The sequence below is a fragment of the Dendrobates tinctorius genome, unplaced genomic scaffold (assembly GCF_039654945.1).
Source record: "Dendrobates tinctorius isolate UK_male_01 unplaced genomic scaffold, ASM3965494v1 ptg000070l, whole genome shotgun sequence".
Classification (NCBI taxonomy): domain Eukaryota; kingdom Metazoa; phylum Chordata; class Amphibia; order Anura; family Dendrobatidae; genus Dendrobates; species Dendrobates tinctorius.
The window spans coordinates 90,750,007-91,038,364 of record NW_027361738.1 but is presented as its reverse complement, the minus strand read 5'-3'; the positions used below and the strand labels follow the sequence as shown (position 1 = coordinate 91,038,364).

The window sequence follows — 288,358 nt, the reverse complement described above, 5'->3', positions numbered from 1 at the left end:
CTGACGCTGCTCTCTGGAAAAAACTCTATCACATTGCATAGGTTCAGACATTTGTTCAACAGGTGGCAACACCTCTCGTGCAGTTTTGCGTTCGCGCAAACGCCGATCAACCTGAATGGCTAATGACATAGAATCGTCAAGACCAGAGGGAACAGGAAATCCCACCATAGTATCTTTTACGGCTTCTGACAACCCCTTCCGAAAGAGAGCAGCCAAGGCATTATCATTCCAGGTAGTAAGTACTGCCCACTTTCGGAATTTTTGACAGTACAATTCTGCAGAATCACGACCCTGGCTCAATGCCAGCAGGGTCTTTTCAGCCTGATCAATGGCATTAGGTTCATCATACAACAACCCCAAAGCTTGAAATTATGCGTTCACATTAGTCAGAATAGGATCATCTGGTTTCAAAGAAAACGCCCAATCATGGGGATCGCCATGCAGCAAAGAGATGACAATTTTAACCTGCTGCGCGGAGCTCCCTGACGAGTTAGGCTTCAAGGCAAAAAATAATTTACAATTATTTTTGAAATTCAAAAATTTAGACCGATCCCCAAAAAATACATCAGGTGTAGGAATCTTTGGTTCAGCAGCATGTGAATGAGCAAGGTAGGCGGAAAATCCCTCGCACTTCCGCAGCGAGCTGCTCCACACGATCAGACAATTGCTTTATCTCCATTGAGAGAAAAAAAAAATTCCCCCTACGGCCTCAGAGATATAGAGGAAAAAATATACACACTTTTTTTTTTTTTTTTTTTTTTACAATTCTTTCCTGCTATTGAGTACCCTAGGATCTGCGGTATGGCGGGTGATTCTGTTATGAATGAGTCACCATAGGAGACAAAAGCAGAAATACAAGCTAAGTCCAGAAAACCAGAGAAGTTGGCAACTATCAGATTGCAGACCCCTGAACCTATCAACACAACTAGCAGTAGCCGTGGGGGGTTCCTACGATGCCCTAGACCCCTCGATCACAGCCGGAGAATTACATAGGCCTAAAGAAAGAAAGGGGAAATCTAAACTGCCCCAGAGCAGACCCCAAAGCAATAGGCAGCCCCCAACATATAATGACGGTGAAGCAAGATGAAAATACTAACACAGACAGAAAGATAGACTGAGCAAAGACGGGGCCCAAAAACTACCTAGATAGGAAAGGACAGGAAGGCTGCTGTCTGCAATCTGCCAAAACCCTATCAAAGACATAAGCCAACAAGCTGATATGAAAAAGGCCCTGAAGCAGCTAGGCTTCAAAACTAAATCAGCACTCAGGTATTTTCAGCAGACAGAGCTAAATGAATTCAGCACACCCCAGCAGGGAATGGCAGAAATCCAGAAAAACAAAGCAAAACAAAGTCAAGCACCAAAGCAAAAGGCCGAGCAGCAAACTTAGCTTTAGAGGAGCAGGAATTCAGACTGGTCTCCAAGGATCCCACAGAGAAATCACCCGCAGGGCAGAAGGGCGTCGGCAGCCTTATATCCAGTCAGTAACTCCACTCAGCCAGTCATCATCATCATCAGCCTCAGGTGTTTGATAATCAGGCTCACTACCTTTCTTTACCAGAAGAGGGAGTTCCTCGGGCCTCAGTAATGAAGGGGAAAATGAACTCACAACACCCATCATTGCCTGCTCCATCACCCCATCACTCCCATCATTGCCTTCTCCCCATCATTGCCTGCTCCATCACCCCATCACGCCCATCATTGCCTTCTCCCCATCACTCCCTTCTCTCCATCACTCCCATCATTGCCTTCTCCCCCTCACGCCCTTCTCTCCATCACTCCCATCATTGCCTTCTCCCCATCAATGCCTTCTTTCCATCACCCCCCATGGCCTTCTCCCATTACCCCTCATGGCCTTCTCCCATCACCCCGGGCATCATGGCCTTCTCTCCTCATCACAGTCTTCTCATGTCCGCATCTCCTCCAGGGCCAAACTAACCTACACACACACACACACAGACACACACACATACACACATACATACACACAGACATACAGACATACATACATACACACACAGACACACACCCAGACATACACACAGACAGACATACACATATACATACACACACAGACATACATACACACAAATACACACAGACACACACGCACATACATACATACATACACACACGCACAGACATACACACATACACACACAGACATACACACATACATACACACAGACACACACAGACATACATACACACATACATACACACACACACACATATATACACACACATACACACACATACATACACACATGCATACACACACAGACATACACACACAGACATACACACACAGACACATATTATTATTATTATTTATTGTTATAGCGCCATTTATTCCATGGCGCTTTACATGTGAGGAGGGGTATACATAAAAACAAGTACAATAATCTTAAACAATACAAGTCATAACTGGTACAGGAGGAGAGAGGACCCTGCCCGCGAGGGCTCACAATCTTCAAGGGATGGGTGATAATACAGTAGGCAAGGGTAGAGCTGGTCGTGCAGCGGTTTGGTCGATCGGTGGTTACTGCAGGTTATAGGCTTGTCGGAAGAGGTGGGTCTTCAGGCTCTTTTTGAAGGTTTCGATGGTAGGTGAGAGTCTGATATGTTGTGGTAGAGAGTTCCAGAGTAGGGGTGATGCGCGAGAGAAATCTTGTATGCGATTGTGGGAAGAGGAGATAAGAGGGGAGTAGAGAAGGAGATCTTGTGAGGATCGGAGGTTGCGTGCAGGAAAGTACCGGGAGACGAGGTCACAGATGTTTGGAGGAGACAAGTTGTGGATGGCTTTGTATGTAATGGTTAGGGTTTTGTAATGGAGTCTCTGGGCAATTGGGAGCCAGTGAAGGGATTGACAGAGGGGAGAAGCTGGGGAATAGCGGGGGGACAGGTGGATTAGTCGGGCAGCAGAGTTTAGAATAGATTGGAGGGGTGCGAGAGTGTTTGAGGGGAGGCCACAGAGCATGAGGTTGCAGTAGTCAAGGCGAGAGATGATGAGGGCATGGACTAGGGTTTTTGCAGATTCTTGGGTGAGGAATGAACGGATGCGTGAAATATTTTTGAGTTGAAGTCGGCAGGAAGTGGAAAGGGTTTGGATATGTGGTTTGAAGGAGAGATCAGCGTCAAGGGTTACTCCGAGGCAGCGAGCTTGTGGGACTGGGGAGAGTGGGCAGTCATTTACTGTAATTGATAGGTTCGTAGGGGGGGTCACGTGAGATGGGGGAAAGATGATGAATTCTGTTTTGTCCGTGTTGAGTTTCAGATATCTAGTGGAGAAGAAGGATGAAATAGTGGACAGACATTGAGGGATTCTGGTTAGTAGGGAGGTGATATCTGGTCCAGAGATGTAGATCTGTGTGTCATCAGCATAAAGATGATACTGAAAGCCATGAGATTCTATGAGCTGTCCCAGGCCAAAGGTGTAAATAGAGAACAGCAGGGGCCCTAGGACTGAACCTTGTGGGACTCCGACAGATAGGGGGCGAGGTGAGGAGGTGGTGTGTGAGTGGGAGACGCTGAATGTCCGGTCTGTTAGGTATGATGAGATCCAGGAGAGGGCCAAGTCTGTGATGCCGAGGGATGAGAGGGTCTGTAATAATAGGGAATGGTCCACTGTGTCAAAGGCAGCCAACAGGTCCAGGAGGAGGAGGACAGAGTAGTGTCGCTTGCTCTTGGCAGTTAAGAGGTCATTGGTGACCTTAGTAAGGGCAGTTTCAGTGGAGTGGTGTGACCGGAAGCCAGATTGTAAGCGGTCGAAGAGGGAGCAAGAAGAGAGATGGGAGGACAGTTCAAGGTAGACGTGTTGTTCCAGTAGCTTGGAGGCGTATGGGAGAAGTGATATAGGGCGATAGCTAGATACAGAGGATGGGTCAAGAGAGGGCTTTTTGAGGATAGGTGTGATGGAGGCATGTTTAAAGCTTGAGGGGAAAACACCAGTTGTTAGTGATAGGTTGAAGAGATGGGTTAGGGTTGGGATGAAGACTGTGGTGAGGTTTGGGATGAAGTGGGATGGGATCGGGTCGAGTGCACAGGTGGTGAGATGTGATCTTGAGAGTAGAGTGGAGAGTCGATCTTCTGTAATGGTGGAGAAGTTGGTTTTGAAGGTGGAGGGCTGGGAAGTCGGGAGGAAGGGCTCTGGGGGTTGTTGACCAAAACTGTCCCTGATGTTATCAATTTTCTGCTTGAAAAATGAGGCAAAGTCTTCAGCTGAGATGAGTGGGGAGGGAGGAGGTGCTGGGGGGCGGAGGAGAGAATTGAAGGTGTTGAATAACTGTTTAGGGTTGTGAGACAGGGAGGATATGAGAGATGAGAAGTAGGTTTGTTTAGCTGTGGCGAGTGTGGTCTTGAAAGTAGTGAGGGACTGTTTGAATGCGATGAAATGCTCGTTGGAGTGGGATCTTTTCCATCTGCGCTCAGCAGCCCTGGAAGCTCGCCTCAGCTCTTTGGTCAGGCTGGTGTGCCAGGGCTGTCTGTTGATTTTGCGAGTTTTGGTATGTGTAAGTGGGGCAGCGGATTCCAAAGCTACAGCTATTGTGGTGTTATATAGAGCGGCAGCGTCATCTGCATTGTGTAAGGAACTTATATCTGTAAGAGGGAGGAGGGATTCAGAGAATGAGTGTAGGTCAAGGTGTTTAAGATTCCTGCGAGGGTGTGAAGGTTTGTGGGGTGGGGATTGTAGACATGGAGTGAAGAGGGAAGAGAATGTGAGCAGGTTGTGGTCAGAGAGAGGAAGAGGTGAGTTAGAGAGGTTAGATAGGGAGCAGAGGCGGGTGAAGATGAGGTCCAGTGTGTGGCCATCTTTGTGGGTGGCTGTAGAAGACCATTGAGTGAGGCCGAAGGAGGAAGTGAGAGATAGAAGTTTAGTGGCAGCTGAGAGGGAAGTGTCAATGGGGATGTTGAAGTCGCCCATGATGATAGTAGGGATGTCCGCGGAAAGGAAATGAAGTAACCAGGTGGTGAAGTGGTCAAGGAAGGTGGTGGCTGGCCCTGGGGGGCGGTAGATGACAGCCAGTTGGAGGTTGGAGGGGGAGTAGATGCGCACAGAGTGCACCTCAAAGGAAGGGAGGGTAACAGAGGGTGGCAGTGGGATTGGGGTGAAGGAGCAGGTATCTGACAGGAGAAAACCAACTCCTCCACCATGTTTGCTGCTGGGGCGGGGGGTGTGAGAAAGGTGGAAGCCGCCATACGAAAGTGCAGCAGGAGAGGCTGTGTCAGAAGGGGTGAGCCAGGTTTCGGTGATGGCGAGGAAGGAGAGTTTGGTAGTAACAAAAAGATCATGGATGTAGGAAAGCTTGTTGCAGACAGAGCGAGCGTTCCACAGAGCTCCTGTTAGTGGGACTGGGGAAGCGGGGGCTGGGTGAATGGGTATAAGGTTGGAGAGGTTACGGAAGGTTGTGATAGAGTGTGGATGGGAGGTAGAAATGACTGTGGGAATGTGGTGAGGAGGACCAGGATTTGGAGAGATATCACCAGCAGTGAGAAGCAGTGACATATATACATACAGACACACATACATACACACATACACACACAGACATACACACACAGACGCACACATACGTACATACACACACAGACATACACACATACACACTCATACATACACACAGACATACACAAACATACACAGACATACAAACATACACACACAGACACACATACACACAGACATACACACTTGCACACACAGACATACACACATACATACATACACACAGACACAGACATACACACAGACATACACACACAGACATTCACACAGACAGACATACACGTATACATACACACAGACATACACATACATACACACAGACATACACACATACATACATACACACAGACACACATACATACATACATACAGACACACATACATACATACACACACAGACATACACACACATACAAACATACATACACACATACACAAACATACACACACAGACATACACACATACATACACACACATACAGACATACACACACACAGACATACACACATACATATACATACACACATACACACACACAGACATACACACATACATACACACAGACACACACACATACACACACACAAGTGACTGACTGACCTGCGGCTGCAGCCACCATCCGGCCGGCGCCACAGGCACAGTGAGTGACACAGTCTGTCTCCTCCTCTCCTCCCCTACAGCAGCAGCGCAGCACAGCGTGACTGACGCTGATATCATCTCACCTCAGGGCTGGCTCCTCTCCTCCTTGCGCCTGGCGCTCCACATGGCTAATTTGAATAATTAGCCATGCGGTGCTGGAGGGGCCCCCTCTCCCCTGGGGCCCCCGTGCAATGCACGGGCTGCACGGGCGGTAGGTCCTAGTGCCGATCGGAGCCGGGGCCCCGGGCCCCTATATGGGCCAGGCCCCAAAGCAACCGCTTCGGCTGCTACCCCGGTAGTTACGCCAGTGGGTGAGGCTCTCAATACCCACTTATAGGCAGTTCTGTGGTATTCTGTGGTTGACACTGTTGATGGGAGCTTTCTGGCACTGTTTATGGGGGCATGCATTTCTGAGGCACTTTTGCTCTAACTTTTGAGGATGGGGACATGGCCAGCCAGAATTATGTCTGTGTAGAGTTTCTATGAAAGCCCCTCTTTGAAAAGCCACAGATAATATATTGCTGAACTCTATGACAAACATAGCTCTGCATGATCAGTTTGTACACTACCGTAAGACTGTGCTGTCATCATTGTACTATGCACTAGGATCATACTATCATTTTAATATAAATATTACTATTTTCGCCTCACATTGAGCCCCTCCGTGTATCTTACATTAACACTTCTGCCATAAATGTTTCAGAAGGTTAAGCCATTATATATTGATTTCAGGCAGTGATGGATTAAAGGGTTTTATGCTAATCTCAGACTGCATTATGTTAATAGAGATTTAAAAATGTATTACACATATTTTCACAGATGTAGTTGCTAAATATCCCCCCTCCCCTGGATGCCTATCTGCCGTATCCGCTCCCATATGTTACTTACAGTTGCCCATCTATAAAGGACGGGCGAGCTGTGTAATATTTCCCTAGAACAAGCACGTGGAGTATTGTCCCTAGAAATGGTTCTTTTAAAATGAATTATAAGGAATAAAATAAGCAGTTACAGCAGACGTGAACGCGATGTCGAGGATGCTCGTCGTAAAAATTCCCTCGGAGATTCCAAGTAATAAATGGGGCAATCGCTCTTCTGCTTCTTGAATTTTCCTAAGGGTCTAAAAACAATTTACAGAGAGAGAACGATTCTGTACTCACATAGGAAAACTGTAGTAAAATAAGCCGGCACTTGTCTGCTACTGAGACTAAAAGTGAGGAAGAAATAATAGCTTGTAATATATTATAAAAAAAAAGGCATCCTTTGGCTTCTTGAATTTAAGTAGTGAATCAACCATTACAACATAATGTGACAGAGAGTTTGTTAGTCTCACGGCTCTTACAGTAAAGAATCCATAGTCTCACTGCTCTTACAGTAAAGAATCCATAGTCTCACTGCTCTTACATTAAAGAATCCATAATCTCACTGCTTTTACAGTAAAGAATCCATAATCTCACTGCTTTTACAGTAAAGAATCCATAGTCTCACTGTTCTTACAGAAAAGAATCCATAGTCTCACCACTCTTACAGTAAAGAATGCATAATCTGACTGCTTTTACAGTAAAGAATCCATAATCTCACTGCTTTTACAGTAAAGAATCCATAGTCTCACTGTTCTTACAGAAAAGAATCCATAGTGTCACTGCTCTTACAGTAAAGACTACTTAGTCTCACTGCTCTTATGGAAATGAAAATAGACTCACTACCCTTACAGTACAGAACCTATAGTCTCACAGTTCTTACAGAAAAGAATCCATAGTCTCACTGCTCTTACAGTAAAGAATCCATAGTCTCACTGCTCTTACAGTACAGAGCCTATAGTCTCACTGTTCTTTCAGTAAAGAATCCTTAGTCTCACTGCTCTTACAGTAAAAGAAAAGAGGGAGACAGAAAAGCGCAAATAGGGTCTTATCAAAAGTTACACAGAGTTGCCCACCAAGAGAACTACTCACCTGGTGAGAGTGAAGGAAAGACATATATTAATGGCGGCTGCTGCAGATCCACAGATCAGTGCAGGACCTGGTTGAAGCATACACTTAAGTAGAAAGGAAGGATCATCCCCACGCTGCCACAAGAAGAATTCCAAATATTGTACAGGTTTCAGCGTGGTTTATTCTACGCTTTTCAGGGTTCAGGTGACCCCTTCATCAGGACTTACCCCAAATATTGTTATTTGGGGTATAACCTGATGAAGGGGTCACCTGAACCCTGAAACGCGTAGAATAAACCACGCTGAAACCTCTACAATATTTGGAATTTTTCTTGCGGCAGCGCGGGGATGATCCTTCCTTCCTACCTAAGTATATGCTCTTACAGTAAAGAATACTTAGTCTCACTGCTCTTATGGTAAAGAATCTATAGTCTCACTGCTCTTACAGTACTGAACCTATAGTCTCACTGTTCTTACAGAAAAGAATCCATAGTCTCACTGCTCTTACAGTAAAGAATCCATAGTCTCATTGCTCTTACAGTACAGAACCTATAGTCTCACTGTTCTTTCAGTAAAGAATCCATAGTCTCACCACTCTTACAGTAAAGAACCTATTGTCTCACTGTTCTTTCAGTAAAGAATCCATAGTCTCACTGCTCTTACAGTAAAGAATCTATAGTCTCACTGCTCTTACAGTAAAGAATATGCGTCTGTGATTATGATGGAACCCGCTCCCTACATGGCAGCTGACAGCTGTTTTACACAGCAAACACCCACCATTAACTGCTGTGATTGTTCCTATCATTGATCATTGCAGTTTAACCCTTTAGATTCCATAGCGCACAATGACCACGGCATCTAAGCGGTTATATGGATGACGCTCTCTCACCTCTATGGGACTGTTGCAACAAAAGAGCTCAATATAGTTTTTTAATGGCAGGTGGGTTCCATGGGGGACCCAAATTTTCCTAGGGATTCGCAAGATTTCTGTCTGTGCCCCTTTAAAAACGGCTAGATGCGTCAGATGGCCGACAACTGAAGCTTGTGACCATTAAATTGTTATTATGAACTTGTATAGAAGAAATAAAGCTATACAATATCTTTAGTTTCTAATATTATATTTGTCTGGTACTGCTACTTGGTCACTATATTATTTGAGCGCTGTATGATGGTATTCATTCTGTGTGGTACTTTTATATTGTACAGTATAATATTTTTGTAGTACATAGAGGACATTGCATTGTCCAGCATGGATATTTAGGATACCCTGTTTTGTTATCTTTTTACTAGCACTTGCTGTTTACTGTTACTTTTTTACAGAAGAGTATTTTTATACATTTGTTTTACTGTGTTTTTCTGTGTTTCAGTCTTCTGGTGGTGTGAACACTGTCCTACAGACTTTTTCACTGTGTGCATGGCCCGTGTGTTTGTATTCAATTGGTTTCTTGTTTTTGCAAGATTAGGGAGGTTTCCACCCCTCCCTTGTGGGCCATGCACATAAAACCCGTCTTCTACAGCGTGTCCACATCGGACATTACCTGTCTGAATCCTGCTCATATAGGTACTATAAACATGATCAGGGTTTTAAATACATCATTTAGGGACTGCTCTGATATGGGGTTACCTTGACATTTGTTAGAGCGGCTTAGTATACATTTTTTGCAAAAAAAGGTATCAACCAAATACCCTGTTTTTTTTATCTTTTTACTAGCACTTGCTGTTTACTGTTACTCTTTTACAGCAGAGTATTTTTATATGTTTGTTTTACTGTGTTTTTCTGTGTTTCATGAATATTTAGGCAGCTGTATGGAACGAGTTAACATATGACATTCCTATTCGGACCATACAGTATTTCACACTTGGGCACTGTTTGGTATGTTTATTTGTACACTGTATGGCAGTAATTTGTATGGGAGTTGCCATCAGAAGACACTACATGTAGGACTATCTAACATAAATGTGATGTCTGTGACTCGCAGGAGTAGATTGAGCACAATGGCGATATTATTTATGAAAAGGCCCAACCCAATGCAAAATAAGATACATCGTATGGAGATGAATTGTATCCAGACGCTCCGAGGAAATAACTCCACGGACGATCCTTTACCTTCTAAGTGCGCCACTAGATATTACCAGGAACTTCCGCTCACTCCATAGAGGACACTTATAATGGGAGAGAACTTGTAATATTAGTAATTTAATATCAGGCGGCACATCTCGTCTTACCATAAGTGGCCTCTATTATCTCCTCTGATGATGTTTTCTGAGGGTAATTGCAGACTTTCTATATTAAGTTCTCTGAATAACGGCAGTAAGAGGATTGTGACCTTCAGACCTCATCCCGTGCTGTTCTCTGCCATAATGACTGGCAGCGAGTTTATTATACTGATAATCCAAATAATTAATTGAATATGAGATGAGGATGAGTATAAAATCCCCACAGATGACTGACGGAGAAAATATCTATCATTATTCACATTCGATCTATTTATTTATTTAAAGATCTAGCATATTTTATCTATCTATTTATCTATCTATCTAATATATATTTATATTTTATCTATCTATTATCTATCTCATTTCTATCTATTATCTATCATCTACCTATTATCTTTCTATCTATTATCCAACTATCTATTATCTTTCTATCATCTATATAATATATATATTTATCTCTTATCTATCTATCTCATTTCTATCTATCATCTTTCTATCCATTATCTATCTATTATTATATCTATGTATCATATAATAATAATCTTTATATAGCGCTAACATATTCCACAGCGCTTTACAGTTTGCACACATCAGCATCACTGTCCCCGATGGGGCTCACAATCTAAATTCCCTATCAGTATGTCTTTGGAATTTGGGAGGAAACCGGAGAACCCAGAGGAAACCCACACAAACACGGGGAGAACATACAAACTCCTTGCAGATGTTGTCCTTGGTGGGATTCGAACCCAGGACTCCAGCGCTGCAGTGCTAACCACTGAGCCACCCTGCTATCTATCTATCATCTTTCTCTCTATTATCTGTCTATTAATATAACTATCATCTATCTATTATCTATATATTATTTATCTATTATCTATTTATCTATTTTCTATCTATCTAACATCTATTATCTATCTATTATCTACATATATTATCTGTCTGTCTATCTATCTATCTATCTATCTATCTCTCTATCTATCTAGAACAAAACAAATAGAAAGGCAGCACTCCAAGCTGCAATGGTGAAAAAAAAGTGGAGTTTATTTAGATCCACCTAGCATGTGGATTTAAATAAACGCCACTTTTTTCCACCATTGCAACTTGGAGTGCTGCCTTTCTATTTGTTTTGGTCTGGATTGGGAAAGTATGGGATATTCCTGAGGAGGCCTGAGCACCCGCCATATGGTATTGTGCTGTTCCATTTTTTCTATTTATTTATTTATCTGTCATCTATTATCTATCTATTATCTATTGTCTATCTATCATCTATTATCTGTCTATTTATCTATCTATTATCTATCTATCTATTATCTGTCTATCTATCTCTCTATCATCTATCTATATCAATAAACCTTTTCCTCGGCATGATGATACCAGAATCTCTCTCCAGCGTTGTGCTATGACTACAGACTCTACTGTACAGTAACATATGTGTCTGATGAAACAATCCGTGTCTTCCTCGCTGATCGTCCTCTTTCTCGCCGCCCTCTTAGATTACTATGCAAATAACCCGCGCCGCTTACATGACTTGATTGACAAGCGACATCTGCCCATATATTACACAGCTCACAGGAGAGCTCCGCCGGCCCCACGTAACCTTGTGAATATCCCACAGTCACTTTCTGTCTCTTCTGCATTTTTTTCTTCTGTTTCAATATAAACAACATTTCAGATTCTGCGCTTTAGAAATCAATGGAAATATTACAAAGCATTTTCTGGAGGATGTATAAATGACTCGTGTCTCCAGCGCTGATAACCTGTCAGAATGTTTTTTTGCCCCCTACCCACCTAAAGCTTCACTTCTTCCCAACTGTTCTCTTACTGCAGAAACTCAGGTCACATTGTACGTGTCTCGTCTTACTCTCACCCTATACGGTTCGATAGACGTCCCTGAGGACAAGGAATGATACCTCAAAGCCTGTCCTCAAGGATGTCAATCAGGCTACATAGGGCAGGACAGTGTGACCTGAATCTGTAATATCTGCATGTCCTTGACTGGATTGGTGTCATTGGCATATGCCGCAAGCTGACATTAAAGGGCCTGTCCAGGAGTTAGATATTAATGAGCTGTACTGAGGATAGGGCATTATACAGAGCTGGAATAGCACAGCCCCATGCACAGTACAGTTTACAGAGCTGGAACAGCAGAGCCCCATACATAGTACAGTGTACAGAGCTGGAACAGCACAACCCCATGCACAGTACAGTGTACAGAGCTGGAACAGCAGAGCCCCATACACAGTACAGTGTACAGAGCTGGAACAGCAGAGCCCCATACATAGTACAGTGTACAGAGCTGGAACAGCAGAGTCCCATGAACAGTACAGTGTACAGAGCTGGAACAGCAGAGCCCCATACATAGTACAGTGTACAGAGCTGGAACAGCAAAACCCCATGCACAGTACAGTGTACACAGCTGGACCAGCAGAGCCCCATACATAGTACAGTGTACAGAGCGCGAACAGCACAGCCCCATACACAGTGCAGTGTACAGAGCTGGAATAGCAGAGCCCCATACATAGTACAGTGTACAGAACTGGAACAGCACAGCCCCATCCACAGTACAGTGTACAGAGCTGGAACAGCAGAGCGCCATACATAGTACAGTGTACATAGCTTGAACAGCAGAGCCCCATACACAGTCCAGTGTACAGAGCTGGAACAACACAGCCCCATGCACAGTACAGTGACCAGAGCTGGAACAGCAGAGCCCCATGCACAGTACAGTGTACAGAGCTGGAACAGCACAACCCCATGCACAGTACAGTGTACAGAGCTGGAACAGCAGAGCCCCATACACAGTACAGTGTACAGAGCTGGAACAGCAGAGCCCCATACACACTACAATGAACAGAGATGGAACTGCATAGCCCAATACACAGTACAGTGTACAGAGCTGGAACAGCAGAGCCCCATACACTGTACAGTGTACAGAGCTGGAACAGCACAGCCCCATACACAGTGCAGTGTACAGAGCTGGAACAGCACAACCCCTTACAAAGTACAGTGTACAGAGCTGGAACAGCACAACCCCATGCACACTACAGTGTACAGAGCTGGAACAGCACAGCCCCATACACAGTACAGTGTACAGAGTTGGAGCAGAACAGCTCTATATACTGTGTAATGCACAGAGCTAGGAATAGCACAGTCCCATACACAGTACAGTGTAAAGAGCTGGAAAAACAATGCTCCATAGACTGTAGTGGCTGTTCCCGGTGTGCTAAAAGACACCTCTTATTGGAGTAAATGTGATCTGAGCTGCAGTAGGGCCACTTCACAGTGTATGGAGCTGTGCTCATGTGGCCCTTTACACTTTGAAAATCCAGACATTTTTGTATACACAAACTGCTGATCAGTGATATTATGACTTTTCCTAAGTCATGAAAGTTACATGCTGACTGTGTTAAATGTTTAATGTTTAAGACTTGCTTCATTTTGGGCTTGGTCCTGCTCTGGGGGAATAGTTGAACACTGGCTCTGTTGCAGGAAGGCAGACTGGCATTATATGGGGTCATGTTGCAGATGGGCTCCATTATAGCGTTACTGAGTTTCACATGATGGAGATGATGTGATTGTGTCTTTTTCTTTGTGATAGGTTGAACAATGCAGCAATATTGTCACAATAAGTATTTTTGCTTTGGTTGCTGGGAGGAATATTCTTTGTGAAGAGTGCGGGTGAAGTTTCTACTGTCTGTGTTTTAGTAAAATGAAAAAATCTTTCAATAAAAAAAGATAATGGGAAAAAAAAAATAGGAATGTTGCATCCTGGCTGTGTTCTGCCATAGACTACTGCTAAAAGCTTGGATCTTTTAGGGGTACCATTTCATGCTGGCTCTGTTTGGGGGGTAATTTTCAGGTGGGCCCCAGACATCAAAGATGGATCAGAGCGGTAACATCATAGAATAATCAAAGCACCATTAGTGATAGTAAATGATTGCATCCTTGGGAGTCATTTTTAGAATTGAGAGCATATGGCTAATTAAGTTTATCTTTGGGTTCTGCTGGGGTACAGAACAATGAAGAGGTTGTTTATTGAGGGTCAAAATGGTTCCTCTATTATGACACCACATTTTCTTACCAAGAACTGAAGTATAGTGCCGGTTTCTTCCTCCATATCCCATAATCTATATTTTTGGGCAATTTCCAACCATCCCAAAAAAGAAGTTCTTCTGGGGAGGGTTTCTGTATAGGTTCTTGCCACCAAGTAGCAAGGTTGGTAAGACCAAACAGGGTTGTGACCCCACTCACAAAGGGCTCCATAGTAACTGAATGGGATGCCATTTCTTGAAAAAGTTTAAAGTTCACATATGACACATTGAGGACCTTCCACAATTCGGAAGGAAACATCGTAAAGAAAGTAAATGACATTTTCCTTTACTCTTTCCTATGGCAGCATCAAAACCAGTGGATAACAAGTTGTGCACCGACCCTCCATTAAGTACCAGTCAGCTTTGCCATGTGCCATGCCCGATAGAGTGTGAGGTATCTGCGTGGTCAGCATGGGGACCATGTACATTTGAAAATTGTGAGGACCAACAGAGCAAAAAAGGTAAGAGAACTCCAACCCTGGGTTTAAGATTCATCTCTCGTCATCTGTCATCTTCAAGATTATCTTCATGACATGTCTGATGTACATTCCCGTTTTAAGATTTCACAACAGATTATGCCACAAGACTTTATATTTCAATATTGTACTTGAATATTTTGGTAAATTTTGGTTTCTGATCTTTACATAGGATTCAAGCTTCGGAAGCGTTACATCACTAATGAGCCCACTGGTGGGAATGGAAATTGTCCACATCTAGTGGAAGCCATTCCATGCGAGGAACCTTCATGTTACGACTGGAGACTGGACAAATTGGAAGAATGTATCCCTGACAATGGAAATAACTGCGGAAGCGGAACCCAAGTGCCTGTCGTCACATGCATCAACAGTGATGGTGAGTGGAACTGGGCCTTGGGCTTTCTTACATAATTTCAACAAGGTTTGTAATTGAGAGAGTGAAATATCCGAGGTCCTTAATCAAACTATCAGGGTGATTCCAAATCACATGGTTATAGCAACATTATTTGGTAACTGTTTGGCAGTAATATTTAGCGGCATCCATTGTACATTGTCTGTGTACTGTTTGATAGAATTTATGGACAATGGCTGTATTTTTGGTCTAATTATATAATATTGTATGACCCAGTTGCACGTGCACAGTATTGCACAACGTGAGGAATGGTTCGTAGTGTGGGTTTAGCTCATTATTGGTGCTCTTTATTATTATTGTATTATTTGTCTCTCTATGGTATTGGTTTTTAGGGACTTTGTGATATTATTACATGTTATTACCAGCATCCACTCTTCTGGAAAGGATTTCTAAAAATTTTTGGAGGCAGTCTGTGGGAATTTTTGCCTCTTCATCCAGAAGATCATTTGTGAGGTCAGCCCTGATGTTGGGGGGGGGGGCAGGCGGGCTCATAATCTCTATTATAGATGTTGGATGGGACTGAGGTCCGGGCTCTGTGCAGCCGCTCATGTTCTCCCCTCCATGTCTGTATGGACCTTGTGCATCGGGCACAGTCATGGGGGACAGATAAGGGTCTTCTCCAAACTGTTCCCACAAAGATGAAGCTACAATTGTCTACAATATGTTGTGCTGAAGATTAAGATTTCCCATCACTGGAGCTGAGGGTCCGAGTCCGCCCCCTTGTAACAGCCCATAGCATTATCCTCCTCCACCATCTGTACAGGGGGCACAATGCAGTAAGGGGGTAACGTTCTCCTGGAAACACCAAACTCAGACTCCTCCATGAGGTAAAGAAGTGCGATCCGTCACTGCACAGAACACATCTCCTCCAGAGTCCAGTGGTGGCTGCTTTACACCACTCCATCCGACACTCAGCATTGTGCTTGGTGATGTACGGCTGCATGCAGCTGCTCGGCCATGAAGCTCCCGACCGGGATGCAGTGTTTGTGCTGACAACAAAGGAAGTCTGGATTCTGCAGTTATGGGCACAGCAGAGTGGTGGAGACTCTTCTGCCCTCTACTCCTCAGCACTTGGCCCCCCACTCTGTTATATTATGGGGTCTCCACTTCCTGGCCGAGTTGCTGCGGTTCCTGAATCCTTACATTTCTCAATAATATCACTCACAGGTGATGGGGGGAGATTCGGGAGGAATAAATGTCATGAACGGACTTGTTACCCTGGTGGCTCCTATTACAGGACTGCTCTGGTATCAGTGAGCTCTGCACCACTGGCCGCTCGGTCACGTTAGTAGAGACAGGTACGGGGTTGGTATAGAGCAGCTGTTACATATGGTCACATGAATACATTGTTTACAATCCTCAGAGTAAATTATCACTATGAAATGACATTAATTAGCCCAGTATTTGACAAGCTAATACTAACACAGTCTTCTCCGAGATCTACCGCTCCGCTATTACCTGCCTTGTCACCTGTCCCTTTCCCATTCACAACATTCCTGATAGACAAGGGAGCTGCGTTGTCACAGGCTCCGCTGATTAGCTTAATTGGTCAGAATACAAGTCTGGCTGAGGATATCACAGGCGACGAGTTTCTTGTTCTCCATTGTCAAGAAGATGCAAGAATTAATTATAAATTGTAATGAGAACGAGCGCTGATCAGCAGACGTCGAGCTGGCACAATGACAGGATCTTCACCGCATTTTCCTGCAAATATGTAGTATTGAATAATTGGACGGGAAATCGCTTTGCTGCAGTATGTAAATGTATGCAAATGTGTTACGTTGCATCTGATTGCATCATCTTTCCTTATTAGAATAATTATGCAAATGTAATCTGTGGGATAGGACGTGTCCTATTGAGCATAACCCAATTATATCTGCTCTTAGGAAAGCAGGGAGACCAGTTAGATAGCCAGTACAAATATTTTCCAGATTCCTGAATTTCCTATTCATGCAGAGCTTGGGAGCAGCAGAACCTGTGCAGGGAGCGCATGCTGTGTGTAGCTGTGCAGGGAGAGGGAGGAGGGAGCAGGAGCTGCACTGTCATCTATTCTTCATTCTTTCATAGAAGTCCAATGTGTCAGTGCTTGCTCCAGATAAGACAGATCATCCGAGGACTGCAACTTTGCTAAAAGAACTGCTGTAGGGGATCTCAGTTATCATTACGCATTAGAATTCAATGTAGCTATTGTATATAGGTCCTCAAGCAATCCTATAGGGGACTTACTGTCTAGTATGTGAAGTTATAACATAGCCATTCATAAAAGGTATCTTTATGAATATCCTATGTAAATTGAGCAACATAAGAACATTTTATAACTAGGCATACACACAGGTAGATAATATGGTAGATCGGCACACTTGGCTGCACGTAGTGGTAGACACAGGAACGCTGTCTCTTTAAGTCTCGCACTGGTTTATTAAAAGTACTGCATAAACAAGTGCAACATTAGAAAAAAGCAAACAAACTGGCTTTCCTGGCCTAACAGAAAAACAAAAACAACGTATGCCACAGTCCTTATTGCTACGGGAATCCGTCTGCTTCAGAAAGAAATAACAAAATGCTTAGCTTTCCTTAACTTGAAACCACAGCTCCAGAGCCTGCACCTCCAGGCCCACCCCACACTGAAGTGAATGCTCTAGAAAGCTGGGTGTTTATCCCCTGTACTCCTCCCACTCTACAGCTGTTCAATCAACCTAGCACTAAGGCTATGTGCACACGCTGCGGTTTTTGCTGCGGTTCTGCTGCGGTTTTGGCCGCAGCAGAACTGCAGCAGTTCTGCAGACAGTGTACAGTACCATGTAAGTCTATGTGATTTACATTCTGCTGTGCACATGCTGCGGATTTTTAACTGCGGAAAAGCTGCGGTTTTGAATCCGCAGAAACAATTGACATGTCAATTGTTTCTGCGGATTCTGCTGCGGTTTGCCACCTATTCCATTGTCCAGGTGGCAAACCGCAGGGCAAAACCGCAGGTCATTTTACCTGCGGTTCCGCAGATAAGAATCCGCAGACCAATCCGCAGTGTGTGCACATAGCCTAAACATGGCTGATTAACCCCTTTCAGCACTTTGTGTGCTGGAGCATTTCTTAGGTTGCTATCACTGAAGCTAACACCTTTAGTGAAACACAGCTCCCCCTCTGGTAATTTGACAGTAACTTACACAAGTAAGTCACAATAGATACATGAGATAGAGAGATTGTAGGATAGATGATAGGTAGATAAATATTATTTCAGATGAAAACCACAGAGTCCCTGACAAAACGAATCAAATACCTAAATGTACAAAAAGGCAGTGCTCCTCTCAATATTAATGAGGTTTTTTTTAAATTTGATATTATTATTTTGTTTTTACTCATATTATGTGTGACTGCTGCTGCCTTAGATAAATAAATATGAAGGAGAAATATAGGAGATAGATGATATATACAGTGCCTACAAGTAGTATTCAACCCCCTGCAGATTTAGCAGGTTTACACATTCGGAATTAACTTGGCATTGTGACATTTGGACTGTAGATCAGCCTGGAAGTGTGAAATGCACTGCAGCAAAAAAGAATGTTATTTCTTTGTTTAATTTTTATTTAAATTGTGAAAAGTTTATTCAGAGGGTCATTTATTATTTTCAACCCCTCAAACCACCAGAATTCTGTTTGGTTCCCCTAAAGTATTAAGAAGTATTTCAGGCACAAAGAAGAATGAGCTTCACATGTTTGGATTAATTATCTCTTTTTCCAGCCTTTTCTGACTATTTAAGACCCTCCCCAAACTTGTGAACAGCACTCATACATGGTCAACATGGGAAAGACAAAGGAGCATTCCAAGGCCATGCTGGCAAGGGGTACAAAACCCTTTCCAAGGAGTTGGGCCTACCTGTCTCCACTGTTGGGAGCATCATCCGGAAGTGGAAGGCTTATGGAACTACTGTTAGCCTTCCACGGCCTGGACAGCCTTTGAAAGTTTCCTCCCGTGACGAGGCCAGGCTTGTCCGAAGAGTCAAGGCTAACCCAAGGACAACAAGGAAGGAGCTCCGGGAAGATCTCATGGCAGTGGGGACATTGGTTTCAGTCAATACCATAAGTAACGTACTCCACCGCAATGGTCTCCGTTCCAGACGAGCCCGTAAGGTACCTTTACTTTCAAAGCATCATGTCAAGGCTCGTCTACAGTTTGCTCATGATCACTTGGAGGACTCTGAGACAGACTGGTTCAAGGTTCTCTGGTCTGATGAGACCAAGATCGAGATCTTTGGTGCAACCACACACGTGACATTTGGAGACTGGATGGCACTGCATACGACCCCAAGAATACCATCCCTACAGTCAAGCATGGTGGTGGCAGCATCATGCTGTGGGGCTGTCTCTCAGCCAAGGGGCCTGGCCATCTGGTCCGCATCCATGGGAAGATGGATAGCACGGCCTACCTGGAGATTTTGGCCAAGAACCTCCGCTCCTCCATCAAGGATCTTAAGATGGGTCGTCATTTCATCTTCCAACAAGACAACGACCCAAAGCACACAGCCAAGAAAACCAAGGCCTGGTTCAAGAGGCAAAAAATCAAGGTGTTGGAGTGGCCTAGTCAGTCTCCTGACCTTAACCCAATTGAAAACTTGTGGAAGGAGCTCAAGATTATAGTCCACATGAGACACCCAAAGAACCTAGATAACTTGGAGAAGATCTGCATGGAGGAGTGGGCCAAGATAACTCCAGAGACCTGTGCCGGCCTGATCAGGTCTTATAAAAGACGATTATTAGCTGTAATTGCAAACAAGGGTTATTCCACAAAATATTAAACCTAGGGGTTGAATAATAATTAACTTGTATGTTTAAAATTTATTAAAATTTAACTGAGCAACATAACTTTTTTGTTTGTAAGATTTATGCATCTGTTAATAAATCCTGCTCTTGTGTGAAGTTTGAAGGCTCTAACTTATTTGCATCTTATCAAACCTGCTAAATCTGCAGGGGGTTGAATACTACTTGTAGGCACTGTATGCGAGTCATAGAAAGACATGATAAATAAATACAATGAGGATCATAGAGATACTATGAGATACAATGTAACTGAGCGGAAGGCTGGCAGCACTTAAGAGGGCTTACAAGGACAGGCTTGGAACAATCTGGCAGGCTACAGATGTATCTGGCTTTCACCTTTTATCCCCGACACAGTGATGTTGATTTACATAGGGCCCCCCAGAATTGAGTGGCTGCTGACCGGTGGAGCAGGGTTAACAGAGTATAGTCAGAATACCGTGTCAATACCAAGAAATCAGGATCAGGAGTAAAATAAGGCAGTAGGGTAATTTAAACACAAGCCAAGGTCAAGGATAGAAATAAACAGGCTGAATCAAAGCTGTGTAACAGGAGTGAACCAGAGTAAGTAACACCTATAACTGGCAGCCAGAGACTGACTGCTGGAGGGATTAAATATGGAGGAGCCTCTAATTACAACCAGCTCTTTGCTGCAAAACACAAAAGACACAATGAAAAACACTACCGTTGCCCAGTGGCATCTGCTATGTTGGTGTAGTATCATGTAGAGACAACGGCAGAATAAGTAGTATTGCTATATACATAGATACTGTAGATAGATACTTTAGTAACTGAATAACTGTGCCATTTTCTCATCACAGGAGAGGAGGTGGACAGACACCTGTGCAGAGATGCTATTTACCCCATTCCTATTGCCTGTGATGTTCCGTGTCCTAATGACTGTGTCATCAGCTCTTGGTCTGAATGGTCGGCATGCTCTCATACCTGTTCTGGGAAGACGACAGAAGGACAACAGACCAGATCCCGTACAATCCTTGCTTATCCCGGCGATGGTAAGATGCACAACAGCTTCTGCAGACAATTCAGAATGATCCAAAATGGAATTATAAAAATAATTGAAAATCCAAGAAGTTGTTTCTTGAAATAATTAACTTAAATTTTTTTTTAGAAAGTTGCATCAAACTCAAACTTATTACTTTAGTTTACAATGACTTTTTTGTTATTGTTCCTCTTTCTTTCATAACTATTATGGAAGCACAGCAATTAATATATATGGACTGTTTGTGGCCATGGACTGTTTGTGGCCAGAAATTTTCGTATGGTTAGAAATTGACTTGATTTATTAGGAATTTTTCAGAGCCCGAGGACTTTTCACCAAGGAAAAAAAAATAGGATAAAATGAACTTCTTATGAAATGACTTTTGTCCCTGCAGCTCCAGTCAATCTCCGGCAGAATCTGTCTTCCCTGACATTCCTAAATCCACAAATAAGTTATTTATTCCAGTGACATTTTGCCAAGAGGATTTTGCGCTGTCATTAGGAAGAATCCACATGTAATGATCAAGGGTTTGCTGTGGATTTTTCAAAATGGTTTTATTAATAAAATATAAAATTACTAACTATAAAACAAAAAAAAATTACACTATTAAATATAATTTTTATAAATAAGTGAAGACAATACGAGATAAATATTCTTCATAAATATCCTTGCACTTTATGTATTGTATAATCTGTATATTCACAATTTAAATATTCTTTCAAGCAAAATCTCATTATAGCAAATAAATATTATATAAAAGCCTTAAATTGGGCTCTCATTTAAAGAGGACCTATTACATAAATATATTTTTTCTTTGTTTTGTGTAAATGCCGCTGTTCTCCTGAATCCGCCTATGTGCTTCTTTTGTTCCTGCTCCTCTCCGTGCCTGAGGTATGGCTCCTTCTTCCCTATGTGTAAAACTTGTATATTAAGCAAGTGGGCATGGACTTAAACTGTTTGTGGGAGTCTTCTTGAGGACCATGCCCAGTTGGATAAGAAGACTAGAATCAAATACAGGGAAAAGAGGCCAATATCTCAGGAACCGACAGGCACAGGAACAAAAGAAAAACATTGCCGGATTCAGAACAGGAACATGTAGAGCGGGTACAAAAAATTATTTGTGTATGGAATGAGACAGGTTGGATTTCAAACAGCCAGAAGAAAAATAAATAAAAAAGATTCAGACTTAGTCTGTCAATGTGTTACATGGTCAGTCATTTATTTGAAGATCTTGCATCATATTATATTACATTTCACCTACAGAGGACGCTATAAATGAAATGTTTGGTCACGTGCAGGGTCTCATAAAAAAATCCCTTTAAGGCAGGTGTTTTCATGAAGCTATTCATAATAATTAATACAGTGCCTTGCAAAAATATTAACCCACTTTGGAATTTTGCCTATTTTGTTACATTACAACCTGTGTTTAAATATTTTTGTAATCTAATTTGTGTGTGATGCATCAGCACTGAATAGTCTTAAGTAGGTGTAGTGAGAAAAATATAGGCAAAAATTTAATTTATGGGATAAAATAAATAAATTTGTCATGTCCATATGTATTCACCTCGTATGCTATGAAGCCTCTAATAATTTCTGGTGCAAAGCAATTGCCTTTATAAATGACATGCTTAGTGACAGGACATCCCCCTGAAAGGCCACAGAGGTTGCAACACCATTAACAAGAGGTTCCACTAGTCTAACACCACCATGAAGACCAAGGAGATCTCCAAACAACACCATGAAGACCAAGGAGATCTCTAGAACAACACCATGAAGATCAAGGAGATCTCCAAACTACACCATTAAGACCAAAGAGATCTCCAAGCAACACCATGAAGACCAAAGAGATCTCCAAACAACACTATGAAGACCAAGGAGATCTCCAAACAACACCATGAAGACCAAGGAGATCTCTAGAACAACACCATGAAGATCAAGGAGATCTCCAAACTACACCATTAAGACCAAAGAGATCTCCAAACAACACCATGAAGAAGAAAGAGATCTCCAAACAAGCCAGGGACAAAGTTGTTGAGAAGTACAAGTCAGGATTGGGTTATAAACAAATATCCCAATCTCTGATGATCCCCGGAGCACCATCAAATCCATTATCATCAAATGGAAAGAATATGGAACCACAACAAACCTGCCAAAAAGGGCCGCCCACCAAAACTCTCAGACCGGGCAAGGAGGGCAATAATCAGAAAGGCAGCACAGACCAAAGGTAACCCTGAAGGAGCTGCAGAGTTCTCAGGCAGAGACTGGAGTATCAGCCCAAACGACCACAATAAGCCCTACACTCCATAGAGGTGGCCTTTGTGGAAGAGTTGGCAGAAAAAATTCTTTACTTTTTGTAAATTGTATGGCTCGTTTTGAATTTGCCAAAAGACATATGGAAGACTGTGTGGAAGATATCTGGAGGAAAATGCTGTGGTTGGATGAGACCAAACTTGAACTCTTTGGGCAACAAGTTAAACACTATGTCTGGTGCCAATCCAACACCACTCATCATCCCAAGAACACCATCCCCACAATTAAACATGGTGGTGGCAGCATCATGCTGTGGGGATTTTTTTTGGCAGCAGGACAGGGAAAATGGTCTGGGTCGACATATAGATAGTGCAGGATACAGGGATATTCTTCAGCAAATCCTGTTTCAGTCTGTCGGTAATTATAGACTGGGACGGAGGTTCACCTTCCAACAAGACAATGGTCCAAAGCATACTGCTAAAGCAACACTCAAGTGGTTTAAGGGGAAACATGTAAATGTTTTGGAGTGGCTTAGACAAAGCCCAGAACGTAATCCAATTGAGCATCCATGGTCAAACCTGAACATTATTGTCCACCAGAGGAAACATCTAACTTGAAGGAGCTGAAGCAGTTTTGACTTGAGGAATGGGCAAAAATCCCAGTGACCAGATGTGGGAAGCTCATACAGACTTATCCAAAGAGACTGGCAGCTGTAATTGCCACAAAAGGAGGCTCTACAAAGTACTGACTTTAAGGGGGTGAATAGTTATGCACACTGAAGTTTTCAGCTATTTTATCCTTTTTGATGTTTGCTTTACAATGTAAAGAAAATCATATGTTCACAGTTGTAGGCATGTTCTAGACAAGAACTGATGCAAACCCTCAAAAAAACAGGGAAATTCCAGGTTGTGAGGTAGCAAAACACAAAAAATGCTAAGGGCGGTGGATACTTGCGCAAGCCACTGTAAATAAGAGATCTCACAGGACATCACCGGGATTATACAGACAACTACACTGTCAATGTCATGGCTAGGCTTTTCTTCATCTGGAGCAGATTGTATCGACTCTTGCATGTCTCCAACATCAACCAATACAGATGTGTGCGATATTCTCTTTGGCTATAACACATATGTCCATGTTAAGAAGAACTGCTGGCAGATATCTTAGTTGTAGTCATGAACCTGATTATAACAAGACTAGATGGTGGCCCGATTCTATCGCATCGGGTATTCTAGAGTCTCTGTTAAAATAAAAAATAGTGATATACTCACCTCCCGACAGCCCCCGGACTCTTTCTCTCCTCTCACCACGCTCCCGGCATCTTCCGGTCCCAGTAATTCTTAGCGCGAAACACCGCTGATGACGTCGCGCTCTTGTGAGAGTGATGTCATCTCCGGCCCTTCTCGCTAAGCATTACTGGGACCGGAAGATGCCGGGAGCGTGGTGAGAGGAGGGACAGAGTCCGGGGGTTGTCGGAAGGTGAGTATATAACTATTTTTTAATTTCAAATCAAATCAAATAAAAAAAATCAAATCAAATTTATTATCGCCAAGTACATATTACATATATACAAGGAATTCTTTGTGGCAAAGAGGCAACATAATATATAACAACAGATACAACAAGTAACATCTAACAAGACAGATACAGTATATAGTCTACACATGACGATTTAATTGTTGAACAGAGAGTGGATAGAAGCTGTTCATATGGCGGTTGGTGCTGCATTTGGGGACTCTGAAGCGACGTCCTGAAGGGAGTAATTGGGACTTTAACAGAGACTCTAGAATACCCAATGCGATAGAATCGGGCCACCATCTATTGTAATATACTCCTGTTACACCCGGAGCTGCTGTCACTGTTCTGCTGTTACCTAATTTATTGTACTCCAGTTACAGTCAGAGCTGCAGTCACTGTTTTGCTGTTACCTAATGTATTGTACTCCAGTTACACCCAGAGCTGCTGTCACTGTTCTGCTGTTATCTAATATATTGTACTCCAGTTAATCCCAGAGCTGCAGTCACTGTTCTGCTTTTACCTAATGTAATGTAGTCCAGTTACACCCAGAGCTGCAGTCACCATTCTGCTCTTACCTAATGTATTATACTCCTGTTACAGCCAGAGCTGCAGTCACTGTTCAGATCTTACCAAATGTATTGTACTCAAGTTACACCCAGAGCTGCTGTCACTGTTCTGCTGTTATCTAATGTATTGTAGTCCAGTTAATCCCAGAGCTGCAGTCACTGTGCTGCTTTTACCTAATGTATTGTACTTGTCATGTCGGACACTGTTCACACCAGGGTGTCCGGCAGACAGCGGTAATACCCTGTTCCACTACAGTATTGTCATGTCGGACACTGTTCACACCAGGGTGTCCGGCAGACAGCGGTAATACCCTATTCCACTACAGTATGCTCAGGGACTTTGTTGGGTATTCTGTTCCAGTCGGGATAGGGTTAACCAGGTTGTCATGCTGGCTGAGGGCTGGGCCACACCCTTGGTCTTTAAATAGTCCGTCCTGACTATGGGCGTCGCCGACTATAGCTTTTGCCTAGTGCTAGCAATACTGGTCAGCAGTGGTGGTTTTGGAGCGTCTGATATTTGGTGCAGTATATCTCTCAGTTGTTCTTTCTCCTATCTGTTATATATATATATTTGGTTGCCTTTGCACATTATTGTATTCCCTTGTGTATTAACGGTGTGGTGTTTCTTTTACCCCTGTCCATACGTATTTGTGGGGTCTGGTGTCTGGTCCCCTCACTGGGTGGAGGGTGGTGGGTTCAGCTTAGGGCTGGACAGGAGACAGGGACAGGGTGGAGGCCCAGGCAGGCACACCTTCAGTGTAAACACTGGGTTGAGGGACAGACAGGGTTTTCCCTAGTCTGAGGGACACCGCAGGGCTCCCGGGGTTTTAGCCTAAAGTAACCTAGGCATACCATGACATTATAGTCGGCCCAAATACTAAAGTAAGAAAAAAAAAAAAAAAAAAGTATAAGATAGGGAATATAGGGGTTACTTACTATGGATCCTATACTTTCCCTAACCAAGCCGCTGGAGGATCTATCCATACAGGTCACTGAACTTAGGGGGGTGGTCCAGCAACAAGGCCTGTCAGCTCCTGCAGTACCTGCTGAGGCTGCAGCCAGGGCAGCTGAACCCAAGTTTCCCCTTTCTGAACGATTTGCTGGTGATCGTGGTAAGTTCACGGTTTTTCGTGAATCATGCAAATTGTATTTCCGTATGCGTCCACATTCCTCAGGTAATGAGGCTCAATGCGTGGGCTTGGTGATTTCTTTGCTGAGTGGTGATCCACAGGCTTGGGCCTTTTCACTCCCGTCTGACTCACCGGCATTTGAGTCTGTAGATTTTTTTTTTCTCTGCTCTGGGTTTGATCTATGACGATCCGGATAGATTAAACTTAGCAGAGTCTAAGATACACTCACTACTACAGGGTGAGCGACCAGCTGAGGATTACTGCACGGAATTCCGGCGTTGGGCGGTGGACACGCAGTGGAATGACCCTGCGCTTAGAAGTCAATTTTTGCATGGCGTTTCTGGAAGGGTTAAACAGACTCTCCTAATGTACGAGACTCCCGCCTCTCTGGAGGCTGCAATGGCACTTGTAGTACGCATAGACCGCCGTCTCCGTCAGGGGGCGCTGGTTTCGTTGCCTCCGGGAGGTGGGGGAGTTGTAGGTGAGGTTGCCTCGGGTGAATCCGTGGAACCCATGCAGATCGCTGGTATAGCACAGTCACCGAGTAACAAGCCTAAACGTCCTTGGCACAGAAGGCAGGGGTTTTTTTTTTTGTGGTAAAGGAGAACATTTTATTAACGCTTGCCCCCTGGTACCTAAGAAGGGCGCGCCGGCGGAAAACTGATAGGCTCAGAGGGTTTGGAGGAGTCTAGTCTGAGCCTTTGTGTATCCTCTGTCATGGTTTCCCAGTGTATGCTCCCTGCTAGGGTAGCACTTGGGGGGCAAATGCTCTCTATTACAGTGTTTGTTGATAGTGGCTCAGCTGCCAATCTCATTGATGAGAAGTTCGCGCATACAGCGGGATTTCCGGTGGAGAAATTGCCGAACCCCATCCGGGTGGTTACCATCAATGCTTCCCCGTTGTCTCAAGGGGAGATCAGAGTGTGTATTGGATATACAACTCCACATTGGAGTATTACACTCAGAGCGGGTAACTTGTAAGGTGCTTAGTAACTTACCGGCTCAGATGGTTCTGGGCTTTCCATGGTTGTCAATGCATAATCCTGTTATTGATTGGAAGACCCAGGACATAATTCAGTGGAGCAAGGAGTGTCAGGAGAGGTGCCTGGCTACTTGTATTTCCGCTTTGACTCCCAGTATCCCGGAGCCGTTGCTGGACTATGCGGATGTATTTTCTGAGAAGGGTTGTTCAGAACTACCACCGCATCGCCCCTATGACTGTGCTACTAGGTTGAAACCAGGGGCCAAGTTACCTAAAGCTAGAATGTTTAATATCTCAGGTCCCAAGAGGCTAGCTCTCAAGGAGTACATTGCGGATAGTCTGAGCAAGGGTCATATTAGACCTTCCTCTTCTCCTCTGGCTGCTGGCTTCTTCTTTGTTAAAAAGGATGGCGGTTTACGCCCTTGTCTGGATTTCAGAGAACTCAACCAGATTACGGTTCGTGATCCTTACCCTATGCCACTTATACCCGATTTGTTCAACCAAGTGGTTGGTGCCAAGTGGTTCTCCAAACTGGACCTCAGGGGGCGTACAATCTTATAAGAGTCCGTCAGGGGGATGAGTGGAAGACGGCATTCAATACCCCTGAGGGTCACTTTGAGAGCTTTCAACATTTCATAAATGTCTTCTCTCATTTGTTGGGGAGATTTGTTATAATTTATCTAGATGACATCCTCATTTTCTCTCGCGACCATGATACACATATAGAGCATGTTGGACAGGTCCTGCAGTTGCTCAGAGAGAACAGGCTCTATGTCAAGCTTGAAAAATGTGTGTTTGTCGTACAGGAGCTACCGTTCTTGGGTTATATAATCTCCGCCTCAGGGTTTAAGATGGACACCGCAAAGGTGCAGGCGGTACTACATTGGGATCGGCCTGATAATCTTAAGGCCCTTCAGCGATTTCTTGGCTTCTCCAATTACTATAGGAAATTTATTAAGAATTTCTCTATGATTGCCAAACCACTTACTGACATGACTAAAAAAGGTACCGACTTTTCTGACTGGTCTGAGCCGGCGGTACAGGCGTTTGAATTCCTCAAGAATAGTTTTGCCTCAGCGCCCATTCTGGTGCAGCCCGATGTCTCCTTACCGTTTGTCATGGAGGTGGATGCGTCGGAGGTTGGAGTGGGGGCTGTACTGTCTCAGGGCCCATCTTGGGCCAAGTTGCATCCGTGTGCCTACTTCTCCAAGAAGCTGTCGCCTGCGGAGCGTAATTATGATATTGGCAACAGGGAATTGTTGGCCATCAAATTGGCATTTGAGGAGTGGCGACACTTCTTGGAGGGGGCTGTTCATCAGATTACTGTGATAACCGACCATAAGAATTTGCTTTATTTAGAATCTGCTAAGCGCCTGTCCTCCAGACAGGCTCACTGGGCATTATTCTTCACCCGGTTCAACTTCATTGTTACCTATCGACCTGGTTCGAAGAATATTAAGGCAGACGCTTTATCCAGGTGTTTTCCTGGTGGAGAGTTATGTGAAGAGCCGGTGCCTATTCTCCAAAAGGGTGTGGTGGTATCTGCCATCACGACAGAAATTGAGGCAGAGATTGCGGAGGCTCAGGAGGAGGTACCGTCGGGGTTGCCTGCTAATAAATCTTTTGTGCCACTACATCTACGCACTAGAGTGTTAGGCGAACATCACGACACGGTACTGGCAGGTCATCCTGGGGTTAAGAGCACTCTGGAACTGGTATCGCGTCGTTTTTGGTGGCCTAAAATCCGGCAGGATGTGGCCTCATATGTGTCTGCCTGTACCACGTGCGCACGGGCCAAGACTCCTCGTTCCCTTCCCGCTGGTAGGTTGCAGCCTCTCGGGGTGCCCAGTAAGCCATGGACTGAGATTTCCATGGATTTTATTACAGACTTGCCCGCCTCGGTGGGGAACTCGGTCATTTTGGTAATTGTTGATAGGTTCTCCAAAATGTCACATTTCGTTGCTTTACCATCTTTGCCCAATGCTAAGACTCTTGCTCAGATATTTATTCGCGAGGTGGTCAGACTTCATGGTGTCCCGTCTGACATTGTGTCTGATCGAGGTACGCAGTTTGTGGCAAAGTTTTGGAGAGCTTTTTGTTCTCGCCTTGGGATCAAATTATCTCATTCATCGGCTTTCCACCCTCAGTCGAATGGGCAGACTGAGCGGATGAACCAAAACCTGGAGCAATACTTGCGCTGCTTTGTTTCCGACAATCAGGAAGAGTGGTCAGCGTTTCTTCCTCTGGCAGAATTCGCAATAAACAACCATTGCCAGGAATCGTCTGGGGAATCTCCTTTTTTTTGTGTGTATGGTCAACATCCTCAATTTTGTACCTTGCGTCAGGGGTGCTCGGTTGGCGTCCCTGAGGAGGACCAGTTGGGAGCTCAATTGTCGTCTGTTTGGAGGAGAGTTAAGCAGCGCTTGTTGAAGGTGGGTTCCAGGTACAAACGGGTGGCTGACTGCAGACGTGTGCCAGGTCCGGACCTGTGTGTGGGTGATTGGGTGTGGTTATCTACAAGGAACATCAAGCTCAAAATACCGTCACTTAAGTTGGGTCCCAGGTTCATTGGCCCATTTAGGATCTCCGCAGTGATCAACCCCGTGGCATTTCGTTTGGAGTTGCCGGCTGTGTATAAGATTCATAATGTGTTTCACAAAGCATTGCTAAAAAAGGTCGTGGGTTTGGCGAATGGTTCTCCCGGGCCACCACCTCCCGTCTTGGTGGATGGCGCGTTGGAATTTGAGGTGTCCAAAGTGGTGGACTCTAGGGTTGTGCGTCGCACTCTACAGTACCTGGTCCACTGGCGTGGCTATGGTCCTGAGGAGAGGACATGGGTGCCGGCCTCAGACATTCATGCTGATCGACTGGTTACTATGTTCCATCGTCGCCATCCGGACAAGCCAGGTCCTCGACATGGTGAGGTTCCGGAGGTCCCTCGTAGAAGGCGGGGTACTGTCATGTCGGACACTGTTCACACCAGGGTGTCCGGCAGACAGCGGTAATACCCTGTTCCACTACAGTATTGTCATGTCGGACACTGTTCACACCAGGGTGTCCGGCAGACAGCGGTAATACCCTATTCCACTACAGTATGCTCAGGGACTTTGTCGGGATAGGGTTAACCAGGTTGTCATGCTGGCTGAGGGCTGGGCCACACCCTTGGTCTTTAAATAGTCCGTCCTGACTATGGGCGTCGCCGACTATAGCTTTTGCCTAGTGCTAGCAATACCAGTCAGCGGTGGTGGTTTTGGAGCATCTGATATTTGGTGCAGTATATCTCTCAGTTGTTCTTTCTCCTATCTGTTATATATATACACTCACTGGCCACTTTATTAGGTACACCATGCTAGTAAGGGGTTGGACCCCCTTTTGCCTTCAGAACTGCCTCAATTCTTCGTGGCAGAGATTCAACAAGGTGCTGGAAGCATTCCTCAGAGATTTTGGACCATATTGACATGATGGCATCACACAGTTGGCGCAGATTTGTCGGCTGCACATCCCTGATGCGAATCTCCCGTTCCACCACATCCCAAAGATGCTCTATTGGATTGAGATCTGGTGACTGAGGAGGCCATTTGAGTACAGTGAACTCATTGTCATGTTCAAGAAACCAATCTGAGATGATTCGAGCTTTATGACATGGCGCATTATCCTGCTGAAAGTAGCCATCAGATGTTGGGTACATTGTGGTCATAAAGGGATGGACATGGTCAGCAACAATACTCAGGTAGGCTGTGGCGTTGCAACGATGCTCAATTGGTACCAAGGGGCCCAAAGAGTGCCCAGAAAAAATTCCCCACACCATGACACCACCACCACCAGCCTGAACCGTTGATACAAGGCAGGATGGATCCATGCTTTCATGTTGTTTACGCCAAATTCTGACCCTACCATCCGAATGTCGCAGCAGAAATCGAGACTCATCAGACCAGGCAACGTTTTTCCAATCTTCTACTGTCCAATTTCGATGAGCTTGTGCAAATTGTAGCCTCAGTTTCCTGTTCTTAGCTGAGAGGAGTGGTACCCAGTGTGGTCTTCTGCTGCTGTAGCCCATCTGCCTCAAAGTTCGACGCACTGTGCGTTCAGAGATGCTCTTCTGCCTACCTTGGTTGTAACGGGTGGCAATTTGAGTCACTGTTGCCTTTCTATCAGCTCGAACCAGTCTGCCCATTCTCCTCTGACCTCTGGCATCAACAAGGCATTTCCGGCCACAGAACTGCCGCTCACTGGATTTTTTTTCTTTTTCGGACCATTCTCTGTAAACCCTAGAGATGGTTGTGCGTTAAAATCCCAGTAGATCAGCAGTTTCTGAAATACTCAGACCAGCCCTTCTGGCACCAACAATCATGCCACGTTCAAAGGCACTCAAATCACCTTTCTTCCCCATACTGATGCTCGGTTTGAACTGCAGGAGATTGTCTTGACCATGTCTACATGCCTAAATGCACTGAGTTGCCGCCATGTGATTGGCTGATTAGAAATTAAGTCTTAACACACAGTTGGACAGGTGTACCTAATAAAGTGGCCAGTGAGTGTATATATATATATATTTGGTTGCCCTTGCACATTATTGTATTCCCTTGTGTATTAACGGTGTGGTGTTTCTTTTACCCCTGTCCATACGTATTTGTGGGGTCTGGTGTCTGGTCCCCTCACTGGGTGGAGGGTGGTGGGTTCAGCTTAGGGCTGGACAGGAGACAGGGACAGGGTGGAGGCCCAGGCAGGCACACCTTCAGTGTAAACCCTGGGTTGAGGGACAGACAGGGTTTTCCCTAGTCTGAGGGACACCGCAGGGCTCCTGGGGTTTTAGCCTAAAGTAACCTAGGCATACCATGACAGTACTCCAGTTACACCTAGATCTGCAGTCACTGTTCTGCTGTTACCCAATGTACTCCTGTTACACCCAAAGCTGCAGTCACTGTTCTGCTGTTACCTAATGTATTATACTCCTGTTACAGCCCTACTGCAGTCACTGTTCAGATCTTACCTAATGTATTGTACTCAGGTTACACCCAGAGCTGCATTCACTTTTCTGCTGTCAATAGCAAGATTGCAGTTAGAGGAAAGGTATATCGCTCCTGCAAAAATGGGTGTAACCCATGTTGTAGCTTTGGGGAGAAGCCCAGTTTATGGCACAACAGCTCATGCAGAAGTAACATAATATGGCTACTGGACTTCTATGAATGTCATGATGTTTTCTATTGTAGCTATTCTACACGTAAAACTAGTGTACAGAAGAAGATAGAATGATAGATAAATGCAGATATTAAAGACTAGATAGATAGAGATGCTGCTCACCCGAACAAATTACAGTCCTTTCTCCCAAAGCAGACTTCATACACAGAAGAGGCATGATCCCACCAGTCTCAGCATTCCCTTCAGCCTGAGCTCCAGCATCAAACAGAAAAGTTCAACTCTGGGCACAGTTCACACTGAACAGGCTGCGGCTTCCACATGGTTGTCTGCAGCTCCAACAAACAGACTGCTCAGCTTTCCTAGCTGACCAATGGAGTATCCATATAGAGAGACCCACAGCATGTCTCTCGAAGCTATAACTCACATTTTGTCTGTTCACTCACCAGCAGCACACTCGACGATGCTCAACATTCAGCAGACTGACACTTATAGTGAAAACAGGCCCTGGTTCTTAGTCAAAGCAAGTTAAGTGCCTCTTATCAAGACCTGCAGTGCTATGATTTAACCTTGTCCTACTTGGCTTTGCTATGATAGATAGACAAAAAGATAGATAGATAATAGATAAATAATAGACATATAGATAGATATATAATAGATAGATAATAGATAAATAGACAGATAATAATTAATAGATAGATATATAATAGATAGATACTGTAGACCAATAGATATTATAGAGATGAATATTAGATGGCTGAATAGTCCATTAAAACCAAGTGATGCACTTATTGCCAGGGGCCTCCTCTCCTCTGCAGGGTCCTTTGTAACCTTCCCTTGTTCTGCGTCTTGTCCAGTTTGGCCCCTTTATGAATCCAGGAATAGATTGATGATTACAGTAATGGCGGCTGATAGCTGCTGAACGAAGAGCGCTGGAGACAGCAGAAAGTCTCTATCAATAATCACATTATCTCACATTCATTCTGATAATTTCGGGAGGGTTGGAACCAGAATAATAAAATGTCCTTTTAGTAAAATTTGAGCTTTTCTCAGCGATCGCCCAGCATGCCATGCAGTTTGCAGCGGGTTATCTGTAATCTCCTGGAGTCATTGATTTGTTATTCTTCTTCCTCCTCTTTTGTTGCAGGAGGCGTTCAGTGCCCAGAAAGTAACGCTCTGCAGGAGATTCGCAGCTGCAATGAGCATCCTTGTACCGTGTATCATTGGCACAACGGCCTCTGGGGTCAATGCACCGAAGACGTTCCTGTTTCCGTCTTTAACTCCTCCAGTTGGAACGGCGAAACCGCGTGTGCAGTTGGGATGCAAACAAGAAAAGTCATCTGTGTGAGGGTCAACGTTGGACAAGTTGGACCTAAAAAGTAAAGATCCATTTCTAGGGTTTGGGGAGGGGGTACTATTGTATAATTAGACTGGTTTGCTATTGGGGTACACACTGGCCATTTTAATTGTCACCCAAAACATTTTCTGAAAAGATGTAACAGCTGAACCTGAGCTTAAACCAGGTGGCCAACTAGGGATTCAGAGGCCCATGGTAATCTGAGTAACAGTTTAATAATCCAATATTACAAAGGTTATAACACGGAGGACCGTGAAACCAAACATAAAACCATGCAGAGAAAAGACACTTAGTACAAAAATATATTTTATTAATAAGAAATATTGCACAAAATATAAAAAGAAAAAACGGTAGACCATACAGAAACTGGAAAATAGCACAACACTGGATGGGTAAAGGATATTGGTGGCTATTACATGGACCACCTCAAATATAACACATGAAAAGACGTATAAGGGTATGTATGGTACATGCCAAAATACATAAAGAGCTAGTGCAGCAGTCAAATAGTAATAAAGTTGAAACTAAAATAGTTCACCATTAAACCTAATAAATTAGGAGCTAGACATGTGTTCCACAACATTTATAGCATGAAAACTGTTATATGATATTGTAAACTTAATCAAAATTTAATCAGACATTGCTGGTATTTCCATACCTGGTCCTCTCTAAAGGGAAAGAAATCCCTTACTCCCAGTGAGACAAATAATACCCATATAAAGAAAGGGTCAGGCATGGAGAGCGCACCTCATAACCATAATAAATGTTCAAATCATAAGCCACATAAATAATATTTACCCAAAGTTGGAGACCACCCAGTGTCCCCCTTAACGCGTGTTTCGATAGAAATCCTCCTCAATGAATGATTTGATTACCATAATTTTCAACATTTGGGCAAAATGGAAGTTGACACTGCATGCACTAACTTATTCTACTCCATCTTGTAGAATCCCCTGCACATACAGACTGTTATTTTTCTTCATTACGTCTTGTCTAGATGTCCTGAAAGTCTTCGACCAGAGACGATGAGGCCATGTCTGCTACCCTGCCGGAAAGACTGTATCGTCACCCCATATAGTGACTGGACTCCATGTCCCAGCACTTGTCAAGAAGGTAAGATAGAGAAGACAGAGATTGTATATGTCCCCATTACTTGTTACTTTGCATCTATCTATCTCTCTATTTTCTATCTATATATCTGTTTATCCATCTATCTATCATCTATCTATTATCTATCTGTTATCTATCTATTATTATCTATCTATCTATCTATCTATGATCTATTATCTATTTTTCTGTGATTTCGCTCTGTGTATATACCGTATACTGCAGTAATGGAATATTCTGTAGGGCGTATACTCATCTCAGGTGTCAGTCTATAATTTCGTAGTTTCTTCTTCTCTCCTGTATGCGGTAGATGTCTGTAAATGACGTTGATGCTTTTCTTGCATTTTGTGCACATTTTATGTTTCTTTCCTTGGTGATTATGGCGTTCTTTGTGCTTAGGTGCCATCACTGTAAAGAAGCAGACCAGGCACCGTGTCATTATTCAGTACCCGTCCTATGGAGGCCGCGACTGTCCTGACACGTTACATGAGGAGAGCGAGTGTGATCCGCCCGCCGCCTGTCACACGTACAGGTGAGATGAGCCCGCACTGTCGGGGCCCGGCTGTGACTCCTTCCACTCATTAAATCACATTTTGTCACCTTGGGAAGATGAACTCTCAGGTTGTCCGTGTCTAAATTGTCAGGTCCTGTCATTACTGCTCGGCGTCTTCACGGGACGAGAATCATTGATTGCGACGTTATTACATTTCTGTCCAGGAATCTGCTGAGCAAATATTTAATTTTCTTTATTTAATATATTGATTTTTCCTCTCCGCTCAGGGCCCCGGGGTTTCGTGTTTTGCTGAGTTTTAGATGATTCGTTTATAGTAGAGTTTTTGTCTTCTATTTAGAAACAGCTATCATTTTATATATGTATATACAGTGTATATATATATATATATATATATATATATATATATATATATATATATATATTTATTTTTTTGTAATGTTTTTATTTATGTGATTTTTAAAGGTTCAGTAGGAAATCTAAACTTTAGAATGATTTATATTCTGACATATCCAAGTTTTTACTTTTATTTGAATTATCTATTCATTTGTGCCGTTCATAGACATGTGCCAGCCTTATAGGGTTCGGATCTACCATAGCACTTCAGCCTCATCTCAATTCAAACAGTGATTTCTTATTAACAGAGGAACGGACCGGCTATATATACAAAGGTCTTGCTGGACTTGTCTATGAAAGAGCTACATGCGCATATAAATATGTAGTTGGAGTGTGAAATCCAGCTGACAGATTCCCTTCAAAGAGATAAGGAGTGGCTGCAGACAGGGTTATACATAGAAATCATGGGGCCCATAGCAGAAGTCCTAATTGGGGCCCTTCCACAATAAAAAATAATTTTCACCGGGGTCCCATAAGAGCATATCCCACAACTTTGCAGCACTTGCAAAGTGATTTTTCTCCTTCCGAAGCCTTGGAATTTTCCCATGCATTAAAATATTACTTTCATAGCTCCATAAGTATGATTCCAACAAAAGTTCCCCTAAAAGCACAACATGCATGGCCTCACTATAGCTCCCCAAATAGTATAATGGCCCAACGTAGCCCTGAAAACTATACAGTAGGCTCCACATAGCCCTACAATAATAATGTCCCCCACATAGCTCTTCAAACAGTATAATGGCCCCCACATAGCAGTACAATAATAATGCCCCCCACATAGCCCTTCAAACAGTATAATGATCTCCATATAGTCCTTCAATAATAATGGCCCCACATAGCCCTTCAAACAGTATAATGGCCCCTATATAGCCCTTCAATAATAATGTCTCCCACATAGTCTTTCAAACAGTATGATCTCCCCCACATAGCCCTTCAAACAGTATAATAGCTCCCACATAGCCCTGAAAACTGTTTCATGGACCCCACATAGCCCTTGAATAATAATGGCCCCATTGATTTTAAAAAATAATAAAAATACTCAACTTTCTCCATTCCCCTGCTTCTCTGGTCTCTGCAAAATTAAGTCTGTAGCTTTGCACTGCTCGGCAGAGCGGGCGCAATGTAGTGACGGCATTGCACTTGCTGCACTGAGACGTCAGAGACGCACAGGGAGAATGATGGAGGAGAGAGCTGATGGCTCCCTCTTCCATCATTGCTTACAACTGTGTCAGCATCTTTGATGCTGATACATTGGAAAGTGCAATGCCAGACGGGTGGAGGCCTGACTCCATTGCGGCCACTTGGTCTGCCACTATTAGTAGTACACCACTGGCCACACTTTTGTTCATGGAAACATAAAAGCAGGTCCTCTTTGGTCTCCAGGTGGGCCAGTTTCACCCTGCAATGACTAGTGTCTGAAGTCAATGGTAGTAGTTTGCTTCATTGATGTTTAATGGGTTCATCTGGCCTTTAATATCATCTATGGGTGCTGTCAGATCCATTATTTGTCTGATCTGCGGGAACATGAGCTGGAAATGTTGGATTTTTCCTATGTATTTCTATTCTCCTGCCCACCCATCCCCCCTCCGCAGTCAGCATCAATTATTATATGTCTACAGCAGCTTTACACTAAATAAACTTGCAGGAAAGCAGCAGAAAGGAGCGTTTAATCTGCAGATTTGCACTTTTGCGCCTCATAAACCGCCCCAACTGTGTCACATCAGTCACAGTCACTAACATCAAAGGAATCAGTGACAGACGAGCCGTCATTAAGGAGTTGTAGTTCTGGGCACATTAGCCGAGATTCATGCACATAAAACTGCTGAAGGTTACACAATATGCGACTATTTAGCTAAAAGTTCTTCGTTGCCTTGAAAGACTGGAATCTTTTGTTACAATGTGAGTATAAAAAATAAGGAGACAATGGCTGACAGGCACAAGAAAACACATCTCCGGGCTCTGCGGCTGCCGTAATTGGGCTCCTGTCTCCTTTCTTCTGCCACCTTGCAAGGCTCAGGTGGGAGCTCAAAGGCTGAGAGCATCGCCTTCAGTAACTCTCATCTTGTGCAATTATTGTGCCGGCCTCTATGGATATTGGGGAGCCGAGGAGCAGTCAGCAGCTGCACGGTTAACCCCTACATTATAATTGGTATGCACTTACATTTTACCCAATTCTCCATAAAAATTAATGCAAATAATTGTTGTGCACAATTGTGCTCCATTCTCCATTATTGAGAACCATTGTCATGTTATGGAGAAGTAGAGTCCACAACAAATTTTAAGTGACCCAGTCTTACCAGCCCATGGGAGCACATTTATTTGCAAAATTTGCAAAAAATTGTAACAAATGGTGAATTTCCCATACTGTACACCTTTGATCATTAATCCCCATTTGTAAGCCCATCCCCTGACCCACCCAGAAATAGCCACAGAGCCTTGCAGGAATGCCCACTTTTGGACACATTTGCATATTCTTTTCCCCTTTGAGGTCTATTTTTTAAGGCAATCGTACAAGAGTCAGAGATTCTGCAAGGTGTGAGCTTATATTATGCTTGTTGCACCTGATATTACACACATATACCCGACTTTATCCTCCTTCAAAGAATTTGGCCTAATTTTGTACAATACAAATTAATTACCATATTGTGTCAAAAACCTTGAGAGGCTGCAGTTCACATCACAGCCACTGGGGGGCTATATTTAGACATATTGAGCATAAGCATCTCCTGACAGAGTATCATGAAGTCATATTTTTTTATTAAAGTCGGTCATTTCATACCAGACATCTTGGGCTATGTAGAGCAAAGAGGAAAAGTAAGAAAGGACCCAGATGTACTATATGCTAGATGTCTCCTTGCTGTCGTACTGTACATGTATTTATGCAATGTATGAACGTAATTCTTGAATGGTACTGCCCAGGGGAGTACACAGAAAATAAGTCACCTTAGCAAAAATAAAAGAAAAGCCTTTTCAGATTCTGCTTCACATCACTACTTGAGACAGATAGTTTTGGTGCTCCTGTCTCATTTTTATGACTGAGTCTGTTTTCCATTTTAATTGGTAAAATTGAGACAACTATGATCAAAGTCCAAAACCAGTATGGAAGGTATCCCCTTTCCCGATATGTCCCATAATAGCATTTATAGTGAATTGCAATACCAGACACAACCACACAGACGTGGATGGTGCTGTGTCAGATACTGCAACATAGTGGCCTCATCATTGCTGAGTATTCAGTAGGATAGACCCTCTACAGTTCACACATTGATGACTTTACCTATAGATCCAACATCAATATGCAACCCCTTTAAGAGATCCCTTTAAGAGTTATTCCAATTCATTAAATGTGAAGGAACACTAAACCTAGAAATGACTGATAAAATCAGTAGATAAACTTGCCCTCATTATTTATCAGTCTGTAGGATTTTCTCCATGTTCCCAGAATTAAAATTCAGCAAGTAATTAACAGGAGTTAATGTCCTCCTGATGACATAATGAACAAGTTAAGGTGGAGCTTATTTAAAGGAGTGGAGCTTAACAGTATGATCAGAGGGGAGAGGCTGCTGCTGCAGCCAGATTTCTTATAGCTATATAGTGGAATGTGGGGACGAGGACTGACGGACACAGACAATCTTTTGGGATAAATACAGAATATTTCTTTAAATATTTTCCATCTTAAATTACCAATGAGACTAAATAGGATCAAAGGAACGAAATTAAGCAATAGAGGAATTTCTGACATTTGTTAATTTTCTATGGTAAAAGACGCCCTCTAGTCAATGGTAAGTATTGGCTTTTATTAATGGATGTCATAGATTTCGGAACATTCTAGAACATTCTATCACTTACACAAACAAAGCTGACGTTCCTCAGAGCCCATTGTCTGCAATCAGCATCCTTGGGCTCCTTTCAACCTCTCCTAATATGATGTTCCATCATCTCTCACAGACTTGTTCAATTCGATATGTTAGAAAAATCCACAATCAGATCATTCCGTCTGATGTCCCCGATGGCTTGAACTAGTGGTGTAAAGCCGTCCAAATTCTCCGACACCTCTGGGAAATCAAAACATCTGCTTTAAAAATGATGCCAGCAAATGAGAGCAAGATCAGGGCCTTTATGAAATCCCGTAGTTTGATGGTCTCCGCGGCGGAAAAAAACTAATTTTCTATGCCTGGGTTCCCCTGGTCATGTGTTTAATCCAGATGGCTGGTGGTGGTTACAGAGCAAGGGTATTTCATTAAGAGAGCCCCCGCTGCTTCTGCCAAGCAAATGAAGAAGTGCACGAGTGGTTCTATGAAGTTCAGGGAGAGATTGAATGCGTCTGACAGTCATGATTTACAGTCTCAGTCATCTACCAATGTCTCGCCCATAGGTGGAAAACTCATAAGTGGAGAAGATGCCAGCTGGTTCCCTGGTATGTCAGACAAGACAGCCCCGGAGCCTACGAGACATGTGGACCTGGACTGCAAGCAAGAGGTGATTTCTTTATGAGCATTGATATTATTTTGAGAATTGATTTTTTTCTTTTTCTTAGAGTGTTTGTAAATTTTTCACAACTTCCACAATCTGAATTGTCAAAAACGGGATTGTCTCATCCCAGATGGTTTGTTTGGACAAAGAATCCATGCATGGGGTAATTTGGACTCGTCCATACAAAGATATGGGATTTCAATTAAAAGGGATACCCAGGACCATCTTTTTTTTAACTGTGAGCCTAAAAACTAACAGGCAGTTTCCTGCCTGTACACCGACAGCTACTTCCAACGATTCAGCGGTTCCACATTAACAGAACAACTCTTCTTCTTCCAGGCTGCTCTGTTGATGTCATGCTGATTGATTGCCGGCTCTCCACAGCTCTGACAGCGCCCCGTCAGAGCTGATAACATGTCACTGCTTTGTCAACATGACGTCAGCGGAAGGCAATGAATCACAGGAAGGAGTAGCTTGTGACTGCTCTGGGCCAGTAGACAGGTGGACAGCAGTTATTGGACCATTAGTTCTTAGTACAAAAAAATAATAGTCCTGGATAACTTTTTTGATAAAATTACAAGTCAGGCTATATTACACATGCATGCACGTCCTAGTGCTGTCCATTTTTTTCTCGGGCAGCACACGAACCCATAGAATTTAATTGCTCCATACATACATAAGTTTTAAAACAGGTCCCTGTCTCTGATCCGCGAGACTCAGAACATGACATATTTTTATCCGTTTTGCAGATCATGCTCGGCCATTAAAGTCTACGGGGTTCCAAGTAATACGGATGGAACGCAGACTTTGTTCTTCAGAGTTTCATCCGAGTTTCAACCGTTTTCATCAAATACATTCTTAGCAATCAATAGATAAAAGAGAAGTTTACGCAGTTTCTACTTTATGGAATAAAAGAGATGAGAAAAAAAACTAGGATGATACCTAACAAAAAAACTACTCGGTCATTTTATCCCGAATCGCAACACGCGGGTGTGTGAATGTAGCCTTACACTGAATCTTTTCTTTTTTGTGACGCAACAGCGATCTCACCAGCAATCTCGCTACATGTGACATATAGCGGCGACAGCCCCCCCACTATATATCGCTGATCGTGCTCGAATGTCCTGGGCCATTTTTTCATTGTCTGCGTCCCGCTGGCCAGCGCGCATCGCTGTGTTTAACGCCGACGAGCGACCTTGTTGGCGACTCAGAACTCAGGGATGCAGGCGGGAGTCGTCAGAAAAGCTGCTGTGTGACAAGGTACCATCGACCGCCGATGTCGTTATATGGATCATCGTCGGATTGCTGCGTTGTTGAAGAGATCTGCCTGTTTGGCAGCTTACTTGCTACCATGTAGTGACGCACCAGCGATCCTTACCAGGTCGTATCGTTGTCGGGAACGCTGGTGCGTCACTATGTGAAACGGGACCCTTAGATATCTGTGATACCTTAACATTTTTTATGTGGCATGTAGATGATTGGGATACATCATAAAAATCAATTGGGGTTGAGGGCAGAATTCAGAAACGAGAACCTGATTGAGTAGCTGCAAAGCACTGGAAGCGCATCAGCTCCGTATATTTTGCAGTGGCAATAAATGGTACCGCAGGCCCGGTCCTATTCACTTGCATGGGAGAGAACCTGCCATAGCATCATGCCAACAATACAATGCATACGATGCAAAAGAACGCGGTCAGAGGAGCACCAGGAACGGTGATGAATATTCCTTTATTCCACCGTACTTGACACTTCTCTGACCGCGTTCTTTTGCATCGTATTCATCATCTCTCATTGAGGGTTTGCGGCTGGTGCTGCCTTGGACATTGCACCCCTCTAATCCAAAACCTGTGTGGCCACGGTCAGCGCTCCCTAGAGACCGCTTCTTTTACTAATTTATTTAACAATGCAATGCATGACGCAGTTCCACATCTTGTGCATTGTGGTCCTGTCAATCAGTGGGGATGGCAGGAGTAAGACACCTACCAATCTGATATTGGTGACCTATCCTAAGAATAGGTTACCTACGTAATATAACTGGGGAAGGACATGGCTCTGCAGGGTCTTGGTTAGATACACCTGTAGAGTTTTGCTAATAACCAGGAAGTAGCTTCAAGGAGTGGCAGTCTCCTGAGCGATTATCAATCTGCTGGATGTTGAGCAGAGTTGAGTGTGCTACTGGTGAGTGACCATCCAAAATGTGAGCTGTAGCTTAGAGAGAGTTATCCCGTGGCCTCTTTCTGAATGGAGACTGCACTAAGCAGCCTGTTTGTGAACTGTACCAATAGTTGAACACTTTTGTTTGGTTCTGGAAGCTGCTGGAGCTCAGGGAATACCAAGACTGATGGTATTGTGCCTCTTCTGTTGGGTGATCCTGCACAGACATCCATCCATGATTAAATACACAAGCCCTGTGCAGAGAACTGCGATTATCAGTGGTTACTATGGACAATAGCTGTTTTGTTTTACTGAGCTGGGGCTAGCTCAGCCATGTAGCAGTAGCCAGGGTCTGCTCTGTTTAGTTAGCGTCTGGGCAAGGATAGAGATTTATGTTTATAAGTTTGTTTTGTTGCTGTGCAATCTGTAGAAAGCAATAAAAGCTGCACGTGTTGGGACCAAAACTGCATTGCCTGTGTGAGTGCTACCTAAGGCCTAATGCCTACCAGAGGGAGTGAACCTCCACACCAAGCTATATAGTTTTGGCTTCTGAAACAAAGATACTATTGCCGTGGTATTCCTTTATATAAGACCTCACTATTCTAAGGCTTTGTACACACTGGTGCCATGTTATTGTCCAGTATTCCATATGTTGGCATGCTCGATGAGCCACCTCACCTGTTGCATCGGGAATTCATCCTTGTTGCTATGTTGACGAGAGGGAGCATGTTGCAATTAAATCTCGTAGAAGAATATCTTGTAGCAGAGAGTATTATCTCTATAATTATGGGACTTAATTGCTTTACTAAATTCCATTAAAATCTACAAGCCGTTATGTTGCACAGATTACACCCCGCAATTAAATTCCCTCTTCTCCCTCATCAAGAACGGTTTATAAAACCTGCAGCGCCACACGATCCGTTCTCAGGAAACAAGAGACATTCTAGTAAATGTTTACTGAAAACCTGATGAGCGTGATAAATAATGATCCACCTCCATGTACCGCTATCAGCCATAACATAAAAGCATGGACGGGTGGAGTGAATAACACTGATTATCTTGTGATGACGGACCCCGTTGGTGGAGGGGGATTTACTATATTGAGAAGAGAGATCATAAAGATAATGTGAGGAAAACTGAACAAGAATAAGGATCTGCCTGATTGTCAAGGGCCAAAATATGATGGCTATGCTACTGGGTCAGAGCATTCCTAAAATGGCAGGACTTATAGGGTCATTTCATGATACAGTTGTGGCCAAAAGTATTGACACCCCTGCAATTCTGTCAGATAATACTCAGTTTCTTCCTGAAAATGATTGCAAACACAAATTTTTTGGTATTATCATCTTCAATTAATTTGTCTTAAATGAAAAAACACAAAAGAGAATGAAGCAAAAAGCAAAACATTGATCATTTCACACAAAACTCCAAAAATGGGCCAGACAAAAGTATTGGCACCATCAGCCTAATACTTAGTTCCACAACCTTTAGCCAAAATAACTGCGACCAACCGTTTCCTGTAACCATCAATGAGTTTCTTACAATGCTCTGCTGGAATTTTAGACCATTCTTCTTTGGCAAACTGCTCCAGGTCCCTGATATTTGAAGGGTGCCTTCTCCAAACTGCCATTTTTAGATCTCTCCACAGGTGTTCTATGGGATTCAGGTCTGGACTCATTGCTGGCCACCTTAGAAGTCTCCAGTGCTTTCTCTCAAACCATTTTCTAGTGCTTTTTGAAGTGTGTTTTGGGTCATTGTCCTGCTGGAAGACCCATGACTTCTGAGGGAGACCCAGCTTTCTCACACTGGGCCCTACATTATGCTGCAAAATTTGTTGATAGTCTTCAGACTTCATAATGCCATGCACACAGTCAAGCAGTCCAGTTCCAGAGGCAGCAAAGCAACCCCAAAACATCAGGGAACCTCCGCCATGTTTGACTGTAGGGACCGTGTTCTTTTCTTTGAATGCCTCTTTTTTTCTCCTGTAAACTCTATGTTGATGCCTTTGCCCAAAAAGCTCTATTTTTGTCTCATCTGACCAGAGAACATTCTTCCAAAACGTTTAAGGCTTTTTCAGGTAAGTTTTGGCAAACTCCAGCCTGGCTTTTTTATGTCTCGGGGTAAGAAGTGGGGTCTTCCTGGGTCTCCTACCATACAGTCCCTTTTCATTCAGACGCCGATGGATAGTACGGGTTGACACTGTTGTACCCTTGGACTGCAGGGCAACTTGAACTTGTTTGGATGTTAGTCGAGGTTCTTTATCCAATATCCGCACAATCTTGCGTTGAAATCTCTTGTCAATTTTTCTTTTCCGTCCACATCTAGGGAGGTTAGCCACAGTGCCATGGGCTTTAAACTTCTTGATAACACTGCGCACGGTAGGCACAGGAACATTCAGGTCTTTGGAGATGGACTTGTAGCCTTGAGATTGCTCATGCTTCCTCACAATTTGGTTTCTCAAGTCCTCAGACAGTTCTTTGGTCTTCTTTCTTTTCTCCATGCTCAATGTGGTACACTCAAGGACACAGGACAGAGGTTGAGTCAACTTTAATCCATGTCAACTGGCTGCAAGTGTGATTTAGCTATTGCCAACACCTGTTAGGTGCCACAAGTAAGTTACAGGTGCTGTTAATTACACAAATTAGAGAAGCATCACATGATTTTTCGAACAGTGCCAATACTTTTGTCCACCCTCTTTTTTATGTTTGGTGTGGAATTATATCCAATTTGGCTTTAGGACAATTCTTTTTGTGTTTTTTCATTTAAGACAAATTAAATGAAGATAATACCAAAGAATTTGTGTTTGCAATCATTTTCAGGAAGAAACTGAGTATTATCTGACAAAATTGCAGGGGTGTCAATACTTTTGGCCACAACTGTATGGTGGGTCTTGTTGGGTGTTCCCTGTATACGGCAGATATTGTGGACTGTTCCCAGTATGCGGAATGTGTTTCCTAGTATATGGAATATATTGTGGGATGTTCTTGGTATTCAGCAGATCTTCTGGGATGTTCCTGGTATAAGGCAGGTATTATGATGTGTTTTCAGTAAGTCATTTGGTGTGTTCCTAATATACAGCTGGTCTTGTGGGTGTTCTTGATTTTTGACCGGTCTTGTGGCATGTTTCCAGTATATGTCAGGTCTTGTGGGGTGTTTCTGGTACATAACAGGTCTTGTAGAGTGTCCCGTCCATGTACCACTCTTGTGGGGTGTTCCCGGTATACAGCAGGTCTTGTGGGTTGTTCCCGTTATACTGTATGCCTTGTTGCTTGTCCCAGTATACAGCAGGTCCTGTGGGGTGTCTCTGGTATTTGGTATATTTTATGGGGTGCTCCCAGTATACTGCAGGTCTTATGGGGTGTCCCTAGTATATGGCAGATTTTATGGGATGTTCCCAGTATTCAGCAGGTCTTTTGGGTTTTCATAGTATACTACTGGTCTTGTGGGATGTCCCAGTATATGGCAGGTGTTGTGGGGTTTTACTAGTACAAAGCAGGTCTTGCAGGGTGTTTTGGTATTGCTAATGTCTGTGTGGGTGTTCTTGATAAAAGCTGGATCTTGTGAGGTGTTTTTAGTACATTATGAGATGTTTTCAGTTTCCGGCAGTTTTTGTGGGATGTTTTCATTGTACAGTAGTTCTTGAGAGAGTTCCACCAAAAGTTGCCCAACAAAAGACAACTAGTTATCCAAGGATAGGGTCATTGATTTGTGTGGGACATGAAGGCTAACCCTTCATTTCCAATCCTATTGAAAAAGTGGCTGCTGGTTACAGTGGAAACATATACAAACATGTAGAGCAGTGGTCTCCAAACTTTCTGACCTTGAGAGCCACATTCAGCTTAGACAGAGGGTCGCGAGCCACATTCAGCACTGAGAGAGGGTGCGAGCCACATCCAGCTCCCATCTGCTTCATAGCGCCAACCAAAGCTCCCATTACAGGTATAATGATAACCAAAGCTTTTCCACTGAAATCACTCCAAAGCAGTACACTGAGATCCAGGGGTTCCCCCAATATCCCCATTCAGTATTCTCCCATCAAGGACTCCCAACACACTGTCACATCCAGCTTTGAGCACCTCCTCTAAGAGGTAGTACCATCCTCCAGTGTACCATACTAAAAGATCTCTAAACCCCTATGACCAGTAAATGTGCATCCAGATCTGCTCTTCTGTGCAGGGCTACTCACGTAAATCACTATTTTGTGATGTACTCTTCATACCTGTTTGGTAGACCTGGACCTAATGCACCTAATGCTGATAGACAGTCGCGAGCCATAATTCATGGGGCCGCGAGCCACATGTGGCTCCCGAGCTACAGGTTGGGGACCCCTGATGTAGAGAATGCAGCTTTCTGTACATGGGGATGCACAGCCAAAGACCGGTAAGATTGCCTGCATTGGACACGTGAGTGTCAGAACTGGACCATAGCGTAATGATGTGATGGATCCCATTTTCCATCATGATGATGGCCAGGTGCATAAACGTCACTTACCTGGAGGACAGATAGCACCAGGATACAATATAGGAAGAAGACAAGCAGGGAGGGGCAATGTGATGAGGCAATGTTCTGCGTAAGAAGCCTTGTATCTGGGAATTTATGTGTATTTTACCATCTACTTTAATATTGTATAGCAAAACTGAAGTAATACTTTACAGAACATGACAGAGTTCAACGTGGAGACTTGTCTCCAGCTTCCCACTATCTCAATCTGTTCTCGCATCTATGAAATGTCTTGGAAATACATGTCTGATCCATGGAGGCTGGCTGGCCTGAGAATTTTTGTAAGAAATTAAATAAGTTTCAGTAAGTTGTCTTCTTATATGCAATGTTTAATGTTTTCAGCTGTTCTAAACTATCCTGTTTTTCTCTTTTTGTTTTATTTTTTAGCTATCACTTGTCGTAGGCAGGATGGAGCACAATCGGACATTACCGAATGTCTCAAACAAGCTGGTCCTTTACCACCTTTAACCCAGCCATGCCAAATACCATGCCAGGATGACTGCCAGTTTACCAACTGGTCCAAATTTTCCCCATGTAATGGAGACTGTGGGGCGGTCAGAACCAGAAAGCGATCTCTTCTCGGTATGTAAGATAAGCCTTATGCCAAATTTAAAAACATATACATTGTGCATGCTCGGACCTCATTTTGGTGGTTTTTTTTCTCTAATTTGTCTCTGAAACATACTTGCTAACTTGAGTTTGATAGGCTTTTTTAAGAGATGTGTTTTAAAAGCACACTTAAAAACGTGGGGGCTAGGTATCAGTTGGATTATTTGGGGTAATGAATTTGGGGTAATGAAAACTGGCGCAGCACAAGAGAAGTATTGGAGACGTAGGTGCGAGGTTCAGATTATGGAGGATGTTAGTTTTAGGTCAGTTGTATAACAAAGGGCACGTGTAGGGCAATAGACAGAGATGAGGTAGGAGATACAGTATAGGATCGTGCTGAATTGTGGAGAGCTTTGTGGATGTGAGATATGAGTTTATACTGTATTTTGTAGTGAATGGGTAACCAGTGTAATGACTGGCACAAGGTGGAGGCTTCGATGAAGCAGCTGGACAGAAATACGACCCTGGCTGCCACATTCAGGACACCATTTGGTTAGAGGGAGACTAATCAGTAGAGAGTTGCAATAGTCCAAGCGGGAATGAATAAAAGCGACAGTAAGAGTTTTTGCAGTTTGAGGTGAGAAAAGGTCAGGTTTTGGAGATGATTTAAGATGCAGGGGACATGGGTGAGTGATCAGATTGAGGAAATAAAGGAAAGTTCTGTGTCGAATGTAACCCCAAGGCAGCGAGCGTGCCTCTTGGCAGTTATGGTTGAACCATTTAAGGTAATTTCATTGCCAGGTAAAGTTAGGTTAGTAAAAGGGAGAAACACAAGAAGTCAGATAGATGGATAGATGGAGGACATGAAGTTAGAGACAGCGGACAGAAATCATTGGGATTTTGTATTAGAGTGGGAGTGATGTCAGGAGTAGAGGTGTAAATTAGGTGTTGTCAGCATAAAGATGGTACTGGAACCCAAATCTACTGATTGTTTGTCCAATAAGGGAGGGGGCCTATGACTGAGGTTTGAGGGACCCCGATAGTAAGGGGACAAGGAGAGGAGTAAGAGCCATCAAAAGATACAGTGAAGGAGTGGTCAGAGAGGTAGGAGGAGAACCAGGAGAGAATGGTATCCTTGAGACCGATAGAGCGGAGCATAGTGAGGATTTGCTGGTGATCCACAGTGTCAAATGCATCAAAAAGATCCAGGAGAGGGAGTTCACAATAATACAGCTATCTCAGTAGACTTTGCCTTTTCCAAATGCCTTCTTGCCAATAAAGACTTCATCAGATGTCACCTTTTTTAAGGGCAGTCTGATTAAAAAAGTCCATCTTCAATGCCCTTGTATTTAATTCTAAAGGGGCATGTCAGGTGGCCATTTCCTCCCATCTGTTAGCAAGAGCAAAGAGTGTCTGCTAGGAGCAGGACCTGGTATTAATGAGCGTTACATAGACAATCTATTAAATTGAATGTGCATGGTGTAATACTTCATTTTCCCTGTGGTGATGCTGCAAAGAAGCACCACACTTACTGAAGGAGTATTGCTCCACAGATTAAAGCTATTTACCGGGGAACCCAACTGTAGAACATGCTTCGGTCAGTTTATCATTTCATCAGTGGATGTCTGACCCTTCAGCACAAAAAGATTTTGCAAAGCAAAGAATCCCTTTAATATACTGCTTGACTTCTCTAACTTTAATTACGTTCATGCAGGAAAAAGTAAGAAGAAGGACAAGTGTAAGAATTCCCAGCTGTACCCAATGATTGAGACGCAGTTCTGTCCATGTGATAAATACAACGCTCAACCTGTGGGGAACTGGTCGGACTGTATTCTCCCGGAAGGGAAAGTAGAGGTTCTTCTTGGAATGAAAGTTCAAGGAGACATCAAGGAATGTGGTCAAGGGTATCGCTATCAAGCCATGGCATGCTATGACCAGAACAACCGACTGGTGGAAACCTCAAGGTGTAACAGTCATGGTGAGTATCTTGTCGAGACTTCTTCCATAGTCGTCTTGTCATAACATGTTACTTCAAAGATATTAGAGGATTCCAGTACTTTGGACTCTTGCCAATTCCATAAATGATAGTTCTCCAGGGTTTTTTCCATTGATGATGGTGGACTTGGGGTCTACGGATGTGTTCAGAATTGGCAATAAACATGTAAAGTTCTGTTGACTTTTAGGTTCTTTTTCTAATCAAAGGCTTATAAATTGCAGCCATTTAGGGCCAAATATTTCACATAGACTGATGCGCGCCTGATTACAAGCTCCAAATTTATTAAGAAACGCATTTACTTTAATTCATTTGATGCATCTTTGTCTTTCAATGCACCAGAATTAGAAGCCTAGGCCTGCTCAAGGCAAGTGTAGATCTTAAATTTAAGTAATAAATTACCACAAGTTTTGATGTAAATTGTATTAAATATGTCAATCATTGGCCACACATCTCCTCCGAAAACCAACTTTTCATACCAGTTTTTAAAAAGTAGCAAAAAGAATAAAAAGAAAATAAAAAAACATTGCTATATGCTATACCAGTGATGGCGAACTTATGGCACGTGTGCCAGAGAGGGCACGCAGAGCCCTCTCAGCTGGCACGCGGCCTCTCCTCACTATTCCGGAGCTGCAGCTTACTGCTTCTCACACATTGAGCGGCGCGGCCGCAGAGCTGAATGATGATGTCATCCAGCTGTGGCCGCGCCTCTCAATGCGCGAGAGGAAGTGAGAGCCGAGGAAGCTGCCGGCGTGCAGAGTGGCGAGTGTGGCCGCTGTGGTGTGTGTGTGCGTGTCCGCTGTGGTGTGTGTGGCCAAAGTGGTGTGTGTGTGGTGAGTAGTGTGGCCACTGTGGTGTGTGTGGCCGCTGTGGTTTGTGTGTGTGTGTGTTTGTCAATGATGTGGAGAGGGCCAATGATGGGAGTGATGGGGAGATGGCCATTGATGGGGAGATGGCCATTGATGGGGAGATGGCCATTGATGGGGAGATGGCCATTGATGGGGAGATGGCCATTGATGGGGAGAGGGCCATTGATGCGGAGAGGGCCAGTGATGGGGAGAGGGCCAATGATGGGAGTGATGGGGAGAGGGCCAATGATGGGAGTGATGGGGAGAGGGCCAGTGATGGGGAGAGGGCCGATGATGGGAGTGATGGGGAGAGGGCCAATGATGGGAGTGATGGGGAGAGGGCCAGTGATGGGGAGAGGGCCAGTGATGGGGAGAGGGCCAGTGATGGGGAGAGGGCCAGTGATGGGGAGATGGCCAGTGATGGGGGTGATGGGGGTGATGGGGAGAGGGTCAATGATGGGAGTGATGGGGAGAGGGCCAATGATGGGAGTGATGGGGAGAGGGCCAGTGATGGGGGTGATGGGGAGAGGGCCAATGATGGGAGTGATGGGGAGAGGGCAAGTGATGGGAGTGATGGGGAGGAGGAAATGATGGAAGTGGTGGAATGGGCTATTCCTACATGAAGAGGATCATGATGGGGCATTTCTACATGAAGGGGATCATGATGGGGCATATTTCTGCATGAAGGGGATCATGATGGGGCATATTTCTACATGAAGGGGATCATGATGGGGCATATTTCTGCATGAAGGGGATCATGATGGGGCATATTCCTACATGAATGGGATCATGATGGGGCATATTTCTGCATGAAGGGGATCATGATGGGGCATATTTCTATATGAAGGGGCTTATGATGGGACATGTGGCACTTGTTGGCACTTCGTCATCAATAATTGGGTTTTAGGTTGCAGTTTGGGCACTCGGTCTCAGAAAGGTTCGCCATTACTGTGCTAAACAGTTATAAAACTTTTGACAAATATAATTAGAAAATAAAATACTGTAATTAATAAATACTACATAAGGTATTTCATTTTTTAATTAATACGATGTAATAATAAATATGCCAATGATGCAAAAAATAACACAACAGAATAATATAATATAAAAAAATCTTATAAAATAAATATATTTTAAATAAAATTTCAAATTCTAATTGATAGGATGAAATGAAAATTCCAAAAAAAGTTGTGATGAAAAATAACACTTCTTTATAATATATAAATAAAGAAGTAAAATAATACATTTTACATAACACAGTAACATAGTAACATAGTTATTAAGGTTGAAGGAAGACTTTAAGTCCATCTAGTTCAACCCATAGTATTTCATTTTCTAATTGGATGTAATGATAAATATACTGATAATAAAAGTAATAAACAATTGTAATTGTGATTAAAAACAACACCTGAATAATATAATCTAAAAAAATCTAATAAAATAATACATTTTGCAGAATATTTAATTTTCTAATTGATAGAATGTAATGATAAATACATGTATACTAATAATAAAAAATAGTAATAATTATGATGAAAAATAACACAGCAGAATAATCTAATGTCAAAAAATCTAATAAAAAATAAATTTTATATAATATATGTAATGATAAATATACTATTACAAAAATAATGATAATTGTAATAAAAAATAGCACAAAATAATAATAAATTAATAATATCTAATTAAATATTAAAAAATAAATTCTTACCTTTTCTTCTTTTTTTATCATGTAGGATAGTTTTAGAATTTTTTTCAACTACTCAATTTGTTTTCTCTTTATGCTTTATGCCAATATTATTTTTCCAATTTTACTGAATTACGCGGATTAAGTCAATAGCTAAAGCGAAACCCCTAAAAAAATGCTTTTAATATTCTGTTTTCAAGCTTAGTTGTTAAGTAAAGCTCCGAGTGTAAAGAAAGCCAAAGGGTCCGCGTCTTTGCGGAAACCGCAAATCCACAGTTACTGAAAATTAATTTTGGATAATGATTTATACCGCTGATTAAGTTGAAGTGAGCGCCACTGCCGGCACCCTACATATGAAGATGCAGCAAGATATAGACCCAATTAATTATGCATGCTCCCAGTATAATTTAATGTGCCATACAAGTAATAAAATGTTTTATTGGATTACACGAGGAGATAGTAGGCTCTGATTTCCGTTTGATATATTACTTTCTGCTATGGAGATTATAATATTTTTCATCTACGGAGATATGAATTTAGCAGAGTCTACATCTAGATCTTCTGTGCCACACAGATAAGGAAAAAGTCGTTTCTTCCTAAGGAAAAAAAAGATAAAAACATGTAAAACTTTCAAATAGACTCCATTCTTTCTATTTTCCTTGTATGTATTGAAATAATAACTTTATTGCAAGCACAATCAGTGAACTGAATACATAAATAAAAATAAATATTACAAATACGACTTAAGTCAAAAAATAATACAAAAAAAACCCCAGTTATGATACAGGTTAAAAGGGAATACAAAAAACACCTGGACTTGACTCAGATTGAAAGATAATGCAAAAACATCTGTAAATAAGTCAGGTCAACGCATACAACAACAAGTATTGCAAAAATATCAGCATGTAAGTGAAAAAGGGATATAAAAAACACCTGCACATGACTCAGATTGAAGGATAATACAAAAATACTCACATAACAAAATTCAAAAAGCAATACAAAACTGCCCCCGCATTATCTAGGTTAAAAAGTAGCTATCATGAATCCCTTCATTGTCCTAGACTACATGGGAGGACACCACTGCCCTAGACCTTAGAATGTGATCAATCACAGCCCTAACCCACCAGGGATACTATCCTGAATCTGTTCATAGTCCTAGTATATATGGGATGACACCAATAAGCCCTCCAGTGCCCTAGAACTTAGAATACGATTATTAAGTCATTTACGACCCTAGCCCACCAGGGATGCTATTCTGAATCCCTTCAATTTCCTAGTCTACATGGGATAACACCAGTAACCCCTCCACTGACCGAGACCACCATGGATGTTATTATATTATTATTGATTATTATAGCACCATTTACTCCATGGCGCTTTACGTGTGAAAAGGTATAGACATAATAAAATCAAATACAATAATCTTAAACAGTACATGTCTCCGACTGGTACAGGAGGAGAAAGGTCCCCTCCTGCGAGGGCTCAGTCTTCAAGAGATGGGTGAGGATACAGTAGGTAAGGGTAGAGCTGGTCGTACCGTGGTTTAGTGAAACGATGGTTACTGCAAGTTGTAGGCTTGTTGGAAGAGGTCAGTCTTCAGGTTCCTTTAAAGGTTTCTACGGTAGGTGAGAGTCCGATATGTTGGGGTAGAGAGTTCCAGAGTAGGGGGGATGCATGGGAGAAATCTTGTATACGACTGTGGGAAGAGGAGATAAGAGGGCGGTAGAGGAGATCTTGTGAGGATCAGAGGTTGCGTTCAGGTGAGTAACGGGAAACTAAGTCACAGATGTATGGAGGAGACAAGTTGTGGATGGCTTTGTATGTCATGGTGTCACGCTGTGACAGTCTTTGGTAAGGAAGGGGGGCCTCAAACTGTTCCTGGAACTGGGACCCTAACTATCCCTGTCCCGGAGGTACTCTTGAAGGCCCGAGTCTCTGACCTTACTGTGCTCCTGTTAAACCCTGATCTGTCCCCTCCCCCACCCCATGAGGCATGGGATAGATAACAGAAAACCTCTATCATACAAAAGCACTAACCAACAATATGGAGGAGGGTAGGGACAGGGAGGAATAAATCAAACGGGGAAAAGGGACCAGGAGATAAACACACATACTACAGTAAACCATACAACACTACTACAACTCTACTCCAACCACTTAACTTTAGCACAAAGTACAGGAAGTCAAATCTTTCACCAGAAGGGACAAGAAAGTCTGACCAGTTTTTATAGGAAGAGGTAATGATCAGATCAGAAGCAACTGAAATGTAGCTACATGTTTCTGACCTGTATAGAAAGCGTCACTAAACTCTACAGTACCAGAGGAAACTAAATCCATTTAATATGGGACACAAATCACACTAATCTAAAGAAAATCTGCTATTCATTACCAGACGTGACCGGGTAACTCCAGGTCTTCCAGGGAGACGTGACACCCTTGTGATACATGGTTAGGGTTTTGAACTAGAGTCTCTGGGTAATGGGGAGCCAGTGAGGGGATTGACAGAGGGGAGAGGCTGGGGAACAGAGGGGGACAGGTGGATTAGTCAGGCAGGGGTGCGAGAGTTTTTAAGGGAGGCCACAGAGCAGGAGATTGCAGTAGTCAAGGCGGGAGATGATGAGGGTGCACATTAGTGTTTTTGACAGATTCTTGATTAAGAAATGTATGGATCTGCAAAATATTTTTGAGTTAAAGTCAGCAGGATGTGGAAAGAGCATGGATATGTGATTTGAAGGAGGGATCAGAGTCAAGGATTACCACAAGGCAGTGAGCTTGTGGGACTGGGGAGAGTGAGCAGCCATTGAATTTGATGGATAGGTCTGTTGGGGATTCTAAAATCCTTTGCTACTCTTGACCACCATGGAGATTACCATTAATTCCTTCACTACCATAGACTAAAATAAATCAGCTGGGGTGAAATTAAGACTGTCCATCCATGTTCTAGAGAAATAACAGCATTATCTTTGCAATCATTATTTATCTTAATTACTGTTAAAGCAGATGTATAATGGGGATATTCTTGTAGAATGTGACTCTCATACAAACAGGAGCTGTTAGTTGCCATGTCCATCCCTGCTACATATCCACCTGCTGGTACCTGCAGTAATCTGTGAGGGAAGCTGGAAGCAGGTACTCAATTTCTCTGCAGCGCTCCCACAGGGTAAATTAAGTATTATACAATGCCTATTGAAATTAATGTGCTATCTAATTAAGTATGGAAAGGTTTCCAACTTCTTGTGTTTTGTTGTGTTCAGAATTGTATCCAAGACTCTCACACTCCATGTAAATAAACCCCTTAGGTTCCTCAATGTCATATTCATAGTTTCTTTCCTCCATCTTCTTGTTGATCATTCCTTCTTTTCCTCCTCCTTGTTACTATAGGTTACATAGAAGAAGCGTGTATTATTCCCTGCCCTTCCGACTGTAAGCTCAGCGAATGGTCCAACTGGTCAAGATGCAGCAAATCATGTGGGAGTGGAGTCAAAGTCCGATCCAAATGGCTACGGGAGAAGCCTTATAATGGTGGAAGGCCCTGTCCAAAACTGGACCATACCAATCAGGTGACTGACTAATAACTAAATATTCTACAGTTCATTGCTTACAATGATGATTTTTTGGCAATCTGGTAAGGTTTCATGTGCATCAGGGCTTAAAAACCCATTAATTGGCTTGTAAATGTTCAGATGAAGTATAAGACGGTTGCCGGTTTATTGAGCAGGCCCAGCAGCTGAGCCCGCTCCACATACAGAAAATCCCAGCTGTGAGACATAGACGCATTTAAGTAGGGTAATTGCAATGGCTCAATTTAGGCATCCATGGCCAACCTTTTCCCAGCAACGATGCATTCACGGGGTGCCGATGGATTGTCATATACCATTATTTAATCTACCTAAAGCAATACCTTGGTATTGCACTCTATAGAACAAGCGATCAAAGTGTGTATCATTTCATTTTTTCAATGACTTACAATGATCTGCATTGTACCGTAAAATGAATATGGCTATACAGACAAAAAATAAACAATTATGGCTCTTGGGGAAAAAAAGGAAGAGATAAATGAAAATGCAAAGAATAAAATGGCTACTGCGGAAAGATTTATAAGTACTGCAAATAGAATGGGCCTTTTTATTTAAATTAGGTCCGGAGTAAGAATTTAACCCTAGCCTACAAAAACTACTAAATCGCCATATAGTGCCAATATATGAATACCGTTATATACCGCGGCTCTTGTTGTGTGGCCATAATTACAACTTTCTAATACTGTATGCCCCTGGATGTGAGTCTACTAGAAAGTAGAAAATCTTCAACCACGTACAGAAATGTCATTGCTGTACGACAAAGGTCCTTAAAGGGATTTTCCAGCAAACAAAAGTTGATTTTCTTCTCTAGATTATGGAATGAAAATAAGATCCACAATAGGAAATGATTAAAAAAAATGTTCCTGTGCTGAGATAATCTTATAAATGTGCCCCTGCTGTGTACTGTGTAACTGATGTGTCTGACCATACAGGAACATGGTCTGATTGAACCACAGCTCCTGGGTAGGGGAGGAAGCAAAAAAGAGGATACAGACTTTACAGCATGGGATCACAGCTGATTTTTTTTGTGATGTAAAACATTTCGCTGCCTGTTTTTAAATAATGTTTTACTTTGCAGAATCAGCTGTGGTCTCCTGCTGTGAAACTGTCTGTATACCCTTTTGCGTCCTCCCCTACTCAGGAGATGTGGTATGATCCTGTACAGTGAGTCACAAGCATTACACAGTACACAGCAGGGGCACATTTATAAGATTATCTCAGCACAGGAACATTTTTTTTAATCACATCCAATTGTTGAAATTATTATTATTCCAAGATCTAGTGAATGAAATGAACTTTTTTTCGTGGTTAAACCCCTTTAAGTTACGACTTGATATCCCGTAAAGTTGGCAATACTCCAGGAAAATATTTCATTTGAGAAAAACTTTTCAATAACTTCAAGGATGAGATATTTTCTACATCTGCAGTTCCACAAGTCTCATGATTGCGGTGAGTCGGTGTGTGACAGGGCACAGATTAGAATGAAAAAACATTTTAAGAAATGTCTTCATATGTCATTTGTACCTGATTTACTTTGCTATTGACAGATCTGCTCTCTGCCGAGAGACGGTTCTGAGAATGTTCCTCAGGTTGGTGAATTATTCATGTTGCACATTTGAATAACACATTAGCATAAATATGAGATACATTACATGTGGCATTAAAGTGTCTATTAATTATGACAATCCATCAACGTGGCTTCAAATTAGAGGGGAGCCGAGGGGATTTCCTTTATAATGAACCATTTTAATAACCGTCAACATGGAGATCTTGTAAATGTAACTTTTGTAACAATTAACGGCAGATGAATATATAAAAGATAACTCTCTATATCATAAAGATAATGTCCACAGTGTGAATATATCTTTTATTATACATTTTGTTAGATTTTTTTAAAAGTTCATGTGAAAATTCTCTTAGCAATTTAGGCTTGCATCCTATAGTAGTTATATTCTTGTACATAGGAGCAGTGTTAAAGTAGTTATATTCTTGTACATAAGGTCAGTATCATAGTAGTTATATTCTTGTACATAGGAGCAGTATTATAGTAGTTATATTCTTGTACATAGGGGCAGTATTATAGTAGTTATATTCTTGTACATAGGAGCAGTATTATAGTAGTTATATTCTTGTACATAGGGGCAGTATTATAGTAGTTATATTCTTGTACATAGGGGCAGTATTATAGTAGTTATATTCTTGTACATAGGGACAGTATTATAGTAGTTATAGTCTTGTATATAGGAGCAGTATTATAGTAGTTATATTCTTGTACACAGGAGCAGTGTTATAGTAGTTATATTCTTGTACATAGGGACAGTATTATAGTAGTTATATTCTTGTACACAGGAGCAGTATTATAGTAGTTATATTCTTGTACATAGAGACAGTATTATAGTAGTTATATTCTTGTACATAGGAGCAGTATTATAGTAGTTATATTCTTGTATATAGGGGCAGTATTATAGTGGGCAGTATTATAGTAGTTATATTCTTGTACATAGGGGCAGTATTATAGTAGTTATAGTCTTGTATATAGGAGCAGTATTATAGTAGTTATATTCTTGTACACAGGAGCAGTATTATAGTAGTTATATTCTTGTACATAGAGACAGTATTATAGTAGTTATATTCTTGTACATAGAAGCAGTATTATAGTAGTTATATTCTTGTATATAGGGGCAGTATTATAGTGGGCAGTATTATAGTAGTTATATTCTTGTACATAGGGACAGTATTATAGTAGTTATAGTCTTGTATATAGGAGCAGTATTATAGTAGTTATATTCTTGTACACAGGAGCAGTATTATAGTAGTTATATTCTTGTACATAGAGACAGTATTATAGTAGTTATATTCTTGTACATAGGAGCAGTATTATAGTAGTTATATTCTTGTATATAGGGGCAGTATTATAGTGGGCAGTATTATAGTAGCTATATTCTTGTACATAGGGGCAGTATTATAGTAGTTATATTCTGGTACATAGGAGCAGTATTATAGTAGTTATATTCTTGTATATAGCAGCAGTATTATAGTAGTTATATTCTTGTATATAGGAGCAGTATTATAGTAGTTATATTCTTGTATATAGGAGCAATATTGTAGTAGTTATATTCTTGTATATAGCAGCAGTATTATAGTAGTTATATTCTTGTACATAGGGACAGTATTATAGTAGTTATATTCTTGTACATAGGGACAGTATTATAGTAGTTATATTCTTGTACATAGGAGCAGTATTATAGTAGTTATATTCTTGTATATAGGGGCAGTATTATAGTAGTTATATTCTTGTACATAGGGGCAGTATTATAGTAGTTATATTCTGGTACATAGGAGCAGTATTATAGTAGTTATATTCTTGTACATAGGGGCAGTATTATAGTAGTTATATTCTTCTACATAGGAGGCAGTATTATAGTAGTTATATTCTTGTACATAGGGGGCAGTATTATAGTAGTTATATTCTTGTACATAGGGGACAGTATTATAGTAGTTATATTATTGTACATATGGGAAGTATTATAGTAGTTATATTCTTGTACATATGGGAAGTATTATAGTAGTTATATTCCTGTACATAGGGGCAGTATTATAGTAGTTATATTCTTGTATATAGGAGCAGTATTATAGTAGTTATATTCTTGTATATAGGAGCAGTATTATAGTAGTTATATTCTTGTATATGGCAGCAGTATTTTAGTAGTTATATTCTTGTACACAGGAGCAGTATTATAGTAGTTATATTCTTGTACATAGGGGGAAGTATTATAGTAGTTATATTCTTGTACATAGGAGCAGTATTATAGTAGTTATATTCTTGTACATAGGAGCAGTATTATAGTAGTTATATTCTTGTACATAGGGAGCAGTATTATAGTAGTTATATTCTTGTACATAGGGACAGTATTATAGTAGTTATATTCCTGTACGTAGGAGCAGTATTATAGTAGTTATATTCTTGTACATAGAGGGCAGTATTATAGTAGTTATATTCTTGTACATAAGGGCAGTATTATAGTAGTTATATTCTTGAACATAGGGGCAGTATTATAGTAGTTATATTATTGTATATAGGAGCAGTATTGTAGTAGTTATATTCTTGTACATAGGAGCAGTATTATAGTAGTTATATTCTTGTACATAGGGGGCAGTGTTATAGTAGTTATAGTCTTGTACATAGGAGCAGTGTTATAGTAGTTATAGTCTTGTACATAAGGTCAGTATTATAGTAGTTATATTCTTGTACATAGGGAGCAGTATCATAGTAGTTATATTCTTGTATATAGGGGCAGTATTATAGTAGTTAAGTGTCAACATATGTCATGTATCCTGTTATTTTGTTATATTGTAATGTATTGGAGGTTCTTTCCCATTTTGCTCCTTGTAATATTATTATTATGCATTTATTTAATATCAGATTTAAAGAAACTACATCTATGTCTCTACTGCCCTCTAGAGACAATTTGAATAATTATTATTTAGAATGTTGTAATGTAGGAAATTTAGATGCAAGAGATTGAATTTATTGTTCTTTTGGTTGCAATTTTTTTAGAACATGTCACCCCAATATATGCAAGTGCTTGCACTGTGCAGCTTGTTTAGCTACTGTATTTTTCAGAAAATAGACTGATCAGTACATAGATGGATGGATAACAGATAAATAATAGATAGATAGACAGATAGCTAGACAGATAATAGATAGATGATAGATCATAGAGATTAGATAGATAATATTGATTTTATATATACTTAATGATGTTAATGTGGATACACTTTCAGCCAATTGTTTATTCCTTTAATGCATCTAATATAACCCCTGGACAGGTGGAGAAAATGTCACCATATCAAAACTATCAAGTATTTGCTTTTATTTTATTCCTCCTGCTGCCATGAGCATGTTTGTTTCTTGTTATATATCTGACATATGGCCTCAGAGGTTTGGGACTTTTTATTTATTGCCAATTTTTATTGTCTTTACTAAGGGGGCGGCACACAGGATCCTCTGGGGCGTGTCTTTAGGCTGCTTTGCATTTTCCTGTGAGCCACACCCTCTTAACCCTAAAAATTAGTATGAAATGAAAGGTCCATTTTACTGGAACCATGTGGTGGATGTGATAAAAACACAAGGATGCAATGAAAAAAAATTACGCGTTTAACAGCCTATTTTTGATCTGGTGACATGTTCTCTTTGCAACCTGTATCTATGAAGACATATAAAGTGGGGGAAATAAGTATTTGATCCCTTGCTGATTTTGTAAGATTACTCACTCACAAAGTCATAAACAGTCTGTAATTTTAAGGGTCGGTTAATTTTAACACTGAGAGATAAGATATCACAAAATCCAGAAAATCACATTGTATAAGTTATATAAATTTATTTGCATTTTGCAGTGAGAAATAAGTATTTGATCCCCTACCAACCATTAAGAGTTCTGGCTCCTACAGATCGGTTAGACGCTCCTAATCAACTTGTTACCTGCATTAAAGACAGCCGTCTTATATAGTTACCTTTAGAAAAGACTCCTGTACACAGACTCAATTAGTCAGACTCTAACCTCTACAACATGGGCAAGACCAAAGAGCTTTATAAGTATATGGCTTTTATGTGTACGGCTCAAAATATTGGGTATATTTTACAATTATTAGACAGTATTTAAAACGGTGACAGGACAATTGTGTACAAGATAATTGTGTACGGACTATTGTGTACAGACAATTGTGTACAGGCCAATTGTGTACAATGACAATTGTGTACAAGGCAATTGTGTACAAGGCGATTGCCCTGTACACAATTGTCCTTGTACACAATTGTCCTTGGACACAATTGGCCTGTACACAATTTTCTGTACACAATTGTCCGTACACAATTATCTTGTACACAATTGTCATGGAACCCATAACTGAGTGGATGGTGTCATTATGATCAGAGAGTAATGACACCATCCACTCAGTTATGATATAGGACAGATGTCATAAATTAATATATATTGAATATTGTACATACAGTCTCAGCATTGACAACGGACACTCAGATGAAAATATGAGTGCTAAATGATCAATATCAAGCAGCTCTTAATATTCAATGAAAGAGTAAATAAGAATGAAGGAGAGGTAACATAGTAATAAAAAAAAACAGTGGTATTAAAGGGATCTCACCAATCAAAGAAAATGCACCAAATGTGTGTTTCGCACCAAGCTTTGTCAGGGCGGGGTGATTATTTGTAAACTTGTATCATTTTTTTTTTATTTGAAATTCACTCTGTCAATGCAAAATAATCTGATTGAAATCATGTAAAAATAAATAATATAGTAAAAGTAAAATAAGACCCTCACATTATACATAATAAAACGTTTAAAATGAAACTAATAATACCCTCAAATAAATAATATAAAAAATACCCTCAAATTTCTTAAAAAATAAATTTGAATTTGCCTTTTTACAATTCAGACTTTTTTTTTCCAGTAGATTGTTACTGCCAGGTTATTCCTACCTTCCATTTATTGACCGTGAAAACATTACACGCTACCAAAAACCCAATTTCCCATTTGCACATTTAGGTTATTATACCTGAATTTAATTTGCTGTCTTGCTTTAGGCTTGTTTTTACCTTCATCATCATAAATGTTTCCAGCTAATTAAGTTATCTGTTGGTTTATTTGTAAACTGCAGCTTCATAAACTGATTTTTTTAGTCGTCAGGCATCTATCTCCAACATCATATTTTAAAGGGTAGGAACAATTTTGCAACCAATTTTTTCCAGTGAAGCTAAAGTAAGCCTTATGTAACAACTTTGTAATCTTTTACCTTTATGGGTATGCAGTTCTAATAGAAGCCTGTGCGTCTCCACGGTAACAGACTACAAACCAACCCTGTGTAGTCAGATTTTACAAATTTATTTATATAAACATTTTCTCACGCTGTCACCAAAAAATGCAATAAATATGGTGACAATATTCCATAGTTATTATCATGGCAATCCAGAAGATCTGTAAGCCGTGGAATGTTCCAAACTTCCATAAGGAATTTCTGCCATCGTGGAATAGAATTTACCTGTAAAATTTACCAGTTGTGGAATCTTCTGATATTGAATATTCATAGAATATTCAGCTGAGGGATCAATGCTTAAAAGGAATAAAAATACTAATGATTAGAGTTGAGCGAAACGGGTCGAAAAAATTCAAAAGTCGCCGACTTTTGGCAAAGTCGGGTTTCATGAAACGAAACCCGACCCTAGGATGAGGTCGGCCATGAGGTCGGCGACTTACGCGCCAAAGTCGCGTTTCAAAAGTTTGTTTTGCGCTCTTTTTCAGCCAATCAGGATCCACGGACACTGTGGGCAACGTGATGACATAGGCACGGGTCACCACCATCTTTCAGAAGGGCATGCAAGTGATTGGCTTGCTTTGGTGGGCGTCACAGGGGGTATAAAAGGGCGTGCACGCCGACCGCCATCTTACTTCTGCCGATCTTAGCATAGGGAGAGGTTGCTGCTGATTCTGTAGGGAGAGCGTTAGGCAGGGAAGAAGACAGAAAAACTGCTTCTGCTGCTAGCGATTTGGCCTGCACAACACACCAGTCACTGTGTGTGCAGTGCAAGGGGAGGCTATATAGTGGTGTATCAGTGGTGTTGGTTGTTGGGCTGCCTTCTAAGGCTTCCTGACAGGCTGGCATTGCTGTTTACCCACTGCTCCGCAAACTGCTTTTTTAAAAGCAATCCAATCTCCCTTATCCTCTAGTCACTTTGGTCACAGCTGCGCCATCGAGCCTGTCACATAGCGCTCAGATATTCATTGGGCCTCAAACTGCTTTTTTAAAAGCAAGCCCAATTTTTTTTTTTTGTCCTGCTGAGAAGAAAAAAAACCTGCTTCTGCTGCTGATAGCAATTTGGCCTGCACAGCACACCAGTCACTGTGTGTGCAGTGCAAGGGGAGGCTATATTGTGGTGTATCAGTAGTGTTGGTTGTTGGGCTGCCTTTTAAGGCTTCCTGACAGGCTGGCATTGCTGTTTACCCACTGCTCCGCAAACTGCTTTTTTAAAAGCAATCCAATCTCCCTTATCCTCTAGTCACTTTGGTCACAGCTGTGCCATCGAGCCTGTCACATAGCGCTTAGATATTCATTGGGCCTCACACAATCCAAAAGTGTCCAGTGTCCAAAAGTGTGTGCAGAGATTCAAAATCTCACTTATCCTCTAGTCACTTAGGTCACAGCTGTGCCATCGAGCCTGTCACATAGCGCTCAGATATTCATTGGGCCTCACACAATCCAAAAGTGTCCAGTGTCCAAAAGTGTGTGCAGAGATTCAAAATCTCACTTATCCTCTAGTCACTTAGGTCACAGCTGTGCCATCGAGCCTGTCTCATAGTGCTCAGATATTCATTGGGCCTCACACAATCCAAAAGTGTCCAGTGTCCAAAAGTGTGTGCAGAGATTCAAAATCTCACTTATCCTCTAGTCACTTAGGTCACAGCTGTGCCATCAGCCTGTCACATAGCGCTCAGATATTCATTGGGCCTCACACAATCCAAAAGTGTCCAGTGTCCAAAAGTGTGTGCAGAGATTCAAAATCTCCCTTATCCTCTAGTCACTTAGGTCACAGCTGTGCCATCGAGCCTGTCACATAGCGCTCAGATATTCATTGGGCCTCACACAATCCAAAAGTGTCCAGTGTCCAAAAGTGTGTGCAGAGATTCAAAATCTCACTTATCCTCTAGTCACTTAGGTCACAGCTGTGCCATCGAGCCTGTCACATAGCGCTCAGATATTCATTGGGCCTCACACAATCCGAAAGTGTCCAGTGTCCAAAAGTGTGTGCAGAGATTCAAAATCTCACTTATCCTCTAGTCACTTAGGTCACAGCTGTGCCATCGAGCCTGTCACATAGTGCTCAGATATCAGTGGGCCTCACACAATCCAAAAGTGTCCAGTGTCCAAAAGTGTGTGCAGAGATTCAAAATCTCACTTATCCTCTAGTCACTTAGGTCACAGCTGTGCCATCGAGCCTGTCTCATAGTGCTCAGATATTCATTGGGCCTCACACAATCCAAAAGTGTCCAGTGTCCAAAAGTGTGTGCAGAGATTCAAAATCTCCCTTATCCTCTAGTCACTTAGGTCACAGCTGTGCCATCGAGCCTGTCACATAGCGCTCAGATATTCATTGGGCCTCACACAATCCAAAAGTGTCCAGTGTCCAAAAGTGTGTGCAGAAATTCAAAATCTCCCCTGTCCTATAGACACCTTGTACCTTGTTTTACATACTATATAGTTTGTTGGATTTTGTCTACATTTCTACCAAAAATGAGGAAGGCTGGTGGAAGAGGCCGTGGAATTGGGCGGGGGTTGGCAGCTGGTAATGATGGTGTTGGTGGTGGATCTGATGGTAGTGGCAAGAGCAAAATAGGACCGAATGCAGGAGGTGTTGAGCCTGCGTCATCGTCTGGCTACATAAGGCCTCGAATGCTTAGTTTTCTAGGAGTTGGCAAACCGCTTTTAAAGCCAGAGCATCAGGAAAAAGTTTTGTCTTACATTGCTGACTCAGCCTCCAGCTCTATCGCCTCCTCTTCTTCAGTTGTAAAAAGTAAAAGCACTGAGTCGTCATTGGAGGCTCATGTTCATGAACCACACCTTTCCTTGTGTCCTTCACCCCAACCAAGATTGAAGGATGACGCAGGCCATACTACTGATTACTCCATGGAGCTGTTTTCACATACCATGCCTGGATTATCAAGTGAAATGGTGAATTACCCAGGCCAAGATGAATCTGACATGGAGTGCACTGATGCACAGCCGCTGATGGATGATTCTGCTGGTACATTCACTCAGAGCACTACATTGTCCTCGCAGTGTACAGAGCCAGATTCTGACCCTGATGAGACTCAGGTGCCCCTTCCCGCACACTATACCACCATACACAGTGACACAGAGGAAGGTGCACATGACATAGAAGAGGAGGTGATGGATGACCCAGTTGTTGACCCAGATTGGCATCCATTGGGGGAAGAGGGTGCTGCTTCCAATAGCTCAGATGAGGAGCATCCACAGCAGACATCGACATCGCAACAGCTGTTATCTGGCAGGCCCGGAGCACTCCAAAGACAGGTTCCAAACATCAAAAGAGTTGCTGGACAGCTTGTCCAGAGGGTCAAAAGATCACAGCGTGCTAGGCCGCAAAATGTCTGCCAAAGTAGGAAGAGTGCAGTGTGGCACTTTTTTGAACAAAATCCTCATGATCAGGCCAAGGTTATCTGTAAGAAGTGCGCAAAGACCTTTAGCCGAGGGAAAAATCTGAAAAATTTGAATACCAGTTGCATGCTTAGACATTTAACCAGCATGCACTTGCAAGTGTGGACACAACACCAAACCTCAAGTGCCACATGTGCAACTGATCACAACGAAGGTAGTCAGCAACGCTACATTGTTTCCCCCACTGTAAGCCCACCGGTTAGCACAGCAGCAAATGTTGAGGTGTCATTGCAAGGCCACAGCAGTCAGGGAATCCCACTGTTATATCAACGAAAGACTGATTCTAGGCCATCAGAAAGAACACCAACTCCATCACCATCATCAACCCTCTCTCAGTCCGCCCTGTTCACCGCTACTTCCACCATATGCAGCTCTCAAGTCCAGCTCACCCTCCCAGACACTATGAGTAGGTCAAGAAAGTACTCAGTCTCTCATCCGCGTACACTGGGTTTGAACGCCCACATTGCCAAACTAATCTCGTTTGAGATGATGCCCTTTCGGTTGGTGGAAAGCACAGCTTTCCGCGAACTCATGGCCTATGCAGTACCACGCTATGACCTACCCAGTCGCCACTTCTTCTCTCGCAAAGCCATCCCAGCCCTCCACCATCATGTGAAAGACCGCATTGTCCATGCACTCAAGCAGTCAGTGAGCGGAAAGGTGCACCTCACTACTGATGCATGGTCCAGTCGGCATGGCCAGGGCCGTTACGTGTCCATCACTGCGCACTGGGTTAATGTGGTGGATGCAGGGTCCACAGGGGACAGCGGTGGTGGGACAGTGCTGCCTAGCCCACGGTATAGGAAACAGTTGGCTGTAGGCGTTCGACCCTCCTCCTCCTCCTCCTCCAGAAGCGAAAGCTCGTCCACAGAGCGCAGTCGTACGAGCACTCCATCTGCTGCTGCCACTGTTGCACACGATGTGTCCCCCTATCGAGCAGCTAGTGGAAAGCGTCAGCAGGCTGTGTTGCAGATGATGTGTTTGGGCGACAGACATACCGCCGAGGTGCTGGCCGAGTACTTGAAGCGACAAACTGAGTCATGGCTGGGCAGTGTACATCTTGAGGCAGGCAAGGTAGTTAGTGATAACGGCCGTAATTTTGTGGCAGCCATAGCCCTTTCAAAACTCAGCCACATACCTTGCTTGGCTCACACCTTGAACCTGGTGGTGCAGTGCTTCCTCAAAAATTATCCGGAGTTAACAGCCCTGCTCCAGAAGGTGCGAAGACTGTGCGCGCACATCCGCCGGTCGCCTGTACACTCCGTTCGTATGCAGATGCTGCAGCGATTGCTCCACCTTCCCAACCACCGCCTCATTATCGACATTGCAACAAGGTGGAACTCCACCCTGCACATGGTGGAGCGGCTGTGCGAGCAGAGGCAGGCCATAATGCATTTGTGGGAGGATACACGGCCAGGCACTTTGAGAGCAGACATGGAGTTGACAGGTGTGCAGTGGTCGAAGCTGAAAGACCTCTGTAAAGTCCTTCAGTGTTTTGAGGAATGCACACGGCTGGTAAGCGCAGACGACGCCATCCTAAGCATGAGCATCCCACTTATGCGTCTGCTCATGCAACCTTTGACGCACCTTAAGGAGCAGGCGTCTGCAGCCAATGTTGATGAGGAGGAAGAGGAGGAGGGAATCCTTGATGACATTCAGCCATTGTCTGCTCAGGGACCTCTCCTGGACGAGGTGGAGGAAGAAGAGGAGGAGGAGGATGATGATGGGGATGATTACTTAGGGGAGGAGGATGCATCTCGTGGGGCAAGTGAAAATGTTGGCGTGGCAAGGTCTGGTACAGGGTTTGTGCGTGACTGGAGGGATGTGGATTTGCCAGAAAGTGCTCCTCCAACCAGCACTCGCAGTGCATCATTGACACCGGGAACATTGGCCCACATGTCAGATTATGCCTTGCGGATGCTAAAAAGGGACCCCCGCATTGCCAAAATGATGAACGATGACGACTACTGGTTGGCCAGCATCCTGGATCCACGCTATAAAGGCAAATTACAAAACATCATGCCACAGGAGAACCTTGACCTAATATTGGCTAATAAACAAGCAACTCTGGTAAATCGGTTGCTTGAGGCATTCCCCGCACACAGCAGCGGTGATGGTTCTCACACGAGCCGTACGGGTCGGGGGCAGCTTGGCAGAGGTGTTCGTGGTGCACACAGCAGAAGTGGCGTTGGAGACAGGGGTTTCATGACAATGTTGTGGACTGATTTTTCAAATACCGCTCACACAACTGGTAATACTGCATCGATGGAAAGTGACAGGAGACAGCAGTTGTCAACCATGGTTACAAACTACTTTTCCTCCCATATCGATGTTCTCCCACACAGGTCATTCCCCTTTGACTATTGGGCCGCTAAACTGGACACCTGGCCTGAATTGGCCCAATATGCCTTACAGGAGCTCGCTTGCCCAGCTGCAAGTGTGCTATCGGAAAGAGTCTTCAGTGCAGCTGGATCAATCCTGACAGAAAAAAGGACCCGTCTGTCAACCTAAAATGTGGATGATCTAACCTTCATTAAAATGAACCATGCATCGGTTTCCAAGGATTTTGTCCCACCTTCCCCTGATGACACATAGGGTGACAGAAAAATGGCTTGCTTTGGTCCACCTCTTCCTGGGACTTGACCTATTTCGCCTTTTGCATCAGCTGAATGTCCAACATCAACATATGCCACTTTCTAAAACTCCCTAACTGTGCTGCCTCCCCCCCCATGGCCGGGGTCACCACCTAGCGCACGACACCGTGCGAGTGCCGTTGCCCTGGACAGGTGGGTAGGCCGACTCTTGGGCGCGGGCACTGGCACAGGGTCCCTCATAGTGCAATCAAGTGTCTCTGACGGTGGTGGTGCACACCCGCCGTCAGACACACCGCTGTACTATGAGGGGCCCAGTGCCAGTACCGACGCCCACGAGTGGGCCCCCCTTGCTTGGGCAGGGCCCCAGCATTTGCAATCTTTACCTCTCCCTGCTCCTCCGCTGTGTAATCTGGGCCGTCAAATCCATACTGTGCCTGACACCGTCTGAGCCTGCCTCCTGAGACATATATTTTTAATGTGTACGCTATCCATACATGTTATCCGGGGATACGGTACCCTTTCTAACCTTTGTGCATTCACGTGCAATCCATACTGGGCCTAACACCGTCTGAGCCTGCCTCCTGAGACATAGATTTTGAATGTGTACGCTATCCATACATGTTATCCGGGGTTACGGTACCCTTTCTAACCTTTGTGCAATCACGTGCAATCCATACTGGGCCTAACACCGTCTGAGCCTGCCTCCTGAGACATATATTTTGAATGTGTACGCTATCCATACATGTTATCCGGGGATACGGTACCCTTTCTAACCTTTGTGCAATCCATACTGGGCCTAACACCGTCTGAGCCTGCCTCCTGAGACATATATTTTGAATGTGTACGCTATCCATACATGTTATCCGGGGATACGGTACCCTTTCTAACCTTTGTGCAATCACGTGCAATCCATACTGGGCCTAACACCGTCTGAGCCTGCCTCCTGAGACATATATTTTGAATGTGTACGCTATCCATACATGTTATCCGGGGATACGGTACCCTTTCTAACCTTTGTGCAATCACGTGCAATCCATACTGGGCCTAACACCGTCTGAGCCTGCCTCCTGAGACATATATTTTGAATGTGTACGCTATCCATACATGTTATCTGGGGATACGGTACCCTTTCTAACCTTTGTGCAATCACGTGTAATCCATACTGGGCGTGAGAACGGCTGGCGAGCTGTTAAGCAAGCTACAGCACCTGTGGTTTGCACACGTAAGTTTTTCATTTTTTCAGGAATGACGGTTAGGCCTAATTCCGGAACTGCGGTTGACCTGCACTTACTGGGAATTCATTGTTCGCGGGTAATAATTGTAATCAGTGATCCCCATCACTAACGTTGTTCAGCAGGTTATCTGCACCTGTAAGCGACAAACGCTGGCCTTTTCAGTGTAGCGCACATGCAGCCACGGACATGTAAGGGCATGACACACCAGTTATTGGCCAATCTCATGTGCCAGAGCCTCACGTGTCCCTCTAGTAAGCCGGACTCGGACCGCGGGGCATGACGGAGTCTCGTTCGTTAACGGAATTAAGCTTGCAATGTGTGCATCTGTTCTGTAGCTGGCATGGTTGAGGTTTCCCAGGTGGAGTCGAATTTAACCGTAGGCTCCACTCCTGGTGGTGCCCTTCTGGACATTCCTTTAAGGTTCAGCTTTGCAACCATACTGCCCACGTAAAACAAACAATTTGCCTTCATGAACGCTGTTTGGAGGGTCATGACTCGTGGGAATAACGCCGCCCAATCAGTTAACCTGCTAGAGAGATCCTTCGTTGCTCCCAAGCATGACATCACACTCCCTAGGAGGAAGGTAATGCCACTGTGGCGACCGTACTCCTGGGGGCGACACAAGTGCACTGATGCCCAGCCACTGCTCGATGAATCTGCTGGTACATTGACCCAGACCACTACATTCCCCTCGCACGCTACACGGCCTGAATCTGACCCTGATGAAACTCAGGTTACCCTTCCCATATACAGTTCCATCTTACACGGTGACAAAGAGGAAGCTGCAGATGAAAGTGCAGGTTCGGCCCACCCGCCATCAGACACACCACCGTACTATCAGGGGCCCTGTGCCAGTGCCGTCGCCAACGAGTGGGCCCCCCCTGCTTGCTCAGGATCACAGCACTTGCAAGGTTGAAATACTGTGCAGTGAGATGGAAGATGGGGACGACGAGGAGTCCAGACTAGTACAGGGATTCCCTAGCGAGGAGACTTATTTGATTGTTTTCAATGTTGGGACAGCAATTTTTGAGGAGCACTATACTCTGGAGAATGATAGATGGGGCCCACCATACACTGGAACATTCCAAAGGTGGACATCAGACACTGGAGCAGCATTTACAGGGCCCATTATACACTAGAGCATTAGAAATGGGGCCCATTATGTTTGGAGCATTATTTGGGCCCATAAGACAGTGGAGCTTCATCCATGGGGACCAACATATACTGTAGCATTATGTGGAGCTCATCATATACTGTTTCAAACATTATATGGGACCAATGATTCTGTATGGAGAAATAGATGGGCCTCGTCATGAGATGTAAAAAGTGAAGTATTTTTCATTGTACTATACCGCTATTTCTCTGCCGTATCGGAGCATGATGAGTTTTGGTATGTGTTAAAGGGGCGCTCTTTCGCCCAGGGCACATGAAAACCTGGAGCCAGCCCCCCCCCCACAACTTTAGCCAAATAACCCCCATTTTTCCATGCGTAACTTGTATTATGAAGTTAATTAAGGTTGACAAGCTTAAGTAAGAAGAATTGATGCTTTTAGCATTCAAATGGGCACTGTAGGTGTGTTTCCTGTCCTCCTCTCACTGCCGACTTTTATTCCCCATTGACTTACATTGGGTTTCGTGTTTCGGGACGACCCCGACTTTTCCCTATAATCGGACGATCTTGCTTGACCCGACTTTTGGAAAAGTCGGGTTTCACGAAACGAAACGCGACCCTAAAAAACCAAAAGTCGCTCAACTCTACTAATGATATGAAAAAAAGCATGAAGTGGAAATGCTGGAATAGATTCATATAGTGTAAGGAGTGTATGTGTTATGGATCAGTGTATTGCAATTTGATGTTTTTGTTACATTGTTATCATTTTCTAATTATGCCTTATCATCTTTATCTCTTTCTGTTTTTGGATTCCATGTGCTTCACAGGCTCAGGTAAGGATCAGAATAATTTTGGGGGGATGAAAATAGTGTACAATTACTGATGTCTGCCCCACATCCGCAAATTTTGCAGTGGATTCACTTTATAAAGCTCATAGTGAATTTTGTACAGAACTTTCCTACAAGGGACTATTCATATGCAGCAAATTTGTTGCAAAAGTTTTGCCACTGCCCCAGTGATCTGAAGGGAGCTGGTAGAAATCTATGTGCTTGGCAAAGAATAAGATTTTCCAGAATGTTGATGCTAACATCAGAAAATGGCAAAATGACCCATTGTATGTTAAGTGTTTCACACTGACCACAAGACCTAGTGTTAGAGCTTATGTCCTGTCTGTCACATGGACATTAGCATCAGTAGGCTAACTCAGACCCTAGGGAATTGTACTAAAGTATTTACTGAGCATGCTCTCATCAGGGCAAAGTTTATTGTACAGGAGGAGGGGGAGGTGAGCTGTGACATCGCCTATTGTGAATGGTGGATCCGGTGTTATCTACTGTATATAGAGGTGTTATCAGTCATTGTACAGGAGGAGGAGGTGAGCTGTGACATCACCTATTGTGAATGGTGGATCCTGTGCTATCTACTGTATACAGAGGTGTTATCAGCCATTGTACAAGAAGAGGAGAAGGTGAGCTTTGACTTTGCCTATAGAGAATGGTGAATCATGTGTTATCTACTGTATATAGAGGTGTTATCAGTCATTGTACAAGAGGAGGAGAAGGTGAGCTTTGACTTTGCCTATAGTGAATGGTGGATCATGTGTTAGTTTTAGTTTATTATTATTATTATTATTATTATTATTATTATTATTATTAACAATAATTGTTCACTTTCCGCTGACAAATTCAAATTAAATGATTTTTTTCTTTCTAAATAACAGATTTAATTCACTTGTTACTTTTTACATTTATTACTTTTGTGGTGCCAGATATCCACTTTCTTGTCAATGCCCCTTGGTAGATTAGAGGACACACTGCACAGATAGAGATGACTTCATTTTCTGGGAACACATAACAAATAATCTGATATCTGGTGGCCGAGGGCCTGAGAGGCTCCAAACGCCATTTGCAGATCACATTACAATATGAAATAATCTTGTAGGCGCAGAAATGCTTTTACCTGCAGACAATGCTGTGTCACCTTACAAGGCTCTCAGGGACTCCATGTAATCAGATGATTGCATCTTCCCAGCATTTATCCGCCGTCCCATCATGCTGAGCTGAATTCAATAATCCATACGTTCCTATGTGGGCTGCAGGTGTATGAAGTGGTCCCGTGTCACAGTGACTGCAACCAGTACGTGTGGATCACAGAGCCGTGGAGTGTCTGTAAGGTCACCAATGTGGATCTGAAGCAGAACTGCGGAGAAGGGGTCCAGACCAAAAAAGTCCGGTAAGGAAAACTCCACTTACAACACGCTGATGTCAAAGATGATCACAATTATCACACGTGGTATCAAGTGAATCTACTTACTTTCATTATGTCCCAAGATGCATTGCTTCCACACGTTATTTTAAAAACTTTTTTTTCAAAGTGAACGAAGGTAAGAAGCAGGAATGATAATGATTGGTCGGTGTACAGAAATAACATCAGGGGGCGGAGAACCCCGCCTGCTTTCTGGATTATCAGTATGATAACAGACACATATGGCTACAGTGTAGAAACTAGGCTGTATATTATAAAGCTTTCACTATGTGGATGGAAATTACAGGAGATAACAATATTTTCCACATGAAAAGTCACTAAAATAAGGTAAAAGGACAGTGACTAGCCCCTATTTACTGGAGAATTACAGGGATATCAGCCACAGAGTGCTACAATGTAGAAACCATGCTGCTATATAGATGTCATACATCTTTCACTATGTGGATGGAGTTTATGGGAGATAATAATATTTTCCACTTGAAAATCTACCAAAATAAGGTAAAAGGACAGGGACTAGCCCCTATTTACTGGAGAATCACAGAGTGCTACGATGTACAGGGTGGGCCATGTATATGGATACACGTAAATAAAATGGGAATGGTTGGTGATATCAATTTCCTGTTAGTGGCACATTAGTATATGGAAGGAGGGAAATTTTCAAGATGTGTGGTGACCATGGCGGCCATTTTGAAGTCGGCCCTTTTGGATCCAACTTTATTTTTTTTCAATGGGAAGAGGGTCATGTGGCACATCAAACTTATTGAGAATTTCACAAGAAAAACAATGGAGTGCTTGGTTTTAATGTAACTTTATTCTTTCATGAGTTATTTACAAGTTTATGACCACTTATAAAATGTGTTGAAAGTGCTGCTCATTGTGTTGGATTGTCAATGCAACCATCTTCTCCCACTCTTGACACACTGATAGCAACACCGCAGATGAAATGCTAGCACAGGCTTCCAGTATCCATTGTTTCAGATGCTGCACATCTCGTATCTTCACAGCATAGACAACTGCCTTCAGATGACCCCAAAGCCAAAAGTCTAAGGGGGTCAGATCAGGAGACCTTGATAGCCATTCAACTGGCCCACGACCAATCCACATTCCAGGAAACTGTTCATGTAGGAATGCTCGGACCTGACCCCCATAATTGATCTTATGATGTGGTATATGGGGTACAAAGATAGTGGGGCCATTCTTCATCAATGGAAACCTCAATGCCACCTGATATCTGAAATTGCTCCATGATGATGTGTTGCCTCTTTATGCGCTGGACATGGCACGTTCTCTGAGTTTTTCCAGCAAGATGGTGCACCACCACATTATGGGTGTCAGGTCCGAGCATTCCTACAAGGAATCTGACCCCCTTAGACTAGCATTTCTTCTGCGGTGTTGCTATCAGTGTGTCAAGAGTGGGAGAAGAGGGTTGCATTGACAATCCAACACAATGGGCAGCACTTTGAACACATTTTATAAGTGGTCATAAACTTGTAAATAACTAATGAAAAAAAAGTTACGTTGAAAGCAAGCACACCATTGTTTTTCTTGTGAAATTTTCAATAAGTATGATGTGTCACATGACCCTCTTCCCATTGGAAAAAATAAAGTTGGATCCAAAATGGCCGACTTCAAAATGGCCACTATGGTCACCACCCATCTTGAAAAGATTTCCCCCTCCCTCTTACTAATGTGCCACAAACAGGAAGTTGATATCACAAACCATTCCCATTTTATTTAGGTGTATCAATATAATTGGCCCACCCTTTAGAAACCATATTGCTATATATACCATATTTCAAGGAGATTATGGAGGATAATATTTTCCACTTGAAAAACTGCAAAATAAAGTAAAAGGACAGGGACTAGCCCCTATTTACTGGAGAATCACAGAGATATCAGCTATAGATTGCTCCAATGTAGAAACCATACTGTCCCCACAGAACTTAGGGAGGACATTATTGATTTTCTCTTGAACAGCCCATGTACAGAAGTAACATGGGGCTAGAGCCTATGTTGTCCTGCAACAGGCTTGCACAACCTGTGGGCCAGAAGCCATATGTGGCTCTCAATTCCATTCTGTGCGGCTGGACCCCCTAGCCATATTGGCAGAAAAGTGCTGCGGCTCGCTCCACTGTAGTTACATTAGGCAGTAAGAACAAAGCCCGCATCCTAATGTAGAGAGCTGAGTGCCTTGCATCACCTGTTCCTCTTTACAGTACATTCAGACCGTTTTTTTACGAGGATTTAGAAGCAGATGTTAATGCAAAATCGACATTACAAAAATTGCTTCAAATACACTGAATAATCTTCCTGTTTGCTGGGAAAGGTACAAAATACAGAAAAACCCATCAACGTGTGCAGTATATAGGAGCGTTTCCCAATCAGTCGGTGACTTATTCAGAGTATTTGACGCAGTTTTTCATGTGGATTTAGGAGCATAAGGCTAGTTTCGCACTAGCTTATTTTCCACGCAGCGCTCGGCGCCGCTAAGCCATGCCCCCTGCCGGCTCCCTGCCCGCCCCATCCGGTCATCGCCGCCTACTATCGCACACGGCTGCATGCGATCTGCGCACCCTATCTTTAGCATAGGGTGCGCAGATCGTGCGCTGGCCGTGCGCTAGTAGGATTTTAGCGTGCGCTGCGCACTTTTGAAGGTGCGCCGTGCACGCCAAAATGCAACATGCTGCGTTCGGCGCACACCGGCGCACCTTCAAAAGTGCGCAGCGCATGTTAAAAGCCTACTAGCGCACGGCCAGCGCACGATCTGCGCACCCTATGCTAAAGATAGGGTGCACAGATCGCATGCAGCCGTGTGCAATAATAGGCGGCGATGACCGGATGGGGCGGGCAGGGAGCCGGCAGGGGGTGTGGCTTAGCGGCGCCGTGCGCTGCAGGGAATGAACGCTAGTGTGAAACTAGCCTAAACTGTTTCAAAATCCTTGTAAAAAAAACCTCTGAATTTACCGTGAGAGCTCTGACTGGTGGAGTTGCGAGTGCTATAGGCAGAACTTGCATCTATTAGGATATGTGCACACGTTGCTTATTCGTGTGCAGAATCCACACGTCAAAATGCCTGTGTTTTACCTTCGTATTTCTAGGGATTTTGTCCGGATTTCGCCTGCGTTTTTACACCTGCGGATTCCTATAATAGAATGGGTGTAAAAGCGCTGCGGAATCCGCACAAAGAATTGACATGCTGCGGGAAAAAAAATCTCTGCGTTTCTGCGTGGAATTTTCCGCAGTATGTGCACAGCGGTTTTTATTTTCCATAGCCTAACATTGTACTGTACATCACTTGCTTATCTGCAGCGGATCCGCAGAGGCAAATCCACAACGTGTGCACATACTCTAAAAATCCTGTGTACAGAAGTAACATAAAAGGATGGGGAGAAGCTGTTTATTGGTGACACATCAGCCACAGGTCAATATACTGCCGAAAAGAAAAAAAACGGGGAAAAAAAAATACTGGTGAATTGACAGCTTCAAAAAAGGAAAAAAAAATACTGGTTCATTTACTGATTAAAAAGGCTGGAAAAAAACTATTGGTGAAATTAAAAAACTGCTGGTCAATTTACTGCTTAAAAATAAAAATAAACAGGAAAAAAGGACATATTTAAGTCTTAGGAACGATCTAGAATTGCCTGCTTTTGGGCAAGGTTTATGCACATCTCACCCTCTTGGGCTGGGACCTGATTGAATTTGTTGGGATTTTGTTTCTGAGAATTTGGCAAATTTGAGACTATTGGCCACTGTGCAACAGTGCTGAGCTGCAACACCAGACGCAACCTGCAGACAGGTGTGGCACTATTTTTTAAAGAAAATAGCCATGTTTTTCTAATCCTGTGCAACCCCTTTAATCTAAGCAAAAGGTATCGACAATCATTGGTGATGGACGGTAAACAGTATAAATTTCAGGTATGAAGGTGAATGACTTATAACCGAGATCAGACCAAGAATTTTTCTATAGATATAAAACATTTTTTTCAATAAATATTAATCGAATTATACTAAGATTAATTAAAAACTTCAAATAACTTTGTGCTGGAGAATAAGAAGATTGGAGGCAATTTCCACATTTTCTAGAAATGCTGTTGGAGGTTTATTCAGCAGCGCAGCCTGCTGGTGAGAGCTGGTATTGCAGCGCTGTTTGCACTGACACCGTACAGTGCTAGTGACCTATGTAATTGTAAATCTCATCAGATGCATGCAGAACACCGTGGACGGCCCCGCAGATGTTGTAGAGGATTATCTTTGTGAGCCAGAAGAGATGCCTTTAGGAGCCAGAAACTGCAAACTGCCATGTCCTGAGGACTGTGTCATGTCGGAGTGGAGTGACTGGAGCAGGTGTCCTTTGGTAAGTAGCCGGAGACCGCCATTATAAAGTAACATCCGCCATCACAGTGCGAAAAATGAGAATGAGAAAGTATAATGGAAATAGGATTCATAGTAATCATAAAGGGAAACGTATGAAAGAGCGTAAATTATATCTCACCGCCCATACACACAATATATTTACATACAGAACTAAATACAGTTTTAGATACATTCAACTAATGTGTTCTCATCCTGAATATTATACTCCAGAGCTGCACTCACTATTCTGCTGGTGCAGTCACTGTGTACATACAGTACATTACATTACTGATGTATATACATAGTGACTGCACCAGCAGAATAGTGAGTGCAGCTCTGGAGTATAATACAGGATGTAACTCAGGATCAGTAATGTAATGTATGTACACAGTGACTGCACCAGCAGAATAGTGAGTGCAGCTCTGGAGTATAATACAGGAGGTAACTCAGGATCAGTAATGTAATGTATGTACACAGTGACTGCACCAGCAGAATAGTGAGCGCAGCTCTGGGGGATAATACAGGATGTAATTCAGGATCAGTAATGTAATGCATGTACACAGTGACTGCACCAGCAGAATAGTGAGGGCAGCTCTGGAGTATAATACAGGATGTAACTCAGGATCAGTAATGTAATGTATGTACACAGTGACTGCACCAGCAGAATAGTGAGTGCAGCTCTGGAGTATAATACAGGATGTAACTCAGGATCAGTAATGTAATGTATGTGCACAGTGACTGCACCAGCAGAATAGTGAGTGCAGCTCTGGGGTATAATACAGGATGTAACTCAGGATCAGTAATGTAATGTATGTACACAGTGACTGCACCAGCAGAATAGTGAGTGCAGTTCTGGAGTATAATACAGGATGTAACTCAGGATCAGTAATGTAATGTATGTACACAGTGACTGCACCAGCAGAATAGTGAGTGCAGCTCTGGAGTATAATACAGGAGGTAACTCAGGATCAGTAATGTAATGTATGTACACAGTGACTGCACCAGCAGAATAGTGAGTGCAGCTCTGGAGTATCATACAGGATGTAACTCCTGATCAGTAATGTAATGTATGTACACAGTGACTGCACCAGCAGAATAGTGAGTGCAGCTCTGGGGGATAATACAGGATGTAACTCAGGATCTGCAATGTATGTACACAGTGACTGACTGCACCAGCAGAATAGTGAGTGCAGCTCTGGGGGATAATACAGGATGTAATTCAGGATCAGTAATGTATGTACACAGTGAGTGCACCAGCAGAATAGTGAGTGCAGCTCTGGAGTATAATACAGGATGTAACTCAGGATCAGTAATGTAATGTATGTACACAGTGACTGCACCAGCAGAATAGTGAGTGCAGCTCTGGAGTATAATACAGGATGTAACTCAGGATCAGTAATGTAATGTATGTACACAGTGACTGCACCAGCAGAATAGTGAGTGCAGCTCTGGAGTATCATACAGGATGTAACTCCTGATCAGTAATGTAATGTATGTACACAGTGACTGCACCAGCAGAATAGTGAGCGCAGCTCTGGGGGATAATACAGGATGTAACTCAGGATCTGCAATGTATGTACACAGTGACTGACTGCACCAGCAGAATAGTGAGTGCAGCTCTGGGGGATAATACAGGATGTAATTCAGGATCAGTAATGTATGTACACAGTGAGTGCACCAGCAGAATAGTGAGTGCAGCTCTGGAGTATAATACAGGATGTAACTCAGGATCAGTAATGTAATGTAATGTATGTACACAGTGAGTGCACCAGCAGAATAGTGAGTGCAGCTCTGGAGTATAATACAGGAGGTAACTCAGAATCAGTAATGTAATGTATGTACACAGTGACTCCACTAGCAGAATAGTGAGTGCAGCTCTGGGGTATAATACAGGATGTAATTCAGGATCAGTAATGTAATGTATGTACACAGTGACTCCACCAGCAGAATAGTGAGTGCAGCTCTGAGGTATATTACCTGATGTAACAAGGGTTATTATGGGTCACATTACACATGGTGTATTAATACTGAAGTCAGAAGACTTTTGGCCGCTTATTAGTTGCTTTATACATTTCAGTGTCAATAGAGAATCATTTAATATGCTAAAACCAGAATCATCCCATCATTCCATGTACAGGATATAATGGCTGCTTCCTCCAGGTTACCTTATCTTACGCCCAGGTGTAACAACCCATACACAGCTCCGCGCCTGATACTAAGTCACATTTCACCGAGTAATCTCCACAGAGGCGGGAAAACGACGTATTGAATATTCCCGTCTCCAACAATGGATAATAACATTAATTAGATGTCAGACAATGGCAGGTTGTTAGAATACTAATTATTCTGATGCCAACTTACAGCGATAATTTCAAGTACTTTACATCTTAGACTAAATCTAATTAGTATGTAAATATAGTTGTGGTGTCTGGAAGGCAAATGACATATTAGATTAATGAGGACACGTATAGATTATAGTGGAGAGCGTTACATTGGTGTGCGCTGGCCCTTTAAGGAATGACGGCGCTTTATAACAATCATGTGTTTTCCCCTTTTAAAAAAGAAATAAAAACATTTCCCCCTAAAATAAATAAAATAAATATCCCATTAACATTTATCATCTGTCCACAACTGTTAAGGTATTTCATAGTTATAGTGGTTTGTTGGAAAGATGAGTGACAACCAGTGATGTGACTTGTAATGCCACATGCCGGCTGCAGCCAGTCACCCAGCGCTCTTTGGCCGCAGCTGATCGATATTCTTTCTGCACTAATAAAATAGTAACGGTTGCATTCCACTGATTTAAAGATAACACCTTAAACCTATGTACACATTCACATCCCATATTTTTTATTGTCCAATTGCTTTCTAAATGTAGAGGTTAACAAACTTTCTCTCTAAAAAAAGAGATAATAGCCGGGAGGTTGTACACAGATCTCCACACCATGCAGATATGGAAAAAGCATCTATTGTCTCAGGTAGGGCAGAGAAAATAGGCTGTAAATAAGGAGGTAAGCACAAGAAGAGGAAATGAGTACAGAATAGAAGCTGTGCTCATGAGTTAATCAAGATAGAAGCTATCTAGATACACAGAACTCACATCCAGCCTGTATTACTGATAGGGACACTCCCAAAGGATACAAATTTGCATCTTGGGTTAGGCTGTAAACTGCATATCATGGGATGTTAAAACTAAATGACGGAATGATGATTGCAGGCATTAAGGCAATTTTATTTACTAAATAAATGTCAGTTAATGCCAAAGGATCCACAGGTCCATAGTCTTGAAGGACAAAATTAGCTGTGACTACACATAATGAAAATGATGCACAGGATCCTTGGCCACTGGGTAGCTGGCAGACCTGGGCTCTGTGAATCGCCTCCTATCTGCAGGAATCCCCAGCGCCTTTTCTGATTTGTACGTGCAACATGATGGTTGTGGAGTGATGCAGACATGACGCCAGAATGATTAATCAAAACAGGATGTCAGCAGGTAGGAGGCGATTTACAGGGATCCTGGAATACTGGCTAGGCCATTGGACAAGGGGTCCTGTGTATCAATTTGCTCATCTCTAGCCGCAATCTTCAGCTTTTCTGTTATACATATATATTTTTCTATATAATTACAAAACAAAATCTGCATCTTGCCCTTTCCGTTGAGCATTGAGCATAGGCTGACACTAAACTCAATGGTTTATTTTCTGATTTAATTTTAATACGTCCAATTATCTGCTGGAAAGAAAATGTCCGAATCTGGTTTTAAGCAAATAATAAAAAAAAAAATCACATTATTTTCTAATTAAAATTAAAAAAGAAAACAAAATAATGATACATCAGCCTAGAACTTATCGATGTACAAAACAGTAGAAAGCTGCGTAATACGGGTAATTAAAATATGAAAATGAAGTTGCAAACACTGCGATTCTGTCTGGCAGATCGGCATTATTATGCAAATGTGGTTCCAACTTTCATAATGACATGTTTAGTTATTTTAATTCTCGGCTCGGGCTGCAGATTGCTGTTTGCTTAATTTGCTTGTCTAATGTGTGATGTCTGTTTGCAGACGCAGAAGAAAAGCGGCCGCCGGTAATTGAAAGCTCCCGTACGGCTGCCATGTTCACCCCAGTTACTGCGGTTTATTATAATAGCTGCTTACTTTACTGTTTTCCAGCCATGTGATGGAACCGGACTGCGCGAAAGGTCAGCCATACCCATACGACAGGCAGCAGAGGGCAAAGTCTGCCATATTGCCACCGAAACCGAACCATGCATCCTGAATAGGAACTGTTTCCATTACGAATACAATGTGACAGGTCAGTGATGTCTGCGGTCCAAAAAGTCATTGTGCAAACGTGTAGGGAACGAATGATTTACCTCTTATACATAATACTTGGGGGTGTGAACCTGTCAAGCAGAGGTGGGGTTATGCAAATACAGTATGTCCGGTGCTAATGCATTGTACAGTCATATGTTAAAGTTTGGGCACCCCTATTAATGTTAACCTTTTTTCTTTATAACAATTTTGGTTTTTGCAACAGCTGTTTCAGTTTCATATATCTAATAACTGATGGACTCAGTTATATTTCTGGATTCAAATGAGGTTTATTGTACTAACAGAAAATGTGCAATCTGCATTTAAACAAAATTTGACCGGTGCAAAAGTATGGGCACTCTTATCATTTTCTTGATTTGAACACTCCTAACTACTTTTTACTGACTTCCTGAAGTACTACCATAAATTGGTTTTGTAACCACATTGAGCTTTGAACTTCATAGCCAGGTGTATCAAATCATGAGAAAAGGTATTTAAGGTGGCCACTTGCAAGTAGTTCTCCTATTTGATTCTCCTATGAAGAGTGGCATCATGGGCTCCTCAAAACAACTGTCAAATGATCTGAAAACAAAGATTATTCAACATAGCTTTTCAGGGGAAGGATACAAAAAGTTGTCTCAGAGATTTAACCTGTCAGTTTCCACTGTGAGGAACATAGTAAGGAAATGGAAGAACACAGGTAAAGTTCTTGTTAAGCCCAGAAGTGGCAGGTCAAGAAAAATATCAGAAAGGCACAGAAGAAGAATGGTGAGAACAGTCAAGGACAATCCACAGACCACCTCCAAAGACCTGCAGCATCATCTTGCTGCAGATGGTGTCACTGTGCATCGGTCAACAATACAGCGCACTTTGCACAAGGAGAAGCTGTATGGGAGAGTGATGCGAAAGAAGCCATTTCTGCAAGCACGCCACAAACAGAGTCGCCTGAGGTATGCAAAAGCACATTTGGACAAGCCAGTTACATTTTGGAAGAAGGTCCTGTGGACTGATGAAACAAAGATTGAGTTGTTTGGTCATACAAAAAGGCGTTATGCATGGAGGCTAAAAAACACAGCATTCCAAGAAAAACACTTGCTACCCACAGTAAAATTTGGTGGAGGTTCCATCATGCTTTGGGGCTGTGTGGCCAATGCCGGCACCAGGAATCTTGTTAAAGTTGAGGGTCGCATGGATTCAACTCAGTATCAGCAGATTCTTGACAATAATGTGCAAGAATCAGTGACGAAGTTGAAGTTACACAGGTAATGGATATTTCAGCAAGACAATGATCCAAAACACCGCTCCAAATTTACTCAGGCATTCATGCAGAGGAACAACTACAATGTTCTGGAATGGCCATCCCAGTCCCCAGACCTGAATATCATTGAACATCTGTGGGATGATTTGAAGCGGGCTGTCCATGCTCGGCGACCATCAAACTTAACTGAACTGGAATTGTTTTGTAAATAGGAATGGTCACAAATACCTTCATCCAGGAACTCATTAATAGCTACAGGAAGCAACTAGAGGCTGTTATTTTTGCAAAAGGAGGATCTATGAAATATTAATGTCACTTTTATGTTGAGGTGCCCATACTTTTGCACCGGTCAAATTTTGTTAAAATGCAGATTGCACATTTTCTGTTAGTACAATAAACCTCATTTGAATCCAGAAATATAACTGAGTCCATCAGTTATTAGATATATGAAACTGAAATAGCTGTTGCAAAAACCAAAATTGTTATAAAGAAAAAAGGTTAACATTAATAGGGGTGCCCAAACTTTAACATATGACTGTATATAGGTATATATCTATCATCTAGCTATTCATAATCTCTAATATTCAGCGATAAAAGCTTATGCATTGTCAGCAGAATAGTGAATGCAGCTCTGGAGTATAATACAGGATGTAACTCAGGATCAGTACAGGATCAGTAATGTAATGTATGTACACAGTGACTGCACCAGCAGAATAGTGAGTGCAGCTCTGGAGTATAATACAGCATGTAACTCAGGATCAGTACAGGATCAGTAATGTAATGTATGTACACAGTGACTGCACCAGCAGAATAGTGAGAGCAGCTCTGGAGTATAATACAGGAGGTAACTCAGGATCAGTAATGTAATGTATGTACACAGTGACTGCACCAGCAGAATAGTGAGTGCAGCTCTGGGGTATAATACAGGATGTAACTCAGGATCAATAATGTAATGTATGTACACAGTGACTGCACCAGCAGAATAGTGAGTGCAGCTCTGGAGTATAATATGGGATGTATCTCAGGATCAGTAATGTAATGTATGTACACAGTGACTGCACCAGCAGAATAGTGAGTGCAGCTCTGGGGTATTATACAAGAGGTAACTCAGGATCAGGAATGTAATATATGTACACAGTGACTGCACCAGCAGAATAGTGAGTGCAGCTCTGGAGTATAATACAGGATGTAACTCAGGATCAGTACAGGATCAGTAATGTAATGTATGTACACAGTGACTGCACCATCAGAATAGTGAGTGCAGATCTGCAGTATAATACAGGATGTAACTCAGGATCAGTAATGTAATGTATGTACACAGTGACTGCACCAGCAGAATAGTGAGTGCAGATCTGCAGTATAATACAGGATGTAACTCAGGATCAGTAATGTAATGTATGTACACAGTGACTGCACCAGTAGAATAGTGAGTGCAGCTCTGGGGTATAATACAAGAGGTAACTCAGGATCAGGAATGTAATATATGTACACAATAACTGCTCCAGCAGAACAGTGAGTGCAGCTCTGGAGTATAATACAGGATATAACTCAGGATCAGTAATGTAATGTATGTACACAGTGACTGCACCATCAGAATAGTGAGTGCAGCTCTGGAGTATAATACAGGAGGTAACTCAGGATCAGTAATGTAATGTATGTACACAGTGACTGCACCAGCAGAATAGTGAGTGCAGCTCTATATATACAAAGTTACCAAGCATTTCTGTAGATTGTGAATATATATAAACAGTTTTGTAGCAGAAAGAAATGATGATAGTGGAATGTTGGTTACAGCCTTGTGTGTTTTCTGCAGACTGGAGCACATGTCAGCTCAGTGACAAGGCCGTGTGTGGAAATGGAATTAAGACTCGGATGCTGGACTGTGTACGTAGTGATGCAAAATCTGTGGCTTTGAAGTTCTGTGAAGAGGTAAGTGGTGTCGGTATAGTTCACACTCCACTCCGTGTGATCTTCCCCTACAGTATAGTAAATTTGTCACATGGTAACAGGCCTCTCACCTTTTTGCTAAGCTCCTTCCATTGATAAAAATGCATAAAAAAGGCAAAAAGTCACAATTTTTGTGCAAATGCAACCAAATTTTGTGACATTGCAGGGATGATACATAAAGTTTCCATGCATTTTGGAAATAATACATTCTTTTTTTAAGGTACACTTTTTTTTCCATCAAGGTCGCTCTATCATCCAGTGGAGTATACGACTGAAGCTTAGAGGGGTTTTCTCAACGACTTAAAATGGATGAAATTGCAAAGTGCTTGTAGAAACAAGCGACTTTGTGTCTTATGAAAAAACTCTCAAGAATTAGGAATTTCTGATTCTATGGTTTACTGCTCGTTGCCTATGTTACCGACCACCTGTTCAGTCTATTAGAGGTGGCCGGGTTCCTAGCAAAGTAACTCGCACTTGCAAATTTGCTGTACAGCTGGTTGGATTTGACAGATCTGGTGGGTGGGATTGAACTAGTCTAAAATGTTCAGTCTGCCATTTGATCCTTGTCAATAATTAAGACGAACGGTTTTGCGTTGAAACGCATTTGTTTTTAATGTCTGGACTATGACTTAATTGTTTTTATGCCATTTGAAGTTATGGAATAAAAGAAAAATGGATTTTCTGGATTTACAGCGCTGGAATTATTTTTCTGCGTAATAAGTTACTTCTGAAATTATGCCAGCCTGCTAGAAATGTCTGTACAGGGCGACCAAGCCAGTGACAGCCAGAGCAAGCCTATTGACAGGGTCCCTTTAGATGACTTATGGTGATAACCGGGGCTGGAAGCAACTGGCAAAGTAGAGTAGGATCCTTAGTGCTAATGCCAGATGGAGGTCACAGCCATCCGACCCCCTCCAGTATAGCATCTACCATCTATCCACTGGATTGGGGGAATATATTTGGTGGGAACGCTGCTTTAATAATATACCTAGTATGAAATTGCAGCCTGAAATATCCGCTTTCTCGTAGCTCGGTTTGGAGAAAACCTGGCATATGAACACGACCTGTGTCGTTGAATGTCCCGTTAATTGTCAACTCTCGGACTGGTCTCCATGGTCTAAGTGCTCAACAGATTGTGGCCTTGCAGGTTTGTATTGAACATCAACCCAAGTGAGTTAAAATGGTAAAATCATATTTCTTTGACCAACAAGTGGATGACATCTACAAAAGATTATATGTAAATACAGATGTAGCAGAACCTCTCCTCTTGACTTCAAATATCCTGAGATAAGTGTCACTAGATAACCCACAAATATGTAATTTTTCTAATACTCTGTCGGGAGAGGTTTTTGCTATATGTAGCTATATGGTGCCACCCAGTGGTTGTGATGTGCACTGCTACCAGTCATAGTTTTGTTTTTCAAGTATTTTGTGATAATTCATCTAGTTTGTATCTTGATAAATTGGAATCAATAACCAAATCCTTAAAGGTAAGGATGGACACTAACTTATAGCAATGTTTTCAGTAGTTTTACATAGGACTTCTAGGATCTGATATAAAAGGTTTGCTGATGTACGACAGGTAATTGTCTGATAAATATGGAAAATATTCTACCCTTCTTCTAAATGGAGGTTGGGAACCCATTATTCATACAACCCCTAACTGCATGCATGATATATCAGCCACGGCTTTAATGACACATTCAGATATATCAACATTAAATATCCTGACTGTGACATGATGATACATAAGTGAAATTAATAGGAAAGTAACAAATGTATACAATTGTAATAAAGATCTATTTTATAAATATTAATTTAAATTACTGTACTGTAAAACCATAGAATCATAGAATCGTAGAGTTGGAAGGGACCTCCTGGGTCATCTGGTCCAACCCCCTGCTCATTGCAGGATTCACTAAATCATCCCAGACAGATGTCTGTCCAGCCTCTGTTTGAAGACTTCCATTGAAGGAGAACTCACCACCTCTCGTGGCAGTCTGTTCCACTCATTGATCACTCTAACTGTCAAAAAGTTTTTTCTAATATCTAATCTGTCTCCTCCCAATCAGTTTCATCCCATTGCTTCTAGTCTTTCCTTGTGCAAATGAGAATAAAGATGATCCTTCTACAATGTGACAGCCCTTCAGATATTAATAGACAGCTATTAAGTCTCCTCTCAGTCTTCTCTTTTGCACGCTAAACATTCCCAAATCCTGAAACCTTTCCTCATAAGACAGGGTTTGCAGACCGGTCACCATTCTGGTCGCTCTTTTCTGAACTTGCTCCAGTTTGTTGATGTCTTTTTTAAAATGTGGCGCCCAAAACTGGACATAGTATTCCAGATGAAGTCTGACCAAAGAGGAGTAGAGGGCAATAATGACTTCACGTGATCTAGACTGTATGCTTCTGTTAATACATCCTAGAATTGCATTTGCCTTTTTTGCTGCTGCATCACACTGTTGACTCATATTCAGTCTGTGATCTATTAGTATACCCAAGTCTTTTTCACATGTGCTGTTGCTTAGCCCTATTCCTCCCTTTCTGTATAAGCTTTTTTCATTTTTATTGCCCAGATGTAGTACTTTACATTTTTCCCTGTTAAAACCCATTCTGTTAGTTGCTGCCCACTGCTCCAGTTTATTTATATCTTTTTGAATCCTCTCTCTTCCCTAGTATTAGCTATCCCTTCTAGCTTTGTGTCATCAGCAAATTTAATCAGTTTACCCTCAATTCTTTCATCTAAATCGTTGATAAAGATGTTGAACAATACAGGGCCCAGGACAGAGCCCTGTGGTACCGCACTTGAGACATTCTTCCAACTGGATGTGCTGCCATTTACGACCACTCTTGGGGACCGATCACTAAGCCAGTTATGAATCCACCTAACAGTTGCCTTGACCATTCCATACTTAGCCATTTTTTCAATAAGGATTGTGTGAGATACTTTGTCAAATGCTTTGCTGAAGTCAAGATATACTATATCTACAGCATTTCCCTGATCTACCCAATCAGTGATTCTGTCATAGAAGGAAATTAAGTAAGTCTGACATGACTTATTAGTTACAAACCCATGCTGACTCTGTTTAATCACTTCATTCTTATCCAGGTACTGACATACATGTTGTTTAATAATTTGTTCAAAGATCTTTCCTGGTATAGAAGTCAGACTCACCGGCCTATAGTTGCCTGGGTCCACCTTCTTCCCCTTTTGAAGATAGGAACAACATTGCTCTTCTCCAGTCTTCTGCGACTTCTCCTGTTCTCCAAGAATTTTCAAAGATTATGGAGAGGGGTTCACAGATTTCTTCTGCTATCTCCTTCAGGTGTTAGCGGGGGCTATCATAAAGGTGCCATGCTTCCCAATGCCCTCACAACTGGTGAGGGTTACGTGGGTATGTGATGAGTCTCAGATTAACCCTTTACAAGCAGCTATGTCCGATAGTAAATTAACCCTCTAGTAGATTTACAAGCAGCAATGTCCTCCTGAAATATTTTAATCCTTTATAAGCAGCAATGCTCCTCTAGTTCTTTATAGACAGTTATGTTCTCCTGTAGCAGATAAACCCTTTACAAGCAGACAGGCCCTCCTTTTGTATATTACCTATTTAGAAGCACCTTCTGTATCTGGGTTGTACACAGTGGCATCCTATTATATAGCTAATAAATATTAGTATTCTAATTTTAGCAAAGTTCAGGAACATTTTTACTTGATTTGAATTTTTATGATATGTTGCTTTTTGAACTATACTGATGAATTCAATATGCTTGTACTTTGCCTTTGTTGAATTTCTGCTAACAATAGGCAAATAGATTTTCCCGTTATATTCTACGGACTAGCGCCTCTACAAAATGGGAATTAATAAGAGATAACCGTAAATCCTTCCCGATCTGAGCAGAAAATGTTATCTAGCCCTCATCTGCTTCATTGAATCAGCCTCATAGTTCGTGTTTCTCCAGAGAATCTTATCAGATTTTTAATTCACTTTGGTAAAATAAAACCCCTATAAAGGCCCCTTTACATTTAGCGATGCACCAGCGATCCCGACCACGATATGACCCAGTCAGGATCGCTGGTGCATCGCTAAATGGTCGCTAGTGAGCTGCCACACAGGCAGATCTCACCAGCGATGCAGCAGCGGTCTTACTTACCTTTCAGATGCGGCAATGATGACGTCCTCCCGCCCGCATCCACGCATCGCTCGTCGGCGCCAGCAGGAAGCAGCCGACGAGAAATGGACGTGGACGATCAGCGATAACCAGCGGGGGAGCCGGTCGGAGGTAAGTATCACACATAGCGATATCGCTACCAATATCGCTATGTGTAAAGCCCCCTTAAGAGTGAGGAAATCATCTGATGTACTAATGACATATTTAGGAAAAGTCTTATAATGTCATCTACCATCATGTTTTGTGTTTTTCTCAGAAGTGATAGGTCCTGTTCAAAGTTGAATGAAAACTGGATCCAATATACCATAACTATTTTTATTTATTTATTATTCTAATATTGCTATAATTGGTTTTCTTACATTACAGGGAAGATGACCCGGAGGAGGACGGTGATCCAACCTTCCCAAGGAGATGGGAGACCTTGTCCTTCCCAGATGGAGCAATCTAAGCCGTGCCCAGTGAAGCCGTGTTACAGATGGCAGTACGGGCGCTGGTCCCAATGTGCGGTGGAGGTAACCTCAATCCTTATTCCCAATTTTTCGAATTGTATACCTCCCTGTTATGTCTCTATGGGCCATAATGGAATAAGAAGTCTTTATGTGTCAGTGTTCTGTTGGCCAGAATATGCTTTTTTTCTATAACCCAAGCCATAAGATATTACCTCTAGCAGCCCCTTCTTCAAGAACTGGGGTCAGCCTTTTGTTAGATGCCATAGCTGCCCATATTTAACTCTTTGAGCCCCATGGTGGGTGGCACAGGTGCTATGCCTGCCCCTCTGGGCACTACAACGTGTTTTGTAATGCACACCCCACTATAATACTGACACTAAAGTCTATAGTGAATTAAATGGCACGACCATAGTAAAAGAACGCAGCCAATTTTGCTAATTTTGGCTTTTTTTTCAACTTTTATCACAACTTTGTAACTTTTCCTTCCATAATATGGGCTGGTTTTTGTGGCTTTTTAATGTCACAACTTTGGGGTGCAAATAAACTATAGAATTAAAAAAATATATAGTTTTTTTGGTAGAGGAAATTTAAAATCAGATTTCTCGTTCGCCTTATTGGGGGACACAGAGACCATGGGTGTATTCTGCTGCCACTAGGAGGCTGCCACTATGCACAGAAAAAGGTTAGCTCCTCCTCCGCAGTATACACCCCACCGACCGGCACTAATTTCCTCAGTTTAGCTTAGTGTCAGTAGGAGGTGGACACGGGTCTTTCATTAGACCCATATCTACCTCAGCGTGCGTCGTTCTCTTGCAGGTTTCGGAGGGATACGGAGTGAACAGTCACATCCGTACTCCCACAAAGAGACTATGAGTACGGCGTGTACTGCCACCCCATATCCTCATAGCTCTCCACGGCAGGACCAAGAGCCCCGAGCACGGATGCGTGTCAGGCGATCCACCTTGTCCTCGCCCCCTTCTCCCACCCACTCGCCCACCAGAGCCTGTCGGTCTGGACGAGACGCGGACCTCCTTCTATGGAAGAGGACAGCATCATGATAAGGTACAGGTTTTTGCCGAGAGGTTAGTATGGGACCCCGGAGTCACCTCCTCTCCCTAGCCTCCCACGTCTCCCCAGCTACACCTCTCTTATTTTGGCCAGCCATGCTGCAGGCTTGGGTACCTTGCGGAGCGGGCACCCTTAATGACATCCCCAGGTGTCACGGCTCCTTTCAGCAGCCTCTTCCTCTCTCTGCGCCCCCCCCCTCCCTCCCCTCCTCGGCTGCACTTATCTTATTTCGACAACAGCCGGGCGGCAGGCATGGATCCATTGTGGGGCGATCGCGCGGCAGTGCAGCGTTGCCTCCGCGCCGCCCCGTGCTCCCCGCCGGCAGCCGCATCTACTCCAGGCCCCGGCTTCTATTGCGGCCTTGTTCGGCGTCGCGGCCACACCCCCCGCCTCTTTCCTTAGGCGGGCTTCTCTCCTGCCCGTTCTAAGCCCGCCCACCGTTCGCTCCCTCCCATTCTAGGCCGCCCTCCGCTCTTTCCCTCTACATCTGCGCTTCAGAGGCGGCGCTCAGCAGCGGGCGGTACCACCTTTTGGCTGCAGTTAACCCCGCCCTCCCTGTCTCCACAAGGAAGCGCGCGTTTTTTCTACCGGGCTCTCAGGAGGCCGCCATTTTCTCCAGCCTGTCAACCGGACTCCTTCGCCGCTTCTGTGGTCCTACAGATATGGACGAGCTGTGCAGCAGCGCTCGCTGAAAGCATCTACAGGACACCAGACCGTGAGTAGCTCTGCATCTGCAGTCTGACACCCTCCTCTGCCTCCTGTCCCCCATCCTTCCGGCACTGCTTCAGTGACTTTCCCCCCATCCAGCCGCTGCCCAGGAGCCCCCTATTGCTCCACGTGAGAGCGAATCTCAATCAGTGGCGTATCTCACCAGGGCGTCTCAGTCCCTAGTGGCCATTCTTCATAAATTGTCCCTGGGCTCCTCTGCAGGACCCAGCAGGTCACAAGAGGTTCCACCTGAACCAGCCACCATGAGCCGCAAAAGACCCAGGCAGGATCTCCGGCCGGAATCCTCCCCTCGCTCCATCTCACCACATAGTCCTTCCCAGCAGTTTCCTTCCCGTGCATCCTCACCTGAGTCAAACGAAGCATTCTCGGATGCGCCATCCGAGGAGATTTTAGAGCTGGATTCGGACCATACCGCGGACATGAAGGTTACGGTACAGAACCTCATTGCAGCGATTAACCATACTTTCGAGATCACAGACTCCCCTGCGAAACCCTCAGATCAGGAGGTTTCGTTCAGACGGGCATAAACACCTTCCGGAGTCTTCGCTCCTCATTCTGAGTTTGCCAAGCTCCTCAACAGGAAAGGGAAAATCCGTCCAGGCGCTTTCAAAGAGGGAAGCGCCTCGGCATGCTGTATCCATTCTCTCAAGAGCTTACCGACAACTGGTCGGCTTCTCCCTCTGTAGACGCTCCTGTGTCCAGACTATCTAACAGCACGGTCCTTCCGATTTCAGGTGTGGCGGTTTTGAAGGATTCTAACGACAGGATCATGGAATCCTTAGCAAAGTCAGCATTCGAAGCGGCTGCGACGGTGCTAAGCCCAGCCTTTGCCTCTACTTGGGTAGCAAAGGCCAAAGCTGCTTGGGCGGAAGATCTCTGCCAAGGCATTCTTGATGGAGCCCAACCAGAGTGTTTGGCCGAGATAGCCAACCAGATCTCCCATGCCGGGGATTATCTGGTCTCGGCCTCCTTGGAGGCCGCCTCTTGGGCAGCTCAAGCGTCCAGCAACTTAGTTGCAATCCGACGTACAATTTGGCTCAAGGCTTGGCAGGCGGATTTGTCGTCTAAAAAATCCCTTACCAATCTGCCCTTTCAGGGTGCGCGTCTCTTTGGATCCCAGCTGGACCAGATTATCAAAGACGCCACTGGGGGCACAAGCTCTCTTCCACAGTCCAAGCCTCGTAGACCCCCTCCAGGGTGTCAGTTTCGGTCTTTCCGCCGCGTCGCAACGGCAGAATCTTTTTCCAACCAACAAAGGCCGCAAGCACGCCAGGATAGGAAGAAGGTCTCCTTTATGCCCACTTCATCCTGGCGATCTCACTCCTCCCAGGGCAGAGGGTCCAGAATTGGAAGGTCCACTTCGGCATGACTATCTGTAAAGCCCCGAGGCGCCTTTCCAACTGGGCGGCCGACTCCTTTTCTTCAGGAACATCTGGCTTGCCTCAGTGGAAGTCGCTTGGGTCAGGGAAGTTGTATCCTTAGGAAACAAGATAGAGTTCGTGTCTCGGCCCCGGGATCGCTTCTTCGAGTCCCGTCCTCCAAAAGGCCCCGCCTTAGTTCCGGGCGTCTTTGCACCCATCGACTCGCTTCTCCGTTCCGGGGTCATTGTGCCCGTTCCCGAAACAGAGCGATTCCCAGGGTTTTACTCAAACCTATTTGTAGTGCCGAAAAAAGGCGGCGCGGTTCGGACCATTCTGGACCTCAAACTGCTGAACAAGAGGTTCCGCCTGCGTCATTTCAGGATGGGGACCCTCCGTTCAGTAATCGTTTCCATGGAGGCGCAGGAATTCATGTGTTCAATAGACATTCAAGATGCCTATCTGCATGTCCCCATCTTACGGGCATCAGATATTTCTGAGTTTTGCGATTCATCAGGACCACTACCAGTTTGTCGCCCTGCCGTTCGGTCTTGCCACCGCGCCCAGAGTGTTTACAAAGATCATGGCGGCGTTGATAGCCCTGTTGAGGATCAGAGGTCTCGTACTCTTCCTGTACCTCGACGCCATTCTAATCAAAGCTCCGTCTTTTCACCATACTCTCCAAAGCCTTACCATCGTTCTCGACACCCTGTCCAGTTTGGGTGGCTCGTAAACAAGAGGAAGTCCTACCTCGTTCTGACTCAGCGTCTTGTGTTTCTAGGCTTATTGTTCGGCACCTGTTCATCTCTGCGGCGAGATGTTCGATCGCTACAGAGCCTAAAGCTTCCATCTTTCCGGTCAGCCATGAAAGTCTTGGGAAAGATGGTATAGACGACGGAAGCGATCCCCTTTGCTCAATTTCACACGAGACCGCTTCAACAGGCCATACTGTCTCAGTGGAACAGGTCCGTTCTCTCCCTGGATCGTCCAATTCGCCTCTCGTTCCGGGTCAAACAGTCCCTCAATTGGTGGCTGACGTCACCCCTCATTTCCCTGGGCCGGTCATTCCTTCCGATTTACTGGCAGATTGTGACAATGGACGCCAGCCTTCTCGGCTGGGGAGCTGTGTTTCGCAATCGGAGGGTTCAGGGTCGGTGGTCGACCCAAGAGACAACTCTGCCGATCAACGTCCTCGAGATACGGGCGATTTATCATTCACTGGGAAAGGCTTCTCAGGGGTCTGCTGGTCCAGATTCAGACAGACAATGCCACAGCGGTGGCATATGTCAACCACCGAGGGGGGACACGGAGCTCCTCGGCTCTAGCGGCAGTGTCCAGGATTCTCCACTGGGCAGAGGTATTGGTCCCAGCGATATCCGCAGTGCACATTCCCAGCATGGACAACTGGGCCGCCGATTTTCTCGGCCGCGAGGGTCTCACGGCGGGAGAGTGGTCCTTATATCCGAATGTCTTTCATCAGCTTTGCCGTCGTTGGGGGACTCCGTACGTGGACCTGCTGGCATCTAGCCTGAACAGGAAGGTCCCACAGTTCGTATCCAGGGCCCGAGATCCTCTCGCAGTGGGCGCCGAGGCTCTGACCATTCCCTGGTCGCAGTTCAAGCTCCCTTATCTGTTTCCTCCCCTTCTTCTTCCCAAGCTGTTGAAGAAAATCAAGGCGGAGGCGTACCAGTCATCCTCATCGCTCCGGATTGGCCCAGAAGGGCTTGGTTCGCGGACATCGTCAATCTTCTCGCGGACGCCCCCTGGAAGCTTTCAGACAGAGCGGATCTGCTGTCTCAAGGTCCAATCTGCCATCCCAATTCTCTGCCACTTAATTTAACGGCGTGGCTGTTGAAACCGCGGTTCTGAGGCGGTCAGGTTTTTCAGATCGGGTTATTCACACCGTAATCCGGGCTAGAAAACCATCGTCTTCGAGAATTTATTATCGTACATGGAAGGCCTATTTCACTTGGTGCGAGGCCAATGACGTTCCGCCCATGTCCTTTTCTCTCCCTTCTATCCTGGCGTTCCTCCAGGCAGGCCTAGATGCGGGCCTTTCCCTCAGTTCTTTGAAGGGTCAGGTTTCAGCGCTCTCCATTCTTTTTCAGAAGATGTTGGCCTCCCATCCACAGGTCAAAACCTTTCTTCAGGGAGTGGCTCATACGGCACCTGCGACCCGCGCTCCCGTGGATCCATGGGATCTCAATCTGGTTCTGGAGACTCTTCAACGGTCTCCCTTTGAACCTCTCAGGGAAGTCTCCCTGTCCCCTCTCTCCTGGAAAGTGGACTTTCTGGTGGCCATCACCTTCATCCAGCGCGTGTCGGAAATGGTGGCCCTTTCTTGCGCCCCCCTTTCCTGGTGCTCCATCAGGACAAGGTGGTCCTGCGGCCCCCGCCTTCCTTCCTTAGGTGGTGTCCACTTTTCACCTAAATGAGGACTTTGTTCTCCCGTCCTTTTGTCCGGGTCCAATCCACCCTCTGGAACGCTCCTTGAGCAAACTAGACCTGGTCGGGGCCATGAAGGTCTACCTGGCTAGGACGTCTCCCTTGCGGAAGACAGACTATTTTTTCATCATTCCAGATGGTGCGCGGAAATGTCAGCCGGCCTCCAAGGCTACCATTGCTCGCTGCATCAGATTGGTAATTTTGGAGGCCTACCAGGTCAAGCATCGAGTGCCCCCTCCGGGAATTAGAGCTCACTCTACCCGGGCAGGGGGTGCCTCCTGGGCGGTGCACCACAAAGCTTCTGCGCAGCAGCTCTGCAAAGCGGCAACCTGGTCTTCGATCCACACGTTTGCCAAATTTTACAAGGTCCACACCTATGCTTCGGCGAATGCCAGCCTAGGCAGAAGGATCTTGCAGGCGGCGGTGGTGAGTCCGCTGACCTGATGGAAGTTTGTTTCCCACCCCAGGGACTGCTTTTGGATGTCCCATGGTCTCTGTGTCCCCCAATAAGGCGAACGAGAAAACAGGATTTTTGGGTTGCTTACCGTAAAATCTGTTTCTCGGAGCCTTCATTGGGGGACACAGCACCCTCCCATATTCTGCAACTCCTGTTCTTAGGTTGTTTGTTGATTACAGTTGAGTTGTCTGTCCTGTTTTCATTCTGTTTTGTTTTGTTACTTCTCCTACTGCTTTCTCACTAACTGAGGAAATTAGTGCCGGTCGGTGGGGTGTATACTGCGGAGGAGGAGCTAACCTTTTTCTGTGCATAGTGTCAGCCTCCTAGTGGCAGCAGCATACACCCATGGTCTCTGTGTCCCCCAATGAAGGCTCCGAGAAACAGATTTTACGGTAAGCAACCAAAAAATCCTGTTTTTAATACTGTGTACGCGTCTTTTTTTTTCCCAGGCAAAGCCACTTCTGGAAAATGCCAGCAGTCGTTTTCCTAAAGCTGCTTTACCGGCGTCTTTGCCGTCTTTTTGCAGAGGCTTCACCGCCTTCCTCTTTTACTCTATACGTTCAAGTATTGCGTGGGCTAGCTTATGAAGTGACGTAAAACAGAACATGTGCATGACATTGCTGTATATTCTGTTCATTTTATGGTGCGCTCTTGTGGCACCTTCTTAGGTGATTTCCGGGCGGAATTATTATTATTAACTTTTATTTCTGCAGTTCAGTACAATTGTGGCGATACCAAGGTTGTATCGTCTTTTTTATCTCCCACTACTTTTCCCCAATAAAACATCGGATACTTTTGTTATGTTTTCTCAATGAAGCTGTTTGTTTGTTTAATATTTTTTTGCAGATCATGTTGTAGTTAGTGTTGAGCATTCCGATACCGCAAGTATCGGGTATCGGCCGATACTTGCTGTATCGGAATTCCGATACCGACTTCCGATATTTTTTCAATATCGGAAGTCGGCATCGGAATCGGAAGTTCAGTTGATTGACAGCCTGACGTCATCATGATGCGCGGTGTGTGCGCATCATGATGCGCCGTCATTTCGGGCCTTCCGGGGGTCTCTGCCGGCCTGCCGGGGGGCTGTGCCGGCCTGCCGGGGGGCTGTGTGGACTGCCCGGGGTCTGTACCGGCCTGCCGGGGGGCTGTGCCGGCCTGCCGGTGGTCTGTGCACCCTGTGGGGGTCTGTACCGGCCTGCCGGGGGGCTGTGCCGGCCTGCCGGTGGTCTGTGCACCCTGTGGGGGTCTGTACCGGCCTGCCGGGGGGCTGTGCTGATGTCCGGGGGTCTGTGCAAACATCGTCCGATGGGACTACAAGTCCCATCTGGCGATGCCTGCTACCATGACAGTGATTGACACATTAGCCAATGATGGGACAGTAGTAGTCCCATCATCCGGCTAATGTGTTAAATGTTAAAAAAAAAAAAAAATTAAAAAAAAAAAAAATACTACATACATACTACATGCATGCTACATACATACTACATGCTACATACATACTACATACATACCACATACATACTACATACATACTACATACATACCACATATATACATACATACTACATACATAACACATATATACTACATGCATGCTACATACATACTACATACATACTACATGCATGCTACATACATACTACATGCTACATACATACTACATACATACTACATACATACTACATGCTACATACATACTACATACATACTACATACATACTACATACATACTACATGCATGCTACATACATACTACATGCTACATACATACTACATATATACTACATACATACTACATACATACTACATGCATACTACATACTACATACATACCACATACATACTACATACTTACTACATGCTACATACATACTACATATATACTACATGCATGCTACATACATACTGCATGCTACATGCATGCTACATACATACTACATACATACTACATACATACTACATACACACTACATGCATGCTACATACATACTACATGCTACATATATACTACATACATACTACATACATACTACATACATACTACATGCTACATACATACCACATACATACTACATACTTACTACATGCTACATACATACTACATATATACTACATGCATGCTACATACATACTGCATGCTACATGCATGCTACATACATACTACATACATACTACATACATGCTACATACATACCACATATATACTACATACATACATACTACATACAATACATTCATACAATACATACATAGACATACAGTACATATAACATAGAGTAACATACTTACCAATACTTGTCACATTGTTCCCCGAAGCCATTGTCTTTTACGGAATAAATATTAACATAACAAACCACAAAAATACTCACCCACGATCCGAAGCAGTCCACGAGTGTGTCCCACGACGATCTTGGGTAGAGAACTGCAGCATCAGCTGTTGCTGCCGTTCTCTACGGGCTGCAGGAATCCAATGACGGAAGGTAGGTATCCTTCCGCACTGTATTCCTCCGCCACTTAAAAAAAAAAAAAGTCCCTAGTCTCACTTTATGCCATTGCTGCGTGGGAATTTCCCACGCAGCAATGGCATAAAGTGAGACTAGGGACTTTTTTTTTTTTAAGTGGCGGAGGAATACAGTGCGGAAGGATACCTACCTTCCGTCATTGGATTCCTGCAGCCCGTAGAGAACGGCAGCAACAGCTGATGCTGCAGTTCTCTACCCAAGATCGTCGTGGGACACACTCGTGGACTGCTTCGGATCGTGGGTGAGTATTTTTGTGGTTTGTTATGTTAATATTTATTCCGTAAAAGACAATGGCTTCGGGGAACAATGTGACAAGTATTGGTAAGTATGTTACTCTATGTTATATGTACTGTATGTCTATGTATGTATTGTATGAATGTATTGTATGTAGTATGTATGTAGTATATATGTGGTATGTATGTAGCATGTAGTATGTATGTAGTATGTATGTAGCATGCATGTAGCATGCAGTATGTATGTAGCATGCATGTAGTATATATGTAGTTATGTAGTATGTATGTGGTATGTATGTAGCATGTAGCATGCATGTAGTATATATGTAGTATGTATGTAGCATGTAGTATGTATGTGGTATGTATGTAGCATGTAGTATGTATGTAGTATGTATGTAGTATATATGTAGTATGTATGTATGTAGTATGTAGTATGTATGTAGTATGTAGTATGTATGTAGCATATATGTAGTATGTATGTAGCATGTAGCATATATGTAGTATGTATGTAGCATGTAGTATATATGTAGTATATATGTAGTATGTATGTAGTATGTATGTGGTATGTATGTAGCATGTATGTATGTAGCATGCAGTATGTATGTAGTATGTATGTAGCATGTAGTATATATGTAGTATGCATGTTGCATGCATGTAGTATATATGTAGTATGTATGTTGCATGTAGTATATATGTAGTATGTATGTTGCATGTAGTATATATGTAGTATGTATGTTGCATGTAGTATATATGTAGGTTGCATGCATGTAGTATATATGTAGCATGCAGTATGTATGTAGTATATATGTAGTATGTATGTTGCATGTAGTATATATGTAGCATGTAGTATGTATGTTGCATGCATGTAGTATATATGTAGTATGCATGTTGCATGCATGTAGTATATATGTAGTATGTATGTTGCATGTAGTATATATGTAGTATGAATGTAGCATGTATGTAGTATGTAGTATGAATGTAGCATGTATGTAGTATGTAGTATGCATGTTGTATGTATGTAGCATGTATGTAGCATGTAATTTTTTTTTTTTTTTTTTTTACATTCAACACATTAGCCGGATGATGGGACTACTACTGTCCCATCATTGGCTAATGTGTCAATCACTGTCATGGTAGCAGGCATCGCCCGATGGGACTTGTAGTCCCATTGGACGATGCCTGCACAGACCCCCGAAGCCTGCACAGCCCGGCACAGCCCCCCGGAGCCGGCACAGCCCCCCGGCAGGCCGGCACAGCCCCCCGGCAGGCCGGCACAGCCCCCTGGAGCCTGCACAGCCCCCCGGCAGGCCGGCACAGCCCCCCGGCAGGCCGGCACAGACCACCGGAGCCTGCACAGCCCCCCCGGCAGGCCGGCACAGACCACCGGAGCCTGCACAGACCCCCTGGCAGGCCGGCACAGCCCCCCGAAAGGCCCGTACAGACCCCAGAGAGGCTGTACAAGGGAAAAACAGGATTTTTCTTATTCCGATACCGGAAGTCCCATAGACTTGAATGGGACTTCCGGTATCGGAATCGGCGATACCGATACTTTTTTTTAAGATCGGCCGATCCATTCCGATCCGATACTTTGAAGTATCGGACGGTATCGCTCAACTCTAGTTGTAGTATATTTTCTATTAGTACTATTTTGGAAAACATTATATTTTTTATTTCTTTATTAATTATACTTTTTTTATTTAATTATTTTCGTTTATCTTTTTTTTTTCTAAAATACACACAAGATGCTGGTGCCCACTGGACTTAAAGGGCCAATAGCAATCAGAGCATTCCAGCAGTATGTCTGCCTAGGGTAGGAGGCAGTGCAGCTGATACCCATTATGTCACCCCAAGAGCTTACACGCATTTGGGGTCACCTTACTCCAGACACACTGAACATACTACATGTAATTCCTTCCCATTTCCATTAATCTCACCATTTCCCACCCCCCAGGATGCTCAATGCGGTGAGGGCACCAGATTCAGGAACATTTCTTGTGTAGTTCATGACGGATCTCGGGAAGGCGCTGGGAAAGTGGTGGATGAAGAATTCTGCGGAGAAATCGAACTGGTTGTGGATGGAGACAAGAATATTGTACTGGAGGAGTCGTGCACCGTGCCATGTCCAGGTATTGGCCCCATCTTCCTTTTGCTTTATCTTTGCTTTATCCTTATCCTCAAACACCATTTTGTTTGACAGAATGACGGGGAATTTTCTGAGCTTCTCACAGCTGATTTACGACTGCAGGACACTTAAAAGTTGAATGCGCAGGAAAATAAAGAACTGTAAAACCCAAACGATGCAACATTTTTAGTGAAATCTAATAACAAAATATATTTTTTTTTCCCAAAACATACATATATCTATATATGCAATATATATATATATATATATATATATATATATATATATATATATATATATATATATATATATATATATATAACAATTTGGGCACTCAGGCATATTTAACCCCTTAGCGACCGCCGATAAGCCTTTTAACGGCGGTAACTAAGTGTATTAAAACCACAGCGCTGCTAATTCACGGCGCTGTGGAGAAAGTGAATAGCGCCCCCCAGTGTCGGATTTTCTCCGGGGTCTCGGCAGCCGGCGACCGCAAAAAAACCCACGATTTTGCATTAAATTTCTCTTTCCTCTGATGTGATCGCACATCAGAGGAGAGAGAACTAGGGTCCCCGATCCCCCCCGGTACCTCTCCGTGGTCCAGGGTCCCCTCCCGGTGGTCCCGCGTCCTGCCGGCGTCCTCCGGTGAGCGCCGCCATCTTGGATCCGGAAGAAAATGGCGGGCGCATGCGCAGTGCGCCCGCCGGAAATCTGCCCGCTCCAGCTGGCAGATTCCATTCATTCATTTTGATCACTATGATAAACTATCATAGTGATCAAAATAAAAAAAAAATAGTAAATAACCCCCCCGTTTATCACCCCCTTAGTTAGGCCAACATAACGAAATAAAGAAAATATATATTTTTTTCAGTTTTCCATTAGGGCTAGGGTTAGGGCTAGGGCGAACTAGGATTAGGGTTAGAATTATGATTAGGGATTAGGGTTGGATTAGGTTTAGAGTTGGGGTTAGGGCTAGGGGTGTGTTGGGGTTAGGGTTGGAGCAAGAATTGAGGGGTTTCCACTATTTACCAACTTTGGGGGTCTAAAAATTGGGGTCTAAAAAAAAAAATCACTTTTGTGGAAATAAAAAAGACTTTTTATTTTCACGGCTCTGCGTTTATAAACTTCTGTGAAGCGCTTTGGGGTTCAAAGTGCTCACCACACATCTAGATAAGCTCCTTGGGGGGGTCTAATTTCCAAAATGGGGTCACTTGAGGGGGGTTTCTACTGTTTAGGCCCTTCAGTTGCACTGCAAACACAACATGATACCCGCAGACCATTCCATCAAAGTCTGCATTCCAAAATGGCACTCCTTCCCTTCCAAGCTCTCCCATGCGCCCAAACAGTGGTTGCCCCCCACATATGGGGTATCAGCGTAATCAGGACAAATCGCACAACATCTGTGGGGGTATGATTTCTCCTGTTACCCTTGTAAAAATAAAATTTTGGGGGCGAAAAGATCATTTTTGTGGAAAAAAAATGATTTTTTATTTTCACGGCTCTACGTTATAAACTTCTGTGAAGCACTTGAAGGTTCAAAGTGCTCACCACACATCTAGATAAGTTCCTTAATGGGTCTAGTTTCCAAAATGGGTCACTTGTTGGGGGTTTCCACTGTTTAGGCCCATCAGGGGCTCTGCAAACGCAACATGATGCCCGCAGACCATTCCATCAAAGTCTGCATTCCAAAATGGCACTCCTTCTCTTCCAAGCTCTCCCATGCGCCCAAACAGTGGTTCCCCCCACATATGGGGTATCAGCGTACTCAGGACAAATCGCACAACAACTGTGGGGGTATGATTTCTCCTGTTATCCTTGTAAAAATAAAAATTTGGGGGCGAAAAGATCATTTTTGTGGAAAAAAATGATTTTTTATTTTCACGGCTCTAAGTTATAAACTTCTGTGAAGCACTTGAAGGTTCAGAGTGCTCACCACACATCTAGATAAGTTCCTTAAGGGGTCTAGTTTCCAAAATGGGGTCACTTGTTGGAGGTTTCCACTGTTTAGGCACATTAAGGGCTCTCCGAGCGCAACATGGCATCCGATCTCAATTCCAGCCAATTCTGCGTTGAAAAAGTCAAACGGCGCTCCATCCCTTGTGAGCTCTGCCGTGTGCTGAAAAAGTGGTTTACCCCCATATATGGGGTATCGACGTATTCAGGAGAAATTGTACAACAAATTTTGTGGTTGATTTTCTCTTTTAACACTTGTGAAAATAAAAAAAAATTGGTTCTGAAGTAAATTTTTTGCAAAAAAAAGTTAAATGTTAATTTTTTCCTTCCACATTGCTTTAGTTCCTGTGAAGCACATAAAGGGTTAATAAGCTTCTTGAATGTGGTTTTGAGCACCTTGAGGGGGTCTAGTTTTTAGAATGGTGCCACTTTTGGGTATTTTCTGTCATGTACACCCCTCAAAATGACTTTAAATGTGATGTGGTCCCTAAAAAAAAAGAAAATTTTGCTTCCAAAATTGTGCTGATGTAAAGTAAACATGTGGGAAATGTTATTTATTAAGAAATTTGTGTGACACATCTCTCTGATTTAACGGCATCAAAATTTAAAGTTTTAAAATTGCAAAATTTTCAAAATTTTCGCCATATTTCCGTTTTTTTCATAAATAAACACAAGACTTATCGAAGAAATTTTACCACTAACATGAAGTACAATATGTCACGAAAAAACAATCTCAGAATCAGCGGGATCCATTAAAGCGTTCCAGAGTTATAACCTCATAAAGTGACAGTGGTCAGAATTGTAAAAATTGTCCTGCTCTTTAAGCTGCAAAATGGCTCTGTCACTAAAAGGTTTATTAAGTCCTAATATACCAGTAAATACAAGTTAATAAACGTTTTAAAAAAGTTTATTCATTTAAAAAAAAAATTTCCTTAAAAAAAAGGCAGTAAAAAAGTAATATGGAGTTATTATTGCCGAATCCATATTGATTAGGAACACTATCTATACAATGCCATGAACAGTAATAAAAAAATAAAATCAATGCCAAAATTGCTGTTTTTTCACAATAGTAAAGAAAAGGAACCTAAAAGTTCTTGAAATGATAGCAATAAAATCTATAGTTAACTCAGCTCCGTCCACTAAAACCTAAAAATGGCAAAATGAAAAAATTCATTTGGGGTTAAATTGGTATGCAGATAGTGCCCCCTAGTGGTCACAGCAAACAGCCAGGATATTATTATTATTAGTAATAATAATAATAATAATAATAATATTATTACGTATCTGTGTCTTATACAGCAAACAATTCAGGGGCTCTTCAGAAAATCTAAAAAAGAAATATTCAGAACAACATTCTGGATCTACTGAGAAAAAAAATGGACAAAAAGTCTATTAACCCCTTAAGCCCCGGATGTTATGAATGAGTCACCGAAGGAGGAAAAAAACAAAAATACAAGCTAAGTCCAGAAAACCGGAGAGGTTGGTAGCTATCGGATTGCAGACCCCTGATCCTATCCACAACAACTAACAGTAGCCGTGGGGGGTTCCTACGATGCCCTAGACCCCTCGATCACAGCCAGAGAACTAAATAGGCCTAAAGAAAGAAAGGGGAAATCTAAACTGCCCCAGAGTAGACCCCAAAGCAATAATGACGGTGAAGCAAGATGAAAACACTAACACAGATAGAAAGATAGGTTGAGCAAACGATGGGGCCCAAGCTAACTAAAAAGGACAGGATAGAAAAGCTGCTGTCTGCAATCCGTAAAAAACTCTACCAAAAAATGTCCCAACCGTCTGATAGGAAAAACAGGCCCTGAAGTCGCTAGGACTTCAAAAAGACTATATCAGCACTCAGGTAAATTCTGAAGACAGAGCAAAGAGACAAACTAATCAGAGACAAAAATGGAACTCAGCACACCCCCGACAGGGGATGGCTGAACTTCAAAAAACAAGGTAAACAAAACAAAACTAATAAGTTCAATAGCAGAGCAAAAACTTATCTTTGGGAAGCAGGAATCAGACTGGTCTCCAAGAATCCAGCAGAGAAATCACCAGCGATTCAGAAGGGCGTCGGCTGCCTTATATCCAGTCAGAATTTCCTGTTACCCAGTCATCATCTACCAGATCAGGTGTTTGGTAATCAGCCTCACTACCTTCCTTCACCAGAAGAGGGAGTTCATCAGATATCGACGGTGAAGGGGAAAATGAACTCACAACACCCGGAGGTATTTTTGTTTTTACGTTTTTGTTTTTCCCTCCTCTTCTTCCCAGAGCCATAACTTTTTTATTACTCCGTCAATATGGCCATGTGAGGTCTTATTTTTTGCGAGACGAGTTGTACTTTTGAACGTCATCATTGGTTTTAGCATGTCGTGTACTCAAAAACAGGAAAAAAATTCCAAGTGTGGTGAAATTGCAAAAAAAGTACAATCCCACACTTGTTTTTTGTTTGGCTTTTTTGCTAGGTTTACTAAATGCTAAAACTGACCTGCCTTTATGATTCTCCAGGTCATTACGAGTTCATAGACACCAAACATGTCTAGGTTCTTTTCTATCTAATTGGTGAAAAAAATTCCAAAGTTCTCTTAAAAATTAAACAAACAAATTTTGCGCCATTTTCTGAGACCCGTAGTGTCTCCATATTTCGTGATCTGGAGTTGGTTGAGGGCTTATTTTTTGCGCGCCAAGCTGACGTTTTTAAGGATACCATTTCTATGCAGATACAATCTTTTGATCACCCATTATTGCATTTTAATGCAATGTTGCGGCGACCAAAAACGTAATTCTGGCATTTCGATTTTTTTCCCGCTATGCCTTTTAGCAATGGGGTTAATCTTTTTTTTTTTTGATAGATCGGGCGAATCTGAACTCGGCAATACCAAATATGCGTATCTGTGATTTTTTTTTTTTTATTGTTTTATTTTGAATGGGGGAAAAGGAGGGTGATTTAAACTTTTATACTTTATTTTTTAAAACTTTTTTTTTTTTAATTTTGGCATGCTTCAATAGCCTCCATGGGAGGCTAGAAGCATCCACTACTTGATCGGCTCTGCTACATATAGGCGATGAGCAGATCGCCTATATGTAGCAGAATTATAGCATTGCTATGAGCGCCGACCACCAGGTGGCGCACATAGCAATGCCTCATCAACAACCATAGAGGTCTCTAGGAGACTTCAGGTTGTTATGGCAGCGCATTGCTGACCCCCGATCACGTGACGGGGGTCGGCAATGCACGTATTTCTGGCCGCACGGCCGGAAGCTCTAGTTAAAGCCCGCTGTCAGCGTTTGACAGCGGGATTTAACTAGTTAATAGGTGCGGGTGGATCGGGATTCCACCTGCGCCTATTGTGGGCACATGTCAGATGTTGAAAACAGCTGACATGTCCCGCCTTTGATGCGGGCTCGCCGCCGGAGCCCTCATCGAAGCGTGGGATCTGACCTTGGACATACTATTGTGTCCAATGGCAGTAAGGGGTTAATATAAATATTTACCCTAAGGTTACGATTGGTTGAAAATTAGTTTCACTTTTCCAAAGCTAGAAAAAAAAGGCTGCGTCCCTTTAACTCACTGGAGCGCTGCTGTGCCCTGCACAGCGTATGATCGGGAGCGCAACTGTGCGCAGGAAAAACTGTATCTGCACTGTGACAGGGGCATATTAATATTAGTGGAGGGGGCAGAACTCAGACCTCCGGTGATCGTTAGTGATGGCATATACTTAATGAGCTACGGATACCCTATTAAAGGAGTTGTCAACTTTTGGGGACTGTATAAATATATCATTTATTTATTTTTTACTTAAATTCATGCATTTGGAGCTAAAAATCCTTTTTGTAATTGCGATTCATAAAAATTTTTGCACCATTTGTCTTCTGCAGCCTTTCTGCAGCCTTTATACCCCCTGTCTATTGCTGGCTGCAGAATGAGTTAACTGAGAATCTGTCAGTGAGCTCATTCAGATTGAATGATGGCAGAGATTGTAACACTTATCTCTCTGTTTCTGAGCTCTTCCCAGCTGATTTCTGATCTGACTCAGATTTGATTGGGCAGAAAATGAATGAGCTTGTAAAGGCCAAACGGTGCAACATTTTTAATAAAACCAAATTGCAAAAATGTTTTTTTAGCCCCAAATACAAGTATTTAAGTAAAAAAAAAATGTCCCCAAAGGCTGAATACTTAAGTGCTTCTCTCCCTTACCCAGAGGTATAACATGAAATTCTAGAGCCCCGATACCAAATCTATAGCGTAGTCTCATACAGTTGTGGCCAAAAGTATTGACACCCTTGCAATTCTTTCAGATATTACTCAGTTTCTTCCTGAAAATGATTGCAAACACAAATTCTTTGGTATTATCTTCATTTAATTTGTCTTAAATGAAAAAACACAAAAAGAATTGTCCTAAAGCCAAATTGGATATAATTCCACACCAAACATAAAAAAGAGGGTGGACAAAAGTATTGGCACTGTTTGAAAAATCAAGTGATGCTTCTCTAATTTGTGTAATTAACAGCACCTGTAACTTACCTGTGGCACCTAACAGGTGTTGGCAATAACTAAATCACACTTGCAGCCAGTTGACATGGATTAAAGTTGACTCAACCTCTGTCCTGTGTCCTTGTGTGTACCACATTGAGCATGGAGAAAAGAAAGAAGACCAAAGAACTGCCTGAGGACTTGAGAAACCAAATTGTCAGGAAGCATGAGCAATCTCAAGGCTACAAGTCCATCTCCAAAGACCTGAATGTTCCTGTGTCTACCGTGCGCAGCGTCATCAAGAAGTTTAAAGCCCATGGCACTGTGGCTAACCTCCCTAGATGTGGACGGAAAAGAAAAATTGACAAGAGATTTCAACGCAAGATTGTGCGGATGTTGGATAAAGAACCTCGACTAACATCCAAACAAGCTCAAGCTGCCCTGCAGTCCGAGGGTACAACAGTGTCAACCCGTACTATCCGTCAGTGTCTGAATGAAAAGGGACTGTATGGTAGGAGACCCAGGAAGACCCCACTTCTTACCCCGAGACATAAAAAAGCCAGGCTGGAGTTTGCCAAAACTTACCTGAAAAAGCCTAAAACGTTTTGGAAGAATGTTCTCTGGTCAGATGAGACAAAAGTAGAGCTTTTTGGGCAAAGGCATCAACATAGAGTTTACAGGAGAAAAAAAGAAGCATTCAAAGAAAAGAACACGGTCCCTACAGTCAAACATGGTGGAGGTTCCCTGATGTTTTGGGGTTGCTTTGCTGCCTCTGGCACTGGACTGCTTGACCGTGTGCATGGCATTATGAAGTCTGAAGACTACCAACAAATTTTGCAGCATAATGTAGGGCCCAGTGTGAGAAAGCTGGGTCTCCCTCAGAGGTCATGGGTCTTCCAGCAGGACAATGACCCAAAACACACTTCAAAAAGCACTAGAAAATGGTTTGAGAGAAAGCACTGGAGACTTCTAAGGTGGCCAGCAATGAGTCCAGACCTGAATCCCATAGAATACCTGTGGAGAGATCTAAAAATGGCAGTTTGGAGAAGGCACCCTTCAAATATCAGGGACCTGGAGCAGTTTGCCAAAGAAGAATGGTCTAAAATTCCAGCAGAGCATTGTAAGAAACTCATTGATGGTTACAAGAAGCGGTTGGTCGTAGTTATTTTGGCTAAAGGTTGTGCAACCAAGTATTAGGCTGAGGGTGCCAATACTTTTGTCTGGCCCATTTTTGGAGTTTTGTGTGAAATGATCAATGTTTTGCTTTTTGCTTCATTCTCTTTTGTGTTTTTTCATTTAAGACAAATTAAATGAAGATAATAATACCAAAGAATTTGTGTTTGCAATCATTTTCAGGAAGAAACTGAGTAGTATCTGACAGAATTGCAGGGGTGTCAATAGTTTTGGCCACAACTGTACCCCTTAGTCATGGCACCTGTGCACACCTGGTAAATACGTTTTCATCAATCCCTTCTTTTCTTCATAGGTGATTGCTACCTAAATGAGTGGTCTGAATGGAGTTTTTGCCAACTAACTTGTGTTAATAGACAAGATCTCGGTTTCGGAGGGGTTAAAGTGCGATCGAGAGCTGTAATAATCCAAGAGCTGGAAAACCAACACCTGTGCCCAGAGCAAGCCTACGAGTCCAAGTCATGTCATGGTAAGTGACAACGTCAGGAAAGATATCCAAGTCCACGTTCCTGGGCTAAATCATATATACCCTACATATGCAAAATGATATAATGATCAGCGCTCCAAATCCCCAATATAGCTAAAAATGTAAATTGTGTAAATCCTGCAGCCACCACTAGAGGGAGCTCACCACAAACTTTGATACTATACTACAGAGGCAGACCAGTCAGCTGCAATGGACTCCATGGAGAAGGGGGCTTTAGCTAAGGATGTAGAATGGATTATGAGAGATTTAGCCCCGCTCCATCTCATTCTGGGAATTGCAATCTTAGCCAACATAAAAAGAGAGGAATCAGTCAGGTTGTCATGCTGCCCCTTACACCTAGAGAGATTGTCTTCCATGCTTTATAGATTATGTTTGGGGATACGAACCAGCTGTAAATTATGGCCCCCATGAAGGTTTGCGATGGGGTCTCTCTATTCCATATACATATCTGTGAACAGTGAGCTCCCCCTAGTGGTGGCTGCATACAGTCAGATTTAAATCATTTATCTTTAGCATAGGACGCAGGGTTTTAGAGAAATTAAGAATTTGCCACTGTGCAAGGTATTAAAAAAGAGATGTTTTCATGAGAAAATTACCTATTATTTTAATTTTTTTTTCTTATGTTCTGTACTTAAAAAGCAAAATGAGTAATCTTGCAATTTTTACATTGCTGTTAATGTATGTGTGTATTTTCCGAAACAACAGGAAGTTATAGCCTAAAAGAGCCCCAGTGGCCGGTGTGGGAATTGCAAGATTTCTATTTATATTTTGAATACAGATTGTGAGATGTTAAAAAATAAAAAAAATTGTTATCAAATAACTTTAATAAAAAAAAAACTCTGATTTAAATAATAGGTCATTTTCTGATGATACGTTCCTTCTAATTCTGCGCTCTTCTTATGGTCCAAAGCAATAGGGAAAATATCCATAATGACTTATCACATGCAAAACTAATATATAATGTTACCTCGATGGTTGCAAAACCTGAGGGAAGGAACACGACACAAATCATTTCTCTATTGTTTTAGAGTCCTCCCCCGACCCTGCACTAAGTATAATAAAATGTATTAATTCTGCATAGAGTGCCCCTTTAAAAAAAAAAACCTTGTTAGGCTGGTTTCACATTAAGAATCATAGAATCGTAGAGTTGGAAGGGACCTCCTGGGCCATCTGGTCCAACCCCCTGCTCAAAGCAGGATTCGCTAAATCATCCCAGTCAGATGTCTGTCCAGCCTCTGTTTGAAGACTTCCATTGAAGGAGAACTCACCACTTCTCGTGGCAGCCTGTTCCACTCATTGATCACTCTAACTGTCAAAAAGTTTTTTCTAATATCTAATCTGTGTCTCCTCCCATTCAGTTTCATCCCATTGCTTCTAGTCTTTCCTTGTGCAAATGAGAATAAAGTTGATCCTTCTACAATGTGACAGCCCTTTAGATATTTGTAGACAGCAATTAAGTCTCCTCTCAGTCTTCTCTTTTGCAAACTAAACATTCCCAAATCCTGCAACCTTTCCTCATAAGACAGGGTTTGCAGACCGGTCACCATTCTGGTCTCTCTTTTCTGAACTTGCTCCAGTTTGTTGATGTCTTTTTTAAAATGTGGTGCCCAAAACTGGACACAATATTCCAGATGAGGTCTGACCAAAGAGGAGTAGAGGGAAATAATGACTTCACGTGATCTAGACTGTATGCTTCTGTTAATACATCCTAGAACTGCATTTGCCTTTTTTGCTGCTGCATCACACTGTTGACTCATATTCAGTCTGTGATCTATTAGTATACCCAAGTCTTTTTCACATGTGCTGTCACTTAGCCCTATTCCTCCCATTCTATATATGCTTTTTTCATTTTTATTGCCCAGATGTAGTACTTTGCATTTCTCCCTGTTAAAAACCATTCTGTTAGTTACTGCCCACTTCTCCAGTTTATTTAAATCTTTTTGAATCCTCTCTCTCTCTTCTCTAGTATTAGCTATCCCTCCTAGCTTTGTGTCATCAGCAAATTTAATCAGTTTACCCTCAATTCCTTCATCTAAATCGTTGATAAAGATGTTGAACAATACAGGGCCCAGGACAGAGCCCTGTGGTACCCCACTTGAGACATTCTTCCAACTGGATGTGCAGCCATTTACGACCACTCTTTGGGTCCGATCACTAAGCCAGCTATGAATCCACCTAACAGTTGCCTTGTCCATTCCATACTTAGTCATTTTTTCAATAAGGATTGTATGAGAGACTTTGTCAAATGCTTTGCTGAAGTCAAGATATACTATATCTACAGCATTTCCTTGATCCACCCAATCAGTGATACCGTCATAGAAGGAAATTAAGTTAGTCTGACATGACTTATTAGTTACAAACCCATGCTGACTCTGTTTGATCACTTCATTCTTATCCAGGTATTGACTTACATGTTGTTTAATAATTTGTTCAAAGATCTTTCCTGGTATAGAAGTCAGACTCACCGGCCTATAGTTGCCTGGGTCCACCTTCTTCCCCTTTTTGAAGATAGGAACAACATTTGCTCTTCTCCAGTCTTCTGGCACTTCTCCTGTTCTCCAAGAATTTTCAAAGATTATGGAGAGTGGTTCAGAAATTTCTTCTGCTATCTCCTTCAGTACTCTGGGGTGTAATTCATCTGGACCTGGAGACTTGAATTCATTTAGGTTAGCTAAGTGTTTCCTCACTATCTTTCTGTTTATAGATATCCTGGATTCTTCTATTCCCTTAATAGGACAGTGAATAACAGTTGGTGTTACATTTCCTTTCTGAGAGAAAACAGATGCAAAATAGGAATTTAAAAGTTCAGCCTTCTCAACATCCTGTCTTACCATTTCATCATTTTCATCCTGTAAAAATCCTATAGCATCTTTGACTTTTCTTTTACTTTTGACATATCCCCAAAATCCTTTATTATTGCTTTTGACATCTCTTGCAAGCCTCAATTCATTTTCAGCTTTAGCTAATCTGATTTGTGCCCTGCAGATTCTGCAGACAGCATTATATTCTTCTTTAGATATGCCTCCCTCTTTCCATTTTATAAACATTTTTTTCTTCCTTTTTAGCATGTGCTTAAGTTCTGTGTTCACCCATCCTGGTTTCCTTAAATGCTTCCTATTCTTCCCTCTTTTCGGAATTGTTAACAACTGTGCTTTGAGAATTTCATTTTTCAAGATTTCCCATCCTTCCTGGACATTTTTGTCTTTAAGGATATCCAGCCATTGGATCCCTCCAATTATCTTTCTGAATCCCTTAAAATCTGCCTTTCTGAAATCTAACCTTGACGTCTGAGTCTTCACAGGTCTTCCGCCTCTAGTTATCCAAAATTCTAAAATAGCATGGTCGCTACCTCCTAGGGTTCCAGCCACTTTTACCTCCTCAACCATTTCCTCCCTGTTTATAAGGATTAGATCCAAGGTAGCAGTTCCCCTTGTTTTCTCCCCTACCTTTTGGAAGATAAAGTTGTCAGCAAGAGAGGATAAGAATTTCCTTGACCTATTAGTTTTGCCTGAGAGAGATTCCCAACAAATGTCTGGATAGTTGAAATCTCCCATGACAACTATGTCATATTTTTTGGAGAACTTGGCCATTTGATGCATAAAGAGTTCATCCATATCTTCAGCTTGCACAGGCGGCCTGTAGTAAATGTCTACAATGGTGTCCTTTCCATTGTTCTGTCCTTGTATTCTTACCCAAACAGTTTCCACAGAACTCCCAGTCTCTGAAGCTTCAATCTCTGTGCAGCTATACGCGTTTCTAACATACAATGCAACACCTCCCTAAAGATAGGGTGCGCCGATCGCAGGCGCCGCTGTCCGCTAGTAGGCGGCGCTACAAGCAAGGGGCGGGCACACCGGGCAGAGAGCCGGCTCGGGGGCGGAGCTACCCCCGGCCGTGCGCGCGCTGAAAATGCGCTAATGTGAAACCAGCCTTATATAGTGTATTGGTGCAGGATTATTTATTTTATATATTCCTTTACTAATTTATATTAGCATGTATAATCAAGTATATTTTAAAAAATATATATATACAGATATTTTTTCTATACAATATTCAGTATATATATGAATTAATTCTCTGTTGGTTTTTCTCGTGTTGCAGGTGGACAGTGTTTTGTTTACAATTGGTTATCAAGTTCTTGGAAAGGCTCTTCTCGGACAGTTTGGTGTCAGCGATCAGATGGCTTTAACGTGACAGGTTGTTCTTATATTTCACATTTGATTACTTTGTCACTGCTTTATATTAAAGTAATATTTATTCAAATTATTGACTTTACAATTATTTTTTTTTATAATCATTGTTCAATCCCACCAAAATATACAGTTTTACTATAGACATATATGCGGTTAAAATACATGTAGAGCCCGTCCTCTTCATCCAAAAAAAAATACACACTTTTCATCCGCATATCTGTTTTTTTACATCTACAGAACATGCGTATAACATCTGTTAACGTTGACATTTAAAAAAATTAGCAAGACCAAATACAGTTTGCAATTTATCTGTAAAAATCGGATGCAATATGGATAATCCGTAGGAGGTCTTTTTATTTGCACTCCCATAAACTTGTATGGGAAATACGGAAGAGACCAATTTCTGTTATAACTAGATGTCCATGTAAAAAAACTCTTACCTGATCTATAACAATATTAATAATAATAATAATAATAAATATTAATCAATACTAACCAAATTCAATCACATAGGTCCTTGTGCGGTCCGTCTGCTATCAGAACTTAGCATAAATAGCAAATGCATGTACAGTAGGCTAATCTAGATGATATGTACCTTTACAAATTTTATTTGGGTTCATTGCATATAAAATCTGATATAAAACCTTTTTGCAATTTATTGTTTCTAATTACCATACATTTCTTTAACAGTTTTTATTCCGCAGCTTTCATGATTGCAGTACACTGCAAGCTGCTTAATCCTTTTCAGGCTCAATCCCGGTGCAGTTTCCAGCCTTTAATTCTCTTCTAAACACAAATCAGATTTTATTTTAGTTGATTTTATACATTTAAAAGAAAAAACAACGTAGCTAAAGATTGACCCAAAGAACAAGATGTCCGGATTGACACTAAATAGAATCGAGCAGCTTGCAGTGTTCTGTAACACATGCATTCTGAAGATGAAAGTTGAGAAAAAAATGTGAAATTCAATTACAAAAATATTTAAAACCTCCAAAGTTTAGGAGTAAACTGCATTTAGAAACTCCTCTTGCTCTTCAGCTTTTTAGAGTGTCTTGAGCTCGAGATCACCCCTAATAATACTTATGTACCTTATTAGACAATATGGACAGGGGTATGACTTCGTGAGATGAAGTGTCAGTTTTCCTGATAGCATTATATAATATGGTTACAGGTTATGGATTATATCGCTTTATTATGGTTATTACATTCTCTATCCTCCAGGAGGCTGTTTTGAAGTCTTGAGACCAGAAAGTGAAAGACTGTGCGATCCGCCATGTATCCAGCAGCACTCGTATTGTACGGAGGTAGGTAATGACATGTAAGCAGCTATGATATCGTAGTTCCACAACATTTCCTATGTAATCCATTACTTATCGGGGTAAGGCATGCACTTAATTGTCAGATAAGTATGATCAATGACTTGTCTAATTCCCACTGGTAACATTTTAATTTCTGCAAAATGGCGTAATGGCTTAACTCATAATTTCACTGTTCATTTATAGCTTATCCTATTAGCCTCCTGCTATCAGCTGGACTGCAGCTGCTGTATTATCCTAAATACTTAAGGAAATGTTAACCCTTGGGCAACTCAAAGTGTATACAGTCATGGCCAAAAGTATTGACACCCCTGCAATTCTGTCAGATAATACTCAGTTTCTTCCTGAAAATGATTGCAAACACAAATTCTTTGGTATTATTATCTTCATTTAATTTGTCTTAAATGAAAAATCACAAAAAGAATTGTCCTAAAGCCAAATTGGATATAATTCCACACCAAACATAGCAAAGAGGATGGACAAAAGTATTGGCACTGTTCGAAAAATCATGTGATGCTTCTCTAATTTGTGTAATTAACAGCACCTATAACTTACCTGTGGCACCTAACAGGTGTTGGCAATAACTAAATCACACTTGCAGCCAGTTAACATGGATTAAAGTTGACTCAACCTCTGTCCTGTGTCCTTGTGTGTACCACATTGAGCATGGAGAAAAGAAAGAAGACCAAAGAACTGTCTGAGGACTTGAGAAACCAAATTGTGAGGAAGCATGAGCAATCTCAAGGCTACAAGTCCATCTCCAAAGACCTGAATGTTCCTGTGTCTACCGTGCGCAGTGTCATCAAGAAGTTTAAAGCCCATGGCACTGTGGCTAACCTCCCTAGATGTGGCCGGAAAAGAAAAATTGACAAGAGATTTCAACGCAAGATTGTGCGGATGTTGGATAAAGAACCTCGACTAACATCCAAACAAGTTCAAGCTGCCCTGCAGTCCGAGGGTAGAAGACTACCAACAAATTTTGCAGCATAATGTAGAGCCCAGTGTGAGAAAGCTGGGTCTACCTCAGAGGTCATGGGTCTTCCAGCAGGACAATAACCCAAAACACACTTCAAAAAGCACTGTATGCAAGTATGCAGAGTTTTATGTGCAGATTTTTCCAATAGACATGCATTAGATGCATAAAATCCACAGTAAAAAAAAGCGCAAATTTTTTTTTTGGTGCGTTTCCACAGCGGACAAGCTTCAACAATGCATTTAATCTGTAGCTAAGCATGTCAAGTTTTTTCAAAGTCAAATAACAGGAAGTATCAAAAACAAAGCAGCTTTGTTCAAAACATGACACACCAAAAAGAAACAAAAGCTGCAACATCGAAGCATGATAAAAATACATAAAAAAAAGTGCACACAAAAACGCAATAAAAAAAGTCCGCAGCCTGGTATACTTACTAGGTGCATCAAAAACTCACCAAAAACTCTTGGTCAGAATGCAGGCTCAAAAAAATGCTTGAAAAACTTGTTGGCTTTTTCAGCCTTCAAAAAAGTCTAATATCCTCACTATTTTTCTGCAGCAAGGTTTTAAAACCTAGTCAGGAAAAAATCTCTCAAAGGACTTGCAATTAGGGATGAGCGAGTATACTTTCTAGGATTCAGTACCCAGCGAGTAATAAGGTACTCGCGGTACTCGAATCCTAGTGAGTAAATTTCACTACTCGCCTCACAATAATCGGATCTCCCGCCTGGCATGTGATAGCCAATCACAGTAAAGCTGCCTCCTTCTTTGTTATGGCATTACTGTGATTGGCTGGCCGCGCAGCATCACTGTATCGCTGGAGCCTCTGGAGAACGGTCACATCAGCTGATGCGGCTGCTCTCCACAGGAGAGCGACGTGGGACCATCGTTATTAATGGGATTATGGCGGAAAGGTAAGTATAGGTTGCTTTATTATTTTATATTTATTACAGGTGATCGATGGCTTCGGGGAATTAGGTGTGTGCGGTGAGTATGTACTCTATGTTATGTGTTGTATGTTGTGTATGTACTGTATGTTATATGTTGTATGTTCTGTATATCTTTTTTTAATTTTTTTTACATTCATCACATTAGCCGGATGATGGGAATACTACTTTCCCATCATCAGCTAATACTGTCACTGTAGTGGGCATAGCCAGATGGGACAAGTAGTCCCATCGGACGATGCCCACACAGCCACCGCACAGGCCCCACTGTTGTGAGTTCATTTTTCCCTTCACCATTGAGGTCTGATGAACTCCCTCCTCTGGTGAAGGAAGGTAGTGAGGCTGATTACCAAACACATGGGCAGCTAGATGATGACTGGGTGGCTGGAATTGAGGACTGGATATAAGGCTGCCGACGCCCTTCTTCCTGGCTGGTGATTTTCCTGCTGGATTCTTGGAGACCAGTCTGATTCCTGCATCTCAAAGCTAAGTTTTTCTGCTCTGCTTTGTGCTCTTCAGTTTTGTTTTTGTTTTGCCTTGTTTTTTTGGGAGTTCTGCCATCCCCGGCCGGGGGTGAGCTGAACTCCATTTTTGTCTCTGATCTGTTGATATTTTGCTCTGTATTCAGAATATACCTGAGTGCTGATATAGTCTTTTGAAGCCTAGCGACTTCAGGGCCTGTTTTTCCTATCAGTCGGTTGGCTCATTTTGAAAGGGTTTTTGCGGATGGCAGACAGCAGCTTTCCTATCCTGTCCTATGTAGTTAGCTTGGGCCCCATCATTTGCTCAACCTATCTTTCTATCTGTGTTAGTGTTTTCATCTTGCTTCACCGTCATTATATGTTGGGGGCTGCCTATTGCTTTGGGGTCTGCTCTGGGGCAGTTTAGTTTTTCCCCTTTCTGTCTTTAGGCTATATAGTTCTCCGGCTGTGATCGAGGGGTCTAGGGCACCGTAGGAACCCCCCACGGCTACTGCTAGTTGTTGTGGATAGGTTCAGGGGTCTGCAATCCGATAGCTGCCAACCTCTCTGGTTTTTCTGGACTTAGCTGTATTTTGTTTTTTCCTCCTTCAGTGATTCATCATAACAGAATCACCAGCCATACCGCAAATCCTAGGGTACTCAATAGCAGGAGAGAATTGTAAAAAATAAGGAAAAAAAAAAAAAAGTGTCAGAAATTTTTTTTTTTTTGTGTGTGCATATTTTTTCCTCTATATCTCTGAGGCCGTAGGAGGAATTTTTCTCTCAATGGAGATGAAGCAATTGTCTGAATTTCCGCCTATCTTGCTCATTCACATGCTGCTGAACCAAAGATTCCTACTCCTGATGTATTTTTGGGGGATCGGTCTAAATTCTTGAATTTCAAGAATAATTGTAAATTATGTTTTGCCTTGAAGCCTAACTCGTCGGGGAACTCCGTGCAGCAGGTTAAAATTGTCATCTCTTTGCTGCGCGGCGATCCCCAGGATTGGGCGTTTTCTTTGAAACCTGATGATCCTATTCTGAATAATGTGAATGCATTTTTTCAAGCCTTGGGGTTGTTGTATGATGAACCTAATGCTATTGATCAGGCTGAAAAGACCCTGTTGGCATTAAGCCAGGGTCGGGATTCGGCAGAGTTGTACTGTCAAAAATTCCAAAAGTGGGCGGTCCTTACTACCTGGAATGATAGTGCCTTGGCAGCCCTCTTTCGGAAGGGTTTGTCAGAAACTGTAAAAGATACTATGGTGGGATTTCCTGTTCCCTCTGGTCTTGACGATTCTATGTCATTAGCCATTCAGGTTGATCGGCGTTTGCGTGAACGCAAGACCGCACGAGAGGTGTTGCCACCTGTTGAACAAATGTCTGAACCTATGCAATGTGATAGTTTTGTCTAGGGCGCAACGTCAGGAGTTCAGAAGGCGTAATAAGCTGTGTTTTTTTTGTGGAGATGCCTCGCATATTATTTCTGTCTGCCCTAAACGAGAGAAACGTTGTGCGCACACGTTTTCTGTGGGTGGTGTTCTACCCAAGTTTCTTCTGGCAATTACTCTGATCTGCTCCCTGTCCACATTTTCCGCCAAGGCTTTTGTGGATTCAGGAGCAGCTCTTAACCTGATGGACTTGGATTTTGCTAAACGTTGTGGATTTCCTATGACACCTCTGCGGACGTCTATCCCTTTGAGGGGTATTGATGCTACTCCTTTGGCAAAGAATAAACCTCAGTTTTGGACCCAGGTGGTAATGCGGGTCACCCCAGAACATCAAGAAAATTGCAGATTTTTGGTGTTGCATAATTTGCATGATACCATTGTTCTGGGGTTTCCCTGGTTGCAAATTCATAATCCAGTTCTGGATTGGAAATCTTTGTCTGTGGTGAGTTGGGGTTGTCGGTGTGCCCTTAGTGATGTTCCCTTTTTCTCCACCTCTCCCCAGTCGCATGATGTTCCTGACTATTTGGCTGACTTTTATGATGTATTTAGTGAGAATGAGTCTGCGTCTTTGCCTCCGCATAGGAGTTATGACTGTGCAATTGAGCTGAACCCGGGGTGTAAATTCCCCAAGGGTCGACTTTTCAATTTATCTGTACCCGAGCACAAGGCTATGCGATCCTATATTAAGGAGGCATTGGAGAAGGGTCATATTAGACCATCCTCTTCACCCTTAGGTGCTGGGCTTTTTTTCGTGGCTAAAAAGGATGGTTCATTAAGGCCTTGTATTGACTATCGTGCCCTCAACAAAATTACTGTTAAATATCAGTATCCGTTACCCCTGATTTCTGATCTATTCTCCAGAGTTAAAGGTGCTTGCTGGTTTACCAAGCTTGACCTCAGGGGGCGTATAATCTTATTCGCATTAAGCATGAGGATGAATGGAAGACGGCGTTTAATACTCCGGAGGGACATTTTGAGTACCTGGTGATGCCTTTTGGGCTCACTAATGCCCCTTCTGTCTTCCAGTGCTTCATGAACGATATATTCCGAGACTTTGTGGATAAATTTTTGATTATCTATCTGGATGATATTTTGATCTTCTCCAAGAATTGGGACTCTCATGTGGAACATGTTCGGACTGTGTTCCGGATTTTGAGGGAGAATTCCCTGTATGTCAAGGGATCGAAATGCCTTTTTGGGGTACAGAGGATTTCATTTTTGGGATTTATTTTGTCTCCGTCAACTATTGAAATGGACCTGGCCAAGGTACAGGCCATTTATGATTGGGTTCAGCCCACTTCTTTGAAGGCCCTCCAGAAGTTTTTGGGTTTTGCTAATTTTTATCGGAAATTTATAGCTAATTTTTCTGGTATTGCCAAGCCATTGATGGATTTGACTAGGAAGGGTGCGGATGTGCTGAATTGGTCTCCAGAGGCTGTTTCTTCCTTTCAGGAGCTGAAGCGAAGATTCACTTCTGCTCCGGTTTTGCGGCAACCTGATGTCTCACTCCCGTTTCAGTTGGAGGTGGACGCTTCTGAGATTGGTGCAGGAGCGGTGTTGTCCCAAAAAGATCCTGTGACATCTAAAATGAATCCTTGTGCTTTCTTTTCCCGAAAGTTCTCCCCATCCGAACGTAACTATGATGTGGGGAATCGGGAACTGTTGGCCATGAAATGGGCATTTGAGGAGTGGAGACATTGGTTGGAGCGAGCCAAACACCAAGTTGTGGTCCTTACTGACCACAAGAATTTGATTTACCTGGAGTCGGCCAAGCGCTTGAATCCTAGACAGGCTAGGTGGGCCTTGTTTTTCACACATTTTGATTTTGTGGTCTCTTTTCTTCCGGGCACTAAGAATGTCAAGGCAGACGCCCTCTCTAGGAGTTTCCTTGCTGATTCTCCTGTTGTGACTAAGCCTTCTACCATCTTAGGCGAGGGGGTAGTTCTTTCTGCCATCTCGCCCGATTTGAGACGTGCTCTGGAAGAGTTTCAGGAGGACAAACCTGAGCGTTGTCCCAGTGGAAAGTTGTATGTTCCTGACCAGTGGAGGAAGAGAGTGATGTCTGAAGTTCATTGCTCTGCATTGGCTGGTCATCCAGGTATTTTTGGTACTAGAGATCAGGTGAAAGTACTTTCATCAGACCTGAATCCTATAGAACACCTGTGGAGAGATCTAAAAATGGCAGTTTGGAGAAGGCACCCTTCTAATATCAGGGACCTGGAGCAGTTTGCCAAAGAAGAATGGTCTAAAATTCCAGCAGAGCATTGTAAGAAACTCATTGATGGTTACCGGAAGCGGTTGGTCGCAGTTATTTTGGCTAAAGGTTGTGCAATCAAGTATTAGGCTGAGGGTGCCAATACTTTTGTCCGGCCCATTTTTGGAGTTTTGTGTGAAATGATCAATTTTTTGCTTCATTCTCTTTTGTGTTTTTTCATTTAAGACAAATTAAATGAAGATAATAATACCAAAGAATTTGTGTTTGCAATCATTTTCAGGAAGAAACGGAATATTATCTGACAGAATTGCAGGGGTGTCAATACTTTTGGCCATGACTGTAGTTGGCCTGGAATCACCGGCAGGCAAATCTGGGCTCATTGAAAATGAATGGAACGGCAGTCGAGCATCCAACCTTCCTCTGAATTTTGTAACAGGAATGAAAAATCCTCGTTCTGACAACCGATACGGTTCCCAGTCATTGGACTCACACTGATTAATAAGTTATTGATAGATGATAAAGACTTTAAATAGTTATTCCCATCTCAGACATTCATGGCATATGCAGTCCTAGTCTTTCTTGATGACGCAGACCCTCTCTTAACCACTGTGTATGGAGAGGTGATGGCGCGCTTGCAGCTCTTTCCATTCATTTTATGGGACATTAAAAAATAGGTGAACACCAAAAAAAGGAAATGCATTTTTAAAAAAAAGTTTATAATTTCCCAAACTTTATGAATTTTAGCGAATCCCTCCAAAACTTGGTAATTTGACTTCCACAAGCAAAATGGCAGTTGTACAGCCGTAATTTTGCTGGATTCACATGAGCCTGGAAATGGTGATAAATAACAAAAAAAATACTCCTTTTTGACCCTGATCTGTCCATGCCGCCGACAACCCTTTACTTGCTCCGAAAAGGTGTCAGCTCCAGTCCTCTCTTCACCAGCGTTTTTGGCACCAATTAAGCCTACGTACGTCTTGTTGAAAATGTTGGAGAGGTGCAATAATGCAAGAAAGCTGTAGATAACTGCAGAAGAGAGGCGTAGTATGTGTGGGGGGTTATGTGGATGATGGAAAATGATGAGGTGGTTTGTTGTGCAACAGGGGCGGCACAACACCAATGTTATCGCCAACTGAGGGAATTGTTCAACTTGGCCTCCAGTCTGAACGAATTGCAATTGAAGAAACTGGACTATTTTTCTATCAGTGATCCCTGATGCAGAAAAGCTCAGATTCCAAAATGTTCAGAAGGAATCACCAATACCTGATGAACCTGATGAAGGCTTGTTTTATAGAGCCGAAATGCGCTGTATGTGCAATACGCTGATTGCGTCTGAACATTTTGGAAACTGAGGTTGTCTATATGTATGACATCATGATGTGCGCCGTCCCCTGTGGACATATAGGGTGTCATAATCATCACGACAAGATCTACTAAACAACAGAGACGCTGTCAAAGAGTGAAGAGAAGACCAGAACCAAAGTGGAAGCCGATGATATTTTATTGTTTATAGCCCATTCTTGACCCCTCCTTTGATTACACTTTGGGATCTGGTGACCTCAGAGCTTAATAATTATTTTAGTCTTTTTGAAAATCGCATTTCTTGGCTGAATTCAATGCATATGGACCCTTCTTGGCTCGATTGGTGGAAGTTGTGTACGTGTTTGAATGGTGACCTATATCCTAATAAGCGAGAGATGGGTCTCGTCATCCTCCATGAGGCTTGGCACACAATCCTGATTTTACTTTTTCTGCTCGTTTTAAGTCTGGATCCTGCGGTTGTGAAGACGGCTACACAGAAGTCACCTCCTCCGATGGGAGGCTGGATCAGTGCACTCTGATTCCTGTAGTGATTTTACCGACAAGCATAGACAAGAAAGGAGATGTAAAAACGAGCCGAGCCATTAACCCAACACAACCGTCAAGCAGTCAGTCCGGCTATGGGGGAAGGACATGGTTTTTGCAGCCATTTGGGTCAGGTAAGTAAAAGTTTCAACAGAATAATGATAGGGAAATTAGATTGTGATCCCCAATGGTGACAGTGCCGATAATGTCTGTAATGTGCTGTGGAATTAATGGCGCTATATAAGTTAGTAAAATAAGTAATATAAAGGTTTCATCCAGTTTGAATTCTTACCTATGCACTGAATAGGTGATAATTAGAGATGAACAAAAAGATTCATCAAGTTAAGGCCTTGTGTGGCAGCCAGACCAGTACAGTCTTAAGTTATGTGCCAGTATCCTGGGTGCCTATGTCCCTTTTTAGGGATCATGCAACATCACAAAATGGAGGCCTAGTAATTGGCATAGACACACAGGATGCTGGGTAGAGAATTGCTGACGTAGATGTGAACTCTGTCCTGGTCTGACTGCCACCTAGGACCAAACTGGAAGCCAGACAAGGGGAATTTGAATCTTTTTATTCATTTCTACTAGTAATTGTTTCATCAGCTTGGGTCCCACCACTGGGACCGCATTGCTGCACTGGGTTCACAAGGAACCCACCCATGCCAACATCTTCATTGATGGACCCAGGGAACACACCCTTAACATCATCTCCACTGACAGGCTAAAAGAACCTGCCCTCAAAATCATTTCACTGGTGGACTCAAGGTGCTCACCTTCAAAATCATCTTCACTGGTATGCCCAATGAACCCACCCTCAAAATTATGTTATTAGAGACCAAAGAGCACACTCTTAAATTCATCTCCACTAGTGTGCCCAAGGAATCAATTGCCAAAATCATCTCTACTGGTGGGCCCAAGAAACCATGACAAAGTGGGATTGTATCCCTTGAAACGCGTTGGTAGTTGATCTCTTCGCGCACCCATCCACTTAGCTTTGTGACATTACACTTAGCTCCGCACCCTACCAACCATGCCACAGCCTCGGCGTTGCTTCCGGCCGGAGCACGCGAGGTGTCGGTGTCTCTCTCCCTGCTCAGCAGGCATTACCCAGTAGCACCGTTCTTTATTGGAATATACTGCAATCATCGGCACTCTTCGGCACCCTGCACTTTACATGCAGTACCAGCTGACAGCCGATCATCTCATCCTCACATCTACAACCTAATTGGACCCACAGCACACTGTACCACCAACGATAGTACAAGAAAGTACACTACAAATTCGGCTGGTCACACTTGTGTGTTCATCCAATGTAAATGTATGTTGCCCTCCTTAGCTTCACTACAGCGCGGTGACCATTTTATACAGACATACATATATTACACACGGACACACATTATGCACAGACACACATACTGTACATTACAAACACACAGTACAAAGACACATATACATTACACACAGACATACTGTACATCACACACATATACATTACAAACACACAGTACAGACATATTACACAGACACACTGTACATCACAAACACACAGTACAGACATATATTACACACATACATTACACACACACATACTGTACATCACACACATACATTCCAAACACACAGTACAGACATATTACACACGCACACTATACATCACACACATATACATTACAAACACACAGTACAGACATATTACACACGCACACTATACATCACACACATATACATTACAAACACACAGTACAGACATATTACACACGCACACTATACATCACACACATACATTACAAACACACAGTACAGACATATTACACACGCACACTATACATCACACACATATACATTACAAACACACAGTACAGACATATTACACACGCACACTGTACATCACACACATATACATTACAAACACACAGTACAGACATATTACACACACATACTGTACATCACACACATATACATTACAAACACACAGTACAGACATATTACACACGCACACTGTACATCACACACATATACATTACAAACACACAGTACAGACATATATTACACACATACATTACATCAAGAAACAATCACTGACCTCAGGGAGACCAGTCAAAGAAAACACTGCGGCAGCCGGCAAAGGCGCTCAACCAGTGAAATCCTAGGTGCAATGCTCCCTGGGAAATACAAATATGCAAATAAAGTCCGTGGAGCCTCATTTAAGAGTCTCAAACACGGGACTAGCCAGATCTTCCTCCAGGGAAGAACCCAGCCAAGGTCTGCTGGGCATTGCTCCCACCTAGCCAGAATCCTACTCCACACTGATGAGGGGCAACGCCCCGAAACAGCTGTCTGTGGATGGATACCTGGCCTTGGTATTTCCCTTGTCATATCTGTAAACACTTAAGAGCTGGATATTGACTTAAAGGGTCACTTAATATGGTGGTAATGGTGGTTTCTGAAAGGAGCCACTCCTTGGCTGGGTCCTTCCCTGGAGGAAGATCTGGCTAGTCCCCGTGTTTGAGACTCTTAAATGAGGCTCCACGGACTTTATTTGCATATTTTTATTTCCTAGGTAGCATTGCACCTAGGATTTCACTGATTGAGCGCCTTTGCTGGCTGCCACGGTGTTTTCTTTGACTGGTCTCCCTGAGGTCAGTGATTGTTTCGTGATGTTGTTCTGCTGGACATTGCTCCCACCTAGCCAGAATCCTACTCCATGCTGATGAGGGGCAACACCCCGAAACAGCTGTCTGTGGATGGATACCAGGCCTTGGTATTTCCCTTGTCTTATCTGTAAACTCGTAAAGAGGTGGATATTGACTTAAAGGGCCACTTAATATGGTGGTTTCCGAAAGGAGCCACCCCTTGGCCGAGTCCTTCCCTGGAGGAAGATCTGGCTAGTCCCGTGTTTGAGACTCTTAAATGAGGCTCCACGGATTTGCATATTTACACATACATTACACACGCACACTGTACATCACACACATATACATTACAAACACACAGTACAGACACATATACATTACACACAGACACACATACTGTACAACACACAGTACAAAGACACATATATTACACAAAGACACACATACTGTACATCACACACATATATTACATATAGAGACAAATCATCTTCTGTGATTCTCCTTCTCCCAAAAAAAGTCTTTGATAATTTGTGCTAACACTTTAATACAACTAATCAGATATTTGCATTATAAATGCCATAACAATTTAATACTAACCTAAACTAACATTCCCTTTTCCAGATGGGAAGCTGAAGACCTGGGTGTATGGGGTCGCTGCAGGCGCCTTTGTTTTTCTCTTGTTTGTGGTTTCTATGATCTATCTGGCTTGGTGAGTTCACCTGCTATTGCCTAAAATGATGTTACACAAGTTGTTTCTCATGAGATTGTGTGAAGCAAAGTCAGGGAGTCTGCGTATATCATTAATGCTTCATGCACAGTCGTGTCCACAGAGGCGAGCACGCTTGTCAGTTACATTTGTGTCTATGTGTATTTGCATATATATATATATATATATATATATATATACACATACACTCACTGGCCACTTTATTAGGTACACCATGCTAGTAAGGGGTTGGACCCCCTTTTGCCTTCAGAACTGCCTCAATTCTTCGTGGCAGAGATTCAACAAGGTGCTGGAAGCATTCCTCAGAGATTTTGGACCATATTGACATGATGGCATCACACAGTTGGCGCAGATTTGTCGGCTGCACATCCCTGATGCGAATCTCCCGTTCCACCACATCCCAAAGATGCTCTATTGGATTGAGATCTGGTGACTGAGGAGGCCATTTGAGTACAGTAAACTCATTGTCATGTTCAAGAAACCAATCTGAGATGATTCGAGCTTTATGACATGGCGCATTATCCTGCTGAAAGTAGCCATCAGATGTTGGGTACATTGTGGTCATAAAGGGATGGACATGGTCAGCAACAATACTCAGGTAGGCTGTGGCGTTGCAACGATGCTCAATTGGTACCAAGGGGCCCAAAGAGTGCCCAGAAAAAATTCCCCACACCATGACACCACCACCACCAGCCTGAACCGTTGATACAAGGCAGGATGGATCCATGCTTTCATGTTGTTTACGCCAAATTCTGACCCTACCATCCCAATGTCGCAGCAGAAATCGAGACTCATCAGACCAGGCAACGTTTTTCCAATCTTCTACTGTCCAATTTCGATGAGCTTGTGCAAATTGTAGCCTCAGTTTCCTGTTCTTAGCTGAGAGGAGTGGTACCCAGTGTGGTCTTCTGCTGCTGTAGCCCATCTGCCTCAAAGTTCGACGCACTGTGCGTTCAGAGATGCTCTTCTGCCTACCTTGGTTGTAACGGGTGGCAATTTGAGTCACTGTTGCCTTTCTATCAGCTCGAACCAGTCTGCCCATTCTCCTCTGACCTCTGGCATCAACATGGCATTTCCGGCCACAGAACTGCCGCTCACTGGATTTTTTTTCTTTTTCGGAACATTCTCTGTAAACCCTAGAGATGGTTGTGCGTGAAAATCCCAGTAGATCAGCAGTTTCTGAAATTCTCAGACCAGCCCTTCTGGCACCAACAATCATGCCACGTTCAAAGGCACTCAAATCACCTTTCTTCCCCATACTGATGCTCGGTTTGAACTGCAGGTGATTGTCTTGACCATGTCTACATGCCTAAATGCACTGAGTTGCCGCCATGTGATTGGCTGATTAGAAATTAAGTCTTAACACACAGTTGGACAGGTGTACCTAATAAAGTGGCCAGTGAGTGTATATATATATATAGAATTTAAAGTTTCATCTTTATATTGTTACCAATGTGATGATTATGTTCAAAAAGTAAAGTGAAGAAAGAATCCCATTACCTACTCCTGTCTATATACAGTAATGATAATTCTATTACAGCTTAATATGTTGTTGTTATTATTATTATATATTGCGCTGAATCATTTAGTAATTAAACGACATTTAACCCCTTCCGGCCACGGCAAGCTTTATTTACATTTTATTTCATCCCACCGTCACCCCCTTTTTTTCAAGTGCCATAACCTTTTTTATTTCTCCATTGAAATAGAGGGGGCTTCTTTTTTAGTGAGACGAGACGCCACAAATTTCCAAAATCAGCACAATCACTGCCATACAAATCTTGTTAGTTTATTATTATTATTTTTATTTTAATGCTTTAAACGTATTCTGAATTTTGTAAAAAAGAAAAAAAAAATTACGGTTTCCGAGTTCTGATAATTTTTTTTTTTTTTAACAAATGAAAGCTAGTGTTTTTGAATGCCAATGTTTTAATTATACCATTTCAGGGCACATATAATGTTTTGGTTCATTTTAATTGAAATTTTAGAAGAGATGCAGTGAACAAAAAATGTTTTCTTGTTTTTTGTATTTTTTTTTGCAGTTAGTGTTTACATTATGGGTTAAGTAATTTTGTATTTTGTCAGATATAGACTTGTTTGGACAGGGCTTTTCCAATTTTTTTTTAATTCAATTTTTTATTAACTTTCAAATGTTTGTTTTCTTTAATATTTAGAAATAACTAACTTTTTTTCTTCACTTTATATTTTGTATTACCCCTAAGGACTTTTTACTGCATTTAGTACAAATTACGGTTTCCTGTGAAGCCCAATTTGTGGCTAAGGATCACTCCACTTAAATGTTGCTGTCAGAAATTGAGAGTGGCATTCAAGGGGTTAAACAGCAGTGGTCGGAGGAACAGCTTGCGCCTGAGTCTGCTTCATGAAGCATTTGCATGACGTAATAGTACGTTGTGGATCGAGAAGGGGTTAAATACAATTTTACCACTTTAGATCTTATTTTCTATAAACATGTTTTTCTTCACCCTTTATCTGCAGTATGAAAACATTTTTATCATTGTTTTTCTCTGTTTTTATGGCATTCAGTAAAGCACTAAAGACTGAAAATACAAATACGTTTAGGCCATGCTAAAATAAATTCACACCAATTTTTGCCTGTCATATAAAACAAAAACAACTAAAAATGCCTTTAAATAATAGTAATTTGGAGAGTTTCTTGAAAACACTAGTAAATGATTAAAAACAGATCTATCACTAGAATTCACAATACAAACTGCCTTTATTATTAAATAGACTCTTTTAGACCTGATGAGGCCGGTGTACTTATTTCGAAAGCCTGTTTAATCCAGATATTGAAGGGAGTTTGAGTCCAGCTAAAGAGTGAAAGGGTTCGTAAGTCTAAGTGTATTCAGTACTCCATCCACCCTGACAACAATTCAATCTCCGTCCACCCAGACGGCTGCAGCTTGTACTGAGCTCTCAGAAGCTACAGGGAGGAGGGACACTGAGGATTTGTCAGTCTGGATAGATGGGCACATATTCAGAAGCGGGAAGGAGACACACTGAGGAGCTGTCAATCAGATTTAGTGAGTAAAGATTCAGCAGGGAGTAAGGACACTGAGGATCTGTCAATCATAGTATCATAGAATTGTAGAGTTGAAAGGGACCTCCTGGGCCATCTGGTCCAACCCCCTGCTCAAAGCAGGATTCACTAAATCATCCCAGACAGATGTCTGTACAGCCTCTGTTTGAGGACTTCTATTGAAAGAGAGCTCACCACCTCTCGTGGCGGCTTGTTCCACTCATTGATCACTCTAACTGTCAAAACGTTTTTTCTAACATCTAATCTGTGTCTCCTCCCATTCAGTTTCATCCCATTACTTCTAGTCTTTCCTTGTGCAAATGAGAATAAGGACGATCCTTCTGCAATGTGACAGCCCTTGAGATATTTGTAGACAGCTATTAAGTCTCCTCTCAGTCTTCTCTTTCGCAAGCTAAACATTCCCAAATCCTGCAACCTTTCCTCATAAGACAGGGTTTGCAGACCGGTCACCATTCTGGTCGCTCTTTTCTGAACTTGCTCCAGTTTGTTGATGTCTTTTTTAAAATGTGGTGCCCAAAACTGGACACAATATTCCAGATGAGGTCTGACCAAAGAGGAGTAGAGGGAAATAATGACTTCACGTGATCTAGACTGTATGCTTCTGTTAATACATCCTAGAATTGCATTTGCCTTTTTTGCTGCTGCATCACACTGTTGACTCATATTCAGTCTGTGATCTATTAGTATACCCAAGTCTTTTTCACATGTGCTGTTGCTTAGCCCTATTCCTCCCATTCTATATATGCTTTTTTCATTTTTATTGCCCAGATGTAGTACTTTGCATTTCTCCCTGTTAAAAACCATTCTGTTAGTTACTGCCCACTTCTCCAGTTTATTTAAATCTTTTTGAATCCTCTCTCTCTCTCTTCTCAAGTATTAGCTATCCCTCCTAGCTTTGTGTCATCAGCAAATTTAATCAGTTTACCCTCAATTCCTTCATCTAAATCGTTGATAAAGATGTTGAACAATACAGGGCCCAGGACAGAGCCCTGTGGTACCCCACTTGAGACATTCTTCCAACTGGATGTGCAGCCATTTACGACCACTCTTTGGGTCAGATCACTAAGCCAGTTATGAATCCACCTAACAGTTGCCTTGTCCATTCCATACTTAGTCATTTTTTCAATAAGGATTGCATGAGAGACTTTGTCAAATGCTTTGCTGAAGTCAAGATATACTATATCTACAGCATTTCCTTGATCCACCCAATCAGTGATACCGTCACAGAAGGAAATTAAGTTAGTCTGACATGACTTATTAGTTACAAACCCATGCTGACTCTGTTTAATCACCTCATTCTTATCCAGGTATTGACATACATTTTCATCCTGTAAAAATCCTATAGCATCTTTGACTTTTCTTTTACTTTTGACATATCCCCAAAATCCTTTATTATTGCTTTTGACATCTCTTGCAAGCCTCAAATCATTTTCAGCTTTAGCTAATCTGATTTGTGCCCTGCAGGTTCTGCAGACAGCATTATATTCTTCTTTAGATATGCCTCCCTCTTTCCATTTTATAAACATTTTTTTCTTCCTTTTTAGCATGTGCTTAAGTTCTGTGTTCATCCATCCTGGTTTCCTTAAATTCTTCCTATTCTTCCCTCTTTTTGGAATTGTTAACAACTGTGCTTTGAGAATTTCATTTTTCAAGATTTCCCATCCTTCCTGGACATTTTTGTCTTTAAGGATATCCAGCCATTGGATCCCCCCAATTCTCTTTCTGAATCCCTTAAAATCTGCCTTTCTGAAATCTAACCTTGACGTCTGAGTCTTCACAGGTCTTCCTCCTCTAGTTATCCAAAATTCTAAAATAGCATGGTCGCTACCTCCTAGGGTCCCAGCCACTTTTACCTCCTCAACCATTTCCTCCCTGTTTATAAGGATTAGATCCAAGGTAGCAGTTCCCCTTGTTTTCTCCCTTACCTTTTGGAAGATAAAGTTGTCAGCAAGAGAGGATAAGAATTTCCTTGACCTGTTAGTTTTGCCTGAGAGAGATTCCCAACAAATGTCAAGTGTTTTTCACATGTGCTGTTGCTTAGCCCTATTCCTCCCATTCTGTATATGCAAATTTAATCAGTTTACTCTCAATTCCTTAATCTAAATCGTTGATAAAGATGTTGAACAATACAGGGCCCAGGACAGAGCCCTGTGGTACCCCACTTGAGATATTCTTCCAATTGGATGTGCTGCCATTTACGACCACTCTTTGGGTCCGATCACTAAGCCAGTTATGAATCCACCTAACAGTTGCCTTGTCCATTCCATACTTAGTCATTTTTTTCAAAAAGGATGGTGTGAGATACTTTGTCAAATACCTTGCTGAAGTCAAGATATGCTATATCTACAGCATTTCCCTGATCCACTCAATCAGTGATTCTGTCATAGAAGGAAATTAAGTTAGTCTGACATGACTTATTAGTTACAAACCCATGCCGACTCTGTTTAATCACTTCATTCTTATCTAGGTACTTACATACATGTTGTTTAATAATTTGTTCAAATATCTTTCCTGGTATAGAAGTCAGACTCACCGGCCTATAGTTGCCTGGGTCCACCTTCTTCCCCTTTTTGAAGATAGGAACAACATTTGCTCTTCTCCAGTCTTCTGGGACTTCTCCTGTTCTCCAAGAATTTTCAAAGATTATGGAGAGGGGTTCAAAAATTTCTTCTGCTATCTCCTTCAGTACTCTGGGGTGTAATTCATCTGGACCTGGAGACTTGAATTCATTTAGGTTAGCTAAGTGTTTCCTGACTAGCTTTCTGTTTATAGATATCCTGGATTCTTCTATTCCCTTAATAGGACAGTGAAGAACAGTTGATGTTACATTTCCTTTCTGAGAGAAAACAGATGCAAAATAGGAATTTAAAAGTTCGGCTGGTGCAGAAATTGTCTTTCCTCCAAACTAAGAGAATGCCCCCTTGTTCTTGTCACAGTCCTTGGTACAAACAGTTTATTGGAGAGATCTCTGTATTACCCTCTGATATACTTGTACATATATATTAAGTCTCCCCTAAGTCTTCTCTTTTCTAGAGTAAATAGACCTAATTTTGATAACCTTTCTGGGTATTGTAGTGAACCAACTCCATTTATCATTTTAGTAGCCCGCCTTTGAACCCTTTCAAGTTCAGTAATGTCTTTCTTGAGCACCGGCGTCCAAAATTGCACACAATACTCCAAATGTGGTCTGACGAGTGATTTGTACAGAGGGAGAATTATGTTTTCATCTCGTGTCCCCAGACCTCTTCTAATGCATCCCATGACCCTATTTGCTGTGGTGGCAGCTGCCTGACACTGGGCACTCCAATTTATCTTCTTATTGACTAAGATGCCTAAGTCTTTTTCCATGTCTGATTTCCCCAGCAGTTTCCCATTTAGGAAGTAATTGTTGCATCTGTTTCTCCTTCCCATGGGCATAACCTTACACTTATCTGTGTTAAACCTCATTTGCCATTTTTCTGCCCAATTCTCCAATTTACTCAAATCTGTCTGTAGTTGCAAACTGTCCTCCTTTGTGTTAACTACCTTACATAGTTTTGTATCATCTGCAAATACTGATATTTTGCTGTGTAAGCCATCCACTAGATCATTAATAAATAAATTAAATAGTAGGGGGCCCAATACAGAACCCTGTGGTACCCCATTAGTAACCCTGGCCCAATCTGAGTATGCACCATTAATAACCACTCTTTGTTTTCTATCACTAAGCCAGCTACCTACCCATCTACACACATTTTCCCCTAACCCAAGCTTTCTCATCTTTCTTACCAATCTTTTATGTGGGACAGTGTCAAATGCTTTAGAGAAGTCGAGATAAATGACATCCAATTTGGATTCTCCTTGGTCCACTTGAGAGCTTACATCCTCATAGAAGCTGATCAGGTTAGTTTGACAGGAGCGATCCTTCATAAATCCATGTTGATATGGAGTTAAACATTTATTAACTTTGAGATATTCCATAATGGTATCCCTTAGAAACCCCTCAAAAATTTTACCCACAACAGATGTTAAGCTTACCGGCCTATAGTTTCCAGGTTCCCTTTTACACCCCTTTTTGAATATTGGTACCACATTTGCTTGCCGCCAATCAAAAGGAACAGACCCTGTTTCTATAGAGTCTTTAAATATAAGGAATAGAGGCCTGTCTGTCACATTACTTAACTCCCTTAATACCCGAGGGTGAATGCCATCAGGGCCTGGTGATTTGTCAATTTTAATCTTACTAAGGCGGTTCTGCACTTCTTCCTGGGTTAGTCAGGTAATACTTAATGGGGAGTTTACATTATCACTCTGCATTTCCCCTGGCAAATCCTTTTCCTGTGTGAACACTGTTGAGAAAAAAGTATTTAAAACATTTGCTTTTCCCACATCGCTCTCTATGATTTCACCCTCATTGTTCTTTAAAGGGCCGACACCATCAATTTTAATCATTTTACTGTTTATATAATTAAAGAATAGTTTGGGGTTTGTTTTACTTTCCTTAGCAATGAGTCTCTCAGTTTCCACTTTTGCTAAATGTATTTGTTTTTTTACACATTTTATTTTTTTCTCTATAACTTTTTAATGCTTCTTCATTGCCTTCTTGTTGTAGCTTCCTAAATCCCTTGTTCTTGTTATTTATTGCCCTTTTTACATCCTTATTTAGCCACATTGGTGTTCTCCTGTTCCTAGCCCTTTTATTTCTGTACGGTATGGCTAGCTTGCAGTGAGTGTGTAAAACTGATTTAAATATTTCCCATTTATTTTCTGTGCTCCTATTTTTGAGGACATTGTCCCAATCAATTCGGCGAAGGTCCTCTCTAAGCTGATCAAACTTTGCTTTCCTGAAATTCAGCGTTTTCGCAACCCCCTTCCAGGGCACCTTACTGAAGGACAAGTGGAATTGTATTATATTGTGGTCACTGTTTCCTAGGTGCCATCGACTCGCACTTCTGTTATTCTATCTGGCCTGTTGCTTAACATTAAGCCCAGAAGGGCTGTCCCTCTAGTTGGGCCCTGCACAAGTGGTGACAGATAATTATCCTTGGTCACTGACAGAAATTGGTTTCCTTTCTGAGATGCGCAGGTTTCAGTTTCCCAGTCTATGTCGGGGTAGTTGAAGTCCCCCATAATAATCACCTCATTGTGATTTGCTGCTTTGTCTATTTGTTTCAATAATACATTTTCAGTGGTTTGTTATATTTGGTGGCTTATAACAAACCCCTATGAGGATTGTATTATTTTTCCCTCCTTGTATCTCCACCCATAGAGACTCCACCTCTTCATTTCCCTCTTGTATATCTTCTCTTAGTGTGGGCTTTAAAGTGGACTTTATATATAGACAGACCCCACCCCCTTTCCCTTTTTTTACGATCCCTCCTAAACATATCATATCCTTGCAAGTTAGCCGCCCAGTCATAGCTGTCGTCTAACCATGTCTCAGTTATGACTGGGCGGCTAACTTGCAAGGATATGATTTGTTTAGGAGGGATCGTAAAAAAAGGAAAGGGGGTGGAGTCTTTCTATATATAAAGTCCACTTTAAAGCCCACACTAATAGAAGCTTCCTATCCTTCCCTCTTTTCGATATTGTTAACAATTGTGCTTTGAGAATTTCATTTTTCAAGATTTCCCATCCTTCCTGGACATTTTTGTCCTTAAGGATATCCAGCCACTGGATCCCTCCAATTCTCTTTCTGAATCCCTTAAAATCTGCCTTTCTGAAATCTAACTTTGACGTCTGAGTCTTCACAGGTCTCTGTGAATCTGGATAGGTGGTAAGAGATTTAGCTGCAGCAGGGAGTAGGGACACTGAGGAGCTGTGAATTAGCATAGGTGGGCAGAGATTCTACCACAATATTGAGAAACACTTGGAGGCAGTCAATTAGGGTAGTGGGAAAGAGATTCAGCAGCAGCTGGGAGAGGGACACTGAGGAGCTGTGAAGTAGTATAGGTCAGCAGAGATTCAACAGCAGCTGAGAGGAGGGGCAGTGAGGAGATGTGAAGTAGTATAGGTGGGCAGAGATTCAGCTGCAAGATGAAGAGACATTTGGGGGCTGTCAATCAGGATAGGTAGTAAGAGATTGAGCAATAGCTGGGAGGAGGACACTGAGGAGCTGCTTATCAGTCTAGCTTGGCAGATATTGTGTTTAAATTGTCAAAAAGTATTATACAGCCACATGTATGACACATGTCCTCACTGTATGGTTGTCAGCCTCATCAGGTCTGAGATTTAATAAAGTATGTAGTTTATATTGTTACTGTAACACTAGTTAGAGGTCCATTTTATGTAATATCTTGAACATTAAAAAGAATCATGTCTATATACAAAAGTTGTAAGCTCTAAATAGCATAAAAATGTTCAATTATTCACTTCTTAATTACAGTAAAAAGCCAAAGAAACCACCGAGAAGGCAAAACAACCGCCTGAAACCACTGACTTTGGCTTATGATGGAGATGCGGACATGTAACAGAGAAGTTAAAAAAAAAACATTTGTAAAAGAATATTCTACATTCCTTCTCGGAAAGAGACAATGAGACAATGTTGTGAGGATGAACGTGATGGCGGCAGCTGAAGCACAGCCTGGAGAAACGCAACAGAAGACTGTCTACAAATACATTGTAAATACTACTTGGTCTGTTGCAAGACTTGACCTTGACCCCATGTAACCGGAACGCATGAACCTTTACCATATGCTGAGATTCCTACAATATCAGCAGCAGATAACTTATGTTCGTGGCATCATTTTGGGGGTTCGGTATAAATTTCTCTATGATACAGAAGATCTATCTTCGAGAAAACGCAACACTTAAGAAGTTTACAGACACATTTTCAGTATGAACTTTAGGTTAAAAAAAATTACGGGACCACAGGACCAATCAACTTTCAAAACTTTTTGTGCCAGATCATCTTGAAATGCGTCAGCGTCCTGAAACGCAGTATTTTATTTATTTTTTCTTTTTAATAACCTTCTGAAACGCTACACTTGTATATGACACCATGTTTCTACTTTCTCTAACTCTCCTAATCTTGCCTACATCTTGTTTTGCTGTATGTAAGGCAGGGCTTGCACTATATTAGTGCAGCATGTTATGCACTTATCTAGAATTGCCATAGAAAATGCCTCTTTTCATAAGGGATGTCGTCTTGTCCCAGACGCGCCAAGTAGACATTTCACAAGTGTGTAAAAAAAAAAAAAAAAAAAAGAAGAAAAATGGAAAACCTGGACGAGAGTAGAGTTTTTTGTGAAGGGATCTACAATCTGTACATAAATCAGCTCTTTTCTAGTTAGATGACGTGTCTCCCGTTTGTCGATATTCCTCCATGTTTAGATTTAATATGGGCTCTTTCCGTTATTTCCATCATAAGTTCTTACAACTTGTCTGTTCATTACAATCCTTAGAACAATAATCCAACAAACGCCGATATTTGTCAGAATTCTCAATTTTTCAAAATCATTTTTTTTGTTTAAGCAAAGAATACTTCAAGATTTTAAATGTAAAAGCAACAAAATCCCCTTTAAAAAAAAATTAAAAAATAATGTAATAAATATTGATAATAATAATTAAGAATTTCTAAGTGTGCTCCTGCATTGAGCCACAGCGATCGAAGCAATTTCCCTACAGCGCAACCACAGGAAAAATGAAGAATTACACAATTCCTTGTTTAAATCAGTATTTAATGCAGGACAGGCTAGGTCCTCCATAGTTGAGACTGAAGATCGTCCTCCTTCTGTTAGCACAGACAGTATATTTAAAAATTAATTTCCTAAATTGGCCATCCTCATAATCCCTTCCGGTTTAAGGTCAATTTTTTTTTTTTTTTATAGTTTTTATCATTATTTTGTTTTAGAATAAATATTTGATTTATTTTAAGGAATAAAAACTATCAAAATTATATTTAGGGTTATTCAAAAACTGTCACTTTATTTATAAATAGGTTACAATAGCAGCCTGGTCTTACCCCTTAAAAAAAATATCCACAAAAACATACATTTTTAACTTAAAAAAAACTTTCTATAGTTCCAATGTGGTCTTTTGTTCCCAAAAGTTAAAGTGAATCTGTCAGAATGTCTTTGGTATGTCATCTGAAAGCAGTATAATACAGGGGCAGAGATCCTGATTCCAGCAATGTTTCACTTATTGGGTTGTGTTTTGATGTATCAATACAATCAGTGTTTTATCAGCAGAAGATTATCACTAGCGGAAATTTGTCCTTGTGCGTCCTAGTCCAACTATGCCCACAGTACTGATTTGCAGATTTCTGTCAATATACAGTGTACACAGAAAGCTGCCAATCAGGTGTGAGCGAAGTTATATAGGGCTCAGCATTCAGAGCCCTGCTAGATCTGCAGCTGAAAAAAAAAAAAAACTGTGACTGCTGCAACCAGTTAACTAAGTGATACATCGCTGGAATCAGGGTCTCCGGCCCTACATTATGCAGTTGTCAAATTACATAGCTAAAACTCACTAACAGATTCCCTTTAAGACACTTCCTAGTAACAGGAATCGATTTTGTCATACCCAATTATGCAACCAATTTTGTAAAAATATCTGCAAATGAAAACAAAGTTATCAGAACAATAAGGCTGTATGCACACGCCCGGAATTCCCATGTATTTTATGTGTTTTTGCCGCGGTTTTTCGCCGCAAAAACGCCTAAAATAAGCAACCCATTGTATTCAATGGCATTCCGCACATGGTGTGCTAATGCTGCTTATTTTTCTGCTGCAAAATTTCATCGCAGAAAAATATGCAGCATGCTCATTCTTTGTGCGGAATTGCGGGAATTCCACACACATAGGAAAGCATTGTTCCGCTTACTTTCCATATGTGGCTATGCCCACCATGCGCAAAGTAAGCAGAAAATGTGCAGATGGTACCCAGGGTCTGGAGGAGAGGAGACTGTCCTCCAGGCTTTGGGTACCATATCCCCGTAAAAAATAGAATTAAAATAAAAAAATTGTGATATTCTCACCTTCCGGCGTCCCTCGCAGCGTCCCCAGGCCTCAGCGATGCTCCCGGCAACTCCTGTTCCCAGTGATGCCTTGCGACAATGACCTTTAATGAAGTCGCGGTCTCGCGAGACTGCTGCGTCAAAGGTAATTGTCGCAAGGCATCGCTGGGAACGGGACTTGCCGGGAGCATCGCGAGGATCGGGGATGCTGTGCGGGGCGCGGGAAGGTGAGAATAACACCATTTTTTATTTTTTTCATTATTTTTAACTTTATATCTTTTTACTACTGATGCCGCATAGGCAGCCTCAATAGTAAAACGTTGGTCACACTCGTCAAACACTATGTTTGTCGAGTGTGACCAACCTGTCAATCAGTTTTCCAGCGATGCTACAGATCGCTTGCAAAATGCTAGCATTCTGCAATCTAATTACACTTACAAAACGCTAGTTAAAACGCGGGAAATAGGCGGGAATTACACATGCGGAATTCTAGCGTATTTCCCACGGCAGGTAGTTGCGGAATTCTTGCGGAAATTTCCGCGGCAATTCCGCAACGTGTGCACATAGCCTAACGGTATATATACATATACTGTATAAACAATAAAAAGTTGTAAAGATCTAAAATTTTGTTTTAGCTGGTATTTGGGGTGGGTAAAAGAACTTTAGTTTCCCATTCTAGTGATTATTGGATGTTGCAAGAATTAGATCTCTCTACAAATGAAATATTGTCTACTTTTATTTATTTTCTCAATTGTTCAAAAACAGTACAGGATTAAAGAAACAGCACCACCCTGGTTCACAGGTTGAATGTGGTATTACAGCTGAGTTTTAGAAGAAGGCAATCAAGGTCTCTAATCCTGGACACCATCGTTAATGAGTTGCAGTCTAACAATTGTTACACAATGCTATAATAGATGCTAAAAAAGTATACAGATGTAGCAAAGGTTATCATGACCCACGGAAAGCCATCTCGATAACTTATCACAGGAGGTTATTACATGGAAGAGGATTGAACCATGTTACATTAGACGTCACATCATACATATTTGTGCCCTGAAACCCCAGTGCTGTGTCATTGAGTCACGTTAACCTTTGTAAGATCTGTATTTCCACTTCTCGCTTCTCATGTAAATGGTTTAGGTTCTACTAAGTGCCAAATACTGGAGACTGATGAAAAAAAAAGGGATTTATATTTTTCATCTTTTTTCCATTTCTAAGTTTTACACTTATGTACAGCATAATAAATTATGTGTAATGTAATTTTAATATAATTTAAACAATGTCATGTATTTTATTTTTATTTTTAATTTAACCTGAAATAATTTCTATTTTTTTTGTTGTTCACATTAAACTTAAATGTCTTTCTGTTATTGTGTATAATAAAACATTTAAATATATATTTTTTATTTTTCTTTTAATTTAAATGGAAATTTTATTTCTCCTGTAATTTTAAATTATGTTTCTCATGTCTTTTAAAGTATTTTTTGTTTAAATTTCTTTGTTATTATTTTTTTTAAATTGCATTTTTTTGGCATGGAAAAAGCAAAGACCGGATTAATACATGATAATTCTTTGACTGTGAGCCTAAAAAGGAGAGCTGCCGCAAAAAATGAGTTATTGGTAATGTACACATGCAAAGAAATAATAAAAAAATCGTTTTAAAATTGAGCAAAGTCACAAAGTTTTCATAATGAAAAACAATTCACATTAAATATATATATATATATAAATTATTGCTTTTATTTGTACGTGCACTGTAATTATATATATATATATATATATATATATATATGCACAGATAAAATACATGTAAAGCAATAAAGCAATTCGCCATACAAATAAAGGCAAGAAAAAAAAAAATAAGAAAAAAAAAAAATATATATACACACACACACACACACACACACACACACACACACACACACACACACACACACACACACACACACACACACACACACACACACAATAACCAATATCCATAGCGCTCCAAAATTCATTGCATTTACTTTGAGTGAAAGGATATTTTTTTTCTGCCTATTGCTGCCACTAGGGGGAGCATCTTCACTGAGTTCATTAATCAGTCAACTGTATGCAGTAAGCTCATGTGCACCCTCTAAGGGTGACAGGATGAATAGCAATATTTATTATGTAACTGCCTTTCCAAGTGATTTATCAGAAGACTGGAGCTCTATACTATATAAAAAAAAGTTATAAAAAAAGAAGAGGTACCAAAACGATGAACCTATAAGCAAAAGGTGTGAAAAAGTAGTCATTCACATTAAGTCCATATTTACATGCATATTTTTGCACAGGAGGAACATCTATCCTAGAAATAGCCACATAGAATGACTGACAAATATTAGAATATTTAGAATTGAGAGTCCTCAATGGTTGATACCTTTTAATGGCTAACTGAAAAGATGGTAACAAATTGCAGCTTTCGAGACTACTCAGGTCTCTTCATCAGGCATTGACTAATACAAAATCTGAAGAATCACATATTTATACACAACACTGCACAGAAATAACGCAATAGATAAGATAAGGCTGAGTTTACACGTGGCGTTTTTTTCGCGTTTCCGCGGCGGTTTTAACCGCGCGATTTTGCCGCGGTTTTGTGCTAATGCTGCGGTTTTTACCGCAGCGGAATTGCTTCGCGGTAAAAACCGCAGCATGCTCATTAATTTGTGGAATCACGGCGATCCCGTACCCATAGGAATGCATTGTTCCGCTTACTTCCCGAATGTGGCTGTGCACACCATGCGGAAAGTAAGCAGAACAATTGCGGATGGTACCCAGGGGGTGGAGGAGAGGAGACTGTCCTCCGGGCTCTGGGTACCATATCCCTGTAAAAAATAGAATTTAAAAATAAAAAATATTGTTATTCTCACCCTCCGACGTCCCGCGCAGCCTTCCCGCCTCTCTCCACGCTCCCGTTCCCAGTAGTCCTTTGCGAAAATGCCCGCGATGGCGTCCGTTCTCACGGGATCGCGAAGTTTCGCGGTCATTCGTGCGACGTCATCGCGAATTACCGCGAGACATCGCGATCCCGCGAGAACGGACGTCATCACGGGCATTTTCGCAAAGGATTACTGGGAACGGATGCGCGGGACGTCGGAGGGTAAGAATAACACCATTTTTTATTTTTTTTTACATTCTATCTTTTACTACTGATGCTGCATAGGCGGCCTCAGTAGTAAAAAGTTGGTCACACTTGTCAAACACTATGTTTGACGAGTGTGACCAACCTGTCAATCAGTTCTCCAAGCGATGCTACAGATTGCTTGGAAAACGCTAGCATTCTGCAAGCTAATTACGCTTGCAAAATGCTAGTTTTTCCGTGGGAAAATCGCGGGAATTTAAAATGCGATTTTCCCGCGGACTGGAATTCCGGAATTCTCGCGGTAATTTCCGCGAGAGTTCCGGTACGTGTGCACTTAGCCTTAGTGACGTGAAGCAGAATAGTCATTGTGCGACAGATGAGCATAAATATTGGAGCAGTTCATAGATAAGGAGCGTGAAGGTTTTATTGCCCTCTGATTGGGGTCTGGTTCTAAATATTCTTCTACCTACTGGCTAGCACGGTTCAAAGATATATATCTTTCCTGTGACAAATATCAAAGATCATGAGAATTGGATTTAAATGAAAACTGTAATTTAAATAAAACAAAATATATTTGCTTCAAAATAACAAATACTTTATATCATATTTAATCTCACTTTGGCTAATTGTAGGCATCTTATATGATAAGTTGTTATATCTGCTGTCATGTTACCATAAATGTGTATTCGTAGCTGTGATTAAATAGCGGCACCATCGATCTGCGTATGCTACAATGCCATAGCCGTTACCTATGCGCAGGCTTCTAGCAGAGTAATGAATGAACACAATAAAACTTGCCACTAATTCACAATATTCTATCTACGTCTGCTCAAAGTAAGTAATATGGATGATGGATTCATCAACAGCAGCTGGTTAGTGGTTTCCCTTTTATTCAACAACATCAAAACAAATAGGAGAAAACACAAAAGTTGGAAATAAAATGTGTCTAAAAAGAAATAATAAATTTTACATGCGATGAATATTTAGGCAGTGTTAAAGGTGGCTCTTAAAGGGTACGTCCACTTATACAACCATTTTTAAATTGTTGGTGGAGCTTTACCCAAATTGTTTCGAGTACAATTTTCTTATTACTGAAAAGTTACAATATTAAAAAAAAAAAACAAATAAGGCAGTCTAAAAAAAAGAAATAAAGCAATCACATAGAAATAAAAGAAATGTAGCAATTTTACAAACATTCTATTTATCTGTCTGTACAGGTCCTATGCAGAGCTATGTGTCTCCTTGGTTACAGACTACAAACAAAACCAGCGTAGTCACAGCCGTGTGTAACCTAATGATTATGTTAGCAAGTAGGAGACAGATGGAAAAGAAGATTATATGACTGCACGACCGGTCTTCTTGTTTTTTTTTTTTCAGTCTAATATCATGGAGATGTATAAATTTGAATATGAGCTGGAAACAAAATGGTAGGACATGTTAAAAGAGGGTTATCCGGGACTTTGTGAAAAACAAAAAATGTGCCTAAGTGCTAACAGGTAGAAAGTTGTTAACTACCTGCCTGTTATGCCCAGCGCCATTCTTCCCCGACACAGACCACTACTGCCGGGCATTCAGCTGCCTCTGCTGACGTCATGTCGACAAAGCGACTGCTTCTTTTCTACACTGCTCTGTCAATGGGGTGGGACTTCAGGCATCATTATGATTGACAGTCGTATTCCTGCTACCTAGCTGGGGTGCCGACTGTCAATCAGAATGACTTCGAAGTCCCGCCCCATGAGCAGAGCGAAGCAGAAAAGAAGCCGCCATTCTGTGGACGTGAGTTGAGCACTGGCAGCTGAATCACCTGCAGGAGCGGTCCATGTCGGCTATGAACAGCGCCAGGCACAAAAGATAGCAATTACCTGCCCGTCAGTACTTAAGCACATTTTTTTGTTTTTCACAAAGTCCTGGCTAACCCCTTTAATGAGGAGTATTCACAAAGTTTTCTTGATTTTTTTGTTTAGTTTTGGATGTATTGTAAAAATAAAAAAAAATGGTTGTGAAAGTACATAGCTTTTCATTTTATACCAAATAGTTTTTCCTTATTTTATTTTTTAAATATAAATATATTTAAAGGGGCCAATGAATTTTAGCGCTATTTTATTTATTGCATTGTCATTCTAGAACTTGCATTAATTACTAATTAAGGGTTAGACTTTGCATTAAAGGATCTGTCAATCGGAACCTGACAGACCCTATTAGAGAGAGGGGTTTATCGGTCTCTGATATTATCTACAGCGATATTTCATTATAAACAGAAGTCACAATGCAGCTGTGAACACACGGTGAGGTTTTATATTCATCACAAAATTGTAAAAAAAAATAAGTTAAATTGTAAACTCAAAATAAAAAAAATAAATATTCACCGCTTCAGACAAGATAAACTATAATAATATTACCAAACCCTTTAAATGTCTAGTCACGGCTCAAACTTATGAAAATTTCCTCTGTCTAATGGATTTTCCATGAATGTGTATTTCTTCTTCTATACAAACTCCTGTCCATGGAATGGTTTACTTCTTTTTGTTTATTTGTACATTCTGTAATGTATCATTTAATTTTACTTTTTGTACATTTCTTTTTGTAACGCAGAAGATGTTGAAAAAATAAAACGAAAAAAGAAAACTGTGCACGTGGCGTCGTTTTATTTAGGAATTTTGTAACAGTTTAAAAAAGTCACATCCTGTTCCAATCTCCTTTCTATTTCATAGTTGTGTTAAATCCAGACCAACTATTCAGATATACCAGCTGCCATATGTACATAAACAGTTCTAATAATTGGAAAGATAGAGTGAACATATAAGAGTACACCGCCACATAGTGCACATGTAAATAGTATATATAACACAGTATGCAGCTAAGTAGTGCCAGAAAGAAACCTTGCCCATAAGAGCTTACACACTACAGGAGAGAGCGGAGCCTACCCATAAGAGCTGACACTCTACAGGAGAGAGGACCCTGCCCATAAGAGCTGACACTCTACAGGAGAGAGAGGACCCTGCCCATAAGAGCTGACACTCTACAGGAGAGAGAACCCTGCCCACAAGAGCTGACACTCTACAGGAGAGAGAGGAGCCTGCCCATAAGAGCTTACACTCTACAGGAGAGAGAGGAGCCTGCCCATAAGAGCTGGCACTCTACAGGAGAGAGGACCCTGCCCATAAGAGCTGACACTCTACAGCAGAGAGGACCATTCATGTAAGAGCTGACACTCTACAGGAGAGAGGACCATTCATGTAAGAGCTGACACTCTACAGGAGAGAGGACCATTCATGTAAGAGCTGACACTCTACAGGAGAGAGGACCATTCATGTAAGAGCTGACACTCTACAGGAGAGAGAACCATTCATGTAAGAGCTGACACTCTACAGGAGAGAGGACCCTGCCCATAAGAGCTGACACTCTACAGGAGAGAGGACCCTGCCCATAAGAGCTGACACTCTACAGGAGAGAGGACCCTGCCCATAAGAGCTGACACTCTACAGGAGAGTGAGAGGACCTCGCTGACCATAAGAGATTACACTCTACAGGAGAGAGAGAGAGAGAGAGAAGACCCCACTGACCATAAGAGCTGACACTCTACAGGAGAGAGGACCCTGCACATAAGAGCTTATACTCTACAGGAGAGAGAAATCTGCCCATAAGAGCTGACACTCTACAGGAGAGAGGACCATGCCCACAAGAGCTGACACTCTACAGCAGAGAGGACCATTCATGTAAGAGCTGACACTCTACAGGAGAGAGGACCATAGTGAGTATAACAGTGTAAATATATAAGATAAAGATTATATATAAATAAAAAATCAAATAAGGGTAATATTCCCTTAATGAAATATTACTCTGCCGAAAAAGGTTGAATGGCAGACCACTCGGTATCAGATACAAAAGATTGCTGAATCCATCAGGATGAAAGTTCAAAATAGGACATAAGGCAAAGTATTACTGAAAAACCTTTATTAATAAGTAGTTAAATAACACTGTGCACGCAATACGGCACCAAATTGTAAAAGACAGATATAGAGTTAATACACAATTAAAATTTAGACCTACGATAATTGTAAGTATTTTTCTTGTTTAGCTCCGATTTCATATATAGCACATAGGCATGACATGAAAAAAATCCCAAAATTAGCAGAGAGCAAAAAAATATAAAGAATAAAAAATAATAAATAAATAAAAAATATTTCAATAATATGCAAAGTGCTGAGTGCTAATTCATGCATAAACAAGTGAAAAATATGCCAAAGCTATGTAAAATATAATATTCATCCAAAATATAAATAACCGGTCAGGGAACAGTAACTAAAGTGCAAAAAATTAGAAGTGCAAGGTGAACAGAATTACTCCAAACTGGCACGAGTGAAAAAGATCACTCCTTGAGAAAATCATTATATATGGTATATAAAGTGCTATGGTGCTGTATGCTCAAAAGTAAAAAAACCAAAATTATTAATGTGCCAGAGTGCTAAGCTTACTGCTAGACAATGAGGAAAAATCTCTCTAAATAAAATACAGAGTGCTATAGTGCAATTTGCTCCTGTTAATAAGGGACAGTTCCTCAATCACACATTTATATACTGTGAATAAAAGATCCTACATAGGGGGGAGGCAAGAAAAACAGAGTATCCCTCGTTCTGATCGTGTACTGCATTGACCGGGTTAAGGAGGGGAACTAAAGCTGCAGTAATTACCTGGATAGTGGGTCAGAGATGGCGATGGTGCCGTACGCGCCCCGACGTGCGTTTCAGAAGTGCTCAGGGGGTGTTGCCCACATTAAAACCACTAGTTTTTATACCGGTGGGGCCCGATATTATTGGTGGAAGTGGAGCCGTAATGATGCAGACGCACCAGGAGGCCCTGGGAGGTCTCTGCCCCAGTGTCATGTGACCGCTGATGTCAGGTCACATGATCGCGACCCGGTGCCATGGAGACATATAAACGCAGGAAGAGAGACACTCTCCAGGGCACTGGATTGCGTATGTGTGCGGCTCTCGTCCACAGCAATGATAAAGAAAAAACGACGAAGAAGATGGACCAAACATTACTATGGCATTGTAACATTACTGAATGGATCAGACAATCCTTGAATAAAAACTGAATAGAAATGAAAGACAAAAGAAGAAAGAAAAATAATAATGATGAAAATAAGATCAATGATTCATGAAAAAGAAAAAATAAATAAAAATAATAATAAAAATAGTTAAATGTATAATTATATATTAATGAAGAAAAGAGGGGAAGAAGGGAGGAATAAAGGGTGTGAAAGAGAAGGTGAAGGGCAGAACAGAACAAAATAGAAATGTACCGTATATATATGTATATAATAGCACCCATACATAAGGAGAGAGGACACTCTACAGCAGAGAGGACCATGCACATAAGAGCTGATAATCTACAGATGAGAGGACCCTGCACGTAAGAGCTGATACTCTACAGATGAGAGGATCCTGCCCATAAGAGCTGACACTCTACACCAGAGAGGACCATGCACATAAGAGCTGATAATCTACAGATGAGAGGACCCTGCATGTAAGAGCTGACACTCTACAGCAGAGAGGACCATGCACATAAGAGCTGACACTCTACAGCAGAGAGGATCCTGCATGTAAGAGCTGACACTCTACAGCAGAGAGGACCATGCATGTAAGAGCTGACACTCTACACCAGAGAGGACCATGCACATAAGAGCTGATAATCTACAGATGAGAGGACCATGCATGTAAGAGCTGACCCTCTACAGCAGAGAGGACCATGCACATAAGAGCTGACACTCTACAGCAGAGAGGATCCTGCATGTAAGAGCTGACACTCTACAGGAGAGAGGACCCTGCCCATAACAGCTGACACTCTACAGGAGAGAGGACCCTGCCCATAAGAGCTGACACTACAGGAGAGAGGACCCTGCACATAAGAGCTGACACTCTACAGGAATGGGAACTTGCACATAAGAGCTGACACTGCACAGGAGAGAGGATCTTGCACATAAGAGCTGACACTCTATAGGAGAGAGGACCCTGCCCATAAAAGCTGACTGTTCAGGAGAGAGGGCCCAGTCCATAAGAGCTTATGCTCTACAGGAGACAAGTCCCTGCAAGTAAGAGCTGACACTCTACAGGAGAGAGGTCTCTGCCCATAGGAGCTGATACTCTACAGGAGAGTGGTCACTGCCCATAAGAGCTGACACTCTACAGGAGAGTGTACCCTGGCCATAAGAGCTGACACTCCACAGGAGTGGGAACTTGCACATAAGAGCTGACACTGAACAGGAGAGAGGATCTTGCTCATAAGAGCTGACACTCTATAGGAGAGAGGACCCTGCCCATAAGAGCTTATGCTCTACAGGAGACAAGTCCCTGCAAGTAAGAGCTGACACTCTACAGGAGAGAGGTATCTGCCCATAGGAGCTGATACTCTACATGAGAGTGGTCACTGCCCATAAGAGCTGACACTCTACAGGAGAGAGAACCCTGCATATAACAGCTGACACTTTACATGACAGAGGACACTGTTCATAAGAGTTGACTGTAAGAGGTGGAAACTCTGTGCCGTGATTCGAGGAGAGCCTGGAGGGTGTAACTAGGTGAACACCTTACTCTTTGCTAGAGCGCCTGATGGTGGGGTTAGACTTGGCTCACGATGGACATCAGCTGCTACACCAGGACAGACCTCAGATACACGGCAACTGATCTTCAAGGGGCAGGAAGCTGGAACCACCTAGAGGGAAAGTTCACCTGGTACAGGCAAGCACGACAGGAACACAGAAGTGGCAGGTGCTGGCAAGCATGGTTGGAATACAGACAGGCACTGGCAGATGCAGGCAGATATGACTGTTATATAGGAAGGCACGGCAAGTGCAAGTAGGTACGGCTGGTATACAGGTGGGCATGGCAAGTGCAGGCAGGTGCGGCTGATATACAGGAGAGCACAGCAGGTGCAGGCTGGAACGGCTGGTGTACAGGTAGGCACGGAAAGTGAAGGCAGATATGGTTGATATACAGGAGAGCACAGCAACAGCAGGTAGGTATGGCTGGTATACAGATACAGATGGGCACGGTAAGTACTGGATGGCACGACTGATATACAGGCAGATGCCAATGGGCATGGCTAAAATACAGGAATACAAGGCAAGCATGGGCAGACAGGTACAGGACAGGTAAACTGGCAGTTATAAGGGACCTGAAAACTAGAAAGTGTACAGATTACTGACACTACACATTGCTCAGGCATCTCCCATAAGGTGAAGGAGCCTTAAATAATAAGTGTCTCCCAGCCAGTTAAGTAGTGTGCAGACTCCGAGCAGCAGCTGGAGGGGAAGGAAGTGCAGGATGGGGCTGTGGCAGTGAGTCGCCGTCCCTGCTGGGGGAGGAGAGAAACTTGCAGTGACGCCAGCACTACAGTACCCTCCCTTTATGGCCCCCCGTTCTTCAAGCTCACAAGAAATCTCTCCATTAGGAAAGGGACATGGATGTTCTCCCTGGGCTCCCATGACCTCTCCTCAAGACCGAACCCCTTCCAAAAGGCTTTTCCTCTTACCCTTTATGTGGCCAGAGTATTCTCTGCCTTGAAAATATCCTCAATGATGACAGGAGCAGGAATGGTACCTGGATCTTTGCAGAAGGAAATGAGGATGACAGGCTTGGGGTGAGACACGTGAAATGAATTGTGGATCCATAAAGAGGCCAGAGTTTGAGCTTGTAAGCTGCAGTATTTACCTGTCTGAGAATCTCGAATGGGCCTATAAAGCAAGAAACCAATTTATATGAGGGTAGTTTGAGACAGAAATGTTTTGACCAAAGCCAGGCCTTATTCCCAGGGTGAAACATAGGCGGATCCAAACGTCTCTTGTCCTCGTGTCTCTTCATCCTTTCGGAAGATTTTATTAAAGAGGTCTTGTGGTCCTTCCAGATCTTAGAAAAGCCCTTTAGGAGAGTCTCAGCGGCAGGAATGTTGGTGCTAGAAGACACAGGAAATGGAATATTGGGGTATTGACAGTACACCACAAAAAATGGGGATCTAGCTGATGACTCACTCACATGATTGTTGTATGAGAATTCGGTCAAAAGCAGAAGTTCGGCCCAACACTGTGGTGAGCATTGACAAAGTGATGCAAGTAGTTGGTCATGATCTGGTTAACCCACTGTACATGGCCATTGAACTGTGTATGGTAAGTTGAAGAGATATCCAAGATGATATTCAGTATTTTGCAGGCAGCCCTCCAGAAGTGGGGTGTAAACTGGATGCCTCTATCAAAGACAATATGGAGAGATAACCCATGGAGGTGAAAAATAAGTAGAATTAACTTCTTGGAAAGCACAGGAGCAGACGGGAGGATGGACAGCGGAATAAAATGAGCCATCTTAAAGGAGAGATCCACAACTACCCAGATGATGGATATGCTACCAGGGAGCAGATGGTTCGGGCAAGGGAAGTAACCAGCGGGTCGGAAGTTGTTTCGGAGTCTTATTCTTGGTACAAGAGGGACAAGCCAAGATGAAATTTGCGTTATCATTGCGCAGCGATGGCAACCAATGGTCCCATGAAATTAGAATATCTGTTTTTTTCTTCCCAGCGCAACCAGCCAATTTGAATGAGTGACCCCAGTGAAGCACTCACTTCCTGTCTGATTCGGAGACTAAGGTTTTTCCAATTGGTATCTGAGACAAGTCCACTGGAGCAATAATAAGCATCTTGTAGGCAGGTACGGTCTGGGACTGAAATTCAGCCCTGGCATTTAAAATCACACAGGCCCATGCTAATTCCATCCCCAACCATCAGATGGGATATATTACTAATATTACCCTGGATGGAGGAAAGCAAGATTTACTACAAGACCAATATTTCTAATGATTCCCCTGAACTGCTGGGGTAAGTGACGGAGTCAGTGACTTTGTGCTCTGTTGCAACTCTTAACCGTATGGGTGTCTTGAGAACACCGATCCTGTTAACAACATAGCAGACAAGGCTGCCCACAACCAAACAGGCCCTTCTGGTATTTGCCAGAATTGCCAGATGGCCAGTCTGGCCCTACTTCGAGGCCTCAATGATGTTCTGAGGCTCCTCCTGGTCAGAATACAGAAAAGACCTGGAAAACACGTTCGCGTTGATGTTCTTGTCTGCCGGCTGGAAGTGGAGGAGGACAAAATCAAAGCGGGCAAAAAACAAAGACAGCATGGCTGTATACAGATTTACGTGCCCTGTGGACTGAAGGTAGGTCACATTCTCATGGTATTATAGATAATAACAGGATGAACTGCTCCCATCACCAGCAGTTCTCGATCACCTATTGAATAGGTGCATTCTGGAACCTAGAAGGCCTCAGAGAAGAAACCGCAGGACATCATATGGCCGTAAGAAGTTTTTCGTGTGAGGACGGCTCCGGTAACGGAGGAAGAGGCATCCACATCCAAAAAGAATTGTTAATTGCGGTCTGGTAGGTGCAGCACTAGAGTGGAGGCGAAGACCTGTTTTAGGGAGACAAAGGCACTTTCAGCCTCTGGAGTCCACACAGTGGGGTTAGCACCCTTGTGGACCAAAGCAGTCATTGGTGCGGAATGAGAGGAGAAATGCGGGATGAATTAGCTATTGCAATTAGTAAATCCGAGGAACCGCTGGATTGCCTTCAGACCGTCAGGATGAGGCCAGTTCAGAACAGCGAATACCTTCTCAGGGTCCATCCTTAGTCCGGTCTCAGAGATAATGTACTCCAGGAACAGAAATTAAGTTTGCTCGAAGGCACATATTTCAAATTTGGCGTATAAACAATTCTTCCTCAGCCTCTGCAGAAACTGCCAAACATCCGTCCTGTGTGTGGGTAGATCGGAAGAAAACATTAATTTGTCGTCCAGGTTATCCACCACTCACAAGTAGAGAAGGTCCCACCAGTAGATAGTGTTCACCAGTTCTTGAAAGACTACTTAGGCCTTAAATATCCCAAACGGCAGTATACGATATTCATCATGGCCATACCGTGTGTTAAAGGCAGTCTTCCATTCATCCCACTAGTGTTTTCGGATCAGGTTATAAGCCCCCACAGGTCAAGTTTGGAAAGACTCGGGACCTTTTGAGACAATTGAACAGCTCTGATATGAGAGGCAGAGGATATTTATTTTTGACCGTTAATAGATTGAGACCCCTATAGTCTATACAGAGACAAAGTGAACAGTCCTTTTTCTATACAAAGAAGAATCCGACTCCAGCATGGGTGGTAGACTTCCAAATACATCCCCTGGCTATGTTCTCCTTGATATACTCTGACATGGCTCAGGTCTCAGCCTGAGGGAACAGGTAGATACGACCTCGTGGAGTAGAGGAGCCAGGAAGGAAGTCAATAGAGCAATCGTACGGCCTGTTTGAACATCCGCATATGCCCAAAAAGAAGGGGTCAGGCCAGATAAATTTGATGGAGTAGCCGGAGATCTGGCAGGAGAAATGAGGACAAGCCACCTCTCGTGACCGGCCGGACTCCAATGGAGTACTTCTCCGGATCTCCAATCTAAGAGGGGCTCATGTTTTCATAGCTGTGGTAGGCCCAGAAGCAGGGGATGGGACAGACCAGACAATACATAAAGAGAGATTCTCTCTGAGAGCAACATTCTGACCCAAAGTTCCACAGGCTCGTAAAAAATGGCCCCGGATGGAGGTCTCCCATCCACTGACAATACCACCAATGGATTCTGTAGAAGTTGGATCGGGTATTTCATAATACTCCACAATGGTCTGTTGAATGAAATTTCCTGCGGAATTAGAGTCCAAATAGACCAATTTGACTAACCAGATGTTGCCTCAGGAAAGGGATACTGGCAGAGTCAGCGAAGGAGAGGAGTAGTCCTCGCCTAGGGTAGCCTCTCCAACAAACCCTATACTCTGGATTTTCCCAGATTTTCAGGGCATAAGTGGATTAAATGTTCGGGACTATTGCAATAGAAACACATTCCCTTTGCACCACGGACCACCTGACGATGCGTGGCCAGCTCCACCTAGTCAATCTGCATGGATTCAGAAGAGGATGTTGTAGCTGAGCTCTGCAAAATGATCGGCCTTTGAAAGGTAGGAGCCAAGCGCATAGCTCTTCTCTCGTGGGTCAGGTCCTTGGAGCGCTCTGGGAACCTGATGTCATTCCAGGTAACCAGGCACACCAAGTCAACCAATGAGATGGGAATATCATGGCATTCTCGTCCTTTGGAAAGGCCTTCCCAGAAGGCGGGCACAAGTGCCTCATTGTTCCAGGCGAATTTGGCAGATGGTGTCCGGAAACAAATGGTGTTCTGACACAAAATGAGGTTATCCTGGTGCAACCTGTGGAGAGAAGATGCTGCAGGGTAAACCTGACCTGGCTCATCAAAGACCTTGCAGAAGACTTCTAAGAAGGTCTGAAGGTTGGAGATAAGAGAATCTCCTCTCTTCCATAGGGGATTGAGCTATGCGTGAAATGGGACATGATAAAACCCACTTTGGCTCTATCCAAAGTGAACTGGTGTGCCAAGAGTTCAAAATGCAGCAATAGTTGATGAACCATCAACACAGAGCAGGATCATCATCATAACGTGGTGAAGCTGATAGATGGTGTCCAGAACCAGGAAAATAGCTGGCAGACCGGAAGGTCACCGACGGGGTTGCCACAGCATGGGGAGCAGCGGATGCAGCTGCAGATGTCAGTGTGTCCAGGAGGGTAGTAACTGTCTGCAGATAAGAGGAAATCTTGTCCTGCTTGTCTTTCTGGCAGGATACCCCTGGTACATGTCGGAGATAGAAGATGATTTGGAGCTGACCCTCTAAAGTAGAGATTATGCTGCCCATAAGAGCTGACATTCTAAAGAAGAGAGGACCATGCCCATAAGAGTTGACACTCTACAGGAGAGAGGACCCTGCCCATAAGAGCTGACACTCTATAGGGGAGAGGACCCTACCTATAAGAGCTGACACTCTAAAAGAGAGAGGACACTGCCTCTAAGTGCCGATACTCTACAGAAGAGAAGACCCTGCATATAACCGCTGACACTCTACAGGAGAGAGGACCCTGCATATAACAGCTGATACTCTATAGGAGAGAGGACCCTGCCCATAAGGGCTGACACTCTACAGGAGAGAGGACCCTGCCCATAAGAGCTGACACTCTACAGGAGAGAGGACCCTGCCCATAAGAGCTGACACTCTACAAGAGAGAGGACACTGCCTCTAAGTGCCGATACGCTACAGAAGAGAAGACCCTGCAAATAACAGCTGACACTCTACAGGAGAGAGGACCCTGCATATGGGTCGCCCTCACACCCAGGGCAGCGGGGTACTCGGTACCGGGCCGGTGTCAGGAGGATGTGTCACAGCAGCAGTGACCCGGTCCGTGGCCCTGGGCGCCCAATATCAATGGCGGTGATGTTAATAGTATAGTTTATATGGATAGTTCGTGACACCACCCGTGGTGTTTGGCAAATAAGATGTTGAGCCAACGCTGCATGCAGATCCACTGGGACTGATGGTGTGGTGCAGCAAAGATGGTGTAGCTCCCCTCAGGTGGAGCTGTAGTCCCAGGGCAGTGTAGGTGCAATGGACGAGGAGAGGCGCAGAATGGTATAGATGCTGGTACCCAGATGTAGAGGTGCTGATGGTGTTAGCGGCGAATGAATGGAGGACACCAGGGCTTGCAGTTTCAAAGCTTTACTCACAGTTCGTGGTACCCACTGGTGCCTGCCTCCATGCCGTGTCCTCTGGGGTAGAGACTCAATCAACCTTCCGGGCAAGTCAGGATTCTCCTCTCCAACACTCCGCCAACATGTGCCTTTCTTGAACGACTCCTCCAATGCGCCTTTTAGGGCGAAGCACTCCAGTACTTAGTTACTCTGGAATGCCTCTCTCTAGGTGTTCCCAGTCTCTTCTTGTATGACAGACAGCTGTAGCCTCTATCGGGGACTCCCTTCTCAGAAGTCCTGGCTCTCTATCCAGTTGCTGTTGTGTCCCAAGTCTTTGATTGGAGTAGTGCATTTACAGCCAACTACTCCACCGGTGTCTGCTGCAGAACCATAAGTGTCCATACAACCTCGGGGACCGGGCCCCGGCCTTGCGCTGAGAACCTATAGGCAGGGTTCCTCTTCCAACCCACAACTCCTCTCTGTTCTCCTACTCCTTCTTCCGCACTGTTCCTTTTCTCTCTTATGGAAGCTTAGGTTGCAGGTCTACATCTTTCTCCTTCTCTTCTCTTTCCCATGCCACCTGGCTCGTATCACTGAGGCAGCTGCAGCACTCTTTCTAAACTGAACTTAAACTGAACTCAAAACTAACTTCAGAACTGAACTCCTCTTGCCTGACCTCCCGTCAGACTGACCTGCAACCTTCCCTCTCTTTTATACTAACTCCACCCACCTCCCAGCACATCTTGTGGTACGAAGCAGGGTTCCACGAAGGGTGCTCTGCTACCCCCAGCCTGAAGCTGCTAGGCGGACCTACTGAACTATCCTGTGTGTGGGATGCAGGTGTTGGAGTGTGGAAAAGAGTTCCCAACTTACCTAGGCGGTGGGTCACTACACCTTAGGAGAAGGTGCAGTACCTCTGTGGTGACTGAGCCTCAGGGGCGCCACACATATAACAGCTGACACTCTATAGAAGAGAAGACCCTGCATATAACAGCTGACACTCTATAGAAGAGAAGACCCTGCCCATAAGAGATGACACTCTAAAGTAGAGAGGTCAATAAGAACAAGAGCTTGTGGGAAATTGCACAGAGTGACTGCACATAAAGAATCAGGAGCTCTGGGAGTATTTAATATTTGTCTGGAGGGACGCTTTAATAAAACGCTTTCTGCAGATTATCCCCCCAATTCTTATCTTCTGAACTTGACACATAGTTCTCATTTGCAGACTTCACACAGAGGATAATTAAAATATTACTTCTCGCCGTGTTAATAGTTGCTAAAAAAAACTATTTTGTAGTGTCATTAACATGGGTTTTATATACAGTCGAGGTAGATTTAATTGTGAAAAATTAATTACTTAATAATATATGTAAAAAAAAATCTCTAAATTATCCCAGTTTTTTCTTTGGCCACTACAGCACCCACAATATGTTGACATTATAGCTCCCTTATCAGTTTTGTTTGCAGACTGAGACAGTCTGTAGAGTCATCTCTTTAATTATTAGAGAGCGGGATGAACACTGCAATTTGATTAAAGTGTTTTTCTCAGAATCACATTGTTTTTTCTAAAGCATAGTTTGTGCCTTTGTTTTTTTTTTAATCTCTATCTGCATTCTGCGTCACATAGCTGGAGGAGTGGTCCTATTCTTGTCTATAAAAGCCACATATGTCAGCAACATTCGCTTCTCCTCATTGCTGCAGACCCCTTCCCCCTTTCCTATGTGCTCCTGATCAGCCACACCTGTCTTAGTTATCATCATAGATTAGAATTCACCTCATGCTTCAGTTCACTGCCTGCTCCTGTCTTTACTCTGCGTGATCAATTTTCATTTTTGCCATCTACATCAGTGTAGATGTGGTGTCATTTTACATCACTGGTAGCTGGTTCTAGCTCAACTTTCCTGCACACCTCCACACTGGCAGTGCAAAACTACATTTGTTGCCTGTTAATGCTGATCTGTTGATGCATATGTTATAAAATAATCCTTTGCCATATGCATCTATTGTGCAATATTTGCAGTTTCACATCACTGAGCTTTCAAACGTAGGCAACAAACACTGTTCAACTCATTTCAGCCCCTATATACAACCCCAGCCTGCAGTATAGCTGCTCAGCCCATTTATACAGAACTTCATCCTACAGTGTATCACTCTTCTCAGCCCCGCTATAAACAGTTTAATCCTGCAGTATATCACTCCTCTCAACCCCTCGATACAGTTTCATTCTGCAGTATATCATTTTTCATCCCCCTGTATACAAGCACATATTGCAGTATATGACTCCTTTAAGCCCCTCTTTATACTCAGTTTCATCGTGCAGTATATCACTTCTCTCAGCCCGTCTATATGTAGGGGATTGGAATAGAACACCCCTTTAATGCCTCCTCCCCTTTAAGAGCTCTCATGTAAATATGCAATTATGTTTCAGTACTGCTACATGGCTGTGTATTACCGACTGTCTTATTGGTATTGCCACATGATGTGTTACCATATTGTATATACTGTAAGATATGCTTTATTATGACTTTTATTATATTATGCTTTATTACGTTGTATGCCATATTATGTCTTTGTATTTCTGTATAGATAAGGGTTAGTACATCCTTTGGGAACATTAGAGGAGGGCACTTGTATATAGTATTCATAGACAGGGTAAGTGTAGTTTTGCAAAGGGTCACTAGATGGGGGTACACTAGTGGGCCTTGTTAGGTATAGCTATAGACAAGTCAGGACATGTTTAACTGTAGGAGGAGCTGCTGTGGGTTAAGTTAGCGTAGGTGATAGGAATAGCTCAGAAGGGCGAGTGTTGTGAATGAGTCACCGAAGGAGGCAAAAACAGAAATACTAGCTAAGTCCAGAAAACCAGAGAAGCTGGCAGCTATCGGATTGCAGACCCCTGAACCTATCAGCAACAACTAGCAGTAGCCGTGGGGGGTTCCTACTGTGGCCTAGACCCCTCGATCACAGCCAGAAAACTACATAGCCTAAAGACAGAAAGGGAAATCTAAACTGCCCCAGAGCAGACCTCAAAGCAATAGGCAGCCCCCAACATATAATGACGGTGAAGCAAGATGAAAAAACACACACAGATAGAAAGATAGGCTGAGCAAATGATGGGGCCCAAGCTAACTAAATAGGACAGGATAGGAAAGCTGCTGTCTGCAATCCGCCAAAAACCCTATCAAAACAAGGGCCAACAGGCTGATAGGGAAAAAGGCCCTGAAGACGCTAGGCTTCAAAAAGACTATATCAGCACTCAGGTATTTTCTGAAGACAGAGCAAAAAGGAATTCAACTCACCCCAGCAGGGAATGGCAGAAATTCAGAAAAACAAGGCAAAACAAAACAAAACACAAATGCAAAAAGCAGTGCAGGAAACTTAGCTTTTGAGGAGCAGGAATCAGACTGGTCTCCTAGAATCCCTCAGAGAGATCACCAGCAAGGCAGAAGGGCGTCGGCTGCCTTATATCCAATCAGCAATTCCCGTCACCCAGTCATCATCATCATACCCAGGTGCTTGGTAATCAGCCTCACTACCTTCCTTCACCAGAAGAGGGAGTTCATCAGACCTCAATGGTGAAGGGGAAAATGAACTCACAACAGGCGAGCATGCCCAACAAGTCCACAAGGGCTCTAAGCCCCGGACAACATAGCAACTACACAACATTATTTAAGTGAAGAAGCATGGGCACAGTCAGACGGGTGCTGGATAAGACCGGAGCACCTGGGGAAGTTACAGTTCATGTCAGCAGCAGGAACGGAGAAGGAAACGTGGTCCAAAAGTTGTGCAGGGCGCAGAATGTTCATGATGTGCCAGATTCTCAATAGGGCTGGCAAGTCAGAGGCAAAACGGATCAGCCGGATCCCCTATGTACTGAGGTCCTACATTAGTGAAGCTGCGGTACCAACAAGGGCCCTACAACCCCGTAATGTACGTGAGGGCGAAGAAAGTCAGAAAGGGAAAGTGCAGGAGGAATGCTGTGTGGACTGTGATGTAACTGATGTGTCCGGAACCGTTAAAGAAGAAAGTAAAAGCGTTGAGTTTGTATCAGAACCGGTATCTGTGTCCGTTATTTCTTCTACATGCACTGGCAATAAGTGTGCAGGAGCTGGGTCGCACCGCAGTGGAATCCCTGACCGTGGGCCAGCAGCAAGAACAGGCACGCTGATAGATGCTGAAGATTTTCCTGTGGGAGGAGGTCAGGAAACCAGAGCCCCGGGGTCCTCGGCTGCGACTACATATACACAGTTTAGTATATCACTCTTTGCAGCCCCCTATATACTAGCACATACTGCAGTATATCATTACTCTCAGCCCCTCTATAGTTTCATTCTCCAGTATATCACTCTTTTCATCCCCCTGTATACAAGCACATATTGCAGTATATCACTCCTCTCAGCCGCTCTATACACAGCCCCATTTTGTAGTACATCACAACTCTTTGTGGTTTGAGCTCCCTTCACAGTGTGAAGACATGTATACAATGATCTTTTGATCCCCGCAGCTGTCTCTAACTCTGAGAGAAGGGATCCACATCGAGCTGGAGTAGGAGCTGGTTTTGGGTGGCCACCCTTTCACACTGCTCCAGTCGTGGTCGCACCCTGTACGACCTTGATAGTTACACCCATGGACACTGCATATGGTTTGAACACTACAGCTGATTTGTGAAGGGGAAACATAGTCCCTGAAGTCCGTACCACACTCTGCTACAGTCCCTCCCGATTTAGCTGCTGTCCATTCTACAATAAGCTGCAGTCTCTTATACAATCAGTTTTAGTCTGTGCCACATTCTGCAGCATTCCCTCCACATTGTACTTTAGACCCATCCATGTGGTCCCTCTCAGATTCAGCTTTATTCCCTTCACCATTCAGCTTTAGTCCCTCCTACATTCAGCTTTAGTCCCTCCTACATTCAGCTTTAGTCCCTCCTACATTCAGCTTTAGTCCCTCCTACATTCAGCTTTAGTCCCTCCTACATTCTGCTTTAGTCCCGCCTACATTCAGTTTTAGTCCTTCGTACATTCTGCTTTAGCTCTTTTTGAAAAAATCTGCATTCCCCCCTTACAATCAGCATTAGTACCTCCCACATCCAACTTTATTCCGTTCTTTATTCAGCCTTAGTCCCCCCATAAGTAGCTGTAATCCCTCTGACAATCAGTTTTAGTCCTTTCTTCATTCAGCTGATAATATTAGTTGTAATACAATAGGGACCAGTACTAAATGTATAGCTGTCACTGTAACGAGGTGTGGACCCAATGAGTCACCACCTGATAGGATTTAGCCCAAACATGGAATCCTTTACCGTCAAACTGGTGTGATTTCTTATGCTATGCTTCTGGACAGCCCTTTTAAATGACTAGATATATGTATTTTCATACGAGCTCAGCTGCTTGGTCTACTGGCATTTCCCCTTTTCGGTTACTGGAATCGTTATGTACCACTGTCAGCCATGTTAGCTCCTGCAGGTCTTTATTTCTGTCACCTGGTCACTGACATGTTCTTTGCCCTTCACTCCTAGAGCTCTCCCTGGTAGAACAAGAATCACTGCTGCTCCAACCCCAATCTTCCCTGTGCGGAGGAATGAGTTAAGTCATGCTCTGTACCTACAGACATTATCAAAACTCCCAGTAAAGCATGTCTATTAACCCTTTATAAGCCTATCCCAAGGCTGTTTATGACCTTGTCTGCATGGGGTTCTTCCAGTTACTCCAACTTTCTCCAGTGATAGATTAATTGGCTTCCAAATTAAATTGTGACCCAATTGGGGACATGGACTGGTCTAAATAGTGACAATCTTTGTACAGTGCTGCAGAAGAGGTTGGTGCTATATAAACAAGAAAAATAAATAAAATACATAGACGAACTTAGCGGCATAACTTGGAGCTTGTGGGCCCTTAGGCAAAATCTCCAACAGGACCCCCAACTTACCCAGGTTTTTAATATATTTGGTCTTTTCATCTGGGCCGTAGGGATCTTTTGGGCCCCCTAGGCTCCAGGACCTGGCGTAACTGCACCCATTATAGTTCTGACCCTGTCTGCACTTCCTCCTCAAGGAAAAAAATGATGTCAGTATACCTGCCATATACACTCCGAACAGATACAAAAAAAACTAAAAAAAAAACGTAATAGTCCTTGACCCTTAAATGGTTAAAGTTATACTTTTGTATTTTGCTCACACACTGTAACTGTTTGTGATTTCCACTAGAGGGCAGCAAAGGCTCACTGTTGGATTCGGTCGCTCCCAAAGACTTTGGATCCGATTGGTCATTTGCTTCTTTTTTGACACTTTTTTTTGTCTTATGGTATTCCTTGCTTTTATTGTGCCAAATTCCTGAAAATGACTCACGTGCTTGATGAATGCTGCGCAAAAATAAAAAATGCTCTTTATTTTCTTTAATTTTTTTGCAACTTTTTAGCACAAAAAAGATGCATGTTCCAATAAAATGCCTTAAAATTTGCACAAAAATTTTAGACATGCCAAAATTAATCTTTCCAGGAAATACTGGAGTACATAAGCGCAAAAATGTGGCAATTTTTTTTTTTAAGTAGCAGTTGAAAAATTAGCTGAAAGCATCAGGAAAACAAGAAACCACGCCGTGAATGGTGAACATAAAATGGGAAAAGCGAACGCATATAATGTAGGCTTCAAAAAAAAGGCTCAAATTAAAAGAAGAATTTGTGCAAATCGAAAACCAGCAAAAACTAGACAAAAAAGGGGAAAGTGCAATAATGAATTTGGCCCACTGACTCTTCACTCCTCGGTGAGATGTGTCCATGTCACACATAAGGCTAATGCACGCTCCTGCCCGGATCCAATGTCCGGATGAGTTAGTGTCTGGTGCGGGAGCCGCTCCTGGAGTTTGCATTTCATTTTATTAAGATTGCCTCTATTAAATTGCCAGAGGACGCAGCCGATGTATTTACCACCATAGGGGAAATGATTGGAAAATCCTCGGTGCAAAGATCCGCTGACTTTATTTCACTGCTCCAGAAAATGGCTTATCGTGAATGTAAATCCTACAAAATAAGAAAATGAATTTGCATCTAGAGAAGCCGGCAATAAAATGTAGAGACCTTTTATTAGGCATCCATGTTTCTATTTTTTTAATAACTGGACTAAGGTAGAATGGAAAACGTAAATTCTGTATAACCGGTATAATTATACCTACGTTTTTGCAGTTTTTCTTGTTGCAATGTCACCAACTGGCCAGTAGGAGGAGAAGTGAGCTACTTCTTCTTTCCTTACTGAATAGCACTTAGGATACAGGCCTAGACTGTACAGTAATGCCGGCGGGTCCACCACTTCCTCTCCAGCATCCATACTCTCACCACACCAGTCTGTGTCTGCTTCCTTTCCAGTTGCTGCTAGTTGGCACGCTGTTGGGGCGCGGGTGTTGGGGCATTCGAGACTGTGTTCAGACTAGGGAAGTAGTCAGGTGGATCCTGTACTGGTGGTGGGAATAGGATGAGGTGGAGCGTCATTTTGAAGCTGACCAGGTGACACCGTGGTGGCTATTTTTTCAATAACTTAAAAGGATTATTCCTAAATAATTTGCTAATCACGAGAGGTCTAACTGCTGGGAACCACAGGGATCCTGAGATTGGGGGGGGATTTGGAACCCCCGTTAAAGCGGCCTTGCAACTGTTGAGGTGCACGTCCTTAGCTGCCACTCCATTCATTATCTATGGGAAAGACAAGCTTTTATGAAGCAGAGGCCGAGTAGGTGCACCTCAGCTCCATTCAAGCTGGACAGTGGCACAACGACTGCGGTCGCAGCTGCAACCGGGCATGGTGGATCAGGAGCCCGTCAACACAAGCAGAAGCCCAGGACACATATCCAGCAGAAATGTATTGCACAGTTCAGACCCATCTGGTCGGTGCCTCGCAATGCGTGCTGCCGGCCAATCAGAGGCCAGCAGGTGATGTCGGCGTCCATATGACTAGTGGCGCACGGCAGTGACATCATACGCTACTGTCGCACTCTGAAGTCAGCTATCAGCTTCTAAAGAGGAAACACACGGTGAGGGAGCGCAGGGGAGGGGAGTATTTGCTTTTTTTCAAATTAGTGGCCATACTGCTATTTATGACTATGAGCTGTGCAGTATACTCTATGGAGGACAGTGAGATGCATTATACTATATGGAGGACATTAGGTGGGTGCTCTATACTTTTGTTATGGGGTCCCATGACTTCTGGTGAGTATAATGGTGTATTTTTTCAACACATTAAAGAACAGTGGCAAAATGGGGATATGTAGCAGGATGGGTCCAGGATAAAGGTTATAAACCAGGATGAGGGCCATATATACAGGGATGGAAGGCAAATATATACAGCCATGGCCAAATGTGTTGGCACCCCTGAAATTGGTCTGGAAAATAAAATATTTATCCCAGAAAATTATTGCAGTTACACATGTTTTCTTATACATATGATTATTTCCTTTGTGTGTATTGGAACAACCCCCCCCAACCAAAAAAAAAACTGAGAAAAAAAAGGCATATTGGACATCATTTCATCAAAACCACCCAACTGTTGGCACCCTTAATTTAATATTTGGTTGCACCCTTTTGTATAAATAATTGCAATCAATCGCTTCCTGTAACCATCCACAAGCTTCTTGCATCTCTCAACTGGAATTTTGGACTTTTCATTTCCCAACTGCTCCAGGTCTCTCATATTTCGCCTTCTCTCAACAACAATTTTAAGATCTTGCCACAGGGGTTCAATTGGATTTAGATCTGGACTCATTGCTGTCACCTCAGAACTCTCCAGTGTTTTGTTTCCAGCCATTTCTGGGGGCTTCTTGAAGTATGTTTGTGGTCATTGACCTAGAACAGAAAACCCAGCTTTCTGACACTGGGCATTATATTGAGACCCAAAATCCATTGGTAATCTTCAGATTTCATGATGCCTTGCACAGAGTCAAGGCACCAGTGCCAGAGGCAGCAAAGCAACCACAAAACATCTTTGAACCTCCACCATATTTGACTGTAGATACTTTGTTCTTTTCTTTGTAGGCCTCATTCCATTTTCATTATAAAGTAGAATGATGTGTTTTACCAAAAAGCTCTATCTTGGTCTCATCTGTCCACAAAAACACTTTCCCAGAACGATTTTGGCTTACTCACGTATATTTTGGAAAACCGTAGTCTAGCTTTTTTATGTCTCTGTGTCAGCAGTGAGGGCCTCTGGAGTATATGGGTACCAATCAGAACTGTCGTAGGACTCCATATCAGTTGTAAGGAGCTTGAGCATGCAGTAGAGCTCCCCCAGAGGTGACTGAAGGTAGCCTGAATTTGAAGATGAAAAACTGCACTTCCACACACAAGATAAATTAGGAAACAAATTGGCACAACATTTTGAACCTTTTTAGACTTATCACCCCCTTCGCAAATTTTATTCTAAGCTGTATGAAAAAAATTATCCAAGTTGAGTGGAAAATGCCGCTATTGATCTATCTAAATTGTGGCGTTTTTGTCAGCACAGGACAAAGCGGTGCTTGGCACGGCATACACTAACGACAGTGACCACTCCTCTACCACCATCTGCCGCCGGCTTTAAGATTTATTGAATTTTCCACATTTTCAATTTAATTATAAAGTCTGTAATGGTTTCAGGACAGAATCCCATCCATCTGCCTCTGTCTCTGTGTCGTGTTTCCATAAGGTCATGTTCTTAAGTTACTTCACTGATTTACATGCAATATTTGATTTAAGATTTAAAGTTTACATTAAAAAACAAAACCATAGTTCTCTGATTTTTGCATCTATAACACAATTTTGCAAATCTACAGGTTGTTACTGGTCCTGGGTCACAGATAGAAGCCAGACATGCATTTTATCTCCCGCTTCTTTGGAAGAAGGGCTCCAAACCCAGGGATCAAGCCGCAGACATCTCCTGCAGGCAACTGTGGAGCCTAATGAAAGAAAAGGTGACGGTGCAATGTATCGAGATATTGAGTCCCCCACATTGGGAGCCTCAACCAAAGACTCCTATCTATATTGCCCCAATAACAGGGTACAGGGAAAGGAAATAGGTTTTGAAAAAGGTTTTTCCCCTTGAGAAAACAACTAGTGTGGATGCGAAATGCGCGTCGGGGCTCACCCTCTTCTTTGGCTCCTGTGCAGATCCCTGTCAGTAAGCCCTCTATGTGTCTTTTTCAACTATTTACCCACTTGGATTTATTTATTAGGCGCTATTGAGGGTTTTCTGCCAATACCTTGCATACAGCCGGTCCCACTATGGGAATCACATTACGGCTGATGATTATTTAGGTATGGGATATCATGCAGGGTTGTTTTACTCCCCCATTTTTGTCTCTGTCCTGTTTTTGCTATTATGGTATGTATTGTAATGTAATAAAATTGTTACTTTTTTATTGTATTGGATCCGTTACTCCTTTTTGTTCTCCTTTGGTTCAACAGATAGATAGATAATAGAGGAAAGAAAGGTGTTTTTTTTTTTTTTTTTTTTTTACAGTTAACCTACTCTTCCAATTAAACCAGTAAGCTAATGGTAAAGCACTGGGGTTAATGTGAATGTGCGCAGTTTCCTAGTTGGATAATTCCAGGATGATAATAGAATTGTTATAGGTTATCTGAAAGGAAGATAAAACTACAATAAAGATCTAATTGGTGACATTTTCTTTGAAAATAATTCTAGTAAATGTAACATTTAATTCCAAGGTGATAAAAACAATATAACAAAAGGTTTAATAAGCAAATATACCCACTGCCAGTGATTACACCACAACACACGACCAGCAAAGAGCTGACCTTCAACTGATATTGTACAACCAACACTCCACCAAATTCTCCCCATATGGCGGTAATACAGGGGTGAGGTCTCAGGTATCTACTGCAGAGAGATGTACAGAGAGGCGCGGCTCCTCCTTCTCATTCTTTTATTTTAAAAAGAGAAAACAGAGAAATACAGTGCAAATACTACTACTTAGGGGGGCAAATAAGGCGACCATTGACTACAGACTTTCATGATCAGAGGATGTTATGTGATAGGTCAAGTGACAGGTACTCTGGTGGTGCATATATGGAAGACATTCAAAGGGTAGCGAACAAGCAGCACACATAGCACACCACATGTTTTTTTCTTTTCTCCTAAATCATTTGACTCACAAATGCTTGTACTCCTAATCATCAGACCACTAAATTGATTCATATCACAACCAAGACTAATACAAACCACGCAGAGGATCAATCATTCACTGTATATAATAAGGGGGGACACTGTATGTATTATTAAGTGAAGACACTGTAATAAGGGCTAGTGTAATACACAACAAGGAAGGACACTGTAATAAGGGATGGCACTATGCGTAATAAGGCAAGACTCTATGTAATTAGAGACAGTGCTATATATAATAAGAGAGGAACTATTGTAATAAAGTACCGTACTATATATAAGGGAGGACACTGTAATAAGTGACAGTGCTATGTATAAGACAGGAAATATTGTAATAAAGTACAGTGCTATACATAATGCAGGACACTATTTAATAAGAGACAGTGCTATATATAATAAGAGAGGAAATAGTGTAATAAAGTACAGTTCTATATAAAAAGGAGCACACTATGTAATAAGGGACAATAATATGTAAGCACTGAGGATACTGTATGCAATAAGAGATGATGATACATAATAATGGAGGACACTATCCAATAAAGGATAAAGCAATACTTAATAAGGGAGGACACTGTCGGTCCTGCACAGAGCTGCTTCCTGGGAGTAGCATTGGCCTCTTCTTGCCAAGAACTTGCTTTAAGACACAGGAGTCACACACAGTGACATCATTGTGCCACCTTTGTCATATATAATGTGCTTCCTGCCTTGCAGCACTACTCTAATGATGGCACTTTGGATTATAATGGGGGCAATTATTTTCTGGCCATGGGGTTATTTCTGATCCTGGGTGTTAAAATAGGGTGATGGCAGCTGGAAGTCACAAGTGTTGGAATGAGCTCAGTTTCTTTGCGAACGCCATCACTGTGCCATAGTATTATGACATGTACAATAAGCTATAAATTCAGCGTCCCCTAGTAGAGGACTTGGGATATGACTGATTAATGTGCGAGAAGGTTTTACCGCAGTTTTCCATTTTGTATGTCCATTGCACCCCAGGAATAATGCGGACGTCTACTCTTCCTACCACTTTGTTGGCTAATCTATGGAAGAAGTGGGCACTAAAGAGCGGTTGTTGACAGATAGCGCCCCAATATGTGCACAACATACCGTAATTTGTCTTATGATCACAGAGGACAACGTGCACAAACGCAATCGCAATCTTAACACTGAACACTAGATGGCAGTAAGACCCAAAGCGAGAACACTTCATGTGAAGTGCGTTGGATGTGAGGCAGACAGACAGACATCTGTCACTTTGTGTCTGTACAGTAATTCTGTATCTCTTTCCTTTGAAGACTAATGGTCAGATCTCTACATTTTACTTGTCAGAGCCCGGAAGCCGCAATCTTCTCATATCCAGATTTATCTCAAGTCGTTTTTATATATATATATTAGAATAGAAAAATTCAAAAGGTCATTTCATTCCGAGCTGCTCTTGTTAAAATAACCTTTAGGGAGCATAGATTAGCGAGACAGAGGTAGCTATTTCGGATATTCTTCAGGGATCACAGCTGGTTAGTTTCTGTTACAATCAGAATTCTCAATCCTTGCGCAGAGCTCAGTTTTATTCTTCTCCACAAGGCTGAGATTCCTATTGCTGCCACTAGGGGCGCCACCAATATCTATGAAGCTTCCACATAAGTCAAAACAAGCACAATACAATCACATATAGATCGCCACCTAGTGGTGACACGAGGGATTGTTACAAATCTGTGTAACTGTGGGGCAATATAAATCTCACTTTTTCAGCTCGGCCATTATGGAGAGTAATAGAACACAATTTATCTTTAGTGTAGGACCAATCATTGGTTAGTTACACAGGACCAGTCTCTCTGCGCTTTCCTATTGCTTTAGCGTAGATTCCCAGGATTAGAAAAACATGGCTTCTTTCAACAAGAAACAGCGCCACACTTGATAACCAGGTTGTGAGTGGTATTGCAGCTCACTCCATTCACTTCAGCTGAGCTTAGCTGCAATACCAAACACAACCCATCAGCTGGCGCGTGTTCTTCTAGGAGCCATGTTTTTCTAATCCTGGAAAGCCCCGTCTTTAATATTAATATTATAATGATCTGATTGGCTTCTGAGTGTTCTAACTCCGCCCATTCCCAACTGTTTCCTGCCGTCACTGATCTAATTAACTGCAAGATGTTCCACATCCTTTATAAAACGTATTGCCTGTTGCTTCAAAGATAACCCGTCATTGTATTTATTTATTATCTCATAAATCAATAGTGGGAATAAAAATAAGCAACTTTGGAATATATCTTATTAGTGAAATCTGCTTCTTTCTCCTGGATTTCATTTTCACTCAGAATTCTATGGATAAAATGTGTTAGATCTGTATTCAGTGAAGACAGATTTTTCCAGTACTGAGATAGGAGGTGACAATTGGTGCATATAACATTCTATGGAGAGGGGAGGAGCTAGATGAGGACACAGGCAGAGTAGGAAGAGCTAGAGACAGACACAGAGGGGGAGGAGTTAGATGAAAACATGCAGAGGGGAGGAGCTAGAGACAGACACAGAGAGATGGGGAGGAGCTAGATAAAAACAGGCATAGGGGAGGAGCTAGAGACAGACACAGACATTCTGCTGCAAGTTCTCCTGCACCAACATTAACAGTTCTCCATGGAACTTTATGAGCACCAACTGTCATCTCTTATCACAGTAACAGGAAAACCTGTATTCACTAAAGACGCATTTTACTTTTGAATTGAGAATTTTGTGAATGAAAAATCAGTCCAAGAGGAGAAAAATAAGAAATATTACAAAGTTTTTTTTCTATTTTCATGTATACTATTGACTTATGACAAAAAAAAATATTTTATTTTTTCTCATGACAAGACCCTGCTGAGTTTTTCCAAATTGTACTCACCACCACTTACATATACACAGTCTCTTACTGAACTTCTGGGAGCTACTTCTCTCTGTCCAGCCTGTACTTCTGCTTAGTGTTACTCCGCGCTGCACACTCTGCTGGTTTTCTCTGCAGCTCTTTGCAGCTTGTGCTGACTCTGGCATCTTATCCTCCATGCCGCCTCACCAGCACACTACCTACTACCTTCAGCTGCAGTCCATTTATAACTACAGTGCTACAGCGACATCTAGTGGCCACCAAAAGCATTTCACATTAATTGCATAGCATTAAATTAACTCATTCAGTGCAGAATACAATGCAAGATAGATTGCTAAAGACACAAGGGGGGTAGCAGAGAGGGAGTTGTAGAAGTCTTAAGGGGCAGTACTACCCCTTACATACTAATTCCATGTTGCTGTGATATCTTTGATATCTTTCGTCATCTGATAGGCTGCTGTGTATTCAATCCCTGACTATTAGAGTTGAGCGAAACGGGTCGAAAAAATTCAAAAGTCGCCGACTTTTGGCAAAGTCGGGTTTCATGAAACGAAACCCGACCGTAGGATGAGGTCGGCCACGAGGTCGGCGACTTACGCGCCAAAGTCGCGTTTCAAAAGTTTGTTTTGCGCTCTTTTTCAGCCAATCAGGATCCACGGACACTGTGGGCAACGTGATGACCTAGGCACGGGTCACCACCATCTTTCAGAAGGGCATGCAAGTGATTGGCTTGCTTTGGTGGGCGTCACAGGGGGTATAAAAGGGCGTGCACGCTGACCGCCATCTTACTTCTGCCGATCTTAGTATAGGGAGAGGTTGCTGCTGATTCTGTAGGGAGAGCGTTAGGCAGGGAAGAAGACAAAATAACTGCTTCTGCTGCTAGCGATTTGGCCTGCACAACACACAAGTCACTGTGTGTGCAGTGCAAGGGGAGGCTATATAGTGGTGTATCAGTGGTGTTGGTTGTTGGGCTGCCTTTTAAGGCTTCCTGACACGCTGGCATTGCTGTTTACCCACTGCTCCGCAAACTGCTTTTTTAAAAGCAATCCAATCTCCCTTATCCTCTAGTCACTTTTGTCACAGCTGTGCCATCGAGCGTGACACATAGCGCTCAGATATCAGTGGGCCTCACACAATCCACAAGTGTCCAGTGTCCAAAAGTGTGCGCAGAGATTCAAAATCTCCATTATCCTCTCGTCACTTTGGTCACAGGCAGCTGTGCCATCGAGCGTGTCACATAGCGCTCAGATATCAGTGGGCCTCACACAATCCACAAGTGTCCAGTGTCCAAAAGTGTGCGCAGAGATTCAAAATCTCCATTATCCTCTCGTCACTTTGGTCACAGGCAGCTGTGCCATCGAGCGTGTCACATAGCGCTCAGATATCAGTGGGCCTCACACAATCCACAAGTGTCCAGTGTCCAAAAGTGTGCGCAGAGATTCAAAAGCTCCATTATCCTCTCGTCACTTTGGTCACAGGCAGCTGTGCCATCGAGCCTGTCACATAGCGCTCAGATATCAGTGGGCCTCACACAATCCACAAGTGTCCAGTGTCCAAAAGTGTGCGCAGAGATTCAAAATCTCCATTATCCTCTCGTCACTTTGGTCACAGGCAGCTGTGCCATCGAGCGTGTCACATAGCGCTCAGATATCAGTGGGCCTCACACAATCCACAAGTGTCCAGTGTCCAAAAGTGTGCGCAGAGATTCAAAATCTCTATTATCCTCTCGTCACTTTGGTCACAGGCAGCTGTGCCATCGAGCGTGTCACATAGCGCTCAGATATCAGTGGGCCTCACACAATCCACAAGTGTCCAGTGTCCAAAAGTGTGCGCAGAGATTCAAAATCTCCATTATCCTCTCGTCACTTTGGTCACAGGCAGCTGTGCCATCGAGCGTGTCACATAGCGCTCAGATATCAGTGGGCCTCACACAATCCACAAGTGTCCAGTGTCCAAAAGTGTGCGCAGAGATTCAAAATCTCCATTATCCTCTCGTCACTTTGGTCACAGGCAGCTGTGCCATCGAGCGTGTCACATAGCGCTCAGATATCAGTAGGCCTCACACAATCCACAAGTGTCCAGTGTCCAAAAGTGTGCGCAGAGATTCAAAATCTCCATTATCCTCTCGTCACTTTGGTCACAGGCAGCTGTGCCATCGAGCGTGTCACATAGCGCTCAGATATCAGTGGGCCTCACACAATCCAAAAGTGTCCACTGTCCACAAGTGTGTGCAGAAATTCTAAATCTCCCCTGTCCTATAGACACCTTGTACCTTGTTTTACATTACTATATAGTTTGTTGGATTTTGTCTACATTTCTACCAAAAATGAGGAAGGCTGGTGGAAGAGGCCGTGGAATTGGGCGGGGGTTGGCAGCTGGTAATGATGGTGTTGGTGGTGGATCTGATGGTAGTGGCAAGAGCAAAATAGGACCGAATGCAGGAGGTGCTGACCCTGCGTCATCGTCTGGCTACATAAGGCCTCGAACGCTTAGTTTTCTAGGAGTTGGCAAACCGCTTTTAAAGGCAGAGCATCAGGAAAAAGTTTTGTCTTACATTGCTGACACAGCCTCCAGCTCTATCGCCTCCTCTTCTTCAGTTGTAAAAAGTAAAAGCACTGAGTCGTCATTGGAGGCTCATGTTCATGAACCACACCTTTCCTTGTGTCCTTCACCCCAACCAAGATTGAAGGATGACGCAGGCCATACTACTGATTACTCCATGGAGCTGTTTTCACATACCATGCCTGGATTATCAAGTCAAATGGTGAATTACCCAGGCCAAGATGAATCTGACATGGAGTGCACTGATGCACAGCCGCTGATGGATGATTCTGCTGGTACATTCACTCAGAGCACTACATTGTCCTCGCAGTGTACAGAGCCAGATTTTGACCCTGATGAGACTCAGGTGCCCCTTCCCGCACACTATACCACCATACACGGTGACACAGAGGAAGGTGCACATGACATAGAAGAGGAGGTGATGGATGACCCAGTTGTTGACCCAGATTGGCATCCATTGGGGGAAGAGGGTGCTGCTTCCAATAGCTCAGATGAGGAGCATCCACAGCAGACATCGACATCACAACAGCTGTTATCTGGCAGGCCCGGAGCAGTCCAAAGACAGGTTCCAAATATCAAAAGAGTTGCTGGACAGCTTGTCCAGAGGGTCAAAAGATCACAGCGTGCTAGGCCGCAAAATGTCTGCCAAAGTAGGAAGAGTGCAGTGTGGCACTTTTTTGAACAAAATCCTCATGATCAGGCCAAGGTTATCTGTAAGAAGTGCGCAAAGACCTTTAGCCGAGGGAAAAATCTGAAAAATTTGAATACCAGTTGCATGCTTAGACATTTAACCAGCATGCACTTGCAAGCGTGGACACAACACCAAACCTGATCACAACGAAGGTAGTCAGCAACGCTACATTGTTTCCCCCACTGTAAGCCCACCGGTTAGCACAGCAGCAAATGTTGAGGTGTCGTTGCAAGGCCACAGCAGTCAGGGAATCCCACTGTTATATCAACGAAAGACTGATTCTAGGCCATCAGAAAGAACACCAACTCCATCACCATCATCAACCCTCTCTCAGTCCGCCCTGTCCACCGCTACTTCCACCATATGCAGCTCTCAAGTCCAGCTCACCCTCCCAGACACTATGAGTAGGTCAAGAAAGTACTCAGTCTCTCATCCGCGTACACTGGGTTTGAACGCCCACATTGCCAAACTAATCTCGTTTGAGATGATGCCCTTTCGGTTGGTGGAAAGCACAGCTTTCCGCGAACTCATGGCCTATGCAGTACCACGCTATGACCTACCCAGTCGCCACTTCTTCTCTCGCAAAGCCATCCCAGCCCTCCACCATCATGTGAAAGACCGTATTGTCCATGCACTCAAGCAGTCAGTGAGCGGAAAGGTGCACCTCACAACTGATGCATGGTCCAGTCGGCATGGCCAGGGCCGTTACGTGTCCATCACTGCGCACTGGGTTAATGTGGTGGATGCAGGGTCCACAGGGGACAGCGGTGGTGGGACAGTGCTGCCTAGCCCACGGTATAGGAAACAGTTGGCTGTAGGCGTTCGACCCTCCTCCTCCTCCTCCTCCTCCAGAAGCGAAAGCTCGTCCACAGAGCGCAGTCGTACGAGCACTCCATCTGCAGCTGCCACTGTTGCACATGATGTGTCCCCCTATCGAGCAGCTAGTGGAAAGCGTCAGCAGGCTGTGTTGCAGATGATGTGTTTGGGCGACAGACACACCGCCGAGGTGCTGGCCGAGTACTTGAAGCGACAAACTGAGTCATGGCTGGGCAGTGTACATCTTGAGGCAGGCAAGGTAGTTAGTGATAACGGGCGTAATTTTGTGGCAGCCATAGCCCTTTCAAAACTCAGCCACATACCTTGCTTGGCTCACACCTTGAACCTGGTGGTGCAGTGCTTCCTCAAAAATTATCCGGAGTTAATAGCCCTGCTCCAGAAGGTGCGAAGACTGTGCGCGCACATCCGCCGGTCGCCTGTACACTCCGTTCGTATGCAGAAGCTGCAGCGATTGCTCCACCTTCCCAACCACCGCCTCATTATTGACATTGCAACAAGGTGGAACTCCACCCTGCACATGGTGGAGCGGCTGTGCGAGCAGAGGCAGGCCATAATGCATTTGTGGGAGGATACACGGCCAGGCACTTTGAGAGCAGACATGGAGTTGACAGGCGTGCAGTGGTCGAAGCAGAAAGACCTTTGTAAAGTCCTTCAGTGTTTTGAGGAATGCACACGGCTGGTAAGCGCAGACGACGCCATCCTAAGCATGAGCATCCCACTTATGCGTCTGCTCATGCAAACTTTGACGCACCTTAAGGAGCAGGCGTCTGCAGCCAATTTTGATGAGGAGGAAGAGGAGGAGGGAATCCTTGATGACATTCAGCCATTGTCTGCTCAGGGACCTCTCCTGGACGAGGTGGAGGAAGAAGAGGAGGAGGAGGAGGATGATGGGGATGATTACTTAGGGGAGGAGGATGCATCTCGTGGGGCAAGTGAAAATGTTGGCGTGGCAAGGTCTGGTACAGGGTTTGTGTGTGACTGGAGGGATGTGGATTTGCCAGAAAGTGCTCCTCCACCCAGCACTCGCAGTGCATCATTGACACCGGGAACATTGGCCCACATGTCAGATTATGCCTTGCGGATCCTAAAAAGGGACCCCCGCATTGCCAAAATGATGAACGATGACGACTACTGGTTGGCCAGCATCCTGGATCCACGCTATAAAGGCAAATTACAAAACATCATGCCACAGGAGAACCTTGACCTAATATTGGCTAATAAACAAGCAACTCTTGTAAATCGGTTGCTTGAGGCATTCCCAGCACACAGCAGCGGTGATGGTTCTCACACGAGCCGTACGGGCCGGGGGCAGCTTGGCAGAGGTGTTCGTGGTGCACACAGCAGAAGTGGCGTTGGAAACAGGGGTTTCATGACAATGTTGTGGACTGATTTTTCAAATACCGCTCACACAACTGGTAATACTGCATCGATGGAAAGTGACAGGAGACAGCAGTTGTCAACTATGGTTACAAACTACTTTTCCTCCCATATCGATGTTCTCCCACACAGGTCATTCCCCTTTGACTATTGGGCCGCTAAACTGGACACCTGGCCTGAATTGGCCCAATATGCCTTACAGGAGCTCGCTTGCCCAGCTGCAAGTGTGCTATCGGAAAGAGTCTTCAGTGCAGCTGGATCAATCCTGACAGAAAAAAGGACCCGTCTGTCAACCCAAAATGTGGATGATCTAACCTTCATTAAAATGAACCACGCATGGGTTTCCAAGGATTTTGTCCCACCTTCCCCTGATGACACATAGGGTGACAGAAAAATGGCTTGCTTTGGTCCACCTCTTCCTGGTACTTCACCTATTTCGCCTTTTGCATCAGCTGAATGTCCAACATCAACATATGCCACTTTCTAAAACTCCCTAACTGTGCTGCCTCCCCCCCCATGGCCGGGGTCACCACCTAGCGCACGACACCGTGCGAGTGCCGTTGCCCTGGACAGGTGGGTAGGCCGACTCTTGGGCGCGGGCACTGGCACAGGGTCCCTCATAGTGCAATCAAGTGTCTCTGACGGTGGTGGTGCACACCCACCGTCAGACACACCGCTGTACTATGAGGGGCCCAGTGCCAGTACCGACGCCCACGAGTGGGCCCCCCTTGCTTGGGCAGGGCCCCAGCATTTGCAATCTTTACCTCTCCCTGCTCCTCCGCTGTGTAATCTGGGCCGTCAAATCCATACTGTGCCTGACACCGTCTGAGCCTGCCTCCTGAGACATATATTTTGAATGTGTACGCTATCCATACATGTTATCCGGGGATACGGTACCCTTTCTAACCTTTGTGCAATCCATACTGGGCCTAACACCGTCTGAGCCTGCCTCCTGAGACATATATTTTGAATGTGTACGCTATCCATACATGTTATCCGGGGATACGGTACCCTTTCTAACCTTTGTGCAATCACGTGCAATCCATACTGGGCCTAACACCGTCTGAGCCTGCCTCCTGAGACATATATTTTGAATGTGTACGCTATCCATACATGTTATCCGGGGATACGGTACCCTTTCTAACCTTTGTGCAATCACGTGCAATCCATACTGGGCCTAACACCGTCTGAGCCTGCCTCCTGAGACATATATTTTGAATGTGTACGCTATCCATACATGTTATCCGGGGATACGGTACCCTTTCTAACCTTTGTGCAATCACGTGCAATCCATACTGGGCCTAACACCGTCTGAGCCTGCCTCCTGAGACATATATTTTGAATGTGTACGCTATCCATACATGTTATCCGGGGATACGGTACCCTTTCTAACCTTTGTGCAATCACGTGCAATCCATACTGGGCCTAACACCGTCTGAGCCTGCCTCCTGAGACATATATTTTGAATGTGTACGCTATCCATATATGTTATCCGGGGATACGGTACCCTTTCTAACCTTTGTGCAATCACGTGCAATCCATACTGGGCCTAACACCGTCTGAGCCTGCCTCCTGAGACATATATTTTGAATGTGTACGCTATCCATACATGTTATCCGGGGATACGGTACCCTTTCTAACCTTTGTGCAATCACGTGCAATCCATACTGGGCCTAACACCGTCTGAGCCTGCCTCCTGAGACATATATTTTGAATGTGTACGCTATCCATACATGTTATCCGGGGATACGGTACCCTTTCTAACCTTTGTTCAATCACGTGCAATCCATACTGTGCCTGACACCGTCTGAGCCTGCCTCCTGAGACATATATTTTGAATGTGTACGCTATCCATACATGTTATCCAGGGATACGGTACCCTTTCTAACCTTTGTGCAATCACGTGCAATCCATACTGTGCCTGACACCGTCTGAGCCTGCCTCCTGAGACATATATTTTGAATGTGTACGCTATCCATACATGTTATCCAGGGATACGGTACCCTTTCTAACCTTTGTGCAATCACGTGCAATCCATACTGTGCCTGACACCGTCTGAGCCTGCCTCCTGAGACATATATTTTGAATGTGTACGCTATCCATACATGTTATCCAGGGATACGGTACCCTTTCTAACCTTTGTGCAATCACGTGCAATCCATACTGTGCCTGACACCGTCTGAGCCTGCCTCCTGAGACATATATTTTGAATGTGTACGCTATCCATACATGTTATCCGGGGATACGGTACCCTTTCTAACCTTTGTGCAATCACGTGCAATCCATACTGTGCCTGACACCGTCTGAGCCTGCCTCCTGAGACATATATTTTGAATGTGTACGCTATCCATACATGTTATCCAGGGATACGGTACCCTTTCTAACCTTTGTGCAATCACGTGCAATCCATACTGGGCGTGAGAACGGCTGGCGAGCTGTTAAGCAAGCTACAGCACCTGTCCAGACAAGTACAGGGATTCCCTAGCGAGGAGACTTATTTGATTGTTTTCAATGTTGGGACAGCAATTTTTGGGGAGCACTATACTCTGGAGAATGATAGATGGGGCCCACCATACACTGGAACATTCCAAAGGTGGACATCAGACACTGGAGCAGCATTTACAGGGCCCATTATACACTAGAGCATTAGAAATGGGGCCCATTATGTTTGGAGCATTATTTGGGCCCATAAGACAGTGGAGCTTCATCCATGGGGACCAACATATACTGTAGCATTATGTGGAGCTCATCATATACTGTTTCAAACATTATATGGGACCAATGATTCTGTATGGAGAAATAGATGGGCCTCGTCATGAGATGTAAAAAGTGAGGTATTTTTCATTGTACTATACCGCTATTTATCTGCCGTATCGGAGCATGATGAGTTGTGGTATGTGTTAAAGGGGCGCTCTTTCGCCCAGGGCACATGAAAACCTGCAGCCAGCCCTCCCCCCCCCCACAACTTTAGCCAAATAACCCCCATTTTTCAGTGCGTAACTTATATTATGAAGTTAATTAAGGTTGACAAGCTTAAGTAAGAAGAATTGATGCTTTTGGCATTCAAATGGGCACTGTAGGTGTGTTTCCTGTCCTCCTCTCACTGCCGACTTTTATTCCCCATTGACTTACATTGGGTTTCGTGTTTCGGGACGACCCCGACTTTTCCCTATAATCGGACGATCTTGCTCGACCCGACTTTTGGAAAAGTCGGGTTTCACGAAACGAAACGCGACCCTAAAAAACCAAAAGTCGCTCAACTCTACTGACTATTTAAATTTGGACCAGATGTAATCTCACGATTCATTCACACCTATGGATAAAAACGCCAAGCGCAATATGATAAAAAACTGCTTTGCTCTCCAACCATTGCTATTCAGTGAGGCAGTGTTCATCTGCGAGTTTTTCCTCAGCAGGAATAGGGCTCAGAAAAAATAATTGCAGCATGCCACATATATGGGACGAGACTGCAAGTCAATGGATGCCAGAGAAAAAAGGACGACACACAGACCATATGTATGTGGCAGATAGATGATAGATAAATGGATAGATAGAAATAGACAGATAATAGATAGATACAGTCGCGTAACTACAAAATTATGGGCCCTGGTGTGGACTTTCAAACGGGCCACCCCAATGCCAAAATACGCGCACATCTCCACTCCGTTCACCTCGTACACACACGGCTCCACTTTGTACACCTCGTACACACACTGCTCCGCTCCATACACCTCGTACACACACGGATCCGCTCCGTACACCTCTTACACACATGGCTATGCACCGTACACCTCGTACACGCACACCTGTGTTCCATACACTTCGCACACACGGCTCTGCTCCATACAACTCGTACACACACGGCTACACTCACCTCATACACACACGGCTCCACTCCGTCCACCTTGTACACACACGGCTGCGCTCCATATACTTCGTACACACGGCTCCTCTCCATACACTTCATACACATACGGCTTCCCACACCTCATACACACACGGCTCTGCTACATCCACCCTGTAAACCCCTCCTGACCCCACACATAAACTTACCCTCATCCAGCAGTGCACCATGACAACCAGTCCAGCACGGCAGAGTCATGCATACACTGAGGGCTGTGCACCCAGGACCTGTGATGAGGTCACAGGAGGGGAGGAGTCAGGGGATCACATGATCAGGGGCCTCGGACAGAGGCCCCTGATCATGTGACCCCTGACTCCTCCAATTCTGTGATCTCATCACAGGTCCTATGCGCACAGAGCAGCCAATCAAAGAACAGAGCTGCACAGCCAATGAGCGACTGTAGCTCCGCGATTAGTTCCCTGAGGACTCCGGGCCCCATCGCAGCTGCGACCGCTTCGACCGTGGTAGTCCCGCCCCTGGATAGATAGATAATAGACAGATAATGGATAGATAATAGATAGATAATAGATGATAGATAGATAATGGATAGATAGATAATAGATGATAGATAAATAGATAATATATAGATTAATAGATATCTATCTATCTATCTATTATCTATATATAAAGACACATCTGCTGGTTTTTCCTCAATATCTGACATGAAATGAGAATAAACCTTTCCCATTTTAGGTCAATTAGGATTACCCTAATTATTAATATTTGCCAAATGACAGAAAGAGAATAATTAGGTAAAGTTTGGGAACCGTACCGAACAATTACTGTTCAGGCACTCACCCCGAACATCGGGTGTTTCCCACACTGTCATCTGCATGACGGCGTGAAAAATACTGGTGGCTCTGAACTGTGGTAAGATTATTACCAAAGGTCAGTGTGGCGCCCCTGAGGGTTCAGTCGCCACAGAGGTACTGCACCTCCTCCTGAGGTGTGGTACCCCACTATCCAGGTAAGGTGGAGACACCTGACCACACTCCCACACTCACATCCCACACGCACACCACTAGTGTAGCAGAGCAACCTTGGTGGCTCCCTGCTTGGAACACGAAGAGTGCTGGGAGGTGGGTGGAGCTTAGACTGCACAAGAGAGCGGGAGAATATTAGGAAAAGGTCAGTCTGTGAGAGAAGATCCCCTGAGAGAGATGGAGTGAAGGAAGTGCTGCAGCAGACTCCTGTGACCTGGAGCTGCTGGCACAGGAAAGAGCCATAGAAAGCCTGATTCTTCAGAAGGAAGATAGTTTAGTACGGAACGTAAGGAGAAGAAGAGAACTAAGGACTAGGGTCAGAGCAAAGCCCTTCCTCAAGTTTGAAGCACATGGCCGGGGTCCGGTCCCCGAGGTTGTATGGATACTGATGTTCCTGCAGCAGAAACCGGAGGAATAGAAGTCATCACCACTTTATTCCCATCTAACACTTGGGGGCACAACAGCAACGTGGGTGAGCCGGGACAAGATAGCAAGGAGTCCCCGAAGGAGGCTACAGCTGTCTGCCGGGCAAGTATAGTTCTAAGTAACATCAAGAAGGAGGAACTTGAGTTTAACACGCAACTACAAGTACTTCAGATTAGGCGCTAGTGTGGAGACGTTCAGAGAAGGCACATGTTGGAGTAGTGCTGGAAGGGTGTACTTTGCCTTGCCTGGGAGTTGGCTGAGCCCCTGACCTGGAGGACACGGCACTGAAGCGGGCACCTGTGCGCACCAGACTGTGGGTAAAGCCTTTGGAACTACATGCCCTTGTGTCCTCCACTTACTCTTGCACCTTACACCCGGCTCTGCTACATCTACTTCTTCACACCATCTCTCCAATTGCCAACCTCATCTGCACTGCCCTGGGACTACACCTCCAACTGTGGGGAGCTTCAACATCATTGCTGCACCACACCATCTGTCCCAGAGAAGCAACCCTGCAGCGCTGGACAAACTGACCAGAAACCACAGGTGGCGTCACGAATCATCTTAACAACTTTATCCCCATCACTCTACCCCTTTTTCATTGACCGCCTGAGGCCACGGACCGGGTCACTGCCACTGTGACATCTCCCAATGTAATCAACGGGCCCGGCACCGAGTACCCCACGGCCTCTGGGGGCAAGTCAATTTTGGCATCACGAACAGGATGACGAAGCCCGGTACCACCGGGTCCTGTGTGCTGAAGATTTATTGGACTTAAAATTGCTGAAATTGTGCAAAACAACCAAAATGATAGACTATAAAATGGACTCTCAAAATGACCGCCGGCGCGTTGAAGAAGGGCATGACAACATGGGTGGCCCTAAGAAAAGAGCGCGAACTGTCCTGGGCCTCCCCTGCCTGAACTTGTATACAACAGCAACATGGCCCACCCCCAAAGGGGTTCGTATACTGGCTTGGTATGGAGGCAGAGGAAGAAGACGCCACCCCAGGAAGGAGGAGCAAAGCCCTGTGGCGGGAAAGAAGCCCAGAGAGAAGCCAGGACACCATGATGGAAGAAGGACGGAGGCCTGAAGAGCGTGAGGAAGAGGAGCTTGCCTTCCCCGGCGCAGTAGTCGAAGGCTCCGGCACTGCTTCTGTGATGGACCGCCAGCAGCTGGAGGAAGAAATTGCCATGCTGAACCGCAGTCTGCGGCTGAAGCAGGAAGCGCTGCAGACTTTGGACCGGCAGCGCACACAGGAGGGGTCTGCAGAAGCGGTACCTCCACCATCAGTACCCGCCGACGCTGCACCAGTTCTCCCCCAGGCAGCACCTGTGAAACCCACGGCCACTGCTATGCCATCGGCAGCGCCTGTCACCACCTCCCCGCTGCTGCCGCTGCTGGGCGCTGCCTGCCAGGAGGAGTTACCTGAGGACCCGGGAGCTAAATGTGAGGCAGAGACAGTGTTCCTGCCTGGACCTGGCACGGCCGCACAGGTCCCACCGGAGGCCTCAGCAGACCCTGAACCAGCACCTGCTCCAGTCCAGTCGCTGCCCACTGGCAGCTCCAGCAACCACCGCTGCCACCGGCTGCCGTCCAGTGCCTGCACCGGAGCCGATACACCACCAGGAAGCATCAGGTACGACCGCCGCCCCTGCAACCGGGTTGACCCCTGAGTTCCCGTCCACTGCGTGTAACAGGTCGGTACTCTTCATGGAACAAATGGAGGAGTTGTGTTCTCAATTCCAAGATGCTAAGCTGACCGCAATGGAGAAGTGGAAAACGTCCCTGCTGAAAAGAGTGAGGTTAGTTGAGTCGCCTCCCATCCGGCAGGCCCTGATCAACACGGAGGAGAAAGTTGATAGGCAATGCTAGTTAAAGTACTCTAACTAACTGAACTCTTACCCAGGAGGGTATGGGCACCGTTGTGCCCTCATTTTCTGTGTTTTCCCCAGTTTGCCCAGTTGGCACCAGTTTTATTGAACTGAGCGATCATGAACTTGGAGTGATCCAAAAACTTTGTTGTAAATAGTTTGCGCCTCTTAAGGTGCTCTCTCTTGGTTTTACATGAACAGTCTTCAACAAGGACTACCTCAGACCCGAGTTCTACTTCAGCTACAGAGACACTGCAAGAAATCTCGGCTGGGAGCAGTGTCCAGCCCTTGCAAGAATTATTGCTGTCTTACTGTGAAGTATTTTATAATGTGCCTTTTGAAAATGTTGGTAGCAATGTTTAGCTGCAGTATTAGAAGTGAATATTTTGCACAATTTAGCCTCGTAGTAATGCGTAATAAAAAAAAAATTGAAGTTTTGAATAAAAATTTGAATCCAGGTGACGAACCAGGAGTCAGAGGTTGTCACCTATGGGTCTAGAAGAAACAGCAGAATGTGGAAATGTGACTGATAAAGGAAAATATGTTGCAGCGGGGATAGTAGACCCTGAACTGGCAGTGAACTTCTTAGCAACGGTTACTGCCAATAGCACTTTAAATTAAGTAAAATGTTAAATTATAGGTAGTCTGTTAACTTGTTCTGCAACGTTTAAGAATCAGTGCCTCCCATATTGGGAAGTTTAGTTTAAAAATTGCTGACCTGTTAAAATGCATTTTAAAAATGTTGTATGTTCCTTATTTAACACCTTTGTTTCACTTGCAGCCCGCAATGTGCTGTGTTTAATGGGGGGGTATGTGGTGCCCCTGAGGGTTCAGTCGCCACAGAGGTACTGCACCTCCTCCTGAGGTGTGGTACCCCACTATCCAGGTAAGGTGGAGACACCTGACCACACTCCAACACTCATATCCCACACGCACACCAGTAGTGTAGCAGAGCAACCTTGGTGGCTCCCTGCTTGGAACACAAAGAGTGCTGGGAGGTGGGTGGAGCTTAGACTGCACAAGAGAGCGGGAGAAGATTAGGAAAAAGTCAGTCTGTGAGAGAAGATCCCCTGAGAGGGATAGAGTGAAGGAAGTGCTGCAGCAGACTCCTGTGACCTGGAGCTGCTGGCACAGGAAAGAGCCATAGAAAGCCTGATTCTTCAGAAGGAAGATAGTTTAGTACGGAACGTAAGGAGAAGAAGAGAACTAAGGACTAGGGTCAGAGCAAAGCCCTTCCTCAAGTTTGAAGCACATGGCCGGGGTCCGGTCCCTGAGGTTGTATGGATACTGATGTTCCTGCAGCAGAAACCGGAGGATTAGAAGTCGTCACCACTTTATTCCCATCTAACACTTGGGGGCACAACAGCAATGTGGGTGAACCGGGACATGATAGCAAGGAGTCCCCGAAGCAGACTGCAGCTGTCTGCCGTACAAGTATAGTTCTAAGTAACATCAAGAAGGAGGAACTTGAGTTTAACACGCAACTACAAGTACTTCAGATTAGGTGCTAGTAAGGAGACGTTCAGAGAAGGCACATGTTGGAGGAGTGCTGGAAGGGTGTACTTTACCTTGCCTGGGAGTTGGCTGAGCCCCTGACCTGGAGGACACGGCACTGAAGCGGGCACCTGTGCGCACCAGACTGTGAGTAAAGCCTTTGGAACTACATGCCCTTGTGTCCTCCACTTATTCTTGTGCCTTACACCCGGCTCTGCTACATCTACTTCTTCACACCATCTCCCCACTTGCCAACCTCATCTACACTGCCCTGGGACTACAGCTCCACCTGTGGGGAGCTTCAACATCATTGCTGCACCACACCATCTGTCCCAGAGAAGCAACCCTGCAGCGCTGGTCAAACTGACCAGAAACCACAGGTGACGTCACGAATCAACTCAACAACTTTATCCCCATCAATCTACCTCTTTTACATTGACCGCCTGAGGCCACTGACCGGGTCACTGCCACTGTGACATCTCCCATTGTAATCAACGGGCCCGGCACCAAGTACCCCACGGCCTCTGGGGGCGAGTCATCAGAGTGCTGCGGTTCTGAGCCAGCAGCTATGACCGGCAGTAAAATGTTCAGCTCCAGTCACTGGCATCAGATGATCAGCATACTACACCCATCAGCCTCTGCCTGCTGTCGCTGATAATTGCGAGAGCATGCGACAGCTGATGAGAGTATTTAGTATGTAGGCTCCACAATCATGGGAAGACTGCTGACCTGACAGATGTTCAGAAGGCAGTCAATGAAACACTCCACAAGGAGGGGAAGCCACAAAAGGTCATTGGTAAAGAAGCCGGCTGTCCACAGAGTGCTGTATCCGAGAATATTAATGGAAAGTGGAGTGGAAGGAAAAAGTGTGTAGAAAAAGGTGCACAAGCAACCGGGGTAACCGCAGCCTGGAAAGGATTGTTAAGAAAAGGCCATTCACAAATATGGGGGAGATTCACAAGGAGTGGACTGCTGCTGGAGTCATTGCTTTAAGAGCCGCCACACACAGACGTATCCAGAACATGGGCTACAAGTGTCACATTCCTTGTGTCAGGCCACTTATGAGCAATAGACAACGCCAGAAGCGTCTTACCTGGGCCAAGGAGAAAAAGAGCTGGACTGTTGTCAGTGGTCCCAGAGTCTGGAGGAAGAGTGGAGAGGCCACAATCCAAGCTGCTGGAGGTCTAGTGTGAAGTCTCCACAATCAGTGATGGTTTGGGGAGCCATGTCATCTGCTGGTGTAGATCCACTGTGTTTTATCAAGACCAAAGTCAGCGCAGCCATCTACCAGGACATTTTAGAGCCCTTCATGCTTCCCTCTGCCGACAAGCTTTATGGAGATGGGATTGTCATTCTCCAGCAGGACTTGGCACCTGTCCACACTGCCAAAAGTACCAATACCTGGTGTACACACAACAGTATCACTGTGCTTGATTGGCAGCAAACTCACCTGACCTTAACCCCATAGAGAATCTATGGAGTATTGTCAAGGGGAAGATGAGAGACACCAGACCCAACAATGCAGATGAGCTGAAGGCTGCTATCAAAGCAACCTGGGCTTCCATAACCCCTCAGCAGTGCCACAGGCTGATCGCCTCCATGCCACGCCGCATTGATGCAAAAGGAGCCCCGACCAAGTATTGAGTGCAGTTACTGAACATACATTTCAGTAGGACAACATTTCAGATTTTAAAATCATTTTTCAAGCTGGGGGTTATAAAGTATTCTAATTTACTGAGATAATGACTTTTGGGTTTTCATTGGCTGTAACCTGTAAGCCATAATCATCAACATTAACTGAAATAAACACGTGAAATAGATCACTCTGTGTGTAATGACTCTATAGAATATAGGAGTTCACTTTTTTGTATTGAAGAACTGAAATAAATTCACTTTTTGATGATATTTTAATTTTGTGAAAAGCACCCATATATAGAGAGGCTATGTGAGGGCTCATATTGTATATAGAGAAAACCAAAAACAAGTTTCTAGTTTCTCTCATATTATATATAGTCTATGTGAGGGCTCATATTGTATATAGGAATCTATGTGAGGGCTCATACCGAATATAGGGGCTATGTGGGGCTTATACTTTATGTGAGAGGCTATGTAAGGCTCATACTGTATATACGGGGTTACTTGGGGGCTCATACTGTATCTATCTGTCTCTATGTGAGGGCTCATCCTGTATCTAAAGAGCTATGTGGGGGCTCATACAGTATAGAGGTCGTTATGTTGGGGCTCACACTGTATCAGTGATTAGCACTGCAGCCTTGCAGCGCTGGGGTCTTGAGTTCAAATCCCATCAAGGAAAACATCTGCAAGGAGTTTGAATATTCTCCCTGTGTTGTGTGGGTTTCCTCCCACATTCAAAAAACATACTGGTAGGGAATTTAGATTGTGAGCCCCATTGGGGACAGTGATGATAATGTGTGCAAACTGTAAAGCGCTGCGGAATATCATAGCGCTATATATGCAAAGCATAATATTTAAATATCAAGCAGGCTATTTAAGATAAGATAATCCTTTAATCGTCCCACCATGGGGAAATTCAGAGCATTACAGCAGCAAGGCAGGAACAAGTACAGATACAGATGCATAAAGGCATTACATTGACAGTAGGTAGGTACATATACGAAGAAAAAAAAAATGTAACCGGACTGTCACAACTTTGGATCTATCAGTTCTCTGTTTGGGTCGTTCTCCGTTTTGGACAGTGCTGGTTATACAGCCTAACTGCAGCAGGAAGGAAGGACTTTCGATAGCGCTCCCTCTCACATTTAGGATGAAGTAGCCGGTCACTGACAGTACTGCACATCTTTGTCACGGTCTCATGCATGGGATGGGAATCATTCTGCACCATGTAGCTCACCTTGGCCAGTATCCTCCTGTCGCCTACTTCCTGAACTGGGTCAAGGGGGCATCCCAGGACAGAGCTGGCCCTTCTAATCAGTTTGTCCAGCCTATTCCTGTCCCTGGTTGATATGCCACTACCCCAGCACGCCACACCAAAGAAGATGACTGATGCCACAACAGAGTTGAAGAAGGATGCAAGGAGTGCCCCTCTAACTCCGAAGGCTCTCAGCCTTCTCAGCAGATAAAGCCTGCTTTGGCCCTTCCTGTACACTGCATCCAAGTGATGGGCCCATTCAAGCTTATTATTGAGGATCACACCAAGGTACTTATAGGTGTCGACTATCTCAATGTCATTTCCCTGAATGTTCACCACTACTGGTGGATTTTTGCCCTTGCGAAAGTCCACCACCAATTCCTTGGTCTTCCCGGAATTAATCCTAAGGTGGTTCCTCTGACACCACTCCACAAAAGCTTGGTTAGTATCTCTGTACTCTCTTTCATTTCCTCCTGTGATGAGGCCTACTATTGCAGAGTCATCAGAATACTTCTGCAAGTAGCAGCTAGATGGGTTGCACCTAAAATCCGCAGTGTACAGTGTGAAGAGAAAAGGGGCAAGAACTGTACCTTGAGGTGCCCCTGTATTGCAGATCACTGTGTCTGACACACTGTCCCGAACCTTTACAAACTGAGGTCGGTTCGTGAGGTAGTTAAGGATCCAGGTGGAGAGTTGGAGGTCCACACCAACAAGGCCCAGCTTGTCTCTCAGTAGACCTGGCTGTATGGTGTTAAAAGCACTAGAGAAATTGAAGAACATTATTCTCACAGTGTTCCCAGGTTTCTCCAGGTGAGAGAGAGTCCTATCTAGAAGGTGGATAATGGCATCAGCCACACCAATGCCCGGCCTGTAGGCAAACTGGAGAGGGTCCATATCCGAGCTCACTAGAGGACGGAGACTTGTGAGAACCAGTCTCTCTAATACCTTCATCAGGTGTGATGTCAATGCTACAGGTCTATAGTCATTAAGGTCTTTTGGATAAGGTTTCTTTGGAACTGGTACCACACACGATAATTTCCACAGTTGTGGTACTATACCCATTCTCAGGCTCATATTGAACAGATATGTAATGATCTCACTCAGCTGGTGCCCGCAGGTTTTGATTAGCCTTGCACTGATGCCGTCAGGACCTGCAGCCTTCAAAACTTTGATCTTATTCAGTTCTTTTTCAACCTGGGTACTTGTGAAGAACAGACCCTGGCTCAGTTGACAAGTTGCAGCAGGGGGTGAGGTTATTGTAGCAGAGAGGTGTGAATGGTATGCAGGGGCAGGAGTAGCCGGTGTGTGATTAAATCTGTTAAAGAATAGATTAAGTTAATTAAGCCCCTCTTTATCTACAACCATCCTGGAGACAGTCTGTCTATGCCCAGATATAGACTTTAGACCCTCCCAGACTTCATGGATCCTTTTCTGTGACAATTTCAGTTCAATCCTTCCCTTATAATTAGCCTTTCCCTGCCTGATTAGATTCTTCAGATCTTTCTGCACCTCTCGCAGCCTGCCCTTGTCACCTGATCTGAAGCCCAACTTCTTCTCTTTGAGAAGAGCCTTTATTCCGGGGCTGATCCATGGTTTGTTGTTAGAGAAGCACCTCACTACTTTTGTGGGTACCGTGTTGTCTACACAGAAATTAATGTAGTCCGTTATACAGTGTGTGAGACCATCCATGTAATCACCATAGGAATCTTGCAGAACTTCCCAAGTGGTTGTTTCAAAGCAGTCTCTCAGAGCATCATCACTCTCCTCAGTCCATATCCTCACTGTGCGAGTGACAGCAGGTTCTCTCTGTACAAGTGGCTTGTACACGGGTTGGAGGTGCACTAGGTTGTGATCCGATCTTCCAAGGGGCGGTAGGGCTGACGAGGCATATGCCCCTCTCACATTGGCAAAGAACAAGTCCAATGTTTTGTTGTCTCTAGTGAGGCAGGTAACATACTGTGTGCAACTGGGTAGTATGGATGCTGGAGACACGTGATTGAAGTCTCCCGAAACCAGAAGGAGTGCTTGGGGGTGAAGGGACTGCATCATGCTCACTGTGGATTGTAGGACCTCAGTGGCGGCATCAGCTTTCGCAGAAGGGGGACATATGCAGCTATCATGATTACATGCGATAGTTCCCTCGGTAAATAAAAAGGTCTCATGCCCACAGCTAATAGCTCAATGTCCTTACAGCATATTTGCTCTTTGACCACAATGTGCCTAGAGTCACACCATCTATCATTCACAAATATCGCCAGCCCTCCGCCTTTCCTCTTACCGCTCTCCCTTGTCCTGTCCGCGCGAATGAGTTTAAAGCCATCCAACGAGACAACAGTGTCCGGAGTACCTTCGGTGAGCCAGGTCTCTGTAAACAGCAACATGCTGCTCTCCCTTAATTCCCGATGATGTCTGGTCAGCGCCGACTGTTCGTCCATCTTATTCCCGAGTGATCTCACATTGCCCATAATGACGGAGGGAAGAGCAGGTCTATAGCGCCTTCTTCTAGCTTTCCTGAGGGCTCCAGCTCTGCAACCTCTTCTCTTAGTCTTCCTTATTTCTGATGGAATGTCCTCTGGTCTATTAGCAGCATGCTGCCTTGCTGTATCCCTAAGCAGCAGTATAGCTTCTCTGGAGTAGACAATAGGGTCTTGTTCAGTTCCTGGATTTCCCAACACAATAGATCCAAGTAAAAACAAGGAGCTCATATGGTATCTAGGGGGCTATGTGGGGCTCATACTGAAACTAGGGGACTATGTGGGTGTTCATACTGTGTCTATTGGGCTAGAGCAGGGTTTTTCTCATTTTGTCTTTTGTAGGTTTTGTATGCTTTATGGCCAATGTGAACATGCGGTTATATGCTGCATGTGTACCAACCCAAGCCAAGCTCAATTTTTGTGTTCTTTTCTTTGTATTTTTGCATTCTGTGCAAGCCGGGGTGTGGTCTCTGTCTCCTGAGCTGGAAATTGTATATAAAGGCTTCCCCTGACTGGTGTCCACTGGTTGGGCCCGGTCCTTTTGTCCCTTTTTCACACACTGATGTCAACTTTGACATGTGATAAGGCTTTTAATATTAGACAGTGTAAGGACCACTCTGTTCAGTCACCTTGTCGATGGTGGGACGGCTTTTATGCTATATTTGATCAAATACAGTATTACTAAGTGTCATGTTCCATGATTTGAATCATCAGACAGTACTGCATTTTACCATATTGTTGTTTCCATTGCTGTATATAGATCTGTTCCTTTTAGAGGTTTTCTCCTCCCCCCTTGCATGTGACTCATTTCTGTAACCCCTCCCTTCTTCTCCATTTTTGAGTCTTCTCCATCTTGGAGACACACGTTTATACAGCTCTTGAACTTCATCTTTGGATTGTTTGGGTTGGTGGAAGTGTTGGCAAGTTGCGGCTTCCCCAATCTGAAGATAGGTTCTCCTATGGACTTGGACTATCCATCCGTTGAGGACTTCACGTCATCAACCAAGAATTGGACTTACAACTGTTACAGTTTATTTGCATGTTGTGTTTCTTCTTTTTTTTGTCTTCCAGGCTTCTAGGACGCCGTTGATCATCATCGTAACACGTCATGTCAAGTTGAATCATCATGAAATCTAAAGATTTCAGACGGGGAGTGTCATGTCCCATGATTTGAATCATCAGACATTACTGCATTTTACCATATTGTTGTTTCCATTGCTGTATATAGATCTGTTCCTTTTAGAGGTTTTCTCCTCCCCCTTGCATGTGACTCTCATTTCTGTAACCCCTTCCTTCTTGTCCATTTTTGAGTCTTCTCCATCTTGGAGACACACGTTTATACAGCTCTGTACAAGGAAAATCTCTTTTTACCTACTGTAATGTGCATTATGCAAGGAATCAGCCGAGAATAAACCTTCTACTGGACTCTTCAAACGTGCTCTTTTCAGTCGAGTTATCTGCGGACATCACTAAATGTGAGTAACGGTCAACAGACTCCATGAGTTGGCAGTCTGAGCGCCCACACACTTACAGTTTGGCCATGAGGCAGAATACTAAGAACTCTGAATTACTTTAATGCACGTTTGCTTTTTATTTATTTAATTACAGCAGGGTTTTTCTCATTTTGTCTCTTGTAGGTTTTGTATGCTTTATGGCCAATGTGAACATGCATTTATATGCTGCATGCATACCAACTCAAATTAAGCTCAATTTTTGTGTTTTTTTTGTATCCAGTGGGCTATGTAGGGGCTTATACTATATTTAGAGGGCTTTGTGGTGGGCTCATGCTATATCTATGGGGCTATCTGGGGGCTCACTGTATCTAGGACGCTATATGGAGGCTTATACTGTATATAGTGGCTATGTGGGTGTTCACACTGTACGTAGGGGCTCTGTGGGGCCTCATACTGTATCTAGTGGGCTATGTGGGGCTGATATTGTATATAGAGATGCTATGTGAGGTCTCATATTGTATATAGTGTTATGAGGGAGCACATACTGCAGGGGGCTATGGGGGGCTCATATATATTTAGGAGGATGAAAGCATACTTAATTCTGCTTGCTAATAAGTGGTAATGTTAATACAAAATAAAAATAAACAGAATTAACATGTTAATATTAATTTTGAGCAGAGTTAATTTCCGCCTATTGCTTCAGCCCTTCACAACAGACATAGTCTCTAGCGTGGCCCCTGGGAAAATTCAGTGACTCAAGATAAAGTAAGGTTGAAACAAGCAGTTCTGAGTGTGAGGCCGATATGGTGGCACATTCTATTTTTATTTTTGGATATGTCTGACTATAGTGCATCTTTATCTTTTTACTATTGATTTAATTTTGTGTATTACATTGCATTCTTTGTGTGCACTGCATTGCATCAAATTTCTATAGCTCTAACTTTCAGAATTGTATTGTACAACTTTGTGTATATACATAAGAGCATATACATACCTGAAATCATCATTCCTCTGTAGCATTGTGCCATCTGATAGCAACTCTTCTTATGTATTGTCTTCTTATCTTCATTATTTTGTATTTCTTCCATTTTCTTCCTATTGCACCAACAGTTGTCTACTTCTCACACAGCGTCTTACTTATGGTTTTATAGCCCATTCCAGCTTTGTGCAGGTCTATGATCTTGTCCCTGACATCCTTGTAAAGCTCTTTGGTCTTGCCCATGTTGTAGAGGTTAGAGTCTGACTGATTAATTGAGTCTGTGAACAGGAGTCTTTTACAGAGGTGACTATGTAAGACAGCTGTCTTTAAAGCAGGTAACGAGGTGATTAGGAGCGTCTAACTGGTCTGTAGGAGGCAGAACTCTTAATGGTTGGTAGGGGATCAAATACTTATTTCTCACTGCAAAATGCAAATAAATTTATATAATTTATACAATGTGATTTTCTGGATTTTATTTTTAATATTCTATCTCTCAATGTTAAAGTTAACCTACCCTTAGACTGTTCATGTCTTTGTCAGTGGGCAAACTTACAAAATCAGCAAGGGATCAAATACTTATTTCCCCCACTACAGTATATACAGTGGGGAAAAAAAGTATTTAGTCAGTCAGCAATAGTGCAAGTTCCACCACTTAAAAAGATGAGAGGCGTCTGTAATTTACATCATAGGTAGACCTCAACTATGGGAGACAAACTGAGAAAAAAAAATCCAGAAAATCACATTGTCTGTTTTTTTTTCATTTTATTTGCATATTATGGTGGAAAATAAGTATTTGGTCAGAAACAAGCAATCAAGATTTCTGGCTCTCACAGACCTGTAACTTCTTCTTTAAGAGTCTCCTCTTTCCTCCACTCATTACCTGTAGTAATGGCACCTGTTTAAACTTGTTATCAGTATAAAAAGACACCTGTGCACACCCTCAAACAGTCTGACTCCAAACTCCACTATGGTGAAGACCAAAGAGCTGTCAAAGGACACCAGAAACAAAATTGTAGCCCTGCACCAGGCTGGGAAGACTGAATCTGCAATAGCCAACCAGCTTGGAGTGAAGAAATCAACTGTGGGAGCAATAATTAGAAAATGGAAGACATACAAGACCACTGATAATCTCCCTCGATCTGGTTCTCCACGCAAAATCCCACCCCTTGGGGTCAGAATGATCACAAAAACGGTGAGCAAAAATCCCAGAACCACGCGGGGGGACCTAGTGAATGAACTGCAGAGAGCTGGGACCAATGTAACAAGGCCTACCATAAGTAACACACTACGCCACCATGGACTCAGATCCTGCAGTGCCAGACGTGTCCCACTGCTTAAGCCTGTACATGTCCGGGCCCGTCTGAAGTTTGCTAGAGAGCATTTGGATGATCCAGAGGAGTTTTGGGAGAATGTCCTATGGTCTGATGAAACCAAACTGGAACTGTTTGGTAGAAACACAACTTGTCGTGTTTGGAGGAAAAAGAATACTGAGTTGCATCCATCAAACACCATACCTACTGTAAAGCATGGTGGTGGAAACATCATGCTTTGGGGCTGTTTCTCTGCAAAGGGGCCAGGACAACTGATCCGGGTACATGAAAGAATGAATGGGGCCATGTATCGTGAGATTTTGAGTGCAAACCTCCTTCCATCAGCAAGGGCATTGAAGATGAAACGTGGCTGGGTCTTTCAACATGACAATGATCCAAAGCACACCGCCAGGGCAACGAAGGAGTGGCTTCGTAAGAAGCATTTCAAGGTCCTGGAGTGGCCTAGCCAGTCTCCAGATCTCAACCCTATAGAAAACCTTTGGAGGGAGTTGAAAGTCCGTGTTGCCAAGCGAAAAGCCAAAAAACATCACTTCTCTAGAGGAGATCTGCATGGAGGAATGGGCCAACATACCAACAACAGTGTGTGGCAACCTTGTGAAGACTTACAGAAAACGTTTGACCTCTGTCATTGCCAACAAAGGCAATTGAGATGAAATTTTGTTTCTGACCAAATACTTATTTTCCACCATAATATGCAAATAAAATGAAAAAAAAACAGACAATGTGATTTTCTGGATTTTTTTTTCTCAGTTTGTCTCCCATAGTTGAGGTCTACCTATGATGTAAATTACAGATGCCTCTCATCTTTTTAAGTGGTGGAACTTGCACTATTGCTGACTGACTAAATACTTTTTTTCCCCACTGTATATATATATATATACTAGCTGAAGAGCCCGGTGCTGCCCGGGCATGGTAACTAACTACGGTTAGTTATAACAAATTATAATGATTATATCTCTATATATAAAGCTGAGTGTAGAGCCCCGCCCACTCCGCATAACCACATTCACTATAATATCCCACATCTTCCCATCAGCCAGAGCTACCGGACTACTACCCCTAATATCCCACATCATCCCGTCAAAGCCACCGGACTACTACCCCTAATATCCCACATCATCCCATCAGCCAGAGCCACCGGACTACTACCCCTAATATCCCACATCATCCCATCAGCCAGACCCACCGGACTACTACCCCTAATATCCCACATCATCCCATCAAAGCCACCGGACTATTACCACTAATATCCCACATCATCCTGTCAGCCAGAGCCACCAGACAACTATCACTAATATCCCACATCATCCCGTCAGAGCCACCGGACTACTACCCCTAATATCCCACATAAATCCGTCAGAGCTACTGGACTACTACCCCTAATATCCCACATCATCCCGTCAGCCAGAGCCACTGGACTACTACCCCTAATATCCCATATCATCCTGTCAGGCAGAGCCACCAGACAACTACCACTAATATCCCACATCATCCCGTCAGAGCCACCGGACTACTACCCCTAATATCCAACATCATCCCATCAGCCAGAGCCACCGGACTACTACCCCTAATATCCCACATCATCCCGACAGCCATAGCCACCAGACTACTACCTCTAATATCCCACATAATCCCGTCAGCCTGGGGTCAGAGCCAGAGCACTGAGTGGAACGGTCCTAACTTCCATACCGGGATCCCTTTAAGAGAGGCCTGGCATCAGAACCAGAGCGCTGAGTGGAATTGCCCTAACTTCCATACCAATGATCCCTTTAAGAGAGACTGGGGTCAGAATCAGAGAGCTGAGGGATTTACCCTAACTTCCATACCGGGGATCCCTTTAAGAGGGGTCTGGGATCAGAACCAGGGTGCTTAGTGGAATTGCCCTAACTTCCATACCAATGATCCCTTTAAGAGACCCAGGTGTTGTGAGTTCATTTTTCCCTTCACTATTGAGGTCTGATGAACTCCCTCCTCTGGTGAAGGAAGGTAGTGAGGCTGATTATCAGACACCTGGGCAGCTAGATGATGACTGGGTGGCTGGAATTGAGGACTGGATATAAGGCTGCCGACGCCCTTCTTCCTGGCTGGTGATTTTCCTGCTGGATTCTTGGAGACCAGTCTGATTCCTGCATCTCAAAGCTAAGTTTTTCTGCTCTGCTTTGTACTCTTCAGTTTTGTTTTTTGTTTTGCCTTGTTTTTTGGGAGTTCTGCCATCCCCGGCCGGGGGTGAGCTGAATTCCATTTTTGTCTCTGATCTGTTGATCTTTTGCTCTGTCTTCAGAATATACCTGAGTGCTGATATAGTCTTTTGAAGCCTAGCGACTTCAGGGCCTGTTTTTCCTATCAGTCGGTTGGCTCATTTTTATAGGGTTTTTGCGGATGGCAGACAGCAGCTTTCCTATCCTGTCCTATGTAGTTAGCTTGGGCCCCATCATTTGCTCAACCTATCTTTCTATCTGTGTTAGTGTTTTCATCTTGCTTTACCGTCATTATATGTTGGGGGCTGCCTATTGCTTTGGGGTCTACTCTGGGGCAGTTTAGTTTTTCCCCTTTCTGTCTTTAGGCTATATAGTTCTCCGGCTGTGATCGAGGGGTCTAGGGCACCGTAGGAACCCCCCACGGCTACTGCTAGTTGTTGTGGATAGGTTCAGGGGTCTGCAATCCGATAGCTGCCAACCTCTCTGGTTTTTCTGGACTTAACTGGTATTTTGATTTTTCCTCCTTTGGTGACTCATCATAACAGAATCACCAGCCATACCGCAGATCCTAGGGTACTCAATAGCAGGAGAGAATTGTAAAAAAAAAAAAAAAAAAGTGTCAGAATTTTTTTTTTGTGTGCATATTTTTTCCTCTATATCTCTGAGGCCGTAGGGGGAATTTTTCTCTCAATGGAGATGAAGCAATTGTCTGATCGTGTGGAGCAGCTCGCTGCTGAAGTGCGGGGAATTTCCGCCTATCTTGCTCATTCACATGCTGCTGAACCAAAGATTCCTACTCCGGATGTGTTTTTGGGGATTGGTCTAAATTCTTGAATTTCAAGAATAATTGTAAATTATTTTTTGCCTTGAAGCCTAACTCGTCAGGGAACTCTGCGCAGCAGGTTAAAATTGTCATCTCTTTGCTGCGCGGCGATCCCCAGGATTGGGCGTTTTCTTTGAAACCTGATGATCCTATTCTGAATAATGTGAACGCATTTTTTCAGGCCTTGGGGTTGTTGTATGATGAACCTAATGTTATGGATCAGGCTGAAAAGACCCTGTTGGCATTAAGCCAGGGTCGGGATTCGGCAGAGTTGTACTGTCAAAAATTCCGAAAGTGGGCGGTCCTTACTACCTGGAATGATGGTGCCTTGGCAGCCCTCTTTCGGAAGGGTTTGTCAGAAACTGTAAAAGATACCATGGTGGGATTTCCTGTTCCCTCTGGTCTTTACGATTCTATGTCATTAGCCATTCAGGTGGATCGGCGTTTACGTGAACGCAAAACTACACGAGAGATGTTGCCACCTGTTGAACAAATGTCTGAACCTATGCAATGTGATAGAGTTTTGTCTAGGGCGCAACGTCAGGAGTTCAGAAGGCGTAATAAGCTGTGTTTTTTTTGTGGAGATGCCTCGCATATTATTTCTGTCTGCCCTAAACGAGAGAAACGTTGTGCACACACGTTTTCTGTGGGTGGTGTTCAACCTAAGTTTCTTCTGGCAATTACTCTGATCTGCTCCCTGTCCACATTTTCCGCCAAGGCTTTTGTGGATTCAGGAGCAGCTCTTAACCTGATGGACTTGGATTTTGCCAAACGTTGTGGATTTCCTATGACACCTCTGCGGACGCCTATCCCTTTGAGGGGTATTGATGCTACTCCTTTGGCAAAGAATAAACCTCAGTTTTGGACCCAGATGGTAATGCGGGTCACCCCAGACCATCAAGAAAATTGCAGATTTTTGGTGTTGCATAATTTGCATGATACCATTGTTCTGGGGTTTCCCTGGTTGCAAATCCATAATCCAGTTCTGGATTGGAAATCTTTGTCTGTGGTGAGTTGGGGTTGTCGGTGTGCCCTTAGTGATGCTCCTGTTTTCTCCACCTCTCCCCAGTCGCATGATGTTCCTGACTATTTGGCGGACTTTTATGATGTATTTAGTGAGAATGAGTCTGCGTCTTTGCCTCCTCATAGGAGTTATGACTGTGCAATTGAGCTGAACCCGGGGTGTAAATTCCCCAAGGGTCGGCTTTTCAATTTATCTGTACCCGAGCACGAGGCTATGCGATCCTATATTAAGGAGGCATTGGAGAAGGGTCATATTAGACCATCCTCTTCACCCTTAGGTGCTGGGTTTTTTTTTTCGTGGCTAAAAAGGATGGTTCATTAAGGCCTTGTATTGACTATCGTGCCCTCAACAAAATTACTGTTAAATATCAGTATCCGTTACCCCTGATTTCTGATCTATTCTCCAGAGTTAAAGGTGCTTGCTGGTTTACCAAGCTTGACCTCAGGGGGGCGTATAATCTTATTCGCATTAAGCATGGGGATGAATGGAAGACGGCGTTTAATACTCCGGAGGGACATTTTGAGTACCTGGTGATGCCTTTTGGGCTCACTAATGCCCCTTCTGTCTTCCAGTGCTTCATGAACGATATATTCCGAGACTTTGTGGATAAATTTTTGATTATCTATCTGGATGATATTTTGATCTTCTCCAAGAATTGGGACACTCATGTGGAACATGTTCGGACTGTGTTCCGGATTTTGAGGGAGAATTCCCTGTATGTCAAGGGAACAAAATGCCTTTTTGGGGTACAGAGGATTTCATTTTTGGGATTTATTTTGTCTCCGTCAACTATTGAAATGGACCCGGCCAAGGTTCAGGCCATTTATGATTGGGTTCAGCCCACTTCTTTGAAGGCCCTCCAGAAGTTTTTGGGTTTTGCTAATTTTTATCGGAAATTTATAGCTAATTTTTCTGGTATTGCCAAGCCATTGACGGATTTGACTAGGAAGGGTGCTGATGTGCTGAATTGGTCTCCGGAGGCTGTTTATTCCTTTCAGGAGCTGAAGCGAAGATTCACTTCTGCTCCGGTTTTGCGGCAACCTGATGTCTCACACCCGTTTCAGGTGGAGGTGGACACTTCTGAGATTGGTGCAGGAGCGGTGTTGTCCCAAAAGGATCCCGTGACATCTAAAATGAATCCTTGTGCTTTCTTTTCCCGAAAGTTCTCTCCATCCGAACGTAACTATGATGTGGGGAATCGGGAACTGTTGGCCATGAAATGGGCATTTGAGGAGTGGAGACATTGGTTGGAGGGAGCCAAACACCAAGTCGTGGTCCTTACTGACCACAAGAATTTGATTTACCTGGAGTCGGCCAAGCGCTTGAATCCTAGACAGGCTAGGTGGGCCTTGTTTTTCACACGTTTTGATTTTGTGGTCTCTTTTCTTCCGGGCACTAAGTGTTATGGTCGGCGGAACGCACCAGATATAAAATAATAAGAGGTGCGTTCGCCGCCCGGGGTCCACCGTGCGGTAGTTGGTAAGACCGCTGCTGGGCAATGGCAGATGCACCAGAAGGTGAAGTAGTGCGCACGGGTTAACGTCACCCGAACGCTAGGAGCGGCTCTGTTCAGACACAGAGTCGCTTGCCAAAAATATATACAAAGGTGCTGGCCCTGTTATCGTCACAGGAGTCAGCGTGTGGCGTCGCAGCCGCGAACACCAATAGCTGCTGTTAATGCAGCGCAGCGGCAACTATAGCCGCAAGCGTCGGCGCCGAGGACCGGGCACCGACGGACGCTAGTGTAGGTGAAGGAGCACTGTGGCGTAGCTTGCCTCTACCTGGTGCTGACCTAAGAACACACTCTGTCACCAATCGTATTATCCGAGGGAAGGGGTTTCATAATGAGTCAGCCACCAGTCCATGCATCCGTCACCATTCACACACATAGCAAGATAAGTCTACACTAGCGCATCGCCGAGCCGCCCTGCGGGCTTTTTATAGTGATGCGCTTCCGGAACCTTCCATTAGCTTGGGAAGGACCAATCAGATCCGACGCAGGACCTGAGCATGTGACCCCTGCTCTCCAGTGAGAGGTCAAGTTGCGGGCATGCCCAGTAGCACGGCATGAGGACTTAGCCTCAGGAGCGGTTCCCTGCAAAACAGGTTGCGCTGCCATTACTGCACCAGAGGTGGCAGCAACATCCAGGCTGCCAGAGCGAGTCTGAGCAGTAAGCCTGGCTCACCGTGTTTGCTGAGCAACACCCGGAGCGGTCGAGGAAGAATGGGAGACCGCAGGATGTCTGGCTCTGGATTCCCGCTGTGCAGTGCCAGGAATCCGACGCCTAACACTAAGAATGTCAAGGCAGACGCCCTCTCTAGGAGTTTCCTTGCTGATTCTCCTGTTGTGACTAAGCCTGCTACCATCTCAGGCGAGGGGGTAGTTCTTTCTGCCATCTTGCCCGATTTGAGACATGCTCTGGAAGAGTTTCAGGAGGACAAACCTGAGCGTTGTTCCAGTGGAAAGTTGTATGTTCCTGACCAGTGGAGGAAGAGAGTGATGTCTGAAGTGCATTGGCTGGTCATCCAGGTATTTTTGGTACTAGAGATCTGGTGAGTCGGTCTTTTTGGTGGTCCGCCTTGTCTCATGATGTCAGGAATTTTGTGCAGTCCTGTGGGACTTGCTCCCGGTCTAAACCTTGTTCTCGCTCTAGTGGCTTGTTGATGCCTTTGCCGGTGCCCAGGAGGCCATGGACCCATATTTCAATGGATTTTATCTCTGATATGCCTGTCTCTCAGAGAATGACTGTTATTTGGGTGATTTGTGATAGATTCTCTAAGATGGTCCATCTTGTACCACTCCCTAAATTGCCATCTTCCTCTGAGTTGGTGCCCTTGTTTTTGCAACAGGTGGTTCGCTTGCACGGGATTCCTGAGAACATTGTATCTGACAGAGGAGTTCAGTTTGTGTCTAGATTTTGGAGGACTTTCTGTTCCAAGCTGGGAATTCAGTTGTCCTTCTCCTCTGCGTTTCACCCTCAGACCAATGGGCAGACGGAGAGAACAAACCAGACTTTGGAGTCGTATTTGAGATGTTTTATTTCTTCCGATCAGGATGATTGGGTTTCATTTTTGCCCTTGGCCGAATTTGCTTTAAATAATAGAGCTAGTTCTGCCACTTTGATGTCACCTTTTTTTGTAACTTTGGTTTTCACCCTCGATTTTCTTCAGGGCAGGTGGAGCCTTCTGCCTGCCCAGGTGTTGACACTGTGGTGGAGAGAATGCACCAGATCTGGGACCAAGTAGTGGATAAGTTGTCTCTCTCCCAGGAAAAGGCCCAGCGGTTTTCCAACCGGCGTAGGACCGTTGGTCCCCAGTTTAAGGTGGGTGATCTGGTTTGGTTGTCATCAAAAAATATCGCTATGAAGGTGGCTTCTCCTAAGTTTAAGCCTAGATTTATTGGACCTTACAAGATTTTGGAGATTATTAATCCGGTCTCTTTTCGGTTGGCTCTTCCTGTCACATTTAAAATTCATAATGTGTTTCATAAGTCCTTGTTGAAGAGGTTTGTTGAACCAGTAGTTCCTGTGGTGGCACCTCCTGACCCTATATTGGTTGATGGTAACATGGAATATGAGGTAGAGAAGATACTGGATTCCCGTCTGGCTAGACGGAGACTCCAGTATTTGGTTAAGTGGAAGGGTTATGGTCAGGAGGATAATTCCTGGGTCTCTGCCTCTGATATTCATGCCGAAAGATTGGTGCATGCCTTTCATCGGGCTCACCCGGATTGCCCTGGTGGCATGGATGAGGGTTCGGTGACCCCTCCTCAAGGGGGAGGTACTGTTGTGAGTTCATTTTTCCCTTCACTATTGAGGTCTGATGAACTCCCTCCTCTGGTGAAGGAAGGTAGTGAGGCTGATTATCAGACACCTGGGCGGCTAGATGATGACTGGGTGGCTGGAATTGAGGACTGGATATAAGGCTGCCGACGCCCTTCTTCCTGGCTGGTGATTTTCCTGCAGGATTCTTGGAGACCAGTCTGATTCCTGCATCTCAAAGCTAAGTTTTTCTGCTCTGCTTTGTACTCTTCAGTTTTGTTTTTTGTTTTGCCTTGTTTTTTGGGAGTTCTGCCATCCCCGGCCGGGGGTGAGCTGAATTCCATTTTTGTCTCTGATCTGTTGATCTTTTGCTCTGTCTTCAGAATATACCTGAGTGCTGATATAGTCTTTTGAAGCCTAGCGACTTCAGGGCCTGTTTTTCCTATCAGTCGGTTGGCTCATTTTTATAGGGTTTTTGCGGATGGCAGACAGCAGCTTTCCTATCCTGTCCTATGTAGTTAGCTTGGGCCCCATCATTTGCTCAACCTATCTTTCTATCTGTGTTAGTGTTTTCATCTTGCTTCACCGTCATTATATGTTGGGGGCTGCCTATTGCTTTGGGGTCTGCTCTGGGGCAGTTTAGTTTTTCCCCTTTCTGTCTTTAGGCTATATAGTTCTCTGGCTGTGATCGAGGGGTCTAGGGCACCGTAGGAACCCCCCACGGCTACTGCTAGTTGTTGTGGATAGGTTCAGGGGTCTGCAATCCGATAGCTGCCAACCTCTCTGGTTTTTCTGGACTTAGCTGGTATTTTGTTTTTTCCTCCTTCGGTGACTCATCATAACACCCTGGGGTCAGAACCACAGCGCTAAGTGGAACAGTCCTAACTTCCATACCAGGGATCCCTTTAAGAGAGGCCTGGGGTCAGAACCACAGCGCTGAGGGATTTGTCCTGACTTCCATACCAATGATCCCTTTTACAGAAGCCTGGGGTGAGAATCAGAGCGCTGAGGGATTTACCCTAACTTCCATACCGGGGATCCCTTTAAGAAAGCCTGGGATCAGAACTAGAGGACTGAGTGGATTTGCCCTGACTTGCATACCAATGATCCCTTTAATAGAACCCTGGGGTCAGAATCAGAACGCTGAGGGATTTGCCCTAACTTCCGTACAGGAGATTCCTTTAAGAGAGCCTGGGGTCAGTACCAGAGCATTTGAAGGCAATTGCCCTGACTTCCATACCGGGGATCCCTTTAAGAGGGGCCTTGCGTCAGAACAGAGCGCTGAGTGGATTTGCCCTAACTTCCATACTGGGGATCCCTTTAAGAGGGGCCTTGAGTGAGAACCAGAGCGCTGAGTGGATTTGCCCTAACTTCCATACCAGGGATCCCTTTAAGAAAGCCTGGGATCAGAACCAGAGTGCTGGATGGATTTGCCCTGACTTGCACACCAAAGATCCCTTTAATAGAACCCTGGGGTCAGAATCAGAGCGCTGAGGGATTTGCCCTAACTTCCGTACAGGAGATCCCTTTAAGAGAGCCTGGGGTCAGTACCAGAGCATTTGAAGGCAATTGCCCTGCCTTCCATACTGGAGATCCCTTTAAGAAAGGCCTGGGGTCAGTACCAAAACGCTGAGTGGATTTGCCCTAACTTGCATACCAATGATCCACGGGAGGGGGGGATTCATTTCTGTCATGTGCTCTGCTTCTTTCTGGGGGTCAGACAATGGCTGAGAGCTTATGTTCCCGGGGATGCTAGATTTCCCCCACCATGTCAGTGTCTGCTGAGGTGTTGTCAAGTGGGAAAACTTGCTCATAGCAACCAATCACAGCTCAGCTTCTTTTAACCAGCTCTGGTGAAATGAGAGATGCTTAGTGATTGGTTGCAAGGAAAACTGTTGCTCATAGCAACCAATCACAGCTCAGCTCCTTTTGAACAGCTCTGGTGAAATGAAAGATGCTTGGTAATACACACGCACACACATACATACAGTTTTATATATATATATATATATATATATGTATACATACATACATCTTGGCCAAGTACTGTATGTCTGTACTTCTCTGTTTGATTCTAAAAAAATGAATAAAAAAAAAGCGAGAGAAAAGAAAAAAAGACACATTAGAAGCCGCGGTGAATGCTAAATTGAGGAAAAATGGCTTAGCATAGAGGGAAAAAAAAGAAATCCGTGGCCTTTGAAAATCAGGTGGGAAAATGTAAAGCTCTCGCAGGGAAGGTGGAGGAACAACGTTCTAAAAAGCTCATTGCTTCATCAAAATGGTTTTAGTTTTTCGGTGGGTGGTTTAGCAGTGTACTGTACCTAAACCAAAGGTGATTATAGTGTGCAGCGCAAAGAAAAGAGAATCAACAGGATTCACCGAGAGGAAATCAGACGAAATTATATAGAATGAAGAAAATAATGAAATAGTTTGGCGGCAGATGTGGGAACAATGTCATACATTGTTTTTCTTTGATATATTTCCTCCGTGCCATGGGGGGCTCCAGCCTGGACGCTTTTATTGTCAAAAGGTCAAGGAAAGCTAAACACTTACATGCAACTATTAATCAAATCTCAAGAAAATTGCTCTCATTTAAATAATTGCAGGCTAATAATAAAGACAATATTTTAAACGTAGGAAAATAATTTTTGCCGAGTGGTTTTTTTTTCTGCTTTTTTTTTTCATTCCATTTAATAAATAACCTCTCGCATTGTAACCATGGGAGGGATTATTGTGAGGACGAAGCGTTTTAAGGAACAACATGCACTCGGTGTCTGAATTACCGCAGGAGAAAAAAAAAAACGGCATTATCCAGTGTTAATCTGGTATTTTATTCCTTCGTTACTTGAACACATTATTTGCTTTTGTGAGTTTCTTTTTTTTTAACCTTTTTTATTTTTTACAAGTTTGTTCTTTAACAAATCAAAAAAATACATTGATAAGAATAAAGTGAGGGTGTCGCTGGATTCTTTTCATTCCAAAGCCTTAGGGAGACATGGACATATAAAAAAAATTACATTTTATTTTTAATTGAATGTAATGGCAGAATTGTTATTATACTATAAACTATTTTTAGTAGTGTTTTTCTTGTCTGTTTCTTTAATTTGCATATTTCAAACCTTGAAATATTGCAGATTTCTCACAGGTCACTCTACAGTGGCTTGCAAAAGTATTCACCCCCTTGACTTTTCATCTATTATGTAACATTACAACTTGTGTTTATATATTTTTTGTAATCCGATTTGTGTGTGATGCATGAGCACTGAATAGTCTAAGTTGCTGAAGTTAGAAAAGTGTAGTCATTAATTCAATTTATGGGATCAAATAGCTAAAAAATGGCAAGTGCATATGTATTCACCCCTTTTGCTATGACACTCCTAAATAATTTTGGTGCAAGCAATTCCCTTCCTAAGTCACATGCTTAGTGACAGGACGTCCCCCTGTGTGCAATCTAAGTGTCACATGTCTGTCAGTATATACAATTTACCTTTTCTCAAAGGCCAGATAGGCTGCAACACCATTTCCAAGAGGCACCACTAACCAAACACCATGAAGACCAAGGATATCTCCACACAATACCATGAAGCCCAAGGAGATCTTCAAACAACACCATGAAGCCCAAGGAGATCTCCAAACAACACTATCAAGGCCAAGGAGATCTCCAAACAACCCTATGAAGACCAAGGAGATCTCCAAACAACACCAGGAACACCAAGGAGATCTCCAAACTACACCATGAAGACCAAGGATATCTCCAGACAACACCATAAAGACCAAGGAGATCTCCAAACAACACCATGAAGCCCAAGGAGATCTTCAAACAACACCATGAAGGCCACGGAGGTCTCCAGACAACACCATGAAGACCAAGGAGATCTCTAAATAACACCATGAAGACCAAGGAGAGCTCCAAACAAGTCAGGGACAAAGTTGTTGAGAAGTACAAGTCAGGTTTGAGCTGTAAAAAATATCCCAATCTCTGAACATCCCACGGAGAACCAACAAATCCATTATCATCAAATGGAAAGAAAATGGTACCACAACAACCTGCCAAGAGAGGACTGCCCACCAAAACTCTCAGCCTGGGCAAGGAAGGCATTAATCAGAGAGACAGCACAGAGAACAAAGGTAACCTCGAAGGAGCTGCAGAGTTCCCAAGCAGAGACTGGTGTATCTGTCAATATGACCACAATAAGTCGTACACTCCATAGAGGTGGCCTTTATGAAAGTGTGCGCAGAAAATGCCTTTACTTATGCACAAAAATTGTGAGGCTCTTTTTGAGTTTACCAAAAGACAAGTGGGAGACTCCCCAAATGTATGGAGAAAGGTTCTGGGGTCAGATGAGACCACAATTGAACTTTTTGGCCACCAAGATAAATGCTATGCCTGCTGCCAAAAGCACTGCTAATAACACCAAGAAAATCATCCCGTCAGTGAAGCATGGTGGCGGCTTCATCATGCTGTGGGGATATTTTTCAGCAGCAGGGGCAGGGAAAAAGGTCCAAGTCAGGGGGAAAAGGATGGTGTGAAATACAGGGATATTCTTGAGTAAAGCTTGTTTCAGTCTGTGAGTAATTTGAGACTGGAAGAGAGGTTTAACTTCCAACAAGACAATGACAAATAGCATGCTACTAAAGTAACACTCGAATGGTTTAAGGGGAAACTTGTAGTGGCCTAGTCAAAGCCTAGACCTTAGTACAACTGAGAATCTGTGGTCAGACTTGAAGATTGGTGTTCATCAGAGGAAACTATCTACATCGGCATGTAAAAGTTTGGGTACCCCAGGTCAAAATTACTGTTATTGTTAATAGTTACGCAATCTTAAGGCTAAAGTTATAGAGGACACATTTCCTTTGTATTTTAGCCAAAAAATATACATTTTCATCCGTTTCATTTTAAAAATTACAAAAAAGAAAATGGGTTGATGCAAAGGTTTGGGCACCCTGCCTGGTTAGTTCCTAGCAGCACCTCCTTTTGCAAGTATCACAGCTTGTAAATGCTTTTTGTAGCCAGACAAGAGTCTTTCAGATTCTGTTTGAGGCATTTTTATCCATTCATCCTTGGAAAATTCTTGCAGTACTGTAAGATTCCTGGGTCGTCTAGCATGCACTGCTATTTTGAGGTCTAGCCACAGATTTTCAATGATGTTCAGATCAGGGGCCTTTGAGGGCCATTGTAAAACCTTCAGCTTGGGCCTTTTGAGGTCATCTATTGTGGATTTTGTTTAGGGTCATCCATTTGTAGAAGCCATCCTCTTCCTCTTTTCACCTTCAGCTTTTTTACAGATGCTGTAATGTTTTGCTTCAAGAATTTGTTGAAATTTCATAGAATCCATTCTTCCCTATACCCGTGAAATGTTCCCCGTGCTATTGGCTGCCACACAACCCCAAAGCGTAATTGATCCAACCACATGATTAACGGTAGGCGAGATGTTCTTTTCCTGAAATCCTGTGCCCTTTTTTCTTCACACATATGTTTGATCATTGGTGCCTAAGAGTTCTTGTGATGATGGGATATGATATGTGGGAATCAATTTGTTTATACTGGTATTTTGCTGGCTTTCATAGTGTTCTCTTGTGGCTCTGTGTCCCTCTGTGCTTTCCTTCTAATGTTGACTTCTCTTGTAGGGCGAGTTGATATTTGTTAATTGATGAATAGCTGTTATTTCCATCTGATATCAGCTCCCACAGTAAAATACTGAATCTTTCCACAGAGTCAGTGAATAATGCTGTTTGCTAATATGCTAATGGCATATTGAACTAGCTTTTGATTTTGTAAAGCAATGGAAGACGCACTATACAAATTGCTAAAATGCTCAAACAATGAGCTCCTGCGACCTTCCCCCCTCCTGACCTGTAAATGAGGTGAAGGATTTTTAAAATATCAGCCAGGAGAGACAAGAGATCCAGATCCTGTGTGGGACAATGATGTGAACACAGCACCTCGGAGAGAAAGAAAGTATATGGACCATTTTATCCTCTGTCTGCTGGAATGCAGGACTCTCATCTCCCAGGGTTTTCATCCTGTTACTGTACTGCATTCGGATTCTGGACTATTTTAGCCTTTGTGTGGTGGATTGTATGTGGTCCTTTCATTTTTTTTGCCTAAAATAAAGTCCTTGGGGTTGTTCACGCTTCCCTCGCTCTGTTGATTGTGTAATACCGGTGAAGGACCCCGTGACAGTTTTAACCTCATGATTCCAAAATGCATGAGGCTTGTTAGATGTTGTATTGCATACCTCTGATGCTGAATTCTATGGTGAGGACACAAGACACATTTTCTTCTGATGACTCTTCCATGAAAGCCATATTTGTGCAGGTGTCTCTTAACAGTAGAACAATGTACCACAACTCCAGAGTCTGGAAAATCTTTCTGAAGGTCTTGTGTAGTCAAGTGAGGGTTCTGATTTGCCTCTCTAGCAATCCTACAAGCAACTCTCACTGAAATTTTGCTTGATCTTCCAGACCTTATCTTGACCTCCAATGTTCCTTGTAACTGCCATTTCTTAATCACATTTCAAACTGAGGAAAGGATGACTTTGGGGGCCTCCACCACTTTCACTTTCAGAGTGGTAGGCAGCTGCTTAGAAGAACCCATGGCTGCTGTTTTTTTGGCACAGGGATAGAAGAGGCTAGGATTTTATAAGTTATCATTTTTAATAATTGGTCCTGTGTTATCTACTTTATATAGAGGTGTTATCAGTTAATGCACAGGAGGAGGAGATGAGCTGTGACATTACCTATTGTGAATGGTGGATCCTGTGTTATCTACTATATATAGGTGTTATCCCTCATTCGTCATTGTACAGGAGGAGGAGGTGAGCTGTGACATGACCTATTGTGAATGGTGGATTCTGTGTTATCTACTGTATATAGATGTGTTATTATCAGTCATTGTACAGGAGGAGGAGGTGAGCTGTGACATCACCTATTGTGGATGGTGGATTCTGTGTTATCTACTGTATATAGATGTGTTATGTCATTGTACAGGAGGAGGAGGAGGTCAGCTGTGACATCACCTATTGTGAATGGTGGATTCTGTGTTGTACAGCTGTGATCGACCATTGTGATCCTGCCTGTGATAATGATATAAGAATTGATTTGCAATGAAGAAAGTAGGGCTGCAGAATTTAAAGGTATAGGTGAACTAGGGCACATGGGGAACTGACTGCCCCCTTCTTCAGGCTCGATGACAATTTATTATGATTGATGATGGGGTCTGTTTGACCTAAAGTGCATTACAAGCCATTATTCTGCTCTAGCATTCATTTGCAGCCCCGCTGTCTTTCCCCGAGCTTGTATGGTGCTCAATACTCGAAAGAAAGGTTAATACAAAATGTAAATCCGGGGTCCATTCATCAATCTTGGTTTGATCCCTAATTGAAAAGTATTTGTACAAATCAACAATTGTGACTTCTCTTATTAACCTGAAAACCGAGTTCAGATAAATTAAATACTTAAGTCTGTGATCAAAGGTGAAATAATTGCACGTATCAATATTAATTAGGGCCAATTAAAGACACATAAATTTATCTGCGCAAAGATCAATACAGATTTGTAATATTTCTCACAGAGGCGCAGTCCGCTGATTCATTATTGATTAATGGACTGCAGCGAGATTCTAATTAAATCATGTCTGGAATGAGTAAGTGGCCGGAGGGGCTCGCGGGGGGGCAGGATTGACTCTATTTTACAATGCATGAGTCGAGAAAAGAGACGATTCCAAACTATGGGATATTCTAGGATATTCTGGATAAACAGCGCCACACCCGTCCATGGGTGGCATCTAGCAATGCAGCTCAGCAATAGCAGACACAACCTGTGGATAGGGATGGCGCTGTTTTGGAGTGTCCTGTTTATCCTAAAACATCATCACTCATTGGAGGTGGTAGAATGACAAGTGGAAAAGGATCCTTAACTTTTTTACCCACCATGAGGTTCCTCAGATCCTGGTCAGGGGTTTTTCAAAAAGCCTCCTTAAAGGAAATGTTCAAAACTATTACATTTATGCCCGACTTGGTGTAGCTATATGGCTTGGAGAGGTTGCAGCTGTGACTGAACCTTTAAGCTTTGGATACCTGCCAAACTAAGGCTAGTTTCACACTTGCTTTTTTTTGCAGCGCGTTTTTCCCGCAAAAAAACGCATTGAAAAAACGCATACAAATGCATACAAACGCTGCGTTTTTTTCAAGCATTTTTATGCGCATGCAGGAAAAAAACGCAGCGTTTTTGTGCGTTTGTATGCGTTTTTTGTGCGTTTGCGTTTTTTTACAGATTTTGGAAAAACCCCACAAAAAAGAAAAAACAACCATTCAACAACACACAAGACCAATGGGACTTCATTGTGGGTGTGGTATGTTAATATATAGACCCTGTCTACAGTATTCTTCACATTTGCTTGATTCTTCTCGTGACCATGGATCTACGCTGGAAGAGTTTTCACTTCAACTTGGATTTGGACATCGCGATGGCTCAGGCGTATGCAGTTGCTTGCCATGAACAAAGGAAGAGAGAGAGGCAGCGAAGACGGCGGCGTATGTGGATACATCCGATTGTTGAACTCCGGGAGAGCCGTGGGGCATACCACACCCTCTACAGCGAGCTCCAGTCAAACCCGGAGAAATTTACAGATTATATCCGGATGTCCCACGAAAGTTTCATGGATTTGCTTGCTCGTGTCCAACAATCCATCCGGAGACAGGACACACAGCTCCGTCGTGCGATTCCTCCTGAGGAACGGCTACTGGTGACATTACGGTATGTTTTAAAAACCAAGGGGTGCGGTCTGATGTTTTTTTTTTAAATTTAGTATTCAAAACCTTGGGTAATTAGTTTTCGTGAATGTACTAATATTTTATTTTATAGTTTTTTAAAATAATATACATAAATATTAATTTTACTTCTTTGTCTGTTCACAGATTCCTGGCGACTGGAGAAACCCTATCTTCACTACACTTCCAGTACCGTATTGGAATCTCTACCTTGTCTGGAATTGTTGCTGACACCTGCCGGGCTCTCTGGAATGTTCTTTGTCCAGAATTTATGCCCCTGCCCACCGCTGAAAAGTGGATGGAAATTGCTGACAAATTCTGGACAGTATGCAATTTTCCCAACTGTTTGGGAGCTGTTGATGGTAAACACATACGGATCATCAAACCCCAAAGAACGGGATCTGAGTACTATAATTACAAAAAGTACTTTTCAATAGTACTCATGGCGATTGCGGATGCCGGATGTATGTTTGTAGCAGTGGACATTGGAGCATTTGGCCGTGGTAATGACTCACAGGCTTTTAAAAACTCAGACATGGGCCGGAGGTTGTATGGCAACCAATTTAATTTCCCTATGCCATGGCCTCTTCCTCACACCGAAGCTCCGCCACTGCCCTTTGTAATGGTTGGCGATGAGGCTTTTCAAATGTGCGGAAACTTACTGAAACCCTACTCCAGCCGGGACTTGGACCACACCAAAAAAATATTTAATTACAGGCTGACCAGGGCCAGAAGAACTGTCGAGTGTGCTTTTGGGATTCTTGTCTCCAGATGGCGAATTCTGGGCACGGCCATTAATCTTAAACTTGAAACAGTCGATGAGGTGGTGAAGGCCTGTGTGGTTCTACATAACTTTGTGATGGCTAAAGAGCACCCGACCTTTGAACTGGACGATGATGCTCCTAACCCATTGCCTGAATTCACTCAGCACACTCTCAGGTCATCCGTTGAAGTTGGCCAAATGAGGGACCAATTTGCGGCCTACTTTATTTCTGATGTAGGACGGGTGCACTGGCAAGATGAAATGGTGTAATGTTTTTGTTTGTTTATGGTAATAAAAAACCTTATTTGATACCATTACTGAGTGCACTATATTTTTTAAACTCCAATTAAATAAAAAACTTCCCATGTATACCTTAATTTTTTGATGTTCACACACCTGGGCAGGTAAATACACATATGAGTTAAAATGCAGCATTGCTAGTCTGCGTGAAATATATTGGAACGAGCAAAGCTGCAGGCCATGAATCAGGAAACCAATTTTTTTCAAGAGAAAATTGTGCAACTAGTTGAAAAAAAAGTATGTGATTTTCTCAAAACACAACCCTCAAAACCCAACCCCAATGAAAGTCCATGGGGAATACAAGTCAGCATTGAGTGGATGAATGTAATCTGCTCCATTCCAACTTACAAGTTAATTACACTAGGCCTTGGAATGACTATACTAGGCCGTGGTATTTCAAATATGAGTATATATTACGCCTTGTGCCTACTATTATAGTCATATGTGAAATACCACGGCCTAGTATAGTCATACCAAGGCCTACTCGATTTTTGCCAACTACGATCTTGTTTCACGAAAAACAAACTGGTGAAACTTGACAAGTTTCAACAGTTTGTTTTTCATGAAACCAGATTCTAGTTGGTAAAACTAGAGTTATTACACTAGGCCTTGTAATGACTACACTAGGCCGTGGTATTTCAAATATGAGTATAGTAGGCCTTGGGGCTAGTAGTATAGTAATATGTGAAATACCACGGCCTAGTATAGTCATACCAAGGCCTACTGTAATAACTCGATTTTTAACAACTAGCATCTTGTTTCACAAAAAACAAACTGGTGAAACTAGAAAGAAACTTATTTTTTAGACAAGTTTCAACAGTTTGATTTTCATGAAACCAGATTCTAGTTGGTAAAACTAGAGTTATTACACTAGGCCTTGGAATGACTACACTAGGCCGTGGTATTTCAAATATGAGTATAGTAGGCCTTGGGGCTAGTAGTATAGTAATATGTGAAATACCACGGCCTAGTATAGTCATACCAAGGCCTACTGTAATAACTCGATTTTTAACAACTAGCATCTTGTTTCACAAAAAACAAACTGGTGAAACTAGAAAGAAACTTATTTTTTAGACAAGTTTCAACAGTTTGTTTTTCATGAAACCAGATTCTAGTTGGTAAAACTAGAGTTATTACACTAGGCCTTGTAATGACTACACTAGGCCGTGGTATTTCAAATATGAGTATAGTAGGCCTTGGGGCTAGTAGTATAGTAATATATGAAATACCACGGCCTAGTATAGTCATACCAAGGCCTACTGTAATAACTTGATTTTTAACAACTAGCATCTTGTTTCACAAAAAACAAACTGGTGAAACTAGAAAGAAACTTATTTTTTAGACAAGTTTCAACAGTTTGTTTTTCATGAAACCAGATCCAAGTTGGTAAAACTCGAGTTATTACACTAGGCCTTGGTATGACTATACTAGGCCGTGGTATTTCACATATGACTATACTAGGCCTTGGGTTGGTTTTTAACATGTATTTACCCATCAGTGTGTGTGAGCGGCGCAAACAACATTAATGAAACTTTGTAATGGTGAACCACAAATGTAAATTTATTTTTAATCACAAAAATAAACCAAAAAATTATTTTTTCCGGCGTTTGGGGGCAGATGGTTTCAATTTGGGGGTGTGCAGGGAATATGCAACACTTGCAGTTGAAGACGGTGTTTGAGGGGAAGGGGCAACAAAACTTGTGGGGGAAGATAGTCCAGTTAAGGGAATTAAACTAGGAACACTTGGAGGAGAGGAAATCTGTTCAGGTACATTAGTTGTAATGGCATGTCGCCGTAGGCTTGTGTGCCTGGACCGACTTTGGCCCAATGCCCGCCTTGATAGATTTCGCCTTGAACTAGGGGCAAATATTGAGTGTAGGTCCCCCGTCTGCTGGTGTGGCTGCTGCTGCTGCTGAGGTGGCTGCTGCTGCTGAGGTGGCGGCTGCTGCTGAGGTGGCTGCTGCTGCTGCTGAGGTGGCTGCTGCTGCTGCTGAGGTGGTTGCTGCTGCTGCTGAGGTGGCTGCTGCTGCTGAGGTGGCTGCTGCTGCTGCTCTTCGTTGGCAGTGCTCGTCCTTGCAGGAGGACTGGTGGCGGCAGTGATGGTCCAGGTTTGCAGAGTGGTGGTGGCAGGGCTACTACATGTTGTTGTAGCGGCAGGGCTGTTCCATGTTTGCCTAGTGGTGGCTGAGCTCCACGCATGCATGGGAGTGGCGGTGGTGCTCCAGACAGGAGCAGCGCTTGCCATGGTGGTGTCGGTGAAGTGACCAGCTGCACTCAGACTTGTGGTGGTGTAACGGTGGGTGTCCTGGCTTTGAATAGAGGTGTCCGTGCAGTGGTATGCAGCACAAGTCGGTAGTGAGGTGAAGCGAGTCAATGGTGGCACAGGTGGAAATGACACCACTGACTGCTGACCGTACCGATTATGCTGCATAGCCTGCAAGAAAGCATTGTTGCAGGCCTGCAGCACATTCAGCTGTTGCTCAGGACTAAGGTGTTCCGCCATGCCCTTTTCAATCTTACTAAAAAAATGGTGTGCTGGTCTGTTGAGGTCGGCCTCCAGACGGTCAAGGCGCTGTTCTACAGAATTGAAGCGGTGTTCAAAGTGGTTAAAACCACGTTCCATGAGTGCAAAACCGCTTTCAACTCTGTCGGACAGTGACTTGAGGCTGGAATTAAAGGCCTCGCTCAAATGCATAAACTCGGGCAAGACATTCCTGTCCAAGGCCCTCTGCCGCTGGCGGGGAGTGCCCGCATAACCAGTGGCAGAGACCTGGGACAGGGGAACACCTGATGGCCCAGCTTCCTGGTCACCAGCTGTGTGTGTGGCTGACCTGCAAGGTGCTTCCTGGCTGTCGGATGGCTGGGACGGGTCAGAGGACGTCCGAGGAAGGACCGCTCCAGGGCCAGGTTGCAGGGTGCTGCTCCAGGTGCTGTGGAAGAAAGGAAAATCATTACTACCATGCCTTTACAAGAAGCATCAGCTGTGGATTAGAAAAACACAGATTAATAAAAATAAAAACCCAAAATTTATAATACTTACGATCTCGTGGCAAGGACCGGTCTTAGGAACTGCAACGCGTGATAGTGACGGTATCTAGTTCTGGTCCTTGACGCAGATCCACTGCGAACCTGGCCCTCAGCACGAACATCACTGTTGAAGCGGTCCTTGATCGAACGCCAACGTGTTCGGACTTTGTCCACTGTTGTTAAAAAAAAAACAGTGCCGTCAAGGACAACAGTCACTGCGGCACAATATAGCAATACAATACTCAAAGCAGTCACTGTAGACCCCGATGACACTGTTGGGTTTCCTGCTAGAATACACCTAGCACGAAACCCAACAGTGCCGTCAAGGACAACAGTCACTGCGGCACAATGTAGCAATACAATACTCAAAGCAGTCACTGTAGACCCAGATGACACTGTTGGGTTTCCTGCTAGAATACACCTAGCACGAAACACAACAGTGCCGTCAAGGACAACAGTCACTGCGGCACAATGTAGCAATACAATACTCAAAGCAGTCACTGTAGACCCCGATGACACTGTTGGGTTTCCTGCTAGAATACACCTAGCACGAAACCCAACAGTGCCGTCAAGGACAACAGTCACTGCGGCACAATGTAGCAATACAATACTCAAAGCAGTCACTGTAGACCCCGATGACACTGTTGGGTTTCCTGCTAGAATATGCCTAGCACGAAACCCAACAGTGCCGTCAAGGACAACAGTCACTGCGGCACAATACAGAGCAGGGAAATACTCACTAAACGCCTTTTTGGAGGATGCTGTGGCGCTGTCCCAGCCATCCATCAACGCTGCGGCCACCTCATTCCATAGCCGCCGGGTCACCACAATGTCCTTGTGCAGCCGGTCACGGCTGTCCCACAACGGCGAACGCTCCTGGACCAGGCTGATGAGCTGCTCATTATCCAGGTAGACGTCTTCATCCCGTTGTGGAACCTAGACAAAACACATTCATTAGAATAATCAAATTTAAATTGAATAAAAAGTTACAAAAAAAGAAACATAAAAAAGAGTAAAAATAGAAGATAAAAAATAAAGAACATTACAAATCATTTGATACATACATTCCGTATCACCACCGGGACTTGGCTTCGCTGCTCCTGCTCTTCGCCCTCACTAGTCCCGTCCGCAGAAGAAGATGATGATGACGATGTCTTAAAAAAGTTGAAAAAAACGTAAGAGATTTGGAGAAGCAGCAGATATACTTACCAGATGCACGAAAATAATCACCTCACGGTCTGCTTGCGCCAATTCCTGCCGCGATGGGGAATACTCGGATTCTGAAGACATACTGCATGTAAAAATAATAAAAATCATTAGTACATACATAATTTAAAAGGACAGGCATATAATGTAATATACTCACATTCTTCGCTGATAGAAGATGGGTTCCTTGTTGACTGTCTGCTCTCCAATCTGTCAGTGTAGTAGTGGCAGAGTTTTGGCAGGCACCTCCTTTATATAGACTTTTTTTTTTTGACTTTAGAAGATTATAACTAGTACAACAAGTGGACACTACTACAAAAACGCAGCGCTAAAAAAACGCTTACATGCGCATGCCAGTGCGCACGTATGCGCATCCATAGGCTATAATGGCCATTTTTAGCGCAAAACGTGCGCATACGTGCGCATGCGCTTTTTTGCAGGGCCAAAAAATGCAACATGCTGCGTCTATAAAATACAAACGCACACCCCAAAAAAACGCAGCGCATGAAAATCGCATACGTGCGCTTGCCAGCGCGCAGGTATGCGCACCCATGTTAAATATAGGGGAAAAAACGCATGCGCACGTATGCGTTTTTTTCCAGCGCAAAAAAACGCAAATGTGAAACCAGCCTTACACTTACTACGATGCTAGGGCTGCATTGATGACTAACTTAAAGGGGTTGTCTAATGATCAGCATCGCTGGGGGTCCCACTGTTGGGACTCCGACTGTTCACAAAAAGGGGGGTCTCATGTCTGTCCTGTGAATTAAACAGCAGTCCAAATGCTTGACCACAACTCATTTCAATTCACAGTCTATGCATGTGCACTAATAAAAGTGAATGGAAGGGTTAATACATTTCTGATCTATTCACCTGGGATTTGTGGACTCAAGTTCTCAGGATCAGTAAAAATTTCACCAGTCAGACCCCCCACTTATAGTATGTTATCACCAATTCTATGGATAAGTGAAAAATGATGTCTCCAAGGACAACCCCTTTAAGAGACCCATCAATGCAGCTGAAAGTGGGTAATGGCTAAGGTTGTCTCGAGTATTTGGGCACTATATGATTGTATTAGGCACTACATAGTAGTATTTGGGCACTATATGATTGCATTACGCACTACTTAATAGTATTTGGGCAGTATATGAATGTCTTTGTTAGGCATCGGGTTCCTGCAGCTGCACAGCAGAAATCCAGAGCCATGCAGCCAGCGGTCTCCCATTCCCCTCCAACCTCTCAGGGACCTGCACAGAAATCTCAGCGATCCAGATGCCCTGCTCAGACCAGTTCGCTGGGTCTGGTTGCTGCTGCCACCTCTGGACCAGCAATAGTAGCGCAGCCTGCTCTGCAGCAAGCCACTCCAGAGACTAAGTCCTCTCGCCGCGCTACTGGGCATGCTCACGAGACGATCTCCCAGTGGAGATCGGGAGTCACGTGCTCAGGTCCTACTCCTGATCTGATTGGACCATCTCAGAGATCTGGAAGGTCCCGGAAGCGCACGGCTATAAAAGGCCCGCATGGCCGCTCGGCCATGCACTAGTGTAGACTCTTATTGCTATCTGTGTGAATGATGATGAATGCATGTGCCTGCGAATGACTCATTAAGATCCCCTCCCTCTGATATTATGTGTGTGGATAGGGACTTAATCATAGAGTCAGCGCCAGTCAGTGGCGCGCTACAGGCCACAATTCACATCTTACAGCACTAGCGTCCGACAGTGCACCTCCTCTTGGGCATTGTCGTGTGGCGGCTGGGTCGGTCGCCGCGCTGCAGTCAGCAGCACCTGTTGGCATCCGCGGTAGTGACGCCGCACGCACGATAGGTCTAGATGGACATTGACCCTGAGTCTTGGGCCTAGTCCTGTGACCGTATACCGTGTGTGCACACTGCTGAGACCTGTGAGGTCAACAGGCTCAGCATTTACATTTAAGTTCTAAGCATCTCTGTGGTGATAACAGAGTACGCTCAATGCACACCGGGTGACGTTCCACCCGTGTGCAATATACCACCATATTGTGCGTCTGCCACTATCTAGCAGCGGCGTAACACCTACTGCACGGTGGACCCCGGGCGGAGAACGCACTTATTATTATTTATTTATTAGTGCGTTCCGCCATTCCTAACAGTATAAAGCACTACTTAGTAGTATTTGGGCACTATATGATTATATTAGGCACTACTTTGTAGTATTTGGGCACTATATGATTGTATTAGGCACTACTTAGTACGGTAGTATTTGGGCACTATATGATTATATTAGGCCCTACTTAGCAGTATTTGGGCACTATATAATTATATTAGGCACTACTAAGTAGTATTTGGCCACTATATGATTATATTAGGCACTACTTAGTAGTATTTGGGCACTATATGATTGTATTAGGCACTACTGAGTAGTATTTGGGCACTATATGATTGTATTAGGCACTACTTAGTAGTATTTGGGCACTATATGATTGTATTAGGCACTACTCAGTAGTATTTGGGCACTATATGATTGTATTAGGCACTACTCAGTAGTATTTGGGTACTATATGATTATATTAGGCACTACTTAGTAGTATTTGGGCACTATATGATTATATTAGGCACTACTCAGTAGTATTTGGGCACTATATGATTGTATTAGGCACTACTTAGTAGTATTTGGGCACTATATGATTATATTAGGCACTACTTAGTAGTATTTGGGCACTATATGATTGTATTAGGCACTACTTAGTAGTATTTGGGCACTATATGATTATATTAGGCACTACTTAGTAGTATTTGGGCACTATATGATTATATTAGGCACTACTTTGTAGTATTTGGGCACTATATGATTCTATTAGGCACTACTTTGTAGTATTTGGGCACTATATGATTATATTAGGCACTACTTAGTACGGTAGTATTTGGGCACTATATGATTATATTAGGCCCTACTTAGCAGTATTTGGGCACTATATAATTATATTAGGCACTACTAAGTAGTATTTGGCCACTATATGATTATATTAGGCACTACTTAGTAGTATTTGGACACTATATGATTGTATTAGGCACTACTGAGTAGTATTTGGGCACTATAGGATTGTATTAGGCACTACTGAGTAGTATTTGGGCACTATATGATTGTATTAGGCACTACTCAGTAGTATTTGGGCACTATATGATTGTATTAGGCACTACTCAGTAGTATTTGGGCACTATATGATTGTATTAGGCACTACTCAGTAGTATTTGGGCACTATATGATTGTATTAGGCACTACTTAGTAGTATTTGGACACTATATGATTGTATTAGGCACTACTGAGTAGTATTTGGGCACTATATGATTGTATTAGGCACTACTCAGTAGTATTTGGGCACTATATGATTATATTAGGCACTACTTTGTAGTATTTGGGCACTATATGATTCTATTAGGCACTACTTTGTAGTATTTGGGCACTATATGATTATATTAGGCACTACTTAGTACGGTAGTATTTGGGCACTATATGATTATATTAGGCCCTACTTAGCAGTATTTGGGCACTATATAATTATATTAGGCACTACTAAGTAGTATTTGGCCACTATATGATTATATTAGGCACTACTTAGTAGTATTTGGACACTATATGATTGTATTAGGCACTACTGAGTAGTATTTGGGCACTATAGGATTGTATTAGGCACTACTGAGTAGTATTTGGGCACTATATGATTGTATTAGGCACTACTCAGTAGTATTTGGGCACTATATGATTGTATTAGGCACTACTCAGTAGTATTTGGGCACTATATGATTGTATTAGGCACTACTCAGTAGTATTTGGGCACTATATGATTGTATTAGGCACTACTTAGTAGTATTTGGACACTATATGATTGTATTAGGCACTACTGAGTAGTATTTGGGCACTATATGATTGTATTAGGCACTACTCAGTAGTATTTGGGCACTATATGATTGTATTAGGCACTACTCAGTAGTATTTGGGCACTATATGATTGTATTAAGCACTACTTAGTAGTATTTGGGCACTATATGATTGTATTAAGCACTACTTAGTAGTATTTGGACACTATATGATTATATTAGGCACTACTTAGTAGTATTTGGGCACTATATGATTATATTAGGCACTACTTAGTAGTATTTGGGCACTATATGATTGTATTAGGCACTACTTAGTAGTATTTGTTCACTATATGATTGTATTAGGCACTACTTAGTAGTATTTGGACACTATATGATTGTATTAGGCACTACTGAGTAGTATTTGGGCACTATATGATTCTATTAGGCACTACTTTGTAGTATTTGGGCACTATATGATTGTATTAGGCACTACTTAGTACGGTAGTATTTGGGCACTATATGATTATATTAGGCCCTACTTAGCAGTATTTGGGCACTATATAATTATATTAGGCACTACTAAGTAGTATTTGGCCACTATATGATTGTATTAGGCACTACTTAGTAGTATTTGGGCACTATATGATTGTATTAGGCACTACTGAGTAGTATTTGGGCACTATATGATTGTATTAGGCACTACTCAGTAGTATTTGGGCACTATATGATTGTATTAGGCACTACTCAGTAGTATTTGGGCACTATATGATTGTATTAGGCACTACTCAGTAGTATTTGGGCACTATATGATTGTATTAGGCACTACTTAGTAGTATTTGAGCACTATATGATTATATTAGGCACTACTTAGTAGTATTTGGGCACTATATGATTGTATTAGGCACTGCTTAGTAGTATTTGGGCACTATATGATTGTATTAGGCACTACTTAGTAGTATTTGGACACTATATGATTATATTAGGCACTACTTAGTAGTATTTGGGCACTATATGATTGTATTAGGCACTACTCAGTAGTATTTGGGCACTATATGATTATATTAGGCACTACTTAGTAGTATTTGGGCACTATATGATTGTATTAGGCACTACTTAGTAGTATTTGGACACTATATGATTGTATTAGGCACTACTGAGTAGTATTTGGGCACTATATGATTGTATTAGGCACTACTCAGTAGTATTTGGGCACTATATGATTGTATTAGGCACTACTCAGTAGTATTTGGGCACTATATGATTGTATTAGGCACTACTCAGTAGTATTTGGGCACTATATGATTGTATTAGGCACTACTTAGTAGTATTTGGACACTATATGATTGTATTAGGCACTACTGAGTAGTATTTGGGCACTATATGATTGTATTAGGCACTACTCAGTAGTATTTGGGCACTATATGATTGTATTAGGCACTACTCAGTAGTATTTGGGCACTATATGATTGTATTAGGCACTACTCAGTAGTATTTGGGCACTATATGATTGTATTAGGCACTACTTAGTAGTATTTGGACACTATATGATTGTATTAGGCACTACTGAGTAGTATTTGGGCACTATATGATTGTATTAGGCACTACTCAGTAGTATTTGGGCACTATATGATTGTATTAGGCACTACTCAGTAGTATTTGGGCACTATATGATTGTATTAGGCACTACTTAGTAGTATTTGGACACTATATGATTATATTAGGCACTACTTAGTAGTATTTGGGCACTATATGATTATATTAGGCACTACTTAGTAGTATTTGGGCACTATATGATTGTATTAGGCACTACTTAGTAGTATTTGGGCACTATATGATTGTATTAGGCACTACTTAGTAGTATTTGGACACTATATGATTGTATTAGGCACTACTGAGTAGTATTTGGGCACTATATGATTGTATTAGGCACTACTGAGTAGTATTTGGGCACTATATGATTGTATTAGGCACTACTCAGTAGTATTTGGGCACTATATGATTGTATTAGGCACTACTTAGTAGTATTTGGGCACTATATGATTATATTAGGCACTACTCAGTAGTATTTAGACACTATATGATTATATTAGGCACTACTTAGTAGTATTTGGGCACTATATAATTGTATTAGGCACTACTTAGTAGTATTTGGGCACTATATGATTCTATTAGGCACTACTTAGTAGTATTTGGGCACTATATGATTGTATTAGGCACTACTTAGTACGGTAGTATTTGGGCACTATATGATTATATTAGGCACTACTTAGCAGTATTTGGGCACTATATAATTATATTATTCACTACTAAGTAGTATTTGGCCACTATATGATTATATTAGGCACTACTTAGTAGTATTTGGGCACTATATGATTGTATTAGGCACTACTGAGTAGTATTTGGGCACTATATGATTGTATTAGGCACTACTTAGTAGTATTTGGGCACTATATGATTGTATTAGGCACTACTCAGTAGAATTTGGGCACTATATGATTGTATTAGGCACTACTTAGTAGTATTTGGGCACTATATGATTATATTAGGCACTACTTCAATCAATCAATCAAATTTATTATCGCCAAGTACATATTACATATATACAAGGAATTCTTTGTGGTAAAGAGGCAACATAATATATAACAACAGATACAACAAGTAACATCTAACAAGACACATACAGTATATAGTCTACACATGACGATTTAATTGTTGAACAGAGAGTTGATAGAAGCTGTTCATATGGCGGTTGGTTCTGCATTTGGGGACTCTGAAGCGACATCCTGAATACTACTTGGTAGTATTTGAGCACTATATGATTATATTGGGCACTACTCAGTAGTATTTGGGCACTATATGATTGTATTAGGCACTACTTTGTAGTATTTTGGCACTATATGATTGTATTAGGCACTACATTGTAGTATTTGGGCACTATATGATTGTATTAGGCAATATTTTGTAGTATTTGGGCACTATCTGACTGTAGCTGGGCACTACAAAACTGCATTATGGCACTACTTAGTAGTAATTTGGCACTACTGTATTTGGCACTATATGATTGTATTAGGCACTACTTTGTAGTATTTGGGCACTATATGATTGTATTAGGCACTACTTTGTAGTATTTGGGCACTATATGATTGTATTAGGCACTATTTTGTAGTATTTGGGCACTATCTGACTGTAGCTGGGCTCTTCATGTGAGCACTGTATTTTTGCTTTGTTGCACTATAAAGGAGGAGCAATAACAGAATATACTGCACATGGCATCAGGCCAGACCTGATTTTATCCCTCATTTTCCAATATTTTTTGTAGAAGGGACTGTCGGACGGCAGAGTTTGACGTCATCCCCGTATACCCCCGGGCTGAGCGAGTTTTCAGCCAATACCGGCCTCTACAGCAGCGGTATAAAAACACAGAATGACTTCTCCCGAGTTATTCCCCTCTCCGGTCGGGTTTGGCGTTCGCCGGCGCTCGCTGTGTTTGATAACAATGTTTTTACTGTGAAATTCTTCAAATGCTTTAATAAATATAGAAATGTAAAAAAACGATAATTACTCCACATAACATATTTCATTTGCGGAAAAAGAAGGGGGGGGATCTTAAGTCATTAAACTTGAAAAGTGGATGAAACGGAGAATGTATTTCAACATTTTTAATTGGAATTATTTTTTTTAAAGAACTACATTTATCTTAATTGAAGCAGCTGTAACACAGCCGGTGTGACACATCCTCGCAAGATGTCACATAATGAAATATTACTACAGCAAGCGCAGAAAGTTTCCAATATTGCTGGATCCCAACAACTTCTGCTGCAGTAATGGACGTGGTGACTGGGGCATCATGTAGAAAGAGAACTTATAATTGCATTGTCTATTTTTAGTCATTTTTTTACATTTTATTCCGTCAATGGATACTGTCATCTTTTCTGTTTATTTATCTAGATCTTTTCCGGGGGAATTGAGTTGCCATGTACTGCAAGTCAACTGAATGGTGGCCATCTAATACTTCATTTCTCCCATATCTGCATCCTCCAGGTGTCAAAGGGGGCGATGAGTGGTGAGAAACCCCCATTAGGGTACCACTAAATTTAAGATTTTCTGTAGCTCTTGAACCAAACAGTCTTGTAGAAATTTTGGTAGAAGTTATACATTTCCACTTGACTCTCTTTCAATTATTTGATAGCAGATAGGGCAAATTCTTATTGTCCCTGATCTTCCATAGCAGATAGTCGTTTGGGGGGAGGCTCCTGCTGCAGTGCGTTACAGCCAAAGGTCATGTTCACACGTTCAATATCTGGTCAATATTTTACATAAGTGTTTATATTCCAAAACCAGGAGTGGAACAAGCAGAAAAAAGTATCATAGATACATGTCACCACTTTTCTTTTTTCCCCTTCTACTAGTTTTAGTCAGTATTTTTACAAATACTGACTGCAATAATTATTTTCTCATGTACTACATACTCCAGGATACTTAAGAAGTCAAAAGGGGCAGTGTGTGGAGAACCTACCCCTTTAAGGTGCCACTAAGTTGAGGATTTCCTGTAGCTCCTGAAACAAAGTCTTGTGAAAAACTTACAGAGTAAGCAGAGGTTAAATTAACTTAGCCCATATCCATTTTTGTTCATAGATATAGTAGGTCTTAGTGTTCCTCATCTCCATTTGCTGACACCTCTATGGGGAGAGGCTCCTGCTGCAGGTAGCTGCCTTACAGACAAAGAAAGGTGTGATCTGGAGAAAAACAGACAATTTCCTAAACAAATTAAAAAAAGAGTTCTTCAGAGTTTTTCTATTAAAGACAACCCTTCACCAAATGTTTCTTGTTGAACTGGACACAGGATGTAATAGTGGCTGTGGAGTGGAATAAAACGTTTTGGTTTTATTTTTTTCATTTCTTTTAATTTTGACTCACTGTTGCAGGGATATTAGCAATCACAGTATTTGGCACCTAGTGAGTGTTAACCTTTTTGAAGTCCAAGTGGGTGTTATCAGACAGTTTTCATTGAGGGTGTGTCCTTTTTCACCCTGTATAATGCTGACCAATCTTAGGTAGGTAGCACCATATAGGAAAGAAGTGCACTCCCCCACCATAGCTTGCAACAGGTTTCTTAATATGTGACATATATGAGAGGCAACTCTGATTTCCTGGTCTAACTTCCTGCAAGAGTCAGCGTGGTGGGAGGGCCAGGGCAGCAGAGTTTAGCTGTGTCATATTACAAACTCATCTATCAGCTCTCCTCCAAAGTACTGTCACCTCTGCAGTTCTCCCACATTGCTTGTCTGGAAATCAGAGCTCAAAGTGTCAGTATCACACGTACAAAGAAATAGAGAAAAGGGACTCCAAATGTGTTACCCTCCATATAAGGCACAGCGAGCAAAGGATTCTTGTAAGAATGAAGGGCTGCTGCTTCAATCGCTTTCCTACGCACAGGTGTTTAGAAACTTATTCAAACCAAACAGGAAAAAGGGCGGCAATTCCTGGGCACTACCACAGACAGAAGACAAATGTGTATGTTCTCTGGATCTTTATTCATTCATACAATGCATTATGAAGAAGGGCTGACTCCTTCATCAGGTATATTGATATTATACAGAGCCACCTCCCTTATACAGGGGAGGGAAGAAACTTCAACACGGCTTAAAACAATATAATAATTAAAACCAACAATTTATACAAGTCACATGTAAAATTTACAGCAAAGAACCATTTGTTGCATATAACACTGAATTACAATGAGTATATGTATGATGTCTTACAATTGTATATAAAAAAAATAAAAATGTGAAAATTATTTTTTTTTTCTATTTTTCCCCTTTCTCCCTTTTCTTCTTTTTTTTTTCCTTCCTTTGTGTTCTCCATATTTGGGGACTCCTTCTAATTGGTAATGGAACTTGAGACCCTATTTTGGGTTTTCAATGGTTTCATTTTACCTTTCAGGTGCCAGGGTGGATAACTTAAAAATCCAGTACGACTCTTGATTTATTAGTTTCTGACATCTATGGTATTTGTAACATGATCAGGTATGAGTTCTAAGACTACTACATTATGACACATACCCGATCACATTACAAATAGATATCAGAAACGAATAAATCGAGAGTTCTACTGTATTGGACTGGAAATAAACTATTTTGCTGCCTTGACAGAGCCACAGAGCTTTCCAAGAGTGGTGGGCATAATAAAATAACTACGCTGCCATTTAGTAAAACTTGGAATGGACGGATCATCCACTATAGTCACCTTCAGAAGTGGCATCATGATGTGGTTATTTTTTGACTCCATCTTTTCCCATGAGTCCTCCTTTCTTTTCCTTGGCCTCACAGTTTTCTGCATTAATTTTCTTTATGCCAATTCCAATGGAGTAACTTGAAGTTTCTTGTCCACAATGCAAAATCCTCAACAAGGGTCTTTGATTGTATCAGTGCTCTCACGTAGTCCAAAAGGATCTTTTAGGCCTCTCTCTGCTCTAGAGTCCCAGGTGTGTGGCACCCCTGAGGCACAGTTGCCACAGAGGTACTGCACCTTCTCCTAAGGTGTGGTGCCCCACCAACTAGGTAAGTTGGGAACTCCTTTCCACACTCCAACACCTGCACCCCACACACAGGATAGTTCAGCAATGGACCATATGGTGGTTCTGGTGCTGTATTCATATACTGACAGTGGTTCTGGTGCCACATTCATGTACTGATGGTGGTTCTGATCTTGTTCACGTGGAGCATTCCATAATGTGCTTCATGGCTATGTTACAACTTAAAAATCTTCAAAACGTAAAGGATTTTAGTACGGCTTTACATTTTTTCCAGCCTTTGGAATCGGTTCAGTATGGCAATGTGGCCCTTGAACTAAAAAATATTGTGCCTCTATGGTCTACATTTATAAGAGTTGTTTTTTTTGGGAACGTATGAGTAAACATAGGAGTATCTGTCAATGAGAACCTTAATCAGAAAGCCACAATAGCTAAAAAGAGTATCTTTTATCTGAAGGACTCACCACGTCCGTTCATTACATGGAGAGCCCATGTATCTCCTCGATAACTGTGTAATGCTTCATTTCACCTGTGACAGCGCTGCAGGGAAAATGTACACTTTCATCCAGTTTCCCTTGAAGATTGCAACAGATCCCTAGAGGTCCCAGTTACAGAACAAACTGTGATTAGCTTCATTTTTATGAACTTTTCTAAAATCTCTTTTAAAAGGAATTGTGAAAAGTGAACATGTTGCAAAAGTTACCTATAAAAGGGTAAAACACCTTTGCAATCTCTTCTTGGCGCAGTCAATACATAAGACATGTCAAAGTCTTTAATAACTTGGTTTAACAAATTTGACGCCGTGGCTCTATTTTTGCATTTCTTTTCTTTTGGATTGGCTTAGGGCAAAAAAACATCTCAGCAGGAAGTGATTTGTCCTACCAGGATAGATAAGGCATGAAGTGATGCTTTCTGCATCTATTCTTTTTATAACCAGCATACTGCTGAGATAGAGGAACAGATAATCGTTCTCATGTTGTTTATCAGTTATTATTCATTTCACTATAATACAAAAACATATTAAAATATAGTCAATTGCATCATATATCCTGTCCCCTCGCTAGTTAAAGAGTCGGGAACCCATCGGAATATCAGTCTGAGATACATTAATTAACATTTTCAATTAAGTATTTTCAGTTTATACTTTTCAATTAATAATTTTATGGAGAGCCCACGGAAGAAAAAAAGGTTAGAGTTAAGAGTTGAGTTTAAGAACCTTGAGTTTCTTTAAAATGATTTTATATCTACAACTCTCTACTCAAAACCTGGAGCCTCTCATAAAACATATGCAAAAATGGAGTTCATCAGCTCAAGCCAGGTAAGGTTTATTGTAGACAGTCGACACTCTACATGAGGAAAGTCCCTGTACTTAAGAGTCAACACTCCACAGGAGAGAAAGAGAGGACCCTGCTGACCATAAGAGCTTACACTCTACAAAAGAGAGAGGACCCCACTGATCATAAGAGCTTACACGCTACGAAAGAGAGAGAGGACACTGCTGACCATAGGAGATTACACTCTACAGAAGAGAGAGTACCCCGCTGACCATAAGAGCTTACACTCTACAAAAGAGAGAGGATCCCACTGATCATAAGAGCTTACACGCTGCGAAAGAGAGAGAAGACACTGCTGACCATAGCAGATTACAGCCTACAGAAGAGAGAGTACCACGCTGACCATAAGAGCTTACACTCTACAAACGAGAGAGGACCTCGCTGACCATAAGAGCTTACACGCTATGAAAGAGAGAGATGACACTGCTGACCATAGGAGCTTACACTCTACAGGAGAGAGAGAAAGAGGACTCCTCTGACATAAGAGTTTACACTCTACAGGAGAGGAACAGGTCCCCACTGACCATAAGAGCTTACACTCTACAGGAGAGAGAGAGGACACCACTGACCATAAGAGCTAACCCTCTACAGGAGAAAGAGGACTTCACTGACCATAAGAGCTTACACTGTACAGGAGAGAGAGAGAGGACCCCGCTGACCATAAGAGCTTAAAATCTAGAGGAGAGAGAGGACCCCACTAACCATAAGAGCTTAAAATCTAGAGGAGAGAGAGGACCAAACTGACCATAAGAGCTTACACTCTACAGGAGAGAGAGGACCCCACTGACCATAAAATCTAGAGGAGAGAGAGGACCCCACTGACCATAAGAGCTTACACTCTACAGGAGAGAGAGGACCCCACTGATCATAAGAGCTTACACTCTTCAGGAGAGAGAGGACCCCACTGACCATAAGAGCTTAAAATCTAGAGGAGAGAGAGGACCCTGCTGACCATAAGAGCTTACACTCTACAGGAGAAAGAGGACCCCACTGACCATTAGAGCTTACACTCTACAGGAGAGAGAGGACACCACTGACCATTAGAGCTTACACTCTACAGGAGAGAGAGAGGACACCACTGAGCATAAGAGCTTACACTCTACAGGAGAGAGAGAGGACACCACTGAGCATAAGAGCTTACACTCTACAGGAGAGAGAGAGAGGACCCCGCTGACCATAAGAGCTTACATTCCACAGGAGAAAGAGGACCGCACTGACCATAAGAGCTTACACTCTACAGGAGAGAGAGGACCCCACTGACCATAAGAGCTTACACTCTACAGGAGAGAGAGAGGACCCTGCTGACCATAAAACCTTACACTCTACAGGAGAGAGGACCCTGCTGACCTTAAGAGCTTACACTCTACAGGAGAGAGAGAGGACCCTACTGACCATAAGAGCTTACACTCTACAGGAGAGAGGACCCTGCTGACCATAAGAGCTTACACTCTACAGGAGAGAGAGAGGACCACACTGACCATAAGAGCTTACACTCGACAGGAGAGAGAGAGGACCTCACTGACCATAAGAGCTTACACTCTACAGGAAAAAGAGGACTCCGCTGACTATAAGAGCTTACACTCTACAGGAGAGAGAGGACCCCACTGACCATAAGAGCTTACACTCTACAGGAAAGATAGGACTCCACTGACTATAAGAGCTTACATTCTACAGGAGAGGGAGGACACCACTGACCATAAGAGCTTACACTCTACAGAAAAGAGGACCCCGCTGACCATAAGAGCTTACACTCTACAGGAGAGAGAGAGGACCCCAATGACAATAAGAGATTACACTCTACAGGAGAGAGGACCCTGCTGACCATAAGAGCTTACACTCTACAGGAGAGAGGACACTGCTGACCATAAGAGCTTACACTCTACAGGAGAGAGAGAGGACCCCACTGACCATAAGAGCTTACACTCTACAGGGGAGAGAGGACCCCACTGATCATAAGAGCTTACACTCTACAGGAGAGAGAGAGGACCCCACTGACCATAAGAGCTTACTCTCTACAGGAGAGAGAGGACCCCACTGACCATAAGAGCTTACACTCTACAGGAAAGAGAGGACCCCGCTGACCATAAGAGCTTACACTTTACAGGAAAGAGAGGACCCCGCTGACCATAAGAGCTTACACTCTACAGGAGAGAGAGAGAGGACCCTGCTGACCATAAGAGCTTACACTCTACAGGAGAGAGGACCCTGCTGACCTTAAGAGCTTACACTCTACAGGAGAGAGGACCCTGCTGACCATAAGAGCTTACACTCTACAGGAGAGAGGACCCTGCTGACCATAAGAGCTTACACTCTACAGGAGAGAGGACCCCACTGACCATAAGAGCTTACACTCCACAGGAGAGAGAGAGGACCTCACTGACCATAAGAGCTTACACTCTACAGGAAAGAGAGGACTCCGCTGACTATAAGAGCTTACACTCAACAGGAGAGAGAGGACTCCACTGACTATAAGAGCTTACATTCTACAGGAGAGGGAGGACACCACTGACCATAAGAGTTTACACTCTACAGAAGAGAGAGAGGACCCCACTGACCATAAGAGCGTACACTCTACAGGAGAGAGAGGACCCCACTGACCATAAGAGCTTACACTCTACAGGCGAGAGAGAGGATCCTGCTGACCATAAGAGCTTACACTCTACAGGAGAGAGGGCACTGCTGACCATAAGAGCTTACACTCTACAGGAGAGAGGACACTGCTGACCATAAGAGCTTACACTCTACAGGAGAGAGAGGACCCCACTGATCATAAGAGCTTACACTCTACAGGAGAGAGAGGACCCCACTGATCATAAGAGCTTACACTCTACAGGAGAGAGAGAGGACCCCACTGACCATAAGAGCTTACTCTCTACAGGAGAGAGAGGACCCCACTGACCATAAGAGCTTACACTCTACAGGCGAGAGAGAGGACCCTGCAGACCATGAGAGCTTACACTCTACAGGAGAGAGGGCACTGCTGACCATAAGAGCTTACACTCTACAGGAGAGAGGACACTGCTGACCATAAGAGCTTAGACTCTACAGGAGAGAGAGGACCCCACTGATCATAAGAGCTTACACTCTACAGGAGAGAGAGGACCCCACTGATCATAAGAGCTTACACTCTACAGGAGAGAGAGAGGACCCCGCTGACCATAAGAGCTTACTCTCTACAGGAGAGAGAGGACCCCACTGACCATAAGAGCTTACACTCTACAGGAAAGAGAGGATTCCACTGACTATAAGAGCTTACATTCTACAGGAGAGGGAGGACACCACTGACCATAAGAGCTTACACTCTACAGATGAGAGAGAGGACCCCACTGACCATAAGAGCGTACACTCTACAGGAGAGAGAGGACCCCACTGACCATAAGAGCTTACACTCTACAGGAGAGAGAGAGGACCCTGCTGACCATAAGAGCTTACACTCTACAGGAGAGAGAGAGGACCCATGCTGACCATAAGAGCTTACACTCTACAGAAGAGAGGACCCCGCTGACCATAAGAGCTTACACTCTACAGGAGAGAGAGAGGACCCCAATGACAATAAGAGCTTATACTCTACAGGAGAGAGGACCCTGCTGACCATAAGAGCTTACACTCTACAGGAAAGAGAGGACCCCGCTGACCATAAGAGCTTACACTTTACAGGAAAGAGAGGACCCCGCTGACCATAAGAGCTTACACTCTACAGGAGAGAGAGAGGACCCTGCTGACCATAAGAGCTTACACTCTACAGGAGAGAGGACCCTGCGGACCATAAGAGCTTACACTCTACAGGAGAGAGAGAGGACCCCACTGACCATAAGAGCTTACACTCCACAGGAGAGAGAGAGGACGTCATTGACCATAAGAGCTTACACTCTACAGGAAAGAGAGGACTCCGCTGACTATAAGAGCTTACATTCTACAGGAGAGGGAGGACACCACTGACCATAAGAGCTTACACTCTACAGAAGAGAGAGAGGACCCCAATGACCATAAGAGCGTACACTATACAGGAGAGAGAGGACCCCACTGACCATAAGAGCTTACACTCTACAGGCGAGAGAGAGGATCCTGCTGACCAAAAGAGCTTACACTCTACAGGAGAGAGGACACTGCTGACCATAAGAGCTTACACTCTACAGGAGAGAGGAAACTGCTGACCATAAGAGCTTACACTCTACAGGAGAGAGAGGACCCCACTGATCATAAGAGCTTACACTCTACAGGAGAGAGAGGACCCCACTGATCATAAGAGCTTACACTCTACAGGAGAGAGAGAGGACCCCACTGACCATAAGAGCTTACTCTCTACAGGAGAGAGAGGACCCCACTGACCATAAGAGCTTACACTCTACAGGAAAGAGAGGACCCCGCTGACCATAAGAGCTTACACTCTGCAGGCGAGAGAGAGGACCCTGCTGACCATAAGAGCTTACACTCTACAGGAGAGAGGACACTGCTGACCATAATAGCTTACACTCTACAGGAGAGAGGACACTGCTGACCATAAGAGCTTACACTCTACAGGAGAGAGAGGACCCCACTGATCATAAGAGCTTACACTCTACAGGAGAGAGAGGACCCCACTGATCATAAGAGCTTACACTCTACAGGAGAGAGAGAGGACCCCACTGACCATAAGAGCTTACTCTCTACAGGAGAGAGAGGACCCCACTGACCATAAGAGCTTACACTTTACAGGAAAGAGAGGACCCCGCTGACCATAAGAGCTTACGCTCTACAGGAGAGAGAGGACCCCACTGACCATAAGAGCTTACACTCTACAGGAGAGAGAGGACACCACTGACCATAAGAGCTTACACTCTACAGAAGAGAGAGAGGACCCCACTGACCATAAGAGCTTACACTCTACAGGAGAGAGAGGACCCCGCTGACCATAAGAGCTTACACTCTACAGGAGAGAGAGAGGACCCTGCTGACCATAAGAGCTTACACTCTACAGGAGAGAGGACCCTGCTGACCATAAGAGCTTACACTCTACAGGAGAGAGAGAGGACCCCACTGACCATAAAAGCTTACACTCCACAGGAGAGAGAGAGGACCTCACTGACCATAAGAGCTTACACTCTACAGGAAAGAGAGGACTCCGCTTACTATAAGAGCTTACACTCTACAGGAGAGAGAGGACTCCACTGACTATAAGAGCTTACATTCTACAGGAGAGGGAGGACACCACTGACCATAAGAGCTTACACTCTACGGAAGAGAGAGAGGACCCCACTGACCATAAGAGCGTACACTCTACAAGAGAGAGAGGACCCCACTGACCATAAGCGCTTACACTCTACAGGCGAGAGAGAGGATCCTGCTGACCATAAGAGCTTACACTCTACAGGAGAGAGGACACTGCTGACCATAAGAGCTTACACTCTACAGGAGAGAGGACACTGCTGACCATAAGAGCTTACACTCTACAGGAGAGAGAGGACCCCACTGATCATAAGAGCTTACACTCTACAGGAGAGAGAGGACCCCACTGATCATAAGAGCTTACACTCTACAGGAGAGAGAGAGAACCCCACTGACCATAAGAGCTTACTCTCTACAGGAGAGAGAGGACCCCACTGACCATAAGAGCTTACACTCTACAGGAGAGAGGACCCTGCTGACCATAAGAGCTTACACTCTACAGGAGAGAGGACCCTGCTGACCATTAGAGCTTACACTCTACAGGAGAGAGAGAGGACCCCACTGACCATAAGAGCTTACACTCCACAGGAGAGAGAGAGGACCTCACTGACCATAAGAGCTTACACTCTACAGGAAAGAGAGGACTCCGCTGACTATAAGAGCTTACACTCTACAGGAGAGAGAGGACTCCACTGACTATAAGAGCTTACATTCTACAGGAGATGGAGGACACCACTGACCATAAGAGCTTACACTCTACAGGAGAGAGAGAGGACCCCACTGACCATAAGAGTTTACTCTCTACAGGAGAGAGAGGACCCCACTGACCATAAGAGCTTACACTCTACAGGAAAGAGAGGACCCCGCTGACCATAAGAGCTTACACTTTACAGGAAAGAGAGGACCCCGCTGACCATAAGAGCTTACACTCTACAGGAGAGAGAGAGGACCCTGCTGACCATAAGAGCTTACACTCTACAGGAGAGAGAACCTTGCTGACCTTAAGAGCTTACACTCTACAGGAGAGAGAGAGGACCCTGCTGACCATAAGAGCTTACACTCTACAGGAGAGAGGACCCTGCTGACCATAAGAGCTTACACTCTACAGGAGAGAGAGGACCCCACTGACCATAAGAGCTTACACTCCACAGGAGAGAGAGATGACCTCACTGACCATAAGAGCTTACACTCTACAGGAAAGAGAGGACTCCGCTGACTATAAGAGCTTACACTCTACAGGAGAGAGAGGACTCCACTGACTATAGGAGCTTACATTCTACAGGAGAGAGAGGACTCCACTGACCATAAGAGCTTACACTCTACAGAAGAGAGAGAGAACCCCAATGACCATAAGAGCGTACACTCTACAGGAGAGAGAGGACCCCACTAACCATAAGAGTTTAAACTCTACAGGCGAGAGAGAGGATCCTGCTGACCATAAGAGCTTACACTCTACAGGTGAGAGGACACTGCTGACCATAAGAGCTTACACTCTACAGGAGAGAGGACACTGCTGACCATAAGAGCTTACACTCTACAGGAGAGAGAGGACCCCACTGATCATAAGAGCTTACACTCTACAGGAGAGAGAGGACCCCACTGATCATAAGAGCTTACACTCTACAGGAGAGAGAGAGGACCCCACTGACCATAAGAGCTTACTCTCTACAGGAGAGAGAGGACCCCACTGACCATAAGAGCTTACACTCTACAGGAAAGAGAGGACCCCGCTGACCATAAGAGCTTACATTCTACAGGCGAGAGAGAGGACCCTGCTGACCATAAGAGCTTACACTCTACAGGAGAGAGGACACTGCTGACCATAAGAGCTTACACTTTACAGGAAAGAGAGGACCCCGCTGACCATAAGAGCTTACACTCTACAGGAGAGAGAGGACCCCACTGACCATAAGAGCTTACACTCTACAGGAGAGAGAGGACACCACTGACCATAAGAGCTTACACTTTACAGGAAAGAGAGGACCCCGCCGACCATAAAAGCTTACACTCTACAGGAGAGAGAGGACCCAAGTGACCATAAGAGCTTACACTCTACAGGAGAGAGAGGACACCACTGACCATAAGAGCTTACACTCTACAGAAGAGAGAGAGGACCCCACTGACCATAAGAGCTTACACTCTACAGGAGAGAGAGGACCCCGCTGACCATAAGAGCTTACACTCTACAGGAGAGAGAGAGGACCCCACTGACCATAAGAACTTACATTCTACAGGAGAAAGAGGACCCAACTGACCATAAGAGCTTAAAATCTACAGGAGAGAGAGGACCCCACTGACCATAAGAGCTTACACTCTACAGGTGAGAGAGAGGACTCCACTGATCATAAGAGCTTACACTCTACAGGAGAGAGGACCCTGCTGACCTTAAGAGCTTACACTCCACAGGAGAGAGGACCCCACTGACCATAAGAGCTTACACTCTACAGGAAAAAGAGGACTCCACTGACCATAAGAGCTTACACTCTACAGGAGAGAGGACCCCACTGACCATAAGAGCTTACACTACAGGAAAAAGAGGACTCCACTGACCATAAGAGCTTACACTCTACAGGAGAGAGAGAGGACCCCACTGACCATAAGAGCTTACATGCTACAGGAGAGAGAGGACCCCACTGACCATAAGAGCTTACACTCTACAGGAGAGAGAGGACCCCACTGACCATAAGAGCTTACACTCTACAGGAGAGAGAGGACCCTGCTGACCATAAGAGCTTACACTCTACAGGAGAGAGAGAGGACCCTGCTGACCATAAGAGCTTACATTCTACAGAAGAGAGGACCCCGCTGACAATAAGAGCTTACACTCTACAGGAGAGGACCCCACTGACCATAAGAGCTTACACTCTAAAGGAGAGAGAGAGGACCCTGCTGACCATAAGAGCTTACACTCTACAGGAGAGAGAGGACCCCACTGACCATAAGAGCTTACACTCTACAGGAGAGAGAGAGAGAGGACCCCCCTGACCATAAGAGCTTACACTCTACAAGAGAGAGAGGACCCTGTTGACCACAAGAGCTTACACTCTACAGGAGAGAGAGGACCCCGCTCACCATAAGAGCTTACACACTACAGGAGAGAGAGAGGACCACACTGACTATAAGAGCTAACACTCTACAGGAGAGAGAGAGGACCCCACTGACCCTAAGAGCTTACACTCTACAGAAGAGAGAGAGGACCCCACTGACCCTAAGAGCTTACACTCTACAGGAGAGAGGACCCCACTGACCATAAGAGCTTACACTCTACAGGAGAGAGAGGACCCCACTGACCATAAGAGCTTACACTCTACAGGAGAGAGAGGACCCTACTGACCATAAGAGCTTACACTCTACAGGAGAGAGAGGACCCCCTGACCAAAATAGCTTACACTCTACAGGAGAGAGAGAGGACCCCACTGACCATAAGAGCTTACACTCTACAGGAGAGAGAGGACCCCACTGACCATAAGAGCTTACACTCTACAGGTGAGAGAGAGGACCCCACTGACCATAAGAGCTTACACTCTACAGGAGAGAGAGGACCCCATTGACCATAAGAGCTTACACTCTACAGGAGAGAGAGAGGACGCTGCTGACCATTAGAGCCTACACTTTTCAGGAGAGAGAGAGGACCTCACTGACCATAAGAGCTTACACTCTACAGGAAAAAGAGGACTCCGCTGACTATAAGAGCTTACACTCTACAGGAGAGAGAGGACCCCACTGACCATAAGATCTTACACTCTACAGGAAAGAGAGGACTCCACTGACTATAAGAGCTTACATTCTACAGGAGAGGGAGGACACCACTGACCATAAGAGCTTACACTCTACAGAAGAGAGAGAGGACCCAACTGACCATAAGAGCGTACACTCTACAGGAGAGAGAGAGGACCCTGCTGACCATAAGAGCTTACACTCTACAGGAGAGAGAGAGGACCATGCTGACCATAAGAGCTTACACTCTACAGAAGAGAGAACCCCGCTGACCATAAGAGCTTACACTCTACAGGAGAGAGAGAGGACCCCAATGACAATAAGAGCTTACACTCTACAGGAGAGAGGACCCTGCTGACCATAAGAGCTTACACTCTACAGGAGAGAGGACACTGCTGACCATAAGAGCTTACACTCTACAGGAGAGAGAGAGGACCCCACTGACCATAAGAGCTTACACTCTACAGGAGAGAGAGGACCCCACTGATCATAAGAGCTTACACTCTACAGGAGAGAGAGAGGACCCCACTGACCATAAGAGCTTACTCTCTACAGGAGAGAGAGGACCCCACTGACCATAAGAGCTTACACTCTACAGGAAAGAGAGGACCCCGCTGACCATAAGAGCTTACACTTTACAGGAAAGAGAGGACCCCGCTGACCATAAGAGCTTACACTCTACAGGAGAGAGAGAGGACCCTGCTGACCATAAGAGCTAACACTCTACAGGAGAGAGGACCCTGCTGACCTTAAGAGCTTACACTCTACAGGAGAGAGGACCCTGCTGACCATAAGAGCTTACACTCTACAGAAGAGAGGACCCTGCTGACCATAAGAGCTTACACTCTACAGGAGAGAGGACCCCACTGACCATAAGAGCTTACACTCCACAGGAGAGAGAGAGGACCTCACTGACCATAAGAGCTTACACTCTACAGGAAAGAGAGGACTCCGCTGACTATAAGAGCTTACACTCTACAGGAGAGAGAGGACTCCACTGACTATAAGAGCTTACATTCTACAGGAGAGGGAGGACACCACTGACCATAAGAGTTTACACTCTACAGAAGAGAGAGAGGACCCCACTGACCATAAGAGCGTACACTCTACAGGAGAGAGAGGACCCCACTGACCATAAGAGCTTACACTCTACAGGCGAGAGAGAGGATCCTGCTGACCATAAGAGCTTACACTCTACAGGAGAGAGGGCACTGCTGACCATAAGAGCTTACACTCTACAGGAGAGAGGACACTGCTGATCATAAGAGCTTACACTCTACAGGAGAGAGAGGACCCCACTGATCATAAGAGCTTACACTCTACAGGAGAGAGAGGACCCCACTGATCATAAGAGCTTATACTCTACAGGAGAGAGAGAGGACCCCACTGACCATAAGAGCTTACTCTCTACAGGAGAGAGAGGACCCCACTGACCATAGGAGCTTACACTCTACAGGCGAGAGAGAGGACCCTGCTGACTATGAGAGCTTACACTCTACAGGAGAGAGGACACTGCTGACCATAAGAGCTTACACTCAACAGGAGAGAGGACACTGCTGACCATAAGAGCTTACACTCTACAGGAGAGAGGACACTGCTGACCATAAGAGCTTACACTCTACAGGAGAGAGAGGACCCCACTGATCATAAGAGCTACACTCTACAGGAGAGAGAGGACCCCACTGATCATAAGAGCTTACACTCTACAGGAGAGAGAGAGGACCCCGCTGACCATAAGAGCTTACTCTGTACAGGAGAGAGAGGACCCCACTGACCATAAGAGCTTACACTCTACAGGAAAGAGAGGACTCCACTGACTATAAGAGCTTACATTCTACAGGAGAGGGAGGACACCACTGACCATAAGAGCTTACACTCTACAGAAGAGAGAGAGGACCCCACTGACCATAAGAGCGTACACTCTACAGGAGAGAGAGGACCCCACTGACCATAAGAGCTTACACTCTACAGGAAAGAGAGAGGACCCTGCTGACCATAAGAGCTTACACTCTACAGGAGAGAGAGAGGACCATGCTGACCATAAGAGCTTACACTCTACAGAAGAGAGGACCCCGCTGACCATAAGAGCTTACACTCTACAGAAGAGAGAGAGGACCCCAATGACAATAAGAGCTTACACTCTACAGGAGAGAGGACCCTGCTGACCATAAGAGCTTACACTCTACAGGAAAGAGAGGACCCCGCTGACCATAAGAGCTTACACTTTACAGGAAAGAGAGGACCCCGCTGACCATAAGAGCTTACACTCTACAGGAGAGAGAGAGGACCCTGCAGACCATAAGAGCTTACACTCTACAGAAGAGAGGACCCTGCTGACCATAAGAGCTTACACTCTACAGGAGAGAGAGAGGACCCTGCAGACCATAAGAGCTTACACTCTACAGAAGAGAGGACCCCACTGACCATAAGAGCTTACACTCCACAGGAGAGAGAGAGGACCTCACTGACCATAAGAGCTTACACTCTACAGGAAAGAGTGGACTCCGCTGACTATAAGAGCTTACATTCTACAGGAGAGGGAGGACACCACTGACCATAAGAGCTTACACTCTACAGAAGAGAGAGAGGACCCCAATGACCATAAGAGCGTACACTATACAGGAGAGAGAGGACCCCACTGACCATAAGAGCTTACACTCTACAGGCGAGAGAGAGGATCCTGCTGACCATAAGAGCTTACACTCTACAGGAGAGAGGACACTGCTGACCATAAGAGCTTACACTCTACAGGAGAGAGGACACTGCTGACCATAAGAGCTTACACTCTACAGGAGAGAGAGGACCCCACTGATCATAAGAGCTTACACTCTACAGGAGTGAGAGGACCCCACTGATCATAAGAGCTTACACTCTACAGGAGAGAGAGAGGACCCCACTGACCATAAGAGCTTACTCTCTACAGGAGAGAGAGGACCCCACTGACCATAAGAGCTTACACTCTACAGGAAAGAGAGGACCCCGCTGACCATAAGAGCTTACACTCTATAGGCGAGAGAGAGGACCCTGCTGACCATAAGAGCTTACACTCTACAGGAGAGAGGACACTGCTGACCATAATAGCTTACACTCTACAGGAGAGAGGACACTGCTGACCATAAGAGCTTACACTCTACAGGAGAGAGAGGACCCCACTGATCATAAGAGCTTACACTCTACAGGAGAGAGAGGACCCCACTGATCATAAGAGCTTACACTCTACAGGAGAGAGAGAGGACCCCACTGACCATAAGAGCTTACTCTCTACAGGAGAGAGAGGACCCCACTGACCATAAGAGCTTACACTTTACAGGAAAGAGAGGACCCCGCTGACCATAAGAGCTTACACTCTACAGGAGAGAGAGGACCCCACTGACCATAAGAGCTTACACTCTACAGGAGAGAGAGGACACCACTGACCATAAGAGCTTACACTCTACAGAAGAAAGAGAGGACCCCACTGACCATAAGAGCTTACACTCTACAGGAGAGAGAGGACCCCGCTGACCATAAGAGCTTACACTTTACAGGAAAGAGAGGACCCCACTGACCATAAGAGCTTACACTCTACAGGAGAGAGAGAGGACCCTGCTGACCATAAGAGCTTACACTCTACAGGAGAGAGGACCCTGCTGACCATAAGAGCTTACACTCTACAGGAGAGAGAGAGGACCCCACTGACCATAAGAGCTTACAATCCACAGGAGAGAGAGAGGACCTCACTGACCATAAGAGCTTACACTCTACAGGAGAGAGAGGACTCCACTGACTATAAGAGCTTACATTCTACAGGAGAGAGAGGACTCCACTGACCATAAGAGCTTACACTCTACAGAAGAGAGAGAGAACCCCAATGACCATAAGAGCGTACACTCTACAGGAGAGAGAGGACCCCACTAACCATAAGAGTTTAAACTCTACAGGTGAGAGAGAGGATCCTGCTGACCATAAGAGCTTACACTCTACAGGTGAGAGGACACTGCTGACCATAAGAGCTTACACTCTACAGGAGAGAGGACACTGCTGACCATAAGAGCTTACACTCTACAGGAGAGAGAGGACCCCACTGATCATAAGAGCTTACACTCTACAGGAGAGAGAGGACCCCACTGATCATAAGAGCTTACACTCTACAGGAGAGAGAGAGGACCCCACTGACCATAAGAGATTACTCTCTACAGGAGAGAGAGGACCCCACTGACCATAAGAGCTTACACTCTACAGGAAAGAGAGGACCCCGCTGACCATAAGAGCTTACATTCTACAGGCGAGAGAGAGGACCCTGCTGACCATAAGAGCTTACACTCTACAGGAGAGAGGACACTGCTGACCATAATAGCTTACACTCTACAGGAGAGAGGACACTGCTGACCATAAAAGCTTACACTTTACAGGAAAGAGAGGACCCCGCTGACCATAAGAGCTTACACTCTACAGGAGAGAGAGGACCCCACTGACCATAAGAGCTTACACTCTACAGGAGAGAGAGGACACCACTGACCATAAGAGCTTACACTTTACAGGAAAGAGAGGACCCCACTAACCATAAAAGCTTACACTCTACAGGAGAGAGAGGACCCAACTGACCATAAGAGCTTACACTCTACAGGAGAGAGAGGACACCACTGACCATAAGAGCTTACACTCTACAGAAGAGAGAGAGGAACCCACTGACCATAAGAGCTTACACTCTACAGGAGAGAGAGGACCACGCTGACCATAAGAGCTTACACTCTACAGGAGAGAGAGAGGACCCCACTGATCATAAGAACTTACATTCTACAGGAGAAAGAGGACCCCACTGACCATAAGAGCTTAAAATCTACAGGAGAGAGAGGACCCCACTGACCATAAGAGCTTACACTCTACAGGTGAGAGAGAGGACTCCACTGATCATAAGAGCTTACACTCTACAGGAGAGAGGACCCTGCTGACCTTAAGAGCTTACACTCCACAGGAGAGAGGACCCCACTGACCATAAGAGCTTACACTCTACAGGAAAAAGAGGACTCCACTGACCATAAGAGCTTACACTCTACAGGAGAGAGGACCCTGCTGACCTTAAGAGCTTACACTCCACAGGAGAGAGGACCCCACTGACCATAAGAGCTTACACTCTACAGGAAAAAGAGGACTCCACTGACCATAAGAGCTTACACTATACAGGAGAGAGAGAGGACCCCACTGACCATAAGAGCTTACATGCTACAGGAGAGAGAGGACCCCACTGACCATAAGAGCTTACACTCTACAGGAAAAAGAGGACTCCACTGATCATAAGAGCTTACACTATACAGGAGAGAGAGAGGACCCCACTGACCATAAGAGCTTACATGCTACAGGAGAGAGAGGACCCCACTGACCATAAGAGCTTACACTCTACAGGAGAGAGAGGACCCCACTGACCATAAGAGCTTACACTCTACAGGAGAGAGAGGACCCTGCTGACCATAAGAGCTTACTCTCTACAGGAGAGAGAGAGGACCCTGCTGACCATAAGAGCTTACACTCTACAGAAGAGAGGACCCCGCTGACAATAAGAGCTTACACTCTACAGGAGAGGACCCCACTGACCATAAGAGCTTACACTCTAAAGGAGAGAGAGAGGACCCTGCTGACCATAAGAGCTTACACTCTACAGGAGAGAGAGAGAGAGGACCCCCCTGACCATAAGAGCTTACACTCTACAAGAGAGAGAGGACCCTGTTGACCATAAGAGCTTACACTCTACAGGAGAGAGAGGACCCCGCTCACCACAAGAGCTTACACACTACAGGAGAGAGAGAGGACCCCACTGACTATAAGAGCTAACACTCTACAAAAGAGAGAGAGGACCCCACTGACCCTAAGAGCTTACACTCTACAGGAGAGAGAGAGGACCCCACTGACCCTAAGAGCTTACACTCTACAGGAGAGAGGACCCCAATGACCATAAGAGCTTACACTCTACAGGAGAGAGAGGACCCCACTGACCATAAGAGCTTACACTCTACAGGAGAGAGAGGACCCTACTGACCATAAGAGCTTACACTCTACAGGAAAGAGAGGACCCCACTGACCATAAGAGCTTACACTCTACAGGAAAGAGAGGACCCCGCTGACCATAAGAGCTTACACTTTGCAGGAAAGAGAGGACCCCCCTGACCATAAGAGCTTACACTCTACAGGAGAGAGAGAGGACCCTGCTGACCATAAGAGCTTACACTCTACAGGAGAGAGGACCCTGCTGACCATAAGAGCTTACACTCTACAGGAGAGAGGACCCTGCTGACCATAAGAGCTTACACTCTACAGAAGAGAGGACCCTGCTGACCATAAGAGCTTACACTCTACAGGAGAGAGGACCCCACTGACCATAAGAGCTTACACTCCACAGGAGAGAGAGAGGACCTCACTGACCATAAGAGCTTACACTCTACAGGAAAGAGAGGACTCCGCTGACTATAAGAGCTTACACTCTACAGGAGAGAGAGGTCTCCACTGACTATAAGAGCTTACATTCTACAGGAGAGGGAGGACACCACTGACCATAAGAGTTTACACTCTACAGAAGAGAGAGAGGACCCCACTGACCATAAGAGCGTACACTCTACAGGAGAGAGAGGACCCCACTGGCCATAAGAGCTTACACTCTACAGGTGAGAGAGAGGATCCTGCTGACCATAAGAGCTTACACTCTACAGGAGAGAGGGCACTGCTGACCATAAGAGCTTACACTCTACAGGAGAGAGGACACTGCTGACCATAAGAGCTTACACTCTACAGGAGAGAGAGGACCCCACTGATCATAAGAGCTTACACTCTACAGGAGAGAGAGGACCCCACTGATCATAAGAGCTTATACTCTACAGGAGAGAGAGAGGACCCCACTGACCATAAGAGCTTACTCTCTACAGGAAAGAGAGGACCTCACTGACCATAAGAGCTTACACTCTACAGGAAAGAGAGGACCCCGCTGACCATAAGAGCTTACACTCTACAGGCGAGAGAGAGGACCCTGCTGACTATGAGAGCTTACACTCTACAGGAGAGAGGACACTGCTGACCATAAGAGCTTACACTCTACAGGAGAGAGGACACTGCTGACCATAAGAGCTTACACTCTACAGGAGAGAGAGGACCCCACTGATCATAAGAGCTACACTCTACAGGAGAGAGAGGACCCCACTGATCATAAGAGCTTACACTCTACAGGAGAGAGAGAGGACCCCGCTGACCATAAGAGCTTACTCTGTACAGGAGAGAGAGGACCCCACTGACCATAAGAGCTTACACTCTACAGGAAAGAGAGGACTCCACTGACTATAAGAGCTTACATTCTACAGGAGAGGGAGGACACCACTGACCAAAAGAGCTTACACTCTACAGAAGAGAGAGAGGACCCCACTGACCATAAGAGCGTACACTCTACAGGAGAGAGAGGACCCCACTGACCATAAGAGCTTACACTCTACAGGAGAGAGAGAGGACCCTGCTGACCATAAGAGCTTACACTCTACAGGAGAGAGAGAGGACCATGCAGACCATAAGAGCTTACACTCTACAGAAGAGAGGACCCCTCTGACCATAAGAGCTTACACTCTACAGGAAAGAGAGGACCCCGCTGACCATAAGAGCTTACACTTTACAGGAAAGAGAGGACCCCGCTGACCATAAGAGCTTACACTCTACAGGAGAGAGAGAGGACCCTGCTGACTATAAGAGCTTACACTCTACAGGAGAGAGGACCCTGCTGACCATAAGAGCTTACACTCTACAGGAGAGAGAGAGGACCCCACTGACCATAAGAGCTTACACTCCACAGGAGAGAGAGAGGACCTCACTGACCATAAGAGCTTACACTCTACAGGAAAGAGTGGACTCCGCTGACTATAAGAGCTTACATTCTACAGGAGAGGGAGGACACCACTGACCATAAGAGCTTACTCTCTACAGAAGAGAGAGAGGACCCCAATGACCATAAGAGCGTACACTATACAGGAGAGAGAGGACCCCACTGACCATAAGATCTTACACTCTACAGGCGAGAGAGATGATCCTGCTGACCATAAGAGCTTACACTCTACAGGAGAGAGGACACTGCTGACCATAAGAGCTTACACTCTACAGGAGAGAGGACACTGCTGACCATAAGAGCTTACACTCTACAGGAGAGAGAGGACCCCACTGATCATAAGAGCTTCCACTCTACAGGAGTGAGAGGACCCCACTGATCATAAGAGCTTACACTCTACAGGAGAGAGAGAGGACCCCACTGACCATAAGAGCTTACTCTCTACAGGAGAGAGAGGACCCCACTGACCATAAGAGCTTACACTCTACAGGAAAGAGAGGACCCCGCTGACCATAAGAGCTTACACTCTACAGGCGAGAGAGAGGACCCTGCTGACCATAAGAGCTTACACTCTACAGGAGAGAGGACACTGCTGACCATAATAGCTTACACTCTACAGGAGAGTGGACACTGCTGACCATAAGAGCTTACACTCTACAGGAGAGAGAGGACCCCACTGATCATAAAAGCTTACACTCTACAGGAGAGAGCGGACCCCACTGATCATAAGAGCTTACACTCTACAGGAGAGAGAGAGGACCCCACTGACCATAAGAGCTTACGCTCTACAGGAGAGAGAGGACCCCACTGACCATAAGAGCTTACACTTTACAGGAAAGAGAGGACCCCGCTGACCATAAGAGCTTACACTCTACAGGAGAGAGAGGACCCCACTGACCATAAGAGCTTACACTCTACAGGAGAGAGAGGACACCACTGACCATAAGAGCTTACACTCTACAGAAGAAAGAGAGGACCCCACTGACCATAAGAGCTTACACTCTACAGGAGAGAGAGGACCCCGCTGACCATAAGAGCTTACACTTTACAGGAAAGAGAGGACCCCACTGACCATAAGAGCTTACACTCTACAGGAGAGAGAGAGGACCCTGCTGACCATAAGAGCTTACACTCTACAGGAGAGAGGACCCTGCTGACCATAAGAGCTTACACTCTACAGGAGAGAGAGAGGACCTCACTGACCATAAGAGCTTACACTCCACAGGAGAGAGAGAGGACCTCACTGACCATAAGAGCTTACACTCTACAGGAAAGAGAGGACTCTGCTGACTATAAGAGCTTACACTCTACAGGAGAGAGAGGACTCCACTGACTATAAGAGCCTACATTCTACAGGAGAGGGAGGACACCACTGACCATAAGAGCTTACACTCTACAGAAGAGAGAGAGGACCCCACTGACCATAAGAGTGTACACTCTACAGGAGAGAGAGGACCCCACTGACGATAAGAGCTTACACTCTACAGGCGAGAGAGAGGATCCTGCTGACCATAAGAGCTTACACTCTACAGGAGAGAGGACACTGCTGACCATAATAGCTTACACTCTAAAGGAGAGAGGACACTGCTGACCATAAGAGCTTACACTCTACAGGAGAGAGAGGACCCCACTGATCATAAGAGCTTACACTCTACAGGAGAGAGAGGACCCCACTGATCATAAGAGCTTACACTCTCCAGGAGAGAGAGAGAACCCCACTGACCATAAGAGCTTACTCTCTACAGGAGAGAGAGGACCCCACTGACCATAAGAGCTTACACTCTACAGGAGAGAGGACCCTGCTGACCATAAGAGCTTACACTCTACAGGAGAGAGGACCCTGCTGACCATAAGAGCTTACACTCTACAGGAGAGAGAGAGGACCCCACTGACCATAAGAGCTTACACTCCACAGGAGAGAGAGAGGACCTCACTGATCATAAGAGCTTACACTCTACAGGAAAGAGAGGACTCCGCTGACTATAAGAGCTTACACTCTACAGGAGAGAGAGGACTCCACTGACTATAAGAGCTTACATTCTACAGGAGAGGGAGGACACCACTGACCATAAGAGCTTACACTCTACAGAAGAGAGAGAGGACCCCACTGACCATAAGAGCTTACTCTCTACAGGAGAGAGAGGACCCCACTGACCATAAGAGCTTACACTCTACAGGAAAGAGAGGAACCGGCTGACCATAAGAGCTTACACTTTACAGGAAAGAGAGGACCCCGCTGACCATAAGAGCTTACACTCTACAGGAGAGAGAGAGGACCCAGCTGACCATAAGAGTTTACACTCTACAGGAGAGAGAACCCTGCTGACCTTAAGAGCTTACACTCTACAGGAGAGAGAGAGGACCCTGCTGACCATAAGAGCTTACACTCTACAGGAGAGAGGACCCTGCTGACCATAAGAGCTTACACTCTACAGGAGACAGAGAGGACCCCACTGACCATAAGAGCTTACACTCCACAGGAGAGAGAGAGGACCTCACTGACCATAAGAGCTTACACTCTACAGGAAAGAGAGGACTCCGCTGACTATAAGAGCTTACACTCTACAGGAGAGAGAGGACTCCACTGACTATAAGAGCTTACATTCTACAGGAGAGAGAGGACTCCACTGACCATAAGAGCTTACACTCTACAGAAGAGAGAGAGGACCCCAATGACCATAAGAGCGTACACTTTACAGGAGAGAGAGGACCCCACTGACTATAAGAGCTTACACTCTACAGGCGAGAGAGAGGATCCTGCTGACCATAAGAGCTTACACTCTACAGGAGAGAGGACACTGCTGACCATAAGAGCTTACACTCTACAGGAGAGAGGACCCCACTGACCATAAGAGCTTACTCTCTACAGGAGAGAGAGGACCCCACTGACCATAATAGCTTACACTCTACAGGAAAGAGAGGACCCCGCTGACCATAAGAGCTTACACTCTACAGGCGAGAGAGAGGACCCTGCTGACCATAAGAGCTTACACTCTACAGGAGAGAGGACACTGCTGACCATAATAGCTTACACTCTACAGGAGAGAGGACACTGCTGACCATAAGAGCTTACACTTTACAGGAAAGAGAGGACCCCGCTGACCATAAGAGCTTACACTCTACAGGAGAGAGAGGACCCCACTGACCATAAGAGCTTACACTCTACAGGAGAGAGAGGACACCACTGACCATAAGAGCTTACACGTTACAGGAAAGAGAGGACCCCGCTGACCATAAGAGCTTACACTCTACAGGAGAGAGAGGACCCCACTGACCATAAGAGCTTACACTCTACAGGAGAGAGAGGACACCACTGACCATAAGAGCTTACACTCTACAGAAGAGAGAGAGGACCCCACTGACCATAAGAGCTTACACTCTTCAGGAGAGTGAGGACCCCGCTGACCATAAGAGCTTACACTCTACAGGAGAGAGAGAGGACCCCACTGACCATAAGAACTTACATTCTACAGGAGAATGAGGACCCCACTGACCATAAGAGCTTAAAATCTACAGGAGAGAGAGGACCCCACTGACCATAAGAGCTTACACTCTACAGGTGAGAGAGAGGACTCCACTGATCATAAGAGCTTACACTCTACAGGAGAGAGGACCCTGCTGACCTTAAGAGCTTACACTCCACAGGAGAGAAAGAGAGGACCCCACTGACCATAAGAGCTTACACTCTACAGGAAAGAGAGGAGTCCACTGACCATAAGAGCTTACACTCTACAGGAGAGAGAGAGGACCCCACTGACCATAAGAGCTTACATGCTACAGGAGAGAGAGGACCCCACTGACCATAAGAGCTTACACTCTACAGGAGAGAGAGGACCCCACTGACCATAAGAGCTTACACTCTACAGGAGAGAGAGGACCCCACTGACCATAAGAGCTTACACTCTACAGGAGAGAGAGGACCCTGCTGACCATAAGAGCTTACACTCTACAGTAGAGAGAGAGGACCCTGCTGACCATAAGAGCTTACACTCTACAGAAGAGAGGACCCCGTTGACAATAAGAGCTTACACTCTACAGGAGAGGACCCCACTGACCATAAGAGCTTACACTCTAGAGTAGAGAGAGAGGACCCTGCTGACCATAAGAGCTTACACTCTACAGGAGAGAGAGGACCCCACTGACCATAAGAGCTTACACTCTACAGGAGAGAGAGAGAGAGGACCCCCCTGACCATAAGAGCTTACACTCTACAAGAGAGAGAGGACCCTGCTGACCATAAAAGCTTACACTCTACAGGACAGAGAGGACCCCGCTCACCATAAGAGCTTACACACTACAGGAGAGAGAGAGGACCCCACTGACTATAAGAGCTAACACTCTACAGGAGAGAGAGAGGACCCCACTGACCCTAAGAGCTTACACTCTACAGGAGAGAGAGAGGACCCCAGTGACCCAAAGAGCTTACACTCTACAGGAGAGAGGACCCCACTGACCATAAGAGCTTACACTCTACAAGAGAGAGAGGACCCCACTGACCATAAGAGCTTACACTCTACAGAAGAGAGGACCCCGCTGACCATAAGAGCTTACACTCTACAGGAGAGAGAGAGGACCCTGCTGACTATAAGAGCTTACACTCTACAGGAGAGAGGACCATGCTGACCATAAGAGCTTACACTCTACAGGAGAGAGAGAGGACCCCACTGACCATAAGAGCTTACACTCCACAGGAGAGAGAGAGGACCTCACTGACCATAAGAGCTTACACTCTACAGGAAAGAGTGGACTCCGCTGACTATAAGAGCTTACATTCTACAGGAGAGGGAGGACACCACTGACCATAAGAGCTTACACTCTACAGAAGAGAGAGAGGACCCCAATGACCATAAGAGCGTACACTATACAGGAGAGAGAGGACCCCACTGACCATAAGAGCTTACACTCTACAGGCGAGAGAGAGGATCCTGCTGACCATAAGAGCTTACACTCTACAGGAGAGAGGACACTGCTGACCATAAGAGCTTACACTCTACAGGAGAGAGGACACTGCTGACCATAAGAGCTTACACTCTACAGGAGAGAGAAGACCCCACTGATCATAAGAGCTTACACTCTACAGGAGTGAGAGGACCCAACTGATCATAAGAGCTTACACTCTACAGGAGAGAGAGAGGACCTCACTGACCATAAGAGCTTACTCTCTACAGGAGAGAGAGGACCCCACTGACCATAAGAGCTTACACTCTACAGGAAAGAGAGGACCCCGCTGACCATAAGAGCTTACACTCTACAGGCGAGAGAGAGGACCCTGCTGACCATAAGAGCTTACACTCTACAAGAGAGAGGACACTGCTTACCATAATAGCTTACACTCTACAGGAGAGAGGACACTGCTGACCATAAGAGCTTACACTCTACAGGAGAGAGAACACCACTGATCATAAGAGCATACACTCTACAGGAGAGAGAGGACCCCACTGATCATAAGAGCTTACACTCTACAGAAGAGAGAGAGGACCCCACTGACCATAAGAGCTTACTCTCTACAGGAGAGAGAGGACCCCACTGACCATAAGAGCTTACACATTACAGGAAAGAGAGGACCCCGCTGACCATAAGAGCTTACACTCTACAGGAGAGAGAGGACCCCACTGACCATAAGAGCTTACACTCTACAGGAGAGAGAGGACACCACTGACCATAAGAGCTTACACTCTACAGAAGAAAGAGAGGACCCCACTGACCATAAGAGCTTACACTCTACAGGAGAGAGAGGACCCTGCTGACCATAAGAGCTTACACTTTACAGGAAAGAGAGGACCCCACTGACCATAAGAGCTTACACTCTACAGGAGAGAGAGAGGACCCTGCTGACCATAAGAGCTTACACTCTACAGGAGAGAGGACCCTGCTGACCATAAGAGCTTACACTCTATAGGAGAGAGAGAGGACCCCACTGACCATAAGAGCTTACACTCCACAGGAGAGAGAGAGGACCTCACTGACCATAAGAGCTTACACTCTACAGGAAAGAGAGGACTCTGCTGACTATAAGAGCTTACACTCTACAGGAGAGAGAGGACTCCACTGACTATAAGAGCTTACATTCTACAGGAGAGGGAGGACACCACTGACCATAAGAGCTTACACTCTACAGAAGAGAGAGAGGACCCCACTGACCATAATAGCGTACACTCTATAGGAGAGAGAGGACCCCACTGACCATAAGAGCTTACACTCTACAGGCGAGAGAGAGGATCCTGCTGACCATAAGAGCTTACACTCTACAGGAGAGAGGACACTGCTGACCATAAGAGCTTACACTCTACAGGAGAGAGAGGACCCCACTGATCATAAGAGCTTACACTCTACAGGAGAGAGAGGACCCCACTGACCATAAGAGCTTACACTCTACAGGCGAGAGAGAGGACACTGCTGACCATAAGAGCTTACACTCTACAGGAGAGAGGACACTGCTGACCATAAGAGCTTACACTCTACAGGAGAGAGAGGACCCCACTGATCATAAGAGCTTACACTCTACAGGAGAGAGAGGACCCCACTGATCATAAGAGCTTACACTCTACAGGAGAGAGAGAGGACCCCACTGACCATAAGAGCTTACTCTCTACAGGAGAGAGAGGACCCCACTGACCATAAGAGCTTACACTCTACAGGAGAGAGGACCCTGCTGACCACAAGAGCTTACACTCTACAGGAGAGAGGACCCTGCTGACCATAAGAGCTTACACTCTACAGGAGAGAGAGAGGACCCCACTGACCATAAGAGCTTACACTCCACAGGAGAGAGAGAGGACCTCACTGACCATAAGAGCTTACACTCTACAGGAAAGAGAGGACTCCGCTGTCTATAAGAGCTTACACTCTACAGGAGAGAGAGGACTCCACTGACCATAAGAGCTTACTCTCTACAGGAGAGAGAGGACCCCACTGACCATAAGAGCTTACATTCTACAGGAGAGGGAGGACACCACTGACCATAAGAGCTTACACTCTACAGAAGAGAGAGAGGACCCCACTGACCATAAGAGCTTACTCTCTACAGGAGAGAGAGGACCCCACTGACCATAAGAGCTTACACTCTACAGGAAAGAGAGGACCCCGCTGACCATAAGAGCTTACACTTTACAGGAAAGAGAGGACCCCGCTGACCATAAGAGCTTACACTCTACAGGAGAGAGAGAGGACCCTGCTGACCATAAGAGCTTACACTCTACAGGAGAGAGAACCCTGCTGACCTTAAGAGCTTACACTCTACAGGAGAGAGAGAGGACCCTGCTGACCATAAGAGCTTACACTCTACAGGAGAGAGGACCCTGCTGACCATAAGAGCTTACACTCTACAGGAGAGAGAGAGGACCCCACTGACCATAAGAGCTTACACTCCACAGGAGAGAGAGAGGACCTCACTGACCATAAGAGCTTACACTCTACAGGAAAGAGAGGACTCCGCTGACTATAAGAGCTTACACTCTACAGGAGAGAGAGGACTCCACTGACTATAAGAGCTTACATTCTACAGGAGAGAGAGGACTCCACTGACCATAAGAGCTTACACTCTACAGGAGAGGGAGAGGATCCTGCTGACCATAAGAGCTTACACTCTACAGGAGAGAGGACACTGCTGACCATAAGAGCTTACACTCTACAGGAGAGAGGACACTGCTGACCATAAGAGCTTACACTCTACAGGAGAGAGAGGACCCCACTGATCATAAGAGCTTACACTCTACAGGAGAGACAGAGGACCCCACTGACCATAAGAGCTTACGCTCTACAGGAGAGAGAGGACCCCACTGACCATAAGAGCTTACACTCTACAGGAAAGAGAGGACCCCGCTGACCATAAGAGCTTACACTCTACAGGCGAGAGAGAGGACCCTGCTGACCATAAGAGCTTACACTCTACAGGAGAGAGGACACTGCTGACCATAATAGCTTACACTCTACAGGAGAGAGGACACTGCTGACCATAAGAGCTTACACTTTACAGGAAAGAGAGGACCCCGCTGACCATAAGAGCTTACACTCTACAGGAGAGAGAGGACCCCACTGACCATAAGAGCTTACACTCTACAGGAGAGAGAGGACACCACTGACCATAAGAGCTTACACTTTACAGGAAAGAGAGGACCCCGCTGACCATAAGAGCTTACACTCTACAGGAGAGAGAGGACACCACTGACCATAAGAGCTTACACTCTACAGGAGAGAGAGGACACCACTGACCATAAGAGCTTACACTCTACAGAAGAGAGAGAGGACCCCACTGACCATAAGAGCTTACACTCTACAGGAGAGAGAGGACCCCGCTGACCATAAGATCTTACACTCTACAGGAGAGAGAGAGGACCCCACTGACCATAAGAACTTACATTCTACAGGAGAAAGAGGACCCCACTGACCATAAGAGCTTAAAATCTACAGGAGAGAGAGGACCCCACTGACCATAAGAGCTTACACTCTACAGGTTAGAGAGAGGACTCCACTGATCATAAGAGCTTACACTCTACAGCAGAGAGGACCCTGCTGACCTTAAGAGCTTACACTCCACAGGAGAGAAAGAGAGGACCCCACTGACCATAAGAGCTTACACTCTACAGGAAAGAGAGGACTCCACTGACCATAAGAGCTTACACTCTACAGGAGAGAGAGAGGACCCCACTGACCATAAGAGCTTACATGCTACAGGAGAGAGAGGACCCCACTGACCATAAGAGCTTACACTCTACAGGAGAGAGAGGACCCCACTGACCATAAGAGCTTACACTCTACAGGAGAGAGAGGACCCTGCTGACCATAAGAGCTTACACTCTACAGGAGAGAGAGAGGACCCTGCTGACCATAAGAGCTTACACTCTACAGAAGAGAGGACCCCGCTGACAATAAGAGCTTACACTCTACAGGAGAGGACCCCACTGACCATAAGAGCTTACACTCTAAAGGAGAGAGAGAGGACCCTGCTGACCATAAGAGCTTACACTCTACAGGAGAGAGAGGACCCCACTGACCATAAGAGCTTACACTCTACAGGAGAGAGAGAGAGAGGACCCCCCTGACCATAAGAGCTTACACTCTACAAGAGAGAGAGGACCCTGCTGACCATAAGAGCTTACACTCTACAAGAGAGAGAGGACCCTGCTGACCATAAGAGCTTACACACTACAGGAGAGAGAGAGGACCCCACTGACTATAAGAGCTAACACTTTACAGGAGAGAGAGAGGACCCCACTGACCCTAAGAGCTTACACTCTACAGGAGATAGAGAGGACCCCAGTGACCCTAAGAGCTTACACTCTACAGGAGAGAGGACCCCACTGACCATAAGAGCTTACACTCTACAAGAGAGAGAGGACCCCACTGACCATAAGAGCTTACACTCTACAGGAGAGAGAGGACCCTACTGACCATAAGAGCTTACACTCTACAGGAGAGAGAGGACCCCCTGACCATAAGAGCTTACACTCTACAGGAGAGAGAGAGGACCCCACTGACCATACGAGCTTACACTCTACAGGAGAGAGAGGACCCCACTGACCATAAGAGCTTACACTCTACAGGTGAGAGAGAGGACCCCACTGACCATAAGAGCTTACACTCTACAGGAGAGAGAGGACCCCATTGACCATAAGAGCTTACACTCTACAGGAGAGAGAGAGGACGCTGCTGACCATTAGAGCTTACACTTTACAGGAGAGAGAGAGGACCCCACTGACCATAAGAGCTTACACTCTACGGGAGGACCCCGCTGACCATAAGAGCTTACACTCTACAGGTGAGAGAGAGGACCCCACTGACCATAAGAGCTTACACTCTACAGGAGAGAGAGGACCCCATTGACCATAAGAGCTTACACTCTACAGGAGAGAGAGAGGACGCTGCTGACCATTAGAGCTTACACTTTACAGGAGAGAGAGAGGACCCCACTGACCATAAGAGCTTACACTCTATGGGAGAGAGAGAGGACCCCGCTGACCATAAGAGCTTACACTCTACAGGAGAGAGAGGAACCCACTGACCATAAGAGCTTACACTCTACAGGAGAGGGAGAGGACGCTGCTGACCATTAGAGCTTACACTTTACAGGAGAGAGAGAGGACCCCACTGACCATAAGAGCTTACACTCTACAAGAGAGAGAGGACCCTGCTGACCATAAAAGCTTACACTCTACAGGAGAGAGAGGACCCCGCTCACCATAAGAGCTTACACACTACAGGAGAGAGAGAGGACCCCACTGACTATAAGAGCTAACTCTCTACAGGAGAGAGAGAGGACCCCACTGACCCTAAGAGCTTACACTCTACAGGAGAGAGAGAGGATCCCAGTGACCCTAAGAGCTTACACTCTACAGGAGAGAGGACCCCACTGACCATAAGAGCTTACACTCTACAAGAGAGAGAGGACCCCACTGACCATAAGAGCTTACACTCTACAGAAGAGAGGACCCCGCTGACCATAAGAGCTTACACTCTACAGGAGAGAGAGAGGACCCTGCTGACTATAAGAGCTTACACTCTACAGGAGAGAGGACCCTGCTGACCATAAGAGCTTACACTCTACAGGAGAGAGAGAGGACCCCACTGACCATAAGAGCTTACACTCCACAGGAGAGAGAGAGGACCTCACTGACCATAAGAGCTTACACTCTACAGGAAAGAGTGGACTCCGCTGACTATAAGAGCTTACATTCTACAGGAGAGGGAGGACACCACTGACCATAAGAGCTTACACTCTACAGAAGAGAGAGAGGACCCCAATGACCATAAGAGCGTACACTATACAGGAGAGAGAGGACCCCACTGACCATAAGAGCTTACACTCTACAGGCGAGAGAGAGGATCCTGCTGACCATAAGAGCTTACACTCTACAGGAGAGAGGACACTGCTGACCATAAGAGCTTACACTCTACAGGAGAGAGGACACTGCTGACCATAAGAGCTTACACTCTACAGGAGAGAGAAGACCCCACTGATCATAAGAGCTTACACTCTACAGGAGTGTGAGGACCCAACTGATCATAAGAGCTTACACTCTACAGGAGAGAGAGAGGACCCCACTGACCATAAGAGCTTACTCTCTACAGGAGAGAGAGGACCCCACTGACCATAAGAGCTTACACTCTACAGGAAAGAGAGGACCCCGCTGACCATAAGAGCTTACACTCTACAGGCGAGAGAGAGGACCCTGCTGACCATAAGAGCTTACACTCTACAAGAGAGAGGACACTGCTTACCATAATAGCTTACACTCTACAGGAGAGAGGACACTGCTGACCATAAGAGCTTACACTCTACAGGAGAGAGAGGACCCCACTGATCATAAGAGCATACACTCTACAGGAGAGAGAGGACCCCACTGATCATAAGAGCTTACACTCTACAGGAGAGAGAGAGGACCCCACTGACCATAAGAGCTTACTCTCTACAGGAGAGAGAGGACCCCACTGACCATAAGAGCTTACACTTTACAGGAAAGAGAGGACCCCGCTGACCATAAGAGCTTACACTCTACAGGAGAGAGAGGACCCCACTGACCATAAGAGCTTACACTCTACAGGAGAGAGAGGACACCACTGACCATAAGAGCTTACACTCTACAGAAGAAAGAGAGGACCCCACTGACCATAAGAGCTTACACTCTACAGGAGAGAGAGGACCCTGCTGACCATAAGAGCTTACACTTTACAGGAAAGAGAGGACCCCACTGACCATAAGAGCTTACACTCTACAGGAGAGAGAGAGGACCCTGCTGACCATAAGAGCTTACACTCTACAGGAGAGAGGACCCTGCTGACCATAAGAGCTTACACTCTATAGGAGAGAGAGAGGACCCCACTGACCATAAGAGCTTACACTCCACAGGAGAGAGAGAGGACCTCACTGACCATAAGAGCTTACACTCTACAGGAAAGAGAGGACTCTGCTGACTATAAGAGCTTACACTCTACAGGAGAGAGAGGACTCCACTGACTATAAGAGCTTACATTCTACAGGAGAGGGAGGACACCACTGACCATAAGAGCTTACACTCTACAGAAGAGAGAGAGGACCCCACTGACCATAATAGCGTACACTCTATAGGAGAGAGAGGACCCCACTGACCATAAGAGCTTACACTCTACAGGCGAGAGAGAGGATCCTGCTGACCATAAGAGCTTACACTCTATAGGAGAGAGGACACTGCTGACCATAAGAGCTTACACTCTACAGGAGAGAGGACACTGCTGACCATAAGAGCTTACACTCTACAGGAGAGAGAGGACCCCACTGATCATAAGAGCTTACACTCTACAGGAGAGAGAGGACCCCACTGATCATAAGAGCTTACACTCTACAGGAGAGAGAGAGGACCCCACTGACCATAAGAGCTTACTCTCTACAGGAGAGAGAGGACCCCACTGACCATAAGAGCTTACACTCTACAGGAGAGAGGACCCTGCTGACCATAAGAGCTTACACTCTACAGGAGAGAGGACCCTGCTGACCATAAGAGCTTACACTCTACAGGAGAGAGAGAGGACCCCACTGACCATAAGAGCTTACACTCCACAGGAGAGAGAGAGGACCTCACTGACCATAAGAGCTTACACTCTACAGGAAAGAGAGGACTCCGCTGTCTATAAGAGCTTACACTCTACAGGAGAGAGAGGACTCCACTGACCATAAGAGCTTACTCTCTACAGGAGAGAGAGGACCCCACTGACCATAAGAGCTTACATTCTACAGGAGAGGGAGGACACCACTGACCATAAGAGCTTACACTCTACAGAAGAGAGAGAGGACCCCACTGACCATAAGAGCTTACTCTCTACAGGAGAGAGAGGACCCCACTGACCATAAGAGCTTACACTCTACAGGAAAGAGAGGACCCCGCTGACCATAAGAGCTTACACTTTACAGGAAAGAGAGGACCCCGCTGACCATAAGAGCTTACACTCTACAGGAGAGAGAGAGGACCCTGCTGACCATAAGAGCTTACACTCTACAGGAGCGAGAACCCTGCTGACCTTAAGAGCTTACACTCTACAGGAGAGAGAGAGGACCCTGCTGACCATAAGTGCTTACACTCTACAGGAGAGAGGACCCTGCTGACCATAAGAGCTTACACTCTACAGGAGAGAGAGAGGACCCCACTGACCATAAGAGCTTACACTCCACAGGAGAGAGAGAGGACCCCACTGACCATAAGAGCTTACACTCTACAGGAAAGAGAGGACTCCGCTGACTATAAGAGCTTACACTCTACAGGAGAGAGAGGACTCCACTGACTATAAGAGCTTACATTCTACAGGAGAGAGAGGACTCCACTGACCATAAGAGCTTACACTCTACAGGAGAGGGAGAGGATCCTGCTGACCATAAGAGCTTACACTCTACAGGAGAGAGGACACTGCTGACCATAAGAGCTTACACTCTACAGGAGAGATGACACTGCTGACCATAAGAGCTTACACTCTACAGGAGAGAGAGGACCCCACTGATCATAATAGCTTACACTCTACAGGAGAGAGAGGACCCCACTGATCATAAGAGCTTACACTCTACAGGAGAGACAGAGGACCCCACTGACCATAAGAGCTTACGCTCTACAGGAGAGAGAGGACCCCACTGACCATAAGAGCTTACACTCTACAGGAAAGAGAGGACCCCGTTGACCATAAGAGCTTACACTCTACAGGCGAGAGAGAGGACCCTGCTGACCATAAGAGCTTACACTCTACAGGAGAGAGGACACTGCTGACCATAATAGCTTACACTCTACAGGAGAGAGGACACTGCTGACCATAAGAGCTTACACTTTACAGGAAAGAGAGGACCCCGCTGACCATAAGAGCTTACACTCTACAGGAGAGAGAGGACCCCACTGACCATAAGAGCTTACACTCTACAGGAGAGAGAGGACACCACTGACCATAAGAGCTTACACTTTACAGGAAAGAGAGGACCCCGCTGACCATAAGAGCTTACACTCTACAGGAGAGAGAGGACACCACTGACCATAAGAGCTTACACTCTACAGGAGAGAGAGGACACCACTGACCATAAGAGCTTACACTCTACAGAAGAGAGAGAGGACCCCACTGACCATAAGAGCTTACACTCTACAGGAGAGAGAGGACCCCGCTGACCATAAGAGCTTACACTCTACAGGAGAGAGAGAGGACCCCACTGACCATAAGAACTTACATTCTACAGGAGAAAGAGGACCCCACTGACCATAAGAGCTTAAAATCTACAGGAGAGAGAGGACCCCACTGACCATAAGAGCTTACACTCTACAGGTTAGAGAGAGGACTCCACTGATCATAAGAGCTTACACTCTACAGGAGAGAGGACCCTGCTGACCTTAAGAGCTTACACTCCACAGGAGAGAAAGAGAGGACCCCACTGACCATAAGAGCTTACACTCTACAGGAAAGAGAGGACTCCACTGACCATAAGAGCTTACACTCTACAGGAGAGAGAGAGGACCCCACTGACCATAAGAGCTTACATGCTACAGGAGAGAGAGGACCCCACTGACCATAAGAGCTTACACTCTACAGGAGAGAGAGGACCCCACTGACCATAAGAGCTTACACTCTACAGGAGAGAGAGGACCCTGCTGACCATAAGAGCTTACATGCTACAGGAGAGAGAGGACCCCACTGACCATAAGAGCTTACACTCTACAGGAGAGAGAGGACCCCGCTGACAATAAGAGCTTACTCTCTACAGGAGAGGACCCCACTGACCATAAGAGCTTACACTCTAAAGGAGAGAGAGAGGACCCTGCTGACCATAAGAGCTTACACTCTACAGGAGAGAGAGGACCCCACTGACCATAAGAGCTTACACTCTACAGGAGAGAGAGAGAGAGGACCCCCCTGACCATAAGAGCTTACACTCTACAAGAGAGAGAGGACCCTGCTGACCATAAGAGCTTACACTCTACAAGAGAGAGAGGACCCTGCTGACCATAAGAGCTTACACACTACAGGAGAGAGAGAGGACCCCACTGACTATAAGAGCTAACACTCTACAGGAGAGAGAGAGGACCCCACTGACCCTAAGAGCTTACACTCTACAGGAGAGAGAGAGGACCCCAGTGACCCTAAGAGCTTACACTCTACAGGAGAGAGGACCCCACTGACCATAAGAGCTTACACTCTACAAGAGAGAGAGGACCCCACTGACCATAAGAGCTTACACTCTACAGGAGAGAGAGGACCCTACTGACCATAAGAGCTTACACTCTACAGGAGAGAGAGGACCCCACTGATCATAAGAGCTTACACTCTACAGGAGAGACAGAGGACCCCACTGACCATAAGAGCTTACGCTCTACAGGAGAGAGAGGACCCCACTGACCATAAGAGCTTACACTCTACAGGAAAGAGAGGACCCCGCTGACCATAAGAGCTTACACTCTACAGGCGAGAGAGAGGACCCTGCTGACCATAAGAGCTTACACTCTACAGGAGAGAGGACACTGCTGACCATAATAGCTTACACTCTACAGGAGAGAGGACACTGCTGACCATAAGAGCTTACACTTTACAGGAAAGAGAGGACCCCGCTGACCATAAGAGCTTACACTCTACAGGAGAGAGAGGACCCCACTGACCATAAGAGCTTACACTCTACAGGAGAGAGAGGACACCACTGACCATAAGAGCTTACACTTTACAGGAAAGAGAGGACCCCGCTGACCATAAGAGCTTACACTCTACAGGAGAGAGAGGACACCACTGACCATAAGAGCTTACACTCTACAGGAGAGAGAGGACACCACTGACCATAAGAGCTTACACTCTACAGAAGAGAGAGAGGACCCCACTGACCATAAGAGCTTACACTCTACAGGAGAGAGAGGACCCCGCTGACCATAAGATCTTACACTCTACAGGAGAGAGAGAGGACCCCACTGACCATAAGAACTTACATTCTACAGGAGAAAGAGGACCCCACTGACCATAAGAGCTTAAAATCTACAGGAGAGAGAGGACCCCACTGACCATAAGAGCTTACACTCTACAGGTTAGAGAGAGGACTCCACTGATCATAAGAGCTTACACTCTACAGCAGAGAGGACCCTGCTGACCTTAAGAGCTTACACTCCACAGGAGAGAAAGAGAGGACCCCACTGACCATAAGAGCTTACACTCTACAGGAAAGAGAGGACTCCACTGACCATAAGAGCTTACACTCTACAGGAGAGAGAGAGGACCCCACTGACCATAACAGCTTACATGCTACAGGAGAGAGAGGACCCCACTGACCATAAGAGCTTACACTCTACAGGAGAGAGAGGACCCCACTGACCATAAGAGCTTACACTCTACAGGAGAGAGAGGACCCTGCTGACCATAAGAGCTTACACTCTACAGGAGAGAGAGAGGACCCTGCTGACCATAAGAGCTTACACTCTACAGAAGAGAGGACCCCGCTGACAATAAGAGCTTACACTCTACAGGAGAGGACCCCACTGACCATAAGAGCTTACACTCTAAAGGAGAGAGAGAGGACCCTGCTGACCATAAGAGCTTACACTCTACAGGAGAGAGAGGACCCCACTGACCATAAGAGCTTACACTCTACAGGAGAGAGAGAGAGAGGACCCCCCTGACCATAAGAGCTTACACTCTACAAGAGAGAGAGGACCCTGCTGACCATAAGAGCTTACACTCTACAAGAGAGAGAGGACCCTGCTGACCATAAGAGCTTACACACTACAGGAGAGAGAGAGGACCCCACTGACTATAAGAGCTAACACTTTACAGGAGAGAGAGAGGACCCCACTGACCCTAAGAGCTTACACTCTACAGGAGATAGAGAGGACCCCAGTGACCCTAAGAGCTTACACTCTACAGGAGAGAGGACCCCACTGACCATAAGAGCTTACACTCTACAAGAGAGAGAGGACCCCACTGACCATAAGAGCTTACACTCTACAGGAGAGAGAGGACCCTACTGACCATAAGAGCTTACACTCTACAGGAGAGAGAGGACCCCCTGACCATAAGAGCTTACACTCTACAGGAGAGAGAGAGGACCCCACTGACCATACGAGCTTACACTCTACAGGAGAGAGAGGACCCCACTGACCATAAGAGCTTACACTCTACAGGTGAGAGAGAGGACCCCACTGACCATAAGAGCTTACACTCTACAGGAGAGAGAGGACCCCATTGACCATAAGAGCTTACACTCTACAGGAGAGAGAGAGGACGCTGCTGACCATTAGAGCTTACACTTTACAGGAGAGAGAGAGGACCCCACTGACCATAAGAGCTTACACTCTACGGGAGGACCCCGCTGACCATAAGAGCTTACACTCTACAGGTGAGAGAGAGGACCCCACTGACCATAAGAGCTTACACTCTACAGGAGAGAGAGGACCCCATTGACCATAAGAGCTTACACTCTACAGGAGAGAGAGAGGACGCTGCTGACCATTAGAGCTTACACTTTACAGGAGAGAGAGAGGACCCCACTGACCATAAGAGCTTACACTCTATGGGAGAGAGAGAGGACCCCGCTGACCATAAGAGCTTACACTCTACAGGAGAGAGAGGAACCCACTGACCATAAGAGCTTACACTCTACAGGAGAGGGAGAGGACGCTGCTGACCATTAGAGCTTACACTTTACAGGAGAGAGAGAGGACCCCACTGACCATAAGAGCTTACACTCTACAAGAGAGAGAGGACCCTGCTGACCATAAAAGCTTACACTCTACAGGAGAGAGAGGACCCCGCTCACCATAAGAGCTTACACACTACAGGAGAGAGAGAGGACCCCACTGACTATAAGAGCTAACTCTCTACAGGAGAGAGAGAGGACCCCACTGACCCTAAGAGCTTACACTCTACAGGAGAGAGAGAGGATCCCAGTGACCCTAAGAGCTTACACTCTACAGGAGAGAGGACCCCACTGACCATAAGAGCTTACACTCTACAAGAGAGAGAGGACCCCACTGACCATAAGAGCTTACACTCTACAGAAGAGAGGACCCCGCTGACCATAAGAGCTTACACTCTACAGGAGAGAGAGAGGACCCTGCTGACTATAAGAGCTTACACTCTACAGGAGAGAGGACCCTGCTGACCATAAGAGCTTACACTCTACAGGAGAGAGAGAGGACCCCACTGACCATAAGAGCTTACACTCCACAGGAGAGAGAGAGGACCTCACTGACCATAAGAGCTTACACTCTACAGGAAAGAGTGGACTCCGCTGACTATAAGAGCTTACATTCTACAGGAGAGGGAGGACACCACTGACCATAAGAGCTTACACTCTACAGAAGAGAGAGAGGACCCCAATGACCATAAGAGCGTACACTATACAGGAGAGAGAGGACCCCACTGACCATAAGAGCTTACACTCTACAGGCGAGAGAGAGGATCCTGCTGACCATAAGAGCTTACACTCTACAGGAGAGAGGACACTGCTGACCATAAGAGCTTACACTCTACAGGAGAGAGGACACTGCTGACCATAAGAGCTTACACTCTACAGGAGAGAGAAGACCCCACTGATCATAAGAGCTTACACTCTACAGGAGTGAGAGGACCCAACTGATCATAAGAGCTTACACTCTACAGGAGAGAGAGAGGACCCCACTGACCATAAGAGCTTACTCTCTACAGGAGAGAGAGGACCCCACTGACCATAAGAGCTTACACTCTACAGGAAAGAGAGGACCCCGCTGACCATAAGAGCTTACACTCTACAGGCGAGAGAGAGGACCCTGCTGACCATAAGAGCTTACACTCTACAAGAGAGAGGACACTGCTTACCATAATAGCTTACACTCTACAGGAGAGAGGACACTGCTGACCATAAGAGCTTACACTCTACAGGAGAGAGAGGACCCCACTGATCATAAGAGCATACACTCTACAGGAGAGAGAGGACCCCACTGATCATAAGAGCTTACACTCTACAGGAGAGAGAGAGGACCCCACTGACCATAAGAGCTTACTCTCTACAGGAGAGAGAGGACCCCACTGACCATAAGAGCTTACACTTTACAGGAAAGAGAGGACCCCGCTGACCATAAGAGCTTACACTCTACAGGAGAGAGAGGACCCCACTGACCATAAGAGCTTACACTCTACAGGAGAGAGAGGACACCACTGACCATAAGAGCTTACACTCTACAGAAGAAAGAGAGGACCCCACTGACCATAAGAGCTTACACTCTACAGGAGAGAGAGGACCCTGCTGACCATAAGAGCTTACACTTTACAGGAAAGAGAGGACCCCACTGACCATAAGAGCTTACACTCTACAGGAGAGAGAGAGGACCCTGCTGACCATAAGAGCTTACACTCTACAGGAGAGAGGACCCTGCTGACCATAAGAGCTTACACTCTATAGGAGAGAGAGAGGACCCCACTGACCATAAGAGCTTACACTCCACAGGAGAGAGAGAGGACCTCACTGACCATAAGAGCTTACACTCTACAGGAAAGAGAGGACTCTGCTGACTATAAGAGCTTACACTCTACAGGAGAGAGAGGACTCCACTGACTATAAGAGCTTACATTCTACAGGAGAGGGAGGACACCACTGACCATAAGAGCTTACACTCTACAGAAGAGAGAGAGGACCCCACTGACCATAATAGCGTACACTCTATAGGAGAGAGAGGACCCCACTGACCATAAGAGCTTACACTCTACAGGCGAGAGAGAGGATCCTGCTGACCATAAGAGCTTACACTCTATAGTAGAGAGGACACTGCTGACCATAAGAGCTTACACTCTACAGGAGAGAGGACACTGCTGACCATAAGAGCTTACACTCTACAGGAGAGAGAGGACCCCACTGATCATAAGAGCTTACACTCTACAGGAGAGAGAGGACCCCACTGATCATAAGAGCTTACACTCTACAGGAGAGAGAGAGGACCCCACTGACCATAAGAGCTTACTCTCTACAGGAGAGAGAGGACCCCACTGACCATAAGAGCTTACACTCTACAGGAGAGAGGACCCTGCTGACCATAAGAGCTTACACTCTACAGGAGAGAGGACCCTGCTGACCATAAGAGCTTACACTCCACAGGAGAGAGAGAGGACCTCACTGACCATAAGAGCTTACACTCTACAGGAAAGAGAGGACTCCGCTGTCTATAAGAGCTTACACTCTACAGGAGAGAGAGGACTCCACTGACCATAAGAGCTTACTCTCTACAGGAGAGAGAGGACCCCACTGACCATAAGAGCTTACATTCTACAGGAGAGGGAGGACACCACTGACCATAAGAGCTTACACTCTACAGAAGAGAGAGAGGACCCCACTGACCATAAGAGCTTACTCTCTACAGGAGAGAGAGGACCCCACTGACCATAAGAGCTTACACTCTACAGGAAAGAGAGGACCCCGCTGACCATAAGAGCTTACACTTTACAGGAAAGAGAGGACCCCGCTGACCATAAGAGCTTACACTCTACAGGAGAGAGAGAGGACCCTGCTGACCATAAGAGCTTACACTCTACAGGAGCGAGAACCCTGCTGACCTTAAGAGCTTACACTCTACAGGAGAGAGAGAGGACCCTGCTGACCATAAGTGCTTACACTCTACAGGAGAGAGGACCCTGCTGACCATAAGAGCTTACACTCTACAGGAGAGAGAGAGGACCCCACTGACCATAAGAGCTTACACTCCACAGGAGAGAGAGAGGACCCCACTGACCATAAGAGCTTACACTCTACAGGAAAGAGAGGACTCCGCTGACTATAAGAGCTTACACTCTACAGGAGAGAGAGGACTCCACTGACTATAAGAGCTTACATTCTACAGGAGAGAGAGGACTCCACTGACCATAAGAGCTTACACTCTACAGGAGAGGGAGAGGATCCTGCTGACCATAAGAGCTTACACTCTACAGGAGAGAGGACACTGCTGACCATAAGAGCTTACACTCTACAGGAGAGATGACACTGCTGACCATAAGAGCTTACACTCTACAGGAGAGAGAGGACCCCACTGATCATAATAGCTTACACTCTACAGGAGAGAGAGGACCCCACTGATCATAAGAGCTTACACTCTACAGGAGAGACAGAGGACCCCACTGACCATAAGAGCTTACGCTCTACAGGAGAGAGAGGACCCCACTGACCATAAGAGCTTACACTCTACAGGAAAGAGAGGACCCCGTTGACCATAAGAGCTTACACTCTACAGGCGAGAGAGAGGACCCTGCTGACCATAAGAGCTTACACTCTACAGGAGAGAGGACACTGCTGACCATAATAGCTTACACTCTACAGGAGAGAGGACACTGCTGACCATAAGAGCTTACACTTTACAGGAAAGAGAGGACCCCGCTGACCATAAGAGCTTACACTCTACAGGAGAGAGAGGACCCCACTGACCATAAGAGCTTACACTCTACAGGAGAGAGAGGACACCACTGACCATAAGAGCTTACACTTTACAGGAAAGAGAGGACCCCGCTGACCATAAGAGCTTACACTCTACAGGAGAGAGAGGACACCACTGACCATAAGAGCTTACACTCTACAGGAGAGAGAGGACACCACTGACCATAAGAGCTTACACTCTACAGAAGAGAGAGAGGACCCCACTGACCATAAGAGCTTACACTCTACAGGAGAGAGAGGACCCCGCTGACCATAAGAGCTTACACTCTACAGGAGAGAGAGAGGACCCCACTGACCATAAGAACTTACATTCTACAGGAGAAAGAGGACCCCACTGACCATAAGAGCTTAAAATCTACAGGAGAGAGAGGACCCCACTGACCATAAGAGCTTACACTCTACAGGTTAGAGAGAGGACTCCACTGATCATAAGAGCTTACACTCTACAGGAGAGAGGACCCTGCTGACCTTAAGAGCTTACACTCCACAGGAGAGAAAGAGAGGACCCCACTGACCATAAGAGCTTACACTCTACAGGAAAGAGAGGACTCCACTGACCATAAGAGCTTACACTCTACAGGAGAGAGAGAGGACCCCACTGACCATAAGAGCTTACATGCTACAGGAGAGAGAGGACCCCACTGACCATAAGAGCTTACACTCTACAGGAGAGAGAGGACCCCACTGACCATAAGAGCTTACACTCTACAGGAGAGAGAGGACCCTGCTGACCATAAGAGCTTACATGCTACAGGAGAGAGAGGACCCCACTGACCATAAGAGCTTACACTCTACAGGAGAGAGAGGACCCCGCTGACAATAAGAGCTTACTCTCTACAGGAGAGGACCCCACTGACCATAAGAGCTTACACTCTAAAGGAGAGAGAGAGGACCCTGCTGACCATAAGAGCTTACACTCTACAGGAGAGAGAGGACCCCACTGACCATAAGAGCTTACACTCTACAGGAGAGAGAGAGAGAGGACCCCCCTGACCATAAGAGCTTACACTCTACAAGAGAGAGAGGACCCTGCTGACCATAAGAGCTTACACTCTACAAGAGAGAGAGGACCCTGCTGACCATAAGAGCTTACACACTACAGGAGAGAGAGAGGACCCCACTGACTATAAGAGCTAACACTCTACAGGAGAGAGAGAGGACCCCACTGACCCTAAGAGCTTACACTCTACAGGAGAGAGAGAGGACCCCAGTGACCCTAAGAGCTTACACTCTACAGGAGAGAGGACCCCACTGACCATAAGAGCTTACACTCTACAAGAGAGAGAGGACCCCACTGACCATAAGAGCTTACACTCTACAGGAGAGAGAGGAGCCTACTGACCATAAGAGCTTACACTCTACAGGAGAGAGAGGACCCCCTGACCATAAGAGCTTACACTCTACAGGAGAGAGAGAGGACCCCACTGACCATACGAGCTTACACTCTACAGGAGAGAGAGGACCCCACTGACCATAAGAGCTTACACTCTACAGGTGAGAGAGAGGACCCCACTGACCATAAGAGCTTACACTCTACAGGAGAGAGAGGACCCCATTGACCATAAGAGCTTACACTCTACAGGAGAGAGAGAGGACGCTGCTGACCATTAGAGCTTACACTTTACAGGAGAGAGAGAGGACCCCACTGACCATAAGAGCTTACACTCTACGGGAGAGAGAGAGGACCCCGCTGACCATAAGAGCTTACACTCTACAGGTGAGAGAGAGGACCCCACTGACCATAAGAGCTTACACTCTACAGGAGAGAGAGGACCCCATTGACCATAAGAGCTTACACTCTACAGGAGAGAGAGAGGACGCTGCTGACCATTAGAGCTTACACTTTACAGGAGAGAGAGAGGACCCCACTGACCATAAGAGCTTACACTCTATGGGAGAGAGAGAGGACCCCGCTGACCATAAGAGCTTACACTCTACAGGAGAGAGGACCCCACTGACCATAAGAGCTTACACTCTACAGGAGAGAGAGGACCCCACTGACCATAAGAGCTTACACTCTACAGGAGAGAGGACCCCACTGACCTTATAGCTTACACTCTACAGGAGAGAGAGGACCCCGCTGATCACACTGTTCATTACTTTGTTACTTTCCCTTTTTCCTTTGCAACAAATATTGTGACTGAGTAAAACACCAATAAGAAGTAAATTGCTACAAAATCTGCAATAAAACAATGGAAAAACAAAATCAAACACAGTTAAAGCAGCGTCATCGCTCTTCCCTGGGACTGCGCAGCCTTTGCCGGATGTTCACCTTTCTCAAGGGGAGGCAGCGGATCTCTGCGAGTTTCAGAAAACATTTATAAGCTGAGAACGTTATTAACGTCCGGCTTAATTATTTCAGGATTTCCATGCAAATAAAGGGCAATAACTAGCGGCTTCTATCCAACTCCAATAACGCGGAGGGGACGTCGCTTCCATCTTCTGTTTCCCCCACTATTGTGGTAGGCAATTTTCTTTGCCGCACGCTGGGCGTGCATTTAGATGGAGCACAGTGACAGACACAATTGGCTTATGAATTAATTTCACTAATGTTACACTGTTCACATGATAGCACTTTGCCTGACATGTAAAAAAATAAGCACATTACAGCGCGGCGGGGGAGATCTTACCAGTTATATTTGTATGCAAGTATTTTATAGAGAGAGATTCCTGGGTCAGTGTAATCAAGCCGCGCAGTTTTGTTGCTCTGCCAGCTCTTGATGAAGGGCAGCGCTTACACAATTTCACAGTGTACTGAAGACATAAGCATTGTAAAAGATTTAAAGAGAAAGAACCTACTAAAAACGAGCCGTTATATTGGAAGAGGTTACAGTTACAGGCGCTGTCTTGATGATTTACTGTAAGGCTGTGTGCACACGTTCGAAATTCCTGCACATTTTATGCATTTTTGCAGCGTTTTTTCGCCGCAATAACGCTGCAAAAACGCATAAAATAAGCAGCCCATAGAATTCAATGGCATTCCGCACACGCTGTGCTAATGCTGCATATATTTCCATGGCAAAATCACATACCAGAAAAATATGCAGCATGCTCATTCTTTGTGCGGTATCGCGGGAATTCTGCACACATAGGAATCCATTGTTCTGCTTACTTTCCGCATGTGGCTGTGCCCACCATGCACAAAGTAAGCGGAAAATTTGCGGATGGTACCCAGGGTCTGGAGGAGAGGAGATTCTCCTCCAGGCTCTGGGTACCATATCCCTGTAAAAAAAAAGAATTAAAATAAAAAATGCTGTTATTCTCACCTTCCGGCGTCCCACGCAGCGTCCCCAGGCCTCACGAGACTACTACGTCATCAAAGGTCATTTCTGCAAGAGATCACTGGGACCAGAAGATGCCGGGAGCATCGCTGAGGCCTGGGGACGCTGCGTGGGACACCGGAAGCTGAGAATAACAGCATTTTTTATTTTTTTATTATTTTAAACTTTATATCTTTTTACTACTGATCCCGCATAGGCAGCCTCAATAGTAAAACGTTGGTCACACTAGTCAAACACTATGTTTGACGAGTGTGACCAACCTGTCAATCAGTTTTCCGAGTGATGCTACAGATCGCTTGTAAAACGCTAGCATTCTGCAAGCTATATTATGCTTCCTAAACGCTAGTTTTTTACGGGAAATATGCGGAAATTACGCATGCGGAATTCTACTGTAGCGTATTTCCCGTGGCAGGGAGTTGCGGAATTCCCGCGGTCATTTCCACAGCAATTCCGCAACGTGTGCACAAAGCCTAATACCTATTGACATTACATTTAGGAACTCCTGTATTAGAAGAGAGCAGCCCTTTACATGCTCTAGAGCTGCACTCGCTATTCTGCTGGAGCAGTCACTGTGTACATACATTACATTACTGATCCTGAGTTACATCGTGTATTATACTCCAGAGCTGCACTCACTATTCTGCTGGTGCAGTCACTGTGTACATACATTACATTACTGATCCTGAGTTACATCCTGTATTATACTCCAGAGCTGCACTCACTATTCTGCTGGTGCAGTCACTGTGTACATACATTACATTACTGATCCTGAGTTACATCCTGTATTATACTCCAGAGCTGCACTCACTATTCTGCTGGTGCAGTCACTGTGTACATACATTACATTACTGATCCTGTACTGATCCTGAGTTGCATCCTGTATTATACTCCAGAGCTGCACTCACTATTCTGCTGGTGCAATCACTGTGTACATACAATACTGATCCTGAGTTCCATCCTGTATTATACCCCAGAGCTGCACTCACTATTCTGCTGGTGCAGTCACTGTGTACATACATTTCTGATCCTGAGTTACATCCTGTATTATGCTCCAGAGCTGCACTCACTATTCTGCTGATGGAGTCACTGTACTGATCCAAATACTGAAAGTAGATTTGGGTGGATGAAATTGGAATTCACCAGCTTCTGGATTTGGAAGAGATAATTGTTTGCACATTTGGCAGCAGGTGGGTAATAGGACCATCTTGGGAAGATGAAGAAGCAAAGTTAAAACTAAGTCATAGAAGTAGTAAACAAGGACTTAAAGGGATTATCCAGAACTTTTTTCCTTTTTTAGCTAAGAACTTATTAACAATGTCCGGTGATTCTTCTGTTTTCTGACACGCTACATTTACAGGGCAGTTCCTTCTCTTCTGCTTTGCTTTGTCGACATCATGTTGATTCACAGCCGGCTCAACCGAATGCATCGGAGAGTCGGTTGTGAATGAACAAGATGTCGGCAGTGACGCGCCATCGACAGAGCAGAGCAGAAGAAAAGGAACTGCTCTGCCAACGCGACATCACAGGAGGCAGGAGAATTTCAGACAGGAGCAGTCGGGGACCGCTCTGAGCTGTCAGAGGGCAGCATAACCGGTTGTTTAGTTCTTAGTTCCGTATGGGAAAAAATTCCCAGATAACTCCTTTAACTATTCGACCAACCTAGACGGAGTCAGAGTACATATAGCAGGTGGGAAAACCGAGATGGGTAAGACAAAAGTCTAAATCTAGATGCGAAGCAGACATCATTGGACGATTTCTCCACCTCCTTAAATCCTTCACCAGAAGGTCCAGAACCAAAGAGCTCGTGATGGGAGCTGGAGATCGCTGGTGGAGTGAAGAGTGGTGAGCAACAAATTGTCATTTACCAAATATTATAATCTATTGCCCCATTGGGTGATTAATCTGACAATATATTATTACACAATCTGAACTGTATAATGATACAATGTCAGAATCTCCGCCGATCCCGTGATGTAATGGTCTGGACAATGACGGGAAATTGGATTTATTCATCGCGTCCTCTTCTGCGGCCACTCAGTCTGTAAGTAAAATATTTTCTGAAGATGAAAAGACAGCGAACGTTGTATTATTGATGTAGGGACTCGTTTTCAGGCCCCAGTGCTACTGGAACAGATTGTCTCCTACAACCCCGGCCCAAATCACGTCTGATTCTCCCGGTGGCAGTCATCCAAGTCTATCCGGACAGACAGAGAGAGCCTGAATGAACTTTGCTCCTGGATGTTTTTTTTTTTTTTTCATGGTGTTTATCAGCAGTTTTCAAGCTGTTGAAGTCATCTTGGCAGAGATGTTCAAAGTAATCACATATGCTGGATTTTAATGCTCAACCTTAAAAAAAAATTAAAAATCATTCCCTCAGGTTTTTAGGTCCATTATTAGCCTGCAGGTCAGAACTCAGTAAGGCAGGATAGTTTTTCATGTTTTCATTTTGGACACTGTTTTCCACGTGACTGACTTTGGGCTCACGAGAGATCATAATCCTTAGATCGCATCATGCATCTTTACAGGACATCTCCATCTTATATAGTTTTACTTTTTCAAGAAAGTTGTACCCCAAGGTGTAGTTTAATGTCCATAACATGCTGTACTTTGCTCACCCTCCCCAGGTATGGCACTAAGTCTCTGCATCTGCCTCGGTGTTTGTTGATTGGCCGCAGCAATGTTGTCACATTGACAACTCTGCAGCCAATCACTGAGCTCAGTAGCTCTATCTATATAGATTCTGAGCTCATTGATTGGCTGCAGCGTTGTCAACATGATGTCACTTCCGTTGACAGCAACAGTCAATTCAGCAGCAGAAAAACTGCATCTAAAGATGCAACTTTCCTGAAAATGTAATATTCCCTTTAAAGGGATTTTCCCTAATATAAACCCATTCCAATACACCCTATTAGTGGGTTAGGGGCTTGGTGATGCATACAGTATAGCATGTTGGGGACACAGTCGTGCCTACAGTGAACCATGGTGGTGGCTCTGTGATGTCTACAGTGGATCACGTCAGGGATTTGGTGATGCCTACAGTATAGCATGGCAGTGACTCTGTGATGTCTACAGTGAACAATGGTGGCTCATTATTGCCTGCAGTGTTACCTGCAGTGGAGGTTCAGTGATGCCTACAATATAGCATCGAGGTGGCTCTGTGATATCTACAGTGAACCGTGGCAGTTGCTTGATGATGTTTACAGTGAACCATGGTGGTGGCTCGCTGATGTCTTCAATGAAGCACAGCAGAGGCTCTTTGATGTCTTCAGTATAGAATGGCGGGGGTTCAGTGATGCCTACATTGAACCATAATGGTGGCTTGGTGATGTCTACAAGGAAGCATGGCAGGGACTCAGTGATGTCTACAGTGAAACATGGCTGTGGTTCTGTGATGCGTACAGTAAAGCATGGCAGTGGCTCAGTGATGTCTATGTGGTGCCCCTGAGGGTTCAGTCGCCACAGAGGTACTGCACCTCCTCCTAAGGTGTGGTGCCCCACCATTCAGGTAAGGTGGAGACCCCTGAACACGCTCCAACACCTGCATCCCACACAACACAGTAGTGTAGCAAAGCACCCTTTGGTGGCTCTCTGCTTGGAACACGAAACGTGCTGGGAGGCGGGTGGAGTTTAGTTGGCACCAAAAGAGTGGGAAGAGTTTAGGATTTGGGCAGTCTGACAGAGTCAGAGGCAGAGTGAAGATCCCCTGAGTGGGATGGATGAAGGAAGTGCTGTCATGGTTTACTGAGGCTCCAGGTTAAGCGGTGCAGAGGTTAATCTGGGAAGCCTCTCTATGGATCTGGGGAGGGTTCTTATAGCCTCATGGAGGAGCCGTACCCTGTTGTTTATACTCCTAGCTGAGTGTGCCTGACCCTGTTCTGTCTGTGCTTCATGCCTGTCTTCGTATGCTTGCTTAGTGTTTGATTCGGTCCTGTCTCGGTTAACTTCTCTTGTATTCTGACTCTGTACCTCTATGCCCGCTCTGTGTATGACCCCTGGCTGCGTATTGACCTTTCTGTGATTATCCCTCCTGTACCTCGCTGCCCGCTCTGTGTATGACCCCTGGCTACGTATTGACCTTTCTGTGATTATCCCTCCTGTACCTCGCTGCCCTCCCTGTGTATGACCTCCTGGCTTGCCTGACCTGAGTTCCCCTCTCCCTCTACTTCAGTATTCCTGTAGCGAGTATACTACATCATCTGCAGTAGTAGGACGCTAAGCCCCACCCCCTGCAGTCACATGATCGTAGGTCCTGTGCGCACCTAGCTCTTCATCGTTGCTCCACCTCCCGCAGGTCCTCAAGCTACTCTGCTCCTACCCACGTTAGACGCCAGGACTCCCGTGGCTGCAGGTAAGAGAGTGCATGTGGAGGACTATCTGTGTCCTCGTTACTTGAGGAGGCGGTGCTGCTGAAGCACCCTTGACAAGTGCTGCAGCCAACCTCAGGGACCTGGGTCCGCTGGCACAGAAAAGGAACATTGAGAGAAAGCCTGACTCTCTCCATAAGGAAGAAGGATTAGTACGGAACGTAAGGAGAGAAGGACTGAGGATTAGGGTTAGAGCAGAACCCTTCCTAAGTTCACAGCGCAAGGCCGGGGTCCGGTCCCCGAGGTTGTATGGAAACTAATGGTCCTGCGACAGACACCGGAGGAATAGAAGTTGTCACCTCACCACTTTATTCCCACACAAGACTTGGCGACACAACAGCAACAAGAGTGAGCCGGGACTTAGTAGTAAGGAGTCCCCGAAGCAGGCTACAGCTGACTGCCGTACAAGAAGGGTTCATAGGAACATCTGAAAGGAGGAACTCCAGTGTAACTCAGTACTGTGAGTACTTCACTATAGGCACAAAAGGGAGACGTTCAGAAAAGGCACATATGTTGGCGGAGTGTTGGAAGGGAGCACTTCATCTTGCCGGGAGGTTTGCTCAGCCTCTGACCCAGAGGACACGGCACGGATGCGGGCACCTGTATGCTCAACAGACTGTGAGTAAAGCTTTGGAACTGCATGCCCTGGTGTCCTCCGCTTATTCCTGCGCCAACCCACTCAGCACTGCTACACCTTTGTGCCTAATACTGCACCATCCACGTCTCCCCTCACCGTCACTTCATCTACACTGCCCTGGGACTACAGCCCTGCCTGTGGAGGGCTACACAATCCTTGCTGCACCACACCATCTGTCCCAGAGGATCTGTCTGCAGCGTCGGCTTAACATCTTCATTGCCGAACACCACAGGTGGCGTCACGAATCATTCACTAATAAACTTTAATCATCATCCGCACACTCGACATTCCCCTTTTACAATGGACGCACAGGGCCACGGACCTGGTCACAGCTACTGTGACATCTCCCATTGAAATCCACCAGACCCGGCTCCGAGTACCCCGCCGTCCTGGGTGAGGGCGATCCATCTACAGTAAAGTTTGATGATGGCTTGGTGAGTCCTATAGTGAATTATGGCAGCAGCTCGGTGATGTTTACAATGAAGTGTGGGAGGAACGGTCCCCGTCGAGTGACCGGGCCGGAACCATGGGAGCCGTCATCTGGGTTCCGGGGGAAACTGTCCCCGGGGGACAGGATTCAGGGCCGGACCACTGTGACAGACAGATGGGCTGGGGGAGGGACCAATATAAAGAAGGTGGGGAATTCCCAGGGCGATGAGTCAGCAGACCGACACAGAGAGAGCAGGAGACAGTGGAAGCTGTTGCAAGGGAGAGCGACTCACCAGTGCCAGGGAGGACGCTCACTGAGAACTCCAGAGGGACAGTACCGAGGCGACTATCTGGGACTTGCTGCCCCACTCCAGCCCACGGCCAGGCCTCTGCTGACTGCGGACTCCCCGTCGCAGCCGTTAGCTTCCTGTCACCTGCCACCACCCATTGCTGCTGCTTGCCCCAAGCGGGGGCTGCAGCCCAATCGTCCAAGGACCCCGCCGGAGCCTGTGGGGCTCCAGTGTCATCAGTGCGCCGGAGCGCGCGAAGACTTCGCCATCATCTCAGCCACTGGGCCCAGCAACTACTACGCCGAAAGACCACCAACCCGAACTGCAAGGGACATCTGAACGGCTAAGTTGACTTTACGATTAAGGACCAGTAGTCTGGCATTCCGCGGCCCTATAGTGACCGGCTATTGCCAGAAGTAGTCGTGTTCTATCGTTTGTGTTTATTTGTATTGGGCCCCTGCGAGGGCAACCCATGTTCCCCTTTTTGCCGGTCAGGTCGAGCCTGAGGAATGTCACCTCTAGGCCCATAAACGTTATTACAAAAACACCAAATCGTCTTGCGACTCGTCACTGCATCCTGCGTACCTGCTAGTACCACAGAAGCATGGTGTCAGCTTGGTGACACCTACAGTGAAGCATGGAGTGTTTTCGGTGATACATACAGTGAAGGATGGAGGTAGCTCAGTGATATATGCAGAGAAGCATAGGATTCTCAATAATTTTGATTGCTACTGTATATATGTATGATGTATAGTGGGTCATATACACACCATGATGCTTCCTTGCCCCTAATATGATATAGGTTGGCCACCAGCCCGGTCATCTGAGTAATGACCCATTGGTGCCATGACCCAGGCATGTGACCGCGACCCTGGCTAGAGTGATACACGGTGAAGGGCTCTTTTTGGTTGACCTCTCTATTAATGGTCTGTATTGAAGTTTCTGGGCATCTGCTTTAGACTTCTTCAATTTAGCTACTGTTTTAGTCTTTGCTTTGTAGCTACATTTGCCATTGTTTCCTTGTTTTTCTATAGCTTCAGAGGATAAATAGAAATATCTTAAAAATAATGAAATCTCCGACATGTCCAGATGAGGTGAGCTTAATTTACATTAGCTTCACTCCGGCCTGACACTTACTTATTTACACAACTATAAAACGTAGGAGGATAAATTGGATTCCATCTACTGAATGACGCAAAAGAGACAGAAGAGTTACTGCATCGGCGGATGAGGGAGGAATGGCAGGTAGCAGGTGCACCGTCACAGATCACATTATTTACAGCCTGCATAGTACAAGGCGGCATTATTACCAACTACAACGTCCACTAACTGAAGCGCGGGGGTAACACAGAAGGGAAGGTATCTGTGCATAGCTTATAGTTATAACTGTACTCGAAGAGACGCCAATTCTGCGGTTTTCTCTTTATTTTTCAGCGTTAACCTTTTGTGTTCTTCATGCATCATGACAACTCCAGTCATTGTGAGCATTTAAAGGGCATCTGTAAGAAGGATCAACACCCCTGAGCCGTCTGTATGGTCATGTAGGTCAAAGGAAGACGAATAAAATGATACATTGATATCTGCGATCCGATATCTTACTCCTGAGAAATCCATGTTTTTATTAATATGTAAATGAACTGTTAAGATCTATGGGCTGGATGTAGATCTCCCTGAGAATCTGTCTCCAGGGATTATTTCAAATAAATGGGGGGCATTACCAGTGTGAGCTATGTAGATCAGTACAGCAGACTGTCAGTCATTACATGTCTGACACTGGTAACGTCCCCTTTTATTTACAATAATCTATGCAGACAGATTCTTGGGGAGATCTATATCCGGCCCATAGATCTTAACAGCTCATTTACATATTTTAAAAAACGGGGATTTCTCTGGAATAAGACATCAGATCATAGATATCAAGGTATCATTTTATTCAACTTTCTACGACCTACATGTCCATATGGTCTGCTTAGGAGGATAGATCCTACCAAAAAATTCCCTTTAAATCTGCTCCAATGTATAAGAATATACCGTATTTTTCTAACTAGACGCACCCCAAATTTTCAAATTAATTCTTCAAATGGGGTCCGTCTTACAGTCTAATTTCAGCTTACCGGGGGAAATCAGTAGCGCTTGTGGAGCGTGGTCACAGGGGGTGTTTGGTGGTCCGGCGATGATATGACTCCCATCCCAGACTGGTGTGGCAGGTTCTGCGGTGCTCGTGGTGTGGGGTCTCCGCCGACATTTTCTGAAAGCCCGGAGCTCCGGCATATCCATTGATGTGAAGCAGTGGCCTCCTGGAAATCCCATCCCAGGCTGGTGCAGCAGGTTCATCAATGCTCAATGGTGCTGGGCTCCATCGACATTTTGTGAAAGCCCCTACTGCTGCGACGGGAAAATGACCGTCGGGTCGGCGCATGCGCAGATTGAGATCTCAGCACAGAGATCTCGTTTCCCAAGATCTCGGGACAAGATCTCATTGCGGGAGCTCCAGGCTTTCTGAAAATTTCGGTGGAGCCCCTGCACCACTCCGCACTGCCGAATACTGCCACACCAGCCTGGGAAGGGAGTGTGATCATCGCCCTGCAGCGTCGGACCGCCGCAGAATCTCCTGACTCCTGCTGCCACCACACTACTTGCAAGTATATTCCAACTATAAGACGCATCCCCATTTTCCACAAAATTTTGGGGGAAAAAAGTGCATCTTATAGTCCAAAAAATACTATGATACTATCCCCTATGTACAAGAATACACAAACATGGGTTGATGCTACTGACAGATTTCCTTTAAATGGAATCTGTCACCGGAAGCTGGAGACCTATGTAAATGGCCTATGTCCTGTCCGATGGGCGGTGTTTCTTCTTTCTCCATCCCATCCATGGTCCCCGTCCGCAATCTTTGCCGGTATTAGAGAAGTTCAACTCCATAGTTCACGCGTGCGCAAAGAAATCTATGTCCCCGAAGTATTTCGCTGTGTTCCAGGACATAGTGTACCAGCGCATGCGCAGTAATGATTTTCGGCTTTGCCCGCACTTGGGCAAAGCATACTGCGCGTGTGCGAAGCAAGATTGCTTTGCGCACGCGCAAACTATGGAGTTGAACTTCTTTAATACCGGCAAAGATCGCGGATGGGGGCCACGCATGGGGTGGAGAAAGAAGAAGAAACACTGCCCATCGGACCGGACACAGGGCATTTACATAGGCCGCCAGCTTTCAGTGACAGGTACCCTTTAACATTACCGACATTTCAGTTGCAATACCCTATCATGCTACAGAGCGTGCTGCTATAATGAGCCACAGAACACAAAGAACTGTAGTTTACTGTACAGTACTGTACACCCAGTGGTGGACATATCAAAGAGTTCCCATTTCATTTTTTTTTTTTTAAAGCTAAATAGGCTCCAAATTTTAAGCTGATTTATTTCACTTTGCTTTATTATGGTTTTCTGTTCCAAATGACTTTCTTTCTCTTCACATAGTCAGAACGATGCATAACAAGCCGACTTCCTGGAACTGAATATATAGTAGATGTATAAAGCTCCCACTGGGTTTAAAAAGAGAAGCAAATCAGCAATAGAGAAATAACATAAAACATAACTTTTAATGCTAAATGTAAAAGCTACCAAAGATAATAGTGCAAAATCACTAGATCAAATGCCACAGACCATAATGGAGGTAACTGTATAAGTCTCTGTAACAGATTACTACCAATATATACATGTGGCTATTCCAAGTCCAAAGGTTTGAAAAAGATTGGACCAAAAAAGTACTTGGTCTAAATCAATAAGAAGAAGACCAAGTAAAAAATGAACAGTTTCCTTATTAGAGGAACTAAAAAGACCTCTACCCTGTAAAGGTTATCAAGGAATATGCCTATTCATGTATATAACAAAGACATCAAAATAATAAAGCCATCAACATAATGTGAAAAGGAAAGATCTCACCACATGAAGATGGAGGATGTCCAGGGTCAGATGTCCCATCAGAGTCATGTCAGGTCAAGAAGAAAAGGGGGATTCACCCTATTCAAGCCCTGTTTAAGCTACAAATTCTAACACCCATGACTCCCGCCCTAACAAGGGCAGTCCACATCTAATCCCTATAAACCATAGCCCTACAAAGTCCCTGTGCATCCCGACGCGTTTCGTCACTTATTGACTCTTCAGGGGACCTATTAGCACAAATTGGGCATCATCACAGAGTATACAGGCTGCCTCCTAAGATGACAATGGAGTGAGGCAGACTGATGAGGAGGGCACTGAAATAAACTGCCAATCAAATAGAATACATCCACCTGAGATGACTTGGAACGCACGCCGTCCACCATTACCCCTTATGGGACGCAGGCACATGATGAGTAAGAAACGCCCACCTCCTATACCTCATTCAAATCCAAGCAATAGCGTGTAAACACCGGCGTGTCCCGCGGCAAAAGCCGCCCTATTTCCGGTTGCGTCATACTGCCCAAAAGCAAAATGGCCGCCACACTTCCGGTCATGCGCACACATATTTAATCGGTGCCAGCAGGGCGGAAGTAAAACATGCGACAAGGGTCGCAATACTTCCAAATGACAATACTGCCAGAAGGCAATATGGCCACCGAAACTTCCGGTCATGCGCGCTTTAATCAGTCCATGAGCCAATATTTGACAAGTGGATGGACAGATTGTGCATCTCTAAAAGGCCTCAACCACAACAAAGATAGCGAAAAATAGTACCCAACAACCTAGATCATGGGATGGATAATGTCCCAATCAGAAGGCCTCAAAAGAACAATGCCAAAATCAAAATAAAGAAAACAAAGGTGGAAAATAACATTGTTAGCATTGTTCTTTTGAGGCCTTCTGATTGGGACATTATCCATCCCATGATCTAGGTTGTTGGGTACTATTTTTCGCTATCTTTGTTGTGGTTGAGGCCTTTTAGAGATGCACAATCTGTCCATCCGCTTGTCAAATATCGGCTCATGGACTGATTAAAGCGCGCATGACCGGAAGTTTCGGTGGCCATATTGCCTTCTGGCAGTATTGTCATTTGGAAGTATTGCGACCCTTGTCGCATGTTTTACTTCCGCCCTGCTGGCACCGATTAAATATGTGTGCGCATGACCGGAAGTGTGTCGGCCATTTTGCTTTTGGGCAGTATGACGCAACCGGAAATAGGGCGGCCTTTGTTTGCTGGCACCGATGAGTGCGCATGACCGGAAGTGTGGCGGCCATTTTGCTTTTGGGCAGTATGACGCAACCGGAAATAGGGCGGCTTTTGCCGCGGGACACGCCGGTGTTTACAAACTATTGCTTGGATTTGAATGAGGTATAGGAGGTGGGCGTTTCTTACTCATCATGTGCCTGCGTCCCATAAGGGGTAATGGTGGACGGCGTGCGTTCCAAGTCATCTCAGGTGGATGTATTCTATTTGATTGGCAGTTTATTTAAGTGCCCTCCTCATCAGTCTGCCTCACTCCATTGTCATCTTAGGAGGCAACCTGTATACTCTGTGATGATGCCCAATTTGTGCTAATAGGTCCCCTGAAGAGTCAATAAGTGACGAAACGTGTCGGGATGCACAGGGACTTTGTAGGGCTATGGTTTATAGGGATTAGATGTGGACTGCCCTTGTTAGGGCGGGAGTCATGGGTGTTAGAATTTGTAGCTTAAACAGGGCTTGAATAGGGTGAATCCCCCTTTTCTTCTTGACCTGACATGACTCTGATGGGACATCTGACCCTGGACATCCTCCATCTTCATGTGGTGAGATCTTTCCTTTTCACATTATGTTGATGGCCTTATTATTTTGATGTCTTTGTTATATACAGTGGGGAAAAAAGTATTTAGTCAGTCAGCAATAGTGCAAGTTCCACCACTTAAAAAGATGAGAGGCGTCTGTAATTTACATCATAGGTAGACCTCAACTATGGGAGACAAACTGAGAAAAAAAAATCCAGAAAATCACATTGTCTGTTTTGTTTTCATTTTATTTGCATATTATGGTGGAAAATAAGTATTTGGTCAGAAACAAAATTTCATCTCAATACTTTGTGATATATCCTTTGTTGGCAATGACAGAGGTCAAACGTTTTCTGTAAGTCTTCACAAGGTTGCCACACACTGTTGTTGGTATGTTGGCCCATTCCTCCATGCAGATCTCCTCTAGAGCAGTGATGTTTTTGGCTTTTCGCTTGGCAACACGGACTTTCAACTCCCTCCAAAGGTTTTCTATAGGGTTGAGATCTGGAGACTGGCTAGGCCACTCCAGGACCTTGAAATGCTTCTTACGAAGCCACTCCTTCGTTGCCCTGGCGGTGTGCTTTGGATCATTGTCATGTTGAAAGACCCAGCCACGTTTCATCTTCAATGCCCTTGCTGATGGAAGGAGGTTTGCACTCAAAATCTCACGATACATGGCCCCATTCATTCTTTCATGTACCCTGATCAGTCGTCCTGGCCCCTTTGCAGAGAAACAGCCCCAAAGCATGATGTTTCCACCACCTTGCTTTACAGTAGGTATGGTGTTTGATGGATGCAACTCAGTATTCTTTTTCCTCCAAACACAACAAGTTGTGTTTCTACCAAACAGTTCCAGTTTGGTTTCATCAGACCATAGGACATTCTCCCAAAACTCCTCTGGATCATCCAAATGCTCTCTAGCAAACTTCAGACGGGCCCGGACATGTACAGGCTTAAGCAGTGGGACACGTCTGGCACTGCAGGATCTGAGTCCATGGTGGCGTAGTGTGTTACTTATGGTAGGCCTTGTTACATTGGTCCCAGCTCTCTGCAGTTCATTCACTAGGTCCCCCCGCGTGGTTCTGGGATTTTTGCTCACCGTTCTTGTGATCATTCTGACCCCACGGGGTGGGATTTTGCGTGGAGCACCAGATCGAGGGAGATTATCAGTGGTCTTGTATGTCTTCCATTTTCTAATTATTGCTCCCACAGTTGATTTCTTCACTCCAAGCTGGTTGGCTATTGCAGATTCAGTCTTTCCAGCCTGGTGCAGGGCTACAATTTTGTTTCTGGTGTCCTTTGACAGCTCTTTGGTCTTCACCATAGTGGAGTTTGGAGTCAGACTGTTTGAGGGTGTGCACAGGTGTCTTTTTATACTGATAACAAGTTTAAACAGGTGCCATTACTACAGGTAATGAGTGGAGGAAAGAGGAGACTCTTAAAGAAGAAGTTACAGGTCTGTGAGAGCCAGAAATCTTGATTGCTTGTTTCTGACCAAATACTTATTTTCCACCATAATATGCAAATAAAATGAAAACAAAACAGACAATGTGATTTTCTGGATTTTTTTTTCTCAGTTTGTCTCCCATAGTTGAGGTCTACCTATGATGTAAATTACAGACGCCTCTCATCTTTTTAAGTGGTGGAACTTGCACTATTGCTGACTGACTACATACTTTTTTTCCCCACTGTACATGAATAGGCATATTCCTTGATAACCTTTACAGGGTAGAGGTCTTTTTAGTTCCTCTAATAAGGAAACTGTTCATTTTTTACTTGGTCTTCTTCTTATTGATTTAGACCAAGTACTTTTTTGGTCCAATCTTTTTCAAATCTTTGGACTTGGAATAGCCACATGTATATATTGGTAGTAATCTGTTACAGAGACTTATACAGTTACCTCCATTATGGTCTGTGGCTTTGATCTAGTGATTTTGCACTATTATCTTTGGTAGCTTTTACATTTATCATTAAAAGTTATGTTTTATGTTATTTCTCTATTGCTGATTTGCTACTCTGTATCGTGAGAATTTGTGGGTATTTAATCCACTTTTGTGCTGTATTTCTAATTGTTCTTTGGGTATGGCAGGTTTTCTGTCAACTGGCCTAAATACGGACCAATGGCTAGCTGAAGCAAAGGAGGTATTTTCAGAACATACGTTCACACAGAAAAAGTATCTCCCCACATATAGCGTTGCCTTTAAAGAACTCACTAAGGTATATCGCGACCAGATTATATCCTGGTGGGAGGTACAGAGCCTCGAAAATTATCTGAAGGCTGGTATCGTCCCACGAGGATTAAGAATTAATATTTCTGCAGGAGCACGACATAAGAACCCCAGTTTCATTGCCAAATGGGAAAAAGAGGCTACAAGTAGTTCCCTTCGCCTCATGCAACTTCTTTTAGGGGAAGAAAAGAAAACTTTGAGTCTTTTGAACGACCGTTTGAGAGATCAAATTGAAGTCACCAAAAAATTCTCTACGGAGACCGATTTTTCCTTAAAGGAAAGTAAGTTAGAAACTAATCTTGAGCGTTTCCAATATCATCTCAAGGAGCGTAAACATCGCCAATACTTGAGGGACGCACAAGATTTTAAGGACAATAAGGCTTATTTGGTTATTAGCAATCGTATTAACAATATTGATCTTGAAACTGATTTGTCTTCTACGGATACAGACTTCTCTGATACTGAGGGAAGGGGTAGAAGCAATAGGGGGAGGAATAGAGGTAGAGTTAGAGGCCGTGGTAATCGTGGTCCTCTGGATAGATCCGATACTATTGCGGGATCGCATTTTTTAGATCAGAGTTATCCTTTAAGGAACCGTCAACATCCGGTACGGAAATAAGAATCGTTCCTGAGGATAACTATTCTAATATTACTTTACCTTCCAGTCGTGTCCCTAATTCAGCATCTTCATCGGTTGCTAACGGTATACAAGTGGTTAATCTGTCCTCTAGGGTGCTTAATCGAGAAGAACTACAGGTTCTGCAAAAGGGTCTTACATTTGTCCCCAGTACAGACTTTGATCTGTTTCGGTCTATAAAAGATCTTAATCTGTTTTTACGTAAGGTACATTGGAGAAAGTTTTTTCTTCAACAGGATAACCGTACTTGTATAAATATGGGGATTCCTGTTGATTTGTTGCCAGACGTACGCCTGTTGTCTAGTATTGGAGTAGTGAACCCCAACGATCTTGGAAGGGGTCCCTTTACTGATTTAAAAAACAGGAGCACTAAAATGCCCCCTCCCACTGGAGATGTGTCTGCTATAGATATCTTTGAAAACTTGGTTACACAAGATTTGAAATCCTTACAAGGAAAAAAGATCTTTTCCAGGTATAATTTCACGAAAACAGAAATGGCAGTTATCAATAAGCTTGAGCAGGATGACCGCATTGTCATTAAACCCTCAGATAAGGGTGGCAATGTGGTCATCCTTGACTCCACACAATATTCTAAAATGTGTGAGACCCTCCTCGAGGACAGAGTGAGCTATGAGATTTTGGATCATAACCCTACTTCTGATTATTTGTTTGAACTTAAAAACATCTTGGATGAAGTTTTATCCATGAGAGCTATTGATAAATCTGAATTTGATTTCTTAATGCCAAAAGATTCAACAGTTGCTACCTTTTACTGCCTACCGAAATTACACAAGGGTCTTTCCCCTTTAAAGGGGAGACCTATTGTGTCAGGGATGGGCAGTATTAGCCACAACATTGGCATTTATCTAGATCGTGTCCTGAAACCCTTCATTGCCTCTTTACGATCCTTCGTACAGGACACCCCTGATCTTCTTCGGAGAATAGAGGGATTATGTATTGATCCTGAGGTTAATCTGGGTAGTATTGATGTGTAGGCGCTTTACACTTCCATACCTCACGATAAGGGGCTTGAAGCTGTGTTATATTTCTTGAACACCAGAGGATGTCAATACCGGGCCCACAGCGAGTTTGTCAAACTACTTCGTTTCTGTCTCACTAAGAATTTCTTTTTGTTTGATCATAAGATCTACCACCAGCTCAGGGGCACCGCTATGGGGAGTCCATGTGCCCCGGCATATGCAAATTTGTTCCTGGGCTGGTGGGAGGAGACCCAGGTCTTCAGGAGTGGCTTGGATGTTATGGGACGAATTGAGCTGTGGGTTCGGTATATAGATGACATCCTGATTCTGTGGAAGGGTTCTAAAGATAGTTTCTCTGTATTTGTAGATACATTGAATCACAATGAGTGTGGTCTATTTTTTACTTCTGTGATGGACCCGTCTTCATTGTCCTTTCTTGATATTTTGATTGAGAGGAAAAATGATGGTATTATTACTACCTGCACTTACAGGAAACCCACGGCTACTAACTCTTTGTTGAGGTGGGATAGCAGTCACCCTATACATCTAAAACGTGGAGTACCTAAGGGTCAATACCTGAGGATACGTAGAAATTGCTCTACAGATGAATCTTTTGAGAAACAGGCGAGAGAACTCAGAGACAGATTCTTGGATAGGGGTTATCCTCATGATGTTTTGAAACGTGCTTATAAACATGCTAAGGGTAAAAACAGAATGGAACTCCTTAAACCCAGACCTAGAGTTGAAAGTAAAGGTGAAATGAGGTTGATTACCACTTTTGATAATGGAGCAAGTGATGTACGTGCTATTCTGGCCAAACATTGGCCTGTGTTATTAATGGATAAGGATATTGGAGGAGAACTTTCGATACGACCTCTGATCACGTACAAGAAAGGCCGTTCATTGAAGGATCGGCTGGTCAACAGTCATTTCACCAGACCTTCCCGTACAACTTGGTTGCCCACCAATGTGAATGGTTGCTTTAGATGTGGCCACTGCGTTGCTTGTTCCCACATTTCCCCTGGTGCTGGCTTTGTCAGTAATGTCACAGGACAAGCATATCAAATTAGGGAATTTATCAACTGTAGCAGTAAGGGAGTGATTTATAAGGCCACGTGCACATGTGGCAAAGAATATGTGGGCAAAACCATCAGGGAATTCAAACGTAGGATTGGGGAACATATTGGAGATATTATTCATAAGAGAGATACCCCTATTTCACGCCACATTAATCAGTGTCAAGGAGGGAATGTTAATTCCATCCAATTTCTGGGGATTGAAAGGGTAAAAAAACCACCAAGGGGTGGTAATTGGGATCGCATCATTCTACAAAAGGAGACTAAGTGGATCTTTTGTTTGAACACCATGACCCCAAGAGGGCTTAATGACCAACTCAATTTTGGCTGCTATATTTAGGGTTTTGATATGTGTGTTTACTTCATGTTTTTATTTCCTTTGTATATACTGTAAAATACCTTTTTTTTATATATTTGTTTGCTACCTTTATATTCTGAGTTTGAATTTTTGTTATTTTCCACCTTTGTTTTCTTTATTTTGATTTTGGCATTGTTCTTTTGAGGCCTTCTGATTGGGACATTATCCATCCCATGATCTAGGTTGTTGGGTACTATTTTTCGCTATCTTTGTTGTGGTTGAGGCCTTTTAGAGATGCACAATCTGTCCATCCGCTTGTCAAATATCGGCTCATGGACTGATTAAAGCGCGCATGACCGGAAGTTTCGGTGGCCATATTGCCTTCTGGCAGTATTGTCATTTGGAAGTATTGCGACCCTTGTCGCATGTTTTACTTCCGCCCTGCTGGCACCGATTAAATATGTGTGCGCATGACCAGAAGTGTGGCGGCCATTTTGCTTTTGGGCAGTATGACGCAACCGGAAATAGGGCGGCTTTTGCCGCGGGACACGCCGGTGTTTACACACTATTGCTTGGATTTGAATGAGGTATAGGAGGTGGGCGTTTCTTACTCATCATGTGCCTGCGTCCCATAAGGGGTAATGGTGGACGGCGTGCGTTCCAAGTCATCTCAGGTGGATGTATTCTATTTGATTGGCAGTTTATTTAAGTGCCCTCCTCATCAGTCTGCCTCACTCCATTGTCATCTTAGGAGGCAACCTGTATACTCTGTGATGATGCCCAATTTGTGCTAATAGGTCCCCTGAAGAGTCAATAAGTGACGAAACGTGTTGGGATGCACAGGGACTTTGTAGGGCTATGGTTTATAGGGATTAGATGTGGACTGCCCTTGTTAGGGCGGGAGTCATGGGTGTTAGAATTTGTAGCTTAAACAGGGCTTGAATAGGGTGAATCCCCCTTTTCTTCTTGACCTGACATGACTCTGATGGGACATCTGACCCTGGACATCCTCCATCTTCATGTGGTGAGATCTTTCCTTTTCACACTAAGTTGATGGCTTTATTATTTTGATGTCTTTATTATATACATGAATAGGCATATTCCTTGATAACCTTTACAGGGTAGAGGTCTTTTTAGTTCCTCTAATAAGGAAACTGTTCATTTTTTACTTGGTCTTCTTCTTATTGATTTAGACCAAGTACTTTTTTGGTCCAATCTTTTTCAAATCTTTGGACTTGGAATAGCCACATGTATATATTGGTAGTAATCTGTTACAGAGACTTATACAGTTACCTCCATTATGGTCTGTGGCATTTGATCTAGTGATTTTGCACTATTATCTTTGGTAGCTTTTACATTTATCATTAAAAGTTATTTTTTATGTTATTTCTCTATTGCTGATTTGCTACTCTGTATCGTGAGAATTTGTGGGTATTTAATCCACTTTTGTGCTGTATGTTTAAAAAGAGAATAATAGATTATCTGTGAGCTCCCCCTAGTGGTGGCTCTTTCCAGATGGAATTTTATCATGTAACTGTGGATGTAAACAGTGATTTTGAATGAAAAATAAAGCAAAAGGTCAAAAATTGAAAATATAGATTGCATGGCTGCAGTGCATTGATGGTTTAGGAGATAAATTGTGCAATTTCCCAGTGCACCTATCTTCTACGGGCCTCAACCATTGTCCAGTTCACTGTCCTAGACCACCAGGAAATATACAAATAACTTATTTACTGGCTAGATCATTAGCGAATTTACAGTTAACTCCTTCACTACCCTAAATAACCGGAGACCAAACCATTTACCCGATCGATCGCTGCCCTAGGCAAGCAGTGATGTCTCTATTAACTCTGTTCCTATCCCAGGAAGTCTGGGATTGTAACACTAATCACAACAGTGCCGCAGACCTTCAGATATTGTCACTTTTAACACCTCAAATAAAGCTGAATAATTAAGTCCAGTGACTCACAGGTAAGGTCCTCTCTCATTGGAGCTTTTCTCATCTTTTACCTCCAGCCCAGACCTTCACGAACACTACTCCCAGCCATGACTTGTGTCTGCAGACTTTGCTGCCCTGACATTGATGGAGTCTTATATTTTCCAGCAATCAACATACTTTTTCTTGACTTCCATAAACTTTCCATCCTTTTGATCCTCTCAATTCCGCTGACAAAGGACTGATGCAGCAGATGCAAAAAAGTAAGGGACATGAAGATGACATCTGAGAAGATGGCAACCAGCTCCCCCTCCTTGTGCTTGTCCTGGGGAGGGATAAATGAAAGCATTGTATGAACTCTATGGAAATATTAGGTAATTTAGATGACATATTGGACTATCGGGGCACTGAATGGTTATATTTTCTGAGCATTGTATGAGAACTGTGCAAGACTGAGAACCCCTCATTTTTGCTTGCAATCCCCTATATACCCTTATATCACTGCAGTACTATTATAAGCTGAGGTCTTTTGGTCAGTGGTCCTTTAAAGGTTCAGTAAAAGTCCGTTTTTCTTGCTCCTTTGTGTCTTTGTATTAGACCTTACTCTGTAGTCTCTATTCATTTACTTTCTTTCGTGAACTTATTGTTACACATTGCATTTTTTCAATTTTCTCTCTTGACACCAACCAGTTTTTTTTCTTTGCCTTTAGTTTTCATTACAACATTTATTTATTTTCTTATTTTTTCTTCTCCAGCTTCAGTTCAGTTTACCTGGGATGTCAGCCTTATTTTATCCTTGGTGACCCTGACTGTTCAGCTGTACAAGTGGAGATCAAAGCAATATCTCAGAGCAGGAAAAAATGGTGGAAGTGAGACTCCAGTGTTATCTGTTCTTACAGAAGGTGTTCATTTGCCAATATAAATTCAAAAGATAATTCATGGCGCTCATGCTGGCTATATACATATATATACACTGCTCAAAAAAATAAAGGGAACACTAAAATACCACATCCTAGATATCTCTGAATGAAATATTCCAGTTGCAAATATTTATTCATTGCATAGTGGAATGTGTTCAGAACAATAAAACATAATAATTATCAATGTAAATCAGAATGAATATCCCATGGAGGTCTGGATTTGGAATGATACTCAAAATCAAAGTGGAAAATCAAATTACAGGCTGATCCAACTTCAGTGGAAATGCCTCATGACAAGGAAAAGATGCTCAGTAGAGTGTGGACTCCACGTGCCTGTATGACCTCCCTACAATCCCTGGGCATGTCTGGCGCCCCCAGGAGTATGGTCACCACAGTGGCATTACCTTCCTCCTAGGGAGTGTGATGTCATGCTTGGAAGCAATAAAGGGTCTCTATCAGTTAAATCAGGGGTCCCCAACCGCCGGTCCGCGGCCCAGCACCGGGCCGCTGCAGTGCCCTTGCTGGTCCGCGGACACAAGGGGAGCCAGGGGCGGTCAGTGGCGTAGCGGGGGTTGGGGTGGCGCGCAGCAATTCTTAAACTGCCCTCATGTGTAGCGGCGGCCAGGGAGCGATCCAAGCAGCTCCGCTGCCTGCAAGAGGGAATAGCAGGAGCGGAGCTGCAAGGACCCGTCCAGCTTCCTGCCCGCCACCCGCGCTTCCTGTCTCTGACTGACGCAGAGAGGAGCGCACCGCTGCTGTGTCAGAGCGAGGAAGCGCGGGCGATGCTGCGGACAGGTGAGAGGAGAGAGGTGGTGTGTGTATGTATGTCTGTCTGTGTGTGTACATCTATGTCTGTGTGTGTGTTTGTCTGTGTTTGTGTAGGTGGAGCCTGGCCCTGGAGGAGATGGGACATGAGGAGAAGACCGTGATTGGGAGAGAAGGCCATGATGCCTGGGGTGATGGGAGAAGGCCATGAGGGGGTAATGGGAGAAGGCCATGATGGGGGTGATGGAGAGAAGGCATTGATGGGAGTGATGGAGAGACGTCAGTGATGGGGTGAAGGCAATGATGGTGAGAAGGGAGTGATGGGGTGAAGGCAATAATGGAGAGACGGCAGTGATGGGGAGAAGGGAGTGATGGGGTGATGGAGCAGGCAAGGATGGGGGTGATGGAGCACTCATTCAAAACCTATGGTGAGTTGAGTCACATTATAAATGTTATTTAATTATAAGTATGCACTGCTACACTACAACCGCGTCCATAGCCCCGCCCCCTTATGACCAAAGCCCCGCCCCTGCCACACCTCCATCCCCGCCCTGCCGGGCCATGGAAGAATGGTCTTGCTTGAAACCGGTCCCTGGTGCAAAAAAGGTTGGGGACCACTGAGTTAAATACAACACACAGCACAGTTCCCACTCCAGGCCAGCAGGGGGAGCTCTGAACCAAAACTGGGGGAAGAGCTGATCTCTGGGGGCTAGGAAGGGGAAATAAGTTAGTTCATGTGAGGAGGGAAACGTGTGTGGATGTGAGGAGAGGAGCTGAAAGATTGAGCAGAGTTCGGGCTCACTTCTAGCTGTAGCGCATGATCTGGAGTCCAGTCTCCAAGGTTGTACGGATACTGATGTTCCTGCAGCAGAAACCGGAGGAATAGGAAGCTGTAAATGCTCTGTTCCCACATAAGACTCCGAGGCACAACAGCAACGTGTGAGCCAGAAGAAGAAGGCTACAGCTGTCTGCCATACGAGGGAGTTCTAAAAGAGAACAAGCAAGGGAAACTTCAGTGTAACACAGTACTGCAAGTACCTCAGATAAGTGCTAGAAAGGAGACTACACAACCCATCTGCATAGAGAGATTCCTAAGTTGCTTCCAAGCTGGCCAGCCCCTGTTACATCTGTAATCTGGACCCTGGACTGCACTTACAAAGCACAGTAAAGGTAATGGAAACTGCACCCTGTTGTGTCATTGCATTCTCCCTGCAAACCCTCCAGCACTGCTACATCTCTGTGCCAGATAATACACCCTCTTCCTCAACACCTACTACCACTGCCCTGGGACTACAGCTCTACCTGTGAGGAGCTATTACATCTTGCTGCCTTATACCATCTGTCCCAGAGGATCTGCCTGCAGCGTTGGCTTAACCCCTTCATTGCCGAGCACCACAGGTGGCGTCACGTATCATCCACTTATAAACTTTAGCCAGCCACGCTTAACCCCTTTTACATGGACGCCCAGGGCCACGGACCGGGTCACTGCTACTGTGACACTTCCCTCTGAGATACCGGCCCGGTACTGAGTACCCCACTGCCCTGGCAGGCGATCCACATGCTCCTGATGAAGCAGCAGATGATCTCCTGAGGGATCTCCTCCCAGACCTGGACTAAAGCATCTGCCAACCCCTGAACAGTCTGTGGTGCAATGGGACGTTGGTGGATGGAGCGAGACATGAAGTCCCAGATGTACTCAATCGGATTCAGGTTTGGGGAAGAGGTGGGCCAGTCCATAGCTTCAATGCCTTCATCTTGCAGGAACTGCTGACACACTCCAGCCACAAGAGGTCTGGCATTGTCCTGCATAAGATGGTACCCAGGGCCAACTGCACTAGCATACGGTCTCACAAGGGGTCTGAGGATCTCATCTCGGTACCTAATTGCAGTCAGGCTACCTCTGGTGAGCACATGGAGGGCTGTGCGGCCCTCCAAAGAAATGCCATCCCACAGCATTACTGACCCACTGCCAAACCGGTCATGCTGAAGGATGTTGCAAGCAGATCGCTCTCCACAGCATCTCCAGACTCTGTCATGTCTGTCACATGTGCTCTGTGTGAACCTGCTTTCATCTGTGAAGAGCACAGGGCGCCAGTGGCGAATTTGCCAATCCTGGTGGTCTGTGGCAAATGCCAAACGTACTGCTCGGTGTTGGGCTGTGAGCACAACCCCCATCTGTGGACGTAACACACTCAAACCATCCTCATAGAGTCGGTTTCTAACTGTTTGTGCAGACACATGCACATTTGTGGCCTGCTGGAGGTCATTTTGCAGGGCTCTGGTAGTGCTCCTCCTGTTCCTCCTTGCACAAAGGCGGAGGTAACGGCCCTGCTGCTGGGTTGTTGCCCTCCTACGGCCCCCTCCACATCTCCTGGAGTACTGGCCTGACTCCTGGTAGCGCCTCCAGCCTCTGGACACTATGATGACAGACACAACAAACCTTCTTGCCACAGCTCGATTTGATGTGCCATCCTGGATGAGCTGCACTACCTGAGCCACTTGTGTGGGTGGTAGAGTCCATATCATGCTACCACGAGTGTGAAAGCACAACCAACATTCAAAAGTGACCAAAACATCAGCCAGAAAGCATTGGTACTG

The 288,358-nt window shown here is 44.1% G+C and overlaps 2 protein-coding genes across 2 annotated transcripts in view; one reads left to right on the top strand and one right to left on the bottom strand.

Annotated features, from left to right (window-relative positions):
* The window catches only part of THSD7A (thrombospondin type 1 domain containing 7A), a 730,410-nt gene extending 591,183 nt beyond the window's left edge, over positions 1 to 139,227 (top strand). Inside the window, exons 9-32 of the mRNA XM_073582113.1 lie at positions 14,687 to 14,842; positions 15,030 to 15,233; positions 20,902 to 21,093; positions 33,810 to 34,041; positions 35,017 to 35,132; positions 35,526 to 35,658; positions 40,409 to 40,512; positions 47,548 to 47,742; positions 49,424 to 49,687; positions 55,619 to 55,797; positions 71,832 to 71,837; positions 73,103 to 73,236; positions 77,470 to 77,623; positions 81,794 to 81,935; positions 85,006 to 85,121; positions 86,169 to 86,286; positions 89,676 to 89,821; positions 100,522 to 100,696; positions 108,606 to 108,779; positions 112,899 to 112,994; positions 114,212 to 114,294; positions 122,116 to 122,329; positions 125,453 to 125,540; positions 134,984 to 139,227. Of these exons, the coding sequence (XP_073438214.1) occupies positions 14,687 to 14,842; positions 15,030 to 15,233; positions 20,902 to 21,093; positions 33,810 to 34,041; positions 35,017 to 35,132; positions 35,526 to 35,658; positions 40,409 to 40,512; positions 47,548 to 47,742; positions 49,424 to 49,687; positions 55,619 to 55,797; positions 71,832 to 71,837; positions 73,103 to 73,236; positions 77,470 to 77,623; positions 81,794 to 81,935; positions 85,006 to 85,121; positions 86,169 to 86,286; positions 89,676 to 89,821; positions 100,522 to 100,696; positions 108,606 to 108,779; positions 112,899 to 112,994; positions 114,212 to 114,294; positions 122,116 to 122,329; positions 125,453 to 125,540; positions 134,984 to 135,068 (3,506 nt within the window). The 3' untranslated portion in view covers positions 135,069 to 139,227. The remainder of the gene's footprint in view (positions 1 to 14,686; positions 14,843 to 15,029; positions 15,234 to 20,901; positions 21,094 to 33,809; positions 34,042 to 35,016; positions 35,133 to 35,525; positions 35,659 to 40,408; positions 40,513 to 47,547; positions 47,743 to 49,423; positions 49,688 to 55,618; positions 55,798 to 71,831; positions 71,838 to 73,102; positions 73,237 to 77,469; positions 77,624 to 81,793; positions 81,936 to 85,005; positions 85,122 to 86,168; positions 86,287 to 89,675; positions 89,822 to 100,521; positions 100,697 to 108,605; positions 108,780 to 112,898; positions 112,995 to 114,211; positions 114,295 to 122,115; positions 122,330 to 125,452; positions 125,541 to 134,983) is intronic.
* Positions 139,228 to 151,636: 12,409 nt separating this feature from the next.
* On the bottom strand, positions 151,637 to 278,826 carry LOC141095889 (uncharacterized). The gene is made up of 6 exons (XM_073582265.1): positions 278,821 to 278,826; positions 264,823 to 264,946; positions 264,293 to 264,371; positions 211,236 to 211,889; positions 210,438 to 211,125; positions 151,637 to 152,077 (listed from the first exon to the last, which is right to left on the bottom strand). The coding sequence occupies exons 1-6, from the start codon at positions 278,824 to 278,826 to the stop codon at positions 151,637 to 151,639; spliced, it is 1,992 nt and encodes a 663-aa protein (XP_073438366.1).
* Positions 278,827 to 288,358: the final 9,532 nt, after the last annotated feature.

Coding starts and splice junctions, on each gene's coding strand:
- LOC141095889 (XM_073582265.1), bottom strand. Junction 211,890..264,292: donor GAAAAAGGGAAAGTAACAAA/GTAATGAACAGT, acceptor GTTTCGTGCTAG/GCATATTCTAGCAGGAAACC. Junction 152,078..210,437: donor ACTTCACCGACACCACCATG/GCAAGCGCTGCT, acceptor TTTCACGCATAG/CTCAATCCCCTATGGAAGAG.